The 288,358-nt window shown below is 37.2% G+C and overlaps 1 pseudogene; it reads right to left on the bottom strand.

Annotated features, from left to right (window-relative positions):
* Positions 1 to 156,006: 156,006 nt before the first annotated feature.
* On the bottom strand, positions 156,007 to 286,247 carry LOC138846183 (cyclin-dependent kinases regulatory subunit 1 pseudogene; annotated as a pseudogene).
* Between the last annotated feature and the right edge of the window lie 2,111 nt (positions 286,248 to 288,358).

Genomic DNA, 288,358 nt, shown 5'->3' with positions numbered 1-288,358 from the left:
TAAAGAAAGAAATAGAAGAGGATACCAAAAAATGGAAAAATCTTCCATGCTCATGGATTGGAAGAATCAACATCATCAAAATGTCCATTCTCCCAAAAGCAATTTATAGATTCAATGCAATCCCAATCAAGATACCAAAGACATTCTTCGCAGATCTAGAAAAAATGATGCTGAAATTCATATGGAGGCACAAGAGACCTCGAATAGCTAAAGCAATCTTGTACAACAAAAACAAAGCCGGAGGCATCACAATACCAGACTTCAGGACATACTACAGGGCAGTTGTAATCAAAACAGCATGGTACTGGTACAGAAACAGATGGATAGACCAATGGAACAGAATTGAAACTCCAGAAATCAACCCAAACATCTACAGCCAACTTATATTTGATCAAGGATCTAAAACTAATTCCTGGAGCAAGGACAGTCTATTCAATAAATGGTGCTGGGAAAACTAGATTTCCACGTGCAGAATCATGAAGCAAGACCCCTACCTTACACCTTACACAAAAATCCACTCAACGTGGATTAAAGACCTAAATCTACGTCCTGACACCATTAAGTTATTAGAGAACATTGGAGAAACCCTTCAAGATATTGGCACAGGCCAAGAATTTCTGGAAAAGACCCGGGAGGCACAGACAGTCAAAGCCAAAATCAACTATTGGGATTGCATCAAATTGAGAAGTTTCTGTACTGCAAAAGAAACAGTCAGGAGAGTGAAGAGACAACCGACAGAATGGGAAAAAATATTTGCAAACTATGCAACAGATAAAGGGTTAATAACCAGAATCTACAAAGAGATCAAGAAACTCCACAAAAACAAAACCAACAACCCACTTAAGAGATGGGCCAAGGACTTCAATAGACATTTTTCAAAAGAGGAAATCCAAATGGCCAACAGGCACATGAAAAAATGTTCAAGGTCACTAGCAATCAGGGAAATGCAAATCAAAACCACAATGAGGTTTCACCTCACCCCGGTTAGAATGGCTCACATACAGAAATCTACCAACAACAGATGCTGGCGAGGATGTGGGGAAAAAGGGACACTAACCCACTGTTGGTGGGAATGCAAACTGGTCAAGCCACTATGGAAATCAGTCTGGAGATTCCTCAGAAACCTGAATATAACCCTACCATTCGACCCAGCCATCCCACTCCTTGGAATTTACCCAAAGGAGTTTAAATTGATAAACAAAAAAGCGGTCTGCACCCTAATGTTTATTGCAGCACAATTCACAATAGCCAAGACCTGGAACCAACCTAAATGCCCATCAACGGTAGACTGGATAAAGAAATTATGGGATATGTATTCTTTAGAGTACTATACCGCAGTAAGAAACAACGAAATCCAGTCATTTGCAACAAAATGGAGGAATCTGGAACACATCATGCTGAGTGAAGTAAGCCAGTCCCAAAGGGACAAATACCATATGTTCTCCCTGATCAGTGACAACTGACTCAACACCAAAAAGGAAACCTCCTGAAGTGAAATGGACACTATGAGAAATGGTGACTTGATCAGCATAGCTCTGACTGTTAATGGACAACTTAATACATTATCCCTCATAGTATTTTTTTTTGTCTGTTCTACTTAATATGACTGGTTTAATTCTGTAATTATCACACAGTTATTCTTAAGTGTTGAAAATTAACCGAAATGTGATCCCTGTTAAACATAAGAGTGGGAATAAGAGAGGGAAGAGATGTATAATTTGGGACATGCTCGGGCTGACTTGCCCCAATTGGTAGAGTTGGAAACATACCAGGGGATTCCAATTCAATCCCATCAAGGTGGCATGTGCCAATGCCATCTCACTACTCCAAGTGATCAATTTCAGTTCACAATTGATCATAATGAAAGGACTAAGAGTCAAAGGGAGCACATAAACAAGTCTAGTATCTGCTAACACCAACCGATAGAATAAATAAAGGGGAGAGTGATCCAACATGGGAAGTGAGATACTCAGCAGACTCATAGAATGGCGGATGTCCTAAATAGCACTCTGGCCTCAGAATCAGCCCTAAAGGCACTCGGATCTGGCTGAAAAGCCCATGAGAGTATTTCAGGCATGGAAAGCCAAGACACTCTGGCAAAAAGATCTCTGTGAGTGAGATCCCAGTGGAAAGAACAGGTCTTCAAAGAGGGAGGTGCCTTTCTCTGAAGGGAGGAGAGAACCTCCACTTTGACTATGACCGTGTCTAATCAAGATAAGAGTCGGAGAACTCAAGGGGCTTCCATAGCCTTGGAAACTCATAACTGGTGCATAGGGAGATTACTGATGCCATAAACAGGAGTGTCAATTGGTAAAGTCAACAACAGGAGTCACTGTGCACTTACTCCTCATGTAGGATCTCGGTCCTTAACGTGCTGTACACTGAGGCTTAATGCTATAACGAGTACTCAAACAGTATATTTCACTTTGTGTTTCTATGGGGGTGCAAACGACTGAAATCTTTACTTAATGTACACTAAACTGATCTTCTGTAAAAAAAAAAAAAAAAAAAAAAAAAAAAAAAGAAAGAAATTTTCAATTCCCAACTTGACTCTCACTGGGATTAAACATGACAATAGGTCTGATCTGATTTCATCATCATTTTAAAAAAATCATCTATTATTTTTCACTTTATGTTTCTGTGTGGGAGCAAACTGTTGAAATACTTATTTAAGGTATACTAAGCTGATCTTCTGTATATTAAGATAATCGAAAATGAATCTTGATGTGAATGGAAGGGGAGAGGGAGTGGGAAAGGGGAGGGTTGTTGGTGGGAGGGACGGTATGGGGGGGGAAGCCATTGTAACCCATGAGTCGTACTTTGGAAATTTATATTCATTAAATAAAAGATAAAAAAAAAATATAATGATTTCCAGTTGCATTCACTTTGTTGCAAAAGACTAATGTTCATCCTTTTTATGGCTTAGTACTATTCCACAGTGTATATGTACCATATTTGTTAATCCAATCATTGGTTGATGGGCACCTGGGTTGATTCCATATTGTCACTACTGTGAACTGAGCTGCAATAAACATGGGTGTGCAGATAACTCTTTCATATGCTGATTTCATTTAATTTTGGGAAATGCCCAGGAGTGAGATGCTGGGTCATGTGGTAGACCGATTTTCGGATTTCTGAGGAATCTCCATACTGTTTCCATAATGGCTATACTAGATTATATTCCAATCAGCAGTGGATTAGGAAAATTTCTCCCACATTCTTGCCAGCATTTATTTATTAGTTTTTGATTTCTGTATGAGAGCCACTCTAACTGGGGTGATGAGAAACTTCATTGTGATTTTAATTTGCATTAACCTTAGGGCTAGTGATCCTGAGAATTTTTTCACATGTGTGCTGGCCATTGAATTTCCTCTTTTGAAAAACATCTGTTCTTTAGCCCATTTCTTAACTGGATTGTGTGTTTTGCTATTGTTGAGTTTCTTGAGTTCTTTATACATTTGGGATATTAATCTTTTATCAGTTGTATAGTTTGCAAATATTATCTCCTATTCTGTCAGTCACCTCTTCACTTCACTTTGCTGAGTGTTTCACTTGCAGTGCAGAAGCTTCGTGACTTGATGTAATCCCATTTACTTATTTTTGCTTTGATTGCCTGTGCTTTTAGGGTCTTTTCCAAGAAATATTTACATATGCCAATGTCTTGTAGTTTCCACAGTGTCTGTCCTAGTAATTTGTTAGTATCAGGTCATAGATTGAGATTTTTGATTCATTTTAATTGATTTTTGTATAAGGTGTAAGGTCTTGGGTCATACTTCTGCACACAGAGTTTCAATTTCCCCAGCACCATTTGCTGAAGAGACTCTTTTCTTCATAGATTGATTTTATCTCCTTTGTGAAAGATTAGTTCGTTATATATGCATGTATTGATTTCTTGAGTTTCTATTCTGTTCCATTGGTCAACATCTGAATTTTTGTGCCAGTACCAAACTGTCTTGATTATAGCTGTCCTGCAGCATGTCTGGAAGTGTAGTATTGTCATGCATAAGGCTTTGTTTTTATTGCATAATATTGTTTTATCTATTCAAGTTCTCGTGTGTGTGTTTTTGTTTTTGTTTTTGTTTTTGTTTTTTTTTTTTTTTTGACAGGCAGAGTGGACAGTGAGAGAGAGAGACAGAGAGAAAGGTCTTCCTTTTGGCGTTGGTTCACCCTCCAATGGCCGCCGCTGCCCGCGAGCTGCTGCCGGTGCACCGCGCTGATCCCATGGCAGGAGCCAGGTACTTATCCTGGTCTCCCATGGGGTGCAGGGCCCAAGTACTTGGGCCATCCTCCACTGCACTCCCTGGCCACAGCAGAGAGCTAGCCTGGAAGAGGGGCAACTGGGACAGAACCGGTGCCCCAACCGGGACTAGAACCCGGTGTCCAGCGCCGCAAGGCGGAGGATTAGCCTATTGAGCCGTGGCACCGGCCAAGTTCTCTTGTGTTTTAAATGAATCTTAGTGTCATTTTTTTTCTTGATCTGAAAAGAATGCTGGTATTTTGATTATTTTTATTTATAAAAAGGGAACAAATTTAACGTATTTCATATATACAGTTTTAAGAGCATAATGATATTTCCTACTCTAGCTTCCCCTGTCCTCCTTCACTACCACTTTCCCTCTTTCCTTTCTTATCTTTCTTTTAATTTTTATAATGACATACTTTCAGTTTTTTATAATCACAAGCGTAATCCTCCACTAATGGAGGATTTATTAGTAAATAAATTAAATAATGGATTTATTAATAAATAAAACATTTTTCAACAAATAAAATCACCTGATTTCCATAAAAATTCCTGAAATTTTATATAATGATATTATTGCAGCTATCTTTGAGTGGTGTTCTAATGGATAATTTCCATTTTGTCTTTTATTGTTTTCTGAAAACTTACATTATCCTGTAACAAAAATCCCATTCTAATTTAAGCATTTATTTTACCATTTAGAAAAGTTTATAATCATTTATTATGGGATTTTTTTTAAAAAACCTTTCTTCTAGATAAATTATTTTCTTTTCTATATCACCTTACCCATCACTATCTTCCTCTAGATTCATTCATAGATTGAAATTCTCAGAAAATTGGATGAAAATTGATGATATTTGGTAGCTGCAAATTGTACCCTAGGCTATGTAATCACTAAAAGGAAGTATAATAGCTGGTGAAAATAAGAAGCAGCAGAAAACAGTGACATAGAGTTGGAGCTGAATTATGTAAGATACTGTGACTTTCATGTAGTCCATAAAATCAATATGTCAAAGAGTTCTTTAAATATAGATATTGTCCTGAAACTTATAAATGAATAAATGTTCTATGGTTCTATGTTTGATTTCATGAAATGTGCCTGATTATAGACTTGAGAAATATGAATAAGTAATACCAAGTATATAGTTAATGTGGCCAAGGTGAATCCCATATAGGAACACTTCCATCCTTTAAATATTACATAGATTAATTTTCAAAAGAGTTGGAACATAACTCTGAATATATCCAGAAAAAATACCTTTGTATTATTTTCTTTTTCTAAGGAGACAAATTAATGTATATGTATTTCAGATATTTACTTCTTAAGATTTATTGGAAAGGCAGAGTGATAAAGAGAGAAGAAAGAGAGAGAAAGAGAGAGACCTTCCATCTGCTTCACTCCCCTAATTGCCTCAATCACCAGGACTGGGTCAGGTTGAAACCAGGAGTCAGGAACTCCATTCAGGTCTCCTACATGGGTGGCTGGTTTTCAAGTGCTTTGGTTAAGTTCTGCTGCCCTTCCAGGTGAGTTAAAAGGAATTGGAAGCAAAGCAGCTGGGATTCAAACCAATGCTCCACTATGGTATGACAACATTTCAAGGTGTACCACAAGACCTACCCCCAAATTCTAAATGTGGTGGCTTAAGATGACAGTAATTTAACTGATAGTTTTGGAGATCAAAGTCCAGTACAGGACTCCCTTGGCTAAAACTAAGGGACCATTAGGATTACGTTTCCTTTTGGAGACTGTAGGGGTGAATAAATTTCCTTGCATTTGCTGATTTCTAGAGTTCTCTCACAGTCCTTGATTTGTGGCCAACTGCTTCCCCCATCTTCACAAGTAATGCTGAAATCTCTCTCTGATCCTTCTCTATTTACCACATATCTTTTTTTTTTTAATCCCACTGGGAGTCTTCCCTTTAAGTACTCATATGATTAGATCAGGACATCTGGATAATCAAGAATAAACTTTCCATAACAATGTTCCTAACGAATCCCATGTACTAAGTCTCTTGTGCTGAGTGAGGTGGCATATCTAGGGGATTCAGAAGTGGACGTTTTAGGGAGGTCATAATTTTGTCAATCACAATTATGGACAGTATTTTTTTTAAGATTCACCCATTCATTTATTTTAAAGTCAGTTAGAGAAAGAGGGAGAGAGAGTGAGATCTTTAATTTACCGGTTTACTCCCCAGATGGCCATAACAACCAGGCCTGGTCCAGGCTGGAGGTAGGAACCAGGAGCTCCATCAGGGTCTCCCACACAGGTACAGTAGTCCAAGCACTTGAGCCGTCACCTCCCACTTCTTTCCCAGGTTCATTAGCAGGGAGATGGATGGGAAATGGAGCAGCCAAGGTTTGAACCTGCACACATATGGGATGTCAGCACCACAGACAGCAACCTAACCTAGTGTACCACAGTGCCATCCTTGAAAAGCGTTTTTATAGGAAGCAAAAATCATCCTTAATTAGCAAAGAAGAAATAACTGGCAATAAAACAAAAATGGAACTAGAGAAAAAACTCACACAGATCATCAAATGCAGCAGAAAATGGTCAAGAGAGGAAAACTATAATGAGACTATAATCAATTGGAGAAAAGAGATTGAAACTGTTTGATAATTATAGTTGCACATAAATGATATTGAGGGAGAGGGAGAGATAAGGATGAGAGGATAAAGAGGGAGAAAAATCCATGAATCTAAAAATTAAACAAATGTATGGAAAAATACGTGCTAAAAGTAATAAGGAATATGTGGATTGACTGGACTCATCTTTGTCCTCTTGAGTTTATGGGATAGGAAACCACCAGTATATATGTCCTAGATAAATTTAATAAATTCAAGAAAAAGCAAAATCAGATTGCAAGCACTCAGGTAGAAAAAGTACTAATTAACCAAATACAATTATCTAATTCTTCCCCATCATGCTAAATGCTTGAATAACATATTCAGCTATGAAAAGTGCCAATGAAAATAAATATTCCAAGTCCTATTTTAATGCTATCTGAAATTAAAAATTAAATACATAGCTTGATGAAATGTAAATCAAATCATATCTCTAATAATTATAAAAAGGCATAGTTAACCTTGCTAAGATACAGAAAGATAATTCATAAAAGAGGAAATACAATTAGTGACTCAATCCAAGAAAAAAGTGTGAAACGTCTATCTGTATCACTCAAGTCAATAGGACTTTTTCTGATATGATGTAAGTTTTCTCTATTTAAATGGCAATGATATGTTTTTTTCCAGTAATTATAATTTGAAATGTTAAAATTAAAGTTTTATGAGCTTAAGTGTTAGACTTGGCTCATCTTTTAGAAAATCAATTTTGCATTAAGTATGAAAAGTTATTAGCAGTTTCTATTCCTTCTTTGAATAAATAAATTATTTTATAGAAATTTGTCCTAAGAAAATAATGAGAGAAGTATCCATACCTGCATATAGACATTCAATAAACAAGGATTCATTTACACAAAGACTAAACTCCTTAGATATCTGTTTATCTATATATATAAGTGTGATTAGTTAATTTATGATATAACAATAGGATATATATTAGGGTCTCACTAAATCTATGCTTTTAAAGAATTTATTTATTTATTTATTTATTTTTTGATAGAGTGGACAGTGAGAGAGAGAGAGACAGAGAGAAAGGTCTTCCTTTTGCCGTTGGTTCACCCTCCAATGGATGCCACGGCTGGCGCGCTGCGGCCAGCACACCGCGCTGATCCAAAACTAGGAGCCAGGTGCTTCTCCTGGTCTCCCATGGGGTGCAGGGCCCAAGCACTTGGGCCATCCTCCACTGCCTTCTCGGGCCACAGCATAGAGCTCGCCTGGAAGAGGGGCAACCGGGAAAGAATCCGGTGCCCCGACTGGGACTTGAACCCCGTGTGCCTGCGCCGCTAGGTGGAGGATTAGCCTATTGAGCTGCGGTGCCGGCTTAAAGAATGTTTATAAAAATTGAAAACCATTATAGTCTTTTTTGCAAAAGTTTTATTTATTTTATTTTGAAAGTCAGAGACTTACACAGAGAGAGAGAGAGAGACAGAGAGAGAGAGAGAGACAGAGAGAAAACTTCCAACCATTGAATCACTCCCTAACTGGTCACAATGGCCAATTCTGGGTCAGGCCAAAGCCATGGGCCAGGAGCTTTAACTCCCATGTGAGTTGCAGGGGACAGAAACACTTGCACCATTTTCCACTGCTGTCCCAAGGCCATCAACAGGGAGCTGGATGAGAAGTGCAGCAGCTGAACACCAACTGGTGCTCATACGGGTTGCTTGTATTGCAGGTGGCAGCTTTATCCACTTTGCCACAATGCTGGCCCCAGCATGATGATCTTACACTGGGAAAAATGTATAATGTAATAACAATAAATATATAAGCATATAGAAATGTAGAAATATTCTATGTATCAATATTGATAGCTTCCTGACTATGAGAAAATATATATTTTTTCTTTGAATTATTTTATTTTGTATATATTAAAAATAAAGTATGTAATTAATAAAAACAATGAATCAAAAAGAAAGAACAAACATCAAAGACAATGAAATAAAAAAATGAAAGGTTTGAGGAATAAAAGTATGACATACACAATTTTGAAATTCTTTAGGAAGGGTCATTAATTAACATTATGAAGTTTTTACAAGAGAAATTAGAGAAGTAGATTTTATGGACCAGTGGCTTAAGCTGCTGCTTGCACTGCTGATATACCATAACAGAATACAGTTCACAGCTGTTCCGTTTCTGATCAAGCTCTCTACTGAGGCACTTGGGAAAGCAGCGCAAGACTGGCCCAGGTACCCAGGCTCCTGCCACCTACATGAAAGACCAGGATGGAGTTCCTGGCTCAGCCCTGGATGCTGCAGCCATCTGGGGAGTGAACCAGTGGACGGAAGTTCTCTCTGTCTCTCAGTCTATCTGTCATTTTGCCTTAGCAATTTATAAACTTAATAAAGAAATGCCAAAGCTTCCTCCTGAAAGAGAAGTACCGAAAGTCTCTTAGAGTTGTCATGTGACATTCCTCATTAAAATGACGTTACATCATATATTTATTTATATTTTAGGAGTAGAGGAGGAAGTCATTTTTAGTGAAAGAAAATGCAAACATTGGTGAAGCCGTTTTCCAGTTTATAGTTTCCCCAATTTCAGAAGAGCTGAGAGGTTAGGTAACTTGAAAGAGATTGGAAGAGGTAAATCTTAAAACACCACAGTACAAAATGTGGTGCTCCAAAATAGCTCTTGGGTATTAGAATTTCAACACATAACATTTTGAAGACCTATGTAATGAAACACAATTTTCATGGGTCTGATTAGTATTGACTCAAAATAGGAGACCTTCTTGGACCAGTGTTTTATTAAAATTGACAGTGAATGCAGAGACTCTCTTTGGTCTAGGAGAGATGCTCCCCTCCACCCATCCCCTCAAACCTGATCTATCTGCTCAACAACTAGAAATACTTTATCTAGATCCACTAAGGGATCAGGAAGGCAAAAGATTCTGAATATCAGACATGTGTACTCAGTCTATGAGACTGAGGCTTAATATTTTGGACGGAAACAAATGTGAGCTTACAAAAAAATTTAAACAGAAATAACCACTTATTTAAGTGCCTAAAACAAAATAGGCTATAAGTTATTACATTTTTAAGATTTACTTATTTATTTGATAGGCAGACACACACACACACACACACACACAGAGAGAGAGGGAATCTTCCAACCACTAGTTCATTCCAGAAATGGCTGCAAGTGTCCAGGGCTTGGCTAGGCCAAACCAGGAGCTTGGAAATTCACTGGGTCTCCCCTACAAGCGTCAGGGACCCAAGCACTGGGGTCATCTTTAGCTGCTTTCCCAAGCACATTAGCAGGCTGTTGGGCAAAAACAAAGCAGCCATGACTCAAACTGGCCTTCAAACCAGCTTTTCCTGTGGCTTAACACATAAAACTAGATATGTTGATATATTTGCATGTCAAATGGTGCTTTCCAAGCATAATATAAAACTTCTGCATGTGCTTGGACTAGAGGTAGACTGATGTAAGTTCTTCTCAGGTACTAAAATAAATCCTTTCATTTTTCTGTAAGACCTATTTACTGTGAGCAGTAATCAGCAAACTGTAGTCTGTGGTCCAGACCTGTGTTGCTATCTGCCCTGTTCGGGTTTTGGAATTTTCTAGACCTTCTGACTCTACAACAATTTCTATCTCTTTTTTTGTTTGTTTGTTTTCTTGTTTAGGGGAAGTTTTATTGTTACTTAGCCACATTTATTTGTTTAATTTATGTCTGTGGCTGCTTTCATTCTATAATAGCAAAGTGGTAACAACCACACCATGAAGTCTAAAATATTTACTCCCTGGTCCCTATTAGGAAAAGTTTGCTGATTCCTGATATCAACAATACAGTTCAACCCACTGTAAAGAGTTCAATGTATAACAATTGTATTTTGCTTTATTTTATTATTTGGTATATCCAGGAAGTTGTTTTACTGTGGAAAATTCCTAATTTCTTCCTTTCTTCCCTGTTCTGCTTTAATGTTCTTTCCTTTTTGCTCATACACTGAACTCCATTTCAGAAGCTAAATATGAGGTCAAAAGATGGTTAACAAAGAAATTGGCAATCTGTGGCAAAGTCAAACCACCAGTACACAATTTCTATAACTCTAAGAAGTATGATCTAGCATAAGTCAACGATAGTGGAATGAGACAAAAGGAACAGAAATGGCTCCACCAATTCTCCGTTCATTTACTTGTCTCTTCCCTCTCTTTGATCTTTTATGTGGTACAGTGTCTCCTTACTGTTGAGAAGCTAAATAAGATTCATGACTACAGATATTCTGTAAAAAGAATGCTCATTCTCTGCACCACATGTTTGGCCTCTACACACTTCTCTATTTGATTAATATTTAGATAAAGATATTGCTGGGGCTGGCGTTGTAGCATAGCGGGTAAAGCCACCACTTGCAGTGCCAGCATCCCACGTGGATGTTGCTTCAAGTCCCGGCTACTCCACTTCCAATCCAGCTCTCTGCTATGGCCCGAGAAAGCAGTAAAGGATGGCCCAAGTCCTTTGGCCACTATATCCTCATGGGAGACCCAGAAGAGGCTTCTGGATCCCAGCTTCAGATCGGCCCAGCTCCAGCTGTTGAGGCCATTTGGGGAATGAACCAGTGGATAGAAGACCTCTCTCTCTCTCTGCTTCTGCCTCTCTGTAACACTGCCTTTCAGATAAATAAATCTTTAATATATATATATATATATGTTATATATATATATGTGTTTATCTTCATTTTCTTGGATCTTGGAACACTTAAATTTTATGTTATATAAAGAAGAGCAATGATTGACTAATATTTTCTAAGTTTGAACATACTACTATTTTTCAACTGCTTGTGTATGGGACAGACCATATAATCTCCTCAGCTACAATTTTCTTACTTGTGAAAGTGGAATTCTGAAAGTATTAAAATACGTTATATATATTATCTGTAATATATATGCATTATAACAATATGTAAAACATATAATGATGCTTAGAACAGAATTGGACACACATAAAGCACACAGTACATGCTAACTATTTCCAAATAAGCAAACAAATAAACATTTTCATTGAATATTTTCTAGAATTATATGAGGACTTACTTGGGATCACATAGAGCAATAAGCCTTCCTTCCTTCTCAGATAATGAAAAACATTCACAGCATTTATACAACTTGATTATGCAACTTGTTACTCATTTATAACTTTCAGATATTACAAGTGTTTTAAAAGTGAGATGGTGTTTCAGGTTTGGTTCCACCATTGTACCTCTCATTCAGACCACAGAACAATTAGCTGGAAAGTTTTAGCTGCTGAGTTCCTATCTTCTACTCGAAAAAATCTTTGTAGAGAAAGCATTTCATAGAGCAACCTAAAACTACTTGAACTGGTTATGAATTTCAGAAAAAATAGATGATTCAAAGATATATGATGATGAAAATATCTTGTGGTCAAACTGTAGTGATAAAAGGATCTCCTTTGAACCTGTGACAATGGTTAATGATTTTATAATGTGATAAAAATGAGCAACTATAATTCCTAGAAACTTCAAATACCTGTTTCCATATTATCCTTGGTTTTAACAGCCATCTATGTGTATATGTGTGTGCATGTCAATTGTAATAAACCAACAGAATCAGAACAATTAATGTCATAGGAATTATTTCAGAAGTATAATAAATATGTTTATACATTAATAATAGCTATTTTCATAACTGGCTAATTATCATTTGAGTTATATCCAAAATATTCTGTATCTTTCAATAAGACTATATCTAAAGGTGAGTGTCTGAAAGGCTGTCCTTTGGCTCTGTTCATATTTTTTATCAAGTGTGCCAATTATTACTCTGTTTATATTTTTCATACCTATAACTATGCAACAGTATGAAATGGTTATAGAAGTAGATTGCATATTTTTCAATGGGTACAATTAACTCTTAATTCTCTCACTTTGAATAACCATCTATCTTGGCTTAATAGAATGGCTGATGATGCTGGAAGAAGTTAACGTACATGAGGGAGGAATCATTGTTTTGATTTCATGAGTTCAAACCAGGTGATTAGATATTGCTGTTTCAGAAATTTGATGAAATGTTCCTAGAAATCAATAAACCTTGGATTTCTGACTTATTTTTCCTATAGATAAAATTATACCAATAATTATCAGGAAAGAAAAATGGTAACTTTTCTGTTTCAGAAACAGTACATATCATTAGTACAACTCTGATGTTTACAATGTTTCCATTTATGATGAAGATATGTAGCTATTTCTAAGTTAAGAAATGCGGAAATTAGTTGAATATGTAACTAATGAATCAATAATTAAGTGAGTACATAAATGTGCTTTTGTGCTGTCATTCAACATAAATGTATTGGGGCTGGAGCTGTGGCATAGTGGGTAAAGCTTCCTTCGGCAGTGCCAGCATCCCATACGGGCACTGGCTCAAGTCCAAGCTGCTCTACTTCTGATCCAGCTCTCTGCTATGGCCTGGGAAAGCAAGAAGATGGCCCAAGTCCTTGGACCCCTAAAACCACATGGAAGACCTGGAAGAAGCTCCAGGCTCCTGGCTTCAGATCAGCCCAGCTCCAGCCATTGCTCCCATTTAGAGAGCGAACCAGCAAATGTCAGAGCTCTCTCTCTCATTGCCTCTACCTCTGTAGCTCCATTTTTCAAATAAAAAAATCTTTAAAAAATAAATTTATTAAGAATCACATGTATGTATAAATGTATAAATGTGTGTATGCATGTAAAAATATACAGATATTACACAGATGAACATAACCATAAAGAACTTCAGTGTCCTAGTTGTCCTGTAGGAACATCACTTGCATTGTTTTCTACAGAACTGTGTACATTGACACCTCTCTGATATATGCTTTATATATATTGGGAAATCAATCCAATATGGTGTCAATGTTTAATAACCTATGTTGCAGAGGAATAGGAAGGCAGAACAAGGAAAAGCACATAAAATTATTATGTGTGGTGTACTTTGAAAAATATAATATGATAAACTGTTCAAAGTAAATTAAATTATAGAAAGTGGCAAGCAAAAGCCTGAAGTTTGAGAAAGAACCAGTGAAATGAAGAGACTGGAGACTGAACATTAAAGGCAGGAGGAAAAACATGTGTTCACAGAACACTGAAGCAGGAAAGAATTTAACAACATTGAAATTATCAAAGAAGGCCAGCACAGCTGGAAAACAGAGAAGAGAAAAAAAGACCTCAAAATGAGATTGGTGATTTGTCTAGTGGCTGGATCACACAGGTCCTTGCAAGGTATATTTAACAGTGTGGATTTTATTCTTACTGCAGTGTGTAGCAACAGCCATCTTTTAAGTATAAGAGCTTAAATAATTGACTCTGGATATTTTGTTATGGGAGCCTGAAGCTGAGGTAGAGTAAAACTGAAAATAACAGTTAAGAACTATGGAATCAACCCATGAAAGAGACGACAGTGGTTTTACTGTGACAATGGTAATGAAAATAGAAATAGACATATTCAAGTAAGATTTTGGGGACAAAAATGTCAGGAATTGTTGATGAATTAGATGTGGTCTGATAAATATGTTTGACTTGACATAATAAAGAATTGTCGTGCCTTAGTAAAACTTGGAACAAATTATGGGTCTAATAAAAACATTAATTTGGTTAAGAGTTAAATAAATCATGTTTTATTCAACAATCTAAAACAGACATGTCTAGCTTGGGATAATAATGGTGATCAAATTAGTACTTTTTACTTTTAATATGTTAAAATATATAGGAACTCATACCTTATGTTTGTTGAGGCAACTTCAGATATTTTTCTTAGGCTCTTTAGGGTTTGATGTGGGAAGGCTTACTTAGCGTTTGAAAATGGAATGTATTTATTCTTTATATGTGATTTATAATAATGAGAAATGAATTTCCTTTATATAATATTAAATTTGTATAATATTTTGTATGTATAAAGTTCATATGTGCTTGTACAAATTAGTAATGTAATATATATTTATAAAATGAAATATCTATAAAGGAATGAAAAATACAATCAAAATAATAAAATTATACTACTTAGAGATAGCCAGTATTAAAATGATGGCATGTTAGTATAAATATTTCTCTGTGCACAAAGAAACATACCTATAAATATGTTCAAAGTAGAATTTTGCCTGGAAAGTAAAATGGAATACAAAGTGAGGCAAAACTAATTTTGAATACCAATTTGGTTTTGTGCTAGTTTAGCATCCTTGAGAATGTCTTCAGACACTTTGACTTTCCATTTCCTTTCTTTTAAAAAGAGAGGAACAATAGAGCAATAATGTGGAATAAAGTATAGTACCAACACATGCAATAATATGAATGAATTTAAGTGAAAAATGTAAGAAAAAGCAGGCATAGTCAAGAGGCTGCATTCTGTGCAGTTTCCTTTATTTGATATTTTACAAAGCAAACTACAGAGGTATACACGGATTAGTGGTGGTTAAGATCTCAGGTTCCCAGCTGACTACACAGGAGCAGGAGCTAACTTTTCAGGGGGTGAGGATCACAGTAACATTGTTTTGTATCTTTAGGTTGTGGTGATTAAGCCATTCCATATATTTGTCAATACTCACAGAACTGTACACTAATATGGATGACTTCACTCATTATAGTTTTCATCAAAAATATAAGATAGCAGCAAACATTGTGGTGTAGGTGGTAAAGCTGCTGGCTGTGACACTGGTATCCCATTATGGGCACTGGTGCCAAACCTGGCTACTCCGCTTCTGATCTGGCTTCCTGTTAATGCACTTGGGAAAGAAGCAGAGGATGTCACAAATGCTTCAGCCCCTGGAAGAAAAGAAAGAAACCTGGAAGAAGCTCTTGGCCCAGGGCTTTTGCCTGGCCCAGCCCTGACTGTTGTGGCCATTTGGGGAGTGATTCAGTGGGTGGTAGACCTTTCTCTCTGTCTGTCCTTCTCTGTCTCTGTAACTCTGCCTCTCAAATAAATAAATCTTTAAAAAAAAAGATCTGTACTTTATATATATTTTGCATTTTTCTGGAGAACTTGATCAGTACTATGCAGCAAGGAAAAAGTTTTAGATTAGAAAGAAATAACTGAATCTGCCTGTGAAAATCTTATGGAATTCACAAAAACATCAGAACTAATAATAGAATTTAGCAATGTTACAAGATATATGATCTTTTTTTGTTGAAGATTTATTTATTTATTTGAAAGAGTTACACAGAGAGAGGAGAGGCAGAGAGAGAGAGAGAGAAAGAGAGAGAGGTTTTCCATCCAGTGGTTCACTCCCCAATCAGCTGCAACAGCCAGAGCCAGGAACTTCTTTCAGTTCTCCCACATGGGTGCAGGGGCCCAAGGACTTGGGCCACCTTCTACTGCTTTCCTAGGCCATAGCAGAGAGCTGGATGGGAAGTGGAGTAGCCGGGTCTTGAACCAGCGTCTATATGGGATGCTGGCACTTCAGGCCAGGGCATTAACCCACTGTGACACAGTGCAGGCCCCACAAGATCTTTTTGTTAAACCAATTGTGTTTCTGTATAGAAGCATTTAGCAAATGAAATTTTAATACTACTTTATAATAGCTTAAAATAAAATTCTTAGGAAAAAATGTAACAAAATTTTTCCAGTATCTATACAGTGATAAAAAGGAAACAATACAAAATATATAACCTAAATAAATGGAAGTCAGATCATGTTCATAGGTTGTAATACTCACTATTTTTAAATAACAATGCTTCCTAACCTTCTCTTATATGTTCAATGAACTCTAAATCAAAACCTTAATAGACATGTTTGACACACTTATCAATATGGATAGGTAGAGAATATAGACCAATAACATCAATAAGAACTAAACAGTAAGGAAGTCTGGAGGATTTAAATATCTATTCTTAAAAGTACTACAAAGATAAAAGTCATTACTGCGCATTATTAGTATAAGCTTGCCATGTTAATTAATATGAGATTTCAAATAGGTTCATATTTATATGACCAATTGACTTTCTTTTTTTAACTTTTATTTAATAAATATAAATTTCCAAAGTGCAGCTTTTAGATTACAGTGGCTTTTTCCCCCCCATAACTTCCCTCCTACCCGCACCCCTCCCATCTCCCGCTCCCTCTCCCATTCCATTCACATCACGATTCATTTTCAATTATCTTTATATACAGAAGATCAATTTAGTATATATTAAGTAAAGATTCCAACAGTTTGCACCCACATAGAAACACAAAGTGTAAAGTACTGTTTGAGTACTAGTTATAGCATTAATTCACATTGCACAACACATTAAGGACAGATTTTCAACACAGTTGCTAAAATAATCAATGAGAAGAAGCTGGTTTTCTCAAGAAGTGGTGTTAGAACAACTGGATATTGTACAGAAAAATAATGAATCATGACTTTTATCTCCTAAGTATATATAACATTAAAATGGATTATAAATGTGAACTCTAAAATTATTAAGCAGATAAAAAGCATAGAATTCTTTTAAGAAGGCATTGAGCAAAATTATTTTGCTTAACTATTATACAAAAAAGTGGAGGCTACAAAAGAAAAGTTTGATAAAATGAATTTCATCAACACTAAAAACTTTTGCTTATCAAAAGGTGCAGGTAAGGCCGGCGCCATGGCTCAATAGGTTAATCCTCCACCTACAGCGCCGGCACACTGGGATCTAGTCCCGGTCGGGGCATCGGATTCTGTCCCGGTTGCCCCTCTTCCAGTCCAGCTCTCTGCTGTGGTCCCAGAGTGCAGTGGAGGATGGCCCAAGTCCTTGGGCCCTGCACCCGCATGGGAGACCAGGAGAAGCACCTGGCTGCTGGCTTCGGATCAGCGTGGTATGCCAGCCGCAGCGGCTACTGTGGGATGAACCAACAGAAAGGGAAGACCTTTCTTTCTCTCTCTCTCTTATCCTGTCCACTCTGCCTGTCCAAAAAAAAAAAAAAAAAAAAAAAAAAAAAAAAAAAAAAAGGTGCAGGTAAAAAGAAGACAAGGAATATGCAATGGGAACATTTTTATAAAATCTATCAAACTAAGAGCACTTATCCAGAATACATAAAGAACTGCTACAACTTACTAATGAGAAAAAATAGACAGAATATTTGAGCAGATACTTCACATAAACAGTTATTAAATAGTGTGTAAGCACATGGAATGTGTTCAAAATCTTATTTATCAGATAAATTCAGATTATAATCACAGGCAGTTACCAGTCAGAAGAGCTCATTTTAAAGGAATAGCTATATCAAGTGTTTGTAAAGATGAGTGAAGGTGTTAAGTTTCATGTTACTGGATGACCTCAAAATGATAGAATTGTTTTGAAAAGCTTTATGGTGATATCCTGTAGCTTTAAATTATATGTGTGTTTGTGCATGTCTGTGTATGTGTCCATAATTTAGCAATACAACTTTTAGATATATACTCCCCCCAAAAAACTTCGGTCTATACAATGTGTTATATGTGTCCATAACAACAATATTCATAATAACAAAAAACCATTAGCCACCCAAATGTCTGCATACAGAACTAGTATATCTATGTAATAGGTTGACCAAGAGTGTGAAGATATTTTTTTGAAAATATGGATACTTGCCCATGCGTATCTAGCATGGTTGGAAAAAAAAAAAAAAAAAAAAACAAGAAAAAGAGTTACATTTTACACATATGACATATAAAAAGACATTTTTAGCAATGCATCACTGGGGCAACAACATATCAAAATGTCCAACAGAAGATGAAGAGCTGCAAGAATGACAGACTTTGTGTCCTTACGCAAGACAAGGTACAGTCAGGAACTCTTGAACTTAATGGCTGTCTAAGAGAACAGTGAAAGTACATACTTCAGCTCTGCTGTTCTATTTGTGTTTGACTTCAGAAAATCTAATGATGTATGGTGGATTGCAACATGTCATAAAAATTAATTAAGTACAAATTATTAACTTATTAAATGCATGTTAGTCATGAAGCCAAATATGAAAAGCTATAGATTTACTACTAAATTACATGGAGCATGTTGTTATTTAATTTTGGAAAAGGCCAATAATCAGAGATATAGTTGTAGTTTCATATATTTGAAGAAAGAGAAATTATCAATACACAATTTCTTTGTTATCAGAGATGTAGTTAGAAAAAGTCACAAAAATTCTTGAAATTTCAAAAATATATATGGGGCCGGCGTCATGGCTCACTTGGTTGATCCTCCACCTGTGGTGCCGGAATCCCATATGGGCGCCAGTTCTAGTCCTGGCTGCTCCTCTTCCAGTCCAGCTCTCTGCTGTGGCTCGGAAGTGCAATGGAGGATGGCCCAAGTGCTTGGACCCTGCACCCACATGGGAGACCAGGAACACCTGGCTCCTGGCTTCTGAACAGCGCAGCTCCAGCTGTAGCGGCCATTGAGGGGTGAACCAACGGAAAAGGAAGACCTTTCTCTCTGTCTCTCTCTCACTGTCGAACTCTATTTGTCAAATAAATAATATATATAATATATAAATTTTTAAAAAATAGTATTTTTTCATTGTATTTTCCAGTAAATAATTTATTAACCTCTAAGACACCTCTAAGATTAAAAAAAATGCATTATAGGTACATAAGTATTTCAGTGAGTATGGGAATTTGTTAGGACCTGCAATTAATACACCATCATGGAAAACAAATTTGAGTTGTGCTCATGTCTGAAATTCTGAACTACATTCACTGGAATAGTATTACAAGGTTCAACTGCTAAACCAGAAGAATTTCTGAGAGACCAGAACATCTGCACTGTCTTGCTGTGCAGTCATTGCTAAGAACACCTGAAAAAGAAGATCCACTTCAGTTCCAGAACGTGAATGCTCTGCTAAATAAACAAGTCATTCTCAATGCTTTTGAGGAACAAAAGGGCCACTTCTTGGCACAGAGATACTTTAGAATGAAAGGAAGATAGAACGCACTTCTAGAAGGTCACTAACAGTAATAAGAAACTCAGTGATTTTTCAGTGTCTTTTGGGATAACCTTCCTCTTCAAGATCAGAGTTAAAGGGTAGAAGTGTGAGCTTCAACTTGGGATATCACATCTTAAGTGAATAATCTCATGGAACTTGAGCCTTTAATTATTTCTCACTAAGAACTCTATTACAGGCCTTCTTTCAGAAGCTTATTATTTAGTTTTATATGTTTATCACTGACTGCACAGTATGGGCTATTTGAGGTGGTTTAAGCAAAAACTGACTATTTATGTTGTGCTGTTTTTAAAAACACCAAAAATTATACACTATTTTCAAATAATCTCAAAATTGTCTGAAATGGAATCTTGTGATAAGTGTTTCTCTTAAAGATATTTTTAAATTTTCATAATCATTTTAATTTTTTTATTTTGAAAGGCAGAAAGAAACATGCACATATACATAATATATATACATATAATAATGTATGTACCTATAATATATTATAGAGAGAGAGAGAGAAGGAAGGGAGGAAGGAAAGAAGGAAGAAAAGTAGGAAAGGAGGGAGGGAGTGAGATAGAAAGGAAGGAGGAAAGGAAGGAAGGAAGGGAGGCAGGGAGAAAGGAAAGAAACTGTTCACTCCTCAGATGTCTACAACAGCTGGAGCTGGGCCAGTCTGGGAGCTAGGAACCCAAGAGAGGTCTCCTACATGGGTAACAGGAACCATGAGCTTGAGCCTTCACCACAGCCTCTCAGGGTCTTCATTGTCAGGAAGCGGGGATCAGGAGTCAGAGTTGGATCTTAAAGTTGTATTTATGAAATGCATGAAGTTTGTATACCTTAAATAAAAGGTTTCTGGGTAAAAAATAAAATAAAGTTTTTTTAAAAAAAGAAAATACTAGGCTAAATGAAAAGCTCAGTTATAAAATGCTATCTATTATATGAAACCATATATATGAAAGATGCAGAACACACAAATCCAAATAGACAGAAAATAGGTTAGTAATTTATTTTTTAAAAAGATTATTTACTTGAAAGGCAGAGTTACAGAGAGAAGAAGAGAGACAGAGAGGGAGAGATCTTCCACCTGCCGGTTCACACCCTAGATGGCTGCAACAACTGGGGCTGGGTCAAACCAAAGCTAGGAGCCAAGCTCCATCTGGGTCTCCCAAGTGCATGGCAGAAACCCAAGCACTCGGGTCATCTTCCACTACTTTCCTAGGTGCAGACTCAAGCTGGCACTACTATGGGATGCTGGTCTTAAAGTCTTAAAGAGGTGTGCCACAATGCTGGCCCACGATGAGTAGTTTCTTAGCACTGGGGTAGGTAGGAGGGTTGGGGGAAAGCAGAAAGTGAGTGTTTAAAGGGAACAGGATTTCTTCATGGAGTGAAAAAAATGTTCCACAATTGGTCATGGCAAAAATACTAAAAACCACTCAATAGTACAGTATGAATCAGTGGGCAGTATGGCATGCAAATTATATATCAATAAAGCTAATATAAAAATAAATGTTCAATAAATGATTAAAAACCACCAGGCACTAGATGTGGGGATCAGATGCCTTAATCAGTGTTTTAATTGCTAGGCTTGTGCAAATAATTTTTATGCACATTTTTCCAAAAGATAGACACAAATGAATTTCTTAGAAGAAAGTTAGCATGATCATTTCCTTGTAGAGAAAAAAAATACAAAAAGGAATGTGAGAAAAGTCACTGAAAGAAAAAAAATGTCATCTCTTTCAAACTTTAAACTCTGCTGGGCCCAACAGAGTATAAAAGACAGCCACAAAGATACAGTATGCAAGTACTGATCATAGAAGTACAGGTGCCAATGCTTCCACATGTTGCAAAAGAAAAGTATATTGAGGAGTGGAACTCCCCATTATAATGACTTTCTTTTTTTTATTTTATTTAATAAACATAAATTTCTAAAGTACAGCTTTTAGCTTACAGTGGCTTTTCCCCCCCATAACTTCCCTCCCACCCACAACACTCCCCTCTCCCACTCCCTCTCCCCTTCCATTCACATCAAGATTCATTTTCAATTATCTTTATATACAGAAGATTAATTTAGCATACATTAAGTAAAGATTTCAACAGTTTGCACCCACACAGAAACACAAAGTGTAAAATACTATTTGAGTACTAATTATAGCATTAATTAAACACCTAAGAGTAATTGTGTATTAATTACAGAGTTCAACCAATAGTTTTAAGTAGAACATAAAAAATACTAAAAGGGTAAAGTATTAAGTTCTTTTTTTTCTTTTTTTGTTTGTTATATAGTTATTTTTTTATTTAATAAATGTGAATTTACAAAGTGCAACTTTTGTATTGTTGTGGCTTCCCCCCCCCCCAACCTCCCTCCCTCCCGTGGCCCTCCCCTCTCCCACTCCCTCTCCCATCCCGCCCTTCATCGAGTTTCATTTTCAATTACCTTCATATACTGAAGAACAACTTAGGATTTACGTCCAACATCAAAGTCACATTTATGATACTTACAAAAATACAAGAGAAATTATAGAAGTGTAATTCGATGTTCTTATTGCTAATTAACCAGTGATTATGGATGATTTTCTATTACATCAAAACTAGGAAAAGGCTAACATAAAGAATTTTCAAAGCCAAATCTGTAAACTAAGTTTAATCCATAAACACTAATTCTACTTTCTATTATAAACACTGAGTGAAATCCATGGGAAAATTTCTAAAAGAAAAAACAAAATAAAACCTTGAACAGAGCAGGAATTATTTATAAAGACATGAGTTTTAGTTAATGATAGAGTAGCAGAGGAGAGCTATAGCATATAATGTCTACCATCAAAGAACACCAGTCCAGATCCGATTCTGAAAAAAAATCCTGTCATATTAGATAAAAATTTTTTCTTTCTATTTTTATTAAAATATGTTACATACATTACAATTAATAAACCACAACTCTATGCCTTTTGGAAGCTTGACGATGTCAAAATTAACAGAAGTTGGGAACAATCACATTATCCACAAAATTTATCTGATTGTAGTCAGTTTCTAGCACTCCACCCAATTGGCTAGCCATCACTGACCTGGGTTTTGTCCCTATACTTTGGGATTTTCAAGAATGTCTTCTGAATAAAATTATACAATAAGCCTTTTCAATGTATCATCTCACATAGTGTCCTCTTTTCAGATTTATTCCTGCTGTAAGATGTAACAGTATGCTACTTTTACTGAGTAGTATTCCCTTTATGTGGGTGCACCACAGTGAGTATATTCATTCCACAGCTGATGGACATTTGAGTGTCCACGTACAAAATTCTCTATAGACAAATATCTTCCTTTCTTTCAGGTGAAAACCTAGGAATTCTGGTTCACATGGTAAGTGTTAAGTTTAACATCATAGGAAGCTGCCAAACTATTTTTCCAAAATGTTGAACCTCTTTCCCCTAATTAACAGTAGCTTATAGGCTGGTTTCTCCATAATCTTGCCCACATTTGATATTGTCAAATTCTTGTAAAGTGGTACTTAATAGTATCCTAGTTTATCAGTTTGAAAATATTTTACGAAACAACTGCAAAGGCATTGCTGATGTTCCAGTTTCAACTTTCAACCTCCTTTGTGTTTCTGTAAGGCACACAGTCTACATTCGACAGCAACAGAGGAACACCACCTGATGTGCTACAAACTTGTGAATATTTTCTTTGTTGGTAGATATGATTAGTTAAATGCTGGGGAGACTGGATGAAGAAAGAGCAGAGGCCATTAGAAAAGCTGATCTAATTTAAGATAATAGTCTGTTACTTAATTCCAAGTAAGGAAACACAATTTCCTAATCAGGAAAATAAAGATTAAAATAATACCCACTTTATGGGTCTATTCTGAGGATCAAATGGTTTTTTAACTGTAAAATATTAATTTCTGCTATTAAAGATAAGCTGTACTATATATATGAGGCTAATAAAATTGGGTTCTTTTTTAATATCTCCATTCAGATACATGGGTCAATTTCTCAAAAGATTACAAGTAGGGGCCGGCATTATGATGTAGCAGGTAAATGCCACCTAGCATCCCATATGGACTCTGGTTCAAATTCCCGCTGCTGCACTTCAGATCCAGCTCACTGCTAATGGCCTGGGAATACCAATGAAGATGGCCCAAGTGTTTAGGCCCTTGCTCCCACGAGAAAGCAGCCTGGATTGGATGGCGGCTTAACCTGCTACCCCACAGAGCTGGTCCCAGATAGACAAAAGATTTCTTTGTGAGAATATAATTTCTATTGACAAAAAAAAAAAAAAAAAGGAGACTATACCTTTTGGAAGATGTGGTATATTATGATTTTTTTAACTTTTATTTAGCAAATATAAATTTCCAAAGTAAAGTTTATGGATTACAATGGCTCCCCCCCCCATAAATTCCCTCCCACTCGCAACCCTCCCATCTCCCACTTCCTCTCCCCTTCCATTCACATCAAGAATCATTTTCGTTTCTCTTTATATACAGAAGATCGATTTAGTATATATTAAGTAAAGATTTCAACAGGTTGCATCCACACAGAACATAAAGTGTAAAATACTGTTTCAGTACTAGTTATAGCATTAATTCACACTGGACAACACATTAAAGACAGAAATACAACATAAGGAGTAAGTACACAGTGACTCCTGTTGTTGACTTAACAATTTGACACTCTTATTTATGGCATCAGTAATCTCCCTAGGCTCTTGTCATGAGTTGCTAAGGCTATGGAAGCCTTTTGAGTTCTCCAACTCTGGTCATATTTAGACAAGGTCATAGTCAAAGTGGAAGTTCTCTCCTCCCTTCAGAGAAAGGTACCTCCTTCTTTGATGACCTGTTCTTTCTACTGGGATCTCACTCACAGAGATCTTTCATTTAGTTTTTTTTTTTTTTTTTTGCCAGAGTGTCTTGGCTTTCCATTCCTAAAATACTCTCATGGGCTCTTCAGCCAGATCCGAATGCCTTAATGGCTGATTCTGAGGCCAGAGTGCTGTTTAGGACATCTGCCATTCTATGAGTCTGCTGTGTATGCCACTTCCCATGTTGAAGCATTCTCTCCCTTTTTTATTCTATCAGTTAGTATTAGCAGACACTAGTCTTGTTTGTGTGATCCCTTTGACTCTTAGACCTATCAGTGTGATCAATTGTGAACTGAAACTGATCATTTGGACTAGTGAGATGGCATTGGTACATGCAACCTTGATGAGATTGTATTGGAATCTCCTGGCACGTTTCTAACTCCACCATTTGGGGCAAGTCTGATTGAGCATGTCCCAAATTGTACATCTCCTCCCTCTCTTTTTCCCACTCTTATATTTAACGGGGATCACTTTTCACTTAAATTTAAACACCTAAGAATAATTGTGTGTTAATTACAGAGTTCAACCAATAGTATTAACTAGAACAACAAAAAAATACTAAAAGGGATAAAGTGTTGTATGGGACATGTACTCTATAGAATACTATACAGCAGTCAAAAACAATGAAATCCAGTCATTTGCAACAAAATGGAGGAATCTGGAAAACATCATGCTGAGTGAATTAAGCCAGTTCCAAAGGGACAAATATCATATGTTCTCCCTGATCGGTGACAACTTACCAAATACCAAAAAGGAATTCTGTTGAAGTGAAATGGACACTATGAGAAACAGTGACTTGATCAACCCTTGATGTATTATGATTTTTGATAGGGTTATCACACAGTGTTTCTGTTTCAGTGTGATACAACTGGAAATATTTGAAGTTATGAATCATATAAGCAGTTGGAGTAATATATGATTAAAGAGAACCATGAGTAGGATGAGAAAATGCCTGGCATCTGCAAGGAAAAGGTGAGGAGAGAAGCTGCCCTGCAGAAGAGGAAGTAAGAGGGTAAGAGTTACAAACTGGGTAAGAAATAAAAACAGGGGGTGGTGTGTACAATTACAATCACCTAAGTATTGAAAGTCATTATAATGAGGAGTTTCACTTTTACTTTGATTTATCTGGACAATCATTGTTTTGAGCAGAGGTCTGACTGTCATGTCCAAGGTACATTACCTTCCCATGGCTACTGTACCAATTTACCATAATCATAATGAAGTAAAATAGCGCAGATGTATGTTCTTACAGTTGTGGAGGTCAGAAGTCTTAAAGGTACTCCCTGGATATGATGAAGGTGATGGCTGGGTTTCTGTTCCTTCTAAAGACTTTGGGGGAGAATCCAGCTTCATGATTTCTCAAGCTTCTAGAGATGATTCGCATTCCTGCTTTCCTGGCCCCTTCTGTCCTCAAGCCCCGCTCAGATTCTTTCTCTTCCTCCTTAAAAGGACCCATTTGATTACATTAAGTCCAGTCCCATTTTCCAGGACCATCTCAGACACGAAGTCCTTAACTTAATCACACCCACAGCATTCCTTTAGCCATGTGCAGTAGCATAAGTTCCTAAGGATTAAAATGTGGACATCTTTTAGGAGCCATTATTCTTCCTACCACAGTCTGTCGAGAGCTAATGGTGTCTTTGACGTCTACTAAGAGTGGCAGGGGACTGGAACATTGCATAAAATGTTCCTTGCTTTTCCTTGCTTCGAAGAGTGTGCTGGATCTAGACATGATATATTCCTATTTGTGTTACAATAATCATTTTTAGTGCAGAGTATGATGAGAAATAATTCATCTAGATGGCCTAGCTTAATAAAAATATGATTTTAAAAATCAAAACTGTACGTGATCTACTATTGTGTTAACAAGGATGCTGCCTGATCAATTCATTAATCTCACAGCTCATTTAATTCCAAATAATATGGGTGTCTACTGCAAATACCTAATATTTCTATTAACTTGTCATCTTAAGTTATTTAGACATTTTGCTACTTCAATTAGTTCCTTTTGGATTTGACTCATTTGAAAACAGTTTCCACAATTTAATTTTTTTTTTTTTTGGAAATCATATAATAATATGAATTCTGAGACTGATAAGCTGAGAATCATGTCCTGAATCTTTGTTGTTCAGTATGTTTAAAGTTGAGCACTAAGACTATAGGGAACAAATCATCTAGTCTCCAAGTGTTGAATCTTCTCATTGAACATCAAAAACAGACACAGGGGCCAGTACTGTGGCACAGTGGGTTAAACTGCCACCTGCAGTGCCACATCCTATGTGAGCATCAGTTCACATGATGGCTGCTCCACTTCTGATCCAGCTCCCGGATAATGTGCCTGGAAAAGCAGAAGATGGCCCAAGTGCTTGGGACACTGTACCCACGTAGGAGACCCAGGGGGCACTTCTGACTATTGGCTTCATCCTGGCTCAACTTCTGGCTATTGCAGCCAGGGAGTGAAGCAGAGGATGCAAAATCTGTCTGTCTGTCTGTCTCTCTCTCTCTCTCTCTTTCTCTTCCTGTAACTCTGACTTTCAAATAAATAAATAAATAAATATTTAAAAAGAACCACAGTAATAATAACCAAAAATGTATCGAGCATTTGAGTGCCAACAGTCTTCAGTGCTGTTCAGGTATTATGCTTTATTACAACTCTTTATTATAATCAGTCAATAACCTAATTTCACACTGAAAAATCTGTTTATTTATTTATTTTTTTTGACAGGCAGAGTGGACAGTGAGGGAGAGAGACAGAGAGAAAGGTCTTCATTTTGCTGTTGGTTCACCCTCCAATGGCCGCCGCGGCTGGCGCACCGCACTGATCCAATAGCAGGAGCCACGTACTTATCCTGGTCTCCCATGGGGTGCAGGCCCAAATACTTGGGCCATCCTCCACTGCACTCCCTGGCCACAGCAGAGAGCTGGCCTGGAAGAGGGGCAACCGGGACAGAATCCGGCACTCCGACCGGGACTAGAACCCTGTGTGCCCATGCCACAAGGTGGAGGATTAGCCTAGTGAGCCATGGCGCCAGCCGAAAAATCTGAAATTTTCTGCAGAAGCTATCAAGTTTACAGAGCTTTTCCTAATCATGTCTTTGATTAGAAGGAAGAAATTTGCAAATATAAGAATTCCTAACACATCAAAATATTCTGTTTTAATTCCAGAGATCAGATGTTTAAGTATAACTTACATTAATCCTTTTTGACTGGTGCTTTATAATAACAGTTATTATTGGACATATGGAGGTATTTCAAAAAGATTTTGGAAAACGTATAGTATGAAAGTTATGTGTGATTTAAATTTTTTCTCACTAAGATTTCCTTATTTTTAATTCCACATTTCCATGAAATTTTTGATGTGATTTCATCCATCATCTATTTGTGTTATTTATTATCTACATATTATCTAAGCTTGAGTATAAAAACAGACTATAATCATCAAGTTAATGATAAGTAATTACCATTTGAGATTACATGAAATGTATCTCACTTCGATTAATTTATATTGAAACCCAATGGAATTAAGTTTAAAAAAATTTTTTTTTATTTTCCATTTATCCCAAAATGAAAAGAGCACTTTGGTAGCTGTATAAAGAGGGGTCTTTTTCTTTTTCACTGTTTCAAGAAAAATGAACTAACATGTCTTTCTTTTTGTTATGACTACCGGAAGACATTTCATGTTATCATTTTTCAAATGGCCAACGCCGTTTGTGGAATTAACTACAGAGAAGAAATTGTCCAAAGATTTGATTTCTGTAAAAATCATGCTATGAGAAAAATCTCTGTTTCTTCTTTACCTTCTTTCTGGTAATTTTGCATTTAGAACATGGGTGAGGGGTTCACAGTAGCTCTTTCAAACATCTTAATTCTTAAATCCATTTTGGCATAATTTATAAAGCATGAATACATTCAGAAAATAAAAAGACAGATCATAATCTAATTCTGGAAGCAATGCTATTAAACTTAGGGTGTTAGAGCTCAATATTTCTCTAGAATTTCATAAAAACAAATATGATGAGTAAAGAGAGACAAGCATTTCTGTAGGTGACGAAACTCATGGCAACAGAAGATCAAGGGATTTAACTGGGTATGCATTAACAACACAACAAGTGCTGGTCATCCCTGAGGAAAATGTTAATTCCTTACATCAAATTCTTATCCACGGTTATTCTGCCTGTGACCTTGCATGTTGGAGGCATCGTTATGGGTAAGTGGTGAACTCTGTTACATGGTGTGTTCTCCAACTTACCATGACTTGAGCCATATTTTATACTACCTGCTTTTGGAATATGTTTCAAGTCGTGCAAATATGTATCTCATCAAAAGTTAAAGGAAAGCAGCAGTACATGCAAGGACGGTGTTGTAGAACACTGACCTTTTCACATTTATCATGTGGCTCCACTGCCTCTCTAATGGATACCTTGACATTTTCATTTGAAATGATTGTTGTGTTCTCTGACATTTTGTCTCTGTCATTGAAATTATAAGGATTAGCAGCAATTGTTTCCAACTACTGGGCATATAAATTTGCAGATTTAAAAGGCATAAAATATATTTCAGTATAAAAATTGGATATATCTCAAAACACGCAGATTTTGCATTTGGCTGTGCAAGTGACCCACTGGTTTACCTGATTTGATAACAGAGCATGGAAAAATGTTAAAAATGTGCATGGCATGCCACAGTATTCAGGTGTAAATAATTTTTGGGTGAAAATTTATTTGAACACTCATATTTCCAAAGTTTTGTGAATATTTGTTTATATAAGCTAATTCATATATATTTACATTTGAAAAACATTATTGTATTGGGTTGAAAAACAGAAAGAATGAGAAAGAAACATACAGAAAGCTCTATCCCACCTGCTGGTTCACTCTCCAGATTCCTGCGACAGCTAGAGCTGGGTACAGCTGAGCTTTGAGCCAGGAATTCAATCCTGGTCTCCCACAGTGGTAGCAGGGAACCAACCACTTGAGCCATCACCTGCTGCCTTCCAGGGTGTGCCTTGTCATGAAGCTGGACTTGGTAGCTGAATAAAGACTTAAGCACAAACACACCAATGTGGTATATCAGCATCCCAACCTGTTATGCCAAGAGCCCACCTGTGAGGTTTACATTTTGAGTCTGAATATAATATGAAAAATGCAAACATAAATTTTAATTACAGGTATGCACACATGTTTGTTTATAGTTTTTATTCTAAATTTTGAGGTTGTTTACAAAGTATATAAAACAAAGAAAACAATCATTCATGAGAAAATAAAAATATCAAAGCTAAAGCTATGTATTCTTACTTTATAAATACCTTAATTAGGATTTATTAGTATCTTTAGAAGCTTTTTACAGATCAATTTAGATCTTTACTATGACTTAGGTTCTGATGATACACAATCTTCTTAAATATTTGTTGATTATATCTACTTTTAATATTTTGTCGTGGGTGTGGTTATTTATGGATGTTCCCTAAAATAATCACCTAGATATATTTAAAATTTATATTCTTTTATTTTAGCATGTGTATGAAAACAGTAAAAATAAAATTATTACTTAATTAACAAATAAATAAATAATAAGCCTATTGAATGAAAAAATAGCTCCTAAAGTAATTGAAGAAAAGAAACCTTTAGGAAATTAATAAAGGCAATATTAACATATGGAAAGTAATGCTATATCACAATATGTAGTTAATAAATATGGCCATAATAGACCAGTGTTTTGGTATAGCAGGGTAAACCGTTGCTTGCAATGCTGGCGTGCCACATCAGAGCACTAGTTTGAATCCCAGTTCCATTGCTTCCCTGCCAACTTCCTGCTAGTGCACTTGGAAAGACAAGCAGAAAACAGTCCAACTGTTTGAGCTCTTACCACCCACAAGGGAGACCAGGATAAAATTTCTGGCTCCTGATTTAGGTCTGACTCAGGTCTGACCCATACCTGGCTACTGTGGGCATTTGGAGAGTGAACCAGCATGTGGAAGATTCTCTCTCTCTCTCTCTCTCTCTCTCTGCCTTTTAAATAATAATAAATAAGCAAATATTTTTTAAGCCACTGCACCCATGTGGGAGACCCAGAAGAAGCTCCTGGCTTCAGATTATCTCAACTTCCGCTTTTATGGCCATATGGGATTCCGCTCTCTCTGCCTCTGTCTCTCTGTAACTCTACCTTTCAAATAAATAAATAAATCTTAAAAATATCTCAATACAAATACATAATAAAATACTTAGAAAATGAAATTATAAGATTCACAGCATCCTTTTTGTAGGGAAACACATTTCTTCAAAATGAAACTGTCATTTTGTTTCTTTACCATGAGTCTTTATAAAGACACTGATATCTTTAACACTCCAATGCTTTGCTGTAACTCATTCTTTTCTCTACCTGTTGTAGAAAGAATCCAGAAAGTTATGTGTTTAGGGTTGAATACTGGCTTTAAAAGTATGGAGTTTCTTAATGAAGGATTTATTCCTTTATTTGAAAAATGAGGGAAAGTAGTGAAATTGAACCCCTATGTAGTGCCTTGAATGAGGATTCAGGACACCTTCAGGTTCTCCTTCCCCATGGTCTGCCAGCCTCCCTCTCTTCGCTTAAAGTTTCCCTGATGTATTTTTATGATATTAAACAAATCACTACTTAAAATTAACTCACTGAATTAAGGGAATGATGCAGCCAGCCCTACAAGGTTCCTAATTACTGGGTTCACTCAGGAGATCATTTATTTCCATGATAGATAACATCTTGATATCCAGCATTGTCTCAAAGGTTTTCTTTTCCAGGAGCACCAGGCCCAGAGCAAAAAGTAACTGCCACCTGCATGTAGCTCCCAGATTGATTGAAGCTTACTTTCCAGAATAGACATTGATTTTTGACCAATCAAAGGAAGGGCACAAGCACTGCTAACCAACCAGGGACCTGGAATCATGCTGAACATACGCCCCTTAATCCCAGCTTCAGTCTATAAGAAACTTTACCCCATCCCTTCAGAGAACCCAAGAACTAAGTAACAGCTGCCCAGCTGCCTGCTCTGTGCTTTGCAGTAAACACCAACTTTTTCCTCCTTCTTGGTGCAGTGATGGGCCTACTGATTTTTAGGTAATTGAACCTGGTTCTCAGGGATTTAGAGCAACTCCTTCAATCAATTTTGGGGTGTTCTCTATGAAGTGGTGACCACAAAGGGACCACAACCCCAAATGTGCACCTTGCCCATGGCACGCCTGCTCCTGGCCACACACACCCTTGAGAGCTCTCCTGCAGCTGCCTGAACACTGTCTCAGGGGCAAGCTTCAGTAGCTGACTGTTGATGAGATATTGTTGGCCTAAAGCCATTTATTTATTTATTTATTTATTTATTTATTTATTTATTTATGAGTCTTCAATTTGACTTGAAATTTCGGGGAGATGTCTGATGGGTAGCAAGCTCATGAATGACAATGCCAGCTGCTACCTCTTGCACTAATTTTGGCTCACCTGAGACTGGACATTGGCTCTAGAAGGATTTTTCTCTTTCTGCAGCTAGATGGATCACTGCCTTGAAAGATATTTGTAAACATGTTTTGTATTTGATGTTTTGATAGGTCTGGCTATAAATAGCAATGGTGAATCAGACCTCTACTCTTGCAGCCCCCTAGTGTATATTTTGCAAAATTAAGTCATTTTAGTTTTAAATTTATACAATAAAAGATGATATTTTACTGTAATATTGTTTGGATACAGTGTTCTGGGATCAAATAAGAAATGGCAACTGAAAAGATCTCTGTGCTATGTGACAGTTTTACAGATAAGTTGTTTATATAAAGAAAAGATAATGAGTTCTAAATAAGAAAACTCATAACATTTGTAAAAATGAGCCAATACAAGTAAAATGGAAATTATCTAAAATAAGTTTTTAGAAAAATATATATTAATATATTCCTTTTTATATAATTTAAGTAAATTTTTATAAACTCCAATAAATTTATCAAAAGGATAAAGCAGCAAAGATATTTTCAGAAATGTTAAAATACAGTTATGCTTGAGCTGCTGGCCAGGAACTATTATACTTATTATTGTTAGATTTTTACAATAAAAAAGTATAATTTTTACCCTAAAACAAATAATACAGATGAAGACATGAGACAGTGTTCATAGTGTGCTGTGCATTAAGTACAGTAATCTGAACTTTAGAGGTTTTCTTTGACAAGAAAGTGATTTAAAAATGATAACTCCGCTTATCTAATATCACAATATCTTAAGTAACTGAAGTATAGTTGTTAAATATAAATTGGGTAAACATAAACAAGATGTTTCTAAATATAAATTCAAGTGCTCTTCGAATCTTAGATTGTATTCTAAAAGACTGTTTGAATCTATAACAAATTTGTCTCTAAATTGTCGCTATATGACAATTCAATATTGATGGAAAGTACCTGAGCTTGAAATGCTACATGTTCTTTATCTTAATGTTTTTCTCTTAATTTAGATAAAAAGATAGCTTCAAGATATAAATTAAAGGAACAAGTACATAAATGAAAGAGAAATGTAAAGAAAAGTATGAAGATGAGAATATATTTTTGGTGAAGAAGGTTAAAAAAAAAAATTTTGGATAAAGAAAAGGATTTTAAAGTGTGTTTCCTAAGGTAAGAAGGACTAGGTTAGTATAGGCCAGAAAGGAAAAAAAGGGAAAAACTAAAGGTTTAATAAGCTGCAGAAAGTCTAAGCAAGTCACAGGTTCAATAAGGGCAAACCTTAAAAGAAAAAAATGTGTAATGAAATTTCCAAAAAAAATTAAAAATTGGTTACAAGGTTTTTCTAAAAGTTGAATGTTAATAGCAAAGGTACAATGACATGAAATAATAATAAAAGTGCAAGACATTTGTCTTTTAATTTTGAATTTTTTTTTAACTTTTATTTAATGAATATAAATTTCCAAAGTACAGCTTATGGATTACAATGGCTTCCCCCCCATACCGTCCCTCCCACCCACAACCCTCCCCTTTCCCACTCCCTCTCCCCTTCCATTCACATCAAGATTCATTTTCGATTATCTTAATATACAGAAGATCAGCTTAGTATACATTAAGTAAGGATTTCAACAGTTTGCTCTAATTTTGAAATTAAAATCAAATTTTCCTCTAACTCTTTCAACCATCTTCTGCATTATAATTTTCCCTTTTCTACAGTTGGTCTTTAATCGATGACTATTTTTCTTGACTTTGTTAGTTCCTGTAAGCTATCTTAAAGTCTAGGTGATAGGCTTTACTGGTGACTTTACCTTTTGGTACTGGGCAAAAACCCAAATATTTCATATTTTATTAAAGTAATCTCTTGTATTCTCTGCCCTACTTTCTTTGTTAAATTTTTATTGGAAAAACTGAATCTAAAAAAAGAATTTGCAAAGGACATCTATTTATTGAGAAAACATTTAAGTGAGCATTTTATGACTAATATTAAATCAGGTTTAATTACTGTGATTAAATGAATGAATAGTATTTTATAATGATCAAGGATTCTATTTTGAACAAATTTGAACAACTTTTTTTAAAAGTATTTATTTTAAAGGTAGAACAGCAGAGAAGTGGATCAGGGAGGGGGTTGAGGGGAGGAGACAAGAAAGAGAGGAAGAGAGATATTCCACCTGCTGGTTCACTCTCCAAATGATAGCAACAGACAAGTCTGGGTCAGACCAAAACCAGGAGCCAGAAACTCCACCCTAATTTCTCATACAGGTGGCAAGGATCCAGGTACGTGGGCCATCTTCCTGTGCTTCCCTAAGTCCCTTAAAATGCAGCTGGATAAGAGGCAGATCAGTCATTACTTGAACTGGCACTCTAATGGCATGCTGGAGCCACAAGCCAGCCCTGAGCAAATGTTTTAAACTCTTCTGCTTCTCTTTATCAGAATTAACATTCTAAATTCTTTTGACTTTGAGATTTCCAGTTGGGTCCCTTCAAAGATCTTTAAGACTACTCCTCATAGACCCAGTAGCCTACAAAGGACAGAAATGTTCTTAAGCTCTACTGGGGCTATCTAAAATGCTGTATGCAATGAACATTACTGTCTCTCCTTGTGAGCTGATGAATTAGTATAATTGTAATCATGGCGGGGCCGGCACTGTGGCACAGCGGGTTGAAGCTCTGGCCTGAAGCGCCAGCATCCCATGTGGTCGCCGGTTCTAGTCCCGGCTGCTCCTCTTCTGATCCAGCTCTCTACTGTGGCCTGGGAAAGCAGTAGAAGATGGCCCAATTGCTTGGGCCCCTGCACCCAAGTGGGAAACCCGAAAGAAGCTCCTGGCTCCTGGCTTTGGCTCAGCACAGCCATCTGGTGAGGGAACCAGTGGATGGAAGACCTCTCTCTGTCTCTACCTCTCTCTGTAACTCTGTCTTTCAAATAAATAAAATAAATCTTTAAAAAATTAATCATGGCTATTCATTGTTCTGATTTTTCTCAAAATATTTACAATCAGATTCATGGAGAAGACTCTAACAAATATTCTTGAATACATGTTTCTGACAGTTTTAAGAACAATGGTTAAATAAGAATTTCCAGAACTCTTATTTAAAAAAAAGCAAAACTGCAAAAATGATGAATTCATAAAAATGGAAATCTGATAAGACAAAATTTGACACGAGACTGAATGAAATTTGTGTATTTTTGTATCTTTTATATAAAATACTATTGACTCTATTTAAATGCTTCATCATCTAGGAAAACTTTTTCTGAGAATTTTTGGGTTTTCAACACTTTGGGATTTTTCTAAAACAAAGGTGGAAATGTTTACCTTTTCCCCTCCTACTGAATTCTTCAAAAATTCAAAATCTATATATTGAGTATTTTTGGTTTTCATGTCAATGTGATTGTTTTCATGAATTCAGTAAGAAACTTTATTCTTCACAACGGGTATTTAAAAAACATCAGTGTGTCTAACAATTATACACAGTATGCCTCACTTCAAGGATTATGTGTAAGAGTTAAAGAAGTCTAAGACTGCCCTGGATTGGCTTCCTAGCAGAGGAATACTTTCTAAATCTGAAATTACACTATGGTAAATCAACAGAAATCATCAGTCCTTGAATTCTAACATGCCTGTATTTGGATTGCAACTCTGTTCATTGTTTTTTGTTTGTTTTTCAGTTTGTTTTTGCCATTTTTTTTTGTTGTTCACTGTTTTTAAGAATCAAGTTGGATTTATGTTCTTACCGATTTTATTTTGTATTTTCTTTTTTGAACTTTCTATTACCTCCCAAATTTTACAGAAGTACAATTTCTAACAATATAATGTTGGTCTGGTATATTGCTATGATAAATGTCGCCTACAGAACAGGTAGCATTAAGCTTACAATTGGACTCCAGGTAAAGTTAATCTATGAATCACTCCTTCTAAAATCTCTTTCTTGCTCAAATGTAGCTAGTTGACTTTTTGATACTGATTCTTGGTCACCAATCATTTTCCTTTCAATGTGGGGGCAGATTAAATAAACAGCCATGACAAATCCATCCTGGCAATGAGGGACAAAAAAAATCTACATACAAGATTACTGGTCAGTGGTATTTTCAGAAAAAAAGATCTTGATCACAAGGAGAGCATATAAAAATCGTCAAAATCAAGATGGATTCACGGGTGTGAACCCTACACAAGACTGGATAGAGCCAGAAGACTATGAAGTGTTCTTTTGCATGATTGTCTGATAATGATTCTCACAAAAGGCTCTGCCAGAGCTCCAGCTCTAGAGAGGACTACCATGTCTAAGGAGAGAGGCTAACAGGAGAAGATACTTGGTATTCTCTCACCTAATGCTCAGATCTAAATACAGCACCCTCACTGAAGTGTTTGGGAAGCTCTTGAGTCTTTTTATGAATGAGGAGCAGCACCTGTGGAGCTGGTGTTGTGGCACACAATGTTAAGCTGCTGCCTGTAATGCCAGCATCCTATATTGGAGGACCGGTTTGAGTCCTGATTGCTCCACGTCTGGTCCAGCTTCCTGCTAATGTGCCTGGGAAGGCAGCAGAAGGTGGCCCATGCATCGGGACACCTGACATCCATGTGGGAGACCCAGATGGAGTTCCTGGTTTCTGGCTTTGGCCTGGCACAGCCTTGTCCCTCATGACCATTTGGGGAGTCAACCAACAGATGGAAGATCTCTTTCTCTGTCATTCTGCCTTTCAAATCAGTAAAATAAACATTAAAAAATAATTTGGATTGGGATTATTGACTCGAAATTTGGGAAAAATAAAGTGATCCATGCTGTACATTTCAAAAGCAATCTGGACATTGTTACCTATGTGTGGTCAGTGTGTCTAAGAGCAATAATAGTCACTCATCATGCCCGATAGGAGACAGACTGGTTCACTCTCTGGAAATCTACCACAGTGCGTGCAGCTCGCTGTGTGCTTCTATACCGGGAACAAAAGGAAGGTTATTAGCTCACTTCAGCCCATATAGGGAAATATCACGTCATTTTATTTGACAACCAAAATATTACTCTAAAATGATAACATCTCAAATCCCAGAAATCATGTCCATGGTCCCTTTAGGGGGACTATATATGATAGTGCATAAGTTATTTAACAAGTGTACTCCAATAGGTGGACCTTAACAATGTCCCCTTAGAGATCCCAGATTTGGAACTGTTAGTGGACTGAAGCAGCGTCGCAGACCAGAAAAATCAAAAGTGCAGTAGTAACTCTCCAAGAAACTTTGGAAACAAAAAGCATTGTCACCAAGGATCTTGAACCAAAAAGCTGAACTCACAGCCTTCACCTGTGTCTTATGCCCCAGAAAAGGTAACAGAGTAAACATTTACATTGACTCGAAGGAAGGAAGGAGGGATGTTGGTGGCCTTTGTTTCCACAGGGATAGAGAAAAATATACTTAAGGTCTCTATTGGGTTGCAGCAAGATTGGAAAAAAAGAAGTCTGCCAGTTTTCCAAACTTGCCTCATAGATGGAGCAGATCTCTCCTTCTTGGTTTGATCACTTGCAATCGAACTTTGTCCTACAGAAAGGGCTGGAGAGTGATGTGGCATGTTGATGATATGTTGAATTATACTCAATAATGTCATAAATGACAGTTCCAGAGGATAGTCCTTGTTAATAACTTAAGTTTTAAGTTCTCCTGCTGAGAAAAGCAGCTATCTAAAAGTGAATGCCTTGGATGTCTTTACAGCTACCCAAAGGAAAACATCTTTCCTCACTAAAATTTGTTGTGGATTCTTTCTCTGCAGTTCTGTAGATTCCCCTTGCTCTTCAAGTTGTGTACACCCAGATTAATGCTATGTTTGATCCCACAGTAAGTCTTTTTTTTTGTTTTTGTTTTTGTTTTTTTGACAGGCAGAGTTAGTGAGAGAGAGAGACAGAGAGAAAGGTCTTCATTTTTCTGTTGGTTCACCCCCTAAGTGGCCGCTACAGCTGGTGTATTGCGGCCGGCGTGCTGCGCCGATTCAAAGCTAGGAACCAGGTGCTTCTTCCTGGTCTCCCATGTGGGTTCAGGGCCTGAGAACTTGAGCTATCCTCCACTGCACTCCTGGGCCACAGCAGAGAGCTGTACTGGAAGAGAAGCAACCAGAACAGAATCCGGCGCCTCAGCCGGGACTAGAACCCGGGGTGCCAGCACCACAGGCAGAGGGTTAGCCAAGTGAGCTGCGGCGCTGGCCCTACAGTAAGTCTTAATCCATGACTCTACTCCTGACTTGAGGTTGGAAGTGACTGATAGCAGAAACTACTAAAGTTTCTGGTTTGCAATATAGATACAGGAATACTAATAAGAATTTTCCATTAGAACTGATAAAAATTGGTAAATTTTCATGTCTACTTTATCTCCACTAAAAAAACATAAAATACTTGTTCAAACTGAACCTTAAAAAAATCCTGTGTGACATCTGCAATAGGTAAATTTTGAATTTGTCCATTTTAAATGTTATAGATGACATTTAGAGAGGCTTTCTCCTTTCCAGCTTGTTCTTTAGTAGACCTTGATGGTATCTTGAAACAGTGTCACATGGATGTCACGTGACCTGCCCGCCAGACTCCCAGTGGACACACACTACTTGTTGTGTGTCCTTACACTTGCCCTATCACTGCTTCTTCATTGGAATGTTACCATGAGCTTTTATTTTTTTTTGAAGATTTAGTTATTTTATTTGAAAGGCAGAGTTAGAGAGGCAGAGGGAGAGAGAGAGAGAGAGAAAGAGAGAGAGGAAAAGAGAAGGAGAGGTCTTTGCCCAGCCACAATCGGCCGGAGCTCAGCTGATCCAAAGTCAGGAGCCAGGAGCTTCTTCTAGGTCTCCCACGTAGGTACAGGGACCCAAGCATTTGGGCCATCTTTTTCTGCTTTCCCAGGCCACAGCAGGGGGCTGGATTGGGAAGTGGAGCAGCCGGGTCTTGAACCAGTGCCCATTTGGGATGCTGGCACTGTAGGCAGCAGTTTTTATCCTACACCACAGTGCTGGCCCCACCATGAGCTTTTAACATCTTTTTTCCATGGCTGAATGCATTTTTGTATTATTAGTGTCCCATAAACAAATGAAAATGTATGTTCAAGGTTGTGGTTTGGGTTTCATAAATGATGTGATTTCACAAAATGTAGATCATCTAATGTGGACCAAATCATTTTCTAAGTACTACAAAAATAGTAAACAACCTCAAAAGATGAAGAAGAAGTTTTGGAGGTTTTTCACTTTTCTACTCAATGGTCTGATTTAAGTTTCAATGGTCAAAAAGCAAAGCAAATCCAGCATGTAAACTCAAGGCTTGGGGATGAAAATAAGAAAAGATCAGCACCTAACAGAGAATATGTAGGAAGCTAAACACATTTTACAATTTCAGAAGTACTATGTATTGAGTTCAGAAACATAATGCCAGCACAGGCTGTCAGAAGTGTCAGCTGATTTGGGCAAGCCTGATCCATGTAACAGCAGGGGACAGATAGAATCTTTGTAACACAGACACGTTCAGAAATAGAACAAGGTGAAAGTCAGGAGTTTCTCAACCTCACTGATCCAGACATAAAAGGAAAACAGCTAACATGTTTTGCTTGGGAATTTTGCAAGCCACTATCAGATTTAAATCAAATAATGTAGCAAAATAGTGCATTGGCCAAACATGGTTGTGCTTTTGGGTCTCCTTATTAGAAACAAACTCATGTTCTTTGTCATTGGTTATCTTGTCTCTTCATCATCTCTAAATTTTCCAAAAGTTGTGCCATATTTATACTTTAAAAAGAATATTTATTGGGTTTCTTTCTAAGAATATACTTAATATAATGATCCTATTTTTCACTGTTTATAGGATAGTAAAGAGCAAACAATGTAGGAAGGATGGTTTTTTCCTAGGATATTGACTGAGGATGTCAAAAGGGAATTTACCAAATCCAAGCATAGAGAGAGGTCTTTCTGTTACATATTGAAAAATAGGAGACAGACAAAACAGGAGAACAGAAGAAAAACTATATTTTGTTTTCAGATGACATGTATAGATGTTATGGCACAGTGGGTTAAGTTGCTGCTTAACTATATCTGAGTGCTGATTCGAGTCCCAGCTACTCTGTTTCTTATCCAGATTCCTGCTAATGTATCTGGGAAGAAAGCAGATGAGGGCTCAACTACTTGAAGATGCAGATGGGGTTTCAGGCTCCTGAAAGCCTGGCCCAGCCTCGGGTGTTGCCATTATTTAGGAACTCTACCAGGGGATGGAAAATTTTCTCTTTCTCTTTGTCTGTAATTCGTTCTTTGTCACTCTGGTTTTCAGATTAAACAAATAAATAAATAAATAGTTTAAAAGTTATCGGATCACATATGAGATATTGCACATGTGACCAGTTTAATAACATAAAAACTACAATTGAACTGAACACATAATATTATGCAAAATTTTAATTCAAAGTATACTGAACAATTAAAGTCACTACTTCAGTTATCCGACTCGTCACAATGCACAAGTGATACAAATTACAAAAGTTAGATAAGGCATTAAATTAAAATAAGTGTTGACTTGAAAATCCGTAAGATGCCAACTGACAAATTCTATTTATTTTTTTCCTTTTGTGTTTAATTTTTTGGAAAATTTTAATGTTTAATTTTGTTAGTTTTTAACAGGCTCAGAACAGTTCATAGATACAGTTCTGAGAATATAAGAGTATTCTCTTTCTCCCTCCCTCTCACCCTCTCTCACTTTCCCTTTCCCCCTCTCCCCTTCACTTTTGAGATAACATATTTAACTTACATTGTAGTCAAGGGCTTAATGCTTTCGTAAATAAAGAGCTCAACAAGTAAAAAGCAAAAAGACCCTAGTTTAGTGGAAATATAGATAAGGACTATAAACAATAATAACATGGAAAAATGACTATTTCACCCATATACAGTAAATTTCAAAGTAATCACAGATCATTAGAACTATAGTAGTATAATATTCTTAACCACTAGTTTGACAAAGATATGAAACAAAGTTTGACAAAACTGTATTTGCAGTAATACTGACACACACAGACATTTCTCCCCTTTTTGTTAATTTTTTTTTTTTTAAATTTTAGCTCCCACCTATAAGGTAGAAAGTGCAGTTTATACCTAACTGTGTCTGGCTTATTTTACTCAACATCATGTCTTTCAGTTGCATCAATTTTGCTTCAAATGGTAGAATCTCATTCTTTTAATAGCTCATAATATTCCAGTGTGTGTATATATATGTCACATTTTCTTCTTTTTTAATATTTTATTTAAGGAATACAAACTTGATGCATGTCATATAGACAGATTTAGGAACATAGTGATTCTTCAAATCCTAACTCCCTCCTGCCCATACTCATACTCTTCTTCCTCCTCCCTCTCCCATTCCCATTCTTAATTTTTACAAAAGTCCATTTTCAATTAACTTTATACTCATAAGATTAACCCTACACTCCGCAGAGAGTTCAACAAATAGTATGAAGTAAAAAGAAAATAAACAAACAAAAAACATTGTTCCTCAACAGTCAAGACAAGGACAGATCAAAATCATCACATTGCAGTGCCAACTTCACTCCTGTAGATTACCTTTTAGGTACTATTTTAGTTACCACATATCAGAGAGAACATATGGTATTTGTCTTTTGGGAATTGGCATGTCTCACTAAGTATAGTGGATTCCAGTTGCATCCATTTTGTTGCAAATGACAGGATTTCAGGGTTTTGTTTTTTTTTTAAAATTGCTGATACTACACTCCATAGTGTATATATACCACAATTTCTTTATCCAGTCTTTAGTTGATGGACACCTGGGTTGATACCATACTTAGCTATTATAAATTGGGCTGAAATTAACAGGGGGTTACAGATGACTCCTTCATATGCTGATTTCATTCCCTTGGGTTAATTCCCAGGAATGGGATGGCTCTGTCATTTGAGAGGTCTACATTCAGCTTTCTGAGATATCTCTATACTGTCTTTCACAGTGCCTGCACCAATTTAAATTCCCAGCAATGGTGAATTGAGGTATCCTTTTCCCCACAACCTCACCAGCATTTGTTGTTTGTTGATTTTTGGATGAAAGTCATTGTAATTGGGGTGAGGTGAAACCTCACTGTGGTTTTGATTTGCATTTCCCTGATGGCTAGTGATCCTGAGCATTTTTTCATGTGTGTGGCCATTTGATTTTCCTCTCTTGAAAAATATATGTTCAGGTCATTTGCCCATTTGTTAACTGGATTTTTTTTTTTTTTCTGTTGAGTTCTTGAGTCCTTTATACATTCTGGATATTGATCCTTTATCAGTTGCATAGTTTCAAATATTTTCTCCTGTTCTGTTGGTTGCCTCTTCACTTTGCTGAGTTTTTCTTTTGCAGTGCAAAAGATTCTCTGCTTGATGAAACCCATTTGTCCATTTTTGCTTTGATTGGCTGTACTTCTGAGGTCTTTTCCAAGAAGACTTTACCTATGCCAATGTCTTGTAGAGTTTCTCCAATGTTCTCTAGTAATTTGATGGTATTGGGTCATAGATTTAGATCCTTGATCCATTTTGAGTGCATGTTTGTATAAGGTGTAAAGTAGGGATCTAATTTCATACTTCTGCATGCAGAAATCCAGTTTTCCTAACACCATTTGTTGAAGAGACTGTCTGCCCCAAGGATTGATTTTTGATCATTTGTCAAAAATAAGTTAGTTGTAGGTACATGAATTAATTTCTTGAATTTTTATTCTGCTTCATTGTTCTACATGTCTGTTTTTGTGCCAGTACCAGACTGTTTTGCTTAAAACTTCCCTGAAGTATGTCTTGTGATCTGGCATTGTGATGCTGCCAGTTTTGTTTTTGTTGTTTAAGATTACTCTAGCTATTCAGGTTTTCTTGTGTTTCCATATGAAATTTAGCATCATTTTTACTATATCTGAGAAAAATGTTGTTGATATTTTGATTGGTATCACGTGAAACCTAAAATTGCTTTTGGAAGTATGGACATTTTGATAATATTGATTCTTCCAATCCATGAACATGGAGATTTTTCCACATTTTTATGCCTTCTTCTATTTCTTATTTTAATATTTTGCAATTTTGATTGTAGAAATCTTTGACATTCTTGGTTAAAATTATTCCAAGGTATTTAATTTTTTGTGCCTATTTTGAATTGGGTTGATTTTAAAAGTTCTTTCTCATCTATGGTACTGACTGCAATACAAAGGCTATTGATTTTTGTGTGTTAATTTTATAACCTGCTGCTTTACCAAATTCTTTTATGAGTTCCAGTAGCTTCTTAGTGGAGCCTTTTGGATCCCCTATTTATAGAGTCACATCATCTGCAAAAGGGGTGGTGTTTTTAAGTTTACTAATTTAAATGTGACAGGGGATTCCAATTCAATCCCATCAAGGTGGCATGTACCAATGCCATCTCACTAGTCAAAGTGATCAGTTTCAGTTCATAACTGACCATAATGATAAGATTAAGAGTCAAAGGGATCACATAAACAAGACTAGTGTCTGCTAATACTAACCGATAGAATTAAAAAAGAGAACGATCCAACATGGGAAGCGGCATACACAGCAGACTCATAGAATGGCAGATGTCCTAAACAGCACTCTGGCCTCAGAATCAGCCCTTAAGGCATTCAGATCTTGCTAAAAAGCCTATGAGAATATTTCAGGCATGGAAAGCCAAGACTCTCTGGCAAAAAAAAAAAAAATGACCTAAATGAAAGATCTCTGTGAGTGAGATCCCAGCGGAAAGAACAGGCCATCAAAGAAGGAGGTACCTTTCTCTGAAGGGAGGAGAGAACTTCCACTTTGACTATGACACTGTCTAAATAAAATCAGAGTTGGCAAACACAAAAGGCCTCCATAGCCTTGGCAGCTCATGATAAGAGCCTAGGGTGATTACTGACGCCATAAACAAGAGTGTCAATTGTTAAATCAACGACAGGAGTCACTGTGCACTTACTCCCTATGTAGGATCTCTGTCCTTGTTGTGTTGTACTAAGTGAATTAATGCTATAACTAGTACTCAAACAGTACCTTACACTTTGTGTTTCTGTGTGGGTGCAAACTGTTAAAATCTTTACTTAGTATATACTAAATTGATTTTCTGTATATAAAGATAATTGAAAATGAATCTTGATGCAAATGGGATGGGAGAAGGAGTGGGAGATGGGAAGGTTGCAGGTGGGAGGGAGGTTATGGGGGGAAAATCCACTGCAATCCAAAAGCTGTACTTTGGAAATTTATATTTATTAAATAAAAGTTTAAAAAGTTTACTAATTTTATTTATTTATTTATTTATTTAGGTCTGACTGAAAGATTTCCAAAGATTTTTCTTCTAGCTCAGATATTCTTTCTTCTTTTTCAGCAAGTCTGCTGTTAATGCTTTTACTGCATTTTTTATTTCATCTATTGAATTCTTCATTTCCAGTATTTCATTTTGATTTCTCTTTAAAATTTCAATTTTATGGAAAACATTTTCACTGATTTCATATATGGTTCTCTTTAATTCGTGGATTTGCCTCTGATTTCTTTTGACTGATCTTATGATTAATTTTTTGAATTCCATTTCTGGTATTCCCTTGGTCCCTATCTTCATGTTCTAATATGGAAATGTTGTGTTCCTTGGTGGGAGGGGTCATGTGTCTTATTCTTGTTTCTTGAATTTCTTCATTCAACTTTAGGCAATTATGGAGTTAATTGTTGTTTTTGTTTCTTTCTATGTGATGGTTTTTATCTTTGAATTATGCCTCTGTGGCTTACTGGAATATCTGCCCTTTCAGTGAATACCACAAGGTGTGTGGTGGATGTGGCCAGAGGGTTCTTTTCAGTGCCCTAGAGTGGAGGAAGTATCCAGGGTAACACCCAAGTTGGGCATGGTATATTTTCTTCTGTTTATAGAAGGGGAATGGTCACCACTTTTGGTGTGATCACCCCCCTCACTTCCTCTCCTCCAAGTTGAGCAGTGTCAGGGTGTCAGCCTCCAGTGTGTTAAATACTCCTCTGTACCGCCATATGAACCGCAGAAATGATCTGCAGTTATCATGCAACCCAGGGACTCAGAACATGTGGAGCCACACCCAGTGATTGCTGAAAGACCCAACCACATCTTGCTCTCTCTCATGCAGTGTTTTCACAGTCTCAGCACCCAAGTCTCCCATGGTCAAGGAGTGCAAGAGGGTCCAGTCCCTGCCAGCCTCTCCCATCCACAAAGGGACTGAGGGGTTCCCAATACTGCTGCCTTTGTGTGTTCTGCCCAGGCAGACAAGGCTGATCTTTCTAGCCCAACTCAAAATCAATGGAAAAGTGGATTTTTCCCTCTGGCAAAGTCCCTGGATGAATCATATGCATAATACTCACCAGCTGATGGCCAGAGCTCCACTTATTACACAACTGTGCTGGAAACGCACAAGAGACCCCACAGGCAGAGACCCCACAGCAGAGACCCCATCCTTCCAGCAGGATGGTTCCCCCTGTCCACCTGTTACCAGGTGGCACAGCAGAGTCACTGTTGTTGTCTCACTGCCAAGATGGCTCAAGCTACCATTGTTGCCCCTGCCAACAGGATGGGGGCTATACCCACTATTTACTTGTTTCACACACAAGAGCTGGAAGAGTTTATGTCCAAAATGGCACCAGCCCTCCGACAGCTGGCCACAGGGAGCTGATTGGAGATGGGCAATGGGGAGAGAGAGATATGTTGCTTCTTTTTTACCCCCTCTGGTTGAGTAGTCAACCTGTTCCCCTCAGGATTCTGTGCTGGACTCAAAATCATTGCAATCTACTTGTCTCTCCCTCCAGCTGTATCCCCAATGGTGCAGGCCCTTGTGTTCAGACCTCACCTTGCTCTCCAGAGCAGAAGTTCTCCAAATCCAGACATCTGGATCCTTTGTTGTGTCTGTGCTCATTGCTGTGTGTTTGCAACTTTTACACAGGTCCAGGCCATTTCCACTCCTTTCACAGTACCTCCCACTGCAGTTTTCTCTGCAACTTTCCCCTAAGTGTGTACTTTCTCCCCTTTTTTCTACTAACTTCAGCTAGCCTAGAGAAGACCAACCCTTCGTTATTCCACCATCTTGGAATCCCCATATTTTCATTTATTTTTTCATCTGATGATGGACATCTTGGTTGATTCCATATATGGTCTATTGTGAACCATGTTGCTATTGACATGGTGGTGTGGGGCAAGCACTACTGCTTAACAGGTAAAGCTTCCACCTGCAATGTCGGCATCCCATATGGTCACTGGTTCAAGTCCCAGCTGCTCCACTTCCAATCCAGCTCTCTGCTATGGCCTGGAAAGGCAGAAGAAGGTGGTGCAAGTGCTTAGGCCTCTGCACCCACATGGGAGACCTAGAAGAAGCTCCTGGCTCCTGGCTTTGCATTGGCCAAGTTCTGGCCATTGTGGCCATCTGGGGAGTGAACCAGTGGATGGAAAACCTCTGTCTCCACCTCTCTCTCTCTCTCTCTCTGCCTCTGCCTCTCTCTAACTTTTCCTTTCAAATAAATGAATAAATCTTAAAAAAAAAAAAAAAACATGGTGGTATAGGTATCACTCTGATACAAGGTGTTCTTGTCATTTGGACATATTCACAGAAGTGAGATTGCTGGATCATATGGCAAATTTATTTCTAGTTATTATCTATACTACTTTATATAGTGACTGTACTAATTTACATTCCCATTATCAGTGTATAAGTGTTCTTCTTTCTCCAAAACCTCACTAGCATTTGTTACTCTCTGTCTTTTGGATTTTATCCATTCTGACAAGAGTGAGGTAATACCTCATTGGGATATCATTGTGAGTGAGGAGATACCTCATTGTGGTTTTGACTTGCATTTCATTGATGGCTAGTGATTCTGAGCATTTTTTCCATATATTTGTTGGCTATTTATATTTCCTCTTTTGAGAACTGTCTGTTGAGGTTTTTTGCCCATTTCTTAACTCGATTAGATGTTTTATTGTTGTCAAGTTTTTAAGTTGCTGATATAGCCTACATATTAATCCTTTGTTAAATAGATCTCTCACAAATATTTTTTCCCATTCTGTTGAATGTCTCTTCACTCTGTTTATCATTTGCTTTGCTGTACAGAGGATCTGAGTTTGATATAATTTCATTTGTTTAGTTTGGCTTTTGTTGCCTTACTTTAGGGTTCTTACTCAAGAAGTCATCACCTACACCAAGGTCTTGGAGGGTTTCCTTTATATTTATTTCCAGCAACTTTATAGTTTTAGGTCTGAATTTAGGTCTTTAATCCATCTTGAGTTGATCTTTGTATCATGATGAGCAGTATGGATATAATTTCATTCTTCTGCACATATACATCCAATTTTGCCAGCACCATTTGTGAAGAGATTAACTTTATTTCAATGTATGGCATGATCACTTTTGAAAAATCAGTTGGCTGTATGCACATGTATTAATTTCTGGGATCTCTATTCTGTTCCATTGATCCACAGGTTGTTTTTTTGTGCCAGTACCGTGATGTTTAATTACTGTAGTTTTTTAGTATGCCTTAAAGTCCAGTATTGTGATGTCTACAGATTGATTTATTTTTGCTGAGAATTGCTTTGGCAATTCTGAGTCTTTTGTGATTCCATGTGAGTTTTAGGATTTTTTTTCTGATTCTGTAAATACTCTCCAGGTGGTATAGACATTATATTAACATCGATTCTTCCAATCGGTTAGTGAAGAATATCTTTATTTTGTATGTGTCCTTGATGATTTCATAATTAATTCTTCAAAATTTTCACTGTATAGATCTTTAATTTTGGTTAAATTTATTCATAAATATTTTATTTCTTGTGGGTATTGTGTGAAGATAAATTTTAATATGATCTATATTATTGGCTTTGAAAAATAGAAACTTGTTTAAACTTTTTTGTTATCTATACAACAGAGAGACACTCTTCTATAGATCTTGTCTTCAAAACCTATCCTAAAAAGAATACCAAAAAATCCCTTTTCTCTTTTTAACAAACAAATGAGAAAAACATAAATAGTTTGTTCAGTTAAACTATGGAGTAAGTTTTTACTCAAAACTTATTTGGAAATGTTAGTTTGGTTTTAAAAGATTTCACTAAATTTACTCACATTTTAAAAAGGAACCACGGGATCCAGCACTGTTGTGTAGTAGGTTAAGCCTCCACTGCAGTACCAGCATCCCATATGGGCAACTGATTGGAGTCCCGGCTGCTCTATTTCTTTTTTTTTTTTTTTCCAGAAGTATTGACTGACACACACTGTTCAACTAACTTTTTTTTTTTTTTTTTAGTTTATTTGACAGGCAGAGTGGACAGTGAGAGAGAGAGACAGAGAGAAAGGTCTTCCTTTGCTATTGGTTCACCCCCCAAATGGCCACTACAGCCGGCGCTGCGCCGATCCGAAGCCAGGAGCCACGTGCTTCTTCCTGGTCTCCCATCCGGGGGTGCAGGGCCCAAGTACTTGGGCCATCCTCCACTGCCTTCCCGGGCCACAGCAGAAAGCAGGACGGGAAGAGGAGCAACCGGGACTAGAACCGGCACCCATATGGGATGCCGGAGCCGCAGGCAGAGGATTAACCAAATGAGCCACAGCACTGTCCCTGGCCGCTCTATTTTTTTTTTTTTTTTTTTTTTTTTTTTTTTGTGACAGGCAGAGTGGACAGTGAGAGAGAGACAAAGGTCTTCCTTTGCCGTTGGTTCACCCTCCAATGGCCACCGCGGCTGGCACGCTGCGGCTGGCGCACCGCGCTGATCCGATGGCAGGAGCCAGGTGCTTCTCCTGGTCTCCCATGGGGTGCGGGGCCCAAGCACTTGGACCATCCTCCACTGCACTCCCTGGCCACAGCAGAGAGCTGCCTGGCCGCTCTATTTCTAATCCAGCTCCCTGCTGATGGTCTGGGAAAGCAGCAGAGGATGGCCCAAAATCTTGGGCCCTTGCACCCATGTGGGAGACCCAGAGCAAATTCCTGGTTCCTGGCTTCAGATTGGGCCAGCTCTGGCTGTCGCTGCCATTTAGGGAGTGAACCAGCAGATGGAGGACATCACTGTCTCTCCCTCTCTCTCTCTGTAACTGTGCCTCTCAAATAAATAAACCTTTAAAAAACGAACCACAAATTATTTTCTAGTAAGCCTTCAATAATTCTTTTTATCACTTCAGCTCTTCATTATGAAAATCAAATATGAGTGAATGTAAAAATATATTTTAAATACATATTAATATGTTTATGTGTTTTATGATAATGAGGGCAATCTATAATGAATCTGCAAATTTGTCCAACTATTATTTGAATTCCATATTGGTGTAAATAGTGATACAAATTTAAGGTTCCTATGGCAGCATTTTTACTCAAATGGCATTTAAGTTCTAAGAAATCCCATTCAGCATTTGTATATTAAGTCAGAATCTATCACTTTTTAAGTCCTTTCCTGTTCTGATATTTAGTGACAGGATGAATGCAGTTTTCAGAAACATTTTTCCTTAAAACAAAGTTTCAATTTGAAAGTAAAACTCTTTTAAAAAGAAAGAATCATTTCTGTATGTTCTGTCTTCTTATTTTACCCCTCAGGAATTCTTGATATAAGCCTTGAATTGAATCTAAAAAGCAAATTCTGTGGAAACTTATCTTGTCTTCAGGGACCATCTGGATGTAGTTTGAGAAAAATCCATCAAAATGGAAATGGTATCTGGTAATAGACAAATAATCTATTATGTGTTTCAAGCAAATATAAATAAGAACAGCAAACAGAATTTTATGGAGAAGCACACATAGCCAAAATACAACCAATTATTTATAAAAATATATTTTTGAGACAAAGAAGTAAATGAAAGAAATAAATGCTATTTGGAGCAAATATGTAAAAAGAACTGAGGGTGAACTTTTGGCCTAGGAATTTATATGCTGGTTAGGATAGACGCCTTCATCTCACATCACAGTGTCTGAGTTCAATATCCAGCTGTGGTTGCTGGCCCTGACTTCCCTCCAGTATATACCCTGGGAGGCAGCAGTGATGGTTTAAGATACCGGATTCCTGCCTCCCACATAGGAGATCTAGAATGAGTTCTCAGGTCTCACCTTTGGCCTGGCTCAGAACTGGCCACTGTGGCATTGCTGGCGTTTGTGGAATGAACCTGTAGATGGGACATTTCTCGTCTCTCTCTCCCCTTCTCCCTGACTCTCCCTTTCTCACTGAAAGGACTTGAGAGACCAAAACACTTGTGTCAACTGAAAGACTATATATTCTGATAATCTGCCTCATTTTCCCCTCAAGGTACCTGTTAATCGTCAAGCTGGTTTCAGTTTTAGAGGATGAGAGGTTAAACAAAATGGGTAGACCACAAGTAAGGGGTAAACTAAACCTTTCAGTAGCTTCTTTATGATGAGGGGACAGTAAAATGTGATTCAAAAACTGTCAAAGAGAAGGGGCTGTAATAAACATTCTTGATAAATATCACTTAGAAACCATGAAGGGAAAGACAAAGATAAGTGTTTTAATCCACTTTCTGTAGCTATTTTAAAATATCTGAGCCTGGGCATGGCAATGTGGTGTAGCAGATAAAGCCACCGCATTTGCTACTGGGATCCCTCATGGTAGCCAGTTCAAGTCCCAGACATTCCACTTCTCTTCCACCTCTCTGCTAATGGCCTGGGAAAGCAGTGGAAGATGGCCCAAGTCCTTGGGCTCCTGCACCCATGTGAGAGACCAGGAAGAAGCTCCTGCTACCAGCTGCAGTTTGGCCCTGCCCTGGCTATTATAGCCCTGTAGGGAGTGAACCTGTAAATGAAAGGCTTCTCTCTGTCTCTATCTCTTTTTGTAATTCTGACTTTCAAATAAATAAACATATCTTTTTTAAAAAAATACCTAAGCCTGGGCATTCTGTAAAGAAAAAAAGCTTATTTAGCTCACAGTTATGGAGGATCAGAGCATGTGTCAACATCTACTTGGCTCTATTGAAGGTACTTTAGGCTGGGCCACTTGGAAGATGATATCATGGCTGAAGCACAGATAAAAGGGAGAGATCACATGGAAAAGACAGCACAGAGCAGGTAGGGACCAGTCTTTCTCTTTTATAAAACAACCAACCATCTCAGAAGAGCTAATTAGGATTTTGCTAATCCCTCCTGAATTCAGTGCCCTCAAAGACCTATTCACCTTGCATTGGGATCTACCTTGTAAAGGTTCATCTGTGTCGCTGACACTGTCACACTGATGGTTAAGCTTCCATCACACAAATCCTTGGGGAATATTTTCAAACTATAGCATGAACAATTTCCTACAAAAACTGAAAGACAGCCTTGAATTACCTAAGGCCTTTATTATAGCTAGATAATTTATTTATATTCTAATTTCCTGTCTGAAGAAACACTAGATTCCCAACTGAAACATATTTACTATGCATTCCAAAAAACAGTTTCAGGAAAGCAGCAAACAATCAAAAAGAAATTTGTGATAGTTCGGATTATGAAAACATAAAATATAGGTTTTAAATGCACTGTGGATACTACCTGCAAAGATCAATACAATAGGGAATAATTTCAATGGAGAAAAAAAATCTTTCCCAAGATTTTGAATTAGAATCCAATAGACAAAAGTAGATAACCTAAAATTATGAGTAAAACTGGTGAGTTTAACAGTAAATGAGATACTTCTTTTCTTCTCATTTATTTATTTGAAAGGTATGTTCACATACACACACACACAAAGAGAGAAAGAGAGAGAGAGAGAGAGAGAGAGAGAGAGAGAGATTGCTTCTTTCCACTGGTTCATTTCCCAAATGTTTCAACAGAAAGGAAACTAGAAGCCTAGAATTTCCTCTGGGCCTCCCACATGGATGGCAGAGGCCTGAATACTTGGACTATCCTCTGCTGATTTCCCAGGTATATTAGCGGGAACTGAATAGGAAGCAGAGCTGCTGAATTCAAATTGGCACTCTGATACGAGATTTCATTGTCACAAATAGCCATTTAACTCAATATGCCATGATACCAGCCCCAAACCAGATACTTGCAAGAAAAAAAGTAGCAATCAGAAATATAAATAAATGAAGGATATTCAGTTGAATGCACAAAGACCAAGGAACAAAAAATTGAAAGAAGAGAAGGAAAGACATAGCCTAGGTGAAAAAAAGACCTAGGGCACATGCATTTTCAACTCTAAAAAAGTGAGATGGTAACAAATGGTATGGAAGTAATATATGAAGAGAAGGAACCAAGAATTTTCTAACACTAGCAAGATCAAGTGCTCAAATCAAGAAATTACGTAAGGGATTGGCGCCATGATGCAGCGGGTTAATGCCCTGGCCTGAATCGCTGGCATCTCATATGGGTGCCGGTTCTAGTCCCGGCTGCTCCTCTTTTCATCCAGCTCTCTGCTGTGCCCTGGGAAAGCAGTAGAAGATGGTCCAAGTCCTTGGGCCCCTGCACTCGTGTAGGAGACCGGGAAAAAGCTCCTGGCTCCTGGCTTCGGATTGGCGTAGCTCCAGCCGTTGTGGCCAACTGGGGAGTAAACTACCTGATGGAAGACCTCTCTCTCTCTCTCTGCCTCTCCTCTCTTTGTGTAACTCTGACTTTCGAATAAATAAATAAATCTTTTTAAAAAACTTTTAAATTATTAAAAAAAAAAAAAGAAATTATGGGCCGGTGCCGCGGCTCACTAGGCTAATCCTCCGCCTGCGTTCCGGCACACCGGGTTCTAGTCCTGGTCGGGGCACTGGATTCTGTCCCGGTTGCCCCTCTTCCAGTCCAGCTCTCTGCTGTGGCCCGGGAGTGCAGTGGAGGATGACCCAAGTGCTTGGGCCCTGCACCCGCATGGGAGACCAGGAGAAGCACCTGGCTCCTGCTCTCTCTCTCGCTGTCCACTCTGCCTGTAAAAAAAAAAAAAAAAAAAAAAAAAAAAAAAAAAAAAAAAAGAAAGAAAGAAAAGAAAGAAATTCTGTAAATAGAAACCCAGACATCACAAAGAAAATAAGAAAAAAATCTTTAGAATCACCACACACACACCAAAAAACTCCCACACAAACATTTTAATAAGACTCATAGTAAGGTCAGGAGTTCATTCATTAACAGAAATAGTAAAAAAGTACAAAGTGCAATGATATATTAAAAATCTGTAGAACTATCATATGATGTCTATACTCAGCAAAAATACTGTGAAAAATAAGATGAGATAAATACATTTTCAAGCAAATAAAAAAAAAACAGAGAAAAATCAACTATGAAGACACTCAACAAGAATTCTTAAGGCAGTAAGTAATGATCCTAGAAACATACAGGGAAATGCAAACAACGAAGCAAAATGGTAACAGCACATCTATGGATAGGTATGCAGGCATACTGACAGTATAAAACAATAAAATATCCTGGTGGGTTAAAATTATGAAGAAATAAAATGCACAAAATCAGTAACATAAAGGTAGAAAGAGGGCAAGAGTAAATAAAGGTAAACTTTCTAGATTTTCAAGTAAAATTGAGTTAATGGGAATAAATGCATTTTTGGAGGTTCTGAAAGCACAAATACAACTACAGAGAAGAAATTATGGGGGAAATTATAGAATACTTAAAAATAAATGATACAGTGCAGATGTCCATATGCACACTCACACAGCGTGTGTTGTGTTGTAGTTTGTTACTTCACTGATTCTCAATGAATCATTCCTTCTGGTTTCAATTCTTTATAAAATCGCATTCCTTCACATATTTTCTCTGCCCGTTACTTGAAATTACAATAAAAAAGGACAAGAAATAAAAGAGAGAGGGATAAATGGGCGCAGGTTCTAGTCCTGGCTGGTGTTCTTCCAATCCAGTTCTCTGCTATGGCCTGGGAAAGCAATAGAAGGGAGACCGGTAAGAAACTCCTGGCTCCTGGCTTTTGATTGGCACAACTCCATTTGGAGAGTGAACCAACAGAGGGAAGACCTTTCTCTGTCTCTCTCTCTCACTGTCTGTAACTCTACCTCTCAAATAAATAAATAAATCTTTAAAAAAAGAGAGAAATGGATAAGAAAGATGGAACAACAAAAATGACCAAAAAAAATGCATCATTGAGTGAAATACAAAAACACTCATAATACTGTTAAATGTAAATGGATTAAATGCATCAACCAAAAAACAAAAAGACATTAAGCTGAGAGAAAAAGCAAAATGCATTATGAAACTCATTATAGGATGTAAAAGATACCCAGCATGTCAATTAAAAATATAGAAAGATTAAAATATATAATGTAAAAATATGTTGTATAATATTAAAAAATAAATTGTAGCTAATGTATTATTAGATAGACTTCAAGACAAGATTGTACTGGAAATGAAGCATTTTGTAATGATTAAATAATTATTTTCCCTCCAAAATCTAGGGATATATAACAATCTTAAACAGAAATGTACCTAATGGTAAAATTTCGAATACACAGAAGGTCTGTAAGGAAAAGCCAACAACTCCAGAGACCTGTTTGGAGATTGTAGCTCACTTTTTCTAATCTCATAAAGAACACATAGCTAAATATTAATGCTGGTGTAGAACATTTCAGTTAGAAAATTAATAATAAGTAAACAATTGGTATTAAAACATGTCTAACAAATTCATAGTATGTATACACAGATATACGTACATGCTGGCTGGTGCTGTGGCATACTGGGTAAAGCCGACAACTGCATCTGTCTCTGTGTTTTTGTGTGTGTAGGTTAAGAAAGACTTACAAAGACATTAGAAAAAATTTAAATAAATTGTAAAACTAACTAATGAAAAATACTGAAAATACAACACATCAACTAGTGAAATCCAGCTAAAATATATACGGTAGTCACTCTGGTGACCTCGGAAGAACCACTCACAGTTTCATTAATGCCATGATGAATTACCTTAAAATTAATTTTGGATAGGTCTGGGATTTGTTTCAATACATGAACGAAACGAAATTGACCTTTTATCAGATCAGAACCTGGACTAACACAGTCCCATTAGCTGCTTTGTGATTTGGAAACCCTGATGTACCCTGTAAGGAGACTCAACGCCCAGCTGAAAAGCCCTCAAGGAGATACTATTTAGAGGTATCAGGGTGGAAAACCTACTGGGGTTAGGAGGAGTTGCCCTCACATTGCTTTGAGAGAGATTCAGAGGGACAGAGCCATCCCAATGTACCAGCCGAGCCCAATCTTCCTGCCATGGTGCTGAAATGTGAGCCACTCCTCTAATATCAAACTCTGAAGTTAGAAGTCAAGGTCATGGTTCCCTGGAGAGGGAGCAGTGATGAGAGGAGAAAGGAAGGTACTTGGAGAAGGCTTAAGACATTTGGTTTCTTAGTAGGGTTGCTGGTTATACAAATGGGCTCAGCTTGTAAAAATTCATCATGTTGAGCATTAATAATAGTTGGATTTTTTGTGTACACAATTTACTTAATTTAAAAATTTAATACATATATGTATATGCATGAGTATATACATATATACACATACCATAAAGACTTATTTTTAAAAATTCTGTGAGGCTGATTCTGAGGCCAGAGTGCTGTTTAGGACATCTGCCATTCTATGAGTCTGCTGTGTATCCCACTTCCCATGTTGGATCGTTCTCTCCTTTTTAATTCTATCAGTTAGTATTAGCAGACACTAGTCTTATTTATGGGATCCCTTTGACTCTTAATTCTATCATTATGATTGATTGTGAACTGAAACTGATCACTTTGACTAGTGAGATGGCATTGGTACATGTCACCTTGATTGGATTGAATTGGAATTCCCTGGCACGTTTCAGAATCAGCCCTTAAGGCATTAGGATCTGCCTGAAGAGCCCATGAGAGTATTTTAGGAATGGAAAGCCAAGACATTCTGGCAAAAAACAAACAAACAAACAAACAAAAAAAAACAAAAACAAAAAAAACAACAAACCTAAATGAAAAGATCTCTGAGAGTGAGATCCCAGTGCAAAGAACAGGCCATCAAAGAAGGAGGTAACTTTCTCTGAAGGGAGGAGAGAACTTCCACTTTGACTATGACCTTGTCTAAATAAGATCAGAGTTGGAGAACTCAAAAGGCTTCCATAGCCTTGGCAACTCATGACAAGAGCCTCGGGTGATTACTGACACCATAAACAAGAGTGTTAATTGTTAAGTCAACAACAGGAGTCATTTACTCCTCATGTAGTACTCCTCAGGAGTGCTTGCTCCTCATGTAGGATCTGTGTCCTTAATGTGCTGTACATTGTGATTTAATGCTATAACTAGTACTCAAACAGTATTTTACACTTTGTGTTTCTGTGTGGGTGCAAACTGATGAAATCTTTACTTAATATACACTAAATTGATCTTCTGTATATAAAGATAATTGAAAATGAATCTTGATACGAATGGAATGGGAGAGGGAGCGGAGATAGGAGGGTTGTGGGTGGAAGGGAAGTTATGGGGGGGGACCATTGTAATCCATAAACTGTACTTTGGAAATTTATATTTATTAAATAAAAGTTAAAAAATAATATGAGGGGGCTGCCAATGTGCTTACTAGGTAAAGCTGCCACCTGTGGCACCAGCATTCCATATGGACTCTAGAGTCTCAGATGCCCCACTTCCAAACCAGTTCCTTGCTAATGCACCTGGGAGAGCAAAGGAGGATGGCCCAGGTCCTTGGGCCTCTGCACCCACGTGGGAGAACTGGAGGAAGCTACTGGCTCCTGGCTTCAGACTAGCCCAGTCCTGGCTGTTGTGGCCATTTGGGGAGTGAAGCAGCAGTTGGAAGACCTCTTTCTCTGTGTCTTTCCCCCTCTGTTTCTGTAAATCTGCTTTCAAGTACATAAATAAATAAATCTTTAAAAAATATATTCCATGAGGAATATATTTTATTTTAACTATTTTTCCAAATGAGGTTACTGTGGCACATAATTATTTTTTAAAGATTTATTTATTTATTTGAAAGGTAGAGTTCCACAGAGAGAGAGAGGGAGAGGCAGAGAGAGAGGTCTTCCATCCACTGGTTCACTCCCCAATTGGCCACAATGGCCGGAGCTGGGCCAATATGAAGCCAGGAGCCAGGAGATTCTTCTGGGTCTCCCACACAGGTGCAGGGGCCCAAGGACTTGGGCCATCTTCCACTGCTTTCCCAGGCAATAGCTTAGAGCTGAATCAGAAGTGGAACAGCCGGGACTTGAACTGGTGCCCATATGGGATGCCAGCATTGCAGACAGTGGTTTTACCCGCTATGCCACACTGCTGGCCCTGACACACAATTATTTTGACTGGACTAGATATACTTTATCTCAGTTTGAAAGACATCCACATTATCTGTCCAACTGAGGATAACAGCGGATCATGTAATGATGCTTACTGGAAAGGTTGTTCATCAAGATCCTATAAATACTACTATATCGATCATAGGTGTGGCCTCCAGAGCATACCATTCTCTAAGGTCTTGCCCCAAGATGAAAACTCTCTAGCTTGGATGCTACAGGCAGACAAAGACCACCGGACCCATACCCTTTAAATTTCACTATAACTGACCCCTATCTTCAGGTTTGGCAAAATGGAGTCAAGGGATCCATCACTTTATATACGTCTCTAATATGCAAGATACCCATGGAACCATAAAAATTACCAGGGCCTACACTCAGCTTCCAGCAGCTCCTATAGATGTGGTAGTTTATATAGTAAGGGAATCCTCTAAGCACCTGGCCCAAGTAATTAACCCGGTCACATTTCCCTTAATGTGGTTACAACTCATCGATCTGTACCTCATCCACTTTATCAGCTACCCGATTCTATTTTACACTCTGCCCTTTACCAACAACAATGCTTTGTATGCACTTCCCTTTGGGGACCTTCATCATGGCTACTCTACTCCCTAATGTTTCTGCTTCTACAAACTCTTGTACTCCCAATCCTCAAAAAATGGTCAGTCATCTTCCTCCACCTTCTGGAGGACAGGATGCAACATGCTGGATTACCAACGTAACGGAACATGTTACCCAGGGAGCTGATGCCACAGAACATTCCGTGTGTTATCAATATGACTGTCACCTCCACTGCTTCCTTCTCTAGCCCACCTGGAGCCTCATTTCTTTGTAATTATACCTTATAAACCTGTATCAACAGTTTTACACTTGGCTCTACACTCATGTATGTTGGTGATCCTTTCTCCCCACCTAACATTACATGACTACTCAGAGTTCCTTGTACAGACGAATCCCTCTACCCACAAGAGAAGAGCAATCTTACCCCAGTCTTGGTTTGAATCAGCTTTGTAGCGTCTCTCTCTTCGGTGATGATCTTAGGAACTGCTCTAGGCGACAATGTTGTCTCTAATAACCAGCTCTAAGAACAACTCCAACAACTACAAGAGGAGGTCACTAGATCCATTGAGACTTAGACAGATGCTATTTGGGGCCTTCAAAATCACATCACCTCACTAGTAGGTGTAGTGCTACAAAATAGGCCACCTCTGGACATTATAACAGCTGAAAGAGGGAGAACAATGTTATTATTACAGTAATCAATTGGGTCAGGTAGAGCAAAATGTTAAAACATTCCAACAAATTGCCACATCTATTAAAGAGACTGTTCAAGGTCCATGGAACACCTCCTCTCTCCTTCCCTATGGAGCTCTCTCATCTCTTGGTTAATGACTCTCCTAGGAACATTGGCTTCTACTCTCACCCTGGCCTTTATACTATCTTGTCTGTTTAAGTGTTTACAGGAAGTGATAATGAAACAAGCCAAAGCCTTCATCATCCAGGTAATCAACCCAATAGTGCTACAAGGATATACTCAGCTCCTTACTCTGGAAATCATGTCTTGAGACATCGTCCCATGCCAGCAGAAAGTAGCTCCAGAAGATAGATCATCATCCCTCCATCCCTCCTGGGCTTTCGGGGCCAAGGTGATCCCATGTAACACTTGCTTTATAGAAAAATAAAGAAGGGAACATTAGTAAAGCTGGTGCCACATTATTTGAGGTGCCATCTTAAGCCTTGGGGCACCACCCTAAGTTCTGGCCCAGTCGCCATCTTGTACAATATGGTTCAGCTTCAATTTCCCAGCCTGTTTTACAAGGAATCAGGTGACCAAATGGCCCAACCATATACATTGCCTTCACTCCACCCAGTAGAATTTGCTGCTTTTACTTCTTTATCTCTGCTAAGCTATAAGAAGACTTGTCCTAGTTCATGCTGCTGTTCTCCCATGCACAGAGAGGCAGCCAGAGCTCTCAACAATAAATCTTTTCTCTTACTCCGGTGTTTGGTGTGTTTTGTGGTGGCCTTTCAATAATAATAGTCAAAAACCAAACGTGCTTACTATTAGCTTTTAAATATATTAAGATGCTTTTCTAATTAACAAAATGCAAAATAATTATATTAGTTCTGGTACCAGAAAAGCCTTTAAACTAAGACTTCATCAATCTAAAATTATCAAAAACGCATTTTCTTTTTTTTCTTTTTTCTTTTTTTATTTTATTTATTTATTTTTTTGACAGGCAGAGTGGACAGTGAGAGAGAGGGACAGAGAGAAAGGTCTTCCTTTGCCATTGGTTCACCCTCCAATGGCCTCCACGTCGGCGCACTGCAGCCGACGCACCGCGCTGATCCGATGGTGCCGGCCAAAAATGCATTTTCTAATGTGAATATTTGCAAAAATTAAAATGAGGTCCTCCTATTGGGAAAAGCTGAGAACCCCTGTCTTAGAACATAAACATGAAAAATCAATTAAATCAATTTTTCATGAGCAGCTTTTCAGAATTCAGCTTCTGAAATCTCCTGTACATGCTATTTATTACACTGAGGATCAGTATTACGTCTGTAGATGATTGAAGCACTGACTGCTGCTCTGACTACTGAATAATACTTCAATCTGTGAGGCAGGACTTTAGTAAAATCATCATCCTGAAACTGATTTTACAGAAATGCTTGTCCCCCCTCAACAGATGTTTTGCCTCTGTCAGTATGAAGGGTTATTGTATAACACAAGGAGTTATTGAAGAGATATTAGCCTGTGCATAAGCTAATTTTCAGCCTTTACCAAGAGTGATTTCATTCATGTATATTTCTATAGCCTATAGATGGGACTTATGTAATTATACATTTATTTATTTATTTTTGCTTTTTTGTATCTTAATGTTCACATTGTTAGTTCTATAAAGGGTAAGGGACCTGGCTGTTTCTCATTGCCAGTATACATATCACCAATATCTGTAAAGGTAACTAGTCAGTAATAGATAGAGAATGAATGAGTGAATGAATGAATGAATCCGCTATATTTAAAATGCTGATATATCACATCAGTTTCCTGACCTTAGCCAAGTTACACTTCTTAGAATCTCAGTTTTTAAGCTCTAAAATATTGAACTTTGCTTGATTTCTAGCATTACATAAGATGATGTATCTAAAATGTACAGTTAACATTGTATAAGGGATATTAGACTTACTTGAAAATTTTTGTGTCTCAAAGGGTCACTGAAGAATCTAGAGATAGTATTAATAGTCAGTGAGGATATATAAAGTCCCTCCAAAGATACTAACTATCCCACCAAGGTGTGGGATTAAGGAATAGGACTCACAATTGTTGCTGTAAGCAATGCAACTTCTCTAAGTCGATGAACTAAAGCGTAAAAACTCAAAGTGGAGAACCTTCATAGAGAATGTTTCATGAACTGAAAATAGACATACACGATGATATATTCAATACTATAAACCCAATAGTTGCATGTGTAGACAGGATTAAGAGTGGCATTTTAAATTCCAAAACCATCATAAAATCAGGATAAATTCTTTGGTGTGAATAAAAAATCCCTATATACAAGTATGTACATTGCATACTGGATGAAGTACACCATACACAGAAAGACACATACCATATGTTTCCCTTATTTGTGGGAGTTAAGATTTTAAAACCAATTAAAAAAGCAAAAGAAAAAGCAAAAGAAGAAATTCTTGTATGTATGTTTAGTTGTAAATACAGCAAATTTAAAACTTTGCTTAAATCTTTGTCAAAAAAATTGATAATAATTATACACTACTATGGTTTAAGTGATTTTGTGACTATTTTACAATTTATACAAGTTGAACATCTTTGCATTATTGTTCATATATGGACTTGAACTTAGGAATTCTAATAATGCTAGGCAGATGTCCTGAGTGGCATCTTAAGCAGTGGGCCAATTACTCTAAGTCAGTATAAAATCTACATTGACAAGCACTGTGTTTTCTGTTTCATAGATATGCTATACTATTGAATTATTTATTATTTCATTTTCCATTTTTGAGGTTTCTTTCATTTTTAGAGGCTGAATGATAAGTTTCAAATTTAGACTATTGCCACTCACCTACCAGAAATTGGAAAATTTCTGTATACACACCAAGACTTCCTAATACATAATACTTGAGTGTGTGTAACGTGTAAGACACCATATGTAACCAATTTGCCTTTGAGTAAAAGAATATTTATTCAGTTTAGTTAGCTGATTTTCAATCATGAAATGCCTTTTTTATTTTTTAAATTTTATTTATTTATTTATTTATTTATTTTTTTTTTTTTTTTTTTTTTTTTTGACAGGCAGAGTGGACAGTGAGAGAGAGAGACAGAGAGAGAAAGGTCTTCCTTTGCCGTTGGTTCACCCTCCAATGGCCGCCGCTGCAGCCGGCGCACCGCGCTGATCCTGGCAGGAGCCAGGAGCCAGGTGCTTTTCCTGGTCTCCCATGGGGTGCAGGGCCCAAGCACCTGGGCCATCCTCCACTGCACTCCCTGGCCATAGCAGAGAGCTGGCCTGGAAGAGGGGCAACCGGGACAGAATCCGGCGCCCCAACCGGGACTAGAACCCGGTGTGCCGGCGCCGCAAGGTGGAGGATTAGCCTATTGAGCCACGGCGCCGGCTATTTATTTATTTTTGACAGGCAGAGTGGACAGTGAGAGAGAGACAGAGAGAAAGGTCTTCCTTTGCCATTGGTTCACCCTCCAATGGCCGCCGTAGCCAGCGCGCTGAGGCCGGCACACGGTGCTGATCCAAAGCCAGGAGCCAGGTGCTTATCCTGGTCTCCCATGGGGTGCAGGCCCAAGCACTTGGGCCATCCTCCACTGCACTCCCTGGCTACAGCAGAGAGCTGGCCTGGAAGAGGGGCAACCGGGACAGAATCCGGCGCCCCAACCGGGACTAGAACCTGGTGTGCCGGCGCTGCAAGGCTGAGGATTAGCCTAGTGAGCCGCGGCACCGGCCCATGAAATTCTTATAACTATCTCTCTATTAAGAAGAATGGTGCAAAAATTAACTGGCTTTGACATTTTATTCCCAAGATGGTTCTATATAAATGTGCATGTGTGAGTGGTTAAGTTCATCAGGATTACCACAATGTCTGCACATGATTGTGTAAGTACCAGCAGCAAATTTACTCCCCACACTTAGTGGAAATGTATCTCTGAAATCAGAAAAAAAGCTTGTCATAAAAAATTCCTCTAAAACAGTAATATTAATAATACATTAAAATTCTAATAACTTATATAACAATATATTTATATAATTTATAATAATAAAATAATAATATAAAAGCATATAGAGGAGAAGGTTCCAAGGAAGAAGCATACTTGAATCAGGTTCTATCTGAGAGAGCAGTAGGCTGTGCTCATGCATGCATGATTGCCATCCATGATGGTAGTGTAACTTAAAACTGAAATTTTAGAGCACACATTGATATGTCCTAGAAATTCAAATGTGCTTTACTTTGACTGATCATTCCCATGTTTATACATCTAGTTTAGAAAAATATACACAAATGGGATAAAGAATCATGAAGAAGATGCTCATTTCCAAAACAATTATGGTAGGCAAAAGTTGAAAGTGAATTAAACAATTGGTGAGGAGGAGATGTATAAAATAGTGTAGATACATACTGTGAAATATCATGCCTCAGGTTACAACAATGAAGTGATTATTTGGATGTCCATACAGAAAAAAATCCTGAACCATACTCAAATATCTCTCTAAGATGCATCAGAACCTAACAGTGAAAGTTCAAACAGCAGCATTTATAAAACTTCCATGATATCTTCCTGACTTTGAGGTCAATAAAGATTGCTTTAACAGAAAATATTAAGAAATGACTAAAAATTTTATCTTTATGAAAGTAATAAGAAGCACAATTAAGACAAGTGTACAGCCAAAGTGAAAAAAGAACATATTTACTCATTTATCTAAGAAAGAACTCATATAGAATGGATGATGACCCTCCACAAATCATTAAGGAAATGACAGGTTGTCACTGGAAGAAGAAGAAGGAGAAGGGGAAGGAGAAGGAGAAGGGAAAGGGGAAGAGAAGGAGAAGAAGAAGAAATGGAGGAGGAAGAAGAAGATGACAACTGATTGGAGAAAATTACTTTGTGAAAGTCTCCAAATGGCAATCGACAAAGGAAAAGATGGTTAATATTATAGGACATCACAGAAATTCAAATCAAAGGGGCATAAAATATTGTTACCCTCTCACTAACATTTTTGAAAACTGAGTGGATCTGAGTTGAATGAGCCATTGGAACTTATGTAAATCATGATGGAGAATGAATTAGTATAATTTCCTGGAAAAACATTGTGGCAGGATCCCCTAAAGTTGAAATTATCATTATGCAATGACCTAACAATTCCACTGTTAGTAAATACCCAGGCAAAATGAGGTGTTTTTTTTGTGTGTGTGTGTATGTCTACTAAAAAACATATATAGGCATATACATAGAAATTTCATGTGAAATAATTAAGAAATATAAACAATACAGGTATACATCAGCAATAAAATCCATTATATACATTTATATGTTCATATAAAAATAAAGTAGAATAAGAAAAACTGCAGATAAAAATAAATGGACAAATCTCACAAAATAATCCTGAACAAAAGTACAAAACTATACACTTACTTTGGAATTATTTTTACAAATAGGCAAAAATAACAATGATGAAATGAAATCAGATTGTATTTTTGGTATATTGACTGGCAGAGTCATCTTAGGTTAATTTATGGTGTTGATAATATTTTAATAATGATCCACTTCTCATGTTGGTTTTATACAAATTTTCATTAAAGACAAAAGAGCATTTATGTACATGTATATTTTATATTTATTTAACAGATAGAGTTAGATGGTGAGAGATAGACAGAGACAAAGTCTTCCTTCAGTTGGTTCACTCCCCAAATGGCCGCTACGGCCAGCGCTATGCTGATCCGAAGCCAGGAGCCAGGTGCTTCTTCCTGGTCTCCCATGCGGGTGCAGGGACCCAAGCACTTGGGCCATCCTCCACTGCCCTCCAGGGCCACAGCAGAGAGCTGGATGGGAAGAGGAGCAACCGGGACTAGAACCCGGCGCCCATATGGGATGCTGGTGCCGCAGGCAGAGGATTGACTAAGTGAGCCACGGCACCGGCCCCCAGAGCATATCATATATATATATATATATATATATATATTAATGAAGAAATGTTTCCAAGACATTGTAAAATTAAAAAGTAATTTTCCCAAGCAGGGCATTTAACCTAGTGGTTAAGACATCTGTGTCCCACATTGGAGAGCTGAAGTTCAATGTCTTTCTCTAGCTCCAAAATTAGCTTCCTCCCAATGTAGAACCTGGATGGTACAATGAAGACTCAAGAAACGGGGTTCTGCACCCACATGGGAAGCTTGGAGTGCATTTTCTGCTCCAGTCTCAAACCTACCTAGTCATTAAGGGCATTTGGAGAATGAGTCAGAGAATGGAATCACCCCCCCCCATTGTCTCTCAAATGAATGAATAAACAAGACAAAGAGCACTAGCAAGTACCCCTCCCTCTCAATGATTCCTGGCTGCACTTGGTCACTCACCTCTAAGTAACAAGAACTGCTATTCAGCTGTGCCCAAAATTGGACCTCCTGGTGAAGATATGTATAAAATAAAAACTAAATTACAAAAGCAAATAGTATCTGAAATATTTCACTTAAGCAGTCATCTTCGAGCAGGCATTTGGGGTAGTTATTAAAACACTGTTTGGGATGCCTATATCTCACATTAGAGTACCTGAGCTCCACTCCCAATTCCAGCTTCCTGCTGTGTGCAACTTGAGAGACAGCAGGTGATAACACAAGTAATTGTCTTCTATTTTTATGTATAATTTTCACTGTGATTAAAAATAAAATTATTTCATTTGTAGAGTGGTTCCAATAATTTTGAATTATATGCAAGTATTTCAAAAAGCTCATGAAAATTGAATTAAAAATAACTTTATGTTTGGGCAAAAATTTTTGGAACTCATGCATAGTTTTTTCATAATATTCATATCTTATGAACAGTCGAAAATCCTTTGTATCTAGGTCAAAGAATTTTTAATGGGCTAGTTACTTCTTCTATCTAGTGTTAGACTAACAAAATGAGATTGAGATATTTTCTCAGTGATCTGGCCTAAGAATTTTGCCTCTTCAAATTAAATATAATTTTGTTTCATAAAGCATTGATTGTAATATATATATATATAACACACACACATATATATATATGTTATATATATAAATATATTTTCATAATAAAGCTTTGCCTTTCCTTTCCTTTAACATGAAAGACCAGAGGACTGTCATAGCTACCAAATTCTGTATCCATGTCTAATGAGCACTTATATTACAATCACTTCAAGGATCAATGATGTATCCTCTGGAATCATGGAGTCTGAATTCCAGCTAAAGAAAGAACTAAAATTATCAGTTCTATACTCTTGTTATAACAATTCATCAAGTATTTATTCATCACTAATCTTGTGTTTAATCCTTTCTCAGGTAGCCTGAGAAGCAATGAGAAAATATGAGGAATGGCCTTTGCTAAAAAGGAAAATATGATTCAATTGAAAAGAGAGTTCTGATAACAATCTCTTTATATATATATATATATATATATATATATAGGCAGGCAGAGTTAGACAGTGAGAGAGAGACAGAGAGAATTTTGGAGAGTGAGAGAGAGACAGGGAGAAAGATTTTCCTTCCTTTGGTTCACTCTCCCAGTGGCCGCTACGGCCAGCGCTATGCTGGTCCGAAGCCAGGAGCCAGGTGCTTCTTCCTGGTCTCCCATGCGGGTGCAGGGACCCAAGCACTTGGGCCATCCTCCACTGTACTTCCGGGCCACAGCAGAGAGCTGGACTGGAAGAGGAGCAACCGGGACAGAATCTGGTGCCCCAACCGGGACTAGAACCTGGGGGTGCTGGCACCTCAGGCAGAGGATTAGTCTAGTGAACCACGGCGCCGGCCAGAATCTCTTGTAATTTAATCTATGTACAGAAGGTCATTTATTGAACTGATAGATTAAAGTCTAACCCAGAATAGGAAGCTAGCGACAAATACACACTTATTATTTAGAATACTTAAATAGTTATTAGGCTGATACATCTGTGTTGAGATCACCTAAAACACAAAAGTGACATAAATTTGATTATATTACATTTGGATGATTCTGAAGGTCCTACTGTAAATTATTATAAGTACTGAATATGATAATTTGACTTTGTTCTAAATTTAAAAGTATCTTAGGGGGGTGGCACTGTGGCCTATGGGCTAAGCCTCTGCCTGCTATAACAGCATCCCATATGGGTGCCAGTACATGTCCTGGCTGCACCTCTTCTGATCCAGCTCTTTGTTTATGGCCTGGGAAAGCAGTGGGAGATGGTCCAAGTGCATGGGCCTCTGCACCCATGTGGGAGACCCAGAAGAAGCCCCTGGCTCAAGGTTTCAGATCTGCGCAGCTCCAGCAGTTGCAGCCATGGGGGAGTGAACAAGTGGAAAGAAGACCTTTTTCTCTGTCTCTCCCTCCCTGTCTGTAACTGTCTTTCAAATAAATAAATACAATATTTTTAAAAAACTAAAAAAATCTTAAAATTTGATATAAGATTCTCAATACTTTCCTGTTATAAATTCACAAAATATGTTCTTAAAATCGCCTCCATGTTTTTACAATAATCAACTTTGTGCTGAATATGATATACAAAAAATAGTACTGATGAAGATGAACATTATGAAACTGAAAGTATTAACTTTTATGTGCCCAGCGTATACATCAGCTGGTCAATCTTAGACAAGTAGAAAGTAGTAGGGTAAACATTTGATACAGCTTTACAGAAGCCAAATTTATAGCATTTCTCTCCCCAAAATTCTGTCTATCCAGTTCTGTAGAAACATATAAAGTTGCTTCTGCATTTAACATAAACTTGTGTAAAAATATTACCTCATGTCACTCAATGCCCCATGTGATTGACAATATTCAACATTTTATACAAGTGGAAGCATACGTATACTCTCAAAAGTATATCTCTTCTGTCACATTATAGTTACGCTTTTCTTTAAATTTCCATTTTTGCCCAGGCTTTTTTGAACATACACAAATTTGAACCTAGTAATAGAATATATTAGTACTATCAATGTCATTCTTTTCCTTTTTTTCCTTCTTTATGTTTATGCCACTTTGTTTGAAGTTGCCTGAAATTGCTATTCCCAAGATTTGTGTTGAGGTTAAATTAAAACTAGCTATGACAGGCACAGAGTAACTTCTATTAGTAAATATAGATGAAGCTTCCACAAAGTGAACCAGATACAAATGCGAAGGTTTATTGAGACTAGGGCACCTTGCATAAAATTAAGTATGTAATTTCTAAGGAGTTTTTTTTTTAACTCCATCTTCCTATTTTTAGAAGTCTTTGTGAACAAAAGTGTATTTTTGATTCCTGTTAGCAGCAAGTGGAGGAAATAAAAATGACTTGGTTCACAATCCTTAAGATACCAAAGCTTAGAGATATCTCCAAAGATGAAGTGCGTCCTTCCACCTCTGGGCAGCATCATTTAAAATACTGCAGACAGATGGGCATCAAACTCCCTCTCAAAATCCTCCATGGAAAAATGGACCTTGCCATCATTTGCCTTCTACTCTTACGTGTTTCCTAGTGGTTTCCTACTGAGTCACTCTCCATGAAGCTGTCTGATTTCTTCATTCTTGCCAATTTTTTCTCTTAGACTTCTGTCTAAGCAGACTGTGTTTTCCAAGATCAGTACTGATTCAGCCTGTTACTTCTGCTTTATGCTTCTGAGCACCAAGGGCTATGATTTTAGCACATGGTACATTAATGTTCTAAATACCATTGAGAAGAAAACAAGGCCGCAAAGGGTGAAAGCATTAATGAAAACAATGAGCATTTTAGTAAGAAGCCTACAGCACTTAAAACCAGGGTCTCAGATGATATATAACTTTGTCACTTGCAGCAGTCATTTCAAGGATTGATTATCTCTTATAAGTTGTAAATATAGGTATCAGTTCTGTTCATGTAAAATTCTTTAGAAAGCAAAATATGGAAATGTTTTCTAGTAATTTAAACGGTAAAAGAAGGCGAAAGACTGGAATCATTGCCATCCTCAGCCTTAAAACAGAAGATCTCTGTTTGGGCAACAGTGCTGTGGATATAGCCAAGAGCCCGCTTTGGCACACAAAAGAACGTGTCAGCATTGCCAGTGCCAGTTACATTCCTTTGCCTTCAGTTTCTGGCTGAGTATGTCTGTGTGTTTGGGGGAGGGGAAAGGCAAGAGGGAGGCAGGCTTTGGCAGCCATTTCTCTTCATCTCTACATTGTCCTATTTTGTATCATTTTAAATAAGAATATGCCCATATGCCATCATCATTTTGCATTTCTAACTAATGGGCTATCAGCACTGCAATAGTTACTGCAATGTCGCTGAACACAGTTATCACTCTGCTTGTTTGGAGACAACAAAAAACAAAGTTGGATATAATGAGACTTCTATCACTGTGAGGTTTAATGTATAACTGATTCTCTAGCTAACTACTGCTATATAACAAACAACTCAAAAATATAGGGGTTTATAACAATAGTCTATTTTCTAGTGTGATTCTATGAGTTACATAACTCATCTGAGCAGATCTTGTTTGGGGTCTGTCTTGCAGTTGAAGGCAAATTTTGGCTGGGACTACAGTAACTTTTAGGTTTGATTGCATTGGGAGTCCCAAACATCTCCCTTACATGACTAGATGTTGATTCTGGCTGTTGGCTAGGACCTCATCTGAGGCTGATTACTGTAACAATGATATGTGGTCTTGCCATGTGGCCAGGGCTGCTTCTACCATGGTGTCTGTATTCTGACAGGTAGTATCCTCAGCTTGAGCATTCCAACAGAGAGCGAGTTGCTGGTCTCTTAAAGGACCACACTTGAGAGCTGGCACAACACCATTTCTGCTGAATTTGGTTTTCAGAACAGTCACACAGACTTTCCTGATTGAAGACAAGGCATAGGGTATAAACTACATCCTTTGACGGGCAAGTCACCAGACTCTGTAGCCATATTTGATCTGCTACACTTTAATTATTACCATATCTGTGGATTAATATTTTAACTAAGTAGACAGAGTTGTTCATATATATCTATCATTAAGATGTTAATGAAGAAACTCCATGGTTTGCAATTTCAACTAGACATAATATTTAAATCTTGCTAGAAGGAAAAGAATATCAACAAACAATATAATTTGATTTGTACTACTTTCATCTTCATTTTAGAGCTAATTTTTAGAGGATTAAAAGAAACTTCAGAATAAGCATTTTCTTATTTACCAAGGGTGAACAAAGTCAATAAAAATATGTGTAGACAGGATAAGGATCTGCTAAGAGTGTAAGGGTAGGGGCTGATGCTGTGGTACAGCAGGTTAAATTGCCACTTGCTAGGTCAGCATCTTATTTCAGAGTAGCTGACAACTCTGCTTTTGATCCAGTGATCCTGCTTCCTGCTAGTATACCTGAGAAGTCAGAGGGAGATGGCCCAAGTACTCCATGTGAGAGACCAGAATTGAGCACCGGGATTGTGGCTTTAACCTGTCCAAGACCTGGTTGTTGCGGCCATTTGGGAAGTGAACCAGTGGATGGAACATTCTCTCTCTCCTCTCTCTCCATCCCCACCTCTGTCACTCCGCCTTCTGAATAAATAAATAAGAATATAAGGGTATTAGTTTTCTCAACATCTATTGCATGGCATTGAGAGCAGAAGTAAATAGGTATTTCAGATTAATCTTGGTGTTATGATAAGCATAGAATCCCATAGTGGTTTACAAATTAAATTAAATATTGGTTAATATTACCTTAATAAACCTCCACTCTTAAAATAACTTATATGCCACAGGAATCTTTTTCCCAATGTGCGCTTACAAAATAAGATGACTTCTATTCTGTTATGCTCTAAGTGAAATTTTCTTAACTCATCCCCTAATTTCCAAAGGTTCGAGAGGTCAAAAACACTTTTAACAATTAGCAAAAAAACTAAAATTTAACATTTGATATCGGAGATGACCCCCTAAAATGTATACGAAAATGTGGCCCTTAAAATTCCCCAGAAGTGCCATCTGGGGTACCATATATGCTTATTAATAAATCCCCAATATTAATAAGCCTGAGAGGGTTCTTGCCTAACATTTAGAGAAGAATTCTAAATACCGGCATAAATAAATGAGGCAGCATGGTACATTTTATTTAGTGAGAAGGATGCATAGGAGAGTGAGAGCTTTATTTAAGAGAGAGAGGGTAAATCTGGGTTCATACCGAGCACCAGGAACCAGCCACATGGAGGACCATCTAGGCCAGGAAGCCTAGGGCAGGTGGCCCAAAGGCCATGTGCCCAGGAGGCTCAGGGCTACAGCCAGCCCTCCTCCTGGCAAGAGGCCAGGGAAGCAGAGAAGGGTGGACACACTGTGTCCCAGGCTTTTAACCCACTTCCAAAGGGGAGTGGTTAATTAACCTGATTGGCTGGTAGGCACCCAGGTGCGGCCCCTGTGTGGGGCATGAGGTCACACAGGGGCGTGTCGAAGGCTTGATCTTCCAGCTCACAAACCTAATCAATTTTAACCTGTATGCCTGCCTACTTCACATTTTCATGGTCAGTTATTCTGTATGCATTATGTTTGCTTTCACTCTATTTTCATTTAGGTTATAGCACATGAATTAAAGTAACTCAAAATAAGTTTATTAGGAGAATTAAGAAAATCATTTTCTGTGTATCTAATATGCCCAGAAATTGAAAATATGCCAAGATTCAATGTACACAGGTCAATATATTGGAAAATTCAAAATGATAGACTACCCATAACCCCAGTGATTGAGATAGTACAAAACCAATTTCATGTTATCTAGTTATGGGCAAGAACTTTGGTTGGTGAGTGTTCGTGGGAACAAACACCCTGAGTATTACCTTGTGGTTACATAAACATCTCTATCTGAAGGAAACAGCACAGGTCATGTTTGTCTCACCATTGGGAATATCTAAAAGTCTATGGCCTTACAAATGTATGTATATTAAATTCTATTGAAAATTTGCTGGGGCCTGGCATTGTGGCACACCAGGTTAAAGCCCTGGCCTGAAGTGCTGGCATCCCATATGGGCACCGGTTCTAGTCCCGGCTGCTCCTCTTCTGATCCAGCTCTCTGCTATGGCCTGGGAAAGCAGTAGAAGATGGCCCAAGTCCTTGGGCCCCTGGGCCCCTCCACCCACGTGGGAGACCCGGAAAAAGCTCCTGACTCCTGGCTTCGGATCAGCGCAGCTCCGGTCATTGCCGGCCATCTAGGGAGTGAACCAGCGGATGTAAGACCTATCTCTCTGTCTCTATCTCTCTCTGTAACTCTGTCTTTCAAATAAATAAAATAAATGTTTAAAAAAAAAAGAAAGAAAGTTTGCTGGATAATTCCTGAAATATTAACAAGAACAATAACAACTGATCAAAAAGCAAACAAACAATTAACCACCCACCAAAACCCCTCAAAAATATAATAACAGAATTATTAAAAACAATAGCATCAAACAAACAAAAACCCCAAGCTGTTCATAGGGGAGTGTAACTATACCTAAAACAAGTAAGTACATATTTCACAGAGCAGATAACAGGATTTTTGGATAGTTAGTCAATCTTTTGAAATGTAAAAAATCAAATAAATTTTCAACTCAAGTCTTATATTATATCCCTTTTATTGTCACAGAAATTTAATGTTGTTTTGGATGAACTATTGCTGCATTTTGCCTTATTATCTTCTTTCCAAGAGGACAATGCTGTGCATCTGCCTAATAATGGGAATTGGATTTCATCTCATGTGACAATTCTAATCAATTGATAGTGGCTGCTTGGGGCATTGTTCTTTGAACAGTTCTGAGGCTATGTCTGGAATCAACAGGACAAAAAGTTCTTTATATCTGACAAGGACATGGCACAGGAAGTTAAGTTAATACTCATCTGAAAGCTATTGGTCATTCCATCATTACCTGTTGAGAATCATGAAAAAGGATATCTTCTTGGTGCTTGAAAAAACCCACTTTTCAGACTAGTAACTGCTGCCCTTCTATTTTATGGCACAAAATAAATATTTAACAAATGAACAAATAATTGCATTAAAATTCTTGATGTTGGTTTTCACTAAATAGTACATAATGACAGATATTTGGTTATAAATGGGATGGGTAAGGAAGGAAGGTAATTCTTAGCTGCCTATATTGAAAATACAACTTTCATGCACATCAATAAAAATCAAGAAGGTAACAAAATGAAGATTCATTGATAGCCTGAGTTTTTTTAATTAAATATGCATTACTGCAGTATTTATTTTGTTAAGTCTCAAGTCGTCCTCAACTGAACCTTCTTTCCTTAGAAAATCAGGCAGTTAGAATTCTAGAAGCTGATGAGGTTATGAAACTTAAATTCAGTTTGAATTGAACTGTCAGTAATTGAAAGCATGTCTATTCTTTCAAACCCAAGCCTTCACCCTGTATTAAACTGCAGCTCAATGGTAAGAACCTGTGTTATATACAATTTCTCTTCCCATATATAGTCATAAGCATTTCTCCATAAATATTTAATTTGGGCATCATCATCATCTGACATCAATATATAATTATAAAGTCTCATAATTATGGATAATTTTGCATGAATTTTTTGGTCGCTTTCTCAGATGTTATATAAAAACATTTCTCTAAAGTGCATAAAACTGTATTAACACAAGGGATTTTTGAAATAAATAGCTTGAAAGTTCAGAATATTTTATGCATAAACCAAACATATATTTATAAAATATTTATTTATTTCTCCTGTATTTGAAAGTTTTGAGGGTGACTGACACAGAGAAGGAGACAGAAATGCTGGTTCATTTCTCAAATTTCACATCTAGATCTGGGCCAAGCTGAAATCAGGAGCCTAGTAGACCATACACTCCCACACACCGATGTGGGTGGCAGGGGTCCAGGTACTTGATCCATCATCTGCTGATTCACAAGGTGCATAATAACAGGACACTATAAACAACAGCTGAGCCAGAGCTTGAGCCCAGGAACTCTGATATGGAATGTGGGCCTACCAAGTACCGTAGCAATCACTATGCCAATTGCACAACCCTGCCACAATGTTGTTTCTAAGAACAGAAATAACAGTATTGTGAAAAACGAAAATAATATTTATAACTTTTCAAATTAATAGTATAGCAATGTATTTTAAAGAATAGATATTGGGGCTGGTGCTCTGATGTAGCAGGTAAAGTTGCCGCCTGCAGTGCCAGCATCTCATATGGGTGCTGGTTCGAGTCCCGGCTGCTCTACTTCCAGTCCAAATCTCTGCTGTGGCCTGGGAAAGCAGTGGAAGATGGCCCACGTCCTTGGGCCCCTGCACTCACATGGGAGACTCGGAAGAAGCTCCAGGCTCCTGGCTTCAGATCAGTGCAGCTCCGGCTGTTGCAGCCAATTAGGGAGTGAACCAGCACATGGAAGACCTCTCTCTCTCTGCTTCTCCCCTCTCTCTGTAACTCTGACTTTCAAATAAAAAAAACAAATCTTAAAGAATAGATATTAAGTGAGATATACTTGGGCTCATGTTCTGACTTCCTCCTTTTTTATGTGATTTTGAATTTAACTTAAACTTAAACCTTCTATGCCTGTTTCTCTCTAGAGGAACAGAACTAACAGAACCAATAGAAGATGTGTGTGTGTGTGTGTGTGTGTGTGTGTATGTGTTAGTGGGAGAAAGCAAGACAGCAATAGTGAGAGTGCGAGTAAAAGTGAGAGCAAGAGAGAGCAACAAAGAGACATTTATTACAAGGAATTGCCTCGCTGCAAGTAGAGACCTAGAAAGAACCTGAGTGCCATCATTCAAAGTTGTAAGAGACTGAAAGCCAATGTAGGTTCCAGTACAGCTTGAGTGCCTGAGACACAGGAGCACTAGAGGGAGGAGAAAATCAACCTCCCAACTCAAACCTTCAGGCAGGAAGAAAGAATAAATCCACATTCCTCTGCCCCCGCCACCCCCGTGTATTCTATTTAGATCCTCAATCAACTGGGTGATCCCCACAAATGTTGACATGTGGTAGTGGTGAAGCTTTCTCTTATCAGTTCAAACTCTAATTTCTTCCAGAAGCACCTTCATAGACCCTCAAAGGAATAACGTTTAGAGACGTGGAGCAATGTGGTGGCTTAGTAAGATACCTCAATGATCATTTCCCCAGAGTCACCAATTTTATCTACTGTTCACATACTAAATCTGAGCTTGGTGCATCTTCTAGGACTGAAGCAAAGGCAGACTTGCAATGAAACTTAGGCACCATCTCACGCTGAAATAGTGGATATATTCCCAGGTTTACAGAATAGAAGCAGATTGCTTAGAATTTTTCAAAGTATAGTTTCAAATCAAGCAATGTGCTGAATACTGACAAAATAATCAATCCTTCAATATAATGACAGTGCTGTATGAAAATGAGCATCAAGGACTTCCCAGGGACCATGACCTCATCTGACACACAATGAAAGGTAGCACCAACCAGCTGGGAATCTACATTTCTATATACATTCTCTCTAAGAGATGCAATAAGACAGGCTGCCCACTTTCACCACTTTTATTCAACATGATACTAGAAGTCCCTGTCATGCTTGTGGGAGATCCAAATTGAGTTTAGGCTCCTGGTTTCAGGCTGACCCAGCCCTGGCTGTTGTGGGCATTTGAAGACAGAACCAGTGAATGAGGTTCTTTCTCTTTTCTCTCCCTCCCTCTCTCTCTCTCTCCCCCTCTCTTTCTGATTTTTCAGAAAATAAAAAATGATGAAGCAATTGAATCTTGGAGTGGTCAAGTAATTTCTGCCCCAATCTTAGAGTTTCAATTTGTTAGGAGTCAAATCTAAGCAGCATGACCCTGGTAATCCACCTTTTGATAAACACGATTCCTCTTCCCTACTTTAGAAGCCTAGTTACTGAGATGTGAAGGTATATTCACTGGTTCGTCCCTCTCAATAGGCTCTGAATATTTGAAGTCAGGGCTATAGTCTTTATTTACAAATTCTCAAAGTATTGCCCAAGCACAGTTGGAATACAACATGAAAATAATTTGCCAAATACAGAAAGACAGATGCAAGTCTAGAACAAGCTTCCACAAACATTTGGGAAAAAAGCAAGTATATGAAGCCTACTTTTAGGTTGTAATGAATTTGGTATAATGTTTTCCTCTTCCTAATTGTGGAAAGTAGAGACTAAGAGGTGTTTTTTTTTTTTTTTTTTTTTTTTTTTTTTTTTTTTTTTTTTTTTGCCAGGAAGAGTTAGACAGTGAGAGAGAGAGAGACAGAGAGAAAGGTCTTCCTTCCGTTGGTTCACTCCCCTAATGGCCGCTACTGCCGGTGCTGCGCCGATCAGAAGCCAGGAGCCAGGTGCTTCCTCCCAGTCTCCCATGTGGGTGCAGGGACCCAAGTACTCGGGCCATCCTCCACTGCACTCCCAGGCCACAGCAGAAAGCTGGACTGGAAGAGGAGCAACCAGGACAGAATCTGGTGCTCCAACTGGGACTAGAACCCGGCATGCCAGCGCTGCAGGTGGAAGATTAGCCTAGAGAGCCGCGGCGCTGGCCGAGACTAGGAGAAATGTAATGACATGTGTTAAGTAACCATTTTCACTATACTAGAGCTCACTCACACAAATGTGTAGCCAAAGGGGAAAGAGGGAAAGAAACAGAGAAGAAGATTGTATGTGTTTGTATTTTTGCCTGTGTGATTGTGCGTGCATTTGTGGATGCATGTGTATGTTCACTAGGTACCAGGAGTTATTCTTTTCAGGTTGGGCTACAGTTGAGATGGGTAAGGGAGGCTGCTGCCAGCAGAAATTTATAAAGACAGAGGGGAGTGAAGCCATAGCATTTATTCTCTGGCTCCCTTACCAAAGAGGTTCATTCAGCCTGATTCTCTTCCACAATAATAGTCTAATGTTTCCCTTCAGTTTGTGGCCTCTAGGCCAAGCTGTCTTCTGCCCCAACCCAGAGATAGAAGGCTCAGATCACTATACACTGGCTGGCCCTAATGGGGTCCCTATATTCACCTTTGTGATTAATCTGATAATAAGTGAAATTTCCTGTTTGGAGAATATAATATGTTTACTGTGGGACCCAAATTGATAGATTGGATGTGTGTATTTATTATCATAATGTGCAAGTATTATGGTTTATCTACTCACTATTTATCTACACTCCACATCATGCTAATTCACCTATAGCATCATGCCCTATAATTTTACAGTACAATTACCTCACTACAGAACATTCAAAAACTTAGATGACTAAATATCCTAGACATTTTATTAAAGCTCCCTAAGCTAAATTATGAAATCATTAATAGGTCAATTGCTCATATATAAACAGAATCTTGAGCCTCAAAATCAAACAGATTTCTAGATGGAAATTCCTTATAGTATTTGCAAATACCCTTCGAGAAAGCCACAACTATTATTCCTATAGGGAGCTAAGGGAACAACAAGGCTTGAACTTTTAATTCCCAGATCAGCAGTGATGATAGCATAGCATTATTACATTCACTTTTCCAACAGATGCTGTTTAGCACTCTCAAGATCAAAGCCTGCGCATAACTCTTCTTTCTTACCACTTTGTCATCCTTGCCCTTAAAGGCATGAAAATGAAAATTCTTCCCTGTTATGGGGAGATAATGTTACTATGGCAATAAAGGTAAAGTAGATTTATCAAAATAATTGGAGTCACGTTTCTACATTATGGCTAGTGATTGCAAGAATGTGTTGACACAAAAATACTAAACTTTAATTTTTTTCACTTTCTCACTTTTATATTCATATAAAGAGCTTCATGTGATAAATACTAACAAAATGTTAGCTCTAAAACAAGTAGGCATATAATAATTTGATATATCAATAAAATAATAATAATATATAATAAATATCTAAATATATATTTATATAATACACATTATGAATATATCACATTATAAAAATACAATATGATCTATATATTTATATCTAAATCTATTATATCCAGACACTAATTAGCTATATAATGCTTTTCCTCTGTAGGGTTTTGTACAGGGTGTTTGGAGTAAGGGAGAATAGGGAAATCATCATATGAAATCTCTCATTAAACCTGGATAATGATCTTTTTCTTTTCTTTTTTCAGTTTGATAATGTATTTCAAGACTTTAAAATCATATCACAGCCATGTTATAACAAGAAGCTTAATGAAAATATAATTGTTGACCCATAATAATATAATAATAATAAACATTAGATTTTCACTGAGTTGCTTCTTTAAAGAGATAAATAGTGAACCACCTCTCATGCTTTTTTTCTTCTGCCAAAACTAGATTTAATGAACACTCTCATCTGTAAAACAACCACATTTCTTTTAGATTTCTGTTTTCCAAGAATGACTTAAGGCTGGCTCCATGGCTCACTAAGCTAATCCTCCACCTGCGGCGCTGGCACCCCGGGGTTCTAGTCCTGGTTGGGGAGCCAGATTCTGTCCCGGTTACTCCTCTTCCAGGCCAGCTCTCTGCTGTGGCCCTGGAGGGCAGTGGAGGATGGCCCAAGTGCTTGGGCCCTGCACCCCATGGGAGACCAGGAGGAAGCACCTGGCTCCTGGCTTCAGATTGGTGCAGCGTGCTGGCCATAGCGGCCATTTAGGGGGTGAACCAATGGAAGGAAGACCTTTCTCTCTGTCTCTCTTCTCTCTCTCACTGTCGAACTTTGCCTGTCAAAAAAAAAAAAAAAAAAAGACTTAAAATCTATTTGTGTTGACTTAACTTGATTGCTATGTTAATTATTTTCCATCCCAGTATTCAATTCTATTCAGTGCTATAGTTCTGTCTGTAAAAAGATGTTGATACTCTTATTTGAACTGATAAAACTGTTGCTCTGATGCATTTTCAGCTGCAAATTTAAGGACACATTCAAATAGACTCCGATCAAAAGTAATAATCTCACCAAAGATGTTGAGAAAATCTGTAAGAACGTAGAAGACTTACAAGTCATTTACCAAGTAAAAATTTCTTCATTTCCTGAGTTGTTTTTTCCTAAGTAATATGATTTTTTTTCCAGACTGCTGCCTGCATGTATTGTAGTTGCAAAGAGACTCCAATATGCAACAATACTGCTTTTCTTTTTCCCTGACCAAATATTTCAAGCTCTCTACTGTCTGGATATACTGTAAAATTATACTTACTTACCACCTCTCCCTCCATACCTCTGAACAGCTAGGCCCACGTAACTGGTTCTGAACAAGGAACAGTGAGTAGAAAAGTATGTGATACTTATTGGTTACCCATTTACTTGTTTTTGCGAGAAAGAACAGAAATTTCTTTTGCCATTTGGTATTGTGTCTAGCAGAGCTCAATGAAGCTCCTGATTTGTCACTCTGGGTCTTTGAACAATTTTAGCAAGTGTATCCTTCTGTTTACCTACAAAGGGCTTGCAACAAAAGGAGAAAAAAATGAAAATTGTTCATTTGTAGTTTTAAATTATGATTAGGCTTGTTTTTAACTTCATGAATGGTATAGAGGCAGAAAACAAACAAACAAACAAACAAAAACCAGGTAAAAATGCTTCTAAAAATACAAATCCTGGTAAGTCCAAGAACTTGGCAGATGCAGCTTTAAGAAGAGTACTATTTAGGAAAGATAATTCCAATACTCACTTAAAAATAGAGAAGTTATACCTCCATATTTTTATATGAAAAGACTAGAGGGAGGTGTAAGTGGTGACTGGGACTGACCCAATGTCCAAAGAGATTTTGACAGAGGTTACAAAAAAGAAAGTCTTTTGTAAGTATAAGTCTTGAAGGTATAGCCAAGAGACTGTAAACCTAAATATTAAGGGGCCTCTCCTTGAAGAAAATCAGTTGCCTTATCTGATTATATGTAACAAGTGCAGGCAGATGATAGAATCATTACACAGATTTAAATAAATAGCTGATAGAGATTTTTTCCAATGTAATCTTTTTATAAAGATTATTTATCTATTTATTTGTTTATTTATTGACAGGCAGGGTGATATAGAGATACAGGGAACAGAAAGAGAAAGAGAGCTTCCATCCCTGGTTCATGTCCTAAGTGCCTGCAGTGGTCAAGGCTGGGCCAGGGTAAATCCAGGAGACTGGAACTCAATTTAGGTCTCCCACATGGGTGACAGGAGCCCTAGTACCTGTGCCATCTTCCACTGCCTTCCCAGATGCATTAGCAGGATGTGGATGGGAAGTGGAGCAGCCAAGACACTAAGTGTTGCTCTGACATGGGTTACAGGCATTGCAAACAACAGCTTAACCTGATGTGCCATAATATCGGCTCCATAATATGAATACATAGTTTATATAAGTGAAATGTTTTATTGAGATGACGCTGAACATTCAATAAATAGTTTATATTTTGCAAAGTGTTCTATTAACTATCTGATACCAACATTTGTTTTTATCACCACATCTAATATGTGGACATTTATATGCATATATATTTGAAATGTCTTCTAACTTTTCCTTAATGGTTAATTATATAGGTAAATTTTTTTCTTAGAATAATTGGATTACTTCTGTGGTTACTTGGAATTATAAGAATTTTACTAATTCTATGTTACTATGTTTGGTAAACCAAATACTTTGGAGATGATCATTTTAAAATTTGTTCTGGAAAAATGTGTCAGTGCATACTGTAATATATTTAATACTTGGTCTTTTTTATGTTTTAAAGTTTTCCAAGAAAAATTTATAAGTTGAAGCACTTACTAGGATCAAATAATGGGAGAAAAATACAATAGAAAGGACAAAGCTTTATTAATGAAGAACATTTAAAACGTGTTTGATGAAGAGATGCTGCTCCTACATTGATGTACTATTTGATTTACATCCTTTCCACAAGAATTAAAGTTGTACTCCATTGTCCAAAACCAATTCATTTACTCTAATTACATATTCATATGCATATATAAAAACATTAGGTAAGTATCACTCAAGGTTCAGTGGGAAAATGGGGCATCCTTCACTCTCTGTGAATTTTGTATTCATTGAAAGGAAAATTGTATTTCGAGCAGCCTGACATGGATGCAGCTGCTGTAACAACAAAAGCCCTTTTAGGAAGGCCAAATATCTAACTTCTTTATCATTTCTATTTAGTATTAAATAACCCTTATTCTTCAGGAGCCCTAAACAGCACATATACTGAGGATATATTTGCTGTTTTTTCTTCTATGTGTATCACTTAGTGATACCTTACTATGGCAAGGTAGATATAGGCCTACTACTTAAAAGTATGAATCTGTTCTCTTTCAATTTTTCCAAATTACATTATGGCAGCAGTATTTCAGTATATTAAATATTTGAAACATATATACATACAGACACATAAACCTAATCCATCAATGTGAACAAATACTGATTCTGTTTACTTAGCCTGCATATTAAAAATGACAATGATAAAGTTTCCCAGAATATATGAACACATTTTTGAAGCAATTCAAGTAGAGTCACCCTCAGGGTTATGGAAATGGGACTCTAAATCATGGTTTACCTGCAAGAACATTGAAAATATAAGGAGACAAAAAAATTAATCACTTCATAACTTCAAATTTACCAAAGACACAGACTAAACTGGAAATTGTTTATCAAAAGAAACTCAACTTTTATGACAGCAGGACCTCTGATGTTTTAACCTCCTCCCTCCATAGCTCAATGGTATTGCAGATAAAAAAGTAAGCTGTCTTGCAACAAACAGAAATGGAGCAAACTGCTTTTGAAGCAATCTTGAAAACACTATCTCCAGAAGCACAACGAATATTTTGTTCCAACTTTCCACTGTCTGGAATCTCTCTATTCTGAGGTGTGACAGCTATTTGATCTGGGCCAAAGTTGAGTAAAGGACAGGTGTAGGTAAAGTATTATCATAGAATATTACCAAAACAATTAAATTTTACTGGAAATACCATAGGTATCTAAAGTTATGATTTTAGTTGGCTCAAACATGAGCTTTTTAAGAGTTTACAAGAAAATGACAGAAAACTAGACATCATAGGAAAATCTGAAAGTCTCCCACATATTCCTGGAGATCTGTATGCATGCCCAATCTTTCCAGACTGTGTAAACAGGAAGTGAAAACTAAAGCTGTATAATAAACTGCCTGAAGTGTGAAAGCATCCTTCTACATAGATTCATTTAGAGGATGGTGAAAAACATGAAGTTGAGGCATTTTAGAAACTCAAATGATGAATCACTCACTGACTCATAAATTGTATTATCCTTGGACAGAACTCTAAGAAACTAACCTAAAATAAAAAACAAGACCATAAAAAAGGCTAATATAGTTTTGTGAGTGCACATTGCATGTAGAGTAGAATCTACAGGATAAGTTTTTAAGTAAGTTGCAATAACAACAACAAGCCCTGGGAAATAAAAAAGCAACAGACAACAAATTTGTTAGAACAAAGAATCTAAAATGCACAATTTTCAACACAAAATGTAAGAAGTGCAAAAACTAAGTATTTGGGAAGATTTGATAATGTTGAACAACTCTTGCATCCCTGAGATAAGTCCAACTTGATCATGATGGATGAACTTTAAGTAGTTTTGGATTCAGTTTGCTAAAATTTTGTTGAGAATTTTTGCATTTATGTTCATCAAGGATATTGGTCTGTGTTTTTCTTTTTGTACTGTGTCTTAATTTGATTTTGGTATCAGAGTAAAATCATAAAAGACTTTTGCCAAGTTCCATCATTTTTGTTATTGTGAAATGGTTTCATTTATATCTACTTGAAAGTCAGAACAGGGGATGGGGACAGAGAGTGAGAGAAAACTCTGTTCTACCCATTGTTTCACTCCCCAAATACCTACAATACTTGAAATACCCAGGGTTGGGCTAGACAGCCAGGATGTCAGAACACTATATGGGTCATTCACATGGGTGGCAAGCGCACAAGCCCTTGAACCATCATGTATTGCATCCAACGATCAATCAGCAGCAAGCAGATTGAGAAATGACATATCTGGGACTCCAACAGGGGTGCAAGCATCCTAAGCAGTGACTTTACTCACTGTGCCATGACACCAACCCAGGACAAAGTAAATGTTAAAGAATAATATAACAACAATTTCTTATCTATAGATATAAATGAAGAGAAATTATAAAATGAAATAAAATCAATTTTGAGTGAAAATATAGTAATTTAGATGTAAAATGGAGGTGCTCAATAACATATTTGAGCTTCTAAAAGAATTGTTGTATTAGAAAGTATTTCGATAGAGGTTACACAATGTGAGCAGCAGAAACAAAAAAAAAATAAGGAAATTTGAATAAATTTTCAGAAACCTGTACACCACCACCAAACATACTAATGTAATCATTTGAGTCCAATTCAAAAAGTTCATGGAAAATCGAATTAAAAAGTAAAGAAATGTTGGTGTAATTTTCAGATTCCATGCCTAGTTTTTTCATAATTTGCATTTTCCATGACTTTTTTGATGCCCCTTATGTTGACAGATTTTTTAAATGGAAACCTCATCCATTTCTTTTTAAAATACTTATTATAAAATAATAAATCCACTATTAAATATAAATGTTATAAAATGATATATTTATTATTAAATATTCATTTATTTATTATTATAGTTGGAGGGAGAGATATCTCCCATCTACTGATTCACTCCCCAAATGATCACAATGGCTGGAGTTGTGCCAGGTAAAATATAGGAGCTAGGAGCTTCTTCCAGGTCTCCACATGTGTGACAGTGGCTTAAGTACTTGTATCATGTTTCACTGTTTTCTCAGGTCATTAGAAGCAAGTTGGATTGGAAGTGGAGCAATTGCAACATGAAGAGGCACCCATATGGGATGCTGGCTTTCTAGTCAGTGGCTTAACCTATTATAGCACAATGCCAGCCCCATATTCAAAAGCTTCTGAGCACACCAAAGTAAACTTATCTTTTAAGTTTGTTTTCCATAAACATTTGAAAGTACTGTTGTATTAATATCCAGTGAAATGGAGGCTAGAGAAAGTAGAAGAAAAGAATATTTGAATAATGATTAACAATATCCCAAATTTATGATTGATATGAATGCACACACTAAAGAAGACCAATGAAGGTTGGATAAGTTCAAAGAGATCTGGACCTAGATATAGTCAGACTAGCAAAATTCAAAGCTGAACTGAAAGTCAGAAAAGCAGTAAAGGAAAAAAAAATGATCACATATAAAGAAACAGTAAAAATAACAACTGATTTCACTTCTGAAACTATGGAGATTAGAAGACAATGGAATGAAACTTTAACATGTTCAAAAAAAAGAGTGCCAAACAATAATTTTATTTCTAGCAAAATGACCTTTCAAAAAGAAATAAGAGAAATAAATAAAGAGAAATAAAGGCATTTACAAATTTTAAAAAATGACAGAGAATTCTATCAGATTTGCATGAAATGCAAGGTTGCAATGTAAAGAAATTAGATAGGAACCGAAATTCACACAAAGAAATAAAGAACACTGGTAAAAGATAATTACGTAGGTAAGTGCAAAAAAATCACAGTGCTAACATACTTTTGTTTGTAACTCCTATCTGATTAAGGAAAAACTGTGAAGCAATAATCGTAATACTGTGACTATGATGTATAAAGATGTAATTGTTAATGAAAGGTAGTAGGAGCAGGTGTATCTTGAGTCAAAGTCGCATGTACTATTAAAATGGTTAGTATTCATCTAAACTAGGATTGTCTTAAATTTGAACTTTAATTGAATACACATATATTCCACATATTAAACAACTGAAAACTAGTCATATAACTTTCTTTTATCAATGTTCTTTGTTTCTTTGTATGAAATCATTTGAGTTTTCAAATGTTTCTATTACATTTCAATTTGGTATTTCATGCAAGTCTGATATTTACCCATTCTCAAAAAAACTAGTTAAAAAGCATGCATGTATGTGAAAAAATATCCATTTAACACAAAATGTAGCAAGATTTAACCACATAATATAAATAGAAAACAAATAACAGAATGACAACTCTTGATACTCTCATCTAAGTAGTTATGTTAAAGTTAAATGAACAAAATAATCCAAACAAAAGACAAAGAAGGGGAAAACAAACTAACAAACTCTATACAACTGTATGAAAGAAAAACTTTAGATTAAAAGACAAAGGTTACTTGAAAGTAGAAGTATAAAAAAATAGTAAACAAAAGAGAGCTGCTTTGGTTGTGATAATATAGACAAAATTGGCTTTAAAACTAAAAGAGTTACCATAAATAAAGAGGGGTATTTTATTGTAGTAAAAACATTAGAGCTCCATAGTGCATTAAGCAAAAATGAACAGAATTGTAGGGAGAAATAGATAATGTAAAAATCACAGTGAGATTTTAGTAGTACACATTCAATAACAGGTAAAATGACTAGCAGAAGATCAACAGGATATAGACTTGAAAAAAGCTTTGACCTGACGGACCTCTGGAGACACTGTTCAACAATAGGAGAATGCATATTTTACCCAAGAGCACATGAAGCATTGTCCAACAGATGAATCACATGTTATGCCATAAGACAAACCTCAAGTAGTTTAATGGCTTGAAATTATAAAAGTTATGTTTTCTGGTCTCAAAGTAATTATATAAAAACAATAGGGTAAATTTTGAAATTTCACAAATGTATGTAATTTAAACCACATACTACGGAACAAGTAATTGGTCAAAGGAGAAATCACAAGGAAAATCCAGAAATATTTTGAGGTCCATGTACACACCTTTCTTGATAAATCTGACCTTTAAGATGTTCACTCCTTAAATGCCCTCAATAGCCAGGGTTTGACCAAGCCAAAACAGAAGCTGCAAACTCCAGCCAGGTCTCCCATGAGGGTGGTAGGGACTCAGGGACTCAACTACTTGAGTCATCACCTGCCGCCTCTTAAGGTATAGATTATTAGGAAGCTGGAATTGGGAGCAGAACTGGGACACAGATCCAAGCATTCTGCTCTGAGTTGTGGACATCCCAAATGGTGGCTTAACGGTGTACTGAACACCCATTCTGGCTTATTATTTATTTATATTTAAATATTTATTTATTTTGTTTGAAAGGCAGAGTTACAGAAAGACTGAGGTAGAGAGAAAGAGAGAGAGAGTCTTCCACCCGCTGGTTCACTCCCCAGTTGGCTGCAATGGCTGGAGCTGCGTTGATCCAAAGCCAGGAGCCAGGAGCTCTTTCCAGGTCTCCCATGTGGGTGCAGGGGCCCAAGGACTTGGGCCATCTTCTACTGCTTTCCCAGGCCATAGCAGAGAGCTGGATCAGAAATGGAGCAGCCGAGGCTGGAACTGACACCCATATGGGATGCCACTGCAGGTGGTGGCTTTACCTGCTACACGGCAACACTGGCCCCTGGCATATTTGTTTTTGAAGCCCTGTTCTAATCACCTTAATCTACTCAAGAATCATGAATGGCTTTTATAATGGTATTTAAGCTGCAAAAAAATTTTTATATCATTTAACCTGTTGTTTTTCATTTAACCTGTTGCTTTCTTCTACGTAGGCCCTAAGCATACCCACTATTTACACCTCAGTATCGGAACAATCAAAAATTGCCATTCTTTTTGATGAGATATACACTTCAAAATTATTGTCATTCTTCTTGTTTTCTCCTGTGTTCAGAAATATTTTTCCCACTATCTGAAAAAAAAACTACTCAATTTTCATTTTAAAGGCACCCTCCATGATAAATTATTTCTTAATCCCAAATCAACAATATATAGTACATTTTCTAAGTTATTTATATAGTTATTTTATATATTTTATTAATAATATGATTTTCACTGCTATAGCTAGGTAAAAATATTTTATCACGACTCTTTTTTTTTTTTTTTTGACAGGCAGAGTAGACGGTGAGAGAGAGAGAGACAGAGAGAAAGGTCTTCCTTTGCCATTGGTTCACCCTCCAATGGCCACCGTGGCCGGCGCGCTGCAGCCGGTGCACTGCGCTGATCCGAAGGCAGGAGCCAGGTGCTTATCCTGGTCTCCCATGGGGTACAGAACCCAAGGACTTGGGCCATCCTCCACTGCACTCCCGGACCATAGCAGAGAGCTGGCCTGAAAGAGGGCAACCAGGACAGAATCCGGCGCCCCGACCGGGACTAGAACCCGGTGTGTCGGCGATGCAAGGCAGAGGATTAGCCTATTGAGCCATGGCGCTGGCCTTATCACTACTCTTACATGCACACACACACACACACACACACACTATTCCATGATTGAAAAAAACCAACATATAATAAGGCAGAAATTTAATTAATTTAGCTAAATCCAAGTCTGAGCTCTTTTAATGAGAGTAGATACATTTTTCTTTTCCCAGTCCAACTATATTTAAAGAACTCTTCTCTACAATTAAAAGCACTTTATGGGGCCAGTGTTGTGGCATAGTAGGTAAACCTGCTGCCACTTGTGACACTGGTATCCCATATTTGAGCGGGCTTGAGTCCTGCCTGATTCATTTCCTATTCAGATTTCTGCTATTGGCCTGGGAAAGCATCAGAAGATGGCGCAAGTGTATGGGGTCCTGCACTCCTAAGGGAGACCTGGATGAACCTCTTTGCTCCAGGCTTTTGCTTGGATCAGTCTTGGCATTGCGGCCATCTGGGGAATGAACCAGAAGATGGAATATCTCTGTTTTCCTATCTCTGTGGCTCTCTCTGTAACACAGACTTTTAAATAAATAAATAAACAAACAATTTTTTTTTAAAAAAGCCACACTTCCCTCCGTGCACCTTTTTATTTTCCTGTTTCTGGTAATTTGTCTTCCTTCCATACCATTGTATACTCCTTGTTTTATTTGTTATGATTTGGTTTTCTTCTTATCAATCTGTAATGGTTGAAATGACCCAACCTTTTTCTTTATACAATGATTGTCATGGTTGAAAATGCTATATATATGCTTGTGACTTCAAGATTTATATATCTAACTCCAATCTTTATCTGAGCTACAGACAAAAATACACAACCACCTGCTCAGAACCTCCATTTGGATGTCTAATTTAAAGCTAAAATATTCAAATGAGTTTGTTTCTCTCCCATACCAAAATACATTCCTATGCCTCCTTTTGCCCCATCTCACTAAACAGTACACTACCCACCCAGAAGTTTAAAGAAAAACACAGACTATATCCCTGATTCTTCAATTTCACATTTAGAATCTAATTTTGTTGGTGGTCAACAAAATGTCTTGTAATTTTCCACCACCTATCTTCAAACCATGGTCATTGCAGACACCAAGATATCTCAACTGGAACTTGTCAGTTCATTGTAACTAGGTCTCTTCCAATCCTGCCCTACTGCTTTATAGTTTCTGTTTTCCCCTATACATCTGTTTACTACTGCTCTTTGCCTTTCTCTATACCTTCTGAGAATGACCCCACTGGACTACACTACCAATCTGCCTTGTAATCTAACTTACACTTTGGTTTCCTCAGTGGATGGCGATGGAAGTAGACATTAGCAATAGTTGGTAAATAGGAGAAGTAAGAACAGAATGATTCATCCTGGAATTGTCCCCATGCAGAAGTACCTCAGGTTGACAAGTTTCTGAATTAAAGGTCTCAGTTTTTATCAGTCATCTCCCTGCTTGCTGCTTATCTCTCTCATTTTAATAACTGCTTCTTCTTCCAAATTACTGCCCAGGAATGGTTGCTACTATGTCTAGTTATTGGTCAGTGTTGAATGCACAATAGTTGGCTGATTTACTGCACCTGTAAGAACAGTTCCTTTATTAAGCTGTCCTCAAACCTGAGGATATGAATGAATGAATGATATCGCCAAAAAGATACTATTATAATTACTACTTATGGATAAGGAATGGATCATTACCTTAAAAAATGGTATACCTGAAAATACTGAGCTACTTTAATAAAAGAGGAACTAGGTCTTACTACACTTTAATTTTCTTAAAAAAGTTTTTAAGGAAGAACCATGGTGATAGTAATGTATATATTGGCTTCTGGAAGGGAAACTAGTTAGTAATTGATTTTAGCACTCTCACTTTGTGTGTGTGTGTGTGTGGTTTGTGTGTGTGTGTGTCCCTGTTTCATTTAAAGCAACACAAATTGATCATTGAAAAATATTTTAAGGAAGGCATCTGTGACTATTTAAGGCAAGCCTTAATGACTATAATATCCTGCTTGTAATTAACAACTTACTTAGTTTGTGATAATTCAAGCCATTGATTTCTGCTTGTCCTTCAGAACAAAATTTTGGAAGTTTTGCTCTTTGGAAATTTCATAACTCAATTAACAAACTCATCAAACTGTACAAGAAAAAGAAACTATGAGAAATTCATTTCAATCATTTTAAATTTTTATTAGCACTTTAGATACAAGCAAGTGTATGATATAATATAAATATTGTCCTTGAATTCATCTTTACATTTTTTCTTTCTTTTTTTTTTTTTTTGACAGGCAGAGTTAGACAGTGAGAGAGAGACAGAGAGAAAGGTCTTCCTTTTCCGTTGGTTCACCCCTCAAATGGCTGGTAAGTCCAGCGTGCTGTGGCCCACGCGCTGCACTGATCTGAAGCCAGGAGCCAGGTGCTTCTCCTGGTCTCCCATGGGGTGCATGGCCCAAGGACCTGGGCCATCCTCCACTGCCTTCCCGGGCCACAGCAGAGAGTTGGACTGGAAGAGGAGCAACCGGGACAGAATCCGGCGCTCCAACCAGAACTAGAACCCGGGGTGCCGGCACCACAGGCAGAGGATTAGCCTAGTGAGCTGCAGCACTGGCCAACATTTTTTTCAAATCTGTGCCGAATATATATCTGCATATAATGTGATGCTTGGAATTAAAAATGTTAATCTTAACCCTACTCTGAATTATTTTGGTTAAAGAATTTAGAAACACATATAAATGAAGCATGTAGATATCAAGTTTACAAGAAGATGCTACATAAGCCCAACCAGGATATAGTGGGTTAAGCTTGCTTAGGACTTCCAAGAACATTGTATTCATCCATTCTGTGGTGCAAATAACACAATACCACAGGCTGGGTAAGTTATACAGAGAAGTATGCTTTGGCTAAGAGTTCTATTCCAGGGTTGAGAGTCCACATCTGGAATGGTCTTCTTGCTGGTGGAATCCCAAGGCAACTCAAGGTATCATTTGGTGAGACTCCAGGAACTTACAGGTGATCTTGCCAAAGTGGCTTTTATAGCAGACCTATTCTCCACTAGTCCACTGAATATATTCGTTCATCCAGAAGGGCACAGCCCTAATCATGTCTTAAAAGGTCCTACCTCTTTATATCTCATAAATCTCAACATAACTTTCAGTAAAATTTTCAGAAAGTTTCATAACTTTCATATATACATGTATGTATATATATATACATATATATATATATAGTAATAGATCAGGTTGATAAAATGCAGAATGTTTCAACTACTGATCTTAATAAAGTCAAAAAATTCCCATGATTTAAACTGCATATCCTGAAAAGTTAGAAAAAGATTTCCTTTTTTTTCTAAATCTTTTTTTTTTAATTTATTTGACAGGTAGAGTTATAGACAATGAGAGAGACAGGGAGAAAGGTCTTCCTACCATTGTCTCACTCCCCAAATGGCTGCCACAGCCGGCACTGAGCCAATCTGAAGCCAGGAGCCAGGTGCTTCTTTCTGGTCTTCCATGCAGGTGCAGGGGCCCAAGCACCTGGGCCATCCTCCACTGCCTTCCTGGGTCACAGCAGAGAGCTGGACCAGAAGAGGAGCAACTGGGGCTGGAACCCAGCACCCACATGGGATGCTAGCCGCAGGCAGAGAATTAACCAATTGAGCCATGGTGTCAGCCCCGAAAAAGATTTATTTTCAAGGGCTTAATAAATATTTACAAAACTTGATTACTTCAAACTTTATAAAGTAACTCTTTAAATAATTTCCACTTTAAAAGATACCATTTTAATAGGATTATTAATAAATATAATGTTAATAGCAAACAATACGCATTAGAAACCATTTATGAAATTTAGAACTATTTGTTTATACATTATCATACCTAGCACATGTATCAGGCTGTTTTATTTTTACAATTTTTCAACTAAATAGATACATTAATTTCTATAAATACTATAATAATTCTAATTAATATTCAGCTAAGTAAATATGATTAGTAAAATTGTTCTAAGCAAAACAGCAAGGTACATCACTATTTTAATTTCTTAAAGAGACATTTATTACTTTTCCAACTTAAAATAATTTGGTTTTTTACATCATCAAAACTTTGTGCTAACAAAATTGTAATCCATTCCAAATGCTTGCATGTAGCTAAGTCCTGAATCTTTTACATCCAACATTTAAAACAGACAATAGCAATAATCTCACATTTACTACAGCTACAATTTTGCCTGATTTTCTGTCTGAGTTTTACAGTGGATACCACTTTGAGTTCCTTTTAGATGATGGTCAAGCCTTTTAACCTTGAAATGAAAAAATTGATAGAGTTTGTATGAAGATGAAAGCCATCATAAAATCCACCAAGATTTGGTCATAAGGTTTGCAACATTTTTATTTTCCAACAAGTTGGAACTCTCACATGCATAAGAATATGCCCAAAAAGAAGTAGCTGAACTTTATTCTGCAAAATCTGTGCATTAGTATAGTTTGTTTTATACTTCTATTTTTTTATTTTCAGTGTTCATACTTGTTTGCAAAATAGATTTGTATAAATAATTTCAACCAGTCTTTTTTTTTGTATTTTCACAGTTTATTGTTGATATAATAGATATTTTAATGCTGGTTTGCATCCTGAGGTAATTTCATGAACAGTTCACTTTTATAAATTAACTGAATCAATAGGAAATATATTATGTTGATTTTCAAATTTTTAAGATGAATGTTCCTGTGGCTTGCAGCCTCACATCTTGAAAGATTTTAGAGGTGAAATAGTTATTAGAATGAATCAAAGCATCATTTAAATAAGTGAAAATTAAGTTGGGGACAATACATCAATTTTGTTGAATGTTGTCTAAAGATCTGCATGTTATAGTCTCAAAAATAATGCCATTCATTTAAATAAAGCTTTTCTTTTTCAAAGAACCTGGAGGGAATAAGATTTTTTTTCATTCTTTTCAGAAGGAAATGAGTCCACAGGGGAGCTTTGCACTGAGGTTTACTGGGGAAGAAAGAGAAAACCAGAGCCCAAAGCAGACATCTTAACCTTATTTAAAATATTTCTGTTCACATTCTTTCACTCTTAAAGCTTTCTAGTTTTAATCATTACCAAATGGGATTTAGTAAGAAATTGTTAAAAAAATTTTCTCACAATATTCATAAGTAGTCTGAATTAAATTAGAACAGAGAGTAAGAGATGATGTGGTAAGAATACACTTTCTTTTAAAGGCAAATATTTAGTGGAAAAGCACATTTAACATTGTATATAAAATTATTTGCTACTGGCAAGAAACAATAAGCATTTTAAGTTAAAATGAGTAATACTACTATATGAATTCAGATATCACTTATATATTTATTATTTTCTCAAATGCTATTAGTTAATACAGACATACTGGTGAAGATATTTCCTAAGTGCATCAACTCTATAAAGGAACTTCTAAAAAGCTTTGTGTAAATATAGCTGTTATTCTCATAAGAATGTTTAGCATATTTTCTTTTTGTAAAAAAGAGAAAAGCAAAGGCTCTTTGGAGACAAAAAACTTGCTTGCATAGACATTTTTAAAAATGAAAAGATGACAATTGCATGATAAAAGAAATGCAAATTTTAACTTCAATGAGATACTATTTCTCACCTTCCAAGTTAGTGAAAATTAAAGAATTAGACTGTGTGGAAGAAAAAAAAGTTTTATACACAGTTGGCCAGAGTTCAAAACAACACAATCCTTACAGAGAAGTTTGACATGATATAACAAAATCACGTATGTGTTTGCTCTTTAATCCTACAATCCCACTTTTAGGAATTTACCCTGAAGACCTGCTTCTCCAAATATGAAGCCACATGTCCATACAGTTATCCATTATTTTATTATGTTTTATTGCAAAATATTGAAAACAAAAAAGTTTCCTGGATTCTACCTGAATCAATGAAATGTCCTCAAAATCAAATGTTAAGGGCCATAAGAGAGATAAAGATTATGTTAACCAACAGTGGAAGAATTTCAGGTTATCGTTTTAAAAATATATTTATTTTATTTATTTGAAAGGCAGAGTTACAGAGAGAGAGAAAGAGAGACAGAGATCTTCCATTTACTGGTTCAGTCCCTCAACTGGTTGCAGTGATTGAAGTTGGGCCAAGCTGAAACCAGAATCCTGGAAATTCATCTGGGTCTCTCACGTGGGTGGCAGGAGCCCAAGCACTAGAGTCATCATCCATTATTTTCTCAAGCACATTAGCCAGGAGAAGGATCAGAAGAGGAACAGCTGGGAGTCAGACCCATGCTGATATGGGATATAGCTGTTGCAGGCTGTGACTTAACTCACTGGCCACAACACCACCCTCTCAGGTCATCTTTAATAAAAAATTTCAAAGACAATGTATAAAACAATTATGTTGCATGATCCATTTTGGGAAATAAAGAAAACTATGAGTATACGAGAAGAAGATGGAGAAGGAGAGTAAGAAGAAGAAGAGGAGGAGGAAGAAAAGAGAAATGTTGAGCTCTTCAGTAGTATTGTTAGTATTATAGGGTTTTGTTTTGTTTCGTTTGAAAGAGACAGAGAGCTCCTATCCATACCCACAGTGGCCTCAAGCTTAGGCCAAAGTCATGAGCTGAGACTTCAATCTAGCTTCCCTCCTGGGTGGCAGGAATCCAATTACTTACGTCATCACTGCTGCTTCCCAGTGTCTGCATTGGAGCCTGGAGCTAGAGGTGGGAATCGATCCTAGGCTCTCTGATGTGGGATGTAGGCATAGTAATCACTGGGCCAAAATACCTGCCAATTTATTACGTAGTACTATGTTTTCATTCTGAAACAATGTTAGGGATAGAGCAATAGCGTGACTATATTGACATTGTAATGAATCTGAGAACACAGCTACATAACAAAAAAATCAAAAATAAGCATCTAGTAATGTTCAATTTGATTTGTAAAAGTAGGTTAGAACTTGTGATTTTTTTTGTGTATATAATCATTAATGAAAAGCGCCCACATATAGTGTTTACACACACTTACACATATTTTCTTGCACTATTATTTGTACAAAGAAGCAGTTATATCAGCAAAGCAAAAAGCACATCTACTTGTCGTTGTGAAATACCATTTCCTTGTAAAAAGAAATTAGAGTTCATTAGAGAAAAATGGTGTTTTAAAAATTATTATTAATATAAGGAGAGTAGATTTCATGTATTTCATAGATATGATTCTAAGGCAATAACCATACTCCTGTGTGCCTACAATCTCATCCACTTCCTTTCTTTTCTCTTTAATTTTCTTTAAATTCTACAATAACATATTTAACTTTATTTTATAGCCACAGAATTAATGCACCACCAACCTTCAGTTTCCACAAGTAAAACAGTGGAAAGAACTCTGTTCCACAGGAAAATAGACAAGGGCTATAAATAGTAAATCATAAGATGTCAATTTCATGCTTATACATTTTTTGTATTTTTTTTTTATTTTTATTTTTTGACAGGCAGAGTGGACAGTGAGAGAGAGAGACAGAGATATCAGCAAAAACCTCTGATATTTGTCTTCTTAAGACTGGTTTATTTCACTAAGCATAAACATCTCTGGTTGCATCCAAAAATATTGTATGTATACAAAATGGAATAAAACTCAGCCATAAAAATGAATGAAATCCTGTCTTTTGTCAAATGGTGGTTTTCATGCCTAGGACAAAGAAAGGCCAAAGTGAATGTGGACAAATTCTTGTCCAGAAAAAAAAAAAAAAAAAAAAAAAAAGATGTTCCAAGACTTATGTATGTCATGTTAAAGGGAAGCAGAAACTCACCTTATAGGTTCCAACAGTCCACATTTGAGATGTGTTTGTGTGTTTGTGTGTGTGTGTGAGAGAGAGAGAGAAGATAAAAGTTGATTGCACCACAAGGAATTTAAATATAAAGATCTGGGGGCCAGCACCGTGGCTCACTTGGTTAATCTTACACCTGCGGCGCCGGCATCCCATATGGGCACTGGGTTCTAGTCCCAGCTGCTTCTCTTCCAGTCCGGCTCTCTGCTGTGGCCCGGGGAAGGCAGTGGAGGATGGCCCAAGTACTTGGGCCCCTGCATCCACATGGGAGACCAGAAGGAAGCACTTGGCTCCTGGCTTTGGATCGACGTAGTTCCGGCTGTGGCCGCCATTTTGGGGGTGAACCAACAGAACAAAGATCTTTCTCTCTGTCTCTCTCACTGTCTGTAACTCTATCTATCAAATAAACAAAAATAAATAAATATAAAGATCTGGAAGGATAGATGGTTGAAGAGAGAGTACTTGTACTCACCTCAGCCACAGAGAAGAACCAGAGAAATGAAGGGAACCATATTTCCAGGAGACTGATAAGATAAAACCTCAAAAAATAAGTGACAAAGCTATAAGCAGCACGGAGACAGTAAGAAGATATAACAATCATAAATATATATGCACGTAACACAAGACCACTGAAATGAACAAAGAAAATATTAGACTTAAAGTGAGCAATAGTCTCCATTACTATCACAGTGAGGAAATTCATCAACCCACTGTCATCGACTGACAGACTAACCAGACACAAGATCAACAAAGATACATTAGGTGTCCTTTTTGGTGCTCTGTTAGTTGTCACCGATCAGGGAGAACATATGATATTTGTCCCTTTGGGACTGGCTTATTTCACTCAGTATAATGTTTTCCAGATTCCTCCATCCTGTTGCAAATGACTGGATTTCATTGTTTTTTACTGCTATATAGTATTCTGTAGAGTACATATCCCATAATTTCTTTATCCAGTCTACTGTTGATGGGCATTTGGTTGATTCCAGGTCTTAGCTATTGTGAATTGAGCTGAAAAAAACATTAAGGTGCAGACTGCTTTTTTGTTTGCCAATTTAATTTCCTTTGGGTAAATTCCAAGGAGTGGGATGGCTGGGTTGAATGGTAGGGTTATACTCAGGTTTCTGAGGAATCTCCAGACTGACTTCCATAGTGGCTTTACCAGTTCAGCAAAAGTATTATTAAGAGAGAAGCTTATAGTGATAAATGCTTACATTTTAAAAATAAATGATCAAATAAACAATCTAACAATGTACCTCAAGTTCCTAGAAAATCAAGGACAAACCAAACCCCAAATTAGCAGGAGGCCAAAAATAGTAAGGGTCAAGGTAGAAATAAACAAAACTGAAACTCAGAAAACATACAAAAGAGGAATAATTCAAGATGGCAGAATAGGGAACGACATACTGTGCCTGGCTAGGGATAAATAGAAAACAAAAATGTAGGAAGAGCACTCTCAGGGTAGAATTAGAGAGAAAACTTCATTGGAAATTGTACAAAAGGAAGAGAAACGCCATGGACCTGTGCATAAAATGTGGATGCGTAGCACAAACATGGGTATGACACAGGACTACACCAGCCAAGATTTAAAGCAGGCAGCAGCTTGTTGATGGAAGTGAGACCAGACTGCTGCAACCCCTGGTGTTAAAGCTGAAGAGAGTGTGGCATGAGTATGGCCTGAAACCTTTTAGCAGTTCCTCAACACAATCAAGACAATTTATGACAATCCCATGGCCAGCATATTGTTCAATGGGTAAAAGCTGAAAACATCCCCCTAAGTACTGGAACCAGACAAGGATGCCCACTCTCACCATTGCTTTTTGATATAGTTCTAGAAGGTTTAGCCAGAGCCATTAGACAAGAAAACCAAAATCAAAGGGATACAAATTAGAAAGGAGGAAGACAAACTGTCCCTATTTTAGATGACATGATTCCACATATAGGGGATCCAAGACTCCACTGAGAGACTATTGAAACTCATAAAAGAGCTTGGTTAAGTGGCATGATATAAATTGAACACATGAAAATCAATAGTCTTTGTATACATTGATAATGCCATGGCTGAGAAACAACTTTAAAGATCAATCAAATTCACAATAGCTACAAAAAATTAAATACCATGGAATAAATTTAACCAAGGATGTCAAAGATCTCTATGAAGAAAATTACAAAACATTAAAGAAAAAAGTAGAATAAGACATAAACAAATGGAAAAATCTTCCATATTCATGGATTGGAAGAATCAATATCATCAAAATGTCCATACTCCCAAAAGCAATTTACAGATTGCATATGATCCCAAACAAAATACCAATGACTGTGGGGAGCAACTCGGACTAGACTAAGTTACTGGAATTAAGACTTATTCTATGCATCTGCTCTCCCACAATATGGCGCTGAGAAGGGAGAAACAGCTTCTACACAGCTGCCTCCAGTTCAACCAATAAACAGCAGGACCTGCTCCTGATTGGAGGAGAGCAGCGTACTCGGCGTGTGGGTAGCAGAGTTGGGATTGGTGGAAGAGGACTATAAAGGAGGAGAGAGACAACATGCACCAGGAACATCTAAGGGGAACATCTATCTGAAGGAACACCTGTGCAGCCCCCGAGAGAGCCAGCCGGCGGTGTGCCACTCCCCTGCGGAAGTGGGGAAAGTGGCCAGGGGGAACCGCCCTTCCACGGAAGTGGAAGGGACAGTAGCCAACCCGGGAAGAACCAGCAGCAAACCCGGGGAGGGCCGAGCAGACAAAAGAACAGCACAGGGTCCTGTGTCGTTCCTCACGAAGAGGGGGAGCGACAAATGACATTCTTCTCAGATCTCAAAAAATGATGCTAAAATCTATATGGAAACACAAGCAACCTCCAATAGGTAAAGCAATCTTATACAACAAAAACAAAGCTTGAACCATCACAATACCAGATTTCAGGACATCTACAGGGAAGTTATCAAAACAGTCTGGTACTGGCACAAAAACAGATGCATAGGCCATTGGAACAGAATAGAAACTCCAGAAATCAATCTATGCATCTAAAACCGAAGGAGATAAAATAAATCCCTGGAGCAAGAACAGTCTCTTCAAGAAATGGTCCTGGGAAAACTGGATCTTCACATGCAGAAATATGAAACTAAACCCATACTTTATACCTTACACAAAAATCCACTCAAAATGGATCAAAGACCTAAATCTATGACCAATGTCATCAAATTATTAGAGAACATTGGGGAAACTCTTGAAGACATTGGCATAGGCAAAAACTTTTAGGAAAAGAACACAGAAGCACAGACAATCATAGCCAAAGTTGACAAATGGGATTACATCAAACTGAGAAGCTTCTGCACTGTAAAAGAAACACACAGCAAAGTGAAAAGGCAACTGAGAATTGTAGAAAGTATTTGCAAACTACACAACTGATAAAGGGTTAATATCCAGAATCTATAAAGAGATCAAGAAATTCATCAACAACAAAACAAACAATCTAGTTAAGTATTGAGCAAAGACTTGAATGAGCATTTTTCAAGAGAGGAAATTCAAATGGCTAATAGACATATGAAAAAATGTTCAGGATCACTAGCCATCAGGGAAATGCAAATGAAAACCACAGTGAGGTTTCACCTCACTTCAGTTAGAATGGGTCTCACACAAAAATCAATACTATATTTTCTTTGTATTTAGAAATCATATAAAACCACATGCTCAGGGCAAGTGTCTGGTTAAGACACCAGTTAAGATACCCGTATGCCATGTCAATGTCCCTGTCTTTGGTGCTCAGCTCTGGCTCTACACTTGAGGTTCCTATCAAAGCAGACCCTGGGAGGCAGCATTGATAATACGAATGATTGTATTTCCACCACCTATTTGGGAGATCTGATATGAGCTCCTGGTTCCTGGCTTCAGGTTAGCTTATTCCCAGCAATTGCAAAAATTTTGGGGTGAACCAGTGGATGAGCAATGTCTATCTCTATCTCTATCTCTATCTCTATCTCTATCTCTATCTCTATCTCTATCTCGATCTCTATCTCTATCTCTATCTCTCATATCTACCTCTATCATATCTGTCTCTATCTCTCATATCTATCTCATCATATATATCTCTATCTCTATCATCTATTTCTATCTCTCAGTACATGTATGTGTGTGTGTCTGCCTCCCAAATAAACACACACACAAATTTTTAAAAACATACATCCTTTTCTATTTATGTAATTTCTATTTGTGTTCACAACCAGAGAGAAACATTCACAGAATTGGACTGTTCAGTTCTCTTCCATTTCCTCAGCATCTACAGTAGGTGAGAATTTATCCCTCTAATCATAAATCTTTAACAAATTTTCAGACATACTACACTGAAGGCAAAAATCTACTATATATAGCATTGTTTTGCATTTCTTCTGAAAGTATTGATTGACTTAACCTTTATAATACCCTTGACCACATTTTGCTCATTTTCCCTTACCAGATCCAGTGGAAATAATGACATGATTGTTAAAGTTGCTGTAGAATTGTATCCCATGGAGTCTCTTCTTTTCATTGTTCACATTGGTATAGATCCAGTGCCACCAGAGAACGACCATATTACTCAATCCTAAGGCCTCTCTTTTGTTAATGTTAATATTTCTGAAATGATTTAACACATGTTTATGAGTATGAACATGTCAATAAATTTACTAACCATCCCTTTATTCCCTTAATACTCATATTAAATCTCTGATTCATCATGCAATTTTTAGTTCCTTAGTATCAAGGAATATGGCTTTATAACTTTTGTTTGTTATCATTACTAGTTAAAATTTAACAGATTAAATTAAACAAATGTAGCTTTTTTTCATGTTCACCCTTTTGAATAAGCCCTAGATTGTTCCATCAGCCTGACTATGATTGTCCCATGGACCAACCTACCTGGATAGATGAATAGTAGAGTGGTCAGCATGACTGGTTATCCACAAATTCTTTACACCCAACCAATTGTATCCTCTCTCTTGGAGTGGGCACTTAGCAAATCAGTTACGATGTCTGTGTCCTAATTCTGAGTGCCTCATTTGATCCCTGCCTGGTTGAGCTCCTGATTCCAGCTTCCTGCCAATATAAACCCTGAAAAGCAGTGGTGATGACTCAAGTAGTTGGGTTCCTGTCATCCACATAGGTGACCTAGACTGAGTTCCCAGTTCTCAGCTTTATCCCACCCCAGAACAGGCCATTGTAGTTATCTGGAGAGGTTAAGCTTCAGAGTATCTGTCTGTCGGTTTATCTCTCAAATAAAGGCACAGTAAAAAATTAGAAAGTCAATCTGGACTTAAATAGTTATTATTAGAGGCTGGAATGTGGGAGGAGTGGGGGCAGACAGAGGATGGATAGCAGATACCAAATAATCACATAGAAATAATAAGTTCCAGTGTTCTGTAGCAGATTGGGGTGATAATAGTTCACAGTAATGCTTTTTTTACGTGTAATGCTCTGGACTTAGGGAAAGTATAAGGACATGAATGTTAATTATGTCAATTGCTTGATTTGATCAGTTTATGCTACGTGTATATGTTGTTATTCTATTTTTACCCATAATTATGTGCAAATATTACTTGTTAATCCAAAATTAAATAGATACATATGTACACACATATATATATTTGTACATATATCTATATGCATACATATATGTTTGGATATATACATATATATATATGGCAATAAGCAAACCATATGATGCAAAGAAGAGGTTATACAGAGAGAAATGAGACAGATAAGGTAAAACCTTGCCAGAAAGTACCCTAGCCTGCCAGTTAGAGGAACAGAAGCCTGATTCTGAACAAGTAAATATGTGGATGCTGGGTCATTAGCAGCAAGTGGACTAGCAGAATTACATGTGTTCTAAATGACATTCCAGTTCTGTAGGATTTTTAATGGGGTGATTATGTAAATATTCTGAAGAGTGCTCTTTGTTTTCTTGAGGCTGTCAGAAAAAATTATTCCTTCACTTCATTATTTATCCATAAGCTATAGCCATATTACCTGAACTGTCTAGTTATGACTCCAGAGGAAGAAAAGTTTGAGTAAGTGGTATTATTAGCACACACAACAGTAAAGCTGTGTACCCAAAAGTTTTCATTCTATGTTCAAACCCTTAAACCATAGGTTTTTTTATTGTGACATATTCTGGCCAGATCATTCAGGAAAACACGGACCTGACTCCATCAACACTCTTTCACTTGTATCTTTGTTGCCTGTAACTGACAATTATGGTTATAGAGTTTTGGATTTTCCCTTAGGCTATGTAAGCTGATGCCATTATCTAAGAATTTCAGGATGAACTCCTAAACAGACAATAATAGGAAACACCAGTCTCTACATTTTAAACTATTACTGGATCAGTCAGCATTCTTCAGGCTAGAAAAGGCCACTCTAGGAATCTGGAGTAAGAAGAGACTTAAGAGACTTAACAGACTTCATGACTGTTGGAATGGCAGAAGAACAGTGCTCGAGAAGGCCACTATTGACTTTCAGTGAATTTGAAAGGGCAAGGATGGCAGGGAAAATGCCATCAAAGATCCCAGCTGCCTATAGCCCCCAAAAGGAGGAGGAAGATTTCTGAAGCCCCTGGAAACCTTCTGTCTGCAACCTGCCAATACCCACATAATTCCACACAACTCTCACCAGAGAACAACGACGTTGTCTTTGTTCAGTTTTCTTAATTCTTGTGAGTACTTGTGATTGGCTGAGTTAAGCTCAAGCTACTGCTGGCAAAAAGTCCTGAGAAATATGGTTCCCGGATTGCACCATTATAACATAAAGGATAATGTAACAGAAGATGGGAAGAAATTGAATTGACAACAAACAATCCTGCAGAGCAGCTTAAGGGGCTTCCAGCCTCGGACTTTAATAAGCCTCAAAGGGCTTCTTAGAGGTCGATAAGATGTTCTTGAGATCATCACCTCATCAGTGATCTTGAGCCTTTAGAAAAGCTAATTATAGACTTAGAGGAGAAAATACTTTTCTCTTCTCTTTCTAGCAGGAGAGATGAGTAAGTGCCCTGCGCTGTTGCACATCACACCAAGAGGTGCTTGTGGAGGTGCAGGCAGCCACAAACCTATCTCACACCTTGGTCCAGCACTTGCTGAGCTGCTGAAGCAGTCAACCTGCACAAGGGGACATTTGAACTGAGGAAAGTGACACAAGAGAATTTTTAAAGAAAAATTGATGTCTGATCCTCCTTCTCAACCCTGGAGGCATGTGCCTGCTTCCCATCAGAATTCCAAAAACAGTCTTGTCACTGGAGACACAGGAAGATTTTGGAGAGAATTTAGAGACACCTGTACACCCACCCATGCTAAGATATGGCAAAGAAAATAATGAATTTCCCATGGCTTCTAATGGGGACCAGGGAAGTTATCTCAACTATGAGCCAAACAGAAGGAAGTGTATTGGAAGTGGCCTGTAGTCTAAAGAATACCAAGTGGTAGGCATTGTGGCACAATAGGCTAAGTTGCCATTAGAGACACCTACATCTCGTATTAGAGTGCCAGGACAAAAACCCCTCTGCTTCTGACACTCCTATGAGGGAGGAAAGAGATGGTGAGCCAAGAACTTCAGTTTATGCCAGATGGGTTCCTGGATCCTGACTTCTGCCTGGTCCAGTCTTGGCTACTGTAGGTATTTTCAAGAATGATCCAGCAGGGGAACTGGCATTGTGGCATAGCAGGTAAAACCACTGCCTGAAGTGCTAACATCCCATGTGGGCACCGGTTCAAGTCCTGGTTGCTGCACTTCTGATACAGCTCTCTGCTATGGCCTGAGAAAGCAGTAGAAGATGGCCCAAGTACTCTGCGCCTGTGTGGGAGACCTGGAAGAAGCTCTTGGCTCCTAGCTTCAGATAGGCCCAGTTTCAGCCATTGTGGCCATTTGGGGATGAACCAGCAGATGGAAGACCTTTCTCTCTCTCTTCCTCCGCCTCTCTGTAACTCTGCCCTTCAAATAAATAAATCATTAAAAAAAGAGAGAGAGAGAGAGAACAAGCAGGTAGAAGATCTACCTTTGTCTCCTTCTCTCACTATCACTCTGCCTTTTGAATAATTTACTATTTATTTTTAATTTGAAAGCCAGCATTACAGACACGGAGAGACACAGAGAAACAGATTTCCATCCACTAGTTCACTCCCCAGATGGAAGCAGTAGCCAAAGCTGAGTAGGTTGAAGCTGGGAGCTAGCAGCCAGTGGCTTCATTTGGGTCTCCACATGGGTGTCAAGGGGCCAAAGCACTAGGCCATCATCTGCTGCCTTTTCCAGGCTGTTAGCAGGAAATTGGATTGGAAGTGGAGAAACTGAGATATTAGCCCATACCCATATGGGAAGCCAGCATCATAGGTAGTGGCTTTGTCCATTAGGTCCCAATTACAGCCCCTTTGAATAATAAATCTTTTTCAAAAGGAGAGGATAGCAGATGTACAAAGTAGTGGATAGACACCTGGGAGCAGAAATTGAGTGAGTTCTACTACATCACATTGCAGATGTGTGCCTATGAGAAACTTCCAGCAAGGATTTACGCCAGCCTCACACAAAGGGACCAGTGGTCAAATAACAAATTGCATATTTTATTAAGATTTATTTTTATTTGTTGATAAGGCAGAATTAGAGAGAGAGAGAGAGAGAGAGAGAGAGATATCTTTCATCCATTGGTTCATTCTTCAAATGGCTACAATGGCCAGGGCTGGGCCAGGCTGAAGTCATGAGCCAGGGATCCAGGAGCCAGCTTTATACAGGTCTCCCATGTGGGTGCAGGTCTCCAAGGACTTGGGACACCTTGCACTGCCTTATCAGGTACATTATCATATAGCTGTATTAGAAGTGGAGCAGGTGGGATTCTACCTGGTGCCCATATTGGATGCCAGCATTGTAGGCAGTGGCTTAATCTATTATACCACAACACCAGCCCCGAAATAGCATATTATTCCTCTCTTTTTTCCTCTCACTTCTCTACTTTTTAATTAATTATTGTATATTTTTATTTGTTTGAAAAACAGAAAGAGAGAAAGAAAGATTTTCCATCTATTGATTCACTCATCAAATGCCTGCAACAGCTGGTACTAGGCCAGGTTGAAGTCAGGAAACTGAAACTCAATCTCCATCTCCTATGTGAGTGGCAGGAATCCAATTCTTGAGCCATCACCTGCTGGTATCCAGGATGCACGTTAGCAGGAAGCTAGGATCATAAGCAAAGCCAGAACTCTAACACAGTTACTCTGATATTGGATATGGGCATCCCATGTGATGTCTTAAATAATTCATCAAGTGTCCACCCCTCCCCATTTCTCTCTTTAGCCTCAATTTATATCAAAAGAAAAAGTGGAAAATAAGAAGAATAAAAGGGAGATGCAAAGTAAGGAAGAAAGTGTAGTTAAATATGGACCTTAGTCCCTTGCCTCTTAGGGTCTTTGTGGCACAGGTCATACCTAAGCTGGTGGGGGAGGGTAAGGATTTGAACTGAATTCTTTCAAACTGAAATTTGAAAATATTGTGTGTTTTATGTTTAAATTTCATCCAAATTGTAGAAAATGAAAGCATTTCCATCACTGAAAAGGGCCTGAAATTGATGGGATCTGCTCATGAATTCATTTTAGAGAGGGGAAAGCTTAACTGAAGACGTCTGAGGATCCCTAGTGAAAAAACAATACACACAGCTCTTGTTTACTTCCTCCTGCCTTCTGTGTCTCCAATACTCCTTTTCTGTCTTGTTGCAAAAATATCTACTCTTGCTCTGCCAGACGTTTCTCTCACTTCCTTCTGTACAGCTCCCAAATCCATTTAAGTATTTGTCAACATCTATTCAGGCAAAATTTACATGCAAGTTTCCTATTTAAGGTGAATTTTGGCAGTTGTCAGAGAGTTGTGTCACCACTACCATCATGAAGCTATAGAACATTGGCAGCATTCTAGAAAATTCTCTCATGCTTCTTTGCAGTTGGTTCCCTTACTTGACCCCATCCCACACAACCACTGATAGACTTTATGTCACTAGACTTTTATTTTAATAGAATTTTGTATGCCTGGAATTATAGGGCATGTAGTATTTTTGTGTTTGACTTTCTTCACCTAGCAAAATATTTTCCAGGTTAATCTATGTTTTTGCATGTATCAATGTTTTGTGCATTTTTATTATTGAGTATAAATATACTACAATTCAAGTTCATTTCAGAATTAGATTATTAACAATCAAGCTGTTGTGCATGTTCATGTACATTTCTTTGTGTGCATGTGCAGTATTTCTGGATCATATTGCTGGTGTATGCTTTCGTTTACGTGTCTATAATTAGTTTCAATATATATTAATCTTATTTTATTCCCTTATATTTAAAAGAATCTGCCTCTGGAAGAGCAAGCAGATAATTACACAAGATCATCCTCTTACCTGTCTTGAAATAAAGGCTAATTTCCTTTTTTCAAACTTTTTAAAGCATAACAATTGTTAGCCTTCATTCACAATAGAGTGTCTCTCCATTATCTTGATTTCAATATCATCTTTCTTCTGATGAAGTCGTTGAGCTGATAAGAGTTTATTTTTATTAAATGACATTTGTTTGCAAAGTTATATGTTTGGTTTTGGTTAATTAATCTATTTTCATTCTTTTTCAAAATCATAGTAGGAACTGGGCATTATAAATTTTGTAGGCTTCATGACAAGTTGAGGGAAGACTCAAAAAGATTAAGAAAGAACATTGGAACTTTGTTGTAACATGCACAGGTTCATACTACCAGCATGAGTAGCAGGACCCAGTTATTTGGGTCATTACCTGCTGCCTCTCAGGACCTGCATTAGCAGGAATTTGAAGTTGGGAGCCAGAGCCAAGTATTCAGCCCAGGTACTCCAATCCTGTCTTACTCCAATATGAGAAATGCCATCATAACTGGCAATTTAATTGCTAGGCCAAACTCTCATTCCATTTTAGATTTTATTAACAAAACTGTAAGATAAATATGATTAATCTGTTTTAAATATGCAAAACTATAGATAGTTGGAATGAAGGAATTATTCAATTATACAACTCTCCCTCAATAGATTTCTGTGTTAGTTGAGAAAGACAAGTGGTCAAACGACAAATACAGATCCACCGTGGGCTTTTATTACTAATTCTAGCTAATGCGACTGCCTAACTTTGCACTGTTATCTGTATGGATTTGTTTAGAGCACATCCCTGAAGACAACATTTCTACTCCCAAAAAAACTGTTGTCCTTTCCTTGTAACATTGGAAGCTTTCCTGCTAGGCTTATCAAAACGTTCACCACAGGCCAAAACGCAGGCTCTATGAGCTCCCAAAGAAAAGGAGCAAGGAAGTCTAAGCTCGACCAAACAGACAACCCTGTCTTCTCCCATGGGGAGGTACAAACAGGAAGGCAGAGAATAACCAAGAAGTCTCCTCTCTACATGGTAACATGAAGCAGCAAGCAGTAGATTCCCCACCCCAGATATTTCTGGCTTTACCTTCTCTGCCATTTTTTGTTGTTTAACCAAAAGTTAGACCATAGTTATCATATGTGGAAGTTAGCTGTTTATTAATGCAGTTCTATGCCTATCTCATCAGGCTGTTATAATCCTAACCACTGTTTCTGTGTGTATACTTTTGAGCCACTATTGAGTGACTGATTTTCTCAAGCAAGAAGTCTTGTGAATAAGTCAAAAGAGCACTTTTATTAAATTAAATACAATGCCTCCATATCCTAGGCTGATCGTCCATCTCCTATTCTATTTCCTTTCTCAGTTTAAATTTATTTATGCCATTCAAAACATTTTGAGAGGTCCATTTATTTACTATTTCACCAAGTATGTGCTGGGAATCCATATAAAGCACTGTTACAGCATAAGACATTAAACAGAAATAAACTTACTAGGTCAACAATGTGGCATAGTGGGTTAAGTTGCTGCCAGCAACACCAGCATCCCCTATGGGCACCCGTTTGAGTCCTGGCTGTCCCACTTCCTTTATTTTTTTTTTTTTTCAAGATTTATTTATTTGAAAGTCAGAGTTATACAGAGAGAGAAGGAGAGGCAGAGAGAGAGAAAGAGAGAGAGAAAGAGAGAAGTCTTTCATCTGCTGGTCTGTCCCTGCTGCTCTACTTCTGACGCAGTTTCCTGTTAATGGCCTGGGGAAAGCATCCAAAAATAGCACACGTATTTGGCCCCTGCCACTCACATGGGAGATCTGGAGGAAGCTCCTGGTTCCTGATATTGACCCAGCCCACCGCTGGCTGTTGCAACCATCTGGGGAGTGAACCAGCAGATGGAAGATCTCTCTCTCTATCTCTGTCTCTCAGTCTCTCTCTCTGTCTCTCTTCTCTCTGTAACTCTGACATCCAAAATAAATAAATAAACCTATATTATATTATATTATATTGCCTAATCAATGAGTATAAGGGAACTGTGATTTGCTGGGGAATATGGAGGGAGGACATTCTATGGGAGGAGCAAGTTGGGTGATGGAGTTGGTGCTGTGGAAATCAGTTCATTTTCACATATGCAGTATTTTATATACTTATTCTGTATCCAAGTGAAGATTTACTTTATCTTATTTGGTTTTATTTATTTTACTACATTTAAAGGCACCCAATAAATCAGCTAAAGCTTGAAATAACTAACAAATAACACTGAGGGATGGACAGAGGAGTGAAACATAATGGAGAAGCATATTGGAAGAGCTGGAGACTATTGTTCAGGTGTGCTACCTAACAGTGACCCATAGAAAGCACTGAAAATCCATAGGCAAAGCATTTACTGCTAAAATTATTGCAAGATTAAGAAAATCCAGTGCATGTTTTCTCTGGAAGCAAATAGTTCCCAAAGGAGAAAGGGTAGATGCAGTCCCTTTCTCCCTAGACTCACAAGTTAGACAAGCATTCATTATTCCCTAGTGCTGCAATTCTTAACCACGGGGGATGGGTTGACTACTGGAAGATGTTAAATAATATTTGGAATTAATTTTTGTTGCTAAAACTGGATGGAAGTGCTACAGGCTTCAAATTGATAGTGGCCAGGGATGATGCTAAACACTTAGTAATGCACAGAACACACATACACAGGAAGAAATTACCCAGCCCAAAATGTCAACAGCGCCATGATTAAAAAAATTCACCTTACTAGCAATCTTTAGAGAGAGAGTTATATAAAATTATTAATCATAGTTACATTTTTAACTTACAAATAGCTAATAGCTGTTATGTTGAGATTTCAATTTGTGTCCATGGTTTTATCATAATTGTCGCTATGACAAAATATATAAAACATAAAATTTAACACTTATTTTGAAGTATACTATTCTGTGACATTAAATAAATTCATTAAAGATATTGTTATTGTAGGATTCCTCTTACATGATACTTACAGCAGTCAAATTCAGAATCAACACTCTTGATATCCATTTTTCCCCAGGAAATACAACACTTTTTATATCATATAGAAAGGCTCCACTAAAGGGAATTAGTTGTAACAATTTTCAAAAGCTATAATTTCATACAGGAATAGAACACCTGAGATAACCTGTAACTACAGTGGTCCTCTCTTATCTGTGTGGGATGTGTTCCAAGAGCCCTCAGGGAGACTTGAAATGGATAGTACTATTTTTTTTTTCTATATACAAACATACATATGAGACTGCTTAATTAATCACCAGAGGAGATTCATAATGATAATTAATAATAAAATAGAGCAATTATAAAAATGCACTGTAAGTTATATGAATGTGAACTCCCTCTCTCAGATATTTTACTGTACTTTAGCCTTTTCACTTAACAGAAGCACTGTATGACTTCTCTTTGGATATGTGAATTGTCAGTGTCAGTATCTTTATGCTTTGGAACCATTGTTAAGTAAAATAAGGGCTACTTGAATACAACCACTATGATATCACAACGTCTGGGTATGCAGAGTGAATAGTTGGCACAAAGGATGGATGCACAGCCCAGGTGGGATAAAGCAGGGTGATGCGAGATTTCATCATGCTACACAGAACAGTGTGCTACCTAAAACTTATGAATTGCTAATTTCCAGAATTTTCCATTTAATAATTTCAAACTGGGATTGACCTTAAATAACTAAAACCTCAGATAAGGGGAGATTACTGTACAGGAACAAGCATTAAAACATAGGACTAGAGCAACCAAAGAAGAATCTGAGAGCTGAGAGATAAGAATTCCTTGGTGCTGGTGTGCAGCATTCTTGGCCTTGGGAAGTCTCAGATTCCAAGAACATAAAGGAAGATTGATCATGGTGAAGCTACTGCTTTTGTAGTGATTCCGACAAATACAGTAAAACCAGCTAAACAAGAGGTCTTACTGCGCTTTGCCTGCTGTAACAAAATACCATACACTGGTGGCTTACAAATTCTGGAGATTGAGATGTCCCTGGTCAAGGTGCTAGAAGCTTCATATTTGATGAAGGGCAGTCTCCTCACGGCAGCAATCTTCTCACTCATATTATGGAGTAGAGAAGACTTTGGGTCTCTCTTTCAGGCCTCCCAGGCCTCCCAGTGCATTGATCTTGTTCACGAGGGCTGTGCTCTCATGACCTAAAAGCCTCCCCAGCTCTACTTTTTCATGTCAGCCCCTCTTTGTGTGCATGTGTGTGTTGGAGTGGAGACTTTCAGCATATGAATTTAGTTGTTACAAACATTCAGACCGTAGAATAGGATCACAAAAACTTTTCATCATCCTTTCATTTCTATCTGATAGGTTGTTCTTCTGCCTCCTATTGGAATAATACAAGAAAAAAAGTTACCTTCCTGAATGAAGCCATTTGTAGGGGCTGGTGCTCTGGCATAGTAGGCTAACCTCCTGTAGCACCAGCTTCCCATATGAGTGCCAGTTCATGTTTCTGCAGCTCTTCCTATCCAGCTCTCTGCTGTGGCCTGGAAAAGCAGTGGAAGACGGCCAACCACCGGGGCCCCTGCACTCACATGGGAGACCCGGAAGAATCTCCTGGCTCATAGCTTCATATCTGCTCAGCTCAGGCCACTGTGGCCATTTGGGGAGTGAACCAGAGGATGGAAGACATTTCTCTCCGTCTCTCCCTCTCTCTGTCTGTAACTCTACCTCTCAAATAAATAAATAAAATCTTTAAAAAAATTCATTTGTAGAGGCCTTCCTGAAGGTTTACAGAAAGGAATATACAATAGTTGTGGAACAGCAGAAACAGTTATGTAACACTTCAGTACACAAGACCCATTGCTATTCATAACAGATTATGGTGTGCATCCATGGTATTTTACCCATGAATTTACTTATCCACTCACACATGTTGGCCCCAGGTAACTGCTACCACAAATTGTGCTGTCAAGGTTACTCTAATACATAGTTATTTGCTAGAGAGTAGGGATCACAATTATTTATTTTACTGGCTAGCTGCAAATTAACCTTAAGATTGTTTGATCATCTCTAAAATCCCATGAATAGTCCATACATTTGAATATTCACACTGGCATTTCATTTCAGAAGCATCTTGATAGTTCTATTTGATCTTTCAACAGAATCTCTGAAAACATTTAAAAATAGTTTTGATCTATTGGGACTAAAAATTTGATGTTACCATCTTTTCTGAATTTAAACTCATAACAGGCCCTCATTTGCATCTTGCACTAGAAAAGATCCGGTGTCTGTCATTTGAGGCTTTGCATTGTATGCACTTATCCCATTGCCCTTGCTTTGTATTTGTTTACCAGGTTAACTTCAACTCTGTTGCCACACAGAGAAGAGGAAAAGCCCCCAGCCAGAGTTACTGGTCTCACTCTAAAGTCTTGTCACAGACTTGATAGTCTGGCTAACAAAAAGTTATGTGAGAAAATTCATGGAACAAAAGAAAGGGAAATTACTAACAATATCCTAAAATGTACATTCTGGTCAAGATTAAAGACAAGCAAATTAAAATTACAAGATGCCATTGTTATCAAATTGTCAAATAGCTATATGGTTATACTATTTGATAACATCCAGTATGGAAAACAAGCAACCACTTACACAGCTGATTTGTTCACTTAACAACATATATTTACTGAGTTTTCTCCATATGTCAGGAAAATTTCTAGGCAATGAAGAAACAACAGGGAGTAAGATAGAAGATGTCTCTTATTCAAGAAGTTAGCATTTAAGAAGATAGAAAGAAAACAAACACAAGAAAGTATGTTAGATATTGATAAAAAGAATTAAATCAGATGGGGCCAGTGCTGTGGATATATGATGGGGGCTGCGACCTGCAATGCAGGCATCCCATGTAGGCACTGGCAGTTCCACTTCTGATCCAGCTCTTTGCTATGGCCTGGAAAAGCAGTAGAAGATGGCCCAAGTCCTTGGGCCCCTGTACCCACATGGGAGACCGAAAGAGGCCGCTGGCCCCTGGCTTCAGATCAGCCCAGCTCCAGCTCCAGACAGTGCAGCCATTTGGAAGGTGGGCCAGCAGATGGAAGACCTCTCTCTCTCTCTCTCTGCATCTGGCTCTGAACAACAACAACAAAACTTACAAAAGTTAGATTTGGGAAAAGTGATATAGGAGGAGAAAGGCAGAATTGTAATTTTAAAAAATATTATTTGAGTACTCTTGTACATAAAAACACATTCCAATTATCATTTTCAAAATCTATAGAATTTAGTTTTTGCCTGTTCTTTTGGTTTGGATTAAGAACTGAATTAATAACGTATAATTTTTTTCACTCTTGTCATCTCCCTGTACTTACTGGCTTCTTTTCATCTCTGCAAAAAGGTGTTTTAATTTCACTTCCACTGTATCAGATCAATCAAATAACTATTTCCATAATGCTAATATAGGTATTAGATAGATAGATAGATAGATAGAAAGATAGATAGAACCAGCCTCACCTTTAGTAACCTGTATTATTCAGGTTTTACATTTTCTTCTTACAACAGGAGCTTAATGCTAGTAAGCCAAAAAGTAACTTTCTAATGCATCTGTGCATAACTTCTTCTACAAATTGGGTGGTGTGATTACCAAGCTCTGTGTGTGTTTAAAGTCAGTTTAAGTTAGTAGTCTTCACTTTAACAATTCTCAAATTTAATCAAATATTACCTTATTAAAAAAACAAAAACAATTTTGAATTTTCAACTCCAACTGCGCCACAATGTCTTTTAACTGACAAAATTTCAATTATTTATTGTACGTTTTGACATATCAGTACATTTATATAGTGTGTATTAATCAACCCAAAACATTTAGATTACCAATTATCACATTTACCATTTCTTTGTAGTAAGAGCATTCAAGATCTTTTCTTCTATTTTTGAATTATACAGTGTAATATTGTTAGCTATGATCATCCTTCTCTGTATAGACCATCAGAATTTATTTCTTCTATTGGGTTGTAACTTTGTACCCATTAGCCAATCTCTTCCCATACCCTCCTTTTCTTCCTGCCTTTGATAATCATTATTCTGCTCTCCGCTTCTATATATGGTCCTTTTTTCAAGGTTCCACATGCTTTGAAATCATGCAGCACTTGTCTGTGTCTGGCTCATTTTTCTTAACATTGTGATCTCCCACTTTATCCAAGTTGCTACAAACCAAAAGATTTTGTCTTCTTTTATGGCTATTTGTATTCTGTAGTGTGTGTGTGTGTGTGTGTGTGTGAGAGAGAGAGAGAGAGAGTCTGTGTGTGAGAGAGGTAGAGAGAGGCAGAGAGGGGAGGAGAGAGAGAGCGAGAGAGAGAGACTTTGTCAATTCATTTGTTGATGGACATCTCAGTTGATTCCACAGATTGACCATTTTGAACAGTGCTTCCACAAATGTGGGAATGCAGGCATCTCTTCTATGTGCTGATTTTATTTCCTGTGGATATATACCAAGTAGTAAGATGGCTAGATCATATAGTAGTTCTAATTTCTAGATTTTCCACTTTATGTTAAAGAAACCAAATACAGAAAATATAAACATAAGAGTGGTCTGTGTGATAAAAAGTTTTTGGCTCCACTTCAAAAGATTGGCAAAAGAATATACAGATACACAGTGTGAAATTGCTATGCATTTATTTGTAATTTTCTTTCTCAGCAGGCTTTTTCAGCTCAACCCGATGTTCTACATTCATCATGATTTCTAACCTTCATTTCTACAACTCAACAATTTTCAAGTTTCCTCCTCTTTTCTGAAAAATTACATAAACTTTATAATTACCTTTAGTAAAACACCTGTTGAAGATATATAGAAATAAACAGATGGGACAGCATGTGGCTTAGCAGGTTAAGCCTCTGCCTGCAACACCGACATCCTGTATGGGCACCGGTTTGAGATCCAGCTGCTCGACTTCCCATCCAGCTCCATGAAATCTCACCAGGATGTGTCCCAAACAGAATCCATGGCTTAAGCATTGTTTTTTCTCCAAGTCTACATTCAGGTGAAGGGTACCATTGTACACCAGCTGCCCAAAGCAAAAACTACACATCAATTCCAATCATACTGGATGAGTTTTATCATTTAAAATTATTTTATCCACTTACCCTGACTCAAAATCTGTAATTCTGATCCTAAACTTTTATCTTTCTGGTGAACAAAATTGGCTCATGCACTTTTTTAAACTTAACAACTTCTTATACATTCTCCCCTCTAGAATCAGTATTATCTTTCCAAAGGTAAATCTGGGCATGCCATCCCATATCCTTCTTCCCTGACTCCTCGCAACCTTCCGGATAAAGAACTATCTCATCTATGATCATGATTCCACCCATTCCTCTTCCTTCTTTTGATTACGTTATGGTTGGTAATTAAACTTTGGAACATTTAAAACGAATGCTCTGTAAAGACTAGCTAAACTCCTGCCTGTCTAACAAATAGAACTGCAGTTAAATTTTCTTTAAATTTAACTATAATTATTACACGTTGCAATTACAGTTTTAAAATCATAGCATTTCTTTATAGTTATGTAATTGACTGGTTTTGTGGTCTGATTAGAGCTAGAATCAACTTGGACTAGAGTCTTTGTTTCACATGCTCTCTTCCCTGGAATCAAGATGACAGGTCCTGGAGGGCAGATCTCTGCAGGCAGCACTCAGGGCTTCTCAGAGAAAATGCTTACAGCACAAGATTTAGCGTTATGCTGAAATAGCTGGCAGGGATAATTATTTTGTAAAGATCGTGAAGTTCATACAATCTTTACTTGTTTATTTCTTTAATACATTTCCAATGTATATTGTGTTGAAAGACACAACTCTATGAGGTAGAATTCAAAGATGATTAAGTGTAGCCTCAACCTAAATAAGAAGTAGATAAAATATAGGTAGCCATTATTTGCTATTTTGATAGTAAGATTGAAGAAAAATTATTTCTTATGCTAACATTTCTGACCTAATAAAGAGAAATTTCCTTTTTTATTTATTAAATTTCCTAATAAAAATTCACTGCATTTGTATTATGCACCACATACTTCTCAAAGACTGTGGGGAAAGAGATCAGGAAAATAGCACCCTGCTTCTTATCCTCAAAGAAGTAGATTTTCAGTGGAAGATAGTGTCACTTCACTCAGTGGTAAACTGCAGTTAACTGTTAAACACCTTAATGTGGAAATTGATGATGCTGTAAAACCTTTTTTATTTTTAAAGATTTCTTTATTTATTGATAGAGTTTCACAAAGAGAGAAAGAGAAAGAGAAAGAGAGAGAGGTCTTCTATCCACTGGTTCACTTCCCAGTTGGCCACACTAGTTGGAATGGCACCGATCTGAAACCAGGAGCCAGGAGCTTCTTCCTGGTCTCCCACACAAGTGTAGGGGCCCAAGGACTTGGGCCATCTTGTACTGCTTTCCCAGGCCATACCAGATAGCTTGATTGGAAGTGGAGCAGCCATAGCCGGGACTCGAACTTGTTTCCATATGGGATGCCAGCACTGCAGGCAGCTGCTTTACCTGCTGTGTCACAGCACCGGCCCTAGCTGTAAAACCATAAGAATAGTGTTTGACTTCATCAGGATTGACCTGGGAAGGGACACATGAGTACGTGACAAATGAGGTTATATCCAAATGATGGTTAGGACTTTACTAGATGGACAGGAGTTAGGCATGTCCTTCTGCCAAAAAGAACTGTTTGAGAACAGATTGCACAAGAGTCCTGTGGTAGAAGGCAACATAGGAGCCCTTAGATTGTTAAGGGGCAAGAGAATTGGAGCACAGAAGGAAAAAGGGTATGTGGGGGTGGAAAGAAGTTTTAAGGACAAACTGAAGAGTATTCAGCAGGGCTGGGACAGCGTGGGGTGTGGGTGTGGTCACAACAGTGTACTCCATGGAGAACTGATAGAAAGATATAGAAGTAACTGTAGGGAAATATTCCGCAGTCTTTTACAAGGACTTAAGTGTGTGACGATGATGCTGTAAAATAGGATGGTACAACTGCAAATGAAAAGAAGTTGAAATTAAAAGTAGCTAGGATGTAAAATTCTTAAGACTTGTTGGCAGGTAGTTATAAATAATGTTCAAAAGAGATGTTTTCTGAGTAGGTTAAAATGTAGGAATAGTGTTAATCTTCACTGAGATGAACAACAGTATATGTTAAACATATATTTTGTGATCTTTCTGCCAGATACTTTCTGATGTCTGTTTTTGAATAGCCTTTGTTTTTGTACAGCAGTTTTAGCTCTATAGTAAAGTTGAGAGGAAAATGCAGACATTCCCCAGAGACCCCATGTCCCTCACATGCATGGTTTCTCTGCTTAGCAGCATACCCCACCAGAGTAATGCATATGCTGTAACTGATGAACCTACACTGGCACATTAGTGTGACCTTGGTTCCACAGTTTACATTAGGGTACTCCCTTGGTGTACATTCAACTGATTTGGACCTATATAGAGTGACATATATCTAAATATATCTATCTACTATAGTGTCATACTGCTGTTTCATTGCCCTAAAATTTTCCTGTGTTTGCCAAATATCCCTCATTTCCCCCCTGAAAACCACAAATTTTAATATTATCTGTATGGTTTTGCTTTTAACAGAATGTTATATGGCAATAATCATACACTATATAGACTTGGCAAACTGGATTCTTTCACATACTAATATATATATTTATGTTTCCTCCATCTTTTCATGGTTTGGTAGCTTATTTATTTCTAGTGCTGGTTACAAAGAAGTGTTTTTATTTACCATAATTTAGTTGCTCACATACTGAAGGAAATCTTGGCAGCTTTCAAGTTTTGACAATGCTTGCTATAAACATTCATGTATTGGTTTTCAAATGCATATAAATTTTCTCCTCCTTTGGCTAAATATCAAGGAGCATGATCTCTGGATAACAGGGTAAGAATATGTTCAGTTTTTAGAAACTGTCAAACATCCTCCAAAGTGACTATACCATTTCACAGTCCATCCAGCAATGAATGAGAGTTCCTGTTGTTCCATATCTTCACCAGCCTTTGGTGTTGGCAGTGCTTTGGATTTTGACCATTCTAGCAGGTATCTGATTGCTATTTTTATTTTCATTTCTTGACTACATATGATGTAGAGCATCTTTTCATGCCTATTTGACAAATGCGAGGTTGGTGAGATATTTGCTGAGCTTGTTGACTCATTGTTAAATTTTAACAGTTATTTTTGTATTTTGGTTAACACTCCTTTATGTAATATGTCTTGTACAAATATTTTCCCTAGTCTGTGGATTATCATTTCATTTTATGGATTTTTTGCATTAAATGACAGATAGAGTCAAAACTGGAACTGGCAATAGGAAATTGCATTTAATCTAATTTTATTTCTCTAATTTGTCATGTAAGAAATTAAATTAACCATCCAAAAACATCAGAAAGCACTTGATGTAACATATTTGCATAGAAAAGTAATAAGCAAGTAGCCTATCATCGGTTGGCACTGCAGCAAGGCAACAATCCCACCAGCGATTCACTGGTGTGATATGATCCAGAAAGTGTAGCCAGAAGATGATGCCGAAGCTTTGATTGTTACACACAGAATTCTTAAATAGGACTGACAACTTAGACATAACCTTATGTCTTGAGTTTTCTATGCTTGAAGTTTAAAAAAGAGTTGGGGGTTGAATTAATTAATATGTCAGTTCTTATTAAAGTAGTTGAAACCTCTCAGATGATGGTGGTTTTAAGAGATGTGCTTTGCTTCTAGGGAATACACGTTTGTGTTAAGAACAAAATGAATTACACTGAATGATCCCACTCTGCCATGTTTAAAACTCCATAGTCTGTTTAGAGGGCAAGTTCTCTTCTAAATTCAAAAGCAAAGGGATTATATAAGTTAATGGATCAATGTTGTATCAGTGTTGAAAATTTTGTAAATTATTGTTAATGTTTTGAGAAAGTTTTGAAAAATAATTGAAATATTGATGTAAAATTGCTCTTTTTATGTTGGATGTACTGAATATAATAATTTTTGAGACAGATTTCTGATTCTCTTGGAAGAAGAGTGGATAATGTGAGCTAACATGAAGTGAAATAATTTTGAATATGATGATGATGTGATAATTATAACAATGAACTCCAATAAGGATCTAACTAAAGCTAGAATGCTCTAATTGGATTGGATTGCTTATCATTCCTATAACTCCTAGGGAAGCTACTGTTGCTATTCTCATTTACAGATCAGGAAATTTAAGAGCAGAGTCAATAAACAGTTTGCCTGAGGTAAGGCAGATTTGTGTAGGTGTCAAGAACTTGAATTCAAGCAATCTAACTTCAGAATCTGTAATTTTACCCATGACACTTTCTTTTTTTTTTTTTTTTTTGACAGGCAGAGTGGACAGTGAGAGAGACAGAGAGAAAGGTCTTCCTTTGCCATTGGTTCACCCTCCAATGGCAGCCGTGGCTGGCGTGCTGCGGCCAGCGCACCGCGCTGATCCGATGGCAGGAGCCAGGTATTTATCCTGGTCTCCCATGCAAGTGCAGGGCCCAAGCACTTGGGCCATCCTCCACTGCACTCTCTGGCCACAGCAGAGAGCTGGCCTGGAAGAGGAGCAACCGGGACAGAATCCGGCGCCCCAACCGGGACTAGAACCCCGTGTGCCAGCGCCGCAAGGCGGAGGATTAGCCTATTGAGCCGCCGCACCGGCCAACAATTTCTCTTAATGGTAACTTTATATTGGGATGCTAAGCTCATCTTGTGTTATTATATGTCAGAAGTTTTGAATGAAAATGAGGACAAGGATAAAATATTCTCACTTTTTTTTAATTCTTTACTACTATGAAAACCCTGGGAAAAAAGTAAACAAGAAATACCATACTAATGTAGATATGAGATGTTCCTTCAACCCAGGTAGAAAGCTCTTCTGTAATTCATTACTAGGCAGGAATCCTAGTAGAATTCAGAATAGAGATATTTAAATGCATTAACTAAAAACTTGGAATTGTCATGTTTATTTCTGCAATGTGCTGCACATTGTGAATTGAAATGCAAAAGAATGCCAAGAAAAATAATTCACGAAAGACTTTTCTTAGAAAAAAAAATCAAATTGTTTGCAGGATCCTAAAGTAACATATAATTCATGAAGGTGTCTTCAGGCTATTATCCTTTACACTTTTAACCTGAGATCATTAATTAGTGTTTTAGGATTTCATTGATGTTGTTCCTGGAGAGATGAGGGTACAGTATGCTGTGGTCCAGGAAGACTTAGGGGTAGCCTTGGATATGATGGGTAACTCAAAATCCCCTATGTAGCAACTTTATGACTACATTAAGTCCTGGTAACCTCTCTGTGCCTTAGTAACCTCATGTCTAAAATGGAAATTTTCTTATAACTACATCCAAACATTGTTGGGGAGATTAAATAAAGCTCTTAAAACAGAGTCTGACACATAGTAAATGTTCAATAGATGCTTACAATACTATTTTTTTTTACTTTAAAAGAATAGATTTAGCATCTGTAAACAATAACTCAGGATTACTTATTTACTAATAAAGTCTAACTTTTAGAGAGAATTAAAATGTGTCTTTTTGATTTCCTGATTTTTAAAGAAAGCTTTATTGGTATAGCAAAATAAGTTGAAGGTGATTTAAATTGAACAATTTCATTTTTTAATTAAAAATCCCTTATGGGTTATATTGACTGCAAACAGGGTTAAGAGAAACCACTTTCCAGACAGCAGCCTGCAGGCTATTGCTGAGTGGGTATCCATGATCCCAGGCTGTGCACTAACTCTCTATGACTGCTTTGTGTCAAAGCAAAAGAATAATTGACATGCTAGCTAACACAGGCTGAAAAATGACCTTGATTTTCACTTTGTCCCTGACTCAGCAGGATGGTTAATTCTGCTATTCTTTACCTGTTTAAATAAAAGCCAAAAACCCCTAATGTTTTAAAGCAAAACCAACAACATCCTCATGAGTTTATACTGACTAAATAGTTTAAATGTTTATATTACTTGTTTGTGTTCTGATTCTATTATTTATATCTTTAAATATAAATAAAATTAGATGCATTATTTGCAACTATTCTAAATAAAATGTACTGTATATATATTTTTGGTAAAATGAACTTAAATGTTATACCATAACATATCTTTACTCAATTCAAACCAAGAAATCAAGAATTCTAATACCTGAGATTGCACTGTTAAAATAGATGCTTTTTATTTGCTTAAATGTTCAAAGAAGTCATTTTATTTATTTCAGAGGCAGAGAGACAAAGACAGACAGACAGAGGGCTCATCAATTGGTTCACTCTTCAAATGCCTGTTATGCCTAGGACTGGGTTAGACCAAAGCCAGTGGGAAGGAACTCAGTCCATCTCTCACTTGTGGGCAGCAGGAACGCCATTATTTGAGATACTTCAAGTGCCTTGCTGAGTGTGCATTAACAGGAAGCTGAAATATGTAGTGAAGCCAGAACACTAACTGGGACACTCGATTATGAAACGCAGGTGCCTCAAAAACTTTGTTAACCACAAGCTAAATGCCCACCCTTGCTACTATAATAATTTAATCATTTGTCTTTTTCCTTCTATGATCAAAATCTATTATTACATGATATGCCTCTCATTGATTTATAGGTCATGGAACATAATTTCTGGAAAAAAAGTTAATAATGTAACATTCCTAGTCTGAGATCTATAAGGCTGAGAACTTACTATCCATCTTAAGTCCTTTCTCCATAGATAATACCTTAGTTCAGTAAATGTGTTATATTCTTATACCTGTGACCTCTGACATCATCATGTCTTCCTGGTCACTGCTGGTACTGTTGACAACTGTAGCTGACAATTTGGTGGTTAGATTTCTTGTTGGGCAGGACTTTTGTTGGCATATAAGTTCCAGGTAGAAAGTTGCTCTCCCTTTTCAGAATATATATTAATATTAGATACAAGGTTATTGATGTCCAAAGAAATTTAGTAACTCACACAAGCAATAAAAGTAAGTCATCATATCCCAGATAATTCTAGAGTATCATCTACTAATATGACTTTATTATCTCTACTTTATCTTTACTGATCTTTTAAATTAGATTATACTTACGGGTAACCTGAATTAAGCAATTTTTGTAGATTTATATGTTGTATAATATTTATCAGCTAAGTACTTTTATTTTGTATATATTTTTTGCTGAATTCTACTATATTACTTCATTTAATTCTCCCAATCAGCATTTTCATATCAGGAAAGAATCCTGGAAACCAAATCTTTGTATAATGTGAAACTACCATGCAAAAGGAAGAATACTAAGAACAAAAAAGGAAGAGATTGGGTTTAAAACACAAGAGTGGCTCTAATACGCTGTATAGGTAAGGGTTTGGTATATTTTTCATGCATTGAATTAGCTCACTTCTTATTTGAAAGCAGAATTTGAAACTGATCGCAGAATTAATCTACTGAAGTTGATTGCATTGTACTATTCAAATTATAATACCAGTCATTTGATTTGCTTTGATGACGAGAGGTTAATTAACCAAACTGAGGTAGTTAAAATGTCTCTCTTCTTCTGCAAGGACAAGTCACCATTCCATGCTTCATTGACCTATTCCTGTGTTATTGGTCCCCCTACTTAAGGCTCCATCATTGGTCTGCTTATCTGAATTCTTTGTATTTATATTTTCATTGTTAAGATAATTTCACCAATGTTTCATTGATTTTCTAGTATGTATTTTCCCAACTTGTGAAAATATTCTCACTAATGTTTTCCAACCAATCAATTCATTTTGAAATTAAAAAAAATAAAAATGGAAACATATTTGATGCTTGAAATAAAACAACAGTATGCAATGGTTGATACAATGAAGACATTAATCAGTACAGAATTTCGTTGCAGAGTTGACCCTTATAGCATAGCACTGCAAAGGGGCTTCCAAATTTGGTGAAAGATGGAATTAAAAGATAATGGGACTTTCCATGAACTTTTTAAAGGCCCCAACTATATCCAGAATCTAGTTAGAAACTTTAAAATTTGCACTATGGTAACAGGTTTGCAGGTGCTACTGAGAAAAGTTCATGTCAGAGAACTAGTCAAAATAATGCTGCAGTTCTCTCTTGATATGCAATCATTTTTTCTGTTCATAAAATACTATGGCTTATGGATACTTCATTTTTTAAAAAGATTTATTTATTTGAAAGTCAGAGTTGCACAGAGAGAAGAGAAGCAGAGAGAGGGAGAGAGAAGTCTTCCATCCGCTGGTTCACTCCCCAGATGGCCGCAACAGCCAGAGCTGAGCTGATCCGAAGCCAGGAGCCAGAAGCTTCCAGGTCTCCCAAGGACTTGGGCCATCTTCTACTACTTTCCCAGGCCATAGAAGAGAGCTGGATCAGAAGAGGAGCAGCTGGGACTAGAACCGGCGCCCATATAGGATGCCGGCAATGCAGGCCAGGGCTTTAACCTGCTGTGCCACAGCGCCAGCCCCTATGGATACTTCATTTAACAATCAAAAATTTGTTTAGGCCCTCTAAAACTTTTTATGGTCATCTAAATTATTCCTTTCCTCTATTTAATGACAATTCAATGCAAAGTAAATTTTTACCAACAGAACATCTACCAAAGCACCTGCTTTATGGGCCAAATACCACTGTATAGAATCTGTATTATATATGACTTTGTGACTAGACCAAGAAGACTTAGAAAAATTCAAGAAGATTCCAGTTATTTCCAAAGCATATGCTAATATCCTTAAGAATTTTTCAGTGGCATTTTGCTAAGTTCAGTAAAATAGAAATATTACTTTAACATTTTACAAAGAAGTGTGGTTTGAATATATTTGTAACTAATTGTCAATATAGTGACATACCAGTCACCGCATAGGTTTTTACCACTCTTTGAGTGGACTATCAATTCAATTTGCTTATATTATCAAGAAACTTTCTCACATCTGCACAAGAACTTTATCGTACAGAGGCCACCTGAAATACAATTTGCTTTGACAGGCAGAGTTAGACAGTGAGAGAGAGAGACAGAGAGAAAGGTCTTCCTTCCATTGATTCACCCCTAAATGGCCGCTATGGCTGGCGCACTGCACCAATCTGAAGCCAGGAGCCAAGCGCCTCCTCTTGGTCTCCCATGCAGGTGCAGGGCCCAAGCACTTGGGCAATTCTCCACTGTCTTCCTGGGCCACAGCAGAGAGCTGGACTGGAAGAGGAGCAACCGGGACAGAATCTGGCTCTCCAACTGGGACTAGAACCTGGCGTGCTGGCGCTGCAGGTGGAGGACTAGCCTAGTGAGCCGTGGTGCCAGCCTGAAATACAATCTTTAATAATAAAATTTAAATTTCCATCACTGGGCAAATATATAAATAAAACGGTACCAATGCAATGGAATAGTATATAGCAAATATGGCATAGGTAATCAACACAATCCATATAAGAGAGAGACTTTTTAGTTTAATGCTGAGTAAGAATAAATACGATGTGAAGTGATAAGTTTCAAAGAATTAATGTAACCTGGACACACAAGCACACAAAATAGTAATAATGTACTTTTATATATAATACATCCGTGCATATATTACTTCATATGGATTGGGATTGCTTAAATTACACTCTAGGTAGGAATCATTCAAAAAGAGAGAAGGAAATTTTGGAGTTATGGTGTTAAAAGTGATCTTTAAATATATTTATATATACATATCTATTTAAAGAGACTGGAAACACGTATACAAATATAGTAAGTATCGGTAGTAGATATGCTTTAAACTTTTTATTTTGTAGTTTTTGATTCTAAAACAATTCTTTTCAGGAACTTTATAGATGTGCTATTATTTCTGTCCAGATTTTTTGATAGAACTTTAAAAAAATTACCAACACTAAAAATAGCAAACATAGATCAGCCAGATCTTAAACCTATGGCTATGAATTAATCTTTGTTATGAAACTATGTCCAGACCAATGCCTGTGATAAAATATTTTGGCGTATTTTAGTAGGGGTGGTTGACTCAAATATACTAGTGCATTTCCTACAGCTTGATACATCCCTAGATATTTATAAAAAGTGAAAGTATGCACACCATGTTGCAGTGCTGGTTTCAGTCCTGGCACCTCTACTTCCAATTCAGCACCCTGATAACGTGCCTGGCATGCAGCAGATGATGGCTCAAGCACTTGAGGATCTGCCACCTGTGTGATAAATCTAAATGATGTTCCTGGTTCCTGGCTTCAGCCTGGCCCAGCTCTGAATTCTGTGGCTATTCTTTCTCACTTTCCTCCTTCCCCTAAACCATCTCTCTTTCCCTTATTCTGCCTTTTAAACAAGTAGATAATAAAAAAAACCTTTTGAAAAGTCAAAGTATGTTAGCATCAAGAAAAATTTTATGACTTCAGAGTTTGGAGGGCTGAAGTCTGATTCAAACTATGCTCCTACCCACTCCACCAGGACACAGGACAAAGCATTGATGATATCTGAAGAAGCACTTCCTCCTTGTGTGATTCTGCTTTTCCTAGAAGTTAATAGTCCCCATAGTAGGTGGATTGTGTTCCATTCAAATTGGATATAAAGGCTTCACTATAAATTTCTCTATATTTTGTGATAAGTAGAACAGATGTGAACTAATATACTGTAAGTACTGTTGTGTGTCTAACATTTTATACATGCTGTTTATTTGGATCTTAAAGTAATCATATATATATATATATATACACACACACTGTTTTCTTCATTTTGCATTAAAGAACTGAGACTCATAAAAATCAAGTCATGATTAAAAGAATTATTATGTCCCTAAAGTTGTATTTATTAAATGCCTGCAAATACATAAAAAAAGAAAACAAATTTTTTCTAATTCACAAGCCTATGATATAGCAAAGTGCTTTCAGAACTCACATTCGAAAATCTACCCACAGAAATTCAGAGTGATTTCAAAGTAAGATAGTGTTATCTTCTTACCTCTCCTAGTTCAGCTCCCTACAAGACAACAGTGACATATTTAAATGTAAAGCAGATATTTGCTCAGAGGCAATAGATTTTTTTTTTTAAAACATAACCTCAGATTATTCTGATTTAACCATCCCGTTTGGAATACTACTGATAATTACTCTTTAAGAGAAAAGGGTTAGAGGTACAGCTCTTTAAACACATCATGATCTAGTGACTCTGGAAATAGGTAAATGGCAAGGCAACTGAGCAAATACAAGCCTCCCAGTTCACTGAGAACTGATAGCTATTTTGCATACTTTTGCCCACCATTTGCCCAAGCCAAGGGAGCAATTGATGTCATAAGTATTGTCTGCTTGGGTACCAAACCACACACATACCTATTCCTCCTGTTGAGTGTAATTGAACCTCATTTGATGGGCAAAGTGGGGAAACAGTTCAGTAAACCTTCTGGGACTCATCTCTACAATTAACTTCAAAGATAACTTTACACAGAGAAGGAAAATTATAGCGAGAGAATTAGGTCAGTTCACATTGTTAGTTTTGGAGTAGGTAAGGCGTAGGTAAAGAATTAAGAGAAGCAAAATAAAAATCACAATTTAACTATATCTACGAAGGGGACTATTTGGAAAGTTTTAAATTTGACTTCTATGTACATAACTTATAAAAACATTCTAAAACTTTAGAGATTGATAATTTTTTCTTTGACAGGCAGAGTTAGACAGTGAGAGAGACAGAGAAAGGTCTTCCTTCCGTTGGTTCATCCCCCAAATGGCCGCTATGGCCGGTGTGCTGTGCCGATCTGAAGCCAGGAGCCAGGTGCTTCCTCCTGGTCTCCCATGGGGTGCAGGGCCCAAGCACTTGGGCCATCCTCCACTGCCTTCCCGGGCCACAGCAGAGAGCTGGCCTGGAAGAGGAGCAACTGGGACAGAATCGGCACCCCAACCGGGACTAGAACCCGGAGTGCTGGCACCACAGGCGGAGGATTAGCCAAGTGAACCACGACGCCGGCTAGAGATTGATAATTTTAACTAACAGTATTAAAGAGATGGATATGGTATAATTTTTTATATCTTACATATTAATCTAAATGAAAAAGATTGGATAAATCTGCATTCTAAACTCTATTCATCCATATTGAATCAAGGCATGTATTTCCCAATTTTATATGATTTAGGGTTCTTTTTTTGTTTTGCTTGAAAAGATGATATAATGAAAGGTAGCTGTTTGCCAGTGAATAGTCCAGCACCTAACATATATTTATATCTTGGCTGGTTCCCAATTCAATTAAGTCAGATTCTGTGGGGGTGGCACTCAAGCAATTGGTCTTTACAAATCACATCAGGTGCAAGCAATTCTAACACTCAACCAAAATTGACAATCACTGATATATTTATCATTGTATTGACCATTTGAAGCTCTCCATTTTTCTAGAGTCTACAACACCGCTATTCTGTCCATAAGCATCTCCAAATAGTTGAATATGTTTTACTGCAAAGATAAAGAAGAATACCTAAGCCTTTCTGAGAGTACTAAACTAGCTCCATAAGTAAGCTTAAGGAGGTGGATGAATCTTTTGGTTTCTCTTCTGGCAACCTATTTTACTAGTGAAATATTTAGTACATTGTTTAATGAGTCACCATTTTTCAATTGAAACCAAGCTGTATTTCTGACATAAGAAGAAACTATGTTTTGCATTACTTTATATTTGTTTATTAGTAGCTACATTACATATTTCTTTGAAATGCACTGTTTTAAATCATCTGCCAATACTGCATTAAATGTTTTATTATCTTTCCAAAGTGGTTCCCTACACATTCTGTAAGAAAATAAAGCTACATGTAAAATATGTTATATACTCATACTTCTTAAATTACAATTTCCTGTTTGTCTAGCATTATCTGAAAAACTATGGCAACTTAAATACTATGCTAATTTTACATGATGCAATTTTAATTATGAATCTTGTAAAAATTGTCAAACGTGATTAACCAACATTAAAATACTTGCTGATACACATATATTATAGATATACACACAAAATATGTTAGTTTAGTGCAGTATAAGTGAAAAAAAAAACAAAATCACTGCAAGGTATCTATAGCAGAGTCACACTTTTGAGACAGACCACTAAAGTATGAAGAAAACATACTTTTACACACCGCATTGTTAATATGGGTGAGAGATTTGAATAAACATTCTTTGTGTATGTATTGCTCCTTGGTGATTTCTGTTATTTCTACAATCTTAGTTACTGTGTAGTAAGAATTCAAAGTACATTTCTTCACCTCTATCAAGAATTACATTGATACATTTCTGTGTTTTATTTATCTCTTTTTATGTAAAAAATGAGATTTCAATGTTTCTGTTAAATCAAGTTAAACTAAAGGTTATTTACAACAGACTAAACAACATATCACAAGTTAGCATGATATTTCCTTATTCTTCTGAGGTCTGCCCCTATACATGATACCTATTATCTGGAAACTCATGGAAAGTGTAATATTATGATTATTTAACTCACATTATCTCTTGGTGGAAAAAAATGCTTCAGTGTTATTTTTTCATAACAGAGGGGATAATACAATTAGGGGCTTGAAAATAATTTATAATTTTTCTGAGTTCTTCAAATAAAATATCCAACTAAATGCATGAGATTCATTTAAAAAAAAAAAGCACTCTATGTGCTCAAGTGTATTCAATTATAATTTGGGTTGCCTTCCATTCATTGGCAAAGCATTCAGAGTATAAGAAGAACAGATGTGTTGAATTTGAGCATTATGCTTAATTTTTGTAATTATACCAAATATGTTGTTATCCCAAATTTCAGAATATATTTGTATTTCATAACTAATATGTGAAGGTGACAAAAGCCATAAGGGTCTCTAAACTGTCCAGGGTTTTCCATAATTATATTTGCTAACAGGTAGATTGAAGTCCACTTCTTGAACTACTTTGTATTCTATTGTTTGAAGAGTTCCTTGCCAGTGCCTTTTGGGAAACACCTTTGAATCCAAAGATTTCCTGTTGATATACTACAAATCAGTCTTTGTAATTTTTCTGATGCTACGATATCAATTCTCCTATGAAAATACACACACACACACACACTATATATATATATATATATATATATATATAGGCATGTATCTTCTCCATTATTATACTATATTAAGGTTGGAGTATGTCATCAGGAAACAGTGACAAATACAGTTACTATGCTTGGCATCAAAGTACTACGGATTGGGAATTGACTTGAAAATATTCATCAATATCTTTTTTTAAAGATCTTTTTTTAGGAAAACAAATTATTTATTTATTTGAGAGGCAGTGATATAGCCAGAAAGAGGGAGAGACCATGAGAGAGGTCTTCCATCCTCTGGTTCACTCCCCAAAATGGCCACAAAGGCTGGGGCTGGGCCCATCTGAAACCGAGAGTCAGGAGCTTCTTCCAGGCCTCCTATGTGAGTACACAAGCCCAAGCATTTGAGTTATCTTCTGCTGATTTCCCAGGCAATCAGCAGAGAGCTTGGAATGGGAGTGGAGAAGTCTGGTCTCAAACTGAAGGAGTCCCAGCCCACTATGCCACAGTGCTGGCCCCCATCAATATCATTTTATAAAGACATTCCCTTCCCTTCTTCTGCCAATGATGCCAATTTTATTTTTTTTCTAAAGATTTATTTGTTTTTATTTGAAAGTTAGAGTTACTAAGAGAGGGAGAGAAACAGAGAAAGAGAGATCATCCATTTGTTGGCTGGTTCACTCCCTAGATGGTTGCTATGGCCAGGGCTGGTCCAGGCTGAAGCCCCAACAAGTGAAAATAAAATTTTTCAGGAGATATCTATATCTCTTGACCAGAGCTGAGGCTCACTAATAAGGCTCACTTCTGCATTGGAATGCAAACAAGCACATTAAATATCATAGAAGAAAAATTTTTTTGATCTCAGTGTACAACAAATTAATGTGTACTACCAAAGAATATACAGATCCTTTGGCAATTCCTAGTCACAAGTAAATGCAGTAAAATGAGATGAAATATTTTGTGTTTTGGTTTCTTCCAGAATAAGCAAAATTTACTTGCTAATCCTTTGTAAAATATCAGAGCAGAAAGTGAAGTACAAACAGAAGTGAGGCAGTGCTGCAAGGAATTTCGATGACAGGTTGTGTGTTTCCAAACTGTACATTCATCACTGCTACTCCTTAGTCATACAACACAATTGAAGGAACCAGAAGGAAGTCACATACCCCACGGGAGTCCATTAGTGGGGGAGGCCATGGAACTTACCCATTGACTTTGCCCCTTGATGCTAAAAATGTAACCCAAGACTTGGGCATCTTACTATACTTTTTTCCAAATATTTTATTTATCTTAACATCAGAATGACAGAGAGAGGGGAGACAGATAGAGATCTTCCATCTGCTGGTCCACTCCCAAATGGCCTCCATGGCCAGGACCGAGTCAACCTGAAGCAAGGAGCCCAAAACTCTACCTGGTTCTGCCCCATGGTTGACAGGAGTCCAAATGCTTGGGCTACGTTCTGCTGGTTTCCTAGGAGCATTAGCAGAGAACTGGATTTAAAGCAGTGCAGCCAGGACTTGAACCAGAACTATAAGGGACTCCAGCCTTGCAGGTGATGACTTAACCCACTGCAGTACAGTATCAGAACCTCTCCTATGCTTCTTTGTTGTGTTATCTTGGTATTTTAGTTAACCTTTGAAGCAACCAGAGCCTTGGTGAATCAACTTAAACTTTCCCTGATACTGAAGTTGCTACAACTTCTAGGTTTCAGAAAGTATGAGTTGTCTGGGACCATTTGGAGGTGTGCCAGTGTTGATGGTGAGGAGATTCATACACAGAACAAGCAGGAAAGGCTGTGTGGGTACTGCAATCTTAGCAGCAAACTTGGATTAGCAAAATTTCTACTGAGAGGTATAAAATATGGACAGATTATGTATCTATAATTTCATGTATATACATATTTATATATAGCTCACAAACTCATGCTGTTCTATATTTATAAAATTCACTTTTGTTTGCCTACTGTAGAAGAATTTCTTTCTTTCATCTTTGTACAAAGGAAGACTAAATTAATTATGCCAGAATAGAGATAGAAAAGTGTGTAGATAAAGTAACAACATATATTTAGTTAGACACTTGAAAAATAAAGGTTATCCCAAGTGGAAGAATTGCACTGTTCAAAGGACTAGAATCTATGAAAAAAATGCTATATTGATTATGTTTTATGAGTAGAGCTAAGAGAGAAAGGGGAATAAAAAGATTAAAGTAGTTTAGGAGCAGAGGAAATAGAATATCAAATATTAAGGATAAAGATTGAACTTTGTCAAAAGAAGTGTGGGTGTACTAGAAGTCTTGGCATTGAACTGAGCAGTTATGCTCTCCTTCCTTTGCTTCATCTGATCTTTGCCCAAATGGAGCTTTTTCAGAGAAATCTCTCTTAACACGTTTTCCTTTCTGTATATTTTAGCCTTGTACTATTTTCTGTCTTGATCTTAACATTGTTCAAAAGCACAATATTTGCTTTTTCAGTTTATATCTCCTCCAACAGAATTTAAGTTCCATGAAGACAGGAGTTGTTTCCTGTTCATCCATGAACTTGCACAAAAACCAACACATAGCTGGAGTTCAACAAAATTTTATGCAATAAATAAGTAAATAGATGAATCAATGAAAGAATGAGTTGTGTGGCAAGTCACACTGTATGCTGGTTTTGAAATATAAACCTTATTAGCAGGAAGATGTAATCAAATCTCAATTCTACCTGGAAATGTTCAGCAGGACAACATATCTGAGACTTGTGTACCAGGTGGGACCCTGTGACTAGTTGCAATCATAAAGTACACGGGTTTCAACCTGGCTTAAGGTAACCCTCATACTCCTTGCCCTTACATCATGATGGAAGTGCCCAGAGCAACATTGGTAGTCACTTGTTGAAGATGTCAGATTTTTATAAATGTTTATCTAGAATTCCCTTTCTACAGCAGAGCACACCAGTGCTTTCTAGAAATTTTTGGACTATTTTTGTAAATGAGAAATTACTCCTATTGTTTTAATTATCATGTAATTTTCAGTCTAGTTTCACAACAACTTAAATAACGAAGTCATCAAAACTGTCTACCTGGGGCTTGGTGTTGTGGTGTAGCAGGTAAAGCTGCTGTCTGTGAAGCCAGCATCCCATAAAAGTGCCAGTTTGTGTCCACGCTATCCCCTTCTAATTCAGCTCCCTGCAAATGGCCTGAGAAAAGCAGTGGGAGATGGCCCAGGTATCTAGGCCTCTGCCACTTACATGGGAGAATGGATAAAAGACCTGGCTTTTGGTTTGGCTGGCCTAGCATTGGCCATTGTGGCCATCTCTCTTTCCCAATCTATCTCTGTCTGTCTATCTATCTATCTATCTCTCCCTGTCTCTCTGTAACTCCAACTTTAAAAACCAATAAATAAATATTTAAAAACTGTCTACCTGGGTTCAATTCTTAGCTCCAACTCCTGACTCTAGTATCCTGCTAATATGGATCCTGTGAGACAGCATTCAAGGCTCAAGTAACTGGTTCCCTGCCATCCATGTTGGAAACCTGGACTGGGTTCCTGGCTTCCAGCTGGGGCTTGACCCAACTCTGACCATTGCAGGCATTTGGGAAATGAACAGGTAGGTGGGATCTCCCTCTTTCTCTCTCTGCCTCTCAGCTTAAAAAAAAAAAAAATCTGAATTTCTAACTGGGGCAATGAATGTCAGACCCAGAATTCTTAGGTTTCAGAAGGAAAATTAAAGCTGTTCCATTGCTGTGGGTTGTGTAGGGGGAGTTCCAATTTCTTGATTGAGATTGGAGCAGTAGTCTTCTGGTTGACCACAAATTGGGGGGGTGGGAGGAGGGTCTAAAAATCCAACTACTCCAAATACAACCTTTCAATCAATTCTTCCATTTTTGTCTCTGCATCACACATACCTTCTTAGGGGTCATTTAGGTATTTACATGATACAGGTAATATATTTTGGATGCTAGTGATAGCTTCTTCTGATTTACTAACTCAGAATTTGTCACTCTACCCCTTTCTGGTTAAAAAAAAAAAAAAAAGAAAGAAAGAAAGAAAGAAAAAGAAACTATTTAAACTATTTAAATTGCGTGTGTGTTTAGATCTATTCTGCTACTTTCTCTATCCTTTTGAGTTTGTATCTCTTTAGATCCTTTATTGCCTCTGTCATTCCAGTGACATTTCAGGAGAGCAAGATTATCAGACATCATCAACCTTCCATGGATAATTAGAATTTATTTTTCCAACTTTAAATACACCCAAGTATCATGCAAACAACTTGAAAAAATAAAATCTCACAGGACAATATATTTCTTTGTGACACTGGACAATTTCTCTCTATCCCTTTAGAGCCCTATTTCCCAACTGGAGGCAATTGTGTCCATCAAGAGGTATTTAGCAAACTGTGGAGGCATTCTTAGTTGTCTGTCATTCTGAGGGGTGGAGTGTTACTAAAAGTCAGGAAGTAGGGCCCAGGACTATTGCTGTAATTTCTACAGCAAGCTCAAAATACCACCAGTGTTAAGAGTGAGAAATATTGCTTTAGAGTCAAACTTTTCAAATAATAGGATCCACTTATTGCCCTTTTATTCGGTTCTCAAGCCAGAATGATCTGGATTTCCCTTTCTTCTCTGGCCTCCTTCAAACATTTTAGTCTTTAGCTAGTAGGCACGTAGATATTAGGATATGCTAATGTTCAGGGTAATGGAAAAGGTAGAGTTTCTGGATCTTTCAGTCCACATTAATAAAATATCTAAATCTACTAAAGAAAATAAACTTGAATGGCTTTCCCAAACCCAAACCTGTCACAGCCACAAGACACTGCAAATTCTATCAAGAACTAACAATCCAAAATCCAAAACCCTGGCTTTCCTACTTGGTGAAAATCTAATCAAGGGGGCTTTAAATGATGAAAGTTCAATGCCACATGTCTTCATCTAGAGAAATCACAAAGATCAGCTCGCCAAGGGAAGGTGGTAGGTAGTCTTACATTGTTTGCTCTCGTGTGGTGAAGGAAGTGAGGACATCCTGAAGAAGCAAATTGTCTAATCCTACGTGTCTACTTACTGAGATCCTTTCATAGTGTTCTCTGTGTGAACGGTCCCTTAGACTTTCCTCAGTCACTGCCCAGTGGTCAGTCTTATAGGGATGCCCAAAGGTTGAATAGGACATGGTCCCTTTTATGGACTTAATTATTGTGTCCCCCAAATTCACACGTTGAAGCTTTATTCCATGAGGTGACTATATATGAAGACAGGTTCTATAAAGGGGTAATGAAGTTTAAATGAAGTAATTAGGGTGGGCTCTAACTGAATATATCTAGGATCTTCATGAAAAGAGAAAGAGTCAGCACGGATGAGTGCACACAGAAAAGATCATTTGAAGACATAGCGATCCTTCATCTGATCCATTTGCAAGCCAAGGAAACAGCCTTTAGGAGATGCTACATTTGCTGATACCTTGATCTCGTAGTTCCAGCCTCCAAAACTGTGAGAAATAAACTGTGTTTAAAGCCACCCAGTTTGTGATATTTTGTTACTAGAGCCCTGGCAGTCTGAAACAAATCCCTAGATTCATTATGACTTGGAAAAAAAAATAACTCTTTAAGGTCCATGAGCTTCTTAAAAACAATGAGCTTCTATAAAAACAATCCTGTAGCAATCCATTATTTATATTTGTATTTTAATAATAGTTTAATATATTTTCTGTGTGATAACAATGAAAAAAGATTCTGTAGAGTTTTAATGAAGCAATTTTACTGAATAGAAATGACAAAATATTTAAATGACAAAATTAAAATAAGTACTATTATAAGACAGGATTTTACTCAGTGAATCACAGCCAAAGATTTTAAATGACAGTCTAGAAAGATTTTTTTCAAATGAGATCAGTTGAAAAGATCAAAGAGACCCAAGTGTACATGTGTATTTTCTATTGTATTTTTGCTTTATAAAAATCATATTTCTAATTTCCATTATTCTCTTCTAAGAGTTTATTTCCTGAATATTTCTAATCTATAGTCTTTTTTTTTTTTTTTTTTTTTTGACAGGCAGAGTGTACAGTGAGAGAGAGAGACAGAGAGAAAGGTCTTCCTTTGCCCTTGGTTCACCCTCCAATGGCCGCCGCAGCCAGCGCGCTGTGGCCGGCGCACCACGCTGATCCGATGGCAGGAGCCAGGTGCTTATCCTGGTCTCCCATGGGGTGCAGGGCCCTAGCACTTGGGCCATCCTCCACTGCACTCCCTGGCCACAGCAGAGAGCTGGACTGGAAGAGGAGCAACTGGGACAGAATCCAGTGCCCCGTCAAGGACTAGAACCCGGTGTGCCGGCGCCACAGGTGGAGGATTATCCTATTGAGCCGCGGCACTGGCCCATAATCCATAGTCTTAAAAGTAAGTTTCACAACTTTGCTTTTGGGTTGTCGGATCTATCATCCTTATCGAAAGCAGTATTGTTCTTTGAGATTTTCTATCATTCCCTAATTTCATAAAGTATTGCATAAACATGTGTGGTACGTTGTAATCATTCATTTGCTATCATAATTTCAATAACATATTCTATGTGATCCCAAGTTTTATGAGGTATTTATGCAAAAATTTCTTAGTGATTGTTTAGAAAATTCCCATTTATTTTATGTTGTTTTACAGATACCCCAAGTACTTTTTCATTAAACTCAATAAAAGGAAAGTGTTCACAGTTGAGTCAACATTTTATATTCTGATGTATAAGCTCTTCCCAAATACATCTGGAAATTTTGGGTTGTATCAAACTTCAAAGCCCACTGTAATTCCTGTGCAAAGTTTCCAACAGTACTTGACTTTTACTCTATCAAAACAATTTCAGACGAGCACTGCTATTGCTTAGTGCTTACCACAGCAGTAGCCCAGGGCAGAGTCCATTCCAGATATAAGTCCCTAACATGATCAAAATTATCTACCTTGTTAAAAGTCAATTACACAGCCCTCAGAGGTACTCTTATCCTTGTGAGGACAACATGGAGCCCAAATAACGAAATTTTATGTTTAGTCTCTTCTCATGATTGATTATGTAACCCACTATAAATTAATTGGACCAAGTTCTTAAACCTCCTGAGCCTTTTTCTGACTCTTTTTGGAGCTTTTAGAGCAGAAAAGTAAAACATGTTTGTTAACTTTAATCCAGTTCCTTCTGCCCACTCTGGGAAATGCCGTATCAATACGACCCTTTTAAATTTGACATTTTCTTCTCCATTGATCTTTTTTAATGTTAACACGTTCAAGGCTCCCACACTATTTTAAAACAATCCCTCCTCAGCCTTCTCTGTCCTCTCTAGATCTTTCTCTTTACCCCTCTCAACCTCATAAGGTTCTATAATGTTTTTCACATGCATTCTTCTTAATTATTATTCATTTATTACCATTTTTGATTTGGAAGGCAAAGGGAGAAAAAATGTATATATATAATCTGCTTCAGTCCACCTGCTGCTTCACTCTCCAGATGCTCACAAAAGCCAGGGCTAGGCCCAGGCTGGAACCAGGAGCTGTGGCACGATTGGGTCTCCCATGCAAGCGGCAGGGATGCAAGCACTCAGCTCGGCATCCAGTGTCTCCCAGGGTATGCATCAGCAGATAGCTGGATTAGAGAGTGGCTGGGACTTGAACCAGATAACTCTGATAAGGGATGTGGGTGTCCCCAGGGGCAATTATGTTTAACTGCCTTGCTGCGCACCCATCCTTGCTTTCTTCTTATCAACATGTGTTTGTTGCTGTTTTCATTGAGGGATAATTAACATTGATATAACATTAAGTGTACCATTTTATGCATTTTCATAAGTGCAAACAATTGTATAATCTACACATATCTATTAAAGCACAATTCCATACTCAAAACATTCTTTTATTATCTCTTTTCTCAGTATACTAGAAACAAATGCTGTTTCTTTTTCTGGAAATAGACCAGGCTGATGCCAAGAACCTGGAACTTAATTCTGCTGCCTCCCAAAGAATCATTCTCAGAAGGCTGGAATAGGTAGCATTGTCAAGACATGAACTCAAGTACTTTGATCTGGAGTGTGGATATACAAAACATCTTAACTGCTCTGTTGAAGGCTTGCCCCTAAACTTACCTTTTATTTTCTTTTTTCATAAAGATCATGGTAAAAGACAGTACTTCAAATCTTGGTGTTTGAGGCCCATGCTGTGGCACAGTGGGTTAAAGTCCTGGCCTGCAGGGCTGGCATCCCAAACAGGCTCTGGTCCAAGTCCCAGTTGCTGAACTCCCTGCTAACGTGCCTGGGAAAGCAGCAGAGGATGGCCCAAGTCCTTGAGCCCCTGCACCCACGTTGGAGACCCAGAGGAAGCTCCTGGCTCCTGGCTTCGGAATGGCTCAGTTCTGGTCGTTGCGGCCATTTGGGGAGTGACCTTCTCTCCCTACCTCTCTTCTGTAACTCTTTTAAATAAATAAAATTAATCTTTCAAAAAAAAAAAAAAACTTGGTGTCTATTCATTCTTTATAGGTACCTGGGCTGTTTCAGTTTTAATTATTATGGATAAAGTTAAAAACATTCATGATCACAGCTTTTCAAGGACAAATGTTTTTGTTTTTCTTGTATAAATATCTAAGCATGAACTTATAGCACAGGCTTATATTAAACTTTATGATAAACCTTCAAATATGTTTTATCTTAGTTTTTAGGTTTTGACAATCCACTCAATTCTTTTTCCTTTGTAGCAAAGTAGGCAGCCTTATTTTAGGAAGCACAAACGTACTCTTCAAACCTTACATACAGATACCACAGTCCTCATTGGTGAGAGGACCGGTGACCTCCTGTGGCATGGTCTGTGGGCCATTTAAATTATTCTTATTCTTTCAGCTTCATTCATTCTCCCCTAGAAATCTCATCTTTTTAGATTTTGGAACATCTGCTTTTGTTTCCTTCTTCCTGGGTATCAGGAACCCAATCATCTGCATTGGCGGAAACCTGGAATCAGGAGGTAGAGCAAGGAATTAAACCCAAGCACTCTGATACATGGTGCAAATATTTTAATTGGTGTCTTAACTGCCAGCCCGATTATCTGTTCCTACTTCAAACTTTTTTGCACTCAAATAAATTTATATTTAAATTCCATTTTCCCATGAACTTTTTGAAGTATGCTCATCTATATCATGGTCTATGACATTAAAAAAAATCACTGCTCTGCATCCTTAATCCAGATGCCTTCCCCTGTAATCAGTACACATTGTTTACAATGTAAACTTTCTTTTAATATACTTCTTATTATGTTACTACAGTATAAACCAATCTTTGGCCAACCAATACCACCAAGCTTCAAAGACAGTGTCTTGAATTCTGAACATGATATACCAAGTGTGTGCTGGTTAACAACTGTATCTCTGTGCCCACTTTTAACTCATCATTTGTAGTTTACCTTGCTTTCCTGCTACTATATACTTTAGTCCATAAAATATTTTCTGTTATTTAGACATAGCACTCATTTTCACAACCCCATGATAGTGCACACACTGCCATCCCTGCAAAAATAGCTTTCTCCTCCCTGTCTGTTTTACACCCACAAATTCAAGTTTCATAATTCAAGTCCAACATGAGTAATTATGTGCAACCATTGTTCTGACTGGCACTACAATTTTGAATGTATGGTATGAAAACAAAATTACTGCTAGTCTTGGTATCTCTTTACAGGGAAACTAATTAAATTTAGTTAAAACTAAATGGGTTTTAGAACATATTTCTCATAATAATAACTTATGAGGTAAGTCAATTGAATTGTATTCATGAAGCATTTTACTTGAGTATGTATAAACAGAAGTATTAAAATTTTTTTGTTCCTTGCTCCCCCTAAACAGAAAGAAAATTCCTACATTAGCGAAAATTGTCTAGGATCTTAATCAAGTTTTAAATGTGCTCATTTTCAACCTGCTTTTAAAGTTCTGATATTAAAAAGAGTCTCCCTTATTAAATGAACCATTATAATTTTTTGAGGCACAGAGACGGGAAAAGGAGAGAAACTAATTATAGGATAATGTCTTGGAGACGGCATTGTGGTGTAGCAGGTAAAGTAGCATCCGGCAACAAATGGACCCCATATGGGCTCAGGTGGGAGTCCCAACTGCTCCACTTCCGATCCAGCTCCCTGCCAGTGCAGCAGAGAATGGCCCCAGTGCTTGGGGCCCTTCATCAGAGACCTTAATGAGGCTTCTGGCTCCTGACTTTGGTCTGGCCCAGCCCTGGCCATTGTGGCCATTTAGGGAATGAACCAGCAGATGGAAGATCTCTAGTTCTCCTTCTCTCTATATAACTCTGCCATTCAAATAAATAAATAAATGCATCTTTTTTTAAAAAAATATTTTCCATTAATTTCATAACAGAAAAGGCAAACATACAAATAATGGTGCAGATAAAAAACTATTTTTTTTCTCTTTGGTTGCAAGTCAGATCTAAGCCTATAAGGAGAAAAAAAGCAATCTGTTTCAAGGACCAGGAAAATCAAGCAGTAAGGTTAAGAAGGGCATATACATACCTCATAAGAGTGGTGCAGAGTGTGTCAAAATGAGAGCTCTGGCCAAGTGGCAACAGTGCACCACCCCTCATATCCACCTGATTTTTACCACTGGGAAATGTCACAATGATGTTGCCAAAAACTCAAGATATGCCAATATCACAAATCTGATGTGAGATTTCCTGATTTGTAATCTTTTATTTCATTCTTTAAACACCATATGAGATTTTTTTTTTTTTTTAAAGTTGCTAAAGTCTTCTGCTTTATACTCTGGTAAAATTGTAGTCTTTGAGAATTGCTGTTTTGTTTGCTTGTTTTTAAAGGTTTATTTATTTATTATAAATGGTAGAGGGAAACACAGAGAGAGTGAAAGAGATCTTCCGTCTACTGGTTCCCTCTGCAAATGAAGCTAGGAGCCAGGTGCTTCATCTGGGTCTCTAACACGGATAGCAGGGGCCCAAGGTCTTGCGTCATCTGCTGCTTTCCCAGAGATACTATCAGGGAATTGGATTGAAAGTGGGCAACCTGGACACTAACTAGTGCTCATATGAGATGCAAGCATTCCAGGCAGCCATTTAACCCGCTGTGCAAAAATGCAGGCCCCTGAGAACTGTCATCTGTGATATTTGTATATTTCTGTGTATTTAATACCTAGAAATATAAAGGGACTCATATAACAATCAGGAAAAAAGGATTTGTCCACCACTCATACTATTAAGAAAAATCCTTAAAGTTATCAAAATTATGATATCTATATCCTCCCTATAACTTGTGGAACATTATATATCAAACACCCATGGGGCCCTGTGGAATATTTATGCTTGACTTTGCAATTTTAGTAAAAGTACTTGGTAGGATGGATGGTGAAATACAGACATTATGTGGATCCTCTAAGAATTTTATGCTATGAACAAAAAAGACAGGATCCATGGCCCATGAATACTCAATTCTGAGCCACATCTGGAGACAAAGTGAGAAGCATCCGCTGCCTTACTTTCTAAAATCTATTTGGGCCATTGTCTCCATAAAGAGAAAAGGGAAGGGTGAGTCTTGATTTGGATATGGATCTCTATTGTTGGTGAGATTACATACACTCACACATATATAATACATGAGTACACCATGACTTCCATATTTATGAATGTTATTAGCCTGGGTTATAATCATGATTAGGTGAGAAACAGAACAGAAAAACAACCTGAATTTGAAACTTTCTTATGTGTTGGAAATTGAGTGACAAGTTAAAAGATTGTGTGATGCCTCACGTTAACACAAAGTTCATAGCCCCAGTGCTTTAAAAATATTGTAGTGTATCTTATAACTGATTCAAACCTAACTTAGAAACCATTTAACTAAATGTAGGCCGAAGTATTTTATAATCCTAAAATAAGCCACCTACCTCACCAATCCTTGAAAATCCTTAAAAGTCAGGTATCTTTTTTTTTATTTTTTTGCAAAATTGCTAATTAACCATGTGAAAAAAAAATGTAATGAATTTGATATGTTTTCTGGACCAAATCAATAGCCACGGCTGCCAGCAAAAGTTACTTCAGAGTTTTGGAAGATCAATCAGTTTGACAAGAGGTAACTGGAGTGATTGAGCTCAAAGTGCTGTAGAGTGTAACGTGTTTTCCTTTATCTACAATTCTTTTATTCCCCAGGGGAACATTTTTCAAATAAAGCAGGATGTACTTTCTCATTCCAGGAGTGAAAAAAGGATTCATATTAAAAAGATGAAAGTAGTACTTTCCTCCTTTTTACTGCTTGGGGGTGGAGAAAATAGCATTTTGGTGTTCCCTCCTGTTTGCCTTCTTATCTTTGTCTTTCTGCCAGTTTGTTAGTACACAAGGAGTAACTGAAAATAAATGGGTAAAATTCAACTTAGAAAAAACGGGAAAGGCAGTAAAGGTAAAAACTGGTACCTGGAGAAGTTTTTAATGCACCCAGAAAAGCATCAAAGAAAACCAGAGTTTGGAAGAAAGCAGTTCTATATTCCCTTTTCTTCCTTCTATCAATTTAAATTAGTGATGTCCAGGGTCCCAGATAGAACAATGAAGAAAAATTAAATTTTAAATTAAAGAGAAATGTCTGGCAAATCCACTGGTTTTAAGCTTTTTTAAATTGAATTTTGCACAAATATGGCACTGCCCCACTGATAAAGCACTTTCCATTCACCAGCCAGCCATCTCTATTGTCTCAGCAAATCACAACCTGCACTTCATTTCCAACTTAAAGTTCAACTGAGATAGGAGAGAGAGATTTGAGAACTTGAGTAGTTATTTAAAGAAATGTGTGTTAAGAAATCAAGATCCCAACAATTTTTTCATGTGAAGCTGGCATTCCTATCTCTTAAGTAAGATTCAGTGAACATCTTACTGAATGTCAAAGTATATGGGACATGAGAACAAGCTCCAAAATTTTAATTCTGTCTTGCTAAAGTTTATGCACACAAATTACTAATTAGATATCTAGTTTATTCTACAGGAAAAAAAAGGATATGATGGAGCAACTTTCCAGAGTACATTTAAGAATGATGGAGAATTAAAACTGCTTTCTCTTTCTCTTTCTTTGTTATCCAGTGTCTTTTTCTTGATTCAATGATCACACTCTCTTTAGTAGTAAGTAGTACCATATTTGTTGTTGTTGTTGTTGTTGTTGTTTTTTCCTGTAACTGTTCACACTTTATGCTGCTCAGAGCTGCACTATCGGACATAAAATTTTGTGTGTGGCTGTGCTTTTGGTAAACATTTGACCAACTAAATTTTTAAAAGCGTGTAGCTTTGTTTTTGTTTTATTTATGTTTTCTGCTGCTCTTTTTTTATAAGTAACATCAGACTTTGGAGCTTAGAGGACTCTTTTGGCTAAATTGATTCCCACACTTAATTTTACAGATGATCAAAGTTAGCCTCCAGGAAGAACAGGAAAACCATTTGATCCTATAGGTCACTGAAAATTTTCCTGTCAGAACAAAGGCTAACAAGAACTTTAAAAAATAATCTATCACAATCTTAATTTTCTATGGAAAATAGTATCCTCTCCCTAATACTGATTTGCAGTTGTGTTTGCTGTTAATTTGAATATGTATTTGTTTTGTTCATTTGATTATTTTTTTCCTGAAGAGTTTAATTTAGTTTTCTACTAAAGTTCTTTCAAATGAGGAACAATTAGGAACCTCTCCTATGAAGTGCGTTTAAAATCAAATACAATTCAACTGGAAAAGTTAGTAAAGAGGTTAATGGAAAATCAGCCAGTTGGAGAGTAATGGAACCAGTTCCCAGGTTCACAAAGCCAGTACCCAACCAAGTGATCTGTGTATGTGGCTTTTCCTAACTAAATGAAAAAGTTTTAACAACTGTACATACATATATATATATATACACACACATGTACATATATACACGTTCTCTTCTACATCATACATCTCTGATTCTGTGAAGAGAGGCACAAATATGAGTCACTGCCCTTGACAACAAATTTATCAAACAAGATGAAGCCACCCCTCCAAAGAATAACCTATAATATTCTTGATTATCAAGGAAAGAAGAATAAATACAATAAATCATTACTTGTGGTTTCAAGTAAAGGGGAGTTATTTTTTAACAATGAACAATATTAATTTGGATGCATATTTATAGCTTACTCAAGAAGAGTTAATAGGCATGGGAACACATCTTCTCATATATTAAATATTCATTATTTAAGGAAAGTACCCATTAAGGCATATAAATACCACCATTTTACTTCACCAAACTAAGAAACAAAATATAGAATTTCCAATAAAAGTGTAAAAAGGTTTTCTAGAAATATTGGAATTTAGGAATGATTAAAAAAATTAGTTAAACTAATTGTACCAAGTATTTAGGAAGATTTTATTTTTAATTCTGCTCAAACTTGAATTTCAAAATCACTTAACCAATCACTTAGAAATTGAGGAGATGCTTAACATTTACAGTATTGCTTTTGGTCATTGTTAGTTATGCATTCTTTCTATAATTTCTACTTCAAAAAATGTAGCTGCTCATTTTCTAAATAAAAAATAATATTGTGATTTAAGATACTAATAATTAAGTAGTAGCATAAATAATACATACTTTTTTCAAAATTCTAGTTACTACACCTGATCTTAGCTGAAAGGCTGAGAAGCGATTCAAAATTCTAGTTAATTAATATTTCTTTATTATTTTGTTGTTAGAATTGTACCTACAAATCACGTGGAATCTGTTAAAAACTAATTAAAAATTAAAATAAAATTTATATAAAATCATGGAGAATATATATATATATTCAGAGGTAAACAATGAAATATAATAGTGCAATCATTGTGATGGATAAAAAGAGAAAAACTATTTTAGTTTCAAGGCCATAACAAAACTACTCACTTCTGACCTAACTTTGAGATTTTTCCTCTCTTGATTTTTTATCTTTCTCTTGTTAAAGCAGAAGTTTTTTCTTTAATGATGGAGAACAGCTATTTATGCGATATATCAAAATTACTATGTAACTCAAATGTATTTTTTCAGCTTTCTTATTTTTATAAGGTGAAAAAATTTCATTTATTTCATATATACAGATTTAGAAGCATACCGATAGTACCCACCCTACCCTACCTCTTGCCCACACTCCCACCCCCCCTCCTACTTCCTTTCTTATTCATTCTTTTAATTTTTAAGATGACATACTTTCAGTTTATTTTATAATTACAAGCTTAACCTTCCAGTAAGTGAAGAATTCAATAAATAGTAAGAAGAAGAAGAAAAAAAAAAAAACTGTTCCTAAACAACAGACAAGGGCTGTAAACAATGATCCAATCTCATAATGTCAATTTTGCTCTAAAACATTGCATTTGTTGTACTCTATTAGTTACCACAAATCAGGGAAAACATATGATAGTTGTCTTTTTATGATTGGTTTATTTCTCTAAGCACAATGCCTTCCATACACATCTATTTTGTTGCAAAATGATTTCACTCTATTTTACTGATGAGCAGTATTCCATTTTGTGTATATACCACATTGTCTTCTTTTTTTAAAAAGATTTTTTTATTTATTTGAAAGCCAGAGTTCACAGAGGAAGAAGGAGAGGCAGAGAGAGAGATCTTCCATCCATTGGTTCACTCCCCAGTTGGCCACAACCAATCCAAAGCCAGGAGCTAATCTAAAACCAGGAGCCTGGAGCTTCCTCCAGGTCTTCCCATGCAGTGCAAGAGCCCAAGGGCTTGGGCCATCTCCCACTGCTTTCCCAGGCCATACCAGAGAGCTGGATTGGAAACGGAGCAGAGGGGACGTGAAGCAGCACCCACATGGGATGCTGACACAGCAGGCAGTGGTTTACTCACTACACCTCAACGCTGCCTTCCACATTGTCTCTATTTAAGGAATATAAACACAAAATTTACAAACAGATTGAAGCTTATCCCAACTTTAAAACTTTTGTCCTTTCAAAGTAACTGTTAATATGTAGTTTAAATATTGCTTTTTTCACATTCATAATTTCCTAGCATATATTTAGCATCAAGAAAGAATCAACATTCTGACAACTGCCTAAGAAAAAAGAAGTGAGAACATTTTATTTTGATGTAATCTAAAAAATATATCTTCTAATTTTTACATTACTCTTTAAGTAATAAATCATGACTTCACATTCTACTTTCATTTTTCTTCTAAAAGTTGCTAAATCTTTTAAACAATTTTTATGTATTTATTTTCATTTTATTTGAAAGTCAGAGAGACAGAGATGGAGGCAAATGCCTGCAGTAGCTGGAGCTAGGCCATGTGAAAGTCAGAAGTGTGGAGCTCAATCTGGTTCCACATACGATGCAGGGATCCAAGTACTTTAGCCATCACCTGCTGCCTCCCAGGGTAGTAATCAATTATAATTTTGTAATAATTATATTCATTACATTTTGTTGTTCATCATCAGTGCTAACACACTCACTATTCCTTTATTTTGAAATTAATTCCAATCTCTGTAGCTTAAAATAAAAATGCTGCTGTGTCCATGGTTTCTGGGAGTCCCAATGATGATTGGGTCCTCATCTGGGAAGACTTAAGACTAGGGATGATTTAGCAGGTAGGGATCTCAATCATCTAAAAGCCCATCCATTCATGTATCCAGAATGTAGAAAAGGATGAAGCTAAAACTGGGGCTGTCAACCAGAATATCTGCAAGTGACTTCTCCGTCTGCCTTGGCTTTCTCTCAGCATGGTGGCTTCTGGATATTCAGATTTTCTAGATGGTGAATAAAGTGCACACACACACAGACACACACACACACTCAGATTGCCTCAGACATTGTACTCCATTTGTCTAATTGTGAAATTAGCTATCAGCCTTTCCAAAGCAAAGGCAAAGGCTATAGACTCTACCTCTTGTTAAGAATACTTTATCTAACAATTGTTTGCTCTTTGGCTATAAATGATCTTCATTCTTCTCACATGTTTATCTCAGACCACTCAAGTTTTATCCCATTATGATGTCAACTCTATGTGAAAGGTCTTACCATCAAAATCATGTCTGGGAGTGATAATCCTGCAGAAATGCAGTATCCCATGTAATTGCCCAAATATGAAGACTCATGAACTCAACAGACAAGTTACTTCCCACCATGCCCTCTCCCTCCATCCTAAAATTGTACAAAGGAGGCAGAGATGTACAATAAATTCATGGATATTTCCATTCAAAAAGGGAGAAAAGTCATGGCAAGTGCATGGTGGTCAGTGGTCTGTAACAACTGTGAAACTTAGACAAGCACACATGGCCAGTTTCTTCATGGGGACTTAGTCCCATCCCATGAACATTTTTCTTCATGACTCTTGGTTTCATATCATAGAGTCCTGGTCCTTTCCTTTTAACTCTTTCCTTACCATAAGGATTGGATACGGTTTGTAAATGAGTTGACTTCTCCAGTGTTTTCTTGCAAGTACAGGTTGTGGAGTTTAAAAATTATTTTTAAAAACTTTCTTTATAATTTTCCCCTTTAGTTCAAACTGCTACTTTAAATTTATGGTTGTTTTATTGCATAACAGTCTGTAATTTATATATGTATTACATTAGCCAAATACCCCTGATAAGTGCATCTGTATCTTGAATTCACTGTGAGGATACTATTGTTTTACAAAGTGGTACTGATATACTGCTCTTATTTTAAGTCATTTGCTGTTGAATGGATTTATAATGTTTATTTGAGTTTATAAGTATTCCCTTGTTTAAACTTTTCCCTGACACATTTTTCTGACACTGCCATGTCTTTAAACTAAAACTAAAAATTTTGTCTTAGACAGACTAGAAATGAAAAATCTGCTTTCTAATATACTCAGTTACATTACTTTGTTTCATCTGAATTTTGCTTGAAAACTAGATTGTTTATCTCTACACCTAATTATATACAATTAAAGAATTAATTGGCACTTTCATTTTTCTTCATATAGCTCCTTAATCATTCTACTGTGCTTAAGATATATTTTCTCTTTCCCACACATTATTGAGTCCTGCAAAACTTTACTTTTTCTTAATAAAGGATTACTTCTTTTTTCAGTTTCCAAAAACAGCTTTCTCCCTCTCTTTGCAGAATTCATCAATAGCAGTATCAAAGCTTTAACAATGTGCACCAGCAGATTCCTCAAGTCCCTGCAAGCTTTAGTCTGGCATCCAGCCCAAATCCAATGGCAACATCTCAAGTTTTTATTGCAAGAGAACCCTATATTCAGGAACTACTGTTTCATAACAAACTGTCCCAAAGCTTAGTGACTTAGTCTAAGAATTTTATCAAGTAAATGAATTCCCCCAGGGTCAGCAGTCAGGTCAAGCATAGCAGGGACAGCCTGTCTCCATTACACAATTTCTGTGCCCTTAGTTGGGAAGGCACAAAACCTTGGGAGGCTTCATTTGTGGCACCTGGGTTCAGTGCAGAATATGCAACCCAGTAAAGGGATTTCATGCACAAATTGTTGTAACATTGGAAACTGGGTGCTAAGTAATCAGATTTGAATCAGGGATTCCAATAGACTCCGGGTTTCTATATCACACTTTGCTAGCTGTGGTTCAGAGGTCAGAAAATGGTGCTCTTCTTTCACAGATTCCATTCATCCACAACCATTCCAGCACAACTGCTTTTCAACGCCCTAAATCTGGGATCTGGTGTGTTTAGGGGACTTGTTAATCCACTGCTACCACACTTCTATGTATGTTTGCCTTCCAACACTCCAGACTCCCAATTGCAGAGCATCTAGAAAATGAAGTTCTTAAATTGTGTGATCTTTTTAACTGGAGGTAAGTTGAAACAGTTTAAATCAATGTAGGCAAACATAAGATCAACACTGACACCCTTATCTGCTTTCCCTGAAATTGCATCTTTCTCAGAATGTAGAGTTGTACATAAATTGTTTATGTCATCGTTTGCTAAGACCTGTCTCCAATATTCTCAGTACTTCTGGAGATTTTCCAAATTTCTATTATGAACAGCATTCACTCTGTCTTCTTTCTTTTATAATTTTAATGACATTATTCATTGCATTTATAACATGCTGGCTAAAATGTGCACACACATGTGTGCACGGCTATGTGTATGTTTGGAATGAAAGAGTTACTTTCATTCTATGAAAAATTTGCTATATGCACTGAACATTTCCTACTATTTAGATTTATTTGTTGCTGCTCTAACTGGATAACTATAACCTTTATCTCTTTATTATTTGCTACCCAAAGAAGTCAGGGTGGTTACTGTTCCCCCCCTTTTTTTTTCACTCTAGACTTTTCTACACAGTATGCACACGGGATTCACTAAAATTATACACTGAACTGATTTAAGTCAATGTAAGTAAAAATTGCATATGGAGATAAATCACAAGTATTTTGGAAACATATACACTGACCTCATTAATCTTGTGCAGTTTTGTTTTCCTAACATGTTTCATTCCTGAAGATATTATAGTAATTGTCCCCATCCTTTTTGAATGCATGTGGCTTTGCAATGTTATAAATCAAGACATTTCACTCTCTATCCTACAGGGCATTAAATCAAGGCATCATATGGAAGGAAAAGAATAAACACTCAGGATATCTTTATATTAAATCATTCCTCTTTTTACTCAAAAGAATGAATATTATGACTAATTGCATAATAAATAAATGCTTGTGAAGACTTTTAGTATAAAAAATTAACATACAGTTATTAATTTCTTAGATATGTTTTAGAAAACAACTATTCTCGTATTTTTAGAAATGCTAAACATCTTTTCAGCTTGTGAAAATTACATTTTTTGTCATATTTAGTTCTAATTACTTACAAAACATTGAAAACCTATCTCAAATATCCTACAGAACATTTTGATATTTTAGCCCTTTTGGTTTGTTTTTGCATGTTTTGTTAATTGAGAGTTTAGCTCATTTTTGGCCACCCAGGTTATAAAATCACATCATAGATATCTGTGCAACTTCTTAAAAATAAAAAGATAATAATCTGTTCTGGATGATTCTACTCCAGGAAAAATTATTGAATTTTTCAAGTGTCTTCCATCTCCTTTTTGTTTTGATGTCATGGACTAGTAGGAAAATGCTGCCTGCTGACAGTTGAGATCAAAATATGTACTTGCAATTGTATCTTCAATGCACTATTTCCTTATTGTTGAGGGAACTGAGTGATAGAGATGCAAGGGTTTCTGAATATTCTTCCCTAATTTTCTCTCTGTAGAAAGAAGTCACTTTGCACTCATATTCTGTTTGTTTTCATATCCATGTTCAAAAGAACAGCCTTAAGGATTAAAGCAATACAAATAAATTTATTTTTGATCCTCTTCCCACTTCACGCCATTTTATTAAAAATACCCTTCATACATGGAGAGAAGAAAGACATGTCACCTGAGAGATTCACAGTATTTGTGTGGTCAGACAGGTTAGAAAATTAAATCTTACATACTAACTTTCCATTTTACTTTAGTTGTCAAATATGATGCCAAATTTTAGTCATTATTAATACTTGGGACAAGTATTAATATGGCTCTTTTTAAAATTTTTAAATGTCTTACTTTTTATTGTACATTAACTCATAAGTAGTTTTAGTAGGTAAAAGTGCTTCAACTGGGGTCAGTATTGTGACATAACAGGTTAAGACACTGCTTGTGACACCTACATCCCATATGGTTGCTGGTGTGTGTCCCGGCTGCTCCATTTCTGATCGGGCTACCTGCTAACGCGCTTGGGAAAGACAGCGGAAGATGGCCCAAGTGCTTGGGTCCCTGCCACTCATGTGGGGGAATCAAAAAAAGCTTGTGGCTCCTGGCTTTGGCCTGGACCTTGTGGCCATCTGAGGAGTTATCCAGGATATAGAAGATCTCTCTCTTTGGATCTCTCTCTCCCTCTCTCTCGCTCTCGCTCTCCCTCTCGCTCTGTGTGTGTGCGTGTGTGTGTGTGTCCCTTCTCTCTGTAACTCCGGTTTTCAAATAAATTTTAAAAAGTGAAAGAAAAAAGCGCTTTGACTTTCATGGTGAAGTGGCGTTATCATACAAATACAATAATAATAATCCCAATGTCTACATTTGTTTGCAAACAATCCAAAAGAAGATAAGAAATGTATTTATAAGAATAAATTTTCCAGGGATATTTAATTTTGAGCCAGATGACAGTAAATAAAATACTTAGAAAAATATCAAAGAGTGGCCTCTTGAATAAAAAAGTGTTTGAAAAAAAATAAACTAGGGGTAAATTTTAAAACACTATCAAATGATGTAGCCCTTACTAGTTACAGGATGAAAACGCTACATCAGCATTACACAAACAAAAGTTAAAGTTAGGAAGTAATCATGTTCTGGAGTCAAAGGGAAGCAGCAATAAAACAATCCAGACTGCATATGGTAGCAAGGACCTCTGTGATCTTTCATGAGAGGAACTATAGTTGGTTCTTTGATGAATTTGTATATATACAAAGAAAGTTATCCCTATTCTAACCCCAACATGAATCTTGTATTGCGTTCTAACACTCTAACTCACAACATTTACTGCCTTAATGTTGTATACATCTCCAAAAAGGCAGTGATTCTGTGAATATAACACATCGATTTCAGTAACTTTTTCAAGATTTTTTCTGTCCCAAACAAGGGAAGCTAATTTAAGTACATGAGAACTTTACAGTATTTTGTTAGAGTTGAGGAAAGCTTGGGATTAGAGAAAGCAGAAAGAGATAAAGAAACATGGAAAGAAGGGAAGGGAAGGGGAAAGGAAGGGAGGGAAGGGGAGGGGAGGGAAGGGGAGAGGAGGGGAGGGAGAGGAGGGAAAGGAAGGGAGGGGAGGGGAGGGAAAGGAAGGTACCATATTAAAATAAACCAGAGTGTCGTACTCTTGGAAGCTCTTAACATGGTGCTCTAAATTAACCAATTAACTTTTGTATTCCTATGATCAAACTCACTCTGTCATCATGTAATGTTTTCAATGACTTCCTAATGTTTATCATTAAATTTGATTCCTTTTTCCTTTATTGTATTGTTCTTATATGATTTGATCAGCAAACATATTAGCTTAATATTATGAATATGGGTGCTTTTTATTTCATGAAAAATTGTATCTATTCCTTTAATAAAATACATTTGACACATTTATGTAATATTCTATTTCTTAGAGAATTAGCTATATCTTTTTTTTCAAATTTACCACTTTCTTGAGACTAATTCTTAATAAAAAGTGTATATAGGGTCACTGATTTTACTACATCCAAACAGCTAGGGAGCAGAAAATTTTCTAACTATGAGAAAAGAGGCCATGATTTTTAAGTTTAGCGATTTTAATGGTTAAAAAAATTATGTATATTAGTTACTCCTGAGTTTCTACCATGCTATTACTAGTGGAATTTTTGAATATTTAACCAAATATATAAGCATTAAATCTTGCAGTTTTTTCTCTTAAGTTAAAATACAGTCTTATTTAGCAGTTTAGCTCTAATACTATGATACTGAAGTTTGCTAAGAGTTGACCATATGCAATCTATAATCTAAGGCATTAAAATACAGCATAATATTAAGTCAAATTTTGGAGGATTTCTTTATTCATTACTTTTATTGAATTTGAAATGCTTTTAACTTTCACAAAGTACTAAGTTTAGTCATATTTTCTAAATAATGTTTTACTTGTTAAAATAAAGCATTTCTTTTATAGAAAAGGGAAGAAATGAAAGCTCTTTCCTTAAATCATACTAGAAATTTAGATGAGAAAGAAATCAGTATGAGAAGTATGGAGCATTAAGTTATTATTTATTTTTAGTATCTTTTCAATCAGAAATTACTTAATAAAAACAAACCTTTTGATATTAACCAGGAAATATAAATTTTGTCATACAACATTAATAGATCTGGGTGACAAAAGGAAACTGAACAAGTATTCTGTTGTTCTATTTTTAATTTGTATCACTTTGTGTAAACAAAGTTAATTACTGCAAAAATTTATGAAGTTAATTTTATAGTATATCAAAGCATTAGGAAATATATTTGAATGCTTAGAAAGTTATTATTTTCATGTCAGATTATGCCTACACTTCTGGAATTCTATAACTTTGATAGTAGCAGAAATATGTGGAATGTACAATGTCGATCCCCGTCTTCGGGGAGGAACGACACTGAACCCTGCCTAGGCTTCATATCCGAGTCACGGCACCATTATGTCGCTCCCCCTCTTCGTGGAGGAACGACACAGGACCCTGCGCTGTTCTTTTGTCTGCTCGGCCCTCCCCGGGTTTGCTGCTGGTTCTTCCCGGGTTGGCTACCGTCCCTTCCACCTCCGTGGAAGGGCGGTTCCCCCTGCCACCTTCCCCACTTCCGCGGGGGAGCGGCACACCGCCGGCCGGCTCTCTCGGGGGCTGCACAGGTGTTCCTTCAGATGTTCCTCTTAGATGTTCCTGGTGCATGTTGTCTCTCTCCTCCTTTATAGTCCTCTTCCACCAATCCCAACTCTGCTACCCACACGCCGAGTACGCTGCCCTCCTCCAATCAGGAGCAGGTCCTGCTGTTTATTGGTTGAACTGGAGGCAGCTGTGTAGAAGCTGTTTCTCCCTTCTCAGTGCCATATTGTGGGAGAGCAGATGCATAGAATAAGTCTTAATTCCAGTAACTTAGTCTAGTCCGAGTTGCTCCCCACAGTACAATCCCTATTATCCTTTGCATAATATTTTAACTTTAAAAGTGTTTTCACATTTGTTTTATTAGACCTTTTCCTATGTATATGGAATAGCTTTAGCAAGTATTATGAACAGTATTTAATAAACAGTGAAATAGTCAACAGTGAACATTAAGTGGCAGATTTGAAATTGAGACCTATATGTCAAAATGTGATAATTCTTGTAACATAAAGAAGTAATGGCAATAAAGTACAATGGCAAAAGAAAAAGAAAACCAAAAATAAAAATATGATGGTAATAATAGTAATAGAGATTACTAGAGTTTATGCTATGCGTTTTAAATGTCATATTTCATCTCATGCTAATAGCAGCATTGTGAGGGAGTCTTACACCAATTATTAGACGCCAACTGCAGAATGTCACTTAATTTGGCCAAGGTCACAAAGCCAATCATTTTGGATATTTTATATAAGATTTTCAATTCCAGGACACTCAAATGAAAGGCCTCTTAATTTTTTAACAGTAGATTGTGTGATAAGCTATGTGTTTAAATACTGAAATATGTCAGTTTATCTGAGATTTGAGACCCATTAATTTTACATGGGTATTTGAAGCAGCACTGTTGAGTTTTCATACCCTTGAGAGTTGCCCATTTTGACAATCAAGAAGATAAAAGAGAAGAATAAAAATAATATTCTAGAATTTTAGAAGACCAGCATCAAGAACATCTCGATCGCAGTTTTTTCTTTGCCAGTTGATGTTGAAATGAGCTCTATTTTCCTTTCTAGAAGTTACTGATGAAGATTTCTTGATCTGCCAACCACTCACAGGTATTATTTTTGTCCTTTAAAATCAGAAAAAGAACAAAAAGAAAGGAGAAAGTTAATATATCCTGTGATATGGGATATTATTGCTTTGAACATTTTAAGAGAATTTATGTGGAACCAGACTAATTTTAAGGAACTCCCTGTGGGTTCTGTTTGTTGTTTTGAATTGCTTTAATAGTAAACTTGCATTATTTATGTTTATTAATATTTAGAATGCACTCTGCAAGGATGATTTTCATCTGAGTTATAATTAGTCTCAGCTGATGAATGCAATAAAATGATTAGAAACAACTTTGTGAGATCATTACCAGTGTCGTGGGAGAAAATGTTAAAACACTGTTCCAATGTATTCCCTTCAAAGATCTGTCAAAATGAGCTTCAACCCACTTAAAATCCTACATGGATCATATTAAATTCATGTCCTCTCTCACAAAGTTATTGAACTTCGCACTCTGATTCTGTCCTCCAAGAGCCAGCTCACATTTCTTCCATCTATAAATTTTCAATATTTATTTTTTAATTTAAATATATGATCTTTATAAAAAGATTTCAAAAATGTAGTGGTATGGAGAACTGTGTGAACATTATCCATAAGCTTTCCATGTGGAAATAACCATTTTGGACTTCAGCATATTTATTTTAATTTGAATATGTGATGACTGTCATGTAGATGTGGCATAGATATGGCATATGCATTTTAAATAATTGAGTTAATATTTTATTGATAATGCCATATTAGTTATGTTAACTTGACATGATAGTAGAACATTTGTTCTAATAGTTTTTAAAAACACTTTTCACCTACTAACTAATCTGAATATTTGATAGTGAAATTAACCACCCTGCAAACCATTGTATTTTAACTGTTATTTTTGTCAATAAAATGAATAATAACAACCACAATAATAATAGACTTTATATTTGTGTATCTCTTCTACCTAGAAAAACATAATTTTTGAAAAAAGTTTACCATGTGATTATTAGAGTTTTTGTATGTATCTAAAGTCATAGTACAGGAGGTGGGCATTTAGCTTAGTGGTTGAGATCAAGTTAAGATACCCACATCCCATATCAGAGTTTGATACCCAGGTTTGATACCCCTCTGGATTCTGATTCCAGTTTAATACTAGTGTAGGTACTGGGAGGCAGAAATGATGGCTCATGTAATTGGGTTCCTGCCACCCATATGGGAGATGTGGATTGAGTTCCCAGCTTTTGCTCAACACATTCCTAGTCATTAGGATCACTGGGGGAGTGAACCAGAAGGTGGAATCTCCCTCTCTCTCTCTCTCTCTCTCCCTCTCTCTCTCTCTCATTTTCTCTTTCTGTCTCTCACCTCTATCTTTCCTCCTCTGCTTCTTAAATAAATAATAAATAAATAAATATTTTTAAAGTCTAGAGTATTTGTATTTGTTTGCAGGACTAACAGTATTTGAGTACCTGCCTTAAGAGTACTAAATAGTGTCATTAATAGTACTTGCATATTTGGTAAATGTGAATATTTTACATTTTATGTTTAGTCTACTTTAATTATTTGTAAGGAGACTTTCCTTCATATTTCAAATAACCATTCATAATTTTCCAAATAGTTACATTATTTATTATAAATGCTTTTTTGTTTTCTGAGAATAGGTTTCACAGACTTTTGTCTAATATATATTTGTTGCTAATATTCACCAGAGACTGTTTTTTCAGGCTTTCTTGGTAACTTTAACACCAAAAAATGTATATTTTCTTGTTTTACATTCTTCAGGTTTGTTTTACTCTTTCATTAAATCAAAGCATGGTCTACATTAAAAAATGATTTATTTCATTCTTTTTCTGAAAGACAACATGCGTGAGAGAAATAAAGAGAGAGAGAGAGAGAAGCAGAATGATCCTCTTTCTGCTGGTTTACACCTCAAGTGGCTGCAGCAACCAGGGCTGATCCAGGTGGAAATCAAGTGCCAGGAACTCTATCTGGGTCTTCCACATGGGTGCCAGGGACCCAAGTACTTGGGCCATCATCCACTTCTTTCCCATGTGCATTAGCAGACAGTTGGATCAGAAGTTGGGTAGCCAGGACTCAAGCTGATACTCCAATGTCGAATGCTAACATTGCAAATAGAACCTTAACATACTGTACCACCAACCCCCATAATCTGTAATTTTATTTTTCTATTAAAAATTATCTTCTGAGTACACTTTTTATGGTAGTTCATGAATTATTATTTTTAAGTTTTTATGATTTTAATGAGATAGAGAACAACACACACATACATGCACAGAGAGAGAGACAGAAGCAAAGAGAGAGAGAGAGCCCCCATCTACTGATTAACTTTCCAAATGCCCCAACAACCAAGGCTGTGCTGAAGTCAAATCCAAGGCCCGGGAATGCAATTCATGTCTCCCATGTGGATGACATGAATACTTCATGGGATATTCATTGGCTGGAAGCTGGGGTGAGGAACTAGGCCCTGCAATCAAAGTCAGGCATTGCAAGTAAGATGTGGGTGTTTTCACTGGTAAGCAAACTGTGTATTTCTAAACCTTGTGTCTTGAAAAGTTGTATTCTTTCATTTTTTATTTGTTAACAACTCACAACTAGTTATCCAGTAGGGTTTACCTGAGATAATCTGTATATTTAAGCAAAATATTTGAGTGACTAAGTAATAATTATGATTTTTAAAATGGCAAGCATGATTAGTTTATATGGGCTTTTTAATACAAAATTGCCATTTTTCCTAAGCATTTTGTTGCCATTGTATGCCATTACATAAAAACTTTAATTTATTTATGTTATATTATTGACCTCTTTTCATAACTGTATTAATTTTCTTCTTGATATGCCAATTGCAGCAAATTATCCTGAAGTTTTTCATCTTTAGTCAAATATCTTCATGCTTAGATCATAGTAAAGCCATAGGTCTTTTATTGGTAGTTCTGTCTGTACTGATTTCACCCAGCATCACAGTTTCAAATAAAATCAGTGTGCACATAATTTCAATATTTAGATTTTTGGCCTTGTTTTCCCATTGCACTTCTCAAACCAATTTGACATTACTGTTTGGATTATCTATTATCAAGCTCCAATTTAAATGTGCAGAATAAAATTCTTTATTGAATCTAAATTCAATCCTTGATTCCTGTCCTATTTTTTCATCACCCATGAATTCTGCCCCTCAACCCTATACTGTCAACTCTGCCTAAGTAAGCAGGGAGATATCTAAGAAGGAGGAGTTGAGATTGCCGGCTCCTACCTGAGGTCTCACTTTCGCTACAGCCCCACCTGCACCAAAAAAACCCTTGCCCCAACTGCATCCTGCACAGAGGAAAACCAACATGACTTTAAAAACCAAAACTGGTTTTGCAGCTTGGAACTGGTGCCACTTAAAAATAACCGTCATCGTTGCCCTTGACAATCTTTAGCTAATTATGAAGTTATGATAATAAAACTACAATGGCCAGCACTCTCACCCCCATAATCCTGATGCCATGACATTTTGGAGATTTCCAAAAATGGGTGATTTTCTAACCCCACTTTAAACTCCAACCCCTCTATATATTGAATTAGGTCCCACCCCACTCGCAACCCCTTATGCCTTCAGATCATATAAAAGGATAGACCAAAACCTTGCTGAGAGCTGTCTTTCATGAGCATACCCACGCTGTATATTGAGTATGGAGTTGTATTTCGTATGTAAATAAATTTTGCTTATTATTTTGAAATAGTCTTGTTCTTGAATTCCATCTTGCATTGAAGACAAAAGCCTGGACCTAGCTACTCCATGAAATACTGCAAGAATACTTCCCAATTTTGTTCTCAAATATTCCTTGTTCAACCTTTGTAATTGACCTTGAACAAGCATTTGCTTTCAGTAGTTTAGCAAAATTCCTGTATGCTATCCTAGCTCTCCTTTCTTTAGATATGTGGTCCATATTTCACACATTATCCCCACCAAACACCTTCTGGTGACCTCCTAGTATATGAAAGACCCATCCGAATTATTCCCTGTGGCTCATCTTACATGCTCTGGTACAGATGTATCCATCTCCTTTCATTTCTCTTCTCTTTACCTCTGCTTTTATCTTCGCAATATTTCTACTGAGACGATGTTGCCCCTAAATTTTTGGTAAATGACCTCTCATCAATTAAGACTCAGCAAAAATGTTGTTTACCCAGAGAGGTAATGATTATTTTTCCCAACGTCATATCCCTATCTTTCTGCCTCTCACTAATCTGTTTTAGTTTGCTGATTGATAGATATCATCAAAAATAAAACAAAATATATGTTTGCAAATATTCTCAAGCCTTCCTTATTAGAATATAATTTCAAGAGAGACAAAATTTGTTATATTGCACATTATTGTACTACCACTATACAAAATAAGATTAAAAAGTGGATCTCTACATATATTTCATAGAAAATACTACCATATGCTTATTGTGAATGATAGGTTTTAGTAATATATGATGATACTCTGTATTATTCAGGGCTGTTTTATTGAACAGTTACTATTGATAATAGCTTTCTATATTTCACCTTTGGCCAGTATAGTTTTTCCTACCTTCTAATTTCTTATCTTTTGTTTTTTAACATTTCAATATCATTTTGTTTTAGATATATATTTCAATCAGCATGTAATTAGACTTCATTTTATAAGACAATTGGCAAGAGTTTCTGTTCTAGAAGATAAACATAAAACAATTATATTTATTATCATAATTGACAACCTCTATTATATTTTTCTATGTTTTTAATGTTTAAATGCTTTCTTGTTGATTAATTTGTCTCATCTTTGGTTATCTTAGCAATTCAATGTTGTTAGTTTTCTTTAATTTCTATGCATGCATGTTAGTTTACCTATTATTTTACATATAGATTTATGATTATCAAAAATTAAATATATAGTTATATCCTGATTCACCTGTAGGAAAGATGAAGGCTTTAGATGTTTTTCTTACTCTACTGCCTTACATGTTTTTGTTAGTGAAATATGCAATTTTCCTTGTGTATGATTGCTTCAAATTTTCTTTCTATAACCCCTGCTTATTCTTTCATTGAATACTTATCATATTGCCGTTTATCTACTTTTTAATCAATGTTAAAAAATTAGGATAATTTTTTTGATAAAAACTTCCTCTTTAAGCAAGGCTTTAAACATGGAATAGATTTCTTGAATAAAATGGAGAGTTTCCAATACATTGAAACATAAAATCAGAAGTCACCATCCATACAATACTCGGCGGGAAAAAAACTGAACAGCAAGGTCACATGACCCCTGTGATAACCCTGGTCTTACTCTCAGATGCTCTGCGGGCTACAGAACACATCGTGGCTTCTGGGGTCACATTCAGGGGAGGCCGTGGCCTGCAGAGCACTCTCGCTGGCTGGGCTGTGGTGGTGTTGGCTTTACTCACGAAGCAAAGCAGCAGGTACCAGCATATGTGAACAGTGTATTGAACATCCTTGAAATACCAGAGTGAGAAGAAGGAAGGGAGGCAACATAATGTTATTAGAAAGATGTCAGAAAGGAAGAACAGCTGTGTGGAGCTCGAGGCTGGAAGTGGCTCGCCAGCTTCATTTCTTTGGTTTCTTCGGTAGTGGCCGCCGGAACAGCAGGATGTGGGGTTCTGGTTCGTGGATCATATAATGGACCCATCCCTGACTCTGCTGAACGCCAAGGTTCCTCCATTCAGATTCAGACATCAAATGGGTTTTAGGGACCAGTTTGGCTATGTCCTTGGGCACCATAACATGCCGGTACTCGAACTCCTCGTCGTCGTACTTGTCCGAATAGTAAATCTGTGCGACATGATCGCTCTGCCTGCGGGCCATCAGCCCCGCGCTGCCAACCTCCGAACAACTCCAGGATAATGTTTTTAAAATTTATTTATTTATTTATTTGAGAAGCAGAGTTACAGATAGACAGGGAGAGACAAGGAGGTCTTCCACCCGCTGGTTTACTCCCTAAATGGACAAAACAGCTGGAGCTGTGCCGATCTGAAGCCAGAGCCAGGAGATATTTTCAGATCTCCCACGTGGTTGCAGGGGTCCAAGCACCTGGGCTATCTTCCGCTGCTTTCCCAGGCCATAGACAGAGAGCTGGATCAGAAGAGGAGAGGCCTGGACACAAACCAGCGCCAGCACTGGATGCTGGTGCCACAGGTGGAGGCTTAGCCTACTAAGCCAAAGTTGAGCCCCTAGGATAAATTGTAATTCTTTATGGTCTCTCTTTTTTAAAAATATTATTTGTTTGTTTGTTTGTTTATTTTGAAAGTCATGTTAGAGAAACAAACAGAGGGAGAAACACACAGGAGAGATCTTCCATCCTCTGGTTCACTCCTCAGATGGCTACAAGAGCCAGCACTGGGCCAAGCTGGAGCCGGGACCCAGGCATTTCACTCAGGTCTCCTACACAGGTGGCAGGTGCCAGAGTACTTGGGCCATTTTCTGCTGCTTTTCTGGGCCATTAGCAGGGAGCTGGATTAGAAGGGGAGTAGCAAGGACACAAGTCAGCTCCTGTATGGGATCTCAGTGTTTCAGGCATCCGCTTTAGTCACTATGCCACAATCCTGGTGCCAACAAATTCTCTTACACTACATTTTCCTTTCAGGGGAATGAAATTCTGAAACAAACTTAAACTAATTTGATATTAATTACAAAAGCATTGTATGTGTAATGTAAAAAAAATTGGGGTATTTGGCCTACTGATTAAAACATCAGTTACCATTCCTGTATCCCATGTCAGAATGTCTGGGTTTGCACCCTGAGTCTGCTCCTGATACTGAATCCCTATTAATACAATGTGAAGTAACAGATGGTGACTCAAGTACTTGGGTCCCTGCCATCACATGGGATAGCTGGGTTGAGTTCCTGGTTCTTGGGTTTGGCTTAGTCCAGTCCTCCCTATTGTGAGTATGTGAGTTTTGAACCTGCAAGTAGGATCTCTCCCTGAAATAAAACATAAAATACAAAACTAAAAGTGTAAGCCTACAATTATATGATGTGGAGGTATAAGCTAAAAACCATTATTTTTTCTCAGCGTGTTAATTTTTTTTAGAATTGTTGTGGATTTGCTTTTGTAATTATGCTTTTACCCATTGCAAATTAATTTTTTATTAAGGGCAAGGCAATATGTGGGGTTCACTTTTTCCAGGGCTACAGTTGCAGTTGTTTAAGACTGTCCTTTGTCCATGGATCTTGACACATTTACCAAAATCACTTGTCCATATATGTATTTGTATGTCCCTGAACTCTGATATTGTTAGAAATGTGCACTTTTGAAGTTAGAATTCAAGTATTTCTTTAATTCTGGAAAATAATGGAAAATTTGAAGTCAATCAAACCTGAGTATCAGAAGGGAATCGTTTCAAAACCCTTGGAAACCAAAATCCACAGATATGCATGTCCCTTATATAAATGCTTTGATAGGGGACAAGGACAAGAAAAAGAAATCTACAAGTAGTAGTAAAAATAAGAATTTTTGAATATTTTTAATCTGCAGTTAGGCAATTTATTGGTGCAGAACTTGCACATATGTAGTGATTATTGTGTTTCAGTTCAGTACTTATTTTCTGTTGTTGCCTATACTTCTTTATTTTGCCATGCCAGACTACTTTCCACTTCTTAATCTCTCAATCTCTATTTTCTGAGTAAGCTTGTATATTCTGTGTTCCTTTATTTCTCTATGCTTGATTATGCTTGAATATATCTGCATGTTCACTCTCCAAATGGCTGCAGCAGCCAGGACTGGCCAGGATGAAACCAGGAGCCTGGACCTTGGATAATTTTCCACTGCTTTCCAAGGTGCACAAGCAGAGAGTTGGGTTGAAAGTGGAGCAGCCAGAGCAAGAACTGGAACTCCAATATAGGATGTTGACAGTGTGTTCATAACTTGCTGAGCCACAATAACAACCCCAGAAATATCATTTTTGAAAATCCAGATGAGAAAATAGTTTCATAGGAGCTAAGAAATATCATTAGTTAATTACTTAAAGCATCTGAGTGGAGCACAGAAATCATAAATGTTACAATGAAGAGGCTTAGAAAGAACAGTTTTACTTTTCCTCCAAGCTCATGCGATGCAGTGCAGGGAGATTCTCTCCATGTGGGAAAAGGAGAATGAAGTGAGCACCTGACTTTGCTGCAAACCTCAGCACCAGGTCTGACCTCTTGGTCATATCTACCAAGCTGTCTACTAAAGATCCAAGTGCAGTATGATCCCCATAAACCAGGGTTTAGACCTTCCCAGTCAAACACATGTACTAACTCCTGCTGGCCTAAGGACCAGGCTGCACTCATGGTCACCCAGATAGAAGACTGCCATGCCTGAAGACTCCAACAACAAATCTGCTTTTGATCCCACCACCCAACCCATCCAGAATATCTGGACAGATTAAATGATAGAGTTTTCTGCAAAAAAATTAATTAATTAATTAATTAATTAAAGAAGGAAAGAAAGAAAAGAAAGAAAACCAGCCAATACAGATTGCAAGTTGTGCCTACTTCTTCAAATGCCAACACAGAGTCATGAAGTTCCTGAATAATCATGGGAAATGTGACACAAATAACGGCAAAACATAAAGTACTAATAACTGACCCAAAGGAAATGGAGACCTATGAATGGTTGATAAAGAATTCAAAATAATCATCTTAACAATGCTCAGGGAGTTTTAATAAAATGCAGATAGAAAATACATGAAGGAAAACAATCACAAAGAATAACAGAGAACTCTAACACCAATCTTCAAGGAAAAGCAAATATAAACTATCTAGTGATTTAGTACCACCTTACATCAATTAGCATGATCATCACCAAAAAGTCAAAAGAAATGTTGGTGAGGATGTAGAAAAAAGAACGAGTGTACACTGCTGGTGATACGTAAACTGATACATTTAGTATGTAAAAAATGTGGAAGTTTTTCAGAAAATTAAAAATAGAATTACTTTATGATCTAGAAATTCTTCTTCTGGATATATATGTGAAGTTAATGAGATGAGTGTCCTGAAATATCTGCACTCCCATGCTCATTGTAGCACTAGTCATGAAGCCAAGATTGATCAATGTACTAATTGTATATATATATATATATGAGATGTATATTTAGTAGCCATTGTAGTCTTAATGTGACATGGGAAGCAGCACAGAGAAGGGGTAGCTTGTGGATTCATCATGGAATCAGAGATTTGAGTAGAAACTAGAAATGAGATGACAGAAATTGCACAGAATGGAGATAGTGTATTTCTCTTTGTAAAGCTATTCATTTTGTTTGACTTCTGATTGGCATATATAAAAATAATCCAAAAAGAAAAGCACACATGTAGGGCCATGATAAAAACTAAGGAACTGGTTGTAGACTGTACATAGTAGTAAATAGGTCTCCATCTTCTCAGTGCACAGCGTGATCAAGATCAAAACAATAGGAATCTGCTGGATCCAAGACTGGGTCAATGGTCTCATAACCAGTTAATAACTTATTGTTTATCATATCCTGTTTTCTATTAAAAAATAGCATAACTCAATAAAATTCTCCATTATGAGGGCTTGGTTGATATTGTGCTATAAAGGAAAAGCTTGTCTACTTTAGAGAAATAAATGCCTCTGAGTGTAATATACAGCTCTCAAAGAGTGCTGTACTTTGAGGTGTCATAACCTGGGCCCTCACTGCAGCAACAGCCAGTTTGGAAGTAACATGTTCAATTGGAGCATCATTCTATAACGCACACATCATAGGAATGCATACAGCAATGGCCAGCTTGGCAAGGGAATATGTTCTAAGCAGAAAGTTTTAGGCAATTAAGATGTTGTGAAAACATCTTAGAATGTACTTACACAAAACTAACTAGAATGGATCAATCATTACCTGTAACCTCTCAGAGCAATCATGATAAACTTGACATATATGAGGCTTCTTGCTGCACTATAACATGGCCTGTTGTCTTGGAGTACACATCCTTTTTTATGTGGAAAGAGTACACTCTAAGACAATAATTTGTTAAAAAGTGTAGCATAATAAACACATTAACCAGTAGCACAGTTGCTTACCTTCATTATCAAGTATTATGTACTGTACATAATTTTGGGTATTTTATTTTATGGGACTGCCACTGAATAGTGTATGTTCATGCCAGTATCACCACAAAAAGTGCATATTGGCCTTATGTTATGCTGTTATGGCTGCAAAATCACTAGATGATATGAATTTTTCAGTTCTAACATAACCTTATGAGACCACCATCATTTATGAGCTCATCATTGGCCAAAATGTGATTACACAGCATATGACTACATTTACAAAAGATTGAGAAAGTAAATCACCTTGAAAAAATAAACATGATTTTAAGTATTGGGTCTAGAGAATGATAAAAATAAGTTTGTTTTCTGCCTTCAAATATCACATACTTTAAAAATTATTTCAATTCTATACACCTTCAGTGACTATATCAAGACAAACTATCTGAAGCCTCACCACCCCAAGATTAAAGCAATCATTTCTTTCTCCTACAAATATCTCCTACAAATATCATCTATTATCTTCCTCACTAGCTTAGCATTTAGCATTTAGTATATTAGTATAATGTACTACATTATATTAATAGCTGCCCTTGATTGTCCTTTATACACAACTGTTAAGTTTTATCAAGGTAAATAATATTGTTTATTTCAATTGATATGTCTAAAACTCAAAATAGTACATTCATATAGCATGTACTATGTGCTCAATATATAGTGTTTAGATGATTATTCCACTGAAAGAGGCAAATATTCTCACTAATGTTCATGAAAGGGTTCTGTGATTGGCAATGTAGTCAATTACTATTTTACTATACTTAACATTATTTTTTAAAGATTTATTTATTTATTTGAAAGGCAGAGCTACAGAGAGGCAAAGGCAGAGAGAGAGAGAGAGAGAGAGAGAGAGAGAGAGAGAGAGTCTCTCTTCCATCTTCTGGTTCACTCCCCCAAATGGCTGCAATGGCTGGAATTTGGCCGATCCAAAGCCAGGAGCCAAGAGCTTCCTCCAGGTCTCCCACGCAGGTGCAGGGGCCCAAGAACCCAGGCCACCTTCTACAGCTTTTCTAGGCCACAGCAGACAGTCAGAAGTGGAACAGCCAGGCCTCTAGCTGGCACCCATGTGGGATGCCAGCACTACCGACTGGTGGCAGTCCCACCCACTATGTCACAGTGCTGGCCCCAATATACTCAATATTACTTAAATACATATTTGATGACAGAAAGCACTTCCTCTGTCCACCTAGAGAATGTGTGAAATAAAATGTAAGTATAGGCAGGCGCCGCAGCTCAATAGGCTAATCCTCTGCCTTGCGGCGCCGGCACACCGGGTTCTAGTCCCTGTTGGGGCACTGGATTCTGTCCCAGTTGCTCCTCTTCCAGTCCAGCTCTCTGCTGTAGCCAGGGAGTGCAGTGGAGATGGCCCCAGTGCTTGGGCCCTGCACCCGCATGGGAGACCAGGAGAAGTACCTGGCTCCTGGCTTCGGATCAGCGCGGTGCGCCAGCCATAGTGTGCTGGCCGCAGTGGCCATTGGAGGGTGAACCAACGGCAAAGGAAGACCTTTCTCTCTGTCTCTCTCTCTCACTGTCAACTCTGCCTGTCAAAAAAAAAAAAAGGTAAGTATATATAGAATAGAGTCTTGATATATACTTTGTCACTTATTTGGGATTGGTTACATTTGTTTGAAAATGGAAAGTCTCAATACACAAAGACATATTTAAAACTAATTTTGAAGTGAGATTTATGTAAATAACATATTGATTTAAAATCCAAAATTTTGTGTGTACCTTTAATTGTTACTCATCTTGAAAGACAAGGATGAAAGTTTTTTCTGACTCAAAATCATGTAAACTATATAAAAGAGATCTCTAATGTATACATTATGCCTTACTTACAGGGCTAGAAGCCTTATTTTTTTAATAAATTTATCTCTAATCAATTACTATTTAGAGCTATCTTTCTGCAAATAGTCGTCTTGACCATTTGGGAGAGTAAAATGTCATCATAAGTAAAACCAGGACATCATTCTCTCCAACTAGCTCAGACTCCTAGAATTCACTAAGATTTTGAAAGAGAAGGATGGCACAAGAGAAGAATTTGCAGAGATAAACCAGTTGCATTTATGGTCTTGACTCTCCTCCAGTTTTAAATGCTAATTGCTGAAATGTTCTTTGGTCAGTGTGTAGGTTTCTGATTCACATACCAAGAAAAACTCATTTATCTGATGACCATGAGCATTTATGAAACATACTTCCTTAAGATTAATTTAGCTAGAAAAAAAGGATACTCAGAGTAGACAATATTTCCTAGAGTTCTTTAAAGTTATGACTGCCATATTATGTTGCTAGTGGGATAAAAGTTAAAATGTTCTACTTGTGTTATGGAAAATGTTAATACAGATTGGGGAAGGCACGTGTGTGTGGTATTGTGGTGCTGTGGGTTAATGCTTCACTTTCGAGCCAGCCTCCCATATTGCAGCACTGGTTCAAGTCCAGGCTCGTTTGCTTCTAATCCCTATCAGTGCACCTGGGAAAGCACCGGGGCCCCTGCAACCCTTTTGGGAGACATAGAAGTTGTTCCTGGTTCCTGGCTTGCCTCCTGCCACTGTGAACGTTTGTGGAGTAACCCAGCAAACAGAATATTCCTCTCTCTCTCTCTCTCTCTCTCTCCCTTTTGAATAAATAAAAAAATTTTTAAATATGGTGTGAGAGGATGGCTCTCCTTTCTTGATTTCATCTTTCTTCCTGATGGTTAGAATACAGTCACCATAGATGAAGCTTATGCCAAGGGTTTTGCTGAGAATGAAAGGGTGGTGATATAGAAGAAGCAGATAGTTCTTCATGAGATAAAGGTATATGTCTTCTTGATTAATATTACTATGATTTTAGGTTTCTGAAATTCATATGAAAATGTGACCCAAATGCTACACTGCCGCCCACTTTGCGCCTGCTTTTACTCTGCTAACTCAGACAAGCCAAAGCCACTTGGCTCTATAAGCATCTGATAAACAAGTTGCCTGAACTGCTTATCTGGGCTTTGCATCAGTTCATGAATTGATCCATGAGAGTATCAACACACAACTCCAAAGCATCCACAGAAAAACCTAATCTTGAAAATGTCAAGAACTGCTGTTGTCATTATTGTAACTTCACAACCCCAGAGTATCTCCCTGGGAAGCAGAGAATAAAGTTTAATGAATTCACTCAAAAATAGAGCTGTTTTTAAAGAATCATATACAAAAATTTAAGATTTTGAGGGAATATGTTTATTAATTATCTTGAGTTTTAGAAAATGCTTATATTTAGGAAAAGTTTCCTTGGTCTGTAAACATATTGTTTTATGTTTTCATATAGCGTATATTAAATAAAGTTAATATTAAATAAAAATGTAATATATCCAAGAAATACAACAGTTAATTTAGAAACACGTGCCCCTTCCAATGAAGTTCATGGTAGGGCTGTACAAAGATTCTGTTAGAAAAATACTCACTAAAAGCGTGCAGTGTCCCTTTTTTCTCCTAATTCTTTCCTCCTTTAGTTGTTTCCTTAGTTTTTACTGCTAATACAAAATGCCTAGCTGAGATATTTACTAAGGAGATACATTTATTTTCTCATCATTATGGAAGATATGGAGTCCAAAATCAAGATGCTAGGAGACTCAATGATCGCTGGAGTTTTAAATAAGTTGAATATACAAGTTGCTGAATTGTGAATGCATATTCCATGGTTAGCTAAGAAACTGAATCCTATAATGGAAAGAGAGTTAAATGTGGAGCTAGAAATCAAACTTCAGTACACAGAGATATCAATAACCAATAATGTTGCCTTCAAACATCCAATTTTTCTAGGCCTTGATGACAATTTCTATAATATGTAAAACAGAATGCCTTCCTAATGAAAATAAAATATGTTAATATGCATGGATATGATTAACTTCTTATATAGCACATGGGTAAATATTAAGAAGTACTACCTGACTTGAATCAGATGCTTTTACTACATCATGGTGTACAAGAGTACTTCAAAACCTTCTGAGCAGGAACTGGAATGCAAAACTGAAGATTTTAGTATCACAGTAGGAGCAGGATAAATCAGAGTTTCAGAAATGACAGTATGGCATGTGTTTCAGACATGAGATGAAAGAAATCATAGGGAGAAGGAACGGTTGGAGTGTGGGATGGAGGGAGGATTTCGTGGGAAATATTATGTTCCTAAATAAGTGTATATGAATTACATGGAATTTGTTTACCTTAAATAAAAATGTTTAAAGAAAGAAATCATAGTCAAAATTATGGCTATGAAGTTTAAAATAATAAATTTGAAAGGCAGTGTTGGAAAGATCAATACCACTTCTGAGTGACTAGATATGGAAAAAAATTAAAAATTGTTCCAAGTTTTTAATCTTAGGTAACTAGTAGCTAACAAATATTATTAACAGAAATTATGAGAAGGATGTTTGTGCTGGTTTGATGAAAAAAATTTAATAAAGCCTGAATTTGAGACAGAGTGAGAACTCCATTAAAAATGTCCAATATGAAGGTGCAAAGATGGAAGTGAAACTTGGAGAATAAATTATAGTGTTTGCTAGGCTAATTCTCCGCCTAGCGGCACCGGCACACCAGGTTCTAGTCCCGGTCGGGGCGCCGGATTCTGTCCCGGTTGCCCCTCTTCCAGGCCAGCTCTCTGCTGTGGCCAGGGAGTGCAGTGGAGGATGGCCCCAGTGCTTGGGCCCTGCACCTGCATGGGAGACCAGGAGAAGTACCTGGCTCCTGCCATCGGATCAGCGCAGTGCACAGGCTGCAGCGTGCTGGCCGCAGTGGCCATTGGAGGGTGAACCAACGGCAAAGGAAGACCTTCCTCTCTGTCTCTCTCTCACACTGTCCACTCTGCCTGTCAAAAAAAAAAAAAAAAAATTATAGTGTTTGTCTCTCACCCTTACAGAAGCAATCCTTAAATCAACGAAATAAATCAATTAGCAAAGATAAAAAAAACAAAACCAAAATATAGACATAGTGGAGCCACTGATCCTCTTCTGTTTTGCGAAGGCTTAGACATCTTGGCATAAGGGCAAATGGCCTTGCTAGATGAGAAACATATGTCAGTTAAAATCCTTTTCTGCTGTTACAGATCAGTCCATTCAAATGTGAGAAATGGATTACCAAGAAAGAAGAAAGAAAAAACAAACTGAACTTTTAATTAAAAAGTCAATATTTTATATTTCTTTTAAAGGATTATTCCTATTCTTTTAGATGAAATATAATTATTTTGTTATAAAATTATCATAAAATATGATACAATATGTGGTATCATTGAAATGTACCAAGTTAAAGATTTAAGCATCTTTCCTTATTTTAAGATACATGAGGGCCTAATGCTTAGGACACTGCAGCGCCTGGCATTGTGTACCTGCTCTTCTCCCAGTTCCAACTGTTTGGTAACGTGGCAGTGATGTCTCAAGTATATGGGTGTCTGACACCCAGGTGGGAGAGCCAGACTGTGTTTCCAGCTCTCAGCTTCCCTCAGCTATTGTAAGCATTTTCGGAGTGAACAAGGGGATGGAAGCATACTCTGTCTCTTTCTGTCTCCCAAATAAGATAATTATTTTAAATATGGGAGGAGGGGTTTAACATTTGTATATTTTTTGTATCATGAATATTATCATCCTACTTTAAATTAAACATTAGACTCATTCAGTATCTAGTCACTAGAAATATACTGAAAAATGGGACTGGTATTGTGGCACAGTGGGTTGAGCTGCTGCTGCTGATGCCTGCATTCCATAGAGGAGTGACAGTTCAAGTCCCAGTTGCTCTACTTACACTCCAACGCCCTGACACTGTGCCTAGGAAAGAAGCAGTGTTTGGACATCTTCCACCCACATGAGAGACTTGGATTTAGTTCCAGGCTCCTGCCACAGCCCCAGCTGTTGCAGTTATTTGGGGAGTGAAAAAGAGATTTCCAAGAAACAGAGTGAAACAGAAGATTCCCCCCACCCCCGTGTGTCACTCTTCCTTTCAAATAAATAAATCTTAAAATAAGAAAACACACTGGAAAATCATATATTTTTATTTGTTTCACCAAGATGATCTTTTGTAAATTTTTTTCGCTTATACTTCAGAATAACCCAATATGACTATCCAGTATTTTCAAGACCAAAAAAACCCCATTTTTTAAAAAAAATAACTTTCCAAATGACAAAACAACAACTTTGGAGCTCACAATCTAATCTCATAATACATCGCTATAGTTAGGAGAAAGGATTATGGCTTCAAAAGTGCATTTTTAACTTTTAGATGGAAAAAAAGAACTTTTCTTCAAAAATAGAGTAACACATACTGACTGGACACTTGCTTACATAAAGTGTCTTAATTTCAGGGCCATGTTCTGAAAAATAAATCATTATGGAATCTTGTCACTGTGTGAACGTCATAAAGTCTACTCACACAAACTAAAATGTCTATAATATCACAAGGTGATATAATCTATGGGACAGACATCATATATGTGGCCCATAATTGACTGAATCAGTGTTATGTAGCTCATGCATGTGTCTGCCAGGACCTGGCTTCATCTCTTGGATATATTAATCAAAAAGCCTGTAAGTTCAAAATTAGCAACATCATGATAACAAAAGGGAGAAGATTCCTTTATGAGTAGGGAGCTGATACTTTGACAGAGTGTTTGACAGAGGCTGTTTTATAAGTGGCAATGTTCATAAGAACAGTTTCCTTTAGCTATGTTTTTGCAAGACCTTTGATAAATCTACACTTAGTAGAACTTGGTTAGACAAGTTACTACTGACAATAAGTATTTTAAACATACTTGAGCTCTATGGAAAAGGAACATTTTATAGTATTACTTATTTCATATCATAATCCCAAAATAGAAACAAAGAGATACTGATATTTGTGGCTAAATATAAAAGTTGGATTACAACTCTAGTTAAATCCTAACACCTTAATTTCAATATTTCCCTTTCTTTGGTTTTGTTAAATAGGCTTTAGCACTGAATTCCCATAATGCCATTAATATACAAGTATAAACAAAAGACAGCCTGAGTTTTCATGGATTTTTAATGGTTTTTGTTGTCAGGTGTCTGGCCAGATTCATGTCTCCAACGCAAGAAAAGAATTTAAGGAATAGATGCAGGAAAAGGTCAGCAGAGAGACAAGATCTGCTTCCACACAAAGTGCAAGTGTACAACTGGGAAGGAAAGCAGACATACTTAAGAGAGAGCTGCACTCCAAGAGGTTCCTGTGCTTCGCTTTGCAAGGCACAGCACTGAAGGCACAGGGGGCCAGCACTGTGGAACAGCAGGTAAAGCCACCGCCTGTGATGCTGGCATCCCATATGGGCACTGGTCATGAACTCATTGCTCCACTTCTGATCCAGCTCCATGCTAATGGCCTGGGAAAAGCAGCAAGTAATGGCCCAAGTGCTTGTGCCACTACCGCCTACGTGGGAGATCTATATGAAGCTCCTGGCTCCAGGATCAGCCTGACTCAACCCTGGCTTTTGTGAACACTTGGGCAGTGAACAAGAAGATTAAAAATCTCTCTCTCTCTCCCTCTCTCTCTCTCTCTCTTCCTCTCAATCTCTCCCCATAACTCTTTCAAATAAATAAATCTTTTTTTTTTTTTTTTTTTTTTTAAAGAGAAAGATAAAGAGGCACAGGAGGCAGTGTCTGGAATGGGGCTTAACTGAATATTCAAATAGGGTAGATTCAGGTAGGGGCTTGAGTATCACCCGTTTCCTTGCCATTTATGGGAAATGTTGGAAAGTCTTTGGCATCAGGTACATGACGGGAGTAAATGTGTTGTCCATGAGAATTTTATTACAGTGATCTTATGATGAGCTAAAACTCATTGCAGAGATGCAGCCGGCAGCCATGTTGGTCATTCTGAGCCCGCATTAGTTGTAAGCGGAAACAGCCTGGCAGCTGGGAGTTTTGGCTGAGCAGATGGCAGGGGCAGGAGGATGGGGAGTTGTTGGGCAAAGGTGGGGGTGCCAGGAAGAAATGGTGAGCTCAGCTCCTCTCTGTGAGCTACTCTGCTTACATCAGTTGTAAGCAATGATCCATGAAAATGTAAACACCAAATATAACATCATCTAAAAATGCGGAAACCAGTATTTACCTTAGCAATTAAGTCACCTCAATTTCACGTCAGAGTGCCTGCATTCAATACTTGAATTCAGCTTCAGACTCCAGCTTCCTGCAAATGCAGACTCCAGGAGGCAGTGATAATGGCACAAGCAATTGGGTTTGTTTCTGCCACCCACCGGGGAGAACTATATTCTGTTCCCAGTCCTGGACCTGGCCCATCCCAGCTCTGGTCATTGAGGACATTTGAGGAGTGAATTAGAATATGGAAATTTCTTTTCTCGCTCCTCCTCCCTCTCTTCTTTCTATGTGCTTGTGTTTCTGCTTTTTCTCTGCCTCTCAAATAAAAATGAATAAATAACTAAGTGACACTATAAAACCACTTATATTTTAATTGTATGTTATTAGTAGTTATTACTGATTACAAATAAAGCTTCTATGAATGTTCTGTAGAATTCAGGTTTGTTTGCATGCAAGCGTAAGTTTACATGTACTCTAGAGTAAATTTTCAGGGGATGAGAATGAGAATTATGTGGTAAATACATGTTTATCTTTATTAAAAAAAGACAAACTCCCAAGCTCTTTTTTTCTTTTCCCCAGAGTGACTATATAGTTAAGACATTTCCATTCTTCAGGAAAACATTTTTTTTTTAATCCAGAGTGAGGTTTTAATTTTATTATTTACTATTTGTTGAGGCTATGTTCATTGTTCTGAACTGTGGGCTTCTCTAGGACCCAAGTCAGTACATATGTAAAATGGTCACCATGGCACTCTCCACCAGCCATCCCTAGCTAGTTCATCTTCTTGTCACGTTTCATAATGTTCTGACAGCCACTTTATTGCCGTCTTCAGAATTTCAGCTGAAATTAGAGGAAGCGGTCTGGAGGATGTGTGCACTCCATGCTGACTAGACTCAAAATCATCAGCAAAGTCCCTGTATGTTTAATTCTCATGCACATCAAAATAATTCTTTTGAATTTTAGAAAGCCAATCCAATCACTCTAACAGAAAACTGGAAGCAGCTACTTACTTCAGTTTCTGAGAAGGAAACCTGTTTCGCACAACCTCATGGCTCCTAACCTCTCGCATTACAGGGGGATTCTACACTGGCAGTGCCCATCCCTATATGAGTCCATCAAGGGCAGAATAGGATTGATTTTAAGAACGAAAACAAACTTCCACATGGCTGTCTTTTTGCAGCTCTGTGGAAATTCACAATTTAAAATTCCAGTTAGTGGAACTGAGAAAGTGCCAGCCTCCCCACCCACATGCTCACAAGCCATTCTGCTCGCACGTTCTTGTTTGGAGAACCACACTTTCAGCCCCTGCTTTGAAGGAACTCACAGGACATCTGTCAAATAACCCCACAGAAGATTTACATCAGGGTGTTGAAAATATTCTTTTTAAAAAATCTGTTCCAAAGCTACAACATTTAAAATTAGCATTAGTAACATAATACATTGCCATTAATATCTATTAGTAGAGTTTAATTTGTCAAGTTTTCACATTGGCTCCTAATGACTATATATTATTTAGAAGCTAGTAATTCATGCATAATGGATGCACATTACACTGATCTCTTTTATAACTGTAATTTGTCCACAGTGTTTTTATAATAAGATAATTATTTGATATAATTACATAGACATATATTACATAAATACTGCTATTTATTATACTTATTACTTGAGGAATGAAACAATTTCATTCAGGGTTTATAATAGACAAGTATATTATTTAAATAAGGAATTTGTCTAAATAAAGTATGTGTTCTCAAAATAAAATACAGACATTGAAATTACCTCATGTATCTGTGTTTTTAGGTTTGTCTTAATATTATAAGTGTTATAAATCATCATTGAAGTATCAAAACACAGGAAAGGTGAGGGATGGCTTGGCTTTCCAAGATATGAAACAAACATTTTCAGGGCTAACAAGAAAGCACAGCATTAGTCAAGGATATGGCAATTGTTTATGTTATATTATTTTCCTAGCATAGTTTCTTATAGAACATTGTTGCTTAGAGAACTAAAAGGAGGTACTAAACAGCCCATGAAACTCTGTTCTACACAGATCAATTTACTAATATGTAGTTAGGTAATAACAATGAAGTTTGTCCAGGAATAAAATCAATAGGTTCTTTGCTTGCTTGCTTGTTTGAAGCCATAATGAAGCCAATTCGCATTTGAAAGGTTATGCTCTATGGAATACCATGTTTTCATCCTCATTTGTCATACTATGTCATATTTCTTTCCAGGTGGTTCTGCTCAGTAGAAGGAGCCCTCTCAGATATAGCAAAGCAAAAGTGAAGAGATTCAGTCCAGTGTACAAGGAATCCGTCCAACTGTTTCCCGACTGAATTAAATGGATACTTGGTAAGAAAGTCTCTGGACCTGATTTTGGAAAGTTCTCTTTTTCTAGAAGGATAACTATTAATAGTGTGGGAGTGCAAGCAGAGACTTTAGAAGCTCATCCATTGCCTTGATATCTTTCTTTACAGATAAAGGAATGACTGTGTACATAAACACACACACACACATACACATTTACACAATACTATAGATAAATCTCCTATCACGAAACAGCAACAATTATAGAAAATTGCTAATTTTAATTAACACAAAATTAACAACCTTCCTTCCTCTGAACAGAAAAAATAGGTGAAGATCTACAGTAGTTAGAGCCTAACCATTTGAGCTGAGTCAATTATAGAACAATTTATCTTGTGGTTAAGTTTATATATGAAATGATTATGATGTGATAATGATGAACCTACTTGCTATTAATTTTAGAATCTCTGACATCATTATACCAGAAGGTGGTGTGCCTTTTCTGATCTTTATAAGTTAAGCATGATCTTGTTTTGACTAATGGAACATAACTAGAAGAGGCAAGTTTTACTTGTAGCAGAATCATTTAAGTATTTGTGTTGGATTTTTCTTTTCTTCCCCTACCTCAATAATCTGAAAAGCATTTATTGATAGAGATGGACAATACTAAAAGAACACACAGGTAACACCTTACTTAGAGGGTCTTCTAAGCCTACAGAAAATTCTGTGGGAAGCAGAAATAAGCTATTAATTTTTAATTTTTAAAAATCCTATTCATTTGTTTATTTTATTTATCTGAAAGATGAAGGAGACAGAGATGTCCCACCTACTGGTTCACACCACAAATGCCCACAGTGGTTGGGCCTGAGCTATGCCAAAGCCAGATATCAAGAACTCACTTTGGGTCTTCCACATAGCGGGGTGGGGGCTCAACTACTTGAGCCCTCACCTGCTGCGTTGCAGAGCACACATAATACCCAAAATACTCATCCTATGTTTATTATTTTCAAGCTACTAATATTTTTGGTGTTGGTCAGTGCCACGGTTCACTAGGCTAATCCTCTGCCTGCGGCGCCGGCACCCCAGGTTCTAGTCCCGGTTGGGGCGCCAGATTCTGTCCCGGTTGCTCCTCTTCCAGTCCAGCTCTCTGCTGTGGCTGGGAGTGCAGTGGAGGATGGACCAGGTCCTTGGGCCCTGCACCCACATGGGAGACCAGGAGGAAGCACCTGGCTCCTGGCTTCAGATGGCCACAGTGCACCGGCCGCAACACTCCGGCTGTAGCGGCCATTGAGGGGGTGAACCAACGGAAAAAGAAAGACCTTTCTCACTATCTCTCTCTCATTGTCAAACTCTATCAAAAATAAAATAAAATAAAATAAAAAAAAATTGGGGGGGGGGCCGGTGCTGTGGCACAGCGAGTTAGCATCCTGGCTTGAAGCGCTGGCATCCCATATGGGTGCCAGTTCGAGACCCAGCTGCTCCACTTCGGATCTGGCTCTCTGCTATTGCCTGGAAAAGCAGTGGAATATGGCCCCTGCACCCACATGGGAGATCCATAGGAGACTTTTGGCTCCTGGCTCCTAGCTCCTGGCTCCTGGCTTCGGATGTGTGCAGCTCCACATGTTGCGGCCAATGGGGAGTGAACCAGCAGATGGAAGAGCTCTCTCTCTCTGCCTCTCTCTGTGTGTAACTGTGTAACTCTGACTTGCAAATAAATAAATAAATCTTTAAAAAAATATTTTTGGAGTTTTTTGTTACTGTAGCATAACCTATATTATCCTAAGCATGTTGACAATTTAGAAATACAATTAGAAGATTAACATTTATTGAGTGAGTTTACTACTGTGTTAGAGATTTTTCAAAAGATTAGTCAATTACTTTTTTTAATAATCCATATAGATTTGGTATTATCCCTATTTTATAAAAGGAACTTCAAAATAACAGTGTCATATTTGTCATTCATACTTGCTCGCTGTTACACATTCTTCCACTCCGTGTCTGATGTGTTTCAACAGCGTAGTTGATGCATTCCATATATTGTAATAAAGTACAGTTTTCTGTTGAGGACCTTCTTTGCTCCTTATGATAATCTATTTAACTGCTATAAATTTGCCAAAGAGTGAGTTACCCTAAGAGAAACATATAAGGGAAGTCTATGTCTCCACTCTCATAATTATTGATTTTTGTTTGGGTTGTCTTCAAAAAGTGTAAGTCATACATATATCCAAGTAAATTATACTTCTTGGACATGTCCAGTAATCTCATATATTAGGTTCATGTTTACAGATAGAGTAATATGGTAATATTATTGCTTAGGTTTTGGGCTCAAAACTTGTTCCTATAGAGTGGACATTGTGGCACAGCAGGTTAAGCTGCCACTAGGGACACCCGCATCCTATATCAGAGAGCCAATTAAAGTCCTGGCTACTCTGCTTCCAATACAGCTTTCTGCTAATGTGCCTAGGAAGGCAGAGGGTGATGACCCAAGTACTTGGGTCCCAGCCACCCACATGGGAAACCCAGGTAGAGGCCAGGTTCCTGCTTTTGTCCTTTCCTAGTCCTGGATATTTGTGACATTTGAGAAGTGAACAAGTGGACCAAAGATCTCTGACTCCCTGATTCCTTATGCCACTGCTTTAAAACAGATGAATAAATAAATAAATCTTTACAAAAAAATAACAGTGATTCCTAAGCCAAATGGATACCAAATTTATGATTTCAGATAAGCATTCCATATTCTCTATGGAATCAACACACTAATAACTGTGACACATAAAATACTAGTAATTATCACACACAAAAAAAACGTAAGGCAGAAGCCCAGGGTCTCAATATGGATATTGCTGAAATGAGAAAGAATAACATTACAGCTTGTGACATATAAGATGTGAAGAAATGAAGTATTATTAGTGTTTTCAATGATGTGCTGCCTCTGATTGTAGCAGATAGTTTCATGTGGATGGAATTTGGAATTCCAGCAAACATACAAAAATAGATGGCATTTGTTAGAAATGCAGGATGCAAAATCATTGCTGGAAAAACAGCAATAACAGGTTATTGCAGTAAAAAAAAAACAAAGAATATATTAAAAATAAAGCTAAGAGATTTGTAATTTGAATTCTGAAAATATTTTCAAGGTAACTGTAATTACAATTATTCCCACTGAATAAACAATGCTATATTACCTATGAGGAATTGTGTTTGTTATCTATTGCTATGTAAACCAGAAGTTAGTGGAGAATAATAAACATTTTATTATTTCATTTTTATTTTGGGTCAGCATTTCTGAAGTTTAGTTGGATAGTTTTATTTCACTATTTCTTATAAGATTACATTCACAACATTGGCTGTTGCTACAGTGATTTGAAGACTTACCTGGGACTGGAAGATATCCTTCTAAATGTTTCCTTCATGTAGTGGTTCTGTAGAGGCCACAGTTTCTTGCCATCTGGGCCTCCAAATTGGGCTGCTTGAGTATCCTTGCAACAGGGCGTCTGATACCCCCTTGAGTGAGTGATTAAGAGAGATCAAAGAAGAAGCCTCTTTGTTTTCTTATGACCTAACCTCAGAAGTTATACACTGTTATTTATTCAATGTCCTCATCAGGGCCATTCTTCTAGAGAGAGGAATCTATTGACATGTGGATACCAGGAGGGAGTATCACTGTGACCATCTTGCAATAATATATACATATATATTATATATAATATATGCATGTTAATATATATATATATATATATATTCTTCTTATGTAGGGTTTCTCACCAAAAATTTAATTGGAATCATTATAAACAATTTGTAGTGTGATATATCTTAGTCAAAAATTTTTTAAATCAGACTTGATTTTCATGTTATTTTCAACATACAGATTGTGTGAAAGGAAGGAACCTACCATATCTATCAGGTCCCAAATTAAACATGGGAGATTACCATAAGACTCATCTAGGGGAAATTTATGAAGACACTGTTTGAAAGAGAGCAGGGAAAACCACTGCTGTTTCTCTATGCCACCTTGTTCTGAGAATGGACTCATTGAATAGCCCAAATAATGCATATGGACAAATATTAACCCTTACTATCTTTCTTTAATCTAAACTATTAGAAAATAATCTGGAAATTGTCACTTTATAGATGATTTTCTATCACTCCTAGTTTTAGTTACATTATCAAAACATAGCTGTTTCCTACTGCATTATCTGGCCTCTCACTTTTATTGGTCCCAAGTTCAATCCAATGAAGTGCTGAAAGTGAAATCCTGAGCTAGCTCATCTGCTGAACAATGAGCTCAAAACAAGCCTAGGGCAGCAAACGGGATTTTAATTGCTTACTGCTATTTCTCCAGTGCCTCGCTCTCTAGGTGATTTTGTGACAAGAGGCATCACTGAATTGAGAATTGTGGGACAAAACACCTGAGTGCAAATGGTACCTACCTGTGCCCCTGATTCTGCTTGCATGTCTTTTCTTAGTCCAGGTAATGCTACTTAACACAGTCACCTGGATATATTAAGAGATTATAGACTGCCCTCACTTCAGAGAGCTCCTGGAAAGGCAGGGGAGAGGGGTATAATCACGTTATCCTTGCCACTATTAAGCACTTATTGAATGCCACCAGAGGGTTAGACATAGCAAGAGAATATCCATTCTGCACACATTAGAAAATGCATGTGCTTTTTGTTTCAGAAACATATTAACACCATTGCTCTTTCTGTCACTTTTACTTTCATTTCCTATACAGTCTTTAGGGACATCTTAGGTAGTAAGGACTCATTTGAATTGTTATTTTTGAATGCACTTTCATCCTCCTTGTCAGCTTATCACAGTTGGGAAATATGCCTCCTCAGCCACTTCTGCATTGTCTAAGGAACAAGGATTCAATTCATTTCTATGTAGTTAAATGAAAAAGTAAAAAGTGTCAGAGAGGACTTACTGTTCATAGCATAGAGTCTCCAGAGAGCTATTATTGATCCTGTAGAGTATCAGGCACTTCTGCATAAAGTACCTATGGAGTACGCACAGTGACCAGTAAGGTGAGAAAATGACCCTCAAATACAACCGATGAACCAGAGACACAGAGAAATTTAGAAGCTTCCCCAAGACTATAACAGCAGTAAACAGTGGAAACAGGGGCCCGCACTGAACTTTAGCCACCACCTACAGTGCCCGCCCCAAGTATGGGCATCAGTTCGAGTCTCGGCTGCTCTACTTATGATTCAGCTCTCTGCTGTGGCCTGGGAAAGCACTAGAAGATGGCCCAAGTCTTCAGACCCGGCAGAGCCAAGATGGCGGAATAGTGAGGGCGCACACCGATAGTCCGGGAAAAGATAGTTTAATAAAAGTGGAGTTACGGTAGCCTCAAGAAAAGGATCAGGGAAAAATTGCAGAGGAAAGTCTTCCAGATCTAGTGGCTGTGACTCGGAGGACCCACGGGGAGAGCAAGGTCACCCACTGCGTGGAAGCTGAGCCACAGGAGCTGCTGGGGCCACTGGACCCGCCGGAGCTGCAGAGTCTGAGCATCAGCGCTGGAAGGGGAGGTGAGACAACAACCTCTCGGTAACCTGAGACATTGGCGGGGAAAGGCAGAAAGAGCCTGCAGAGAACGAGGCCTGAACCCCCATTGGGGAAAGTTCACCAGGCTGGCTGGAGGAGAGAAAAAAATCGAATAAATAAGGGGAACTGGCACGGACATTTAGCCTCTCTCTCCACTCACCTTACAAAGTCAAGCAAGACAAAGGGCAGGCACCATTTTATGTAAGTAAAGCGGTGTGCGCCATTTTGCATATGTAAAACGGGTGCTCCTCATTAGCCAAGCAGAAAAACCTGACTCTGGTATGCAAAAGAATACCCACAGGGGCCAGATTTCATACATCAGCTACTCTCAATTCCACTCAGCTGTGTGGAATTACGTCCCAACTGAGTCAAAAGAAAAAAAAAAAAAAGAGAGAGGGAGCGAGAGCTAGCAAGAGAACAATCAGGGTGAATCACCTTTGACACACCCTTAACCCTGTAGAACCAGAGCTCTCTGGCCACACCCATCACGGCCTCTAAGGATCCATCAAAAGCAGACAGTCCTCTTAATCTAGAGTCACACTATAATGAGAAAAAACCAAAGAATATCTCCAATATGCCAAACAAACGCAAAAGCCAAGGTAACAAGAACAAGGAAGACACTATGACGCCCCCAAATGAAATAGACACCCCAATTCAAGATTATGAAGATGATGAGATAGAAGAAATGCAAGAAGCGGATCTCAAAAAATTGATAAGAACACCAAGTCTTCAGGCCCTGCATCCGAGTGGGAGACCTGGAAGAAGCTCCTGGCTCCTGGTTTAGGGTTGACATAGGGCTGTTGCGGTTTGCTGGGGAGTGAACCAGTGGATAGAAAACCTCTCTCTCTGCTTCTGCCTCTCTCTAACTCTGCCTTTCAAATAAATAAATCATAAAAAAAAACCAGTGGTGACAATTTGAACCATATACTGTCCAGTGTAAAGTATAGGCTTTTTCTAGTTTATCAACCTGCTAAAAATAGAGAAGAATTTGGATTTAATCATAAGAATACAGACACTTGGAGCTTCCAGGTATTATCCTACGAACTTTAGGAAACAAAACAGAACAAGTAACAGTCAACAAAACCCACAAAGCAAAGACAGAGCTGATATGGAGAGAAATCAATTCTTTCTCACACTGTTTTAACTCCTTGATCAACTTTTGCAAGGAAGTAGACCCGTCCCTGAACTTTTCATCCCTGTAAGGCAATTAACATTATTTCTGATTAAATCCTTTTGAGTTTTAGCACATGTGATCAAAAGAATTCTGACACATATAACTTTCATTCCACAATATTTATCATGACATACTGATAGCTAGATATATCTTTCATTTAATGCCTTAAATAGCAATTAATCATAAATATTTTTAAAATATTTATCTATTTATTTGAAAGGCAGAGTTAAAAAGGGAGAGGCAGAGAGTATTCCCTCTGCTGGTTCACGCCCCAAATGGCTGCAATGGCCAGAGCTGGGCAAGAAATGGTTCCCATAAAGGATGCTGGATTTCTAGGCAACAGCTTAGCCTGCTATACCACAAGGTTGGCCTAAAAGCATAAATATTTTAAAATATTATTAAATATTAACTTGTTTTTAGATTATAATTAACATCAGAGTAGTACAAGCTATAGATGTTCTATAATTTGTATCATCAATTATTTATTGTTAGTTATTTATGATATAAACATATCTTCACTATTATGAGTGTGAAGAATACATACATTTATTTGTGATCATGTCTTACTGTACATTTTAATATGTTTCTAGAAATAAAATTATTCCTTCAAATGTATATTTTTGAGTTCCATATAATTAATTACTTTTTACTTGTTGAATATTATGTTCAGTCACAAATCAAGCCTGTTTATATAGAATGGATTAAAAGTATGTCCTTGCAAAAACTACAAAGATAGGGGAAGAATAGAGGGGAATTAAGTGGGAACAGGGGAGTGAGAGAGGGTGATTGTGTTCTTGGAAATGTGCCTATGGATGCATAAAATCTGTTCTCTTTATATTAATAAAAAGGTAATGAAATTATTCTTTATATCTAACAATTTTGTTTTAGCTACTTGGGATTGAATCAATTTCTTTCCCTCCCTCCCTATCTCTCTCTCTCTCTCTCTCTCTGCCTTCCTCCTTCCCTTTATCTCTCCCCACTTTCCCTGTGTGTGTGTCTTATTCTCTGTGTGTTACTCTGAGTTCCAATTAAATAAACATTTTTAAAAATTCTGTTTTCCTTTCTCCAATATTCTGTCCATATTCTGTTTTACTACTAAGTAATTTTATTTCAGCAGGTTTCCTGTGATTAGTAGAGTTGGATTTTCTTTCTGACCCAATTTGAGATTTTTAGTATTTTAGTAGACTAATAAAATCTAATTTCATATTGTTACAATGAATATACTTAGCTTTATTTTTACCATCATGTTTTACTGGTTATCCTATTTCCTATTTTTATTTTTTGGCTTCATTTTCCTCACATTTTCTGTTTGCTACATAATCTCATTTTTCTTATCTTTAAACTAGTCATTTGAAAGGTATACAACTTGCTTTAAATTCTAGTAGTGAAGATTTCCAGGTTTAAGGAAAATTATTAAGTCTAGGTGTTTGGCAAATTGAAGTATTTGAGAACCCGTTTCTAGGTCTTATTCCCATATCAAAGTGCCTTTGTTGAATTCTAGCTCCTTGCTAATACACACCCTCTGAGTAGCTGAAGGAGCTTCCTCTGGGTCTTTGATTTGTGGTTTTTTTTTTTTTTTTTTTTTTTTTGAATGATAGGTATTCTAACAGGTGTAAATTGATATAACTGTGGATTTTATTTGTATTTCCCTGTTAGTAAAACTGAGCATTGTTATGTATCTATTGACCATTTATATCTTCTTTTGATAAATTTTTATCCTAACTGAAAACACACTCAAACTTCTAAAGAGAAAATTTTCTTAAGTAATGGTCTAAAATGAAATTGCTGATGAAAACATGAGGGTCTTGACTCTTTACAGTAATTCCTGAATTACTAATAAGCAGCCTTGGATGAATGTTTAAATACAAAATAATCAAGTTTGCTTTTCAACACTTTCAATATCTCACTTTTATAATTGAGATGTGTGACTCACATGTTTGGTATGGGTATGTGGTGGTGGGGCGGTGTGTGTATTCCAGTCTTTAACTGGAATACATCACAAGCTTTCCCTGATTACATAAATAAATGGAGTAATTGAGCCAATGCTGCATGCAGAAACTCTTGTTCTTAGCAATTATTCCTCTTTAGGAAGGTAAGTTTATTTATCAATGTCTACTTACTACACTGTTCAAATAAATCTTTTCCTAAGTGAAGCATCTGACTTGCAGTCCATGACTATCTGGAAAACATGATCATTCAACCCTATCTAAGATTTACACCTTAGCTCAGAACATGTTCAAGTACAATATGCAGAATCAAGTCCTGGCTGACAAAGTGTTTATCTTTAATTTGACATTAAAATCAATTATTGGAGAGGGAGAGCAATAGCACCATTAGGGAAATTGTCTGCTGATTTTATATTCTGTCACATCAAAGTGAACTGGAGATTAATATTCTCATATTTTATTGTTAAAACATTTTAATTCCTTTTAAGTGTGTATTTCGGCTTGTGAAACGTTGATGAGAACCCAGATCAGTAGTTTCAATTTGCATATGAAAGCCACAATGTTGTGACATCCACCTGTCAGCAAGTACTTTGCCCCTTAAAGGTGTTCACCTGCCAAAAGTTCTTTAATGTTGAAATCCAACTGAAGAACTCAGGAAGTATAAAATATATAATGTACCCAATGCTTATTTCAAACTTCTCCCAGATTCCCTGATTATAAAATAGAAAGGGAAGGATATTTTCACTTTCTGGAATGACTGAAGAAAGCACTCAACTTTGTTGAGCATAACTGTGTGGATAACTGTTGGATCTTCCCATATGGAATATATTTAAATACTCTCTGAGTCTGTTGTATCCTGCTCTTTTTATTTTCAGAAAGAGGAATTTCCAGCCAGAAGCAGACTCACTATGCCCTAACAAAGATTCTACTAGGTACACTGAGCCCTAACAAAGATTATACTAGGTACACTGAGCTGAACAAAATAAAATAAGTGCAAAGTACTTTTAGTGGGCCTGCTTCTGGAGCAGGCGTTATGGTGCAATGGGGCATGCCGCTACTTGGGGTGCCTGCATCCCAGATCAGAGTGCCGATTTGAATCCCAGCTTCTTTAATTCCAGTCCAGCTTCCTGCTAATGCAATCTTGGAGGCAGCACAAGATGGTTCAAGGGCTTGGGCCCCTTCCACTAATATGGAAGGCCTCGGTTGAATTCTGTATATTTGGCTTCAACCTTGCCCAACCCCAGCTGTTACCAGCATTTGGTGAGTGAAACAGTGGGTGGAAAAGATTCTCTCTCTCTTTCTTTCTCTCTCTCTCTCTCTCTCTCCCTCAGACAGAAATACAGACACACACACACAGTTTTCTGTTTAATATCACTAAATTTTGCTTCTTTCCCTTTTTTTTTAAATTTTATGTAAGGTATACAAATTTCACATATACAGATTTAGGAACATAGTGATATTTTCCACCCAATCCACCCTCCCACCTACACACCTACCCTTCTTCCTCCTTCCTCTCTAATTTCCAATCTTAATTTTTACAAAGATCTATTTTCAGTTTACTTTATACTCATAAGATTAACCCTACCGTATTTAAAGTGTTCAACAAATCTTGTGAAGAAAATAACACAAAGATTTCCAGAGATAGCCTAAAATTTCAGAGGCATGATCCAATGTTTATTCAAGACACTCCACCCAAGGAAAACCAAATTCTCCCAAATTATAAATCCATTCTTTTACTTAGGTACGGTCTTTACATACTGTTGGTGAAAATAAAGTTTACTTCAAACAGTTCATGGAAAATGGAATGAAAAGAAATGTTTATTTTGAGAGAACATTTATTATGAAATCCATGCATAGTTTTTTCATGAACTTTTGGAAAAGCTCTAATATTATATGGATTCCCAAAGGTTTTGCACCAGAATAAACATTTCTAAATTTCATTTTCTATGAACTGTTTAAAGTATCCTTGTATAAAGCTCTGGAAGAGTGTATCTGTTTCTGCCTTTGTTTCTTCCCCTCTGTCTGGCTTCGCTACAAGGGTAATTCACTCTCCTCATGCTTCCCTCCCTCTGATGTTCCCCAGACATCTCCCCAGAGGAGATTTCGATATCCACGTACATACCCATTCATTTATCCTTTCAACGAACTTCTGCTATGGTGGTAAACAGATAAAAATAATAAATATTGGAGTCAGACACATGTGATTGTGATCCTTTATTAGCTGTGTAAATAAAGGCCAATTACCTGCCAACGTGAGTGTCTGCACCTTTAGCTGTAGAAAAAAAGTACAGTGAGGATGGTACAGCAAGTGCCAATACACTGAGCGCACTGACTGGAGTACCTGCTCTTCGATAGTAATTCTGAAAATAAAAGCACGATTTCCTCAGCAGAGATATGGCAAACAAGTCAAAGAAATTGAGTTCGTCACTGTTTTTGCCACAAACTTGTAAGTTTAGTAAAAACTATCTCTCTCGGGCTTATTTTCTTAATAACCTGAACAACATTACCTATCTCAAAAGCTGCTGTGATATTGAAGTGAGATCAAGACAGCCAAATCACCTAACACTCTTCCTAGTACAACATAGGCACAGAAACACTTATGCATGATAAAGATGATTAAGATAGAACATGATAAGGCTGGCGCTGAGGCTCACTAGGCTAATCCTGTGGTGCCGGCACCCCGGGGTTCTAGTCCCGGTTCGGGGCGCCGGATTCTGTCCTGGTTGCCCCTCTTCCAGGCCAGCTCTCTGCTGTGGCCAGGGAGTGCAATGGAGGATGGCCCAAGTGCTTGGGCCCTGCACCCACATGGGAGACCAGGAGAAGTACCTGGCTCCTGGGTTTGTATCAGCGCAGTGCGCTGGCCGCAGCGGCCATTGTGGGATGAACCAATGGAAAAGGAAGACCTTTCTCTCTTTCTCTCACTGTCTAACTCTGCCTGTCAAAAAAAAAAAAAAAAAAAAATAGAACATGATAGTCACAGATGAAGTAAACAGAGGATGAACATATTGTAAGTTCCCAAACTTGACATATCAAAGAGCCATGAGAGCATCTGACTTTGCCCAGAGAAATAGGAAAACGTCTACAAAGAGAGAGTTAGTACAAAAGAGTAATTTTAAGTACTTGAGCCCAAAAATAAACTCAGCATCTCAAAGGGACACAATCAAATGTGATTGAGATTGGATTGCAAAACCCAGCTCAAATTAATAAATGCTTGCTTGCTGTGTGAACCACATTTCTAGTAGTTACAAATCCGAATGCAATCCATTCTCCTGAAACATACTGGGGTATTCAATGAGAGGTATGCATCTTAGACTGTTGGTTATAGACTTAGCGATTCCGTTCAAATGGAATTCAGAAGGAGAATAAACAATACAGAGAACATGGGATTTGATGATCAGGTGAGCCCACATCATGACAAGGAAAGAAACAACGTTGTAGGTAAAGAGTAAAAAGTGGAAAATGGCAGTATGGGAGATTTCACAGCACAGTAGGGCATACTTAAGAATTCATGGCCGGCACCGCAGCTCAACAGGCTAATCATCCACCTAGCGGCACCAGCACACCAGGTTCTAGTCCCGGTTGGGGCGCCGGATTCTGTCCCGGTTGCCCCTCTTCCAGGCCAGCTCTCTGCTATGGCCCAGGAGTGCAGTGGAGGATGGCCCAAGTCCTTGGGCCCTGCACCCCACGGGAGACCAGGAGAAGCACCTGGCTCCTGCCTTCGGATCGGCGCACTGCGCCGGCTGCAGCGCGCTGGCCACAGCGGCCATTGGAGGGTGAACCAATGGCAAAGGAAGACCTTTCTCTCTGTCTCTCTCTCTCTCACTGTCCACTTTGCCTGTTGAAAAAAAAAAATCAAAAAAAAAAAATCAAAAAAAAAAAAAAAGGAAAAAAAAGAAAAAAAAAGAATTCATACTCTACTAAGGTGTTTAAATTTATTCTCCAGAGAATCTTTATAAATATGGACAACATGTTTAAATTTGTACTTTAAAAAAATGATTCTGAGAGTAGCCAAATAAGAAAGAGGAATTAGAAGAGGGAGGCCCCAGACAAGGTTTCTTAAATAACCACCTGCTCCATATGCCACAGTGGTGTTGTGGATTCAACAGCAAACTGCCAGGTCAAGGTCTCAGTCATCTTCAGCTATGCCACTAAAGAGCTTAGAAATGATGATCGATTTGGTTTTTTGTTTGTTTTGTTTTTAACCATGGATATACTGCTCTTTTCAAAGTTTACCATTAAAATGGCATTCAATGGCAAATAAATGTAATCTGTAGTTTCACAAGGATTGATCAGAGAAATAAAGAAAGCAGTTTGTAAAATGCCTAGTCCATAGTAAATATCATTGCGTTTAACATCTTCGTCACAATATGAAATGCAAATACATGGGACTCTGAATCACTTTTCCACTTCCTGTGCTCTCCATCTCTTGTGAGTTTCTCCCTGCTTCTCGCATTCTTCGCCAACGTGTAAACATTACTGATTTTTGTCTCTAGTGCTTCTTTATCTAGCTCTAGGTCTGAAGTTTTTTCTGTGTAACTTTGAGACATCCTCACTTCCTCTCAGATCAGTGCTGTTCCTAGGTACCAGTGTGACTTTCATCTGCTTCACAACACAATGGAAATTTTTACAGGCCCATACTCAGAGGAGGTATGCAAATAATTTTCACCTTGCCCTTTGTGTTTTTCCTTAGCAAACCATTAAATTTATAGTTTGCTAACATATTATTTTTTTTCTTTTTTTTTAACTTTTATTTAATGCATATAATTTTCCAAAGTACGACTTATGGATTACAATGGCTTCCCCCCCATACCGTCCCTCCCACCCACAACCCTCCCCTTTCCCACTCCCTCTCCCCTTCCATTCACATCAAGATTCATTTTCGATTATCTTAATATACAGAAGATCAGCTTAGTATACATTAAGTATGGATTTCAACAGTTTGCTCCCACACAGAAACATAAAGTGAAAAATAATAGATGATTTTTTTTAAATGATGATGAAATCAGAGCAGACCTATTGTCATGTTTAATCCCAGTGAGAGTCAAGTTGGGAATTGATAATTTCTTTTTTTTTTTTTTTTTTTTACAGAGGATCAGTTTAGTATGCATTAAGTAAGGATTTCAACAGTTTGCACCCCCATAGAAACACAAAATGAAATATATTGTTTGAGTACTCGTTATAGCATTAAATCTCAATGTACAGCACATTAAGGATAGAGATCCTACATGAGGCGTAAGTGCACAGTGACTCCTGTTGTTGATTTTACCAATTGACACTCCTGTCTATGGCATCAGTAATCTCCCTATGCTCCAGACATGAGTTTCCAAGGCTATGGAAGCCCTCTGAGTTCTCCGACTCTTATCTTGTTTAGACAAGGTCATAGTCAAAGTGGAGGTTCTCTCCTCCCTTCGGAGAAAGGTACCTCCTTCTTTGATGACCTGTTCTTTCCACTGGGATCTCACTCGCAGAGATCTTTTGCCAGAGTGTCTTGGCTTTCCATGCCTGAAATACTCTCATGAGCTCTTCAGCCAGCTCCGAATGCCTTTAGGGCTGATTCTGAGGCCAGAGTGCTATTTAGGACATCTGCCATTCTATGAGTCTGCTGAGTATCTCACTTCCCATGTTGGATCACTCTCCCCTTTATTTACTCCATCAGTTAGTGTTAGCAGGTACTAGACTTGTCTATGTGCTCCCTTTGACTCCCAGTCCCTTCACCATGACCAACTGTGAACTGAAACTGATCACCTGGAACAGTGAGATGGCATTGGTACATGCCACCTCGATGGGATTGAATTGGAATCCCCTGGTATGCTTCCAACTCCACCACTTGGGGCAAGTCAGCCTGAGCATGTCCCCAATTATACATCTCTTCCCTCTAACATATTATTTTAATCTACAATAAGTTAATTCATGACTTGGAAGTCAGAGTTCTCTTAGCAAGATGTGACGCTGATGCTGGGCAGAAGCACGAGTCCATGAAAATAAAATGTAATCAGCTAAAAGCCAATTTTTATCAATTGTGGACTATTTTAAGATTTAGTCAATTGCATTGGTAACACATTGGTATTGTTAAAAAAATTAAGGTACAAATGTGTATTTAATTAAAAGAAATCCCCATGAGCTCCTGTTATCTAACACCCTCTTGCTCCAAGAATCCCAGGAAGGGCAAAGGAATGTTTCCACATTCTCCACTGTTTTTTTTTTTTTTTTCAGAATATTTATGCATGTAGGAACAAACACACTGCATGCTATTTTACTTTTGTAAGCTACATAAAGGAGGTGGCCACTGTGGTGCAGCCCGTGACACCACCACTGCAAAAGCCTGCATCCCATATCAGAGTGTCTGGGCTCAAGTCCCACCTCTACTTCCAATCTAGAGTCCTACTAATGCACATCCTGGGAGGCAAGAGGTTATGGCTCAAGTACTTTTGTTCCTGTGGGAGACCCATACTGAGTTCCTGGCTCCTGGTTTTGTTGTGGTTCAGTCCCAGCTGTTATGGGCATTTGAACAGTGAACCAACAGATGGAAGATCTTTCTCTCACTGTCACTCCCTCTCTGTCACTCAGGTTTTTTTTTTTTTTTTTTAAATAAATACATAAAACTTAATAAAACTACACACGGAATTGTGTAGATTTTCTTTAGCACCTTGCTTTATCTACATGTTAATCTATCTTAAAAAGTGTCTCAAACACCTTTTTTTTTTAAAGCTGTATAATGTTCTATTTTATGTATGGATCATAAATATAACGGTTAAGTTATATTTAGATATTATTATGTTCAGGCAGTTAAAAAATATCTGAAAGTTTACCAATAGTCCTTTTTGGGCCCTAAGCTGACAGATGTTGTTTAATATGACAGCTTCAGAAAGAGAAAACTGTATCTTCTCTCCCTGACACTACAGACCTGCTGAGCAGTTCTGCAAGGTATTTGAAGTTGAAGCTTGTAAAAATCTGGCTATTGTCAAACTCCAACATGCTAAATTATAGTGATTACTATAAATAAGTAAGTCTCTCCATCAAATACACATAACAAAACTATGTATTTTCTTTTATTTTTTATTTTATTTATTTGAAAGGTAGAGTTACAGAGAGAAAGAGGGAGAGACAGAGAGAGTGAGATCGTCCATTTACCAGTCTACTCCCCAAATGGCTGTAATAGCTAGGGCTGGGCCAGGCTGAAGCCAGGAGCCAGGAGCATCTTCTGGGTCTCCCATGTGGATGCAGGGGCTCAGGGACTTGGGCTATCCTCCACTGCTTTTGCTGGCACAATAGCAGGGAGCTGGATTGGAATTGGAGTAGTCAGGGCTCAAACTGGAACCCATATAGGAAATCTGCGATGCAGGCAGAGACTTAACGTGCTATTCCACAGCATCAGCCCCAAAAATATATTTTTTCAAAAGCATTATTTAATTTGGTTTTAAAGTATATGTTTTTTATACACTTACACATTGCTTTCCAAGGTTAATATTAACTCACATATTTTAAGGCTTACAAAAATCCCCAAACTCAAAAACTCCTAATAGTTTCAACACTGTTAAATATAATACCTATTTGATACCTCCTAATTTTCTGGGTGTCACAACAGGAGAGTTTTTTTCATTTTTTTTTACATGCAGCTTATTATCAGCCATAATTCTATCTTATTTTAAGATTCCTTTTAGCACCAGTGTAAACTTCTCAAACAATCAAGTAGTTCCAGGATTATTTACTTCTAGAAAACAAAAAGACAATAGTTCAAATGGCTTTTAATGTTAATGTCCAATCAATATAAGAATTTCTAAAATTAGAAAACATTGAATAAATGAAAATATTATTTCTTCCTTGACTATATTTACAAGCACATGCCTATTTTATCTATATCAAATTGATTAATTAGGGCTTGGGTGAGTCTATCTCATTTAATTGAACGATTAATACATTTGTCCTAGGTGATTTGGGAAAACATTGATGTATTTTCCTTAATCTCTTAACCATCAATACCCCTTACTACAACTCCCACACAATAAGAAAATAAATATGAACATCCTCCACTCACACACACACACACACACAGAGTCCACCGTGCCTCAGTACAATTTTACTGAATAAATAAATCTGGTGAGAAGAGATAAGGCAAATCTGAGAAATCCTCAGATAAATTATATTTGAATAACAAGCAGGCAACTCTGATAGCTCTGTTCTCTGTTTTGCAAGCATTCTGCTTCTTCTATATGGCCAAAAAAAGAAGTGATGTGAAAGAGCAAATCTATTTGTGTAGTAGACTAAACGCCTTACTCTCAAGCCCCCTCCGGTCACTGAACTTGCAGCTCCTGGAACTGTGTCTTTTCTTCACTCCATGCCTTTGCATGTACTCATCCACGTTCATTCCACTTCCCAAAGAGCCCATCTCCCTGGAGTCCCCCCACACACACCTTTTTTTTTTTTTTTTTTCTTGACTCAGCCAACGTTTTATTGCTTTCAGGAATCATCTTTGACTCTTCCATGCAGGTTGCATTAAACACCTATAAAAGTGATGCCCATATGCAAACTGTTGAAATCTTTACTTAATATATACTAAACGGATTTTCTGTATATAAAGAGAATTGAAAATGAATCCTGATGTGAATGGAAGGGGAGAGGGAGCGGGAAAGGGGAGGGTTGCGGGTGGGAGGGAAGTTATGGGAGGGAAGCCATTGTAATCCATAAGCTGTACTTTGGTAATTTATATTCATTAAATAAAAGTTTTAAAAAAAAGTGATGCCCATAGAACCCCAGCCTATCTCTGGCAAAGCACTTGCCATCTGAGTGGTGATTCTACTAAAAATGTCATCCTTTGCCACTCTGCTGGAAGCTCTTCAAGAAGAGACCATGGCTTTTCTCTCTCCCAGTGGCCTACAGAGAACATAATAAGTGAACAGTTGATAAAGAGTTAAATTTACATATTCCAAAGGCATGAAGATCTGTGGACCATAAAGCAAAGTTTTTAGAGCATTTATAATGAAGCCCCATATTAAATACAGTAATATTTAGCTAGCATATAACCACATATCCATCACTTCTAAGATACAGATTTTTTTTTACCATTTTATTAATTGGAATATTGGAATACAACAGACCACTTATAGCACTGTTTGTCTTTTTCTTTCTATTTTTTATTGTCTTTTTCTGTCATTCAGAAAAAAAATTTGAATGGCCAAATAAAAAAAGTTGTAAAGTAAATGTCAGCAATGTAGAAGGAAATCTGAGATGATTGGAAAGCATCACTTATCTCCCAGAAATAAGATGGTTGTGAGCAGGGATTAAAGTTGAGGGAACAGAGGTGTGTCTCATTATGGTTGAAAGTAGAATAAAAGTATACTGGCTCTAGATAACACCAAAAATTGGCTTGAGAGTCTGGTCTAAATGGCAGTTAGTTCTTAAGTTTTTAAAATTTTTATTTTTTTAAATATTTATTTATTTGAAAGGCAGAGTTACAGAGAGGCAGAGACAGAGAGAGAGACAGAGAGTGAGGTCTTTCATTCATTGATTCACTCCACAAATGGCTGCAATGGCCAGGACTGAAACAGGCTGAAGCCAGGAGCCAGGAGATTCTTCTGGTTCTTCCATGTGGGTACAGGGGCCCAAGGACTTGGGACATCTTCCACTGCTTTCCCAGGCACATTATCAGGGAGCTCAATCAGAAGTGGAGCATCTGCACCTATATCGGATGCCAGCACTGCAGGCAGCAGCTTTACCCACTATACCACAGCACGGGCCCTTGTTTTTTTTTTTTTATTTTAATTTTTTTAAGTTCTTAATATTTCAAGAATCAACCTTGGTGGAGCAGAAGAATGTTGTACAGGAAAGAGTAAACAGTAGAGTTCTCAAAAGTGATCCTGGATGTAAATAATTTAAGTACCTTATCCAATTTATTTTGCTTACATTTTTTGAAAAGATTTATTTATTTGAAAGGCAATTTGACACAGAGAAAGAGATTATCCATCTCCTGGTTCACTCCTCAAACTGTATGCCTGTTGGAGCTGGACCAAGCTGAAGCTGGCAGGAGGTTATAAGGGAGCACCATACGAGATTCAATTGCCCATGTCTTTTCTTTATTACTAGCATATGAAATAATGGTAGAATTCCATTCTGTTGGATGTCTCTTCACTCTATTGATTGTTTCCTTTGCTGTGCAAATGCTTCTGAGTTTAATATAGCCCCATTTATTTAGTTTCACTTTTGTTGCCTGTGCTTTTGGGGTCTTATCCAAGAAGTTATCCCTTAGACCAATGTCTTGGAGTGCTTTCCCAATGTTTTCTTCTGGCAACTTCATAATCTCAGATCTTAAATTGAAGTCTCAGATCCATCTTCAGTTGATTTTTGCATATGGTGAGATATATGGATCTAATTTCATTCTTCTACATATGTAAATACAGTTTTGTTAGCACCATTTGTTGAAGAGAATAGCCTTACTCCACTGTATGGTCTGAGCACTTTTGTCAAAAATCAGTTGACTGTGTGTATATGGATTAATTTCTGGGCTTTCTATTCTGTTTCAATGATCTGCATATCAGGTTTTATGCCAGTATCATGCTCTTTTAATTACTGTAGCTTTGCAGTATACTTTGAAGTCAGGTATTGTGATGCCTCCAGCTTGATTTTTCTTTTCTTTTCTTAAAGATTTATTTATTTGCTTGAAAGTAAGAGTTACACAGAGAGAAGGAGAGGCAGAGAGAGAGAGAGAGAGAGAGAGAGAGAGGTCTTCCATCCACTGGTTCACTCTCCAGATGGCCACAATGGCCAAAGCTGTGCCAACCTGAAGCCAAGAGCCAGGAGCCAGGAGCTTCTTCTGGGTTTCCCATGTGAGTGCAGGTGCCCAAGGACTTGGGCCATCTTCTACTGCTTTCCCAGGTTATAGGCAGAGAGCTGGATCAGAAGTGAAGCAGCCAGACTCGAATCAGCGCCCACATGGGATGCCAGCACTGCAGGCAGTGGCTTTATCCGCTATGCCACAGTGCCAGCCTCTGTTTGATTTTTTCTTATTCAGGATCTCTTCTGCTATTCTGGCTCTTTTGTGATTCCATATGAATTTTAGGATTGCTTTTTCTAGTTCTGTAACGAATGTCATTGGTATTTTGATAAGGATTGCATTGAATCTGTAAATTGCATTAGATAGCATAGACATTTTAATTGATTCTTCTGAATCATGAATAAGGGATATCTTTCCATTTTGTGTGTGTATGTGTCCTCGATGATTTCTTTCATCAATGTTTGATAATTTTCATTGTAGAGACCCTTCACTTCTTTCATTAAATTTATTACTAAATATTTGAGGGCTTTTTGATGACTATTGTGAATGAAATTTCTTTCTTGATTTCTCTTTCTGTGAGCTCATCATTAGCAGATTAAAACCTTGCTATTTGAGGGGGCGCAACACTGTGGCTTGCTGGGCTAAGCCTCTCCTGTGGTGCTGACATCTCATATAGGCGCCAGTCATGTCCCAGATGCTCCTCTTCTGATACAGCTCTCTGCTATGGCTAGGCAAAGAAGTGGGAGACCTGGAAGAAGCTCCTGGCTTCAGACCTGCCCAGCTCTGGCCAAGGTGGCCATTTAGGGATTGAACCAGCAGATGGAAGACCTTTCTCTCTGTCTCTCCCTCTCTCTGTCTGTAACTCTACTTCTCAAATAAATAAATAAAGTCTAAAAAAATCTACATTCTTTGGTATGCTTATTTTGTAATCTGCAACTTTACTGAATTGGTTTATCAATTCTAACAGCTTTCTGGTCGAATGTTTAGATGTTTCCATGTACAACATCATGTCATCTGCAAGCATGGATAATTTGACTTCCTCTTTTCCAATTTTGATGCTCAGTCTTTCTTTCTCCACCCCAATTACCCTTGCTAAAACTTCCAGTACTATATTGAATAAGAGCGATGAAAATAGACCTCCTTCTCTTGTTCCAGATCTGAGGGGAAATGCTTTCAGCTTTTCCACATTCAGTATGATATCGGCTGTTGGTTTGTCATATATAGCCTTTATAATTTTGAGGAATGTTCCTTTTATACCTAATTTGTAGAGGGTTTTAATCAAGTGGTGTTGAATCTTATCAAATGCTTTCTCTGCATCTACTGAGATGATCATATATATATAGCTTTTGTTCTTTATTCTATTGAATTGATTTATAGATGTATTAATTTGTGAATTTTGAACCACTCTTGCAATTCTAGGATAAAACCCACTTGATTTTGAACCACCTATCTGAAAAAGAATTAATATCCAAATATATCAGCAGCTTAAAGCACTCAACAACAAAAACTGATCCAGTTGAAAAATGGGCAAAAGACTTTAATTGACAGCTCTCTAAAGAAGAAATACAAATGGACAACAAATATATGAAAAAGTGATCAATATCACCAGCCGTCAGGTAAACGCAAATCAAAACCACAATGACATATCACTTCACCCCTGTCAGAATGGCTAAAATTCAAAACACAGCATAAAAAATGCTAGAGAGAATGTAGACAAAGGGGAACACTTATATACTGTTGATGGGAATGTAAATTATTGCAGCCATTGTGGAAAACAGTGCGATTTCTTTAAAAATTCTAAATATATTTGCTGCATGATCCAAGAATCCCCAAAGGCTTGAACACAATGATTCCAAGAGATACCTGCATCATCATGTTTGCAACAGCACTATTCACAATAGCTAAAACCTGGAATCAACCAAAGTGTCCATCATCATATGAACGGGTAAACACAATGCGGTGTATATATACACAATGGAATATTATTCAACTATTAAAAAAGAATGAAATTCTAGTATTTGTAGCAAAATTGGCACAACCAGACGACATCGGTTTGAGTGAAATAAGCCAAACCAAGAAAGACAAATATCACATGTTCTCCTTTATATGTGAGAGCTAAAATTCAAAAAACAAAGAAAAGAAAGAAAAAGTAAGAAATTCCTGTCTGTGTCAGTACTGCTGGAAATATAGTTTCGTAAAACTGTGTTTGATATCTATGTCAAACCAATTATTAATGTTTATACTAAAACATTTTTAATGGTATGTGATTACTTTAAAATTTACCATATATGGGTGAAATGGTCATTTTTCCATTCAATTGTTTTTTATTAAGATTTATTTATTTATTGAAAGTTAGAGTTAGAGAAAGAACGAGAAAGAGAGAGAGAGGTCTTCCATTCTCTGGTTCACTCCCTAATTGGCTGCGACAGCTAGAGCTGCGCCAATCTGAAGCCAGGAGCCAGGAGACCCCTTAGGGCTTCCCACATAGATGCAGGAGCCCAAGCACTTGGGTCATCTTCTACTACTTTTCCAGGCCATAGCAGAGAGCTGGAGCGGAAGTGGAGCAGCGGGGACTCGAACCAGTGCCTATATGGGATGCTGGCACTGCAGGTGACAGCTTTACCTGCTATGCCACAGCGCTGTCCCCCCCTCCCCCATTCAATTAGTTTTTATATCCATTATCTCTAATTCCACTAAACTAGGGCATTTTTACTTTTTACTTGTGAAACTTATTCAGCAAAACATTAAACATTTTTACTATAAGTTTAAAATACGTTATCTCAAAAACTAAAAAGTAAAGAAAGAAAGAACAGGGGGGACGGAAGGAAGAAAGAAGAGAATATCATTACATTCTTAGAACTGCATCTACAAAGCACACTGAATCTACTAAAAAATTAAAATTAAAAAAAGTTTTTAAAAAATGGTAAAATTACAATCAGTGGTATCTTACCTTTAATCTTAGGGATTATGCAGTATCTCTAAATCTAAAGTTTGGCCACCTTTCACATTTCAGAAATTTTATTCACAACCTGAGTTATTTAAAGGTATTCTATACTTTGTCCAATTACTTCCCCAGTTCATTGCACTTAAACAAATTATTAGTTATATTGGATAGTTCATGTTCTTTTTATTTCAAAAACAGGTTAAAATACTATATTTGTATCCAAATTTGGAGCTGAGCTATAGGGAATAATATACTGAGGTGGAGATTTTACAGGAACTAGCATGAAATAAAACACTTGAAATATGAAATATGCCTTTCTACATATCAAACTAACTTTACTTATCAAAATATGCTTCCACTTCCTCACCATCAGTTGATAAAAAACATTTCCTGCAGCCTGCTAATGCCTTGTTTGGTGTGTCTTTGATCACAGGGGTAATTCCTTGGCACTGAATGACTGGGATAGAAATGGTGTGTTTCTCTTATGCTCCTGCTGGGTAGGGTATGGCACTTCCCATCGTGAGGGCAGACTTATTAAACAGATGAGTCACATGATGCTTTTTAAAGTAAAAACAAATGAAATAACTTTTTTCATGAATAATAGATTTAGAATGGAATTTTAAAAGAAAAAAATATGGAAATTTTACCTGGTTGATATATTTAAATGCTCTTAGAAATGGCAGCAAACACATATCGCTGCTCTTTGCATCCTCAGCCCTGAGTGGTTAATAATTCAAAGTTCATATGCAGATGAAATTTGCCAGCATGATTCTGTATAAGGATATTAGAAGCTCCCAGTGTTAGTGCACTTTAGTAGTATATGGTATGACAAATAAAATAATTGCTGGAATCTCTAAATAATGAAAATGGCAGAAATTCTCAGGGATATGTGTGCTTTTTGTGGATGTGTGTGCATGTGTGTGTATGGGTGGGTGCGTGGGTGGGTGCATGTGCATGTGTGTGTTTGCAACTTTTAAAGAGTGAAGATACTTTCATAGGGAATCTTCTCATCCAGAGCCAGCTATTAGTGAGGTCGCCAGGGATCCAATGTTATAACTTGGAAACCACATTTCCTGCACCAACTATCTGAATGTTGTTCCATTAAGTCAGACTTTTTTCCTCATCACTTTGTCCAAGATTACAACTCTGTTTGTATCCACTCACTAATATGACTTAGTCCAGTTTAAGATTTTCCTGTTTTTATGAACATTTATTTATTTTGAGAGACTTACAGAGAGAGCAAGAGAGAGAGAGCAAGAGAGTGACCTTTCATCTGCTGGTTCATTCTCCAGATGGCACAACTGCCATCGCTTTGCTAGGCGGAAGCCAGGGTCCAGGAGTTTCATCAAGGTGTTCCACGTCAATGGCAGAGCCCAAATATTTTAGCCATCTTCCTCTGCTTTTTCCAGGTCATTAGCAGGGAACCGGGTCAGAAGTGGAGCAGCTAGGACAGAGACCAGTGCCCATAGGGCATGCTGGCATCACAGCTGGCAACTTTACCTGCTATAGCACAAATCCATTGTTTGTTTGTTTGTATTCCTGAAATGTTGACAAATGTGATACGTATGATATATCTTGTTCTGTTCTCTCTCTTTTTTTTTTTGCTAAAACAATGTGTTTTATTTACCTTTTAAAGAGAATTAAATATTTTGATGAATAACAATTATATTAATTATGAAGTACAGTGTGACAATTCAATATGGTAATATGGTATGCATTGACTACATCAGGGAAAACAAGGTTTCCCTTTCTTTATTTTTATTTTGTGATTGGAACTCTGGAGCACCTGTCTACTATTTGCTCAGAAAACATGTTATGTGAACAGCAATCAATACACTGTGCCGTGTCATACTAAGTACTCACTCATTCTCTGTAACTCTGAAATGGTACCCAGGATCCAATCTCGCTCTACAGTCGTCTATCCTTTCGCATCCTCTAGTCATTACTATTCTATGTTCAGATTTTTTTTTAGCTTCCACACATGAGGGAGAACATGTGGTATTTGTCTTTCTGTGTCTGGCTTGTTTCACTTAACATAATGTCCCTCAAGTCTATGCATTTTAAAACTAAAATAACAGAATTTTATTCCTTTTTATGGGTGGATAATAGCCATTTTGTGTGTGTACATGTGTGCATATGTGTGTGTCACCTTTTCTTTGTCCATTCATCTGTTGATGGATACCCTCACATATTCCATTTCTTTGATATTGTAAATAGCATTGCAAAAAACATGGTAGTGCAGATATCTCTTTGATATAATGATTTCACGACTTTTGAATATATTCTTAGTAGTGAGATTGCTGCATTATATGGCAGTATACTTGTAGTTTTAAAGGAAACACAATGCTGTATTCTTGCTGAAAGAAAGCATTACTTTGATTATTACAGCAAGTAAAAAATGTCTATTTTTTTCCAATAAATGCATACTCACGTAAACACAGATACACACACACAAAGACACATGGATATTATAGATTGTTTTCATGATAAAAGAAACAGTAAATCAAAGGTGTGTAACTCCTGATATCTGACTTTTACTTAGAAAAATCAGTTCTCTGGGGGAAAATCTATCATTTAAAATTTATAATCTGAGTTAGTGCTTGTTTAGTACCTACTATAGATAAGACGCCATCTTAATTCTTTTGTATATGAAATAATTTAATTCTGATGGCATGTCTACTTATAGTCAAAGAAAAAGGAATATTAGGGAAGACATGATTGATCATTTGAAATCTAAAGGATTTAAATACAGGCAGGTTGATGCAGAGTACTTGCTTTTACCCACTATAATGTATGACATCTTAGCTACTCTGGACAGGTTTCTTCTGAATCTCAGCCCGTCCTTTCCAGCTCTAGAGCCACATGCATGAGAAGCTGAACAACAGAACCAGCAAAAAATACAAGTGTTCAGTAGCTCAGAAAAATAAGTGCATGAAGCGATATCATGCCTGGGGGAAAATTTTCTTGCCACTACCATAGATCTGCATTGCTCAATCGAACAATTATATATTGAGTGACATCTAAAGCTCTGATCAGCAATAGATGAAGAGGAATACTACAAATTTCTACCCTTTAAGAATATTCATTCCAATGTCTAGCAGATAATTATAATAAAATATAAAAGCATTGTCTCAGACATCAATGTTAAGCACAATAGGAATGAGAGTATCCGAGGGTGATTACTCAAACTTTTGGAGTGATTAGTGCAATTGATGTGATTATGTTGTCCTGACTTTAGAGAACATTTTTGTTTTGCATGATCTTACTCTTTCCTTAATTTTTGATGCTTAAACATTTATGAGTCAAAACAGTGGTTATACATTTGAGTAAGTTAAATTATATTATAATATAACATGAACATTTGGAATTTTATTTTGTGGCTGAAGAAGAGATGAACATCAACTGTACAGAAAACAGATGTAAACATAATTTCTCTGGGATTCTCACATTTTTATTGGGAAAACCAATATTTTCCCAAATGGGGACCTTAATTAATTATTCTATAAGAATTAGAAAATGGTTGTGTCTAATGAATATCTGTGATAGTAATATAATTATAGGAATTGAAAAATATGAGAATTTAAAGTCCTATTGTATTTGGTAATTTGGTACTAATAAATATTCTGTCTAAAGTAGGTCATATTAGGATTTGATGTGATGAATTAACAACATCCCATTTCCTGCTTTCATCTTCTTGTTCCAGTTGAATAGTAGAATATGTGCTCAGAAACTCAGAGATTAAAATATCAGCATTATTATAAATGGAGATTTAGGACACCATGCTTCATGAGAAAAAAAAAATGCTGAGCTATAAAATGACTTTGAGAGAGTTTATCAAAGAACTCATGCATCAGGTGAGAATATAGATCAGAAAATTTTAATATTTCTTCTGGTCATGAGAATGAATGATTCTAAATCCAATATGTTCACTGAATTGTTTGAAATTTTCATACTAATTGAACAATTAGCATATTTTTAGGGAATACCTTAACATTCAATGAAATTGCGATTAGTTAGATGGGCCAATAAGGAGTTAGATCATGAGAAAACAGTCAGGCAAATTAACTGCACTTATTTTTTATCAAGGCTAGAAAGGATTATACTCCCTGCCTTCTGATTAGCTGTTATTCTGCTCCTCCCTTGATTGGTTAAGTCCAGGTCTGGTTTTCAGAAAGGGGCAAATCAGGGAGAGTCACTTTGTGTGGGAAACAGCAAACACTGGCAAGGTTCTTGGGCAATGTCTCCCCTGAAGGCCCCTTTCTGATTGCTGCTGTAGGATACTTCTTAATTCAATAAGTCTTGCCTTGTTCACTGTCCATGTCTGCGTGAAAATTCTTTGACATGAGACAAGAACAAAGATTTCCCTCATCCTAGCACAACAAACTGATTGATAATTAAAAATTATGAAAAAATCAACAAAAGTTCTATAGTTTTCTCAGCACAAATACCTTCCATACAACCCAGTAGTTTTCATTGAGTTGTAAACATTTAGGTATCAAACAAGTATCTAAAATACTATCATCAGCGGCTGGCACCATGTTATAGTAGGTTAAGCCTCTGCCTCCAGCACTGCCATCCCATATGGGCACAGGTTCATGTCCTGGCTGCTCCACTTCCAACCCAGCTCCCTGCTAATGGCCTAGGAAAGCAGCAGAGGACTGCACAGGTGGTTGAATCCCCTCGCCCATGTGGGAGACTAGAACAAAGCTCTTGACTCCCGGCTTCTGTCTTCCAATCAGCCCAGCTCAGGATTTTGTGACCATCTGGGGAGTGGAGCAGCAGATGGAAGACATCTCTCTGTCTATGTCTCTCTCTTTCTCTCTCTCTCTGTAGCTCTACATCTCAAAAATAAATAAATAAATCTTTAAATAAAATACTGACATCAACCAAACCTACTGCACTGGGAACAAGAGAATATTAGTTAAGAGGGGAATTAGGGAGGACTTCTATAAAGGAAGCCTCACATTGAATAAGAGATCATTTTGAAAAGATAAAGGAAATCTGAGTGGAACAGAAAATAGGTAACAAAATAAGGGGTGAAAGTGCTCAGCTGCGTACAGAGCAAATGAGTACATGCTGAATGGGTCAAGTGACAGTTATTAAGAGAGGGAATAATCTAAACTGGAGCACAGCATATGTGATAAAGATAAAGAGAAGAATCTTACGGGACACGCATTTGGCTTAACGGTTAAGACACAACTTGGGATGCTTGTAGTCCACATCAAAATGCCTGGGCTCCAGTCCCAGGCCCATTTCTGATGCCACTTTCATGCTAATGTGCACTCTGGGGGGTAGTAGTTGATAGCTCAAGTTGTTGTATAGCTTGGATAGAGATCCAAGCCCCTGGCTTCAGCGTGGCCCAGCCCCAGCCACGGGAAGCATTTGGAGAGTGAGCCAAGGGATGGGAGCTCCCTGTCTAGACTTCTATATTTGTCTGTATTTTTGTCTCATTTCTCTCTCTCTCAGTATATGGGTGTGTGAACGTGTGTGTGTGTGTGTGTGTGTGTGTATGTGTGAGAGAGAAGAGAGGAAATCTACACTCTGCAAGGTGAGGGTTACATAAAAGTGTTTGAAAGGCAGAAAGACAAAAAACTCCTTATGCTAGTCAATAAAATCTTACATAGTGTATTTTAGCAATACTGAAAATAGAGATGGAATAAATAACCGGAAGGCCATAATAGACATATGGGCATGAAATAATTAGGACTTAAATTACAGAGTCAGTCACATACATGGAAAGAAATGGGGGAATCCAGAAGATACTTAGAAGGCCCACTGGCCCTAGTAAACTATCTTGTGTCCTTTGTATAATGTTTTAAATAGAAAATACACTTTATAACCCAAACTCAGGGGGAAAATAAGCAATCTGTGGGCTTATGGGAGGCTAAGGATGCAGTTCTAGATATTTTTCTAAGTTGAGAAACATGAAATTTTATTTAGAATAAGAAAGGGAATTCTCTGGCCCAGGAATAGAATCTGTGTATTTTCTTATTCTTTTAGCTTGCAATGAGTTTCAGTAGTGTGAGTGCAATTATAACCAAACAGGGAGGAGAACTGTGATGTGCCCAAATCCAGTTTGAAAAAAGATCAGAGGTTGTATGATTAACAGGATATTCTAATTGGCTTTTCATAGAGGATGAAAGACTCAAGTACATGCCCTTTGCAAACTGAGGTGCCTATCATTATTCAAAGGATGACTACTCTTTCATTGGAAAAAATTGTGGGAGGCAATAAACTGCCTTTTCATTTTTCACTTAAATGATGTAAGTATAAGTGGTTTTAGATCACTTATAATCTTTTATAAGCACCTCCTCACAATGCCATATTCCTCCTCATCAAACAAAGCTGCCTTGGTTCTGACTCTAACCTACATTATCAGTACATGACTCTGGCCCAAAATATTCATATTGCATCTAATCATTTACAAAATCTGCCAAAAATATATGTTGTGACTCCCTCTTTTCCCAAATGCAATTTGATCATTTGCAAAGAGAAGATTCTATCATGTACTTGAATAATCTTTAAAAGTACCATACAGTTCATCAGAATTCTTGGAGATAAAGAAATTGTGCCCACACTCATCAGCTCTAAAATAAAGGAAATAGATCTGGACTTCAATTCTACCTAATTTTGGAATATATATGCTTATATTTGGTTAATTTAAAGTCATTTGAAATACTTCATTTTTAATGCATTCCTCCAAGATTGTCTTATGTACAGTTTTAAATACTTCTGATTTCAAAGTGATGTAAAAGTAAATCAAGTGTGCCAAACATTTTAATATTCTTAATTTTCTCAAAAAAATTTAAAACTGGAAAAAGGGGATTTTCAGTGTATGTTCCACTCCAGTGTTAGATCTGTCAACTGGTTAAGCTATGCTAATGCGACCATAGCTCCTGCAAAACCAGCACTGGGCATCATTTTGCAATCAATGGAAACAAACGTGCTACCAACTTGGGCACACTGTATTTGCACAAACAACAACAAAAACAAGGAGTAGGAAGAGCAAAGGTGAATAATTTACGATTTCAACATTGTCTTAGTTGGGGTGTTGTTTTGGAGCTCATTGGTAAGGTCAGCTGATGTGGGATTTTAAAGGCAATTAGAGTATACCAAACTGCAGAACATCCCCCATGGGCTAGTTTGAAGATTCTTTCCTAAGATGCTCTTTTTTCCTTGCTAACCCTGGTTGCTGCCACTACTAGCAGCTGCTTTCTTTTTGACAATTCGTCACTCCTGAAAAATGTTTGCAAGCAGTTTGGATAATTTCCAATTCATTCTTGCAGGAAATGAGGATTTGCTTCCTCACTTGGGATACCTGCTGCTAGGTTTATTCACTAATAAGCATGATAAATGTTTTACCCTTTGATCAGTGCTAATTTAACAAGTAAGCTCCCTAGAAAAAAAGTCTTTGAGGCTCAGGGGCTCAAGACAGCACATGAGTTGGAAATATGATTGATTGTGTTGCTGTGAGAAATTTCCATAAAAACTTTTATCATACTGCTATGCTCTGAACAATTAAATCAAAACGAAGGGTAGTTATCCTCCAAAGAAGGACAGAGGCAGCCAAGTAAATTTCACATGATATTCTTTTTTTAAAAAAAAGTCTCAGAATAATTTCCCAGAGAAATAACAATTTTCTTTTTCATCAACTTCCATACGCATTACTCGATGCATTTAGTTTTCCTCATATTCACCTTCCATTTTCATATGATCCTTTTATCCTTCACTCCTTAGATCTATGAGGAAGATTTTCAATAAACTATAATATGAAGTTTGTTACAAAAACTGAACAAATCAGAAGGAGAAGAAATGAATGTTTTGTTATGAATTTTCAATACACATTTATGGAAAGGACTCAGACAAAACTAGTAAATAAATCACAGACATTGCCGCCATTTGTTCACTGAAGAGTGATCAGCAAACCCATACACCAAAGTAGACACCAACAGTGAATAAACACAACTTTTGGATTCTCCTTAGTTAGAGACTGTGGAGTATTTCCTTCATGAGAAACAAAATATGTTCACTGCTTACCATGAAGAAGTAACACAGGAATTTCTACTTTAAATTGGCCCTTAGTACTTAAAGGTTGTATTATGAGCAGTTTTTCAATGTTACAAAATAATTAATTTTTATAAAATAAAGATGCATAAACAAATGATTTCTTTGCCATTCAAAATACTCAAAAAAGACTGAAAAATAACTGCCATTGCAATCAACGATATGAGGAGACCTAAAAATATTGACAGAGCTGGCATTGAGGTGTAGTAGGCTAAACTTCTGCCTGTGGTGCTAGCATCCTATATGGCTGCTCGTTCGTGATCCAGCTCTTTGCTTATTGCCTGAGAAAGCAATAAAAGATGGCCCAAGCCCTTGCGCTCCTGAACCCACATGGGAGACCCAGAAGAAGCTCCTGGCTCCTGTCTTCAGATCAGCTCAGCTTCAGCCATTGTGACCCTTTGGGTAGTGAAACAGCAGATGAAAGACCTTTCTCTCTGACTCTTCCTCTTTCTGAAACTCTGCCTCTCAAATAAATGAATAAAATCTTTTTAAAAAATATTGTCAATACTGACACCATTTAGTATGTATAAACTTATGTATATAGAGTCAAAGTAATAATACAGAACTATAGTGGGTATTTCATGCCCAAAATGAAGAAGATGAATGGACCAGGGCAGGTTTTTAAGGGAGCCTTTGCTCATATCTCTGTTACTTTGTTTTCAGAAAAGCTATCATAGCATTGAACATTTGCTGAATCTTGATGGTAGCTGCCTGAGTGGTCATTCATTGCTGAGCTTTTGTGTCAGTTTGAGAAAGTCCATAATCAAGTACATCAAAGAATAGATTGCTTATAGTTTAATAACAATTACATCTACTTCAAAAAGAAAAGAAGGAACTGTTAAAGGGAATGCTGCAAATTTGTGTTGTTTCCTTGGTTCCTCTGGCAATATTTAACTCTTTTCTTAGGTGTAAGATGGAAAAAACATGATGTTAAAAGTTTATTAAAAAGTTCAAAACATCTGTACTTTTTTGATGTTTGTCCTAAAATTTTGTATTTATTTCTGCATATGGCTTATCAAATGGACTGCACAGAGGAGTTTTCCAGGATCACAGTGGAGATTGGCAATACATTATGTGATAAGGAAGTAGAAGTTCATGGTTTGGAATACAAAATAAAGTTTTTAGAGGATATCAAATCCCTAAAAGCTAGCATTAAATAAGCAAGTCATTGACACGTGGAAGAGGGAGTAGAAATTCTAAGTGTAAAATTACTCTTCACTGACTATTGAAACTCTTAAGAGATTGGTAAAGTGGCAGGATATAAAATTAACACAAAAAATCAGTATCTTTTATATATACAGAAAATGCTGTGGTTATAAGGAAGTTTGATAATCAATCCCCTTTACAATAGCTACAAAATTATTAAATATCTTGGAGTAAATTTAACCAAAGATCTCTATTATGAAAATTACAAAGTATTAAAGAAATTGAAGACACATAAAATAGATAATATAAAAATCTTCCATTGAAAGAATTAATATCATGAAAATATGAATACTGTCCAAAGCAACTTACAGATTAAATGCAATACCAATCAAAACAGCAATGATATTCTTCTCAGATCTAGAAAAAAACAATGCTAAAATTCATATGGAAACACAAGAGAGCCTGAATAGTTAAAGCAATATTTACAACAAAAACAAAGTCAGAGCATCAAAATACCAGATTTCAAGACATACTATAGGGCAGTTATAATCAGAACAACCTGGCACAGGGAAAAAAAAATCTGTAGACAAATGGAATGGAGTAGAAACTCCAGAAATCAATCCATACATCTTGAACCAACTTACTTTTGACAAAGAAACTAAAACCAATGCCTGGAGCAAAGACAGTCTCTTTAACAAATGGTGCTGGGAAAACCGGATGTCCATATACAACAGTATGAAACTAGACCTCAACTTTACACCTTACACAAAAATCCACTCAAAATGGATCAAGGCCCTTAATCTACAAACCAATATCATCAAATTACTAGAGAACACTGGAGAAACTCTGTATGATATCGGCACAGGCAAAGAATTGGAAAAGAACCCCAGAGGCACAGGCAATCAAAGCCAAAATTGACAAACAGGATTACATGAAACTGAGAAGCTTCCATGCTGCAAAACAATCACTCAGTAAAGTGAAGAGGCAACTGTTAGAATTGGAGAAAATATTTGCAAACTATGCAACTGATAAAGGATTGATATCCAGAATCTATACAGGGCTGATGAAAGTCAATAAGAACAAAACAAACAATCCAATTAAGAAATGGGCAAAGGACTTGAACAGATATTTTTTCAAGAGAGGAAATTCAAATGACCAACAGACACCTGAAAGAATGTTCAGGATCACTAACCATCAGAGAAATGCAAATCAAAACCACAATGAGGTTTCACCACACCCCAGCTAGAATGGCTCTCATACAGAAATCAACAAACAACAAATGCTGGTAAGGATGTGGGGGAAAAGGTAACTTAATCCATTGTTGGTGGGAATGTAAACTGGCATAGCCATTGTGGAAGGCAGTATGGAGATATCTCAGAAATCTGAAAATAGATTTACCCAGCAAACCCACGCCTGGGGATTTAGCCAATAGAAATTAACTCAGCATATGAAAATATAATCTGTATCCCCATGTTTATTGCAGCTCAGTTCAGATAGCTAAGATATGGAATCAACCCAGGTTTCCATCAACTGATGACCGAAAAAACAAATTATGGTGTATATATACACTCTAGAATACTACTCAGCAATAAAAAAAAGAATGAGATCTTGTCTTTTGCAACAAAATGGATGCAACTTAGTGAAATAAGCCAGTCCAACAAAGAAAAATACCATGTTTTTCCTGATCTGTGGTAACTAGCAGAGTACCTAAAATATAAGGTATAGGAGTGAAATCAATATTTTGATCTTCAACAGCCCTTGTCTCCACTGTTAAGGAACAGTGTTTATTTGTCTTCATACTATTTGTCGAATTCTTTACTTAGTGTAGGATTATTCTTATGATTATAAAGTAAACTGAAAATAGTATTTGTAAAAGCTAAGAGTGGGAATAAGAGAAGGAGGCAGATGAAGGATTGGAGTGTATGCAGGAGGGAATGTGGTGTGGGAAGTATCACTATGTTCCTGAATCTGCATATATGGAATATGTACATACATATACATTAAAAATTATCACTCATTAATGAAAGTTAAAATCAGGTATATTTTGGTTTGGGGGTAAAACTGGAAGACAATCCTGGTTATTGAATAATAATATATTCTGCCTTAAGTACTAATGATTTATTAGAAATGTGCAATGATATAGAACATTTCATTCTATTGTTTGATGTTGAATGTTTAGAAATGGACATATTATTCTATGTTCATATTCTTGTTATCATGAATTTGTAGTTAAATTTGTTGATTTAGTGGACAGCATTTGGCCTAGCAGTTAAGATGGCAGTTAAAATAATATACCCAAATCATACTAGAATCTAATTCCTTGCTCTGGCTCCTGAATCCAACTTCCTACTCAAGCAGACGCAGAAGGTGATGGTGATGGCTCCTGTCTTCAGTCTAGCTCAGTCTTAGCTGTTGTGAGCATTTAGGGAATGAACTGGAGGATAGGAGTATTCTCTCTTTCTCTCAAATAAAAATTTTAAAAAATTGGTTTATAATATTATGTACTAAAGGGCAGAATCAACCACATCCATTACCCCATTCTAGATAAACTGTCTGCTCACAGCATGAGGAATGGACAACCTGGGATACCATCTGAAAACATTTCCACTAATTATCGCTAATGAAATCAGATTCTGACACAAGAACTGATGATTGCACAAGTTTTCCTAGTTAAAAAAAAAATCTGGGACAACTTAAGCCAATAGGATACTCATTATTGGGAATCTAATTTGCAAAATATGTGAACAATTAAAGCAGGAGAATAAGAAAAGCTACAAGTTTAAAAAAATAAGATTATGATGTAGGATAGAGTCAATGAACAATCTGTTTCATTAAATATAAGCCAGAATATGAACAATGTAGCTCAACTGCCAGAAAAACCAACAGTCCTGGTTTTAGACTGAATTTCACTTACCAAGGTGTGGTTAAATAACACGTTTCCAAAAATTATAGTTCGAAAATTTCAGTTACCATGGTTTATTACCTGTGAATAACTACATAAAGTACAAATCTACATCCACAATGTGTGTCAGTCTACAAATCAATATATAAGGAAAGCATGCACATCATGACAACTAATCAGTCATGTCACTTTTTCAACATCTGTCAGTAATTGGTCACTCTGTATATTTTTCATTTCTCACACAGTAAAGTGAATAGTTGTAATACCTTTTTGTCTTCCAGTGATAAACTTAAGAAACATTTTACCGCAATGGAAAAGAAAGAAGAAATATACTTATAAACATGAAAGTGAAGCAAAAACAATGAAAAGTAATAATGCCACTGGTGAATTTAAACGAAACATAAAGGAGTTATAGAAGAAATAGCTAGTGTTTGTAACAGTGCTATCATTCAGGAAACTCTAGAAATAAATGAAGAAAGACATTATGAGGAACAGGATGAGGGGGTCACAGGGGAAGTAACACCAGCACAGATTCCACATTAAAGAAACTCAGACATATTTCAGATATGATCCAGACTTAGCAGGAAGGATGAACCAGCAGATGGAAGACCTCTCTCTCTCTGCCTCTCTTCCTCTCTTTGTGTAACTGACTTTCAAGTGAATAAGTGAATCTTAGAAAAAAAAGAAAAGAAAAAACAATTGAAGGATAAACCAAAAAGTAACAAAAATTATTTTCTGAGATGGGACAGAGTTGAATACCAAATACTTTACATATGCCTTGCTATGAAATAGAGGCTTTGGGACTATATGAATCTTACATTCTTCTTTTCAGTTATGAAACAAAATTAGATAACAGTGAAAACTCCAATTCCCAAAATCGAAAGCAAAATAAAACAGATAATTGAGTTATGGGATTAACTAATTCAAGAAGAATCATTTTGAATAATCTTGAATTATAGATATTGACTAAATATGCCTAATGAACCCATCCTAAGGTTAAGGAACTACAAGGACACAATACACTTCTCTCTGTAATTAAGCCCAATAAATGTAGCTATTGTTAATAAGCATTAGTAATAATAGTAGTAGCAATATTCCTGATATTCTGAACTGAAACTTAAAGTAGTAAAAGGAAAGAGGTATTTATATGAGTATCACTTAAAATTTTTTCATGTAGAAATGGATAAAATATAAAATGAAAAATTTGAGAACATTGTAATTATACATTTGAGTTGGAAATAAAAATAAGCATATTTCCAAGAACTCAAATGTTTAAATAAAATTATTAACACAGTGACAATGTCTATCTCAGTGTTTTGGCCCTAATATCATATTATACTGAACTAAATCAAGTCTGCCTCTTGAACTGACTAATTTTAGATCTTGGATGGCAAATATACAAGATTACCCTAGACAGCCATATTTTATAAGGAGGCAGACATATTATTGAACATTATGGGAGATGTGTAAAAGTAATAAAAATCAAGCCAGATAGAATTCTTACTGGACAAAGATGGGTCAATGTGAAATCTTAATATCAAATTAAGGCATACCTATTATTTCAAAAATTAATATGAAGAAAACAGTAACTATTAAATCAGTATTTGAATTAATGAAGACTTTATTCCAAAATCTTCAATATATTATCTTCAGAAGGATGCCTTTGCTAGCAATCTAGACTCTATTTAGGCACCTGTTAATTTAGTTAGAAATAATAAAGTAAAATGATGAAATCTTAACCAAATTTTAAGTATAAAATGGAAGCATTCCAAACAACACACATGAAAAAAATTTTGCCAATTTTTTGCTATCATTATAGATCATTTTAACACAGATTTAATGTTACTACAGCTTCCAAACAAAACTTTATATAGCATTTAATTGAATTTTTTATTAAAAACTTGTCATGCATGATTTTTCTGAAGGATATATTTATCTGAATTAACAGAAAACATAATTTTTACTATATGCACATTATAAACAGTAAAGAATGAAGGCTTGTGAACCTTTGCATGCATATTTAATATATTTACATAATTTAAAATATTGACAGCATCATATAACGTGCAAAAAAGGTAGATATTTTTTATTTATTGCAGAAGCTTATGGCATTTTATATAGCTAGAAAAAGAAAGTAGAAGTCAAAAACTGCTGAAGAGAGAGGGAAAAATGAATGACAAATTTTAAGTGACAATGTCATACCTTGTTATTTTTCTTGTTTTAAATGCTGTGTCAAATTTGAGTACATCTGTGTATGCATTCATTTTAAATTCACATCCTTTCTTTTGTTTACAGAAAACAAATTGATGCGTTAATGTAAATCAATTTAAAATATGTAAATAGTTATAGTCACACCCCACAGAATATTTTATTGGAGTTAGAAGAACTTGATTTTACAAAATTTGCACTTAACCCTTTTACTTTCTCCAGGGTCTTTCTTCACATGGAATGGAGCAGCTGCAGTCCCAGCTCTCAATTTCTGGTGCAATTTTCTTGATGTTGAGTAGTTGCATACCCTGCATTAAATTCTTTGAAGAAAACTTACCAGTTACTACTTTGTAGCAGCTATATCTTGCATTATTATTCATGTTGTATTAACTTAATGAACAAGTGATTTCATTTATATTGCTTTCATCTATTTATGTTTGCCTTTAAACATTATATATATATAGCAACTGTGCTTTAGTTGTGAGCCTGGCTTTATGTGTAATAACCAATAAGGAGTTTTAAGAAAGCCGATAAGCATATATTCTAACAAAATTAATGAGGGGGATGCTTTCTTTGGGGCACCAGCACAGCTGCTATTAATTACCATATTGGTCTCATGAATGTTGCTTAATATAATGGATGTTAATTTGTGAGTTTCAGAACACATTAGAAAATAGTCTTCATGGAAATAAACTTTAATTGTATTTTTCCTTAACAGATTATGTTGATCAAGAGATGTTTCAAGAACAAATGACAGAAGAATGAGCAGCCTAATAGTACTGACTGATGAAACTGTTCTCAGAAATATCTGTCAATAAGTTTGGCTTTGAGCAATGAATTTCAACCCCTGAGTCTTCAAATTTCAAGAAAGTTTGAGTCCTGTTTGTATATTTTTATTTTTTTGATTTGGAAATGATTTTGAATTTGTTGCAGATTTACAACAATAAAATACTACAAAGAACACCTGTATACACTTTATATATTAGCTTGTTAAGCTGTTTTACTCCATTTACTTTATCATTTGCTGGTAGAATATGTAAAACACATAAAATGTACAAATTAAAATGGAATGTGTTTGTCAGACCTACCTAGGAACAGTTTACACATATCAAGGCCTTTCTCCTCCAGTACGTCAGGAATGTTACATAAGAATCAAGCCTTTTTTTTTTTATATTATCACAGTACAGTTATCAACTTCAGAGCATTTAAAATTTGACACTTAATTTATCATTTTTAAACTTTTTAAAATTATTATTCTGAGAGAGAGAGAGAGAGACAGAGACAGAGTTCCTATACACTGGTCCTTTTCTTGAAAGTCCAGAATGGTCAGACCTCAATCTGGAAACTCAATTTAGCTCTAGCCTATAGGTGGGAGGGCTCCAACTACTTCCTCCTAAGGAACACATTAGCAGGAAGCTGGGGTCTGGAGAAAGGGCCAGTGATCAAACCCAGGCACTCTTTAGGTAACAGGCATCTTAACCAGCATCTTAATTGTTGTCTTATATATCCATACCCTAATTTGTCATTTTTATTTTAATTTTGTCAAGTTGAATATCAGCTATTGCACTCATTATAATAGCTTTGATTTGTCTTAAACTTTTATCATGGCCTCTTAATATTTAAATATATCCTCAATGACATAGCATTAAAACAATGATATAATTCTTATTACTGATAAAGGAAAACAACAAATTTAAGAAGTACAAAAGTCTTCTATAGATTTCCCAGAGAAGACGCTCTTTCATCTTTTTTCATCTTTTCCCCACCAAACTTCTTAAAAGTCTGTCCTACACTCCCTCTTTTGAGCTACAGATATCTTAACTTTCTGTCATCTGTCTTCTTGCTTCACTACTCTATAAAAAAAAAGTTTTGAAGTCTATTAATGACTTCAAAAATCCAATGATCTTCTTATACTCTAACTCCTTCTGATCTTATCTTAAGCGTTTTTTTTTCCTGTTTACTATCTCCTTGATACTAGAATCCATCTTTTACTTTGCTCCAAGAACCCCAGATTCTTCAATTTTCTTCTTACCTTTTTGATCAGCTTTAATCTGTCTCATTTGCTACCACATATTCTTTTAGCATCTTAAAAATAGAAGCTTTTTAAACATCTGATAACTCAACAGTTATTTTCATGTCAATGAAATCTAAATATATATCATAAGTCTAATTCACACTGAGCTTCAGCATTACACTTTCAAATTGCTCACACATCCACAGTTCAAATCCATTATCCAAATGTTATTCATAGCCCACCCTCCCAAACTGAATTCACCCTTGTGCCTCTTGTACCAGTTTCACTTAGCTTTAAAGCTATACGTGACCCTGCCATCTCTCGCGCCCCCTATCACCCAGATTTCCCTTTTCTAGTCTTAATACCTGTTATACATAGTCTCACCGTTAAAACCACTATTTAACAAGTTCAAGTTCTTTTTATATTTTGAATTCTTCAATCTATTTTCACGGTTGCATTTGTCTTTACACTCTATTAGACTATTTCTCTATTCTAATGACAAGATTTTTTTTTCATAGTGGTATTCCTGAATATTTTTTTAAAAATATTATTAATTTGAGGCACACACACACACACACACACACAGTGTGCTGATTCTCTTGTTCATTCCCCAACTGCCTTCAAGAGCCCCAGGCTGGAACAGAAGCTAGGATCCAGGAATTCAGTTCAGGTCTCCCAAGTGAATGGCATTGTGTATTTCATCCATCCCCACTACTTCCTAAGGTGCAGGAAACTGGAGTCAGAGCCCAGACTCAAGTCAAGTACTTCATTGTGGGATGCAGCCATCTTAACTGTTTTAATTACTAGGCTAAAATTCTCATCATATTATTATCCTGGTAAAAAGAAATTTTGATGTTTCTTTTCTGAATACAGTGTAAAGTAAAAAGTCTTTCACTTGATCACTGAGCCTTTCAATGATTTGGCCCCAAATATTTTCCCAAAGTATTTTTCAGAGTAGAAAAATGGATGAGGCTGGCACTGTGATGTAGCAGGTTAATGCCTTGGTCTGAAGCACCAGCATCCCATATAGGTGCCGGTTCAAGACCTGGCTGCTCCACTTCTGTTCCAGCTCTCTGCTATGGCCTGGAAAAACAGTGGAAGATGGCCCAACTCCTTGGGCCCTTGCACCCACATGGGAGACCTGGAAGAAGCTCCTGGCTCCTGGCTTCAGATCTGCACAGCTCTGGTCATTGCAGCCAACTGGGGAGTGAACCATCAGATGGAAGACCTCTCTCCCTCTCTCTCTCTCTCTCTCTCTGCCTCTCCTCTTTCTGTGTAACTCTGACTTTCAAATAAATAAATAAATAAATCTTAAAAAAGAAAAAATTGCTAAAACTATTCCCTAAAATGTACTCCATGATATTTCTAGTTCTTGTATCTCACTTCATGTCTTCTTTCTCTTTTGCCTACATTTTTGCTTGATTCAAAATCTAAAAAGATTATCTCCTTGGTGAACATTTTTTGGGGCCAGTATTGTGGCATAAATGAAACCACTACCTGTGATACCAGCATCCCAAAAGTGTGCTGGTGTGTGTCCTAGCTGTTCTACTTCCTATCCAGCTCCCTAATAATGACCTGGCAAAATTGGTGGAGGACAGCCCAAGTGTTTGGGAACCACGCACTCATGTGGGAGAACTGAATGGATGAAACTCCTGGCACCTGGCTTTGGCCTTGCCCAGTGCTGGAAGTTGTAGCCATCTGGGGAGTGAATCAGAAAATATAAGATTTGTGTCTCCCTCTCTCTCTTAACTCTGACTTTCAAAATAAGACTTTATATTTGCCAACTCAATTAAATAATTTTGAGTTTAATAAAGGCTTAATATTATATAGCACCTTCTGAAAATTTTCTTGTAACTACATGTAAGAAAATAGATTGCCAAACACATGAACTTTAATGATGAAATGAATTGTAATTTAATTCACATTCCTTTCCTAACTCTTCAGAAATGGTCTGGACTCCTAGCCAAAGGGAGAGAAGATAATGGTTTCAATTGATCTTTACCACTGCTATATAATAGTTCCAAATCAGTAGTTGATCATGTCAATAAATATATGCCACAGTCCTAGAGAATTCCAAAATTTTTGAATTACTTTAAATGCATAGTTTACTCATGCCTGTTTTGTGGCGGTTAATGGAGAAGATAGGCGTTAATCAATTAATGCACTAGGATTACTATTACAAATGTTAATATAAAAGGTCTTGTTATAGAGGAATACAGAATGTTTAAAGGATAGTCTCGTGTAATTTTCCTAAAACCACACTGTACTCTCAAGCTAGAGAACATTAGGTGGGTAACAAACACACAAGAAGAGGCATAGTTCGTGGCTGATTGACTGATTTTGGTTCACCTGGACAAGGAGATTCAAAAGTGTGCCTCAGAGTCAGTGAACTCAAAAGGCCTCCATAGCCTTGGCAACTCATGACAAGAGCCTCGGGTGATTACTGTTGCCATAAACAAGAGTGTCAATTGTTAAGTCAACAATAGGAGTCACTGTGCACTTACTCCTCATGTAGGATCTCTGTCCTTAATGTGCTGTACATCATGGTTTATTGCTATAACTAGTACTGAAACAGTATTTTTCACTTTGTGTTTCTGTGTGCATGCAAACTGTTGAAAGCTTTACTTAATATATGCTAAATTGATCTTCTGTATATAAAGAGAATTGAAAATGAATCTTGATGTGAATGGAAGGGGAGTGGGATCGGGAGAGGGGAGGGTTGCGGGTGGGAGGAAAGTTCTGGGGGGGGGGGCATTGTAATCCATAAGCTGTACTTTGGAAATTTGTATTCATTAAATAAAAGTTAAAAAAAAGTGTTCCTCGTAGAAACATGAATCAGTATGTTTCACCGACCTTTAGGGAATATCCCCAGCGTTTGTCTCTGGATATTAAAGCCACACATGGAAAGAACTACAGAATTTAGTTCAGCTTATTTTTAGAAAGATATTGGTCATCTTGGTTAAAATTGTCTCTCTTAGGCCAGCGCCGTGGCTCACTTGGTTAATCCTTCACCTGCAGTGCCGGCACCCCGGGTTCTGGTCCCGGTCGGGGCACCGGATTCCCGGTTGCCCCTCTTCCAGGCCAGCTCTCTGCTGTGGCCCAGGAGTGCAGTGGAGGATGGCCCAAGTGCTTGGGCCCTGCACCTGCATGGGAGACCAGGAGGAAGCACCCAGCCCCTAGCTTCGGATTGGAGTAACTCCAGCCGTAGTGGCCATTTGGAGGGTGAACCAACGAAAGGAAGACCTTTCTCTCTGTCTCTCTGTCTCTCACTGTCTAACTCTGCCTGTCAAAAAAAAATTATCTCTTTTATAATGAGAAATTACAGGATGGGGTCTTTTGAGTCAAAAAACGTATATGACAGCCATTTTAGCAGTAAGACTGATTAATTTAGGCTATATGGTAATTATCTAATAGGTTATATTTATATTCTTAATATGGCAAAGAGCTCACATTTATATATTGTCAAGTGATTCATTATTATATATGGGAATGGTTTTTTAATGGGTAATAAAAGACATAGAGTCTAATTCTAGATTTTATCCTCCTTTGCTTTTCCTTGTATAAACAAGCTTCTCCTTGAAGTGTACCACGTACTGAGAATGGAACAAATCGGAAGTGTATCAGTTAACAAATTTTCATAAAAAGCACACTAGTTTAAAGACTTTTGAAGCTAATTCCAAGGTCAATCTTTTTCATTTGTACCAATTTACAAGGCTAACAGCAACAGGTAATTCTCAATGCCTTCATATTCTTGCCAGTACTCAACATTTTCTTTTATTTTTGCCATTATTGTGAAGTGTAGTATTATGGACTCGTTTTAATTTGTATTTTCATGATGGCTAATGAAATAGAATATCTTTTCACGTTTATTGCTCTTTGGATACTATCTTTTGTGAAGTATGTCTTTGATTTTCTTTGCTTATTGGTTAGTAGGAGTTTAGCCAGCTAGTCTGATAAAGCTATTTTATCAGGTGTATGCGTTTCAAACATTCTCCCATTCTGTGGGATGCTTTAACCATGCTGACTTTGTCTGCCTTGTGCTATAATTTTCACTCTGCTCCTCAGACATTTTGCTGCGCTTTTAGCCAGCACCGTATGCTGTTTTAAAATTTGGACACTGATGAGAATCCCATTTGACTTAGCAGTTAACCCTCATTAGGATACCCAGGTCCCACATCAAAATATGTGGGTTCAATACCTGCCTCTGGTTCCTGACTCTATCCTGCTGCTATTTTGTATCTTGCAATGCAGCAGGTTATGTCTCATGTAGTTGGATGCTGCCCTAATTTGGGTAAGTGGGGACTTGGGTTGAGTCCCAACTTCAAGCTTTGGCCTGGCTCAGCCCAGCCCTTGTGGACTTTGGGGAGTGAAATCAGTTGATGGGAGCTCGCTCTCTGTCTGTCTGTCTGTCTGTCTCTCTCTCTCTGTCTCTACCTTCCAAATGAGTTTTTTTTTTTTTCTACAAAATGTTAAATTCATTGACGGAAAGTACTGCTGACCCAAATCCTCAATGTTTTCATTCCATCCCATGCATGTACTACTATTTTACAATTTCCCTCACCTCCTAACACCTCCTCCCCCAACATAAGTAACTCTTTGTTCAGGAAAAGCCTCAAATCCTATTAGATGGTCAGAAATAAGTAAATGTGTGAGAGTGTATGATTGCAGACCCATCTTTTGACTGGAAAATGACCAAAAATGAACAGTACACATCAGAGAGCAATACTCAAGGGTGAAGATGGCAATTGGAAAAATAATTACTTGGGCATTGGATTGCAACATGAACTGTTAATTGTTGTTTTTGTTTCTTTGTGACGCACTATTTTTTGAGAAGCAGTAGTTATCTGTAAGATGAGAGCACAAGTTCTCTGAATCTATCCTGTTAATGATAAGCTGTCACTTCATCTATCTGAGCCACCATCTTCCTGGTATATGAAATGAAAACTTTAAGATAAAGCATCTAGAACGTTTTCTTAACCTCTGAATTGTTTACTTCAATATTTCCCAATGTTTTTCATTTGAAACTTATTTTTTTTAGTTTAGAGAACTGAATACAAAACATGTTATTATTTTGGGACAAAGAAGAATGCAACAAAGAACTCATCACTCTTCAAATTTGTTACTGGTTTGATATGACGGAAAATGTGGCACATTTATTGGGGACATGTTTTTAATATGGAGACTATGGAGACTAGTATGGCATGATAATTAAGAGTGATGAGTCTGGAGCCAGTCTGTCGAGGCAGAAGTTCCAGTTCTACACTTAAACAATGCATGACTAAGGGCAAATGACTCAACCCCTGTATTAGTATTCAGTATGAACAGTTAATGAGTTAACATCTGTAAAATGCTTCGCCCAATGTCAGGCAAATTGGAATTAATATAAAAGTAGTTGTTTTAAAAAGAAAGAAAAATTATGCACACATACATTTTTAGAGGTATGATTCGCATGAAAATATTTTCTCAGTATTCTTTCTAAACTGGAATTTAATAAATAATTGTTCTAGTGGGAAATTTTGGTTTATTTTCTAAGAAAATCAAACATGACTGTGAGAATGCCTTGCTACTTAGAGGAGCTTCACTAAGTATGAGTACTTGGGTTAAAATTTCCATTAATCTTCAGCAGGCTTTTGTTTTCTTAGTTCAGAATATGTCTTTATTGAAGTCAAAATGTCAAGGAAAAGGAAAAGAAAAATAAAATCTTCATTCTTCCAAGTCTTCTGCTCTCAATACTGAGTAATCCTGAAATAATTCCCCTTCCCACCCCAGGGGAGAATAAAAAGTTTAAAGGGCTACTTTCATATATTTTTTTTTTTACATTTGTCTTTCTATCTTTTTTCAAGTCTCAGTCAGACTCCTAAACTAAAATCCAGAAATACATCAAGAAAGCAGATCTGATGTTGGGAATAAGAAGGCACACTCAGCCTTTACATCTATCCTCACTTCAAAATCCCCTACAATGCTTCCGTTATCACTTGGTCCTCTTTAGTCCCTTGAAGAATTTGGCTGCATGGGCTGAAGAATGATGTTGAAGGAGTTGAGAAAGTTTCAGGTAAAATTGAAGTCCAGTCTATATCATCTAAAGTGCAATAATAGAAGCAAAAGAACTTTATTTGGAACTATCTGGCATTTTTAACATGCTTTTAAAAGTAGTGGATAAATGAGAACTGCCAAGTCTCCTTTTTTTTTTTTTTTAATTTCTGTTTTTGCTTTAAGATTTGCTGCTAGTGGTGGTGAGTATATTGGAACTTCCTTTATATGAACCTTTTAATTACAAGAGTTAAAATAGGTTGCCAGAGTTTAACTTTATTTCTAGGTCTTTGTTTTGTTGAGCCTTATTCCCTAATATTCCAAGATTACAGAGTTTCTTACTGTATCCCTAGTTTCTCCTTACTTTTGCTTTGAGCAGCTATCTGTCTTGACTCCTTATCTGGAACTCTATATTTGTCTCACCTTCCTTTCAGGAAAGAAATTTTCATATACATTATTGAATTTGAAGGAAGCAATTTTTGAGGTCGAGAATCTGTAGCACAGATTTTATAAGTTCATGGGAGACCAGGAGAAGCACCTGGCTCCTGCCTTCAGATCAGCGCGGTGCACTGGCCGTAGCGTGGTGGCCATGGAGGCCATTGGAGGGTGAACCAACGGCAAAAGGAAGACCTTTCTCTCTGTCTCTCTTTCTCACTGTCCACTCTGCCTGTCAAAAAAAAAAAAAAAAATCAAACTGCCTTTCACCTCTTAGCACAGAGGGCTCTAAGAACTCCAGGACACCATTCGTTCTGGGTGTGTTGACCTTTAGCAATTACTGAGGCAGACAGACAGGATCACGGAAGCTGGGCTACCTTTCTGCAGGATGCACTACTCTCACTGATGTTCCAGAGACGCTCTGAAGCACAGCCTTCCGGAAGACTCGGTCTGAGATTTCAGCTTTGTCTGGCTCAATAACACCCATGTCCAACTTCCATCTTTCATTGTTATCATCTTTCCGGGATTACTCCATTAATAAACCACTTGCAGAGACTTCACATCAGGAATTGTTTCAAGTTTACTTTATCTAAAACACAGACAAGAAAATCTACTGTATTTATTAAGTCATTCACATGTATTCGCTAAACAAATATTTATGCTTCAAATATTGCACAATGCCCAGAAATTAGTGGGAAAAAAGGCAGGAAATTGGAGAAGATGGACATGAAGTCCGTGACATAATTCAGTGATGGGTTTTATGGTGTGGCATGAAATATAAAGGTTTTCTAAATATCACTTTCTCAAAGAAAAAGACTTTATATCTAACCTAAGAAGCTATCTAACCTAAGAAGCTTTAATGGACAAATCTGAGAAAATGGATAGAAACTACAAGAAGATAGATTTCAGCTCTTTATGTGGAAGGAGGTTTTATCAATCAGTCCCATCTAGAACTCACAAAAGATACACGAGAAAAAAAAAAAAACCATCATTGGAAGTATTTTTGATTAAACCTCAACACCATCTACTGTTATATGCATGAGCAAGCTTGATTTTTATTAGAGGAATCAGACACAGTCTTAGTCTACAGCTGCCATTATGCTGACACAAAGAACTATATTAGAGGAAAAGAAGAGAGCAGCTCGGAAAACACTGAAGGATTTCAGTCCGGAGTATGAAAGTAAGGCGTTAGAGTAAGGCTTCAGCAGGCAGTGGAGCAAGACTCCAGTGGCTAGGAATTACAGCAGGCAAAGGAGCTGAAAACTTTTCCCTCAATTCAGAGCTGGGCTCCTCTCCATGCATACCAGTGCTGGATACATCCCACACGCCTCTGTCTCCAGACCAGTACTTGCAAACAGAGCCTCTAGATTTCCCCTTGCAAAAGGCAAAGACCTGTGTCCCAGTCTCCCTTGAACCTGGCCCATACCACCAAGGTTATGCAAGGTCTTTTGATTCTCAGATTCTGGTGTGACCCAGCTTAGTGCCAGGCTGAGTGGCCAAAAAAATGCCTCTTTCAACTCTCCACCAATCTTTGGCAGACAGCAAGGTACCAAAAGACTGTGTCTGACACTTGGGGCCAAGCTGGTAAAGCCCAGCTCTGGGCAAATCCTAATGATCTCTGGGCCATAATCCTCTAGACTTATGTCAGTATCAGGCAGAAACCTGGACTTGGTGAAATGGACTTGTCTCAGTGTATATTTGTGTTAACCATACATGGTCCTGTTATGCACCCCAAGATTGCATAAGGTCTGGTGACAGTGTGACCCATTTAGTGTCTGCCCTAGTAACTAAGGGACTATCTGTATCACTGTGCTTCCAAATTTGGGTATACAGAAAGGAACTACAGGGATGTATTGAGACTCAGTGCCAAGTGGGGATAAACAACATTGGTAAGAATCTAACAGTCCTTGTACCCAGACAAGTACCAGCAAAGAAATCTGCATCTACCCTGGCAAAGTTTTTGGACAGGCCTGCTTGCCCTGGGCCAAGTAGGATACCATGGTTGCTGTTGAACAGAATTAACCTCCCAGCCAGAATCATCTGGTTCTGCTTAAAGTAGATTTGGGCTGTGAATCCATCTCAGAAGCAGATGTTTTATAACAGTATGTGTTTTGGTCTTAATTCTGAGCTGGTGGTGTGTGAGCTCCAGTGTAATTTAGCATTGTGGCATTACTCGCTAAGGGACTATGTATCTGGACAAACCCCAGCCCCAGAAAGAGTCTTGTAGTTAAAGGCCTATTGCCTTTTTGTATTCTTGCATAATTCGTTTTAATCAACACACCAACTGTAGATTTAATAAAAAAATGAGATTGGGACATCATCTAGGATGCTACTGTTTCAAGTAGCAATATACCAGCAGTGTTCTTGTGGAAAACCTCAGTGTAGGGCATCATCTCGTGCTGAAAGGACAGAGTATCAGCAGGTTCAGAAGAAATAAGTGGAATGCTTAGAATTTCTGGAAGGATAGCTACAAATAAGCTAAATACAAATAGCCAAATAGCCAGATCAAAAAAAGTAAATAATTCTTAAAAGCACAGATGATATGTCATAGGTCAACAGAAAACAAGAACATGGAAGGACCATTATCTCACCTAATAACAAATAATGCACCAGAAATAAACCATCTAGAAATTAAAATTTTCAAATGTTGTGATGAAGATTTCAAAACAGCTGTTTTAAGGAAACTCAACAAACTTTCTAGAGGACACAGAGGAAAAAAGTTAATACTCTAACAAAAAGACTTTGCAGATAAATACAAGTATTTTTATTAAAAAAAGAAAAATGAAACCCTTCAAAAGTACACTAAGAAAAACTAAAACTCTGATAGAAGACATCAGTGGGATAGCAGGTAAACATAAGATAAGTGAGGTGAGCTTATAGACATATTATTTGAAAATACACAGTTGGAGAGAGAGAGAGGAGAAAAAAGCAAAGAAAAGTAATAAAGAATGATGAAAACTTACAGGAATTTTAGGATATCATGACAAGAGGAAACATCTGAGTAACTGGAGTTAATGAATGACTTGAGATTGCCAAAGGAATACAAAGTATATCAAAGAGATCATGATGGAAAACTCTTCAAACCTAGAGAGAGATACAGATATTCAGGTATTTGAAGGTCAGAGGTCACCACTTAGATTCAACTCAAACAAGTCTCCCCAAAGATACAGTATAATCAAGCTATGTATGCTTAAAAATAGAGTAGAGTCTTAAAACTGCAAGAGAAAAGAAACAAATAATGCATATAGGGCACTTTTAATTTACACATCTGGAAAAGGGTTAATAAAAAAAAATGAGGAACAAACAACCTAACAACAAGAAAATCCAATTCAATTATTGGCAGATTTAAACAACAGTTTCTTAAAGGAAGACATACAAATGACCAAAAGGTACATTAAAAAGGCTCAACGTTGCTAATCACCAGGGAAATGTAAATCAAAACCACAATGAGATATAACCTTACTCCACATAGATAGGTATTGTCAAAAAGAAAAATAACAAGTGTTGGCAAGGATGGAGAGAAAACACTTGCACACTGTTATTGAGACTACAAATTACTGTAGCCATTGCTGAAAACAATATGAAAATTCCTCAAAAAAACCTATAAATAGAATTGTCATATGATCCATTAATCTCACTACTGGGTTTATATCCAAGGGAAATGAAATTAGTCTGTTGAAGAGACATCGGCACTTCTATGTTTATTTCAGTGCTATTCACAATAGCCAAGAACTGGAAACAATCTATAAGCCCATAAACTAAATGGATAAAGAAAATGTCATATGTATGTATGTACACACACACACACACACAATAGAATACTACCCAGTCATAAAAAGAATGGAATCTTGGAGTGGGCTTGGTGGTGCAGCAGGTTACACTGATATTTGGATCATCTGTATGCCATATATGGGCGTGCCAATTCATGTCCCAGCCATTCAACTTCTGATCCAGCTTCCTGCCAATGCATCCTGGGAGGCAGAAAATGATAGCTTGGGCTTCTGCCACATGAGAGAGTGGAAGACCTGGATGGAGTTCCAGGCTTCTGGTATCAGCCTGTCCTAGCCATGGCTATTGTGAACATGTAAGGAGTAAACCAAAGGATGGAAGATTCTCTTTCTCTTTTTCTCTGTTGCTCTGCCTTTCAAGTATTCAAAAATAAATAATGAATGAATAAACAAATATTTTTTAAAACAATGGCATATTGTCGCATGAAACAATATGTCCTGAAGTGTAGGTCATAATGTAAAGTGAAATAAGCCAGGCACAAAACCAAATTATCCCATCCATTTGTAGATCTAAAATAAGTGGTTACAAAAGGCTATGAATATTAAGTGAGGAATGGTAGAAGAGGGATGAAGAAAGGTTTATTAACCAGTGCTAAATTATTATCAAATAGGAGTAAGAAACTCTGGGGTTTCACTAAACGGGAGCAGGGTGTGAATAGATAATAACAGTGTCCTCTGTATTTCTCTAAAAGTATTAGAAATTATTTTAATTGCTTTAATCATAAATAAATGTTAAACGTTTGAGCAGATAGACCCTGATGGGACATTATGAGGTATATACATGTGTTGAAAATTATATGGTATCCCATAATATGTGCAATTTTTATATCATTTATAATTTTTTCTAATTTAAGTAAAAAAGGTAGAAACTAGAGAAAAGCAGTGTATACATGACATACTCAAACAGTGTATATGTAAAAATTATGTTAAAGAATAATTATTACAAAAATGTTCCCCTTATTAATATTTAAGTTTGTTCAAGAAAGAATCTGTGTCTCTCTTGTTTGTTACTTTATTTTCAACAATATTGTCTGATAAAAAAATAGATGTGATATAATTATTTGGAAATAAATGTAAGTAAAGATCTATGAATAAAAGTGATATATATGTCCCAAGTGACATGGAAAATGGGGAGCTTACTATGGTGCAAAAATCAAATCTATATTCAGAAAGTTTATGAAATATGTATGTTATTAGAAAATTATGCTTTGACTTTGACATTTGCTTGTGCCAAAACAAACTTATTTTTAATTCTATTTTCCATAAATGTTTTCAGATATCCTTCCGTGAAGTACATTTGAGAGGTATTATTGCCAGTGCCAGTTCTTCATCATGACTCAGTTGTATTTATTTCTTTTTATATCAGTTATTTCTTCTAAATTTACAAAGACTTTTCTAGACAAGACAATATACGTCAACTTCCAAAGACTGATGCATCATTTTTGACTGAAATCATGGGAAGAACAATTATCTTTATTACTTTTCCCTATATTTTAAAAATGTTTTATGGATACAATATTTTAGATACTATGCAGAATAAGGGAAAAAAGTCTTCAATAAAGAATTGAAAATCTCTAACTAAATTTTTAGCCTCTAAAAGTTCATACTCTGATGATTTCTGTGTTAGTGAGGTTTAGGAGTGTCCTCCTACAGCACCCTCTGCCACTACATCTGGAGACAACATGATTTTGCTCCTTATCAATCATCCTCATTAGGTGATGTTATGTTGATGAGTTCAACTTGAAATAGATTTACAAAGTGACAGGAAGTTAGAGTTCTCAATTTATTCCAATTCTATGTATCATCTTCAATGAGCAGTTTTATGGCATAGTAACTGGGCAATAGCTCAGCATTCTGATAGCCCTGGGAGAATCATAGCGTAATATAGTAAAGAACATTAAAAGAGCACAACCTTTTTCTTAAAAAGCAGCCTGAATATCAATGCATTTATTTTACCTTTCTGTATAAAATCTGAAAAATAGTTCAATATCAGTTTTTTCTTTCAATTCAATATTGTTCAGGCTTTGAGCACTGACTCACCAAAGGGTGGTCAGAAAGGCGCCCGGCTCCACTGGGCTTAGCCAAATTCTGTACATCACTGATTACCACCCTGATGACTTCTTTATTCTGGCCCAGAAGTCAGATTTGCTTCTTTTTGTAAAGAAACTACAGGACTGACAGCACACAATGAATCATGCCTAACAACATGCTGACAAGCTGGCAAGAGACAGCCTGTACAGTGACAAATACAGCTGACAACAAGTGTACACATCTGCTTGGTAGGATTTATGAGAAAGGAATACAAACAAGGAGGAGATAGGTTCTTTGGTTTTATAAGAGAATTTAGAGGCTCTTTTCTTTCTATCTAAATAGTAGCAACATAAGGATACATATTAGCTCTCAAGATTTATTTATTACAAGCACAACTAGATTACAAATGGTCTGTGCAGATTAGCATTTTGATTATCAAACTCCTGTTCCACATATCTGATGAACAGATATTAGAATAGTTCTTAAACATACTGATTAAACACACATTGATGTTTCTATTTTTAAAACTTGCTTATATTTAGTTATAAATCAGTTTTTGTATCCTTCCTTAAAATTTGAAGAGATAAATATAAAATGTATTTAACCCTATCAGTCTTTTTTTAGAAAGACATGGATCTGAAATATGATATTTGATTTAATATTAATGATAAATAAATTTCAAGAGGAGGTTAACAGATTTAAATGTCCATAATTAGATGTTCAAAAATATACAGTAATCAATTTTATCATTTCATCACCAGCCTGTGATTCCTTATATTTCCCTTTGTTTTATACTATGATATTCTCAGCTCTAGAAGAAGCTTTTAATATGAATTTTTATGTAGTATTAATGATAACAAAATAGCAACACTAACAATAATAAATCTATTTGAGGCGCAGTAGGTTCCTCACCCTCACCACGAAGAAGATTCTGTATCAGATTTCAAATTGCAGCTGCACAAGTCTACATTTACAAAGGGTAATGCATTTCATTGTTCAGATGATCTGGGCAGAAAAATGCTTAACAATGTTGGTTAGTAACAATTTGATTTTACCATCCTTGTGGTTCTTGATCTTATAATTGTGGTTATCAATTTCTCTTTCATCTCTATTATACTTCAAGAACTTTGAAGGTAGAGCTTGTACTTTTCACACAGTAATATATTAATGATTTGTCAAGTAAAATGAAATGGCTAGCATAAATGGGTCTAGGTGTTTATCCCTACCCTGAGCAGCCCAAATCCTGAGCTTGATGCACTCCCACTGGCTTTTGATAGGGCTTCTTACTGTCACTATCCTCAGGGAATAGCTCTTCTGGGAAACCAGAAATGTTCTAAATATTATAAACTAGCTATAATAGGGACAATGTCCTTGCCTTATCCTCATCATAATTTTAATCTCCAGATGGTAGGAATATTATTCAGAAATATGTTATTTCAAACTTGGGTGATACTAGCTACCTGAATCCCAACCAGAATGGCTCTATCTTGTTCTTCCTCTCCTCTGTGGTTATGATAGACTCACTAAAATTGTTAGTTACCAGGAAATGACTAATGTGAGACAGGATAAACTTTTTTCAAACATGTTGCATTTTACATTCAAATTGTGTCATGGGAAGAACTGGATTATACTCTCCCTACATTTGCATTTAAGTTTGTTTAGATATTTAATCATGGGCATCAGTGTTGTGGTACAGCAAGTTGCACCTACGATGCTGGCATCTCACAAAGGAGAGCTAATTGGAGTCCCGGTTACTCTACTTCTGACTCAGCTCTCTGTTAATCACCTGGGAAAGCAGTGGAAGGTGGCCCAAGTGCTCAGCCCCCTCCACCCATGTGAGGAAGCTGAATGGAATTCCTGGCTCCTGGCTTTGTCCTGGGCCAGCTCCAGATATTGTGGCCATTTGGGGAGTGAACCACAGGATAGAAGATTGCTCACTCTCTCTCTGTCTCTTCCTCTCTGCCTTTCAAATAAATAAATACATCTTTAAAAATAATATTTGATTATGATCTTGCTTCCATAAAATTGCCACACAGAGTCTGGGAGTTGGGGAGAAGAACACTTCCTAAGAAATAGTGGGTAGCTTATCTTCAAATGTATCATCAATGGTTCTCTGGTGTGGTGTTAAATTTTAGAATTATAGGATTTTAGAGCAAAAATAGATAGAACTTACTTATTTAAAACACTTCTCTTCCTTCACATTGACATATGGTTCCTTCATATAGTTCATTCTGCTTTTATTGAGTGAATTTCAGTGTAATACTTTATCAAATTTCATTTATTTACATAATTAGCATAATTACATGTAAGTGCCTAATTAGTGCAAATATATGTAATTAGATTATTATAGTATGCAGTGATCTTGAAAAATCTTTCTCTAATTTTTCAAGCCAATATGCATTGTGCAAGTATATTAGGTAATTTTTGGTATTCAGTATCTTACTCTTCTTAATTGATTTAGCTAAATGCCAAGTCTTAATCTGTGTATTTGAGAGATAGCATTATCTTTCTTCTCTTTGGCCAGTTGCTTCATGTTTCCTTCTTTTTTTCTCTCTCTCATTTTTCTTACATAAAAACAATAGGGACTCTGAAAAGTAGTGCCATTCTTTTTCTATTTGGTTAAAGATGGCATATAAAAGTCTTTAAATTCAAATAAACAACATATCTCCATTTGCAAATATCATTTGGAAAGAAATAAATAAAACTGCAAAATTTGTGCCTTGGTAAATAATGTAAGTAAATGAAATGCTGGAGCCAACCTTCACTTTGTTATGGCTCGTACTGCATCTGATAAAAAAATTCATGTCATTTTAATTTCTGTACCAAACATAAAGAGGTGATCAACAATAGAGGACCCCATAGCTGACTCACTGTAATCTCTTTCTTGCCACCTCTGCAAACAAGTCTAAATATGTGTGAGACTCATTTCATTGCTCTCCCCATATCCATATGTATTTTCTCATAGTATTATCATATCTTGATAAAGCAGCAGAAGATGACCCAAGGGTTGTGCCCCTACCACCCAGAATGCTTCCTTCTTTAAGCATGTGTCTTTGAAACCTAAAGTTCCATCCTTATAAGTGAAGAGAGTTTCCCTCCTTCACACTTCTCATGCTCAAAGATTAAGTATATAATATATTTATATAGTATATATCATATATTCACTCAATAAATTCACTCAGTAAAATAATTCACTCAATAAAAGTTCAATGAACTAGACAATTGAACCATGGGCCAATATAAAGAAAGAGAAAAGATGTGTTGTGTACAATGTATACAATGTGTTGTATACACATTGATCATTGATGTTGGGAAAACATTGTGAGAAATGCTTTGGTTTGTTAAGTGATTTCTCTATTGGGCGTACATTTTAGAGTGTACTTTCACAAACCTAGATGATATAGGTCACCCATTCAATGTGGCTCCTTGATGTAATCAAAATATATAATAAACAACATATGAGACTGTTACTAGTGTATCATGGCATCCTATTTCACAGTAAGCTGTTTAATACAGAAAAGGAATATGCTCTAAAATAGTGATTAATATATCAGATGGTAAATACATAAACCAGATACACACTTATTAATTACCCTTGTATCATGCACAGTATATTGATGTACTTTTATATGAAGAGCACTGCAGTAAGCTTGGTTTTTTTAGTTTTATTTATTTATTTTTTTATTTTTTGACAGGCAGAGTGGATAGTGAGAGAGAGAGACAGAGAGAAAGGTCTTCCTTTGCCATTGGTTCACCCTCCAATGGCCACCGTGACCGGCACGTTGCGGCCGGCGCACCGCGCTGATCCGAAGCCAGGATCCAGGTGCTTCTCCTGGTCTCCCATGGGGTGCAGGGCCCAAGCACTTGGGCCATCCTCCACTGCACTCCATGGCCACAGCAGAGAGCTGGCCTGGAAGAGGGGCAACCGGGACAGAATCCGGCGCCCCGACCGGGACTAGAACCCAGTGTGCCAGCGCCGCAAGGCGGAGGATTAGCCTATTGAGCCATGGTGCCGGCCCACAGTAAGCTTGTTTCCACAATCACCACCATGAGTAGGGCATTGTACTACACATTCAGAGTGCCTACAATATCTCAAGGTGATAGAAATATTTCAACAATATTATAATTTTATAATGGGACCCTCATTAGACTTATAGTGTATCATTAACCACAACATTGTAATGTGGCACAATACTTTATCTATGAAGATATTTATATGTCTCTACCTGGTAGTGAAAACTGGTGAATAAAATTAGAGCAAAATGATAAAATAGAGATAATTTTCTACTGTTACTCTCTTGAAAATCCAGAAATTAAAAGTAGAAAATATCTTTAACCCCAAATCATAAAATATGCAATTGAAGGCAGGTTAAATGATAAGCAATTCATAGAGGAGAGAAATGATGACTTAACTGGAGTATTTGAAGGAGGAGGTGGGTGGGTACTGACAAAGTGGTGGCTAATTCGTCTTTAAACATTACTTAGGAATTGATAGCACCCCAACAGAAGAAGGAGTAAGACTGATGGCTGAAAATAAGGATAGTAATATCATTAGTAAACCCTATAAGTTCCTTTCTACTAGCTTATTTAGTTGAGTAACAGTTCATTTTCACCTGAATTGAGGAGGTCAGCAGTAAAACTATCTTTGCTGAAATAAATCAGCAACTTATGAACACTAGAACTCCATGCACATAGGTGCATAAAAAATGAGGAGGATTAAGATAAATGCTATGCACTGTGTTCTGTAACATGTAGTTATCTTCACAGAGCTCCAAAATACTTCCCTAGCCAAGAGATGGGTGGATTCTCTAGGGAAAAATACTTCACCTCAAATAACAAAAAAGATAAAGTTCATTTGTGTGTTTCTCAAAAAGATAGCTGGTGACTGAGCCAGACTTCAGATTGTTAGATAGGTCAGTCAACAATCCATTTCCCTGCTCTGTTCCAACATACAGAATGCATTGCATATTGTATGTATGAAACAAAAGGACACCATACAAAACAGCACATGAGAGAAAAGTGAGAAGCTGCTGACCAAAAAATAAATAAATCCTTATGACACAATACCAAAATACTAGAAGAGCAGTGATAAAATGAAACAATTGGGGCCAGTGCTGTGACATAATAGGCTAAGCTTCTGCCTTTGGTGCCAGCATCCCATATGGGCACCACTTTGTATCCCAGCTGCTCCTCTTCTGACCCAGCTCTCTGCTATGGCCTGGGAAAGCAGTAGAAGATGGTCCAAGTGCTTGGGCCCCTGCACCCATGTGAGAGACCTAAAAGCTCCTGGCTTTAAATCAGCTCAGCTCCAGCCATTGTGGCCATTTGGGGAGTGAACCAGCAAGATGGAAAACCTTTCCCTCTATCTCTCCCTTTCTCTGTAACTCTGTCTCTCAAATAAGTAAAATAATAAAATAAAATAATCTTTAAAAAAAAAGAAAGAATTGGTCATAAACAAGGATAAAAGTGATATTGTCAGGAGTCATCCTTATAGCATTGTCAATAAAGCTACCACCTTGCAATACCAGCATTCCATATGGGTGCCAGTTCATGGCTTGGCTGTACCACTTCAGATCAAGCTTCTTGATAATACTGTGAGAAAAGCAGAATATGAACCAAGGGTTGTGCCCCTGCTACCCACATGGGAAACCTGAAGGAACTCCAGGATTCTGGATTGGTCTAGTCTGGTCCTGGCTATTGTGGCTATCTGGGGAGTGAACCAGTGGTTGAAAAATATCTATCTCATGGCTGGTGCTGTGGTGTAGTAGGTAAAGCTGATGCCTGCCATGCTGGCATCCCATATGGGCATCAATTGGAGTCTCGGCTGTTCCACTTCCCATCCAGCTCTCTGATGTGGCCTGGGAAAGCAGTAGAAGAAGACCCAAGTCCTTGGGCCCCGTACCCATGTGGGAGACCAGAAAGAAGCTTTTGGCTCCTGGCTTCGGATGTGCGCAGCTCCAGCTGTTGCAGCCAATTGGGGAGTGAACCATTGGATGGAAGACCTCTCTCTCTCTCTCTCTCTCTCTCTCTCTGCCTCTCCTTCTCTTTATGTGTAACTCTCTAAAATAGAAATAAAATAATTAAAAAAAAAATTCCAGCTTCATGGAAGGGTTTGATGAAGCACTACCCCCCTGATGAAAAGAAGTATAACTAGGTGTCTTTTCTGAGAGCTTAGTGATTCTAGTTGACCAACTACCTTGGTATATAAGAAAGAAAGAAAGAAAGAAAGAAAGAAAGAAAGAAAGAAAGAAAGAAAGAAAGAAAGAAAGAGAGAGAGAGAGAAAGAGAGAAAGAAAGAAAGAAAGAAGGAGAAAGAGAGAGAAAGGAAGGAAGGAAGGAAGGGAGAGAGGGAGGGAGGGAGGGAGGGAGGGAGGGAAGGAGGGAGAAGAAATATAACAAAAAAAGATTTCTCTCTCTCTCTCTCTCTCTCTCTCTCTCTCTCTCTCTGTAACTTTGACATTCAAATAAATACATCTTTGGGGCCAGAGCTGTGGCACAGCTGGTTAACACCTGGCCTGAAGCACCAGCATCCCATATGGGTGCCGGGTCTAGTCCCAGCTGCTCCTCTTCCAATCCAGCTCTCTGCTATGGCCTGGGAAAGCAGTAGAAGATGGCCCAAGCCCTTGGGCCCCTGCACCCATGTGAGAGAACAGGAAGAAGCTCCTGCCTCCTGGCTTCTGATAGATGCAGCTCCAGTGATTGTGGCCAATTGGGGAGTGAACCATCAGATGGAAGATCTCTCTCTCTCTCTGTGTGTGTGTGTGTGTGTGTGTCTCTCTCTCTCTGCCTCTACTCTCTCTGAGTAACTCTGACTTTCAAATAAATAAATAAATCTTTAAAAAAAAGAAGAGATGAGCTGATGTATGGTTTATTTTAAAAAACAAATAAATACATCTTTTTTTAAAAAAAATGATACTAACTGACAGAAAAATGTGATAGGAGACAATAAAGTAATATCTTGAAATGCTGATTCAAAATTATGTCAACTTAGAAATTTCTGTCAAGTAATCAAAAATGTATTAGGCTAGAAAATAAGGTACTTTTATTTCTGCATCAAAAAAGATACTTCCCATTCATGCATTTTCAGAGAGCTTCTGGCAAATGAGGACACTTGACATTTTAGGAAATAGAATTAAAAGGAGTTTTTCTGGTGCTGAAGCTCAGTCCAGCCCTGACTTGTTGCAGGCACTTTGGGCATGAACCACTCTAGGTTCTGGTTTGACCATGTAAAAGCTTCTATTAAGAAATGTTTGAGGGGCTTGCGCTGTGGGGCAGCGGGTTAACACCCTGGCCTGAGGCGCCGCATCCCATATGGGCGCTGGTTCTGGTCCCAGCTGCTCCACTTCCAATCCAGCTCTCTGCTATGGCCTGGGAGAGCAGCAGAAGATGACCCAACTCCTTGGGCCCCTGCACCTATGTGGGAGACCCGGAGGGAGCTCCTGGCTCTTGGCTTCAGATTGGCGCAGCTCCGGCCTTTGGGGCTATCTGGGGAGTGAACCAGTGGATGAAGGACCTCTCCCTGTCTCTACCTCTCTCTGTAACTCTGTCTTTCAAATAAGTAAAATAAATCTTTAAAAAAAAATGTTTGATTACATTACTAAATGATATAGAATGTTTAATTGACTATTAAAAAGTTTGCAAGAGATCATGTGAAGTGAAACAGGCCAGCATAGACAGACAATTACAATGGGATTTCACTCATTTTTAGAATCTAAAATTCTGGGATCACTGAACTAGAAAGCAGAAGGGTAGCTACCAGACATCAAGAAGAGAAGGGGCGGTATGGGCGTTGCAGCTGACGCTGTGGCTTAGTAGGTAAAGTGCTGCCTGCAGTGCCAGCATCCCATATGAGTGCCAGTTCAAATCCCAGATGCTCCACTTCCAATCCAGCTCCCTGCTAATGTGCCTGGGAAAGCAGTCAAAAATGACCCAAGTCCTCAGCCTCCTGCACCCACATGGGAGACCTGAAAGAAGCTCCAGGCTCCTTGCTTCAGATCAGCCCAGCTCCTAGGCATTACAGCCATTTGGGGAGTGAACCAGCAGATGGTTCACTCTCTTCCTCTGGCTCTGTCACTCTGCCTTTCAAATAAATAAATAAATCTTAAAAAAAAAAAAAAAAAGAAAGAAAGAGGAGAGAAGAGATAGGGATGAAAGGTTAAAAGGTTAAAGAGTACAGGACAGCCAAACAAGAGAAACATCTTATGATGCCTTCAATTTAAAATATTACATAACTTTAAATAACTAGAAAAGAAGATTTTGTGCCTTGTTCAAAGGTTTTAAAATTTTGCTACTTTTTATTTATATAAAGGGAACACATTTCATGTATGCCATATATAGTTTTTTAATTTTTAAAAATTTTAAAATATAATTATTTTTTAGAGTCAATGTGATTTATAGGTAAAATTCTGAGGACATAATGGTATTGTCTTCCTCCCTCCCTTCCTTTGCCTCTTTTTCTGCCAATCTCTTTCTTTCTCCCTTGTCTTCAAATGATAGGATTTTGAAGATTGTCGTTCCAAAAAAAAAGTTTTCAGATGATAGGTAGTCGGAACATCATTGCATTGGTCAGTACACAATATGTTAATGCACCAACACATTACACTGTGCTCTGCAATTAGCATCTGCCAATTAAAAATACAGTGGAAAATGAAGCAAGTATTAATTTTAGAGAAAAGATATTTGTATAAAACAGCACAAAACATAAACATAATATAGAGCTATAACTCAACAGTAGCCAACATATTCAAAGTTGTAAAGTTGAAATAAGTGAATAGGAAGTTAACCAAAATTCAGGCAATATATTAGAAGATAATGAAAGAAGAAGTTGAAATGAAGAAAAATTCCTTATTTGCAATATAAGGCAGATAGATAATGTCTATAACTAAGCAATGTCTATAACTAAGGTAGAAATGCATTCATTCCATATAAAAATAAGGGATTAAAATCCAAAAGAAATAACTAAGCCACTTGTCAATAACTAGCTGTTACTGGAAAGTAGGATTACATATTTATAAGCTCTATTATATTATTTGATTTTCAAAATTACTTACATAGAATACTTAGACTACAATATAAAAACAATTTAACAAATTCATATCACATTTAAAAACAAAGCAAATAAATCCTCAAAATAATGTAATTTATATTAGAAATTTGCAACAATATTTTCCTAAATTAAATTTTGCTAACATATTTGGAAGACATTCCAAAATTAAAAACAGAATCAAAATCAAAGTCAAAAATTAAGTAGGGCTGGAATAAAGGACAAGGCTCACTGAAAGTAAAACAAAAAGACGAAGAATTAATAAGTTTATGGTTTATTAAATCTTCTAAAGACAAATATTTAAATTTTGCTCCACCATTTTTTTAAACTTTTATTTAGTAAATATAAATTTCCAAAGTACAGTTTATGGATTACTATGGCTTTTTCTCCCCCATAACTTCCCTCCCTCCCATACCATAGCAGAATATGCCACTCAAGTTTTTGCAACCAGCCCTGTTGAATCCCTTATCCTTACATTTGACAGATAAAGTGTTCTTCTTTTTCACAGAGAAAATAAAACTGAAAATGTGATCTCTGATTTATAGCCCCATGTATAAACAGCACCTCCGTTCACCTTATTTCTTTTTCTGTCTCAGAGGAATAGATATTTCTTTTCTCCAGTGCTCTTCATTCCACTGGGCAGAGAATGCCAGCCATGGACACACCCAACCTACGTGGATTCATTTACTTTCCTCTACTCCAGGTTCTCCTTCTTCTAAGGTGTCCTTCCGTGTCTTTTCAGAAATGTCTTTGCCAGCTACCTTTTTTGGGTTGTCCCAGAAAAGATGCTTGGAAAAAGATTCAGTGTAAGTAGTTTTTTTTTCTTTTCTTTTTTTTTTTTTTCCCCAGTTTTTGATATTAAGAAGTGCCTGTAGGAGAGTGGAGAAATAAGGTAGGGAAGGGACAAAAGCCAATAAAGGGCTTGTTGTTGAGCCCGTATCTCTCTAATTGGCTAAAACTCATTCCCGTAGAGTAACTGAGATCCAGTGTATCAAGTGTGAAGAGCCATCTGAAACAAACAAGGAGTGTAGAAACTAAGGTACCCACCATTCTTTGTTTGACAGTGATTGAAAGCTTTTCCTTGAGGCTGATAATCGGTGGTTCTTCCAGCTGTCCCTTGAACTGAAATAAACATGTTCCTTCCTGCATTCAGACAAAAGAAGAATTTTAGGCATCTTGGGAGGCAGCTTCAAGTGTACAGATAAATGTCAAAAGGGTCTGTCTGGGTGGCCTGCTAATGACTGATATGGTTTACAGATTAGATAGAAATCTTGTAATTAGTTCTGGATTCCCTTCCCTCACCTTCTACATCCGATAGTCATCAAATCCCACACAATCTCTCAATTATCCCCAATTTCTCTCACTCATAATTTTTACACTTTTTAATTGATCTTACTTTTAAATTATTGTATCAGAATTAATATTCTTTTTTTAATTTTTTTAAATTAAAAAAAAAATTTTTTGACAGGCAGAGTGGACAGTGAGAGAGAGAGACAGAGAGAAAGGTCTTCCTTTGCCGTTGGTTCACCCTCCAATGGCCGCCGCGGCCAGCGCGCTGTGGCCGGCACACCACGCTGATCCGATGGCAGGAGCCAGGAGCCAGGTGCTTCTCCTGGTCTCCCATGGGGTGCAGGGCCCAAGCACTTGGGCCATCCTCCACTGCACTCCCAGGCCACAGCAGAGAGCTGGCCTGGAAGAGGGGCAACCGGGACAGAAACCGGCGCCCCGACCAGGACTAGAACCCGGTGTGCCAGCGCCGCAAGGTGGAGGATTAGCTTAGTGAGCTGCAGCGCCGGCCCAGATTCAATATTCTTTTGTACACACAATTTTAAGAATATGAAGATATTCCCTTCCTGCCTCCCTCTTGATCTCTCCTTCCCTCCTACTTGCTTGTTTTCTCCCCCCCCCTTCTCTCTCACTTTCTCTCTCTCTGTTTCTGAAGCAACATATTTTGAATTTACCTTACAGTAAAAAGACTTAATGCTTCACCAAATAAGAAATCTAACAAGAAGAAAGCAAAAGACCCTAGTTTAGTGGGAATGTAGGCAATGGCAATGAATAATAATTGAATGGGAAAATGACCATTTTACCAATATACAGTAATTTTAAAGGAATCACAGATCATTAAAATTATAGTAGTATAATATCCTTAACCATTAGTTGGACAAAGATATAAAACAAAATTGTGTATAACTATATTGCATCAATAATAACACACAGTAATTTGTCTTTTTTGTTTCTGTTTTTTTTTTTTTTATTTTTTCTCTCTTCTTTTTTTTTTACATTTTAGCTCCCATATGAAGTATTTATTGTTCTGTGCCCAGCTTGTTTTACTCAATATGATGTCCTCTAGTTGTATCTGAAATCAGAAAAGACCCCCTAAAATCTACACTAAATTGTGGCCCCTTAAAGTTCCCTAGAAATGTTATCCGGGGTGCCACATGCGCTACCGGAATTTGGGGTGCCTTACGATTTCACCACGGGCTTATTACTAAATCCCCAATATTAATAAGCCCGAGAGGGTTCTTGCCTAATATTTAGAGAAGAATTCTAAATACCAGCACAGATAAATGAGGCAGCATGACATGTTTTAAGCTTTTATTTAGTAAGAAAGGTGCATAAGAGTGAGAGCTTTATTTAGGGGAGAGAGGTGAATAGGGGTTCATACCAAGCACCAGGAACCAGCCACGTGGATGAGCATCTAGGCCAGGAGCCTAGAGCACATGGCCCGAAGGCCGTGCGCCCTGGAGGCACAGGGCTACAGCAAGCCCTGTCCTGGCAAGAGGCCAGGGAAGAAGAGCAGGGCCGGGCACACTGTGCCCTAGGCTTTTAACCCAATCCAAAGGGGAGTGGTTAATTAACCTGATTGGCTGGTGGGCACCCAGCTGTGGCCAGGTAGGGGAATGAGGCCACACAGGGGTGTGGCAAAGGCATCAGGTAGGAGCATGAGGTCACATAGGGGCGTGGCAAAGGCGTGGTCTTCCAGTTCACAAATTTAACAATTTTGACCTGTATGCCTGCCTACTTCATATCCATTTTGATTCAAATAATAGAGTTATATTCTTTTTATAGCTGAGTAATATTCCATTATATTTATACCATATTTTCTTTATTCATTCATCTAATGATGGACAACTTGGTTGATTCCGAATTTTTGGTTATTGTGAACAATACTGCTATTGTGAGTCACAGAGAAATGCCACACACTGAGAGTTTGGAATGAATCCTTAATTATTAGCCTACAGCCCAGAACAGGCTCATATCTCCAGGTCTTTCTACCAACCTCAAGCAGAGGCAAGGGTTGATCTTTTAAAGCTGAAAATCACAATCGCATTTGGGGAAGAACAAATAGGCACAATGTAGAGAAAGTGCCATTGCTTTACAAAACAATTGCAGGTGCTATTCAGAACAATTACAGATGCTGAATACACTGCCAAACAGGATTTGGTGGGAGACTTTTGGGGCTACAGCCTGGGTTTTGAAAAGTCCAGGAGTTGGTCACATGGCATGGGTGAAAATGGAGCCATTAGGCAATATGGAGTCACTTCAATTTGGTGGAGGTATCTCTTCGATACATTGTATTCAAATCTTTGGGGTGTATACCCAGTAGTGGGATTGCTGGATCATATGAAATGTCTATTTCTAATTTTTAAAGAAATCTACATACTGTTTTCCACAATGGCCGTACTAATTTACATCCCCATCAACAGTGTATAAGTAGTCCCCTTTCTCCACATTCTCATCAGCATTTGTTACTCTCTGTCTTTTGGATTGTGGCCATTCTGACAGGGGTGAGGTGATATTTTAATGTGGTTTTGATTTGCATTTCCCTGATGGCTACAGATGTTGAGCTTTTTTTTTTTTTCATATATTTGTTTGCCATTTTTATTTTTTCTTTTGAGAATTCTCTGTTAAGGTCCTTTGCCCATTTCTTAACTGGATTATTTGGTTTTTGTTGTTGAGTCCGTTAAGTTGGTGATATCCTGAATACTTATCCTCTGTTAGATAGGCGGTTCACAAATATCTTTTCCCATTCTGTTTAAAGTCTCTTCACTCTATTAATCATTTCTTTTGCTGGGCAAAAGCTTTAAAATTTGATAAAATCTCAGTTGTATAGTTTTGCTTTTGGGTTTGCTTTATAGTTTGCTTTTTTTTTTTTTATAGTTTTTTATAGTTTGCTTTAGAGTTCTTATCCAAGAAGTCATCACCTACATCATTGTCTTCTAGTGTTTCCCCTACATTTCTTCCAGCAGCTTCATATTCTCAGGTTTTAAATTTAGGTATTTAATCCATCTGGAGATGATTTTTGTATATGGTGAGAGGTATGGATGCAATTGCATCCTTTTATAGACATACATCCTATTTTGCCAGCACCATTTGTTGAAGAGATTATCCTCCTTAATGTTTTCATTCAATCATCATCATTTGTTCTTTGAGGTGTTTGAAGAGCATGCTTACTGATTCATTTAATTTTGTATTGGTATCACTGTTATTGCATAATGCAATGTATTCATTTTCCTGCATAGCTTCCCATCATTTTATAAGACTGAGGAAGTCATAAAATTCAAAATCTAAGGACTCTGGAATAAGAATTGGGCTTGAATCTCATCTTTGTTCTTACTAGATTCAGTACCTTTGCCACTGGTATTTTTATATTATCTGAACTACATTTCCCCATTTATACTGGGAATATTTATAATTATCTTTCAAGATTATTTTGAATTCGGGAAATAATGTGTTTAACTTGATTTTCTTTTGGGAGCTCATTAAATGATAAAAGGTTTTTATTAACATTATTGTGATTAACTCATCATGATACAAAGTTCTTTACAATATTACCCATACTTTTATGCCAACATTCTGCTCTACTTTCCTTTTGTGCACTATAGATTTCAACCACTCTAGACATCTCTATAATTTGGTTAAGTCCTATTTCAACTGTAAAATTATCCATGTTATTGGAATACCCTAGAAAAAAAGAGTCAACTCAAGTTTTATGTCCTTTGTGAAATTTTTCCTCATGCTTCCATGCAGATAGAGTTAAACACTCTTTCCTGTGCTACTCTTGAACTAGGCCAAAGTCTTTTTTTTTTTTTATTTTAAAACATGTTTCTACATGTTCCCTTAGTGTATGCTTCTCTAAAGCAAGAATAAAATGATGTTTAATTTCACATCTCTACCTCATGTATCCTATCTTCCGTAATAAAAATATATTAAATGAAGGGATATACAGAATGGATGGATCAATAGTTAGATAATCTCTGTTATGTGGACTACAAAGTTTAAGAGGCTACAACTACTGTTTGTTCTAATATAGAGTTGAAATGAATACTCATTTTCCAATGCAGTGATGTAAAATGCAGACTTTTCAATGTGGCAGGTTATATGTGAAGTATTTTTAAAATATGAATATGATAGAGTTGGCTAGGTTTCATATGTGAAATTAGCTAGTACTTCCAAATATGTCAAATTATTCAGTTATTGCCAAGATCACTCTTAGTAACATGCCCTATAGTAAAGATTAAGAACTTTTATAACATTCATTCCTCTAGAGCCAATGTGCAAGGCAGTGCAATATTAAATTCCATGCATACATCCAGAAAGTGAATGGCATAAGGGCAATGCTAATTATTTCATAACCAAACCAAAGATATATAAATATACCCTAGCTAAGATCTTATGTAAATGAAAATTTAAGTATTGACCTTTACACTATCAGAAAGGAGAGCTAACAAGAAACTCTCAAAATCATTTAGGGGCTGACAAAAGCAACCTATTAAAAGTGACCAATATATATGGTGGTAAGATACTCCTGCAATGAATTTAGTACAGAAATGCTTTAAAGTATGTATAGGAAATCTCAGAAAGATGAAAATACCAACATTTCATTGATTTCAACAGTTCTTCACTAAACCCATACAATAGTCTAGTCTTGATACAGCCCTGGTTTATTAGATAATCTAATAACATGCATATTCTACGCTGGTGAATTTGGAGGTTAAGGATCAACGTTGCTCAACTAAAGAAAGATAAAATTTTGTTTACATTTTGAGTGTATTAACATGAAACAAAATTCACAAAAAATGCTTTTCCTCTGTCTTAAGCATCACTTATATCAAGTAGAAGAAGCAATTTTAAATCCATTCATCCATAATAGAAAAGTATTGTCAACACAGGAAGTACCATTTAGAGTGATAATGAAGACTCTGTTTTCACACAATGGGAGCTATTTTAATATTCTCCCCTTAGCTGCCTCTGGCAGTTCACACTGTCAATCAAGTAAATGCTAGATGTGGAACCTTACTTCTGGTTTTTTTTTTTTTTTTTTCAATCAAGTTCACAAAGATACAAGTGATTTAGAGAGAAGGAGGAATTAGTTCTTACACAGAACATAGATAGATATGACTTCTCCAATGAGAATGCAATATGATTCTTTTTTTCCTCTAAAGTAGTGTGGAGTAGCAATACTTTCTCACTATATATTACCTAATTAAGTAATGCTTTTTAAAGGCACTACTGGAGGGCTGACACTGTGGCATATAAGGTAGTGCCACCACTTGTGATGCCCACAACCTACACGGGCACCAATTGGTGTCCTGGCTGCTCCACTTCCTATCCAGCTCCTGCTAATGGTCTGGGGAAAGCAGTGGAAGATGGTCCACGTTGTTGGTCCCCTGTTACGCATGAGGGAGACCTGGCTGAAGCTCCTGGCTCCTGGCTTTGGCCTGGCCAAGTGGTGGCCATTGTGGCCAAAAGAGATACAGCAACAAAATGTATACTTTTGATAACAACCACGTTTTTCCTCGCTAAGTACACCACAGATGTTATTCAGTCTTACCTTCAAAACAGCCATATTGCCATTTTTAAAAGGGGACAAGACATGTCCTTTTGGAATTTGATTTCAGTCAAATTGGAAGACTCATTTAGCCTAACTATTTAAAAACTAATTTTCTTTGGAGTCAAAAGCATGTTACTTGAAGTTTTATCCATTTCATTCAGTAAACTTGGCACTCAATGGCTAATGATTGCTTCCAAAAACCAAGTCCAATTTCAAGATATGATTTTTCCATGGATCTGAGCTATTCAAGGAATGCTCCATGGGGTGCTGAAGGCATTAACATAATAGGTGCTTTCCAAGCAGTCTTGAGCAATGAAATTGTCATTGACGTATTTCTCCACATTACAAAGTAACCATCTTGATGGGGTGAATGTTCATTAAAAATCTGAAATCTGGTGCATTTGAAAACAGTTGAATTAAACAATAACCACAAGTTTCTGTGAAATTACTATCTGTTCCTTTGTTTGATCTGGACTTGATTTAAAAGTCAAATTCTTTAGTCTAGGCCTAAAGATCTGTGACTGTTTCTTTCTCTGACCTCTATTGACTTCCTCAAGTTGATCCACTGGCCATCTTCAAAATCATATCAAACACATTTCTTTGATTTCTGTTTGCTATTTCCTCAAACTGGAATGCTCTATTAACATAATTTGAATTCCAGCTACCACAGGTGACAGAAGAATTATCACACGGACAAGGCAGTGAAAGTAAAGTAGGATTTATTCAAGTTGGAAACCTCCTGCTAGAGCACCAAAGAGTGGGGTTCCAAGAAAGGAAGACCCAAAGGCCGGGCGGTAATGAGGTTTTTAAGTACAATCTTGGGAACAACACTATCAATCAATAACGTGGGTACAAACCTACCAAAAGACCTGATTTATAGTTCTTTATCCTGTCTGACTTGCTCATGATAAAACAAAACAAAAATCTGAAAGGGTAGAGTAGAGAACTTGTTTTCACAATAAACTGTGAGCTCAGGAAGATGGAACCACCACCGCCTTGCTATTCTCCCGGTAACTTTGGAGATGCTTAGGGAAGGAGGACTGGCATTTTGATCTTGCCAAAGGTAACCTTTTGGAGGGAAACAAGCATCTTGCAATTCCAAATTTCCACCAGGGGAACGCCTTGACTGCCTATTAACGCATTTAACTACTCACACAGCTACATACACTCACACAACTAATCAGTTATCACCAGATGAGAGGCCTTCCCAAGAACAATTCAGTTAAATACCTCAACTTGTTTACCTATCTTTATTGTCTTATTAATATGTGTTATTATATTGTCTACATTTTTATTTCTGATTCCACCAAAGCTACACAAGATCCATGGAGAGAAAGAGTTTTTATGTTGTGTTTTCCATTGAATTTACATTGTCTGGAATCATTCTGTGCTTCAGTAAATGCTCAGAAATGTTTTTTTAATACTAAAGAAGAATTGGATGTATTTATTCAGGGTCTACACATCCTATTCTAGAGATGGGAGTGATGTAAGCAGGTAGATAGGATAAATTTGATTAGGCTTGTGAGCTGGAAGACCACACTGCTATGTGATCTCATGCCCCTACCTGGTCCCATCTGTACGCCCACCTGCCAATCAGGCTATGTAACCACTCCCCTTTGGAAGTGGATAAAAGGTGTGGAACTTGGTGGGCCTCTCCTTTATTGCCCTTTGTTGCCTTCTCGCCTTTGCTGTGCTTGTTGCCCTAGTTGCCCTGCGCCTTTAGGGCCTGTGGCCTTCAGGCCACCTGCTCTGATTTCCTGCCTGCACACTTGTTCCACGTGGCTCCCGGCCTGCTCTCTGCTTGGTATGGACCCAGCTTAGCTTCTAGACCTCTCTTTTTCCCTTAAATAAAGCCCTTACTCTCCTGTGCATTTCTCTCACTGAATAAAATCCTTGAAACTTACCATGTTGTCTGGTCTATTTGAGCCAGTATTCAGAATTCTTCTCTGAATATGTGGCAAGAGCTCACAAGCTTATTAACATTGAAAAATTATTAATAAGCAGGATGGTATCAGGGGGAAAGGAAGTGAGGAAGAGCTTCTTCAAAGAGCTCAGGGTTTGTAGAAAATTGTGCATGAAAACAAATAGTCACAATAGTTGATTTCAAGGAGAAGGAAAATAACATACAGTGAATGGCACAAAAGAAGAATGAAAAACTCTGAAGTGTCAAGAGAAGCTGCATGGAAATGGATATGTTCAAGCTAAATCAATTATCATCTGGAGTTTGATAGTTGGATGAAAATGAAAATTAAAAAAATTCAAGGCCTGCGCCGCGGCTCACTAGGCTAATCCTCCACCTAGCGGCGCCGGCACACCGGGTTCTAGTCCCGGTCGGGGCGCCGGATTCTGTCCCGGTTGCCCCTCTTCCAGGACAGCTCTCTGCTGTGGCCAGGGAGTGCAGTGGAGGATGGCCCAGGTGCTTGGGCCCTGCACCCCATGGGAGACCAGGAGAAGCACCTGGCTCCTGGCTACTGCCATCGGATCAGCGCGGTGCGCCGGCCGCAGCACGCCGGCCACGGCGGCGGCCATTGGAGGGTGAACCAACGGCAAAGGAAGACCTTTCTCTCTGTCTCTCTCTCTCACTGTCCACTCTGCCTGTCAAAAAAATAAAAATAAAAAAAAATTCAAGAAAATATTAAATAAGTCAATGCACTTTAATTGATGTATAGAAGGCTTATCATACAGAAAGTGTTCAATGATAAGATGCAGTTACAAAAGCTAATGATTATATGACATACTGGGGTGGATATTTAATGATTGTAATAACTGTTCCAATGGCATAATACATGAAAACTCATAAAGGATACCAGTTGTTACACTGTCAGTTGGCAAATAAGAAACTCTATGATTTTTAAGGAGGGCATAACTTTCCCTACTTTAATAACTGTCTTCCACATGCAATTGAAATTCTGTCTTATATGAAATCATCTTAAATGGCAAAACAGAGTAGTCTCATGGTAAAAGAGGTCTCAGGTGCTGAAAAAGAATAAGGAGATGATGTAGAAAATTTTGTCTCATGTTAGCTTTTAGGCTAGAGTAGGCTGGGCATGAAAAATATTGTCATTATTCATCAAGCAATTTAAGTCTGTCTTTTTAAAAAAAACAAAGCTTTATGCCAACTAGTGATAGTAACATGAACATAGTTCTCAAACTTTTACTCTTTATTTACACATAATCAATTTGGTAAAAGGCAACATAATAGAAAATATCCAAATATTCTGATTTTTGCCCAAAATATTGATTTCTACTCCTGGGTGTTACTCAAAAAGATTCCTAAGGAAAGTTTATCTTGAAGTTAAGTCATCTATGTATTCTATTTAAAATGAGAAATTGCAGAAATACTTCAATATATTTTAAATAAAGTGACTACATTTATTTGGTGAAATACAGAAAACAGATATGGATGAAAGACATAAATTGTTGAGATAGTAAAATCTGTCTTATAGATGAAATATTCTTCATAGCTTCTTTTGAGTGGTTTTAGAAACACAATAATAACATGATACCTGAATCAGCAAAGTTAACAGTGCAAAGTAAAAAAGTGTATGACAAATGTATTCCATGCAGAATGATTAGTCATTTGTATGAAGTGCAGGAACAACTGACATTGTAACACACTGAAACCCTATTTGGAGGCATGAGATGGCAAAAGGCAAAATTATAATTTCCATAGGTATAGTATCACTGATTAATCAACAATTTAAATATCAGTCCTAAGACATGAGTCTGTTTTAGCTTTAGCTTTAGCAATGAGCGGTATGAAAATTATGCCTTTATTTAATTCATTAATGTTATCCATTAATGTTAAATATGATGACAAACTTGTTAATATAAATTATTCAGTCAAAATCTATATTTCATTCTACTAGGATCAGTTGTATGCAGCATTAATTCACTCCACTCCTATGGATATTTTGAACTCAGAAATATCAAGTAACTTAGCTCTTTGATAAAGTATATCTTCATGATCATGGTATCTCCCCTACCAGGTAAGTATGATAAAATGTATCTTGTGTACGCACTTTTGGGATTCATTACCTATTAGGCTTTTTTAAAAGTTTTTTAAGAGCAAGCATATTCAACATATGGAGTGTATTCACACATGTTAATATTGTAAGCGGTAATTTTTTTTATAAAAAGTTTGTTAGTTGATTAGTGAATATATGCCTGTCATAGTATTACAGAGAAGAAAATGACTTTCTATGGAGGAACTTATTAAAAGAATAATTTTATCTTACCTTTGGAGAAAGGACACTTAAAGCAATGTAAATGTTAGCAACATTTAGCAATAATTTGTATACATGAAAAAAACTAGCCTTTTGTTTGTTTTAGTGAAAATATGTGAGCAAGATATAATAAATACTTACAAACCAGATTCTCATCTTTAGACAGGCTTAGTCACAAGTAACACACACAGGACCGAGTTTTATTTCTTTCATAGAGGCTTGAGGAGGAATGGATCAGTGTTAAACAAATTTCCATTCTAAAAAAAAATGAAGGATGGTTATCATGAGAAAGGCAGCAGGAACTGGTACTTCAAGGGTTCACATCCTGTTCATTCAGAGGGTGATTTAAAGCTTTAGTTAGAGAACTGAGCATGTAGTCTTGAAGTTAAGATGCTCATAAAGCACATTGGCGCTCCGGAGTTCAATTCCCAGCTCTGGTTTCTGGCCAATGTAGACCTTGGGAGGCAGTGGTGATGGCTCAAGTAATTGGGTTCCTGTTCCCTTCTTGAGAGACTTGTGCTGTTTCTTGGCTCCTGGATCTGGCAGTGCTGCAGCCTTAGCCATTGAAGGTATTTGAATGTTACATGGGTGAATGGAAGCTCTATATTTTCTGTGTCTGAAATAAATTCTTAAATTAAACAAACAAACACAAGGAATCAGAGTTGTAGCATAGTGGGCTAAGCCACTGCCTGCAATTCTGGCATCCCATATGGGTGCTGATTCAAGCCCCAGTTGAGACCCTTCTGATCCAGCTCCAGCTAATATCCTTGGGAAAGCAACAGAAGACAGCCCAAGTGCTTGGGCCCCTGCATCCATGTGGCAGGCCCAAAAGAATCTCCTGACTCCTGGCTTTGCTTTGGCCCATCTCTGGCCATTGTAGCCATTTGTGGGGTAAACCAGTTGATGGAAGATCTCCCTCTCCCGCTCCTGCTCCCGCTCCCTCTCTTTCTACTTTCCTTCTCTCTCCCTCTGTAACTCTGCCTTTCAAATAAATAAATAAATTTTTAAAAACAAGTAAATAAAAATCAATAAACAAATGCCTGTGTATATCAGTTTTGCTGATAATATGGTGTTTTTCAAACTTTGTTTTAAATCTCAATTTGTTTAGAAATATATACTACTATAGTATTAAAGATCTAGAACTTTTTTAAAATTGATTTCTATGAGGAAAATAGAACATCTTTTCATTTGATTATTGTTTATAGCCATTGTCTATGTTCCTGCTGAACTCTGGTCTTTTTACTTTTTGTTTATTGATCTCTTTATTTAGTGGATCATTAAGCCTGTGACTACAACATAAATTAAAAACATGTTATACCAAAAATGAAAAAGAGAAAAAAAAAAGCTAGAATTGACTCCTAATAGTCTTCATCACTAAGCCATTGAATTCAGTGAACCATGAATTACCACACAGTTTTATTTTTTAACTTTTATTTAATAAATATAAATTTCCAAAGTATAGCTTTTGGATTACAGTGCCCCCCCATAACTTCCCTCCCACCTGCAACCCTCCCCTCTCCCATTCCCTCTCCCCTCCTATTCACATCAAGATTCATTTTAAATTCTCTTTATATACAGAAGATCAATTTAGCATATATTAAGTAAAGATTTCAACAGTTTGCACCCACACAGAAACACAAAGTGTAAAGTACTGTTTGAGTACTAGTTATACCATTAATTCACATAGTACAACACATTAAAGACAGAGAAGCTACATGGGGAGTAAGTGCACAGTGACTCCTGTTGTTGATTTAACAATTGAAACTCTTATTTATGGTGTCAGTAATCACCCGAGGCTCTCGTCATGAGTTGCCAAGGCTATGGAAGCCTTTTGAGTTCACCAACTCCAATTTTATTTAGAGAAGGCCATAGTCAAAGTGGAAGTTCTCTCCTCCCTTCAGAGAAAGATACCTCCTTCTTTGATGGCCCATTCTTTCCGCTGGGATTTCAATCACAGAGATCTTTTAGGTAGGTGTTTTTTTTGTTTGTTTGTTTTTTGTTTTTTGTTTTTTCCCCAGAGTGTCTTGGCTTTCCATGCCTGAAATACTCTCATAGGCTCTTCAGCCAGATCCAAATGCCTTAAGGACTGATTCTGAGGCCAGAGTGTTATTTAGGACATCTGCCCTTCTATGAGTCTGCTGTGTATCCCACTTCCCTTTTTAATTCTATCAGTTAGTATTAGCAGACACTAGTCTTGTTTATGTGATCCCTTTGACTCTTAATCCTATCATTATGATCAATTATGAACTGAAACTGATCACTGAGATTAGTGAGATGGCATTAGTACATGCCACTTCGATGGGATTGAATTGGAATCCCCTGGCACGTTTCTAACTCTATTGTTTGGGGCAAGTCTGATTGAGTATGTGCTGAACTGTACATCTCCTCCCTCTCTTATTCCCACTCTTATATTTAACAGTGATCACTTTTCAGTTAAATTTAAACACCTAAGAATAATTGTGTGTTAATTAAAGAGTTCAAGCAATAGTATTAAGTAGAACAACAAAAAAATACACAATGGGCCCATCAATGCACAAAAATCAACAGCCTTTGTATACCCAGGCAATGACACAATTTTAAAAGAACAGTTATATCATAACCCTCATCCACACTAAAGTTGGGGGACTTTTATTCTGTAGATATATCCTTCCTTGGGACAAAGATTATGAGTGCACATAAGCAAATGTTTGTAATTATTTTCTGCCCATTGCATTTCTGATTTCTAAGGACTCTACTTTTAGAACCTAAATTATATAAGTATCTAATTTGATTAGACCAAATGTGTAGAATATAGAAATAGGAAAAGTACAGTTCTAAGTTTCAGAAAAATAATATATTAGACTCCCTGAAAATCCATGTGGCAATACAGGTGATAACAGAGTGATTTCCACACTCTCAGCTTGAGAGTATAAACTCAAACTATTCCTTTTAGAAAGGCTTTAGTTGAAAATTACTTGGCTTTTCCAGGGTCTCCTGGAAAATATTGTATATCACTCAGATATATCTGGTCCTCCAGTGCAGAGACTTTCTCTTGTATTGCTCTAGTCAGTTTGGATTTGTTGTGAACACTGCTTCTTCAAATAGGTAAGTCATCTATGGGAGGGACAAATTACCAATGCATTTCCCATGAATGAAGGAGGTAAAGGCAAATGACATTCAGAAAACAAGTCTCAATACAGTCAAGTGATGTCTCCCTGCTTTTGGGACTCCGTGCTTCTACTAACCTTTCCATGCTTCCCTAACTTTATGGAACTCTGTTTGCTGACTTTCTGTCTGGCATTATGATTACGTATTTTGCTCTGCAGAGCCTCTGCCAGGGCCCCAGTTTCTATACACACATTTTAATGCCTTGATTTCTCCCTTATTGAGTAGTTTTTAAATTTCCCCTTGTGTTCTCTATATTACTACTCACTTCAGTGTCTTCCATCCAATATTTTAAATTTCCAAACCCCTACTAAATATGACTCAATGAATATTGTCCAATATTCAATCAAACTATTGTTAATGAATAATCAATTCAAAAATTCACCTGATATAAATTATAAAACTCAAAAGTAAAACTTATTGCAGGCCTTACTTTCTTTAGTTTCTAATTTTCAGAATTTTATACAGAATTCCTCCTATAGGAATATGTCCCTCAGGAGAATGCTGAACCAACTGGCTGTGTTCTCTAGTAAGTTATCAGTGTCATATAAGTACCTGACCCAAGGATAACGATTCCTAAGCTGTTGAGTAGCTTATGATGTATCAAAAGATACAATCAAAAAACTGGTGGTGATTTGCTTTTCACTATGTAAGCGGAAATAATCAGATATGTGGATGTAGCTAATGAATGAACATTACTTAGGAAATCCATTACATTCTCTGTTGAAGTTTATGGATCTGAAGTTCTGTCCTAGTTTCAGGGAGGCCCTTCCATGTTGTTCACACTTTCCTTAAATTTTACTTTATTCTTCCACATGAACCATTTTCCAAAATCCTGTTTTAATTGAGTTTGCCTGACTGGGCTTCTGCCCCTTGCAAGCAAGCAAGCAAGTCTAAATAAAACGTTTCTTAAATAAGGATCAGATCACATTTAAAAAAACATTGCTATGAATTAAAAAGAAAAAGAATGCTCAAGTAACAGCAATTCTGATTTGGAAAACCCTGAATAGGGATACTTGTCAAATTGTTAATAATAATCTGATGTAATACAGGCACAGAAGTATGGTTTTCTTCATTATGTTGGTGGAAAACAGATCCTTACATCTATCATTAAATTATGTAGATTGTCTATGTTTTATTTTCCACTTTTATGAACTATGTACAGATACACACATGTATGTATATATATATACGTCTGTATGTATATGTATATATATTATGCATCTATTATTGCAAATATATACATTTGCATTCACTCTTATTGTAGAAGTACTACCTGTGGTGCTGTATACAGTTGGACATTGGGGATGGTGCTGTGGAGTAGCAAGTAAAGCTGCCGCCTGCCATGCTGGCATCCCACATGGATGCCAGTTCGAGACCTAGCTGCTCCACTTCTGATCCAGCTCTCTGCTGTGGCCTGGGAAGGCAGTAGAAGATGGCCCAAGTCCTTGGGACCCAGCACCCACAAGGGAGACCCAGAAGAGGATCCTATCTCCTAGCTTCAGATCAGTGCAGCTCCGGCCATTGTGGCCAATTGGGGAGTGAACTAGTGGATGGAAGACCTCTCTCTCTCTCTACCTCTCCTTCTCCTTCTGTATAACTCTGACTTTCAAATAAATAAATAAATCTTAAAAAAGAAACAAAAACAGTTTCACCTTTCTTATGAACAATTATGAACAAGGCAATTCCACACTGTATACAGCATTCCTTATCAATAACATTTTTCAGCACTAATCTTTTATCGGCTCTAAGACAGTTACCATCCCATGATGACTTTTTGGCTAATGATTCAAGACACCTGTCTTCCTTTAGAAGTGGCCCACTTCTTCAGTTTGGTATTATGTGTTCCTTTTTCCTCTGGTCTAGTCTCTACTTGAATTTCAAGCCTTCTATTGTTTCAGTTTTAATATCATATGTAACTTACGGCAAAAGACCCTTATGTCAGCAGCCATGAACAAAATATCTTTTACTTTATCCAAAATAAAAAAAAAAAAGATTTAAGAAGGAGTGACAGAGAGAGAGAGAGAGAGAGAGAGAGTGAGCAAGAGAGATTCCAATTTCCGTTTCATTTCCCAGATAGCTGCAACAGCCAGGGTTGGGCCAGGCTGAAGCCAGGAGCCAAGAATAGCATCCAAGTACCCTACATGGGTGGCAAGGACCCAACAACTTGGGCCATCATCTGCTGCCTTCCCAGCAGCATTATGCCAAAGTACCAGCTCCTCCCCACCCACATCACCCTCTAAACCCAAACTAGCTCCTTCTGCTTCAGCCACTAGGGGTACAGATTTGGTAATTTCCTACTTGGTGAATAAACTATGTAAGAAAATGCTGATCAATGAAATGGGCAAAGAAAATCTGGTATCATAGTATACAACAGAACACTACTCAGCCAGAAAGTGAATTATTTACCAGAAATGCTTCATAGGTAAATATCAAAAGCAGTATGTTGAGCTAAATAAACTACTTTAAATGATTTCATTAATATGAAATTCTATATCAAGTAAAGGAATCTATAGTTATAGAAATAAGATTTCCTTTGGTACAAAGGGAGAAGGGACAAAGTCACTGAAGATGGCCTGAAGGAACATTTATGCACGAAGGAATGTCCTATTTCTTGAGAGGTATGTGGGTTACCTATGAGTATATACTTGTCAAAAGTCATAAAACAGGCCAGCACCGCGGCTCACTAGGCTAATCCTCCACCTTGCGGCACTAGCACACCGGGTTCTAGTCCTGGTTGGGGTGCCGGATTCTGTCCCGGTTGCCCCTCTTCCAGGCCAGCCCTCTACTGTGGCCCAGGAGTGCAGTGGAGGATGGCCCAAGTGCTTGGGCCCTGCACCCCATGGGAGACCAGGAGAAGCACCTGGCTCCTGCTTTTGGATCAGCATGGTGCGCCGGCCGTGGCAGCCATTGGAGGGTGAACCAACGGAAAAGGAAGACCTTTCTCTCTGTCTCTCTCTCTCACTATCCACTCTGCCTGTAAAAACAAACAAACAAACAAAAAGTCATAAAAAAAAAAAGTTATAAAACAAGCATAAGTAAAAATCTTTGAATTTTTTTGATTCCAAGTTACGTTATAATAATAAAAGGGTAAATCATAATTAAAAACTCCTTGTGAGTAAATTTGGATGTTTTATTTGATTTTCAAAATAATCTCTGACCTGTTTTCCAAAAACAGAAAAGTGCTAATATGTTCCTATCTACAAAAGTGTAAGAATATTTTCCAAAAATATCTTGACACATACACATTTTTGTATAAGACTTTTACAATAATATATAAAGTATATATTTCAATATTAAATTAGTGCAAATTCATTATTAAATAATCAGTTTTGAAGTTATTAGATAATGGTTTATGACAGTCAATACATATACCATATCCTGTCTGAAATTTCATTTGGGAACTTCTTTAAAGTCTTCTTTTTTTTAAGAGACGGCAGAACTTGATCTGAAAGTTTTCATACTGAGAGATTTATTGAGACAGATCAGACTACAAAATAATGTTTTAATTTAGAACACTGAAACTTTTTTAAACCAGTCACTTCAAAGTATACCCTTCTTTTGCTTCAAAGCAGTGTTAATAAGGGATGTATCAAAGCAGGTGAGAGCAGTAATAGGCATGCTTTCAAATGGCATCTTTAATTCCTGCACATGACTTACTTAGCTGCTGGAGAAATTACCACAGTACTAAGCTATAACTCAATTGGCACTTGCATTTCAAGTCTTAATCTACGCCTTTTTTTCCCGCTCTACCTATGAATAATCATCGCTTCTTTCCCCATTACATGTAGTAAATCACCAACTATCTATGGATGACTGGTCATGGTGTGAAATAGTCACATGATATGATAATATAAAATTTACATCATTGCAGGACAAAAATAGCTTCTAAAACTACCTTCTTGTTCTATAGCAATTGAAAATTAGGCTATATATCGCCCCCCAGAGTATTCATGCATGGCATCACTCTTTAGGTTATTAGCAGCATACATCATTAGCCATTAAGAGGGTAGCATCAAGGCTGTCAGAATGTCAGAATGAGATTGGTGATATTTTATCGCTGTTCTCACAGACTCTGTCCACTCTGACCTTTGGGCTTTTACAGTTTAAGCCTAAAATGGCTTGGCTGTGTTTACTTACATGTCTTAGTTGATGTTTTACGTTTAACTGGAAATACTTTAATTTTGACTGCATTACAGAGAGGAAACAAGTGAATATGTCAGTTCTAATCATTGGACGTGTCCACTTCCTTATCCTAAATAACTTGAATGTGCAAAATACAGCAAAATGACCATTTTCTCTGGTTTTTGTTCTTCTGTAACCACTCAGAGAGATGTGTTTACCCAGTTTTAGCATTTATCATGTTGTATTAAAATCACCTACTTATGTGACTTTTCACAGTTAAGAATCGAAATTTTGAGGTTAGCATCAGTCTCTTTTTAATTGAAAATTCTCAAGTTCTTTTCATTTCTTGGCCTCACTACAGAACCATATGATTAACTCTTTGTATTCTCAGGTTCCAATCCCTATATTCCACAAAACACAGACAGAAAATATTTTTAAAATATTATGTCTCTACTGAATGTGCACAGACTTTCTTTTTCTCATGGTTCCCTAAATAATATGATAATTATTTAAACAGTATTTGGATTGTATTAGGTATTATAAATAATCTAGATATGATTTAATGTATATGGGAACTATGCATAGGCTATATGCAACCCTGCTGTCACTTCTGACTTGAACATTCTTGTGTTTTTTTGTCTGTAGAGGTCCTGGGATCACTCTTCAGAAAATACTAGGAAACAACTTTACACAAGACTAGTGAACATTTTATTTACTTTATTTATTAATACATTAGATTCTCATGGTCACAGCAAATGCATGATAATTACTACAACGCAATTACACAATTTTCATTGGCAATACAATTTTCATTGGCAATAGTACAAAGAGCATAGATTTAATGTAGTTCATAAGTACAAGTCTGAGATTACATTGCCATCCTCAAGTCAACCTTGTAGCCTCAGTCTAGAGCAGTGTGTGTTCCAACTGGGGCTTTGATGAGAGAGCAGGTGTTCACCAGTTCTAGTTAAAGGAAGGTGATAATGCCCCAGGGGTGTGGGCCTTGAAAGGAACTGCCAAGGTAGAGATGAATACGCACCCTGGACAAGATCTTGCATGCTTGAGGCCCACCAGAGTGAGCCCTTTACCGTGATGTGGCCAAAATGCACTGCAGAGCTTCCTTCAATGGACCACAGCTTCCCTGGGATAAAGTTATGTGAGAAAATGCATGTAGGCTTGGAATATTATTTATAAAAATGTGTTCATTGGAGCCCTATGGGCCTGGGATATCTTAGGCTGCCTTGGGATATATGGAGGGGATGAGATACTACAGGAGGATTCTATACGAACAAAAATCCATTACTTCACTTTTGTGTGGAATCAGAAACCAACTCAGGAGAGAACAGAATGGTGGTCACTAGGGATTGCATTTGTGATGGATGAGGAGTTTTAGCAAAAGGCACAAATTTTTGATTGGCAATAGGAATACTTTTTCAGGTGACTATTGTTCATAATGTGCTATATATTTTGAAATCAGAAGGAGTAAATTTTAAATGCCTTACAGTAAGAATAAGTGAGGTTAACACATTAATCAATTTCATTTAATCATTCCAAATTGAATATAAATGTCAAAATACCACATGATAACATTAGTTTATATAATTATGATTTGTCTATTAAACCATATAAATCAAAAATGGTGAAAATAGAGATCCATGTCTATCTTTCTCATACAGAGAGACTGCATGGGATTTTTGAGTTAAGAAGAATTTCCAAACCAGTGTGCTTTACACTGAAGTCAGTGTTCTTACAGTTTGGAGGAGCTATAAATTATTTCTTCAAAATAATGCATTTTTTCTCCTATATTGTTTTCTGTGGCTATTGTAGCAAATGACTGCACATAGGTGGCTTAAAACAACATGTGCTTTTCATAGTGTTCTGAAGGCCAGAAATCCAAAATCCATTTCACTGGACTATAGTCATAGTGACGGCCGAGCTGGCTCCCTATGGAGGAGCAGCATCCATTCCTTACGCCTTTCAACTTCTGGTGCTGGTGGTGCTCCTTGTCTGGTGGCCACATCACTCCATTTTTTCCTTCCTTGGTCACAGAGAAGTCTGCTCAGGATCAAATATTGCTCTCCTTCTTTCCTATAAGGGAGTTTTTTTTTTTTTTTTTTTTTTTTTTTTTTTTTTTTTTTTTTTTTTTTTTTTTTTTACATTTAGCATCCAATTGAACAATCCGGAATAATCTTCCTATTTAGGATCCTTAACTTAATGATATCTGCAAGGTCCCTTTGCCCTACAAGGTAACATTGATAAATTCTAGGGATTGGGACACTGTATCTTTGGGGGCCATTATTCATCCTACCATATCTCTCAAAGCTAATGACTTTTGCTGAATGTAAAATATAATACATTTAGGAAGGGTGAAAGGATTGCTAGTGTTAGTGGCAGCAGTGATAATAATATTAGTGCAGCTGCTATCACTGGTGAGCATCCATAATTCCCATGCCCTTTACAAGGTCGCTAAACATGTATGCTATTTAATCTTCAAAATAGTCTTAAGATAAATGCACCGCATTATTTTATTATTGCCCCCATTATTCAAATTGGGAAACTGCAGTTAATGATACTAAGTAGTTTTCATAAAACCACACCCGAGATTGACAAACCCTGTTTCTCAATGTGAAAAATACTATCCTGACATCCTCACACTCTGTTGCATTTGTTTAACATCCATTGAAGGGATGAGTACATTTGTTTTATGGTAATATGGATCCTATTATTTCTTTTATTTTTAAAAGACTTATGTATTTATTTGAAAGCCAAAGATACAGAGTGAGAAAGAGAGAGAGAGAAAGAAATAGAGAAAGAGAAGTCTTCCATCTGCTGACTCATTGCCCAAATGGCCACAATGGCTGGAGCTGAGCTGATCTGAAACCAGGAGCCAAGAGCTTCTTCCAGATCTCCCACACAAGTGCAGGGACCCAAGCATTTGGGCCATCTTCCACTGTTTTCCAAGGCCATAACAGAGAGCTGGATTAGGAGAGGAGCAGCTGGGACTTGAACCGGCACCCATATGGGATACCAGAACTGCAGGCAGTGGCTTAGCCTACTACACCACAGTGCTCGTCCCCCTATTATTTCTAACTATGAAAATGAACTTGATATATTAATATGAAAACTTTTTGAATAATGAATGTCTCTATAAACAAAGTTAAAAACAAGCATTAAGCAACAAAAGTGTTTTCTAAGAAGTAGAGATTTGATATCTTTTATATTTTAAGAACTAAAAATTAAGGTAACCATTATAAATTGTCAAGTTAAATAAATGCACTTGTATCTGTCACTCCTCTGGAAATCTTACAAAAATTACTTAAAATTATAAACATAACAAAATTCAGGGAAACAACCAAAGAGCTACCTCGGTTGTCTTGGCTGTTCCAAGAAACAGAAATGGCATGAGCTATTTTAATAGATAGCATTATGAATTTGTTACCTGGATGTTGGCTGGAAAACAGAAAGAGAGAGATTCTGAGCATACACAAATACTGGCAAATATAGGGAGCACTTGAAAGAGAGAAGAGGGGAGGGAACCAGAGAGAGAATGGAAGGAAGGAAGAAGAGGGAAGGGAGGAATGTAGTGAGGGAAGAAGGAAGAGCAGGAGGTTGGGAAATATCGTTGAATATAATTGAATTGTACCCAGGAACTACAATGAATCTGCTCTTTGTATTATATCACAATAATATTAGAATTGATGAGAAATCTGTTTTAATTATAATGCATTTGCTGTGACCCTGTGAGTCTCATGTATTAATATTCTTTTAAATAAAAAAAAATTCTTAAGACTGGGGTGGGCATTGTGGAGCAGTGGGTTAAATCAAAGCTTGAAACACCTGCAGCCCAAGTGCTTCGATTGCCAGCTGCTGTGTTTCCCACCCAGCTTTTTGCTAATGCATCTGGAAAGCAGTGATCATGGCCCAAGTACTGTTGTTTCTTCACCTGTGTGGAAAACCAGGCTGAGATTCCTGGGTTCTTGCTTCAGCCTGACTAACCCTGGCTATCAGGCTATTGTGGCTGTTTGGAGAGTGAACAACAAATGAAAGATTCATTCTCTCTCTCTCTTTTTCTCTCTCTCTCACTCTCACTCACTCCTTTTCAGATAAATAAAATTAGTCTTTAAAAAAAACCCTAGCAATAGAACTGCCATTTGATCTGGCAATCTCATTACAGGGAAAGTGAAAAGTTATAAGCTTTTCCTCTAAGATTAGGAATAAGACAAGGGTGCCTACTCTCTCCACGTCTTTTCAATATAATATCAGAAGTCTTAGAGCAATTAAGCAAGAAAAATAGGGAAAAGCACCCAAATTATAAATGAAGAAGTAAAATTATCCTATTTGCAGGTGACATGATCTTATACATGGAAAACTCTAAAAGCTGGTTAGAACCAGTGAAGCTAATTGATTTCAGTAAAGTTTCTTTTTTTTTTCTTTTTTTTTTTTTGACAGGCAGAGTGGACAGTGAGAGAGAGAGACAGAGAGAAAGGTCTTCCTTTGCCGTTGGTTCACCCTCCAATGGCCGCCGCGGCCGGCGCTCTGCGGCCGGCGCACCGCGCTGATCCGATGGCAGGAGCCAGGAGCCAGGTGCTTTTCCTGGTCTCCCATGGGGTGCAGGGCCCAAGCACCTGGGCCATCCTCCACTGCACTCCCTGGCCACAGCAGAGAGCTGGCCTGGAAGAGGGGCAACCGGGACAGAATCCGGCGCCCCAACCGGGACTAGAACCCGGTGTGCTGGCACCACAAGGCGGAGGATTAGCCTAGTGAGCCGCGGCGCCGGCCTTCAGTAAAGTTTCAGGATACAAAATCAACATAAAAAATCGGTATTGTTTCTATGCACTAACAATTATCTATTCAAAGAAGTAGTGCTAAATCATCCTAAATACTTATTTCCAAAATTCCAATAATATTTTTATCAGAAAGTATAAAATCAATCCTAAAACATTCATAAAACAAAAAAAGGTCTCCAAAAGTAGTCTTCAGAAAAAAATTAAAAAATAAAACAAGCAACAAATAAAAACAAACTAAAGATTTCACATTATCTAACCCAAAAATACACTACAAGGCTATAGTAATCAAAACAGCACCATACTGGTAGAAAAAATGATGTGTAGGACAAAGGAACAAACTAGAAATAAATCCCTGCATTGGTTCAGACAGTTGGTGTTCAATTAAAGTACCAAGAGACACGAAGGGGTAAGGACAGTTTCAATAAACCTACTGGGAAAACTAAAAATCCACGTGGACGAATGAAATTGGACCCTTATCTTACACTGCTTACAAAAATCAACTCAGAATATATAAAACATTTCATTGTACCACCTTAAACTATAAGCCATCTAAATGAAAATATAGGAAAAAACATTTTATACTTTATCTGGACAATGATTTTTTTGGAAGTGACCACAAAAGTAAAAGCAGCAAAGGTAAAATAGATAAATGAAATGTTATCTAGCTAGAAAGAATGTTAACTGAGTGATGTGAGGTATATTTTATTAGATTTATTATGGCAGTCATTTTATAATATATATCAAATATGACATTGTTCACCATAAATACATCCAAATTTTATTTGTTACATACACTTCAAGAAAGCTGGCAAAAGTACTTTCCAATTTGCATTCTTTGTATGAGAGGAGCCTATGTAGACCAAGAAAAATAAGAAGAATCACGCCAAGACACAATTTCTGAGCTACAAGTGTAAAGAGAATATTGTGAAAGTTTCTGAAGAGAAACACTACATATATGCACACTTGTGCATGTTCACATACATTACAAAAATTATGAAAGTAATACTAATATTACGTCCATGCTCAGATTACAAGGCAGTGCTTTCTAACATATTAGCAAAACTGATTTTAAGCATAGAGTCCTATATACACATCTGCTTATACTGAGATGAAAATAAATACCTTTTGAAAGAATTAAACTCTGGAACTGTTATCACTCATGCTCTAATTCTGGAAAACAAAATCACCTACTGATGCAAAATTTTTAGAAATAAAAATATGTACAGGAACTGCAAATCCAAAACATAATATCATTCCTGCCAGAACGACTATTATCAAAAAGACAGGAAAATGGGGCTGACACTGTGGCGGAGCAGGTAAACCTGTCACCTGCAACGTTAGCATCCCAAATGGGTGCTATTTAGTGTCCAAGCTGCTTCACTTCCAATCCAGCTCCCTACTAATGGCCTGGGAAAGCAGTGGAAGACGGCCCAAGTGTTTGGCCCTGGCTGTTGCAACAATCTAGGACTAAACCAATGGATAAAAGATTTCTCTCTACATTTTTTCTTTCTCTGTCTCTTCCTTTCTCTATAATTCTTTCTAATAAATAAATATTTTTTTAAAAAAAAGAGGGAGCCAGCATTGTAGTGTAATGCAAGACATGTAATTGCAAGACACTACTTGCAATGCCGATGCCAGCATCCCATAGGGTCGCCAGTTTGAGTCCACCATGGGAGAACTGGAAGAAGCTCCTACTTAGCTCCTGGGTTCAGTCTGGCCCAGCTCTGGCAGTTTTGGCATTCTTGAGGGTGGACCAGTGATTGGAAGATCTCTCTATCTCTTCCTCTCTCCCTCTCTCTCTCTCCCTCCATAATTCTGCCTTTCAAATAAATAAATCTTTAAAGAAAAAAGTAAGTAACAAGTATTGTAAAAGTTGTAGAGAAAGGGGAACTCTTGTACACTGTTGTTAAGAATATAAATTAGAACAGCTACTATGGAAAACAGTATGAAGACTCCTGTACAAACAAGAAATAGGGGCCAACATTGTGGCTCAGCATGATAAACCACTGCCTACAATGCTGACATCTCAAATGGGCTGCATTTGGAGTCAATATTGCTCTACTTCTAATCCAGCTCCCTGCTAATGTGCCTGGGAAAGCAGTAGATGATGGTCTAAATGCTTGGGCCCCTGTGTCCATGTGGGGGGCCTGGGAGAGTTCCAGAATCTTGACTTTGGCTCATCTCCACCCTTTATGTCCATTTGGAGTGTGAACCAATAGATAGAAGACCTCGTTCTCACTCTCTCCCTCTCTCTTTCTTTCTCTCCCCCCCATTGCTTTTCAAATGAATAAAATGAATCTTTAAAAAAAAAAAAAACTATAGAAATAGAACTGCCAAATTGTCCAACAATCCCACTATTGGGTATATACCCCAAAGACATGAAATTATTTTGTGGAAGATATATCTCTATTTTCCAAATATGCTCCTCCATATTTATTGCAGTTCTGTTCATACTATCTAAGATATAGAATCAACTAAGGTGTCCATCATCAAACAAATGGATAAAGAAAATACAGTATTTATACAATGGAAATCTATTCAGCCATAAGAAGAATGAAATCCTGTCATTTGCAGCAAACTGGATGGAACTGAAGGACCTCATGTAAGGTGAGAAAAGGCTGACACAGAATGACAGATACCATATGCTCTCCCCCATTATGTGGGGATTAAAAAAGAACTTGAAAAGCAAATGAAAATTCAGCATGAACACAGAATGTTGATTACTTGAGGCTGAGAGGGGAAGAATAGATAGAGGGAGCCTGGATTAAAAAAAAAATAAGGGAAGCTGGGTGTGGTTCACAAATTGTGACAAATAAATCATCCTAATGTAAGATGTTAATAATAGAGAAAGGTGAGTTTGGGTTAGATGGGAACTCGACACTATTTCACAATTCTTATTTTGTAGACCTAAAATTACTCCTGGTACAGTTTTTTTCCCAACTTTTATTTAATAAATAGAAATTTCCAAAGTACAACTTTTGAATTATAGCAGCTTTTCCCCCCATAACCTCCTTCCCACCCAAACCATCTCATCTCCTACACCCTCTCCCATCCCATTCTTCATCAAGATTCATTTTCAATTATATTTACATACAGAAGATTAACTTAGTATATACTAAATAAAGATTTCAACAGACTGCACCCACACAGACACACAAAGTATAAAGTACTATTTGAGTAGTAGTTTTACTGTTAATTTGCATAGTACAACACATTAAGGACAGAGATCCTACTTGGGGAGCAGGTGCTCTCCTCCCTTCAGAGAAATGTACTGCCTTCTTTAATGGCCCGTTCTTTCTGCTGGGATCTCACTCACAGAGATCTTTCATTTAGGTCATTTTTTTTTTTTTAACCACAGTGTCTTGGCTTTTCATGCCTGCAAAACTCTCATGGGCTTTTTAGCCAGATCTGAATCTTTAAGGGCTGATTCTGAGGCCAGAGTGCTGTTTAGGACATCTGCCATTCTATGAGTCTGCTGTGTATCCCACTTCCCATGTTGGATTACTTTCATGTGTCTGTTGGCCATTTGGATTTCTTCTTTTGAAAAATGTCTATTTAGGTCCTTGGCCCATCTCTTAAGTGGATTGTTTGTTTTGTTGTTGTGGAGTTTCTTGATCTCTTTGTAGATTCTGGTTAAAAACCTTTATCAGTTACATAATTTGCAAATATTTTTTCCCATTCTGTCAGTTGCTTCTTCACTTTGTTGACTATTTCTTTTGCAGTACAAAAACTTCTCAATTTGATGTAATCCCAATTGTTGATTTTAGCTTTGATTGCTTATGCCTCCAGGGTCTTTTCCAAGAAGTCTTTGCCTGCGCCTATATCTTGCGGGGTTTCTCCAATGTTCTCTAGAAATTTGATGGTGTTGGGTTGCAGATTTAGATCTTTAAACCTTGTTGAGTGGATTTTTATGTAAGGTATAAGGTAGGGGTCTTGCTTCACGCTTCTGCACATGGAAATCCAGTTTTCCCAGCACCATTTGTTGAAGAGGCTGTCCTTGCTCTAGGAATCGGTTTTAGATCCTTGATCAAAGATAAGTTGGCTGTAGATGTTTGGATTGATTTCTGGTGTTTCTATTCTGTTCCATTGGTCTATCCATCTGTTTCTGTACCAGTACCATGCTGTTTTGATTATAACTGCCCTGTAGTATGTCTTGAAATATGGTATTGTGATGCCTCTGGCTTTGTTTTTGTTGTACAAGATTACTTTAGCTATTTGAGGTCTCCTGTGCCTCCATATGAATTTCAGCATCATTTTTTCCAGATCTGAGAAGAATGTCTTTGGTATTTTGATTGGAATCGCATTGAATCTGTAAATTGCTTTTGGGAGAATGGACATTTTGTTGATATTGATTCATCCAATCCATGAGCATGGAAGATTTTCCATTTTTTGTTATCCTCTTCTCTTTTTTTTAATTAATTTATTTATTTGCAAGTCAGAGTTACACAGAGAAAGGAGAGGCAGAGAGAGAGAGAGAGAGAGAGAGAGAGGTCTTCCATCTGAGGGTTCACTCCCCAATTAGCCACAACGGCTGGAGCTATGCTGATCTGAAGCCAAGAGCCAGGAGCTTCCTCTGTGTCTCCCACACAGGTGCAGGGGTCCAAGGACTTGGGCCATCTTCTACTGCTTTCTCAGGCCATAGCAGAGAGCTGGATTGGAAGTGGAGCAGCCAGGTCTTGAACCGGCGCCTATATGGGATGCTGGTATTTTAGGCCAGGGCATTAACCCGCTGAGCCATAGTGCAGGCCCTGATCCTCTTCTATTTCTTTCTTTAAGATTTTGTAATTCTCATCGTAGAGATCTTTGATGTCCTTGGATAAGTTTGTTCCAAGGTATTTGATTGTTTTTGTAGCTATTGTGAATGGGATTGATCTTAGAAGTTCTTTCTCAGCCATGGCATTGCCTGTGTATACAAAGGCTGTTGATTTTTGTGCATTGATTCTATATCCTGCTACTTTGCCAAACTCTTCTATGAGTTCCAACAGTCTCTTAGTAGAGTTCTTTGGGTCCCCTAAATAAAGAACCATATCATCTGCAAAGAGGGATAGTTTGACTTCTTCCTTCCCAATTTGTATCCTTTTAATTTCTTTTTCTTGCCTAATGGCTCTGGCTAAAACTTCCAGTATTATATTGAATAACAATGGTGAGAGTGGGCTTCCTTGTCTGGTATCAGATCTCAGTGGAAATGCTTCCAACTTTTCCCCATTCAATAGGATGCTGGCGTGGGTTTTTCATAAATTGTTTTGATTATATTGAGGAGTGCTCCTTCTATACCCAATTTGCTTAGAGTTTTCATGATGAAAGGGTGTTGTATTTTATCAAATGCTTTCTCTGCATCTATTGAGATAATCATATGATTTTTCTTCTGCAGTTTGTTAATATGTTGTATCACATTGATTGATTTGCATAGAAGTCATGATCCTCCTCTTTCCAGAGGATCATCAGCCATCAGGGAAATGCAAATCAAAACCACTTGAGTTTTCACCTTATCCTCATTAGAATGGCTTTTATACAGAAATCAACAAACAATAACTGCTGACAGGATGTTGGGGAAGAGGTACCCTAATCCACTGTTTGTGGAAATATAAACTGGTAAAGCCACTGTGGAAGACAGCATGTAAACACCTCAGAAATCTCAATATAGACCTACCATATGAACCAGCCATTGCACTCCTGGGAATTTACCCAATATGAACCAGCCATCCCATTCCTTGGAATTTACCCAAACAAAAAGAAATCAGCATATGAAAGTGTCATCTGTACCCCCATGTTTATTGCAGTTCTATTCACAATTGCTAAGAAATACTATCAACCAGATATCTATCAACTGACAACTGGATAAAGAAATTGTATTTATTAACTATCAAACACCACATAGCAGTAAAAAAAAGAAAATGAAATCCTGTCATTGGCAACTAAATGTATGCAACTGGAAACAATTTTATTCAGTGAAATAAGCCAGTCCCAAAAGTACAAGTACTATTTGTTCTCCCTGATCTGTGGTAACTAATAGGGTACCTAAAAGGTAATCTATAGGAGTGAAATTGATACTTTGAGATGTGATGACTTTGAATAACCCTTGTCTCAACTGTTGAGGAACGTTTTTTTTCCCTTCATACTATTTGTTGAACTGTTTCCTTAGTATAGGGTTAATCTTCTGAGTATAAAGTTAACTGAAAATAGATCTTTGTATGAAATAAGAATGGGACCAGGAGAGGAAGGAGGAAGAAGTGTGGGAGTGCAGGCAGAGGGAGGGTAAGGTGGGAAGGATCACTATGCTTCTAAATTTGTATATATGAAATGAATGAACTTTGTATATCTTATGCAAAAGATTTCTAGGTAAAATTAAATAAGTAATAAAAAGATGAAAGGAAAGAAGGTCTGATGCTGGCAGTGCACAGAGGTTTCACATATTGGAGAAGATTAAAATGAATCAAGAAAATAATGAAGATTTAAAGCTGTTGTAGAAGAAAGTACAAATTTGGGACTGGCGTGGCACAGCAGTTTTTAATGCTGGGACCCAATATGAGCTCTGGTTACAGTCTGGCTGCTCCATTTCTAATCCAGCTCCCCACTAATTCACCTGGGAAAGCAGCAGACGATGGCCAGAGTGTTCGGACTCCTGCCACCCATGTGGGAGACCTGGATACAATTCCAGGCTTCTGGCTTCTGGGCTTGGCCCAGCCCCAATCATTGTGGCCATTTGGGGAGTGAACCAACAAATGATAGATCTCTCTGTTTCTCTCTATCTCTCTCTGTCTCTCTCTCTTTCTCTTTCTGCCCATCTCTGTAACTCTACCTTTCAAATAACTAGATAAGTCTTTTAAAAAGCAAAAAAAAAAAAAAAAAATGAAATACATGTGGCCATGTTCCTTATCTCAAATAGTAGCAATAATCTGTAAAGTCTTCTGTGACTTAGAGCCCTCAATTTACATAATGATTTAGAAATAAAATCTGCAAATCAAGGTGCAAAAATGAGTTATCAGAGACACAGAATGTAAGACCAAGATACATGGTCAATCAGAGGAGATAGTATAGAGAAAAGTGAGTGATGTTAGGAAATGAAGCATGAAGTGGATTGAATGAGAAGATGGAAACAGACTGTGGAAAGTAGAACAAGTGGAGAGACTGTAAGAGGGTTCAGAAAGATATTTGTTGAATATTCTCAAAAATTAAAAAATAAAATGAAAATAACTTGGAATAATAACCATACCCTGTCACACCATAGTCACATTGCTGAGAACTAGAGATCATAAATGTACCTAGAGAAAAGCAACATATTATACAGAGGGCAACAGCAATGTAAACTGTAGCTAACTTGTCATCAGATTAAGGGGAATTCAGAAAGCGGTGAAACAGCAACTTTAAATTCCTGATGTACAAATATGCTCACCCAAGTTCTACAACCAGCAAAATTGTCTATTCAAAATGAAGGTAAAATAGACATTCCTATGAATGAAATTTGAGAGATTCTTATTCAACCAGTATAGTCACACAAAAAGAAATGCTAAAACAGTTTTAGGCTATAAGAAAATGACATTAAACAGACTACTAGATTGTTCTGGAAGACCCAGGAGTTGAGGGAGTCATAAATCGGATCCATAATTTATCTTGCATTTTGTGTTTTGAATTATATTATACATATTATAATTGTATACCCTATATTAGATATGACAATTATTTTCTTGATTTTAAAAATGATTCATCTGTTGAAAACAGAAAGTAATACTTTGTGATGTTTATAAAATACTTAAATTTTTATTTACTGAAGCCAAATTTCATATTTACTTGCAGGCTACTTGTCTTTTTGTAAAACTAGGATGAACTGTGAAACTAAGATTTTGATAGCTCAGAAGTATGAATCTTAGTGTGTATCATTTTTTAATGATGAAATGTTAAAGCAATAGATAAATGCCACATTGAATACAAAAAAGCAAAACCTGATTATGAAGGTCTAAAACCAAGGAATATATATTATTTTTCCTAACTTGCCTGCTCTGTGCAATCCACTTCTAATGGCAATTTGACTTACAATTTCACTTAAATTTTTTTCATTATATCAATTTCTTCTTCCAAAATCAGTATCATCTATGTTTCCTCATATGATGTGCAATACCCAGATGGGTAAAATTTTTCCATTTATCTGTCTATCCTTTTTATCTTCACTATAAAAGAACTCTCAGGCAGACCACATCCTTTTGTATAAGAAAATCTCAGAAATTCAAAACCAGGGCCACAGTTATTATTTTTGCATTCTTCCATGCTTTTGGTATACAAATAGTTGCTTTTAAGATGCATCAAGTTATTTACAAAAGCTTTGTCTGTCACCTCCTCATTGCCAGCTCTAATTATAATATGTGCATACTTTAAGGCTTTACATGAATTGGTGGAGAATGCTTTTAGTTTTCCCTTACAAAACATTTATTGTGCAACTCTAAGCTTTCAGAGAATATGCTACAATGTCAGAATTTTATGCAAACATCATCATACCGCACATTTTAGTAAATATCATGTTTTATCTTTCGCCAACCACAATCTTTCCTAAACATTGTGCCTTCTGAAATATCACTACATATATTCACCTGGGCAGGGTTAAAATATTTTTTCAGCTTTAAAGATTTTGAGTCAAAATGTCCTACAAACTAAGCCATTTTGTCAAAGTGGTTAAGCATATGGAGAAGTCGTGACTCTTCCATGTAAGTGCTTCAAAATTTCTAAGTGCAGATATTTATTGCATAGATGGTTAACATGAGTTGTGATTTTCAATATTTATTCTTTCTTTTCTCTCTCTCCCTTTCTTCTTTTCTTTTCTTTTTTTCTTTCTTTCTTTCTTTCTTTCTTTCTTTCTTTCTTTCTTTCTTTCTTTCTTTCTTTCTTTCTTTCTCTTTCTTTCTCTTTCTTTCCATGTATTATAAAGGCAGAGACAGAGAGAAAGAAGAAGAAAGGGAGATATATTCTATCTGCTGGTTCATTCTCTAAATGTCCATAATAGCCAGGGCTGTGGGCTGGGAGCCAAGGACTCCATCTGAGTCTCCTGCATGGGTAAAAATAATTCAAGCACTTGGGCCATCCTCTGCTGCCTCTCAAGTGTATGAGCAAGGAGCTGGATCAGAAGAGGAGACAGGATTCTTATCAGAACTCCAATATGGAATATAGGCATCCCACGTAGCAGCCTAAGTGGCTGCAATACTAGGCTGGCCCTGGTGTTCATTCTTTTAATCTCCATTTGTAAAGGCATATACATCTAAGAGCTATCTAGAAGATAGACAATTTTTAAATCATTAAAATTAAGAAGCCTCCATCCCTATCAAAATTAAGAGAACTTCAAATCCTGAACTTTCCTTCCTTCCACTAAACATTTTATATATTACTTTAGTGAACAACATAATTTGCTTAAGCTAATATATTTTTCTTAAATATAAGGAAAATCTATTTTGCAGACATTCTGAATTAGGCAGATGTACTCTAGTAGACCAGACTTTTGAGATGAGCCCCTGGAAAATCCAGATGCTGAATGGTTTACTGATGGCAGCAGCTATCTGAAGGAAGGAGTTAGAAAGGCAGACGATAGAAGCCCAAGCATTACCACACAATACTTTAGCCCAAAAGGCAGAGCTTATTGCATTGACTAGGACTTTACAACTGGGAAAAGTCCAGCGAGATTCCAGGTATGCTTTCCTTGTGTTGCATGCACACGCAGCAATCTGGAAAGAGAGGGGCTTACTGACTGCAAAGAGTTGCCCTGTTAAATATGGAAAAGAGATACTGGCTCTACTTCAGGCAGTCCCGGAGCCTTTAGAAGTGGCCGTCATCCACTGCAAGGGATATCAGAAGGGAGATAATTATATTAACCAGGGAAATGCATTAGCAGATAGAGCAGCTACACAGGAAAGTTTGGAAATGGCCCTTATGCATCGGCCCTTATACCTCAATCTTTGGAAGTAGCTAAGGAATCTCACTATACGGAGCCTGAAAATTAATGGACTCAACAGCGAGGCTATACTAAAAAGCAAATGGATAGTGGATGCTAAATCACAGAATTATGCTACCAATGGCCATTTAATGGAAAATTACACAACTCTACCCACTTGGGAAGAGATGCCTTAGTACAACTAGTTTCCTGAGCTTTTGGAAGAAAGGGACCAAATATGGTCATAAAGGAAGTGACTTGCTCTTGGCCACTATGTTTACAGAATAACCCTCACCATGTAAGGCCACCTCCCCTGTTGACTCCTGTGCAGAGGAGGGGAACATAAACAGGTATAGATTGGCAGGTTGATTTTACCAATATGCCCCCAACAAGCAATTATAGGTACCTTCTAGTCTTTATTGATACTTTTACAGTATCAATAAAAAAACATGGATAGAGGCCTTTCCGACCCAAATGAAGAAAGCACGTGAGGTGTTTAAAGCCATGTTGAAAGACATCTTGTCATGCTTTGGACTCCCACGGTCACTCCAGAGTGACAATGGACCTTCATTTATATCTAAAATAACCCAGCAGAACCCAGAAGCTTCTTAGAATAATGATGACCATGCAGGAGCCACTGAGGATGGTGGTGACTGAAAGAGATCCAGCTCATGAAATGAACTCATTAGATGAGATAGGCAGAGACTTCCAGACTGAGAACAGGCAGGGTCTGCGCCCCTAATCAGCAGAAGTAGCTACAGAAGATGGAGACTCGATGCCCATCAACATTCCCTTAAGATTAAGGTCTGGAGTCTCTGAGGGGGGAATGAAGTAGGCAGGCATACAGGCTAAAATTGTTAAATTTGTGAACTGGAAGACCACGCCTTTGCCACGCCCCTGTGTGACCTCATGCTCCTACCTGATGCCTTTGCCACAGCCCTGTGTGGCCTCATTCCCCTACCTGGCCACACCACGGTGCCCACCAGCCAATCAGGTTAATTAACCACTCCCCTTTGGAGTGGGTTAAAAGCCTAGGGCACAGTGTGCCCGGCCCTGCTCTTCTTCCCTGGCCTCTTGCTAGGAAGGGGCTTGCTGTAGCCCCGCGCCTCCAGGGCGCATGGCCTTCGGGCCATGTGCTCTAGGCTTCCTGGCCTAGATGCTCATCCACGTGGCTGGTTCCTGGTGCTTGGTATGAACACCCATTCACTTCTCTCCCCTAAATAAAGCTCTCACTCTTATGCACCTTTCTTACTAAATAAAAGCTTAAAACATGTCATGCTGCCTCGTTTATCTGTGCCAGTATTTAGAATTCTTCTCTAAATATTAGGCAAGAACCCACTTGGGCTTATTAATATTGGGGATTTAGTAGCAAGCCCATGGTGAAATCGTAAGGCACCCCAAATTGCGGTAGCGCATGTGGCACCCCGGATAGCATTTCTAGGGAACTTTAAGGGGTCACATTTCAGGGTAAATTTTAGGGGGTCTTCTCTGATTTCAATTCACCTTGAAAATTGAAAGGAACATTTCACTTTATATTTGGAGTTTTCAAGTAGTAAATCCCTATTTCATCAATGCAAGACATCTCTCTAAGATGGGAAACATTTTGGGAATCTGATGCAAATGCAAAATTCTGGTGGAGAAAAGCAGCAGGGAAGACATCCTTGTTGAAATCGGAGATGACCCCCAAAAATCTATATGAAAATGTGGCCCTTTAAAGTTCCTCAGAAGCACCATCTGGGTTGCCACATATGCTACCAGAATTTGGGGCACCATACGATTTCACCGTATGCTTATTAATAAATCCCCAATATTAATACGCCCAAGAGGGTTCTTGCCAAATATTCAGAGAAGAATTCTAAATACTGGCACAGATAAACGAGGCAGAATGGTACATTTTAAGCCTTTATTTAGTGAGAAATATGCATAGGAGAGTGAGAGCTTTATTAAGAGAGAGGTGGATCTGAGTTCATACCGAGCACCAGGAACCAGCCACATGGAGGAGCATCTAGGCCAGAAAGCCTAGGGCGGGTGACCCAAAGGCCCCATGCCCTGGAGACGCAGCGTTCCAGCAAGCTCCCTCCTGGCAAGAGGCCAGGGAAGAAGAGAAGGGAGGACACACTGTGTCCCAGGCTTTTAACCCACTTCCAAAAGGGAGTGGTTAATTAACCTGATTGGCTGGTGGGCACCCAGCTGTGGCCAGGTAGGGGCATGAGGTCACACAGGGGTGTGGTAAAGGTGTGGTCTTCCAGCTCACAAACCTAATCGATTTTAACCTATATGCCTGCCTACTTCACTTGTTACCTGAGGTCGGATTTACAAACAACACCTATTTTCAGTTTCCTGGTAGGTTATCACTCTGCTTGTTTTGTTTGGTTGTTTATGTTTGTTTGTTTGTGGCTTATTTCATCAGCCTGGGTTTTCCTAAATTTTTCATTCCCTTTTTTCAAAACTAAAAGCTAATGACATTCCACTCTGTGGAAGTCTAACAAGCTGCACTGATGTTGTTGCACCCTTCCTGGTGTAATGTTCAATGTTTCTTATTCTCTCACTTCCTAGGCCACTGAGAAGGTAAGAACATCAAGGCTCTTTCTCACTGAGCTCCATTTCAGATTCACTTCACTTTTATAGAATTTTCTTTCTTTTTTTTTTTTTTGTTTATTTGACAGGTAGAGTTTTAGACAAGGAGAGAGAGAGACAGAAAAAAAGGTCTTCCTTCCCTTGGTTCACTCCCCAAATGGCCAATACGGCTGGCGCTCTGCACCAATCCGAAGCCAGGAGCTAGTTGCATTCTCCTGGTCTCCCAAGCTGGTGCAGGGCCCAGGCACTTGGGCCATGCTCCACTGCCCTCTCGGGCCACAGCAGAGAGCTGGACTGGGAGAGGAGCACCTGGGACAGAACCGGCGCCCCAACAGAACTAGAATCTGGGGTGCTGGCACCGCAGTCGGAGGATTAGCCTAGTGAGCCATGGCACTGGCCACCTAGAATTTCATTTGCAATTGTACTCCATAAATACTGTGAGAAAAATGTAGGAGGAACATTCTTTACTCTGTTAAAATTGCCAAGGAAGATGTGTGTGTGTGTGTGTGTGTGTGTGAGAGAGAGAGAGAGAGAGAGAGAGAGAGAGAGAGAGAGAGAATCTTCCATCCACTGGTTCACTCCCCGAATGGCTGCAATAGCTGGGGCTGGGCCAGGATAAAGTCAAGAGCCAGGAACTTATCAAGGTCCCCCACATGGATGGAAGGGACACAAGCGATTAAGCTATAATTTGCTGCTTTCCCAGCACTTTTTGCGGAAAGAAGAAGAGGAGTACAACTGTCACACAAGTATAGGCATCCCAAGCTACAGCTTAACCTGCTATTCCACAATGCCAGTTCTGTGCTATACAATTCAAATAGGCTATCCAACTGATCAGTCTATATGCAAAAAATTATCCTCATTTAAGGTATGATATTGCCATTTGCATGAGGAAACCAATTTAGACTAATTTGAACATAGTTTAACTGCAAGTGAATATTGGAATTGTGATCTGAAGACTTATTTGTTTTGGACCTAAGTTTTTCTTTTCATGTTTCCTTTCTTTACTTTTACATATTTTTTTTAGTCAAATGAATTTACCATCAGTTAGTGATCTTCAAATTAGCAAAATTATAATAACAAACCTCATAGAAAGGTGGGACCAAGGATGGTTCAGCAGATAAAGTAGAACAACTCAGCATATTTCAAACAGGCAAATCCTTGGATCAGGAAAAATATAGGCAGAGAGAAGAGGAGACTTTGCCATGTTATCATTAAAAACATCATGTCTTTGCAAACTCAAACAGACTGACAAAATAATGAAAGAAAGAAGATAAATGTAATTGTACTTTTGACAAGGAGAACATGAAGATTCCACAGCCAGTAGTTTAGGTCAGAATATTGGAGAGGTGTTTTTTTTTGTTTTTGTTTTTTTTTTTTTTTTTTTTTTTCCATTTAAGTAGATTGTGATCAACCGCAGCTCAATTGCTTTACTTAAAAAAAATTGTGGGCTAATAGGACAACTGTAAATTGAGCATCAAGTCTTTTCTGCACACCAAACTGGGGGATTATATCAAAGGGATGACTTCTTTGTGGTCCACACTGACTTTGAGTCTGGCCCAGAGTGTAGGAGGGTGGTAGGGTACCCTTTTAGGCCTGTGAAGTGCTCCTCTTCCTTCCCTCTATCTTGATGCCTGGACTCAATCTGCCTAGGCAGAGCACCAACCAACTTCTATTGGGCAGGCAGCTGGCTCTGGGAAAGCCAGCGTTCTATCTGAATATGGGAAAGGCTTGCGGGGCGGAGGGCAGACCCCTTGCTCCCTGTAACTGTGGGAGTTCTGCACACTATGACTGTCAAAATTCTATTTTTAGAGAAAGACAGACATAGAGATCTCCCATCACTGATTTATTACTCAAAAGGCAACTGGTCCAAGCCAAAGCAAGGAACTGGGAACCCAGTCTGGGTCTCCCATATAGGTGGCAAGGACTCAACTACTTGAGCCATCGCCTGCTTCCTCTAGTGTGCACATTAGCAGGAAGCTGAATTGAGGAACAGAGCCAGGATTCATATGCAGACACTCAGATATGAGACGCAAGCACCTTAAAAACTTATCAAACGTCTACTCCCCCGATTGCTTCTATTTTCATTGCAACAAAGAGAGTAGTCCATATCAAAGACAAAATTCTCAAGAAAATGTTTTGAAATATCATATAGATAACAGTAATAATAAATTGATTTATTGTTACTAAAATAACTGTATCCAAAGAGAATGACTTAAAGATAATGACATTAGCTGAAAAGATTTTTTTTGTGTGTGTAGACGCATGTTCAAACCTCTAACATGAATGAATGCATAATTTTTAAATATGGGGATAACACATTACATTCAGGAATATAAAAATGTGACACATGGAAATATATGATGAAATTAAGAGCCAGACCTAAGAGGGTTACACATAAATAAATGATGCAAGTCTTAGCAATTTAATTTAACAAGAACTTCATGGAGACTTAACCTAGTCACAGCTTGTGTATTTAACATTGAAGACTTTTAGAACTAAGCACATATTAATTAGCAGTGATACTATGATTTTTAGTAACCTATACTTTATTAATAATCACCAAGACCAGGGAACTTCATAAAGTTCATTGAAAATGGAATATAGAACTATAAGTTTTGTTTATTTTGATGCAAAAAAAATTTGATCCATACAGAGGGCGGAGGTCACCTGGGATGTGGCAATAAGGAGGTTACAAGTGAAAATTTCCAGCAAACAGAAAAATCACTGGAAAAAAATCCCAAGCGTTAAAGAAATCATTGGTGAAAAATCCCTAACTGTAAGTGGAAAATAAACCTAATCAGTGGCAATCTTCATGTATATACAGATATGTCCCAGGTGGTAATCTGTAGACAGCAGCCAGGTAGCCATTAGCTAATCCTAACTGCCCACTGCACCCTTTCAGTGTATGAAATATATCTAACTCAGTTCAATAGTCCTTCCTTCCTCTCTCTTCCTTCCTTCCTTCCTTCCTGTCTTCCTCCCTCCCTCCCTCCCTCTCTCTTTCTCTCTCTTTTTCTTTCTCTTTCTACTTTCTTTCTTTCATTTATTTTTTCTTCCCTCCCTCCCTCCCTCCCTCCCTCCCTTCCTTCCTCCCTTCTTCCTTCCTTTTTTTCTTTCTTTCTTTCCTTCTTTCTTTCTTCCTTTCCCTCTCTCTGAGTGCTGGTGAACTCTATCTTGACCCATAATACCCCCCCAATTGGTCACTTCCCAAAACACATTTTCATAATATGTATTTTCCATGACCTTCTAAAATATTTGAAGTACAACTATACTTGACAAAGAATTAAATGTAAACAATGCACTATAATTTTTACTCAGCAAGATCAGTTTGGGACAACAGTACAGTAAGAGAAGACTGGAGCGGATCAGCTGGAAGATGGAGCAGGGAGCACATTTTCCAATTGAAGTGATTACTCACAATATTTCAAGGTCATGTGACAACATGCTGGTTAGTAGCATTATGAAATAAAGGTATCAGAGAAATCAGGGTGAGGTAAAGTTCATGAAATTGGCTGAGTTCACTCAAAGATCTATACTTTTCTATGCATTCATTCATAAACAGAACAAAACTGAAAGAGCCTGGCTGTTTTCTGTCCTATACCCCATTTCCTCATCATTCATTTTAATTGTTTAGAATGTGCTGTGTATATGCACACACACACATGTTCATGTTTGATATTTTTCAAGTATACTGAAGGATATCCATAGATGGCATTTGTCAACCCCTCTTTCTTTCTTTCTTTTGTTTTTTATTTGGCTGATAATGCATTTGGGTAAAGTATATTGTACCAAGGACACGCTATACCCAGCCCAGGAACCTAAAAACTCTTAGACTGATATAGTTCATTAGATTTACTACAAAAGCACCTCGTGAAAGCATCAATATTTACATTATTCAAAAATAATTTATGATGATCCATAGGATAAATTTCTCTCAAGTCTCAATCTTCATCACATGGTTATACTTCATCTTTGATAATATTCTAAGTTATGGATTGTAAGAATGTTTGATTTATCCACTATTATTTATTCTTTTATACTGGTTAGTTAAATTCACAGATAAACAGAAGAACTGGTGCTCTGTCAGTTATAACTTGCATTTTAAATATTTATTTATTTATTTATTTATTTATTTATTTTGATAGGCAGAGTGGACAATGAGAGAGAGAGACAGAGAGAAAGGTCTTCCTTTTGCCATTGATTCATCCGCCAATGGCCGCCGCGGCCAGCGCACTGCGCTGATCCGAAGGCAGGAGCCAGGTGCTTCTCCTGGTCTCCCATGGGGTGCAGGGCCCAAGCACTTGGGCCATCCTCCACTGCACTCCCTGGCCACAGCAGAAAGCTGGCCTGGAAGAGGGGCAACTGGGACAGAATCCGGCACCCCGACCGGGACTAGAACCCAGTGTGCCGGCGCCGCTAGGTGGAGGATTAGCCTATTGCGCCAGAGCGCTGGCCTTTAAATATTTATCTTACTGGTTTTTGTCCTTAATCTTTGCATTTTTCCATCTTCCCAGTTTTTAAAATATTGTCTTAGACTTGACTTCATTATCATATTCTTTGGAACAAGTTTCACATGTCCAAGCAAATGAATAAATATAAATATATAAATAACTTACTTGTACAATAAATGCATAATTCTCAACTTTCCAATAGTATAAAGACTTTATACAAGCCTATTATAAAATCTAAAAAAAAATTAAAGTTTTTTTACAAAACAACTTAGAGTAATTATATGCACCTATTTCACATCCATCTTTTTCATCAAAGGCACTCTTTTTCATGGCTCATCTTTCTCCCCTTCCATTACTGGTATGTCTGACTGTGAAGGCAAGGGCGCTTCTTTCAGATTGAAACTCCTTGGAGTTAGTTTCTCCCATGGAGTGGTTTCCATGTGTACTGTATACGGTTCTGTGCAAACTCTACTTCAAAGAAGAAGAAAAAAACCTTTTTAAATTCAATCCCTACATAGGGAAGCACTAAGATCAGCAAATTCAACCATAGAACTCATAGGTCCTTCTCACCCTGAAACCATGTAATAAACTTTATAGCCATTATAATCCTATCATAGGCTGTGCATGTCTATAACACTGGCAATAGGAGAATGTGGGACTCATGTTATTCTTGTCTTGACACGTCCTACCCAACCAAGGGAGGCTGCAGAGTTTCAAGAGCTGCAAACAGACAGGAATCAATTATGTTTACTAGAAGGTTGAATTGCTTCTTATGACCTCTTATAATAAAATATTTATTCAGCATGACTAATTGCTAATTAAAAATAATTGTAAAGAAAAATAATTGCTTATTTTGGATGTACAAAAGCTAATGCCAGTAACTTATATTGTGTCCACTTCTTTTGCTTCCAGGAAAATGGTTATTTGCTTATTTAACAAAGTTAATGTAATTTAGCTGAGATACGTTTTCACCTTGGGTATTACACTTTTCTATATAGAAATATCAAAGAAATTTAAATGTGTTCTCAATTAAATGCACTGGCCCAGTTTCCAAAGCTAAACTGAGTTTCTCCAATCATAGTTCAAATATTTCAATCTTCCTATGATATTTGTTGTTCTGTGTTAAGCTAAGAAAGCATCAAAAATGGTAGAATAGTTCCTGAGTGATCTTGATCATTGTTATTGTTTGGGTAATTTTGTCTCTCCCCAAATCGTGTAGAAATTTGACAGGTTAACAGTTAATGGACTAATTGAATGGTTGCTGGATTAAGGATGGAGACTTCATTTAAATATGGTATCTCAGAAATAGGCCAAATCAGAGGTCTTTAGCTCAGTAGAGGCTTACCCTCTGAGTGTAGCTGTCCTGAGAAGGTTGATTATAAAAGTCAGGAGAGCTTCCTTTCTCTCTGCTTCCTGGCTTGCCATGTGATTCTCCCTCTTCACACAAACTACAATTCACCACACGTAGCAAACACCAGACCAATGGGGCTGCCCTTTGAACCTCCAAAGCCATGAGCAGAAATAAATCTCATTCCTTCCTAAGTATCTCCTCTGAGTTATTTTAACTGAAGTGATGAAAAGCTGACTATTACAATTATCAAAAATGGTTGGCATATAGAAGGACTGTGACTCACACTCCTGCAATATGCACAAGTTTCTTTAAGAGAAAACCCTCAAAGTGATAAAAATAAAACACTTTTGTGAAGATACTATCTGGCAAATTTCAACCAGCAAATACTATGACAGTGAAACCCCAAATCACAGGCAATATTATCCTCATTTTTCCTTACAACAGTAGCCTTCCCTAAACAAGTCAAAGGTCATTCATCTGAATTAGCGTTCTTAATTCATCTTGTGATCACGGTGCTGTGGCTTCCCCTCTAACATTACTACTACTCAGAGCCACAGAAGCCAATGCAGCCTCACTCATTATTCCCAGTACTGCTATTTAATGTCAACTTCAAAAATGGAAGCACACGAGGAAAGAAATGTTCCTGCTGTGTCTGTCTTGGTTCCGTAGGCTTATCGGGTGATTCGTATGGAAATACAAACTGTAGGAATAATATTTCAGGGAAAGATGCAGAAAAATCTTTATTGATGAGTAGAAGGCTGGGTCACTGCATTCACATCCATCCCATTGCAAATGAAATCTACAATTTAAATGGCACACCCTGTAAATTCAGGCAGGAGGATGCTGGATAGACAGATTCTGGCTACCCCACTGGGTGGGGCAGATAGTTGAATTCCTGACTTGTTTTCTATTCACAGATAGCACCATAGTGTTTTATTTAATTGTTTTCCATAATATTTGCTGCCTGAAGGTAACAATACTACATATTATGATAAATTTTGGAGGATACCATATGTGGTTGGACCAGCAGTGTCTTTAATGAGCAGATCTAGACAGTAGGTACTATTAATTCTTCTCTATCTGTCATTCATAGGAAAAAATCATCAGTGGTAGGAAAGTTTCTCTGTACAATTTTGATTTTTCATGCTTCTACACAACAGTTAATGTAAATTTTGAGAGCCTTCATCCAAGGTGCATTTTTCCCAGTGTTGTAGTATTTGGCTAGCTTGTCTGTGATTGTGCAATTTGGTAGCAATTCCCATTTACAATCAACTGAAACACAACGATGGCCCTTAAAGAAAGGTATTTAAAAAAGACAGAAACTTACAGAATGCAAAGAAATAGGAAGGGAAAAAAGGAGAAAATGTTTTGTACAGGCATAGTTTGAACTGTAAATGAGAACAGAGGTATCTTCTGAAAACTTCAGATTGCTTTGTATCTACCTGCTTGAATTGTAAATATCATTTCATTCTTATGGAAAACCCCTTAGCAAAACAGTAAATCATGCTTGAGTTGAACATGTCACTTTCTCACTTCAGTTTGTCATTTTGAATATTTGTTATCACTGAGGCTACAGTGTATGTTAAGAGACCTACATTTAGAAAATTCTGTGCTGTTAATGCTGGTCTCCAAATTAAAATAAATTACTTTTTTTTCATGAAATGAAGGTTAAAAACAAATCACTTTAGTATACTCACCAGATCGTCACTATGCCTCATTATGATGTGAAATCTCCATTTTCCAAAAGAACACATATGCCACCCAAACCAATTTTGCTATTTTTTTTCAAACTCTTGGAAGCTGATCATAAGGAAGAAGAAGCAATAAAATAAAAGTAGTTTCAGGACCAAGGCATGCCACTTTGGGTTTATTATTTGCCTAGGTTTTCAGCATATATTTTTCCCATCAGGTAGTACGCAAACATGAGCAAGATTAATCATTTTACTCAACACCTTTATGAAATTTAGCATATTATTGTTTGTGAGTGTGTAAGTCAATCCACCATGGTAAGAGAAACATTTGAGGAACCAAAATCTTTTGAAAAATCAGTGGAATACACCTAATCTTGTTAAGGGTAAAAGAAATCACCTTTATTCAATGTCTGATTATGTAATTAGAAAAAAGTAAAATTGAAATTTGATTTTGCATATCTGCTTTCTATCTGACATAGCAATATTTCTTAACATATGGAAATTAGAGGTTTTTTAGGTTCACCTCAAAGAGGAAGAAATAAAATTTGTTCATTGATTAATTTTAATTTGGAGGCTAGGTCTTATTCAACTACACCTTCCACAATATAATGAAATCATAAGTAGTAAGCAATTACAACATGATGAATACTGTTCTGAATTCCTAAGGTGTAGAAGAACAAGATTTCAGCAATGTGGCAGAAATAAAGGAGATGCAATATCATACATTATAAGATGCAAGTCACTGCTTTCCAATCAATGTTTCTGTGATGATAGAAATATTTGATATATGTACTGAGCGAAGTGATAGGCATTGGCTCAAAATGGCAATTGGCCACTTGAAATATGGTTAGTAAAATGAAAGAAATAAAATTTTATTCTACTTTAACTTATATTTAGTCACATGAAGCTAGTGGCTGCCAACTGGAGACTGTGCAATTCTAAGTACTTCAGGATTAAACAGAGTAATTCCATGGAGGAAGGTTTAAGAAGAGCATTCCAGGGAAAGAAATGACTTACAAAATGTACAAATGTGAAACCAAATGGGCAGGCCGGCATTGTGGCACACTGGGTTCAGCCACCACCTAATATGCCGGTTTTTTATATGAACACTAGTTTGAGTCTTGACTGCTCCACTTACAATCCAGCTTCCTGCTAATGTGCCTGGGAAAGCAGTGGAAGATGGCCCAAGTTTTTGGACACCTATCACCCATGTGAGAGACCCAGATGGAATTCAAGGCTCCCTATTTCGTCTGCGGAATGAACTAGTGGATTGAAGATCTCTCTCTCTCTCTATTTCTCTCTCTCTTTCTATCCATCTCTTTCTGTAATTGTACCTTTCAAGTGAATAAATGCATATATAAACAAAACAAGAAGTGGAACCAAGAAATAGAGAAAGAGCCACTTTGGGCAATTTCGTTACAGGATGCATTCACAAAGGAATTTTCCAGAGAAAGAAGACAGGAATAAAACCAGAGAGTGGATGTTTTTCAAGCACAACCTGGCTACAAATTTTTTAAAAGCATTTTGTTCATTGCCAGAGAAAAGTTTGAACAGTTCCCTCAAACTCCAAATACATAATTTTTTAACCAGAAGTCTAATTAAAGAAATAAGGAATTGGTTTTGAAGAACCTTTAATGAAACTGTTTTATGGACACATATATATGTATACATACATGTATGTATGTGCCTCTGAAACAAGTATTGATAAAAGACAAGCTCTCTTTGTAGGACTTTGAAGGAATAGATTAAAGTGCTCCATTTATGTTCAACTAAGTTATCAGATCTTGACATTCATTGTTTAAAACAAATTTCTTTAAAGACAGTCCAAAGATGGTAGTTATGGTTTTTTGAGGAATTAGCTGAGATTTATATTAATGTATGATGTTCTTTTTCTGGAAACAGCATTATGATCCCTCAGTACTACTGATTATTCATAGGAAGTCAATGACTAAGGGTAAGGCCAAAAGTCATAAAAGAAGTGTGCCTTAGACATGTTTGAGGAACAAAAAAGAGTCCACTGTGGCTAGAGAGAGTGAAAGGTTATCAGTGAGGTAGTGGATGGGAAGTTCCGTAGACGCTGTCAACCCATAGAATATGTTCTGAATATGTCCTGAATGTGATAGAAACCCCTTACAAGGGAACTGCTTGGAACTTCTCATAAATATGATCAGAAAAGATCTTCACCACGACACATTGTAGTCCAACTTCCAACAGAAAAACACAAAGAAAACATTCTAAAATGTGCATGAGAGAAATACCAGATTACTTTCTGACAATCTTCAATTAGAATCACAGCTGATTTCTCATCAGAAACCCTACAGGATGGGAGAGAATGGAAAGACACAGTATAAGTCTTAAAAGAAAAACAGACTGTCAACTCAGAATATTGTAACCTGCAAAACTCTCTTTTATGAATGAAGATGAAATAAGCACATTTCATAACGGATGGAAATTGAATTTGTCAACACTCATCCAGCCTAACAATGATATTTAAGAATGTGCTGCACACAGAAACACAGAAAAATAGTCATCATTATTGAAGCATGCCAAGGCAGAAGTTCTCCCAGTAGAAGTACAAAGGAAATCCAAGGCAAACAATAGGCATATTTAAGAAAATTGTTAGGGCAAAGTCATTACTTATCATTAATAACCTTGAATGCAAATGACCTAAATTCTCCAATTAAAAGATACAGACTGGATAAATGGATTAAAAAACAAGATCCATCTCTTTACTGACTACAAGAAACACCTCACTAACAAAAATACATGCAGACTGAAAGTGAAAGGATGGAAAAAGATACTCCATGTTAATGGAATGCAAAAATGAGAAGATGTAGCCATGCTAAGATCAGAAAAATAGTCTTTTACACAGAAGCTCTGTTAAAAGAAACAAAGAAGGGCAATTTGTAACGATTAGGGATCAACTCAATATGAAGAGCTGGCTATAATAAATGCATATGCACACAATGCCAGAGCACATGGCTATTTAAAACAAATGTTAATGGATCTTAAGGAAGACACAGACTCCAATAACAATAGTATTGGGGGACATAAACACTCCACTTTCATCAAAGGACAAATCAACTAGGAAAAACAAAACAAAACAAAACAAAACAACAACAGAACACAGCTAATCTAACTATGGATCAAATGGACTTTACAGATTTCTACAGAACCTTTCATCCCACTGTTGCAGAATACACATTCTTTCCATCAGTGCATGGAACTTTATCTAGGATAGACCATATGTTGGCCATAAAGTAAGTCTCAGCAAATTCAAAAATACCAAAATCCTATCATGCATCATCTCTGATCACAGTGGAATGAAGCTGGAAATCAACAACTCAAGAGTCTCTAGGACATATGCAAAAACATGGAGATTGAACAACATGCCTCTGAATGAACAGTGTATCACAGAAGAAATCAAAATAGAAATCAAAATATTTCTGGAGGGACTGGCACAGTGGCATAGTGGGTAAAGCCACTGCCTGCAGTGCCAGCATCCTATATAGGTGCCGGTTCTAGTCCCAGCTGTTCCACTTCCGATCCACCTCTTTGCTATGGCCTGGGAAAGCAGTAGAAAATACCCAAGTCCTTGAGGCCCTAAACCCTCATGGGAGACTCAGAAGAAGCTCCTGGCTCCTGGCTTCGAATCAGCACAGCTCTGGCCATTGCGGTCAATTGGGGAGTGAGCCAGTGGATGGAAGACCCCTCTCTCTGCCTCTCTGTCTCCTCTGTGTATAACTCTGACTTTCAAATAAATAAATAAATCTTAAAAAATATTTCTGGGGGCCGGCACGGTGGCACAGGTTAATCCACCACCTGTAGCGCTGGCATCCCATGGGGGTGCCGTTTCTAGTACTGGCTATTTCTCTTACAATCAAGCTCTCTTCTATGGCCTGGGAAATCAGTGGAGGATGGCGAAAGTCCTTGGTCCCCTGAACCCCTGTGGGTGACCAAGGAAGCTCCTGGTTCCTGGCCTCTGATCAGCCCAGCTCCGACCATTGTGGCCATTTGGGGAGTGAACCAACAGACAGAAGACCTTTCTCTCTGTCTCTCCCTTTCACTGTCTATAACTCTACCTCTCAAATAAATAGATTAAATCTTTAAAAAATATTTCTCTAAGCAAATGAAGACTCTAGTATTACATATCAAAAAATAAGGGCTATAGCAAATGCATTGTAAGAGGGAAGTTTGTAGCAATTTGTGCCTACATCAAGAAATTAGAAAGGCATCAAATAAATGAGCTACAAAAGCATCTCAAGAACCCAGAAAAAAAAAAAAAACTTCAAATTAGTAGAAGGAAAAAAATAGCTAAAATTAAAGAAGAAACAAAATTGAAACAAAAAATATAGAAGATCAAGGAAATGAAGAGCTGGTATTCTGAAAAAATAAACAAAGTCAATATAACATTGGTCCAACTAACAAAAAAAAAAAGGGAGGGAGAAGACCCAAATCAATGAAATCAGAGATGAAAAAGAAAATGCAACAGAAATCAAAAGAATCATCAGGAATTACTATGAAGTGTTGTATGTCAACAAATTGGGAAACCTAAAAGAAATGGGTAGATTCTGGGTATATACAACCCACAAATTTGAGTCATGAAAACAGAAAACATATACAGACAAATAACCAAACCAGACAAATAACCAAGACATAAAGCAAAGCCCAGGACCACATGACTACACTGCTGATTTCTACAAGACATGTAAGAAAAACTTATTCCAATTCTTTTCAAGCTATTCAAAACAATTGAAAGGAAGAGAATCCTCCCAAACTCCTTCTATGATGCCATAATCACCTTAATTCCAAAACCAGGAAATGATACAATAGAGAAGGAAAACTATAGACCAATATGCCTGATGAACATAGACGTAAAAATCATCTACAAAATACTAGTTAATCAAATCCAACAACACATCAGATAGATTATTCACCAGGACAAAGAGGGAATTATCCCTGGTATGCAGGGATGGTTCAGCATTCACAAATCAATAAATGTGATACATCATTTTAATGAACTGTAGAACAAAAACCATATTATTCTCTCAACAGATGCAGAGAAAACGTCATAGAATGCAACATCCTTTCCTGATGAAAACCTTAAGCAAATTGAGTATAAAAGAAACATTCTTCAAGACAATCAAGACAACTTATAACAAACCTGCAGCCAGCATCTTACTGAATAGAGAAAAGTTGGAAGCATTTCCACCTATATCTGGAACCAGTGAATGATTCCACTTTCACCACGGCTATTCGATATAGTTCTGGAAGTTTTAGCCAGATCAATCAGACCAGAAAAAGAAATCAAAGGGATCCAAATTGGAAAGGAGGAAGTGCAGATGACATGATTCCCTATTTGCAGATGACATGATTCTACATAGAGGGGAACTTAAAAACTCCACTAAGAGAGTATTTGAACACATAAAAGAGTTTGGTTAAGTGGCAAGATATAAAATTAACACAACAAATCAATAACCTTTGTATGCATAGAAAATGCCAAGGCTGAGAGAGCACATCTAAGATCAATCCAATTCAAAATAGCTACAAAAATTTAAATGTCTTGGAATAAATTTAACCAAGGTAGTGAAATACCTCTATGATAAAAATTACCAAGCATTATAGAAAGAAATAGAAGAAAACACAACAAATGGAAAAATCATCATGTTCATAGGTTGGAAGAATAAATATTAATAAAATGTCCAAACTACTGAAAGCAATTTACGGATTCAATGCAACCCAGTTAAAATACCAATGACATTCTTCTCAGTCCTAAAGAAAACCATGCTAAAATTCATATGAAAACACAAGAGTACCCAAATAGGTAAAGCAATCTTAAAGAACAAAAACAAAGCTGGAGGCATCACAATACTACATTTCAGTACATACTAGAGGGCAGTTATAATCAAAACAGCCTGGCACTGGCATAGAAATAAATATATGGACCAGTGGAATAGTATAGAAATTCCATGAATTAATCCACACATCTACAACCAAATAATCTTTGACAAAGATGGTAAAAATGAATCCTTGTAGAAAAGGTAGTCTCTTCAGCAAACGGTCCTGGAAAACTGGATCTCTGCATGCAGAAGTATAAAACAAGAAACCAAGGAAATAAGACTCCCACCTTATACCTTATACAAAAATCAACTAAAATTAGGTCAAAGACCTAAATGTACAACCTGACACCATCAAATGACTAGAGAACAGTGGAGAAATTCTGCAAGATATTGGCATAGACAAAGGCTTCTTAGAAAATACCCTAGAAACACAAGCAATCAAAACAAAACTAGACAAATAGAATTGCATCATGCTGAGATGCTTATGCACTGCAAAAGAAACACTCGGAAAATTTAAGAGACAACCAACTGAATGGGATAAAATATTTGCAAACTATGGAACTGACCAAGGATTGATATCCAGAATCTATAAAGAGCTCAAGAAACTCAACAACAACAAAGCAAAAAATCCAGTTATTAAATGGGCAGAGGACATGAGCAGGCATTTTTCAAAGGATGAAATACATATGGCAAACAGACCTATGAAAACATATGAAAACATGCTCAGGTTCACTTGCCATCAGGAAAATGCAAATAAAAGCCACAATGGGGATTCACCTCACCAAAAAAAAAAAAAAAAACCACAGCTGCTTGCAAAGATGTGGAGAAAAGTACCTGAATACACTGTTCACAGGAACATAAAATAGTAAAATCATTATGGAAGACAGTATGGAAATTCCTCAGTAATTTGAAAATACATCTACCATATAATCTAGTTACCAAATCCTGGCAATTTACCCAAATAAAATGAAATCAGTATATGAAAGTTATTTGTGCCCTCATATTTATAGCAGCGCAATTCACAATGGCTAAGATATGCAATTAACCAATATGTCCATCCAGGTAGACACACATGATGAAAAGATATTCACCCCTAAAAAAAGATTGAAATCCTTTCTTTTCAACAAAATGGATGCAATTGGAGACCATTATGCTTAGTGAAATTAGCCAGTCCCAAGAAGACAAATATCATATATTTTCCCTGATATGTGGTAGTTAATATAGAATACAAAAAAGTGTATGAGTGAAATTGACGTCTTATGATTTGAATATTGTTTATAGCCCTTGTCTATATTTATTTGGAACAGGGTCCAGCTACTTTTTACTAGCTCTACATTATGGTTGTGGTGTATTAACCCTGTGATTATAAAATAAATTTAAAGTATGTTATTGTAAAAATTAAAGAAAAAAAAAAGAAAGAAAGGGGGGATTGAGGGAGAAAAAGAGGGAAGGAAGTATGCTTACCTTCTTAGAACTGTATCTATGAAGTACTTGGAATCTGTTCTCTTTATATTAATAAAAAATTTTAAAATTAAAAAACATCACAACAGAAATTGACTAATGCATGAATAGTCATTTCTGATCTGAGCTTCAATTGATTTTCTGGCATCATTCGATGAAAAGCAATTCAGGCCAGCATTGTAGTATTGCTGCTGACCGCAATGCCAGCTTTCATATGGGTCTCAGTTTGTGTCCTGGCTGTTCCACTTCTGACTCAACAGAAGATGGAGCAGCAGAAGTTGACCCAAGCGTCTGGGCCCCCACACCCATGAGGGAGCTCTGGAAGGAATTCTACCCTACAGCTTTCATCCTGGTGTAGCCCAGCTGTTGCAGCCATCTGGGAAGTAAGCCAGCAGATGGATGATCTCTCTCTGTCTCTCCCTCTCTTGAACTATAATTTTTAAATAAATAAAAAAATAATTTTTTTTTTTTTTTTGGACAGGCAGAGTGGACAGTGAGAGAGAGAGACAGAAAGAAAGGTCTTCCTTTGCCGTTGGTTCACCCTCCAATGGCCGCCGCCAGCGCGCTGCAGCCGGCGCACCACGCTGATCTGATGGCAGGAGCCAGGTGCTTCTCCTGGTCTCCCATGGGGTGCAGGGCCCAAGCACCTGGGCCATCCTCCACTGCACTCCCTGGCCACAGCAGAGAGCTGGCCTGGAAGAGGGGCAACCGGGACAGAATCCGGCGCCCCAACCGGGGCTAGAACCTGGTGTGTGGGCGCCGCAAGACGGAGGATTAGCCTAATGAGCCACGGCGCCAGCTTAAAAATAAATCTTTTTTAAAAGCATTTAATTCATTTAGAGTTGTTTTGATGATTATCAATCTATAGTATGTGTTAGTTTACAATTTCATCAGATATTTGATATTCAATATATTCAGTGTAACATTCCAAAGACACATAGATTTGTGTTAGAAAAAAGAACTTTTAAATACAAGAGTATTTAAAAATATTTAACATTGGAAGGAATAAATCAAGGGAAGATTAACATTTGAAGACATGTTTTCAAAATATTATGGGATGAATTTGCCTATTAGAAATAGAATACTATTTTGAGAGTTTTCAAATGTTGAATTACAATCTGTTTTTATTACTTTTGATGCAACCCATCTCTTCAAACTGGTTGTCATACAGCATTAAAATGGAAAGAAATCCTACTAAAAGACACAATAACTGCCCAGTATAAAAATTTAATTCAGCAAAATTACTCACAATGTTAAGTGTAAAAGGAAGAAATCATTTTAAATTCTAGTCTTATGAAAGTGTTTTAGGCTTTATGTATCAAAACACAAAGTAAATTATTTTACTTTATTTTGTTCTTTTGTTCATAATGAATATAATTTAATTATTCTAATTTGCTTTTTATAATATTTTTTAAAAACCATATAAACCAGAATTCAGCTACTTCTTATAGCACAGAATTCATCTGTGTGATCATTTATGTTGTCCAGTTTAATCCAAATGGACATTACATCTCATGAGCTTTGCTTGATATTCTTCCAATTTTTAAATGAATTCTGTCGTCAAATAAGCTTGGGAAATGATTTCTCACAGAGAGAAGCTGAGGCATACTTAAAGGCTTTTAGCTATGTGTTGGTCACCACAAAACACTTTTGGAGTAACTCAGACTGTAGAATTTTGCGAATATTATGTGCTTCATTGCCAAAATTTAAAATCAGACATATTGTTGCATCACATTTGTTTAAAGTATGCAGGAAGATGAATAGAGATATAAAATCAAGAAGTTGACATCGAATTATTTTTCAAAATATGAGCATTTATAGAGCATAGGTGATAGAAAATTCTTAGATGGAATGAAGAATAGAATTTTCGGTTGTTATAGATCTAGATCTATAGAAAAAAACCCCAAGACTCAGTGAATGTTATGGATAGACATTTGTGTATATATTTAACTCCATCTTTCAAAGATTTATTTATATGGAAGGCAGAACAATGCAGAGAGAGAGAGAGAGAGAGAGAGAGAGAGAGAGAATCTTCCACTACTTGCACTGCTTGTTTACTCCTTAAATGGTCCCAGCCGCTACGGCTGGGCCAGGCTGAAGCCAGGACAGACACTCAAAACAAGCCTCCCACATGTGTGGTGGCAGCCCGTGTACTGGGGTCATCTTATGGTTGCCTTTCCAGGCACATTAACAGAAATTTAGATTAAAAGTGAAATAGCTGGCACTCAAACTGGCACTCAGATTTGAGCTATGGATGTCTATGAGCAATGGCTTAATCTGCTGCACCACAGCACAAGTCCCAGTCATTATTACGGCCTTGCTATTTTTCACTCTGCTTCTTATCAGAAATTCCAAGATGAGCTTTCACAAAAAGCATCACATTACTCACTGGTTTGCAATACACAATTTCCAGGCCAGCAGTATCAGCATAGCCTGGGAACTGGTTAGAAGTGCAAAGTTTTAGACAACACTCAGATATACTGAATCAGAAACCCTGTATTTATTGTCCAGTTATTTATGTTTTTTATTAAACTCTCAGCTGATACTGATGCATGTTAGCTTATGATAATCACTGACCCAGCTCATGTTTCTATGCTCATCCGTTAGGAAATTAAGACCCAGATAAGGAGGCAATTTTGGAATGCAGATTAAAATTAATGTTTGCACCCTGCCAGCCTTCACTGCATCCGCAGCTCTACTTGGGGTGTTCTTAAAAACCTAGTTTTCCTGTCAAGCATCAGTTGACTTTTTTTCCTCATGAGAGCAGTGGTTTTGTTAAAAGAGCCACTGTATGCTTATGCTTATAGGACACAAGGGAAAATGGCTTTATTCTTAGCTCCTTTGGCAGCTAATAATTTCCCTAAGTAAATCTGGCTAATAGCATTGAGGAAAGAATGTCTGACCAAATTCTGGCCTTGAAGGTAAAAGGAAACTTCTAAGAAGGGATTTTTAGGAAGCTGTACTACCCCTTATAACATCTTCTTATAACATTGCCTTTTTGAGATAGGATAGCTCACAGCAACGTTGCTATTACACGGGCCCGGAGGCCGAATGCAGCATATGGAATGTGTTGCAATATTTAAATAAAGAAATCATAAAACTGCATCATTGAGAAGCTAAAAGCAATCAAGTATCAATATGAGTATTAGGTGCCTTTCCTGATGTCCATGCTACCAAGAGACTGAATTATTTGAGATAACATAATGTCTTTATGGTTTAAGCCAGCGTGAGTCAAAGTTTCTACCACTTGGATTTGAAAACATCCTTGAGAGAGAAGTTCAACACTGTCCCATTAGAACTCTTTAATATCCTGCTTTCAACCTATATTTATAGATCATAACAGAGATTAATTTACCTAGTTAAAAGAACTGTAAAGGAGTATAAAATATGGGTTACTCTAATTCCTCTCCTATTATTAAAATGTAAACACTTAACTTTCTGTTTAAATTTTTTGGTGCTTTTTACCATAACCATAAATAATATTCATAATATCTATTAATTGAAAATGTTTAGATAATGTCTCCTTATTTCTAACTATGAAGTACAATTATTTTGTTATATAGCTTGAATTTTCCTTTCACCCACTTACCTCGTATTTTTATGTATTATTGTAGTTTGATTAGTGGTTAGCTTTATAATTTTAACTAAGTAAATGTATTCTCTAGTTTGATCCAATAAATATAAATACAAGTAGTCAATGTTTATTTTCCAGTATATTAGATAATGATGAAAATCATTAATTATTTACTTTTTCATTGTACAAATGAATTAGAATGAGTGGAGTCAGTCAGAAACTGAGGAATAATTTTGTGGTCATGAATCTATCCCATTTAACACAAAAGCTCCCAAGCATTCAGATCAAATAGATTCCTTTACATTTCATCACATGTCACATTTTAGTTTATGCCATATTGGATCATAGCATTCCTTTTTTTTTCATTAAAGATCCAATACTTTTTCCCTTTCCTCCTGGATAGAAGAAAACCTACAGATTCATCTTATTATCTGATACTTCTACATCTCTTGATTTTTCTCTCCCAACAGTTCCATAATGATTTCTCTAAAAAAGCCGTTTATATTTCTTGTCCTAAATTGAACATATAGAAGTCTATGTCAGGAGTGCCGCTGTCTTTTAGGGATCAGTTCTCAAATAAAATTGTGGATTACTTCTATTAATTGGATCTGATCTTTTTCCTTGTGTTCAGTTTCTCTTTCATTGTTCTTTTGCTGGGTCTTCACATCAAATGATGTTTTAAAATTTGTACAGGAATAAACGCTCTGCCCTTGCATAGCTACAAAATTTGCTTAATTTGTGCTCAAGTTCAACATATAGTTTCCAGAGGAATATTCTGAGTTTTTGCCTTGTTGTGTTAGCAGATAGCATTTAGTACGTTTCTTAGAAGTCTGACGCCAATGTTAAACTTTTGTCTTTCTTGGTAACCTGATGTTTCCTCTAGAAGATTAATTTTCTCTTCACACTTCATGTTCTGAAAATTCAGAATAATGTATCAAATTGTGGATATTTCTTCTTGCATTCATTTACTCCTTTGTTCATTAGCTCTAAAATGAACACTGGTGTCCATCAGACTTCCTAACTCCTGTAATGGCCAAGGCTGTGATGGACTCAGCTCCAAGGGGAGCGGATTTGCTGCCCTTGAGTAGAGCTGCAGAGCGGCAGTAACTGCGGACCCAGCACTCTCAGTAACGAATATGACATAAAACTGAAGAAATTCCTTAGGCCCACACTAAAAACAATGGAGTTCAGTGTCAGATAGAAGAATGCAAATTCAGGAAAAATTAAAGTACAAATATGTAACTGATTAAAATAAAAAACAGTTTATAAAAAAAATGGGGGGGAGCTCTGTGGTGTAGAAGGTTATGCCTCTGCCTGCAGTGCTGGCATCCCATGTGGGTGCAGGTTCGAGTCCCAGCTGCTACAATTCTGATCCAGCTGCTAGCTGATGCACCTGGGAAAGCAGCAGAGGATGGCCTAAGTCTTTGGATCCCTGCACTCACAAAGGAGATGTGGAAGAAGCTCCTGGCTCCTGGCTTCAGCCTGGCCCATTGTAGGCCATGGCAGTGATTTGGTGAGTGAACCAGCAAATGGAAGATATCTCTCTCTCTCTCTTTCTCTCTCCCTCTCTCTCTATCTCTGCCTTTCAAATAAATAAATCAATATTTACCCATGAGTAGAGTTGAAGATCTACCCTGTTTAATGGTTTTTTATACTGAATTATTTTATTCCTCTCTCTCTGAGCCAAATATCCACATCTGCCACTTACTATAAAAAGGAAACTTTCTGGTGTCTCACTCAGATCAGACCAACTGCCACTGCCAGAACTCTAAATTCTGGTAAAGGTGATGGGAATTGGGAGCATTTGCTATTCTGTATTTCCTGTATGTTATGTGTAGACCTATTATTAGCCATGCTCATGGCTGCTCTCCAGACATGCCTGCTGTGGTTCATAGGATGCCTTTAATCTGAACATAGTGCATTTCCAGAATCTATGGCTTTTCTTTCACTTACAGCTTTCTCATCTCGATGCTTAATCTGCGGTTTCTGACATATACCCATTAATACAATCTTATTTTCTGCTTTTCAGAAATTCGTCAAATCATGCTATCATTTGCTAGCACTCATTAGAGTTTTCAAGGATAACATGAATCATTTCTCAGAGAAAAGTTAAAATTATGTCATTGATATGATGAAAGAAATTGTAAATGGATATGTGAATTGTTTTTGCTAGCTTCCCTGCCTATGCCATACAATAAACCTAGATGCCTCTGTAATTTTTTTATGGCTTCGCTTAGGTGACTTATAAGAATGGACATTTTCCCACATGATTATTATATAAAGTTGGAACAAATGTACATTAACTAGGACCTATCCTAAGGTATTTTTCAAGTTTACATAATCTTACTATATACCTAAGTTAAATTTTGTTCATTTTTCTTTTATTCTGAGGAAGTCTTACCTAAGATAAAGTGATTTTCTCTAGTAAAAACATATTTAAATGAGGAAATATGGCAGAAGAGCACACACAAAAAAATGGTTGTTGCACCAATAAAGGCCAATAGTTCCTTGTAATTTAACCTGGCAAGTATACAAACGTTGGGATTTATTTTTTTTAAACATTTCCTTTTTAGTTATTTTATTATGTAAATGATATGTGAAGTGGGCACCAGGAATTAACTTTTTTTTTTTTTGACAGGCAGAGTGGACAGTGAGAGAGAGAGACAGAGAGAAAGGTCTTCCTTTGCCGTTGGTTCACCCTCCAATGGCCGCCGCGGCCGGCGCGCCTGTGCTGGCACACCCCACTGATCCGATGGCAGGAGCCAGGTACTTATCCTGGTCTCCCATGGGGTGCAGGGCCCAAGCACTTGGGCCATCCTCCACTGCACTCCCTGGCCACAGCAGAGAGCTGGCCTGGAAGAGGGGCAACCGGGACAGAATCTGGCTCCCCGACCGGGACTAGAACCCGGTGTACCGGCGCTGCTAGGTGGAGGATTAGCCTAGTGAGCCGCGGCGCTGGCAGGAATTAACTTTTGTCATAAACCAAAAGCAGATACCTCAGCTCTTCATGGTTTTCTACAA

Source organism: Oryctolagus cuniculus, chromosome 1 (assembly GCF_964237555.1).
Source record: "Oryctolagus cuniculus chromosome 1, mOryCun1.1, whole genome shotgun sequence".
Taxonomy (NCBI): domain Eukaryota; kingdom Metazoa; phylum Chordata; class Mammalia; order Lagomorpha; family Leporidae; genus Oryctolagus; species Oryctolagus cuniculus.
Note: the sequence above shows the minus strand (reverse complement) of the source record. Positions and strands in the feature narration are given on the sequence as shown.